The following is a 222,260-nucleotide window of genomic DNA, read 5'->3' as shown; positions in this document are numbered from 1 at the left end:
AGGGTGAATGTCTCTTTCTTTTTAATTATTAACCCCCATGGTAACAAGTTGCTGTGATGGTTATGTCCACTGGTGGCTTTAAATGGGCCCTCCCTCCCTCATTAGCTTAACATGGATGACAAGGATATTTATTTATTCAGTATTTGATCATCAATTTCAAACGTCATTCTTCTCTAAAGTGAAGAGACATTTCTTGGATTCCTGCTCCTGGGGCTGGTCAAGATTTCGCTTCAATAACATCAAGCAGAAGAACACAGGACTCAGTGGAAAAGGTGGGAAGATTGTAAAACGGTGACCTTATGGCAGTGTTGGCTAAGAAGGGGAAAATGCAGACATGCACTGGAAAGAAAAATCTAAAATAAGTAAGCAAACATCTAAATAAGTCTAAAATCTAAAAATCGAAAATAAGTAAGTAGTGATTAGGAAAAAGTTGTTTTATATTAAAACCAAGCCCAGCAGAATAAATGTCATGTTCAAAGGTCCTAGAAACACACTGAGATACTTATAAACATACCTTTACAACAGACGTTTGGGTAAAGGACACTGGCTAGATACCACCACCAGGTACAGACGAGCACGAGTAAAACATAAAAAGATCATAATCATGAGAAATAAATATGTAGTGACAGCATCTGACAGAAAAAAAGTAAGAAACCAAGCAAGATGAATCAATAGGCATGTGGCTATTTGTCTTACTAGTGCTTTAAGTTCCACTGAAAATTTCTGACTTACAGAAGTTCAATATAAATTCTAAGTCTATGTTTTATTTTTTTGCCTGTGATAAAAGCAGACTGGATAAAACAAGAAAAAAAAAACACAGGGCTATTCACAAACACACCGGGGCTTTAATTTTATTCTTTTTGTTTTTTTGTGTGTTTTTGTTTTAAACCAAGTTTCCAGCTGTACACTTTAGAAAATAAACAACAGGAAGCCATCCTCTGCTTACCCTTCGTGGGCGGGCAGGGAGGATCGACCAACGGAGAACCGGGCAGATGCCCGTCACTCATGAGCACACAGCTACCTCATCAAGGTAAGAAGCTAAGATGTGCTGAAATCACATAGAAAATACTCCACTTGGCTTTGCAGCAAAGCGTAAGGGCGAGAGCATCTAACTGACGACACCGGGGCTGGCGCTCAGCACCACTCAGCACACCCACCACATCACAAGCTCCCACAGGAAATCAAACCTCTTCCTCAAATACAATTGTCACAGGACTTTATTCACTGTTTACTCTTCTGGCAGCAGGACTTCTCTGAAGTAGAATCTAAACACAAGTAGAAATGAGGAAGCAATTTGTTAGAAGGCTTCACATCTTCTAAGAAGAATTTCACAGTTTCGAAACACTACCACTGAATTAACCTTATTTTTGGTAAAAATAAGAATAGCAATTAAGATACGTAGTGGTTTACACTATGAAAGTTGAGAAACGCTGGACAAACGACATCCTGTAAACACGGTCTTCATGGTCGCTGTGAGTCTGAGACACCGTGATCCCCACACTGTGCGTCCTTCACACCCACCCCCGGGTGTCTCCACTCACAACCCTCCTTCTGATACTATTAATGATGGCTGATCAGCAGGACTGAAACTAACAAGAGTGACTAAGCTGGACCCCAGTGACTAAGCCGTCTCCTCTCCAGGACTGAACACTCCTGGGTCACTCAGATCACGTCAGAAGACAGAGGACTTTCATTACCTGGTGGTACGTCTCCCAGTCTTTGCTGGATCATTTCTAAATGGTGAATGTATTCCGTCAAGGAATGTTCCGGATCTTGAGAAGCAGTCAGGGATCTTTCTGATCTGGGATTTTCGGATGGATTGGATCTTCAAACATACAAACCAACAAACAAACAGAGTTGAACTCAGCAGACGGTCTGAATGCAGCCAGTGCGGAGGGGCAGTGGAGTTGGGCCTGCTGACCAGACACTCGTGGGAAATGGGGTAAACTAGGAGGTTGTTACCTTCCTATATTTTCTTTACCACAGTGGAAAAAAGAGTAAGGTTTTTTTAAGAAGTGCTACACAGTGCTTTAAAACTAACTTCTTTACAACGTCTCCAAATTAAAACAACTAAAAACTACTGTATATTACTTAATTCACTAAATCTTCACATATGAGTCTATCATCCCCACCGGATTCTGCCCAGCATCCCTCACAGGGGTCCCTGCCTCCTGGCCTTCAGCTGGGCCCAGGGAGCCCCGTCTGCGTCACTGCTCACTTCCTCTCCAGGGCAGGGAGCGTCTTACCCGTGCGCCATCCACAAAATAGAGGCCTTGGCCACCACCTACTCCTTCAAAGGTATCACCCACTCAGGCATGGGCGAGCCACAGCCAGACCGAGAACCCTTGCCTGCCCTCCCCGAATAGAACCGGGCTTCTGGGCCCTCACGGACTCACACTGCTGCACTCCCTGCCTCGCTCTGCGACCAAAACTTTCAGAACACGTTTCTGTGAGGAGCCACACACGCTGGTGGGTTCCCATCGGCAGAGACGCAGGGTGAGTGGGGACACAGCCTTGCGCACGGCGGTGCCGCCCACGCTCATCAGTCTGGCCTCCCCCATCAGGGCAGTTACGCCCGAGATCGTCACACTCTTAACAAGCAGCTCATACGGAGGTCTCATCACCAACCGGAAACCATGGAGCGAGAGAGCAAACGTGAGCATTTTATCCCTGCTGGTCCGATGTCAGAGGTGGATGACACGTTCTGCTCTGACAAGCTCGTTTTAGAACCCCGGGAAAGCACGCACAGAGAGAGCAGACGACATGCCTGCACGAGCCGTCACATGTGTGTGACAAATACCACAGACACAAACTGAGCTTTCTATTCACTTCACGGGTAGGTTCCAAATACTGGAGGAGTCATAGTCGAATGAATTAAATAAATGACTCGTAATCATATTCGAGAATTTGAATAGATTATTATTTGTGTTTCAGTCTGGAGAAATGGAAATGGAAATCACATCTCTCACAAGCAGCACTTGGATAAGAAATCTCATGGTCAGGAAAATGGGCTGCAAACCGTGATGAAGGTACCCAGGGCCTCAGAACGTTACAGTTACAGCCATCAGGGAAACCTTTCTTCACTTGAATTTTTAAACAAAATTCTATGCTACAATTTATCCACAAGGCCTCTTAATTATGTTTTTAATTGAAAACAGTTTTTTCCCCAAATAACCGATGAATGTTTAACATTATCACTGTAACGTTGCAATTGCCAAGTAAGTTGTAAGTATAAAAACACATTACGTGTGCAAAAAAACCCCCAATCCCAAAGAAAAAGATTAAGTAAAGCTAACACCACGGCCTTGCATGTATGTGTGTGTGTGTGTGTGTGTGGGGGGGGGGGGTCATGTGTGCCCAGGGGCCCTTCCATCACAGGCGGGGCTGGGCACCCGCACAAATCTGCCCAGGGACGCCTCCGCGCATGGCCCTGTCTCTGCAGACGGGGCCCCTGCTGATGGCTACAACCCTGCAGTGGAAAAGCAGCTGAGGCACCACCGCTCACCTTTCCCTCCTGCGTGGGGACGCTTTTGGCACAGGGCCCCTGGCGTGGCTGGAAGACATGTCCCGGGTTGGTGGGGATTCGCGGGTGTCGGGTGGAGACTGCTGCCGCCGTGGCACGAGGAGTCCTTCCCCCAGAATTATTTAGCAACGAAGGGATTAAGAAAAGAAAAGAATGCATTTTAGTAGGGAGGTCCATCCACCAAAATTTAAAATTTACAAGCTTTTAAGAGTCTGCACGGCAACTTCAAAACGTTTAAAAAGTACTCGTTGTAAAAACTGTATTAAAAAAATCTCTAGAAGAAACCTGAGTTGTTTGTTTGTTTGTTTTTTAAATGTATGTATTTATTTATTTATTTGGCTGCGTTGGGTCTTTGTTGCTGCGCGTGGGCTTTCTCTAGTTGCGGCGAGCGGGGCTACTCTTCGTTGCGGTGCGCGGGCTTCTCGTTGCGGTGGCTTCTCTTGTTGCGGAGCACGGGCTCTAGGCGTGCAGACTTCAGTAGTTGTGGCTCACGGGCTCTAGAGCACAGGCTCAGTAGTTGTGGCACACAGGCCCAGCTGCTCCGCGGCATGTGGGATCTTCCCACACCAGGGCTCGAACCCGCGTCCCCTGCATTGTCAGGCGGATTCCTTAACCACTGTGCCACCAGGGAAGTCTGAAACCTGAGTTCTGAGCACCTGCATTTCATTCCTGCAAGGCCAACCCTGACCCCCGTGTCTGTGTGGGCAGCGCCCTGGAGGGGCGCTCAGCACCCTGATGGAGTGAGCAGGGCGCCACGTGGGCCTGGGGTGGGTCTCCTGCACCCAGCTCTGAGGAGTGGTAAGGGCAGAAACCCCAGCGACCACCAGGTGCAGCTGGGGGGCAGGGGGTGTGGGGGGACCTCCTGAAGAACCTCGAAGCCAGCTGATTCCGAGACGTAAGGATTCACACGTGGAAATCAAAGGGGACTGGCACCGCCAGGGAAGCCCAGTGGCCATGAAGGGCGCTGCCCACTGCAGCTCCCCCAGGCAGCCCGGCTACACCTGGGCAGCGGCCCATCAGATGGGGCAGTGGACAACCGCAGACTGGACGGGACTGAGCCAGAGGAGGCAGTGGTGCTCCCAGGGGATGTGCACACTGTGAAGTAGAACTTCACTCCATTTGGGAGAATAAAAAAGACTTTTTATTGAAAATAAGCTATTGGTTGATACATTTAGCATTTCTGTATTGTTCAGTCATTATTACGCTCCTCTGAACCACTTTTATTCATCAACATTAACTGCATAAACTTGTGCTTGTTCCCAAAATAAAAACCACTTTCCTTCAAAAACCCTTTGCCTCCTGACAAGCGCACTGGCTGAATTACTGGTTTCTTATTGTGCTTTGCGATCTCCCACCAGGCGGGCACTGAAGAAGCCCGTGGGTGGGGTGGCAAGGGGGGTACCTGGGCGGGGTGCTCGGCCCGGCGCTAGGGCTCCTCTGCAATCTACTTGTTGCCATTTCTTAACCAAAAAGCGTAACCTACAAAAAAAGATAGAAAACATTGAAAACTAGAGCAAAACAGGAGTGAAAAGAACCAAGAAAATCCAGACGTGACCGGACCATGGAGTGAGAGCACGGCCCTCCACCCGGGCAGCCGCCAGCACCTTCCCGGCCCCGCCCCCGGCCCCTGGGCCCCCAGGCCCCCGACCCTGCCCCTCCACTCCCAGACCCGCCAGCTGGGGTCTGTCTGGTTCACCGCACTCCCTTCCGTCGCTAACGCACTTGACGGGCCCTGGACAGCTGGGGGAAATGGAGACCCTCGCCCTCCACGTGGTGACGGGAGGTGCAGCGGTGTTGGGGCCCCTAGACCCCTCTCCTCGACGGCCCCCAGCAGCTCCCTCACAGCACTGCTGCCTCTGAGACCCAAGGCCCAGGAGGTACCTCCGCTTCGCGTTGGTGGAAAGACGGAGGCAGGGTTTGGGGCTCTCCCCCCGCCCCCCAACCCAGCATCTGACGTACTTCCTGGCACGGGGCACGTTCTCCGAAAATACAGAGCAGATGGACGGACGGACGGACAGAGTGACAGGCAGGTGGGAGGACAGTCTGTGGTCTGGAGAACTCAGAGGGAGGGAGGGCGGGCGCTAAGTGCCCAGAGGCCGGGGGAGGCCTCCACCCCACGGGGACTCCTGGCAAGTGTGCGGCTGGACCGTGTGCGGTGCTGGGTCTCTGAGGGCAATGGGACCCACACTGCCTTTTGTGGTGCAGTCCAGGGAAAGGCCAAGGGGGCCCAGCCCACCCTGCTGTGCCTGGTCCCGCAAACGGAGGTGAGCGCGGCCCAGAAAAGGCACCTCCGTGGGCACCAGAGCAGACACAGTGGCACAATTCTTAGTGGGACAAACGTTTTTAGAAATACAGCAGATTTTAAAATTATAAAATAAAACAGATTTTCATCACTGTTAATTCTGAAATAGTCAAAAGTCCCTATCACACCAGGGAGTCCATCTGTACTCCAAAGTGGCGCCCTGCATGCATAATGGCTGGAGCTGGGCTGGGCTGGGCCAGGCGGACACTTAGGGGTCAGGTGTACCTCCCTGCTGGGGGGCCCGCAGCGTGTCCTCCTGTGCACATGGCACCCTTTATGAAACACAGATTTGACTAAAATATAAGAAACTGAAACACGAAGAAGTGAAATGCAGTTTTAAGCTCGATCAGACATGTCTGTCATCATAAGAATACCATTAAGGGGGAGGCTTTGTTTTACAATAAAAAGACAGCCTTAAACCCTTCCATCTTAGAAGGTGCAGTTCTACATAACGTGGTTTCCGGAAGACAAGGGTCGTCTATATTTTAAGGCCTCAAATATCATTCATCTTAAAAGAGGGAACAGCTGTAGCGTTTCAAAGACTAAACGACCCCAAAGCAGACAGGAGGCACGTGCCTCGGCGGTACCTTAAGACAGCGATCACCACCCTGACGGCAGTGCGGAATTTCGTAAAAGGGCGTGCCGCCACCGCTTTCTTATCTGCCTTGGAAGGAAATACTCCCAAGTGGGCGATCATGGAGAGTGTTTCTTGTTCAGAGTCCTGGAATCCACCAATCAACAGCAAAAGATACTTCTTTTGATAAATCAGGGCTTTTCTAAAGCTCTCTGCTCTCAGATAATGCAGGTACAATTTTTCCATCTAAAAGAAAAAGAAAAAACAGTGAAACTTAACCACAGGACAAAGACATCCTTCTCACAAGTCTCCATAGCACACTTGTACCAGGTGCTTTAAAAAGAACCAGACTTCTTTCCTCAGCAAATTATCACAGCAGTCAGCTCCGCACGACATCTATAACCAGCAACAATCTTGCAGTTCAGAGTTGGATCTTGTTTATCTGACAAAACACAGAGCACAGACGACCCTTCACCAGCATCAGAGGAGCCCCACGAGGGCCCAGGAATTGGACTACCAAGCACGGACAAAGCTGGGGGCAGGTGGGGGTTTCATCACAGGTCTGCAGGCATCGGGGGTCGGGGAGACCTGAGGTCACAGGCAGAGGTTGGTGTCCATATCCTAATACAGCTTTTCCCTCCAGAGAGACCCACAGCTTGGGCCTCACCATCAGAAGTGCTGACTGAGCTGTGGGCTCAAGGCTTTTTCCAGGCTGTGGACACTATCATCTGTAATTCAAGCACCAAGACTTTCCCTCCTTAACCCAGGATTTTAGAAAGTACCACAGGCGCCGCAGAGGATCTCTAGGGCAGTGAAAATGCTCTGCATGACACCATTGTGGTGGACACTTGTCATCTTACACTTGTCAAACCCACAGAATGCATGGCCCCAAGAGCAGCCCGCACGTGGTGACAACGTGACGCTGTGGGTCTTTCGACTGCAACACACGCACTGCCTGGGGGGAAGTGGATGGTGGGGCAAAGGGTTCGGGAAATCTCCGTACCTTCCCCTCAATTTGGCTGTGAACCTAAAACTTGCCTAGAAACATAAATCTTAAACAAGTAAGAAGCAGCCATGAGACGGTGTGTGCACACCTAACACTGCCCATGGGCTTGGTCTTACCTTGGCATTGTAGGCGCCAGCCTCCGGCGCGGGCAGTGCTGGGTCTGGGTGTTGCGCTGAGCCCGGCGAGACCATCCTGTCCTGCCTCCACGCAGACCTGTCCGACCTCTGCAATGGCCACAGACAGCGTGTCTACACAGCTGCTCTCCCGGGACAGCATCTCAAGAAAGCTGGCTGAGGGCTTCCCTGGTGGCGCAGTGGTTAAGAATCCACCTGCCAGTGCAGGGGACACGGGTTCGAGACCTGGTCCGGGAAGATCCCACATGCCACGGAGCAACTAAGCCCGTGCGCCACAACTACTGACTGCACCCTACAGCCCGCGTGCCACAACTACTGAGCCCACATGCCACAACTACTGAAGCCCGCGCCTAGAGCCCGTGCTCCACAACAAGAGAAGCCACGGCAGTGAGAAGCCCGCGCACCACAATGAAGAGTAGCCCCCACTCGCTGCATCTAGAGAAAGCCCACGCGCAGCAACAAAGACACAACGCAGACAAAAAAATAAGGAAGGAAGGAAGGGAGGGAGGGAGGGAGGGAAAAGAAAAGAAAAGAAAAGAAAAGAAAAGAAAAGAAAAGAAAAGAAAAGGGGCTGAGAGCACAGTGGTGACCGCTCCCAGGCCCGAGCCGCCCACATGCTGTGCCCACTGGACATGGGTGGGCTGGGGCAGGTGCCGGTCACCTGGGTCCCTCTCTTCAGCCTCTTCTCAGTGATGTCCCGGTTGTTACATGATTATTTTATTACACTCAAGGATGGTTACTACACACCGTTTACTGAAGTACAATTGTACAAAAGGTATATTTTTACTAAAAACAAAACCCTCACATTTGAGAAATCACCCTGAATTCAAAGCTTTAAGCCTATTAGACACCCCTGTCCTCCCTGGCCCTGGAAATGCTGCCCCTGGCAGATGCGGACACCCAGCTCTGTTGAAGCGCCATCGAGCCACGCACCCTGGACACCTCAGGAGGGGCCCACACCGCACAGAGGGGATGTCGTGACCAGGCCACGTGTGCCAACACTGGCCGCGTGGCCTGGACACCACGCTGTGCTGAGCGCCCCAGAGCTCCGGTGTGGACACACGAACAGAAGAAGGGCCCCACAGGGAGGGCCAAGGCTGCCGCCCACAGCGCACAGCCAGGACCGCCTGTCGCCGAGGCCAAGGCCAGCTCGGAGCACGCCCGGGGCCATGTGCTCAGCTGCCGCCAAGGCAGCCTGGCTGCACGGCCCACAGCTCAGGGCAGGACTCGGAAGAGGGAGGTGCCGAGCTGGGTGACCTCCCTGCTGGGGCAGAAGGAAGAGGCCACATTTCCCGGTTCTAACAGAGCCCGGTCTCTCCTGGGAAAAGACACTCTAGCAACAGGAGTCACCCCGACACAAAGGAGAAGACGCTCCAGTCTCTCCACCCTCAGCCTGCCTCTCGCTCGCTCATTACATTTATTTCCTGATTCATTACCTTCCAGGCGAAGGACAAAGCGTTCCAGGTGATGGTGCTTTAGTCCACCCCGGGCGCCCTCTGAACAAGGAGCCCCCAGGGGAGCAGGCGGCCGTGCTCGGCGCCAACGGCACCTCTCGCCTTTACAGCCCCTCCCGACGAGGAACAGGGCCACGGGTCTGCCGGCGGTTGGGCCCCACGAGCACAGGAGCCCCCTTAACCCCACAGCGCTTTGGACAGACAAAGCGGAACTGGACAGAACTGAGAAGACAGAGGTCCCGCTTGGGGACACACCACCGCCCTCTGGTGACTGCCAGCGGGACCTGCCCGGCCTTGACAGGGCACCCTGCCCAGGAGCACCAGAAACACCAAGCCCAGCACAAAGAACCTTCCGGAAGAGAAAACACTAGGCACGGATGGTCTCACTGGTGCATCTTAACAAACACTTAAGGAAGAGATGAATACCAGCTCTACACAATCTCTTCCAGAAAACAGGAGGGAACACGTCCCAGCTCATTTCATAAGGACAAGACCAAAGACAATGAAAAAAACCCTCCAGGCTAACATCCCTCATGAAGCCAGATACAAAAACGTACGCCAAACATAAGCAAATCGAACCCAGCCTGCAGCCGCCGGGGCCCCAGGACGCGTACCCTGCGCGCGCAGCCCTCCGGCGGGGCCCTCGGGGCCCGCGGCGTCCTCTCCAGCCGGGACACGGCCCTGCACAGCTCCGCCCTCTCCCGCGTCACCGCGCTGAGTGCTCTGCTCAGGGACTCGCTGTCCTTCAGCAGGACGTCCACCAGCTCGACCTGCAGCTCCACCGTCGTCTTCTTCTTGAGGAGAAAACAAGGTCGGAAAATGTTTTGTTCAAAGCCGCTGCTCGTGGCTTTTACTGTGGGCTGTTCTCACGGATCGCAGCTTTAAACGCATTTGGGGTTGGCGGGAAGCTCGCGGGGCTGGGCAGAGTCCATGTACGGGAAGGAGAGGGCAAAAGCCGTCCCCGTCAGATCACATTTCCTCTCGCTCTCCTATGAAACAGGCTTTGCACGAAACCGGGCATGGACAGAGGGAGGCTGTCACAAAACACGACCCCCTCCCTGTTCCGACGGCGCCACCGGCACAGGCAGGGCGCGACGGGTGGCGGGAGGAGCACGCTTATCCCTGAGGGTCCCCTGAACAGGCATGTTCTTTCCAGGCCCCAGCGGGCGCAGGACACCGGCAGGGTCAGCTCTCCTGCTGCCCGCGCTGCATGCTGCTTCCACGACAGACGTCACGACGTCCTAACTGCCACGGACGTTTGCCGGGAATTCACAGCAGCAGTCAGGACTCCTGAAGCACCCCCGACGCTGCTGACGGGCAGCTCCTTTCCAGCCCAGAGCCTCAACACAAGTGCGTGAGCGGCAGATGGGCCGGGCCGTCGGCCACAGAGCGGGACAGACCAGCGCCCCCGTGGGCACCAGGAACAGTGCGTTGAGCCAACCACGCGACAGGCCGAGGTGGGAGGCAGGCCCGGCCACAGTGAACAAGAAAGCTGGTCTCACCCGACAGGAGCTGGTCGTGCCCAATTCAGACTTGAGCGTCTCCAGCGTGTGAAGCAAGGACGCCACTGCCTTCTCGTTTGACGATGTCCAGTCGCTGATGGTCCTGGAGAGGCACACGGACACTCAGAAGGGGCGTGTGGGTCCCGGGCGGCAGGCACTCCGCGTAGCGCCCGGGGAGCCCTGCGGTGACCGTGGCAGCTGGGAGGCGGCACGGCCTGGAAGCGGGCAGTCTGTGAAGCCCAGAAGCCTCCAGCCCCTGAGCACTGACCACGGACCACGGAGGCTCCCTCAGTGTGCCCACCTCCCCCCGCTGCTCTCTGCCGGGACTCTGAGTCGGCTACTGAGGCGCTGTCCCTAAGCAAGACTTTGCTGCTCCATCAACTGCACCCAATCACAGACAGGAGAGCTGTACGGTCTGAGCTTCCGTGTGCTCAGAAAAGGGCAAATCAACGTTGGTTCCCGCCAAACAGCAGGGCCGTGGGTCCTCGACCAGGCAGACGCATCCCGGCCTCGTGGGCAGCCGGCCAGGGTGTCAGGCGAGGCAAACGCTGCACAGACACCGGGCACCAGCCCTGCCTTGGGGGACTCGGGTGGGAGGGGGGCTGGCCTCGGGCCGGACCCTCTGGGTGCTGAGCAAGGGTAAAGGGCCATGGAGAGACCTGATCTGAAAGACACCTGGATTTCCTGTCATATTAGAACGCAAAGACCACAACGCTGTCGTCATCTTTCAAGAGAATACTGCCCACGAAGTCATCCGCACACGTGGGGTGAGAAATAGAGTCCGTTTCATTAAAACCTGAACCCGAAATCAAAGACACGCCCCAAACTCAGAATTTTTCTCAACACGAAAGGTGCTGGGCACATGGCCGGGTCAGTCCCGAGACTCGCCTGTCCACCGTCTGGTTGATGAAGCTGGTCAGAAGCCCCGCGGCACAGAGCAGCTGCTGCCGCACCTTCTCCAGGCCCTGCTGCTGCTCCCGGGGGCGCTCGGGCTCCGAGTCTGGCTCCGGGCAGGGGCGCACGGCCTCCCTCGCCTGCAGCTCCCTCACCGTCCGCTGCAGCTGCTGGATCTTGTGCGCGTCCCGCTGGCGCCGCAGCTCTAACTCCCGCTGCCAGCAACGGCGAAAAACAGAAGCGAGCCTCACACACGGTCCAGGGTGGAGACCGCAGCCAGGAGCTCGGCCCCGGGCCCCGACCGACCAGCCCCCAACACGCTCCACACGGGGGATCCGGGCGCGATGCGGAGTCAGGGTCCCCCCACCCCAGGGATCCAGGACAGGGCCCGGGACGGGACGAGCCACAGCCCGAGCCCGGCCCCCCACCTCAGCACGCATGCGGGCATTCAGTGGGCGCTCAACACCGAGAAGGCGGGCCTGAGTCTCAGGAGGCCCTGTGCCCCCCACTTGCGATCCCCGCCCTTCAGTGCGGAGGTGCCAGGGGACCCAGCCGGCCAGGCCGCTCCCTGCCCCACACCCAGGACCCCAGTCTCCACAGGGAGACAGCAGACCACCGACAGAAACCACTCCACGTGCTGAGAAGTTCAGGGAGTGGCAGGGGCTCGGAGAGCATGGGGGCTGACCCCAGGGGATGACGCCTGGGGAGGGGGGCTCCAGGGAAACAAAGACGGCCAGGCCAGAACCAGGCAGGGCAGAGAGGGCACAGGCCCGGCCCAGCCGCTCCTCAGGCCGGCACACGGCCCAGGCCTGCTTCCCACCCAGCGCCTCCCGCCCTTTCCCGGCATCGCCCCCATTCAGTGCTCGAGCCTCCTCAGGAAACTGCGATCCTTTTTTATCCATTTTCCAGATGAGGAAAGTAACAAAACCAAGAGACCCACTGGTTTATTTTGTTTAGGAAAGATGAAATTGGCCCTGAAATAACTATCAGAGGCTTGGGCCACTACGGCCAGAAAAAGACCCCACAACCCAGATCAAGCTAACTACCTACAGTGAAAATAACACCAAAAGCACAACATACTTAAAAAAGAAAAATACATATCAAGGTGCATCATGAAGGACAGTTACTAATTTGACTTGGAAAACACTTTGTTGTTTTTTTTTTTTTTTAAGCAATCACGTTACATTTTTACAAAACAAAAACCAAAAACAAACAAAAAAAAGAAAAACAAAAGAAAAAAAACCCAAAATTAAATAAAAAGGTTTGGCAGAAGACTCTGGATAAGGTTTGGGAAGCCCCTTGAGAAGCACATGAAGACAACAAACCTCTCTCCCCCAACACGCACAAAAAACCTGGAACACGCTCTGGGGGTCCCGAGTGACCAAGGCCCACCCAGGGCCGTGACTCTAGCCGCCTCTGTCAGGAAACCCCCGGCCTCTGCCACAGCCCCGAACGATTCCTCCACTTCCACAACCTCTAGTGATGAAACACGACTGCGTTCCAGGTTGTTTAACCCCACCAAAAACACCAGTCGTTACACACACAACACGCGTGAGCCTTGAAAACCCCATGGCAGGAACCAGACACAGAAGGCCACACACCGTGTGATTCCACCGACACAAAACGACCAGCAGAGGCAAATCCAGAGATGGAAAGTAGACCAGTGGGTGCCAGGGGCTGGGTCCCTGCTAACAGGCCCAGGGGTGCCCTTGTGGGTGAGGAACATGTTCTAAAATTGATTGCAGTGATGGCTGCACAACTTTTGAATACACTGAAAACCGCTGCATTGTCCAATTTAAATTGGTGAACTCAGTAGCATGTGAATGATATCTCACTAATATTTATTTCTTGACGATTTCACAGCAGCCTAACCATTAAAAAGACCAGGCCATTGGTTTTCCTTGTGCATTTTAAGAGCTTTTTATAATTTACCAAAACCCCCAAAAAGAAATAATAAAGGTAATGTTTTTGAAGTTCTAAAAAATATTTTTAAAGAGAGCAAAATAAAGGTCAATCCATGAGAAAACACAGGATATAATTTCCTCAAAAACAAATGCTTTTGGTCAATGTATAATGTATCTAAAATTAAGACCCATCCAAAAAATAAAGGAGGGAACACTTCCCAGCCCATCCTGCAAGGCCAAGATCTTCCTGATATCAAAACCAAAAGCACCGCAAGAAAAGAAAACTACAGAACAATATCTCTCATAAATATAAATGCAAAATCCTTAACAAAATACTAGCAAACTGAATCCAACACTATTTAAAAAAGAATTATACACCAAATTCAAGTGGGAGGCATCCCAAGAGTGCTAGGATGACTGAATATAGGAAAATCAATGTCCTATATCATATCAAGAGAAGGACAAAACCCGTAAATCTGAAAAGACACTGAAAGAACAAGTCCAATACTCTCTCATGATTAAAAGTAAAAAATAGAAAAGATTGAATAAACTAAAAATAGAAGGCAATTTCCTCCGAAAAGGGGCATCTACAAAAATGGCACAACTACCATCGTACTCGGCAGTAAAAGACTGACTAGTCCCCCAAGATCAAGAACCAGGCTGGACGCCTGCCCTCACACACCGTGGGTTCTGGCCAGGGCAGTCAGGCAAGGAGAAGAGACAAAAGCATCCAGGTTGTAAAGGAACAAGTAAAACTATGTCTATTTGCAGAAAACGTGGTCTTCTATATGTAAAATCCCTAAGAATCCATTAAAAATATTGGAACTAATAAACCAGTTCAGCAAGGTTACAGGACACAAGATCAAGGTGTGAAAATCACCCGTATCGCTACACATTCGCAACAAACAACCTGAAAACGGAAGTAAAAACTAATTCCATTTACAACAGCATCAAAAAAATAATATTTAGGAATAAATTTAACAAAAGAAACGCAAAGCTTATCACCTGAAAGTGACAAAACATTATTGAAGGAAACTAAGGAGCTAAATAAACAGAGAGCCCTTCCGATTTCACGGATGGGAAGACCTAGCATTGTAAGGAGACAACACTCCCCAAAGCGATCTACAGATTCAGTGTGATTCCTACCAAGATCCCAAGGGCCTTAATGCAGAAGCGGAAAAGCCGATCCTCAGATGCACACGGAACCGCAAGGGGCCCCGAGGATCCAAAACCACCTGGGAAAGAACAAGGTCGGAGGACGCGCGCTTCCCGACTTCCAACCTGCTACAAGGCCGCGGTGGCCAGACCAAGGCACAGCCCGGAGCCAGGACAGGCCCTCCGGCCGTGGCGGGCTCACCAGCGTCTCCTTGTCTCTCTGCCACCTGCTCCACTCCTCCGCATCCGCTCGGCTCGGCCTCGGCTGCGCTGCCGTCCCCGCGTCCTCGCGTCCTGGCTGCTCTAACCTCTCCCGCGCGCTCGGCGGGGTCTCCACGGGTGGCCTCGGCGCCGCACTTACCTCCTGCTCCCGCTCCACCTCCTGGCGGTGCACGTGGGCCTCAGCCTCCAGGGCTCGCTGCTGCGCGGCCTCCAGTGCCACCTCCAGCTCCAGCACGCGGGCCTCGCAGCCCCTGAGCTTCTGCAGCAGAGCCGGATGCGCCTGCTTGTGCTGCGGCCGCCGGCTCAGCCGCTCCGTGAGCAGGCGCTCGTGCTGCAGGGCCTCCGAGAGCTCGCGGGAGCGGCCCTGCTCGGCCTCCAGGCTCCGCTGCAGCTCTGAGAGGTGGCCACGCTCCTGCGCCAGCAGCGCCTCGCAGCGCGAGGCCTCGATCTGCAGCTCCTTCCGGAGGTTGTCCTTCGCCGTCTGCTCGTGTTTCAGCGCCACGCACAGCTGGTTACTCTGCGCGCACTGCTTCTCCAAAGACGCCCTTAACTCCTGCATCGGGGAAAAGTGGGACGAGGCAAGTCAAAGCCAGAGCAAGAGCATCTGAACAGCTTCCGCAGCTGGAGCTTCTGACGTCACACTCTGGGTAAAAGGAGAGAGAGCGATAACCCTCTTCTCGTGGCTCCGCCGGCCTTGCTCGTGGATGCGGCGCTTTTCTGAGCGCAGTGCCACGTCCCAGGTTCACCTCCCTCCCTGAATCAGGGGCTCCGGTGCTGCGGAAGGGCGGGCCCTCGACCCCCTCACGGTGCTCGGCTCAGCCAGGCCTACGGGACGCCGCTGCGCGTGGCCACGCGGCTGCCACACAGGGTGCCGGCCAGAGGCCTCCCCTGCGCACGGGCGGGGCCCCCACGCGGCTCTGAGGCTGCACTGCCCTCACGGAAGCAAATGCCCGGAGGCGAGGGCCGCACGTGCAGGGATGCTCTGAGCCCTGAAGGTGCAGCCGCGTCGCCGCCCCAGGCCCTGGCCCCTGGGCACGATGGCGGCCGCGCGTCACCTCCAGGGTCCTTGCGCTCTGGCGCTCCCTCTGCAGGCGCTGCAGCCGCTCCTCCTCCAGCCGGCTCTGCAGGGCCCGCTCCTCGGCGCGCTCGCCCTCCAGCTGCTGCCGCGCGGCCTGCAGCTCACCCTCCTTGCCGTCCAGCACCGACCTGTGTGGGGACACGGGCTCTCAAGGGGGCGCCGGCCAGCACCCGGGGCTCCCAGCGCAGGGAGGGCGGGCCCTGCGGTGTGTGCGGCCCCCCACGAGCCTGCGGGGGCAGAGGCTCCTCCCCAACACCCATCACGACAGCCGGGCAAACCGCGGCTTCGGACGGCATCTTTCACTTCGAGGCCAAGAACGTGGCAGGAGCCACATGACTTCCATCATTATTTGGCCAGAAGCCTGAGAGCAGGACGGCGCTAGAAGGTGGAGCCTTGCCAGTGGGGTCGCACCTCAGCTGAAGGACCTCTTTCTGCACCTCGTTGAGAGACTTCAGCAGCCGCTCGTTGTCCTGTCTACACTCGCAGAGCTCAGATTTCAGATCTCTGACTGTGTTCTGTTCCACCACCAGCAGCTTCCGGACGTCATTTGCTTTCTCCTGCTCTTCATTCAGGGTCTTCTGCAGGTCGCTTACTATACCTTTTTCCTGCTCAACCTTATACGCCAATAACTCAACTAAGAAAGAGATTAAATGAATTAAAATAGCATTATCCACGAGTCCAAAGTGAGCTGCACAAATGATTTAACAAATTAGTAACCAACCAGTAAAAGAACGGGATGTGTTCACTCTGGGGGGACAGGAAGCGTCTATGACCCAGAAGCCGTTGTTTCTGACGGAACCAAGATACTCGGGACACATGCCTTCTGCCCACACCCGCCCCAGCCTCACCCTCGCGGCCGGTGAGCATCCAGAGAGAGACACACAGGCAGAGAGCGGGCGGGATCACCCAGCCGTGCAGGCCATGTGACGCAATGGGGTTCCAGGGTTGGGGGGGGCACGCGCCCTCTCGACCCCTGCGATCTTCAGGCCTGGGGTCTCCCAAGGGCAGAGGCTGGAGCTGGGCCGAGATGGACCTCCATAGAGCCCACCCAGCCTGGCGCACGAAGCCCGGTGTGACCATCCCGTGGCCACCCCACTCGCCACCCCTGCACTAACTGCCTCCCACCAGAGACAACCCAGCCCGGACAGCTTCGCTGGAGAACCCTCCCAGAACTAGGAGCAGACACACCCACTCCTCCAGGAACCGAAAGCAGAAGAAAAAAACCCACAGACCAGGACCCTCATGAACACAGATGCAAAATACGAGCAAGTCCAGCCCAGAGGTGCACAGCGTGAGGCCTCACGCCGAGGCTGGGGCTCGGAGGCAGGCTGCCCCACGGGACGGAGTCGAGTCCTCACCCGGCACTCAGAGCATCCCCAGGGCAAGTGGCAAGAACAGGAGGAGAGGAGATGGGGAAGAAAAAATAAGATGAAGTGTTCTTTCCCTGCAGATGACATGAGTGTCTGTGTAAAAATCCCAGAGTCTAAATTAAACTCAGAAACCTGCCACAGGCCACTTCAGCCTCTTGCGAGCCCCAGTGGCCCTCGCGGACGTGGGCCTGAGGCGCCCAGCACGCTGGCGCCGACGCGGCCCCCACCAGCTGCTCACCAGGATGCTGGGCAAGGCCTCCACCCTGACCGGCACGCGTTCTGCACTCGGCGGCCTGGGGAGTCAGCTAGGGGCTCGCTGACCTGCCTGCCACCTCCCGACAGGTGAGTGTCAGGATAAACGTTTCGGGGCCAAAGCCGAGAGGCCACACCCACCCTGCCTCCGCAGCTGGTGTTCTTGGTGGCTCCCGCGGGCCTCCGCGCTGGTCAGTGCCACGCACAGCTGCTGCAGCTTCTCCTGGTTCTGCAGGTGCGTCATCCGCAGCTGGGCACGCAAAGCCTGGATCTCGGACAGCAGGCTACTCCTGTCCGAAAGGCGAAGGTGCTCCAAGGACTTCTCCTGCAGGTCCCCCTGCAGATGGGGTGGCAGGGGATCAGGGCAGGGGGACGTAAGACACAGCAGAAAAAGGGGGTCCTGAGGGCTGGCGTGCCAGGCAAGAGCAGCCCGTGCCCCGCAGCTCATGCTCCCGGCGTCCCTGCCACAGGAGGACGCGGACGACAGCTGTGCGGCATGAACGCGGGCACAGTGGCCCTGGAACCCTCAGGTCGCAGGCAGCTCTGCCCCCAGCACCTTGGTCTCGCTTCCCGGGCCTGGTCGACGCTCGCCATGCACCCTGCCCTCTCTCACGAGGGAACTGGCGGGGAGCAGGCTCCCACAGCCCTCGCGGTGCCGACCCTCCAACCCTGGGCTCAGCGCTCACAGCCTGGAGCCGGGCCGCCTAGAACTGCTCTTCTGCTTTCAAGGAAAGGCCAGTTATTTCCAGAACAGAGTAAGATCCTGAAGGAAGGTAAGTGCACAGAGTTTTCCACTTCATGGAATTCATGCATAAAAACACAGTGTTATCTGTGGACTGAAGCAGGATTTGCTGCTCAGTTACTGCCTTGCTCTAAGGTCGAGTGAAACGTGGGAACCACGATTCACGTGTGAAACACGTTCCGTCACCCTCTGTGTCAGGGTGGGCTCCGGGGGGAAGCCAAGGCATGGGCTCACCTGCTCCTGGACCACCTTCTCCAGCCTCTCCAACAGGGAGCCGCAGCCCCCAGGGCCTGAGCCACAGGGCCGGGGCTGCAGCTCGACTCTCAGTATCTCCCGTTCCTTTTCAAAGGCCTCTTGCACGATCTGCAGAAATTCCCCTCTCCAGTCGAGGCCCACGTTGGAAGGTTCCTAAAATATTGAAACAAAGAGCCTGTGTCCCTATAAACGCATCCTGCAGGTTCAAACAGAACCCACCCCAACTGACGGAGACACACGGATGTCCATGACCACCTAGGGGCACGAGGAGCCAGCTCTGGGCAGAGAACCTCCCCAACACGACGGGGAAGTAAGACAGAGTGAAGGTCAGCAAGCAAATCTCTCTTCTGACCGCTGCACATGAGCCTCAGATCCAGGGGAGGCCAGGCCCTGAATGGTGGAGACAGTGTGTGTGTGTGTGTGTGTGTGTGTGTGTGTGTGCGCCCACGCGTGTGCATGTGCGGGGCATGTGTGTGTGTGCAGGGTCGGGGGGCATGTGCGTGTGTGGGCAGGGGGCGTGTGTGTGTGCAGGAGCGGGGGTGTGTGCGTGTGTGTGTGCACGTGTGCAGGGGTGGGGGTGTGTGCGTGTGTGTGTGCAGTGGTGGGGGCCGTGTGCATGTGTGTGCAGGGGCAGTGTGTGTGCATGTGTGCACGGGTGGGGGCGTGTGTGTGCAGGGGCGGGGGGTGTGCGTGTGTGTGCAGGCGTGGGGGGCGTGTGTGTGTGTGCAGGGGTGGGGGGCGTGCGTGTGTGTGCAGGCATGTGTGTGTGTGCAGGGGTGGGGGCGTGTGTGTGTGCATGCGTATGTGTGCAGGGATGGGGGCGTGTGTGTGTGCGTGTGTGCAGGCGTCGGGGGCGTGCGCGTGTGTGTGCGCAGGGGCGGGGGGCGTGTGCGTGTGTGTGCAGGCGTGGGGGGCGTGTGCATGTGTGTGCAGGGGCGGGGGGCATGTGCGCATGTGTGCAGGTGTGTGCATGTGTGTGTGTGCGTGTATGTGTGCAGACGTGGGGGGCGTGCACATGTGTGTGCAGGGTCGGGGGCGTGCGTGTGTGTGCAGGGGCGTGAGCGTGTGCAGGGGTGGGGGCGTGTGTGTGTGCATGTGTATGTGTGCAGGCGGGGGCATGCGTGTGTGTGCAGGGGCATGAGCGTGTGTGTGTGCAGGGGCGTGAGCGTGTGTGTGAGCAGGGGTGGGGGCGTGTGTGTGTGCAGGGGCGGGGGCGTGCGCGTGTGTGTGTAGGGGTGGGGTTAGGGTTAGTATCCACGCGGGGGGGGGGGGGGGGGGTGTCTATACGGGCCATGCACCGGTTGGCTGCCCTCTGGCACCTGCTTGGGCCCACCTGCCCCCTTCCCTTAAAGTTGGGGGTCTGCCCACTGCTCCGTCCACACTCCATGGCCGGCTGGCTTCCTTGCACACGGTTCCGCATCTGGCCCTCACCTCCATGTTGCCCCTCGGCCCGGCCCCCATACCCATCTCTCCATCAAGAGCCTCCCTGCAGGGCTGCAGCCGGCCCCTTCCCCGCAGCCTCTCCTGGAGGCTGGAGCCCAGGGAATGCGAGTGGGAGGGTGGCTGACCAGGCATGGCCTCCCTGCCTGCCGCTGACCCGCCTCTTGCTCCTCTACTCCCACTTCTGGGGCCAAGAAAAGCCCTCAACCAGGTTCGTGCCCACTGCTTCTCCTCTGTATCTAGAAGGCCTGTACCTTCTCCCCCTTCGGGGGTCCTGGGGTGGCATGCTCCCTGGGAGCTGGTGCTGCCTCCAGCAGGCCCTGGCCCCCCATCGTGAGGCACTCGAGGCGGGTGCTGGGCTCGCCCCTGCTCAGGATGCTCGGGGGTCCACGGTATTCGGACAGGGCCAGGATGTGGTGGCTCTCGTCACACACCATCTGCAGCAAAGCCTGAAACGGACAAACATTTCAGAAAGAAGGAGAAGCAGCTTGAAACCTGTCACCGTCACTGCCCCACTGTCACTCGCCAAGGCTCACCAGGCCGCCCCCACGGCCTTTGCACCAGAGACCAGAGTTGCTGCTCTGACCGTGAGGTTCTCAAACTTTCCTCCCCGTAGCTGTCACAGACAAGTAAACCGGTTTTGAACGAGTGAATTTCTGTGTGAGCTGCTCCAACAAAGGCCCCACAATCCAGCTATCCCGCCTGCTCCCTCACAGTAGCTGCTCAGTTCAGGGAAATCCACAGCCAAGTCAGCAAGATGCCAGGCACCTCCCTGGCCCACCCGGGACCACAGCTCCCCAGCAGGAGGGAGACCCGAGAGCCGCACAGGGACACCTCGGGGGAAAGGCACCTGCAGATGGTACCAGGCCAGCTACTGGCCAGTGCAGCCCTCTCACGCCCCCGGGGGAGCCCAGAGTATGTGAGCACAGGAAGGGGTCTTCCACACCACCAGGATGTGGAGGAGTAGTTACAGAGTGATGGGACATGGCACCTGGGACGTGCATGCTGGCCGTCTGTGCTGCCCACAGAGGCTGAGAGAGGAAGGCGCACCCTGCCCAGGGCCACCCTTCTGGACGGCTAGTGCTACGGCCAACGCAGAGCGCAAGTGACTGTGACCGTCCTCACACCGCGTGTCAACACAGGTTCCCGCAAGGGGCACGTTAGGGAAGCATAAAAGTAGCAACGAAGAGGCCTATGCCAAAGAATGACTAGTTACTTAACTAGAAACAGGTCTTCCTCTAATTCTAATGACGTGACCAAAGACGTGAAACAGTAACATGAAAGTGCTAGACACCAAACTGTAAACTCTGTTTACAAGCGGCCATCTTGAACACTCTACAACAATTTCACTTGAAAAACAACGTATGGGATACAGAACGGAGGCAAATCACAGCCCCGGGGAAGGAGGGGTGGTTAGGCGGGGAGGCTGTAGAGTGGACGGGGCCGCAGGCCGTAAACACCTCCTCCTGGGTCACAGAAGGACAAAAAAGGTGTTCTGAAAAACACCTCTGGAAAAGAACAGCTGTGACAAGCGAGGTCCTCCGCCCTCACCAAACGGGCGCACGGCGGCCAGGAGGACGGACGTGGAGCGGCCCCCGGGCCACGGGCACAGTCAGGCCGTGAGATCCCAGAGCCTCTGCCCTGAGGACTGCGGAGTCGCAGGGGGCCTCGGCCTGCAGTCTCGCAGCCGCATGTGAACCAGCCGCCCCGCGGGGCCCGTCTGCCCAGCTGACATGCGCTTCCCGGCGTGACGGACCTTCACCAGCGTCGCCGGCCTCAGGGCGGCCAGAGCCGCGACCGCACGAGGCTCCTGAGACTCGGCCCCGCGGCGAGTGGCCCACGAGCCCCACTGAGGATGGTGCAGCGGAGGGGCCGGCAGGGAACACAGAAGCCGGGCTGACTGACCCAACAGGCTGCTGCGGGGTGGCCGCTCCTGACTTTCTCTCCTGCCGCCTCAGCACTTCTGGAAAAGGCTCCAGGGCCTCTGCTGGGTCTCTTTCTTTTCTTTTTTAATAACTAAGTATCAAGTATTAAACGTCAAAGCCTAAGCATGAAACACTGTCATTAACAACCAAACTTTTTCCTTAAAAATCAGGAATTCTAGTATTTATGTCATATAAAAAATTGAGGAATGCAAAAAAAGAAAAAACAGCTAGAAGACACTGCTCCAATTTCAATTCTTAAAGGAATAAAACCAGTTTCATTTCAAATACAATTTCAGAGAAGATTTTACTTAACATCAAAATCATTTCCATTGGGAACACTTACTATCTGAATAAGAGAACCCTCAAAGCGTCTTGGGAAAGCCTCCAAAGCCAGACAAGCAAAAACCACAACTGCTTCCCAAAACAGGGTCACGAGGTCTGGCACCTGAACGACACTCAGGAAGACCAATCTAGTTTCGCCTTGCGACTCAGGACAGCGCCACGCCGTGCAGGCCCTCTGGGCGCTGTGCTGTGACAGGTGCTGCAGGAGGAGCCGCCCCGGGCACAGCGCCCGCGGCCCCCGAGCGTGGCCAGGCCCCACCTGGGACACCGTCCCTGTGGTCCTGCCACAGCGGTGCATCTCCTCCCTTTGAGCCGCTACGCAAGACACAAACTCGTAGCAGGGCTGAGGCCAGCGCAGCTGCGGACGGGCCAGAGGGGAGGCCCCTCGAGCCCCCTCCCCTGCTCCCCGCCGACCAGTACCTTCACTTGCTTCGGATGGACTTCTTTCTCCTTCATGGCGCCCAGCGGCCGTCGGAAACCCCGGGGGCTGAGAGGTGCTGCGGGACCAGCAGTGGGCGCTCCCGGTCTTCCCGAGCCTTGGCTTAGTGTCTCTCCAAACCCCGCGCCATCACCTAGAAACACACCGCAGAGTCAGGGCCTAGACCCGCGACTCTGGTGGCGATCCTCAGGGACGGCCCCGAAGCACCGGGAGAGCCACGGCCAGGCTCCTCTCACCAAAGGAAACATCGATGGACACCCCCAGACAGTAAAAATGTTTCATAAAAACGTAAGATGAGAGCTACACACATTAAGTAAGAAAACATACATTTTGCACGTTTAGCGTGTTAATGTCCGTGATTTGAACATAAACCCTCCGGGCAGCTCAGCTCATTTTCACAGATGCAATGTGTGTTTCCTCACCCCCAAAAGACGGGGCAAATCGGCAACTGTGCCGAGCGCCTCGGAGGACGGACGAGAGAGGCAGCGGGACACGAGGAGGAGGCTGAGCGGGAGGACAGGCCCGAAGCGCCCGGACGAGCAGCGGCATCTCGCGGGGCGGGGGACGCCTGATCTGGGGGTGGGTGGAGAAAAGCCTGGACCGGGCAGCCCGGCTGGGGAGCCCTCAAATAAGTCTCAAATTTGAGACTCCAGGAGCCTCTGTCTGATGGGAGAGGCCTCAAAATAGAACTCATAACCTCTCGGAAGCACGCAGCTCCCTGAGCTGTTCCTGAGCCTTGAACTGTGGTCAGTCCAGGAAGACTTGGAAGCACACACTCTGGAAAACGGAAGGAGGCACCCGGTGGAAAAGCAGAGCCCACCGTCCCCACCAGCATACAGCTCGGGGAGGGCAGGTGGATCTCGTGGAGCCACCGGCAAGGCCCCTCTGAGCACAGAGCTGCCATCCAGTGAGCCGTTCACGACTGCCCTCTCAGAAGTCTACCTTCTCAAACGTGCCAGGGAACATTCAAACACAAAAGACAGAGAGAAACAGAGACTCAGAGAAAGTGTGGAAGAAACAGAGTAAAGGCAGCAAACAGAAGAAAACATCAGAAAAATTAGAGCATCCCCAGAGAAATAAGAAAGGGAGTATCATTCAGGAAACAAGGGTTAGCGTTAGGAAAAAGGAGTGTCAGAAACTAAAACAGCAAAAACAAAAACAGTCAATACAAAGCTTAAGAAGTAAAGCTCTGAAAAATCTCTTAGAAATGAGAACAAGAATACAAACATGGAAAAAGAGAAAATGAGAAAATTAGTACAGGAGGTCCAACATGTGATCAATAAGAATTAACAAGACAGACGAGAAAACCGTGGGGGAAATGACCAAAGGACTAAGCAGAGTTCTCGGGGTGGGAGGATGTGCTCCAGGGGACCACGCACTGCTCTCATGACACCTGGGTCCAGGATGGCGGGCTCCACGCTCTGAAGGAACCCATCTCCCCACCCAGGGCCAAGCCCAAGCCCAAGATGCCGACAACAGGAAGACGTCAATGCTCACACAAAAAGTACCCCGCACACGCTTCGTCTCCAGAAACTTGTAGGGGGTCCAACCCGGAAAGCAAGGACCACGTTCAGGACGCGGGGAAGGCCGTCATGGGCAGCGCATACCTGCGCTCAAACACGCGTCCTCGAAATGCAGACACTCAGCAGTGATGGGGCAGAAAGTGCAGGTGGGGCCATTTTAGGGAGATGGGAAGGGAGGTGTGTGGGGTTTGCTGCATAAATAAATACTAGAGCAAACTTCTGAAAGTTGAACATGATATCCTCAGGGAACGGCGACTCTAAGCAGGGAAACTGGACGAGAGGCTGCTCGTGGGACGCACCTCACAGAACTGCTCAAATTGTTACATCACGTGGCTACTGCTGGGAAGAAGTGAGAGCACCAGCTGGAAAGCTGTTGGCCCCATTCCGCAAATGCCAACATGCCCAGTGAACTGGACTTCACTGTTGCCTTGTCCTCAAAAGCACCCAATGAGCCAATGGTGACTTTTTTCAAAAGTCACAACACCTTGAGGTGACTGACTTGTAAAAATCTAACAATTATAGAAGAAAGTATAAGGTTAGAAAGTCCCGGTGTGGCAGCCATCATAGTGACAAGGATCCAAGCAAGACCACCAAGAACCATCAGTGGAGGCTAAGTGGGTCCGAGCTTGAGGAGAGAAGGTCCCAGGGTCTCAAAAACCTACCCAGGACATCGGCCATTCAGAAGGAACAGGATGAAACCTGGCAGCACAACTGCAGAGTCCAAACTGACCCCCATGAAGAGCACGGCACCGCCAGGGCGCTCACGGTGTCCCACGAGGTGCACACAGGCCGACGAACCTGCCGCGAGCATGAAGAGCCAGCCCTCGTGGGGTCCAGGCCCGAGCACTGCGCCAGGCCCCCGGCCTGCAAAGCACATCTGGATGCACGGTGGCAGCCACTGCTTGTTCCTGTAAAGCGCACTAACGGGACGAAATCTCAGTGAGGCGTGCGGACGCGACGCTGCCCGGGGTCAGGGCGGATGTCCTGGCGTGGACTGGACTCCAGGAAATACACAGGGACCTTCTCAGGAGTAAAACGACATCAGGTCCTCAAGTAACAGAGCACAAACCCAGAGGGAGACAGAGACGCAGAGAGAGAGAGAGGCAGAGTGTGCGCAAGCAACACGGCGCGTTAACACGGGACGTGCGAGGGGTGCGCAGGGACTCTGCACTGCTCTACACTCTGAAGCTGTAAAAATAAAGTTTGTGACTGACTCACTTTTTCCATCGCTTTTTCCTTCTAACCCAAGAGGAGGTGATCTTGACTTTTCTTGAGAATCAAGAGACGTTATGATAAAATCTTCAACATCTTTCTCCTGTTCAAATAGGTAGATGTTTAAATGGTCATAAAATGATAACGTGTTATATCATGGAACTGAACTTGCCAGATGGAAAACTTGCTAAGTCCTGAATTTATCATCTTCCCACACAGAATTCAAAGTGTTCACAGCTTGTAGACACGAGGCCATACACTTTCAAAATTTTGCATGATGTAGTAGCATATGGATATGAAATGGAAGCACATGGATATGATGAGGTCGTATATGGGTACCTTAAATTACACATATCCCGTAATTTATTTTTCATTTTATCTAATCTAAGATACACAAAATCTCAAAATTATGTTAGATAAAATATAATCTAACCCCAAAATAATATATTGAAGTGTTCTTGAAATTAACATTATATGTAGAACCTGTTAAACATGATATAGAACTGAAAATAAATCTAAAAAACATCTTCCAGACAAAGAACCCATATGCAGACCACACATGAAGATAGGTTTATGATTATACTTCCCAAAGCCAGTGTGAGTTAGCAAACTTAGGCCTGCGGTGAATTTCTGAGTAAGAGTAATGCATTTCATGTATTTTTAAAAACAACCAAAGTGCTCTGAATGTTCCTATGACAGTAGACTTGGGTCCACCCTGCAGAACGCTGACTGTCCCTACACTTGCTGACCAGGGGACTGCTCACCCAGGCCTGGCCAACAGGCCACAACAGGAGGTGAGCCAACAATGACTGCAGCTGTGACCCTGCCGTCCACGTAGACACAACCCAGTGGGAACACACTGGGGCCTTGGGCATCCCATGGACCCAAACCAGGACAGCACCCAGGGAGACCACTTACCACAGGCACCCGCTGAGCATGGTGGTCGGTGGAGGGGGCCCCGTCTGCAGCTAATGGAGACCCCGCCCACTTAGGGGCCGTTCCTGCCGCTGACTCGCCCGGGTAACACAGCAGCCCCATCCGGTCAGCCTGGAGCAGCTGGGTGCTCGTCCCGTCCCACAGGGAGGTGTCCAGGCTGCGCTGGCTCAGGGCATCTGAGCAGGGTGTGAGGGGCAGGCTGGGGGGGTGCTCAGAGATTGAGTCCTTCCTGACGACCTCGGGGGAGCTCCAGGAGGACAGGTCCATCGTCCTGAGCACGTTCTTCAAGGGCTTGGTCCCCTGGGTGTGGGAGAGGTCACGGGAGCACCCGTACAAGCTCCCCTGTGAGCAGAGTGACCTGTCTTGCAAAGCAACCTGCTCTCCTGTGGGAGTATCTGGCACCTCGTTTCGTATCAACGAATCCTGATTTCCAGTAATGTCAACTAGATCCCATGTGACATTAAATGCATCAACAGGAGATGATCTGTCAGTTTCTTCACTGTTACTGGAACTATCACTCGCATTATTTTCTAAAACATGTGGAGATTCCAATGCCTGTTGAAATTTAAAGTCCTCTGTCCTGACGTTTTGGAAGCTCATGCAATGTACCAGATGGTTCAGTTTTTCTTGAAGTTGTTTCACCTGATCTACGAGATCAACTTTCCGCAGCTGACAATCTTCCAGTAGTTTTTCCTTATCCTACAGGTACAAAAGAACATGCATACAGTAAAATAAGTGAATTACATGTTGTCACGTTTGTTATTTACGAGCCAATTTCAGAGACTGTCTGAACAATTAAGGATGAGATTCCACGATGAGCCCTTTGTCCCTCTAGACTCTTTTAAGATTTCAAGTTTTAAAAAATCCTATGAAAGACAGACTCAAGGCTTAAAGCTCATTGCCTAAAAGGCAACTGTTGAAGAGGCTCCTGGAAAGATGGCAGAACAGGCAGCACTGGGAACCCCTGTCCCACCTGGACAACTACTGCACAGGCAGAATGTGCCTGATGTAACCATTCTGGAAGTCTGCAGACTGTTGAAGGCTTGCAACTTCCAGGGGAAGGTTTGGAGGGTTAAACTGCTCTCAGCTCTTAGCACGGGAACAGCTACCCATTCCCCACCCCAGGGCCCAGCAGGCAGCTGTGCATGTGTCCCTGCAGCATTCTGCAGGACCTAGGGTGGGCAAAAAGGACCCTATCCTCCAAAAACTGGGAATCTGTTCTGAATAATGCTTCTGATCACAGAGGAGTAGGCAGAGAGGCAGGAGGCCACGGCTGCTGCACCTGCCCCCAACTGTTCCAGCCCCTGCCCTTCTGGCTGAAGTGACTTCCGGGGATTTAAAGCATTGGTGTGCCTTTTTCCCCACCACTGCATTTTTCTCTTTTTCCCTTTGGGGAAAAATTTAAAACTAGGACATTCAAAAACAACTGCATATACAGAGGAAATTCTAAAGTGACTGCGTGTGCCTGGGTAAAGGCAAAGGCTCAGAAAAGATCTAAGAACTTAAGTTTACATCTCAAGCTGATCCTTAGCACAGAGACATCAACCAAAAAAAAAAAAAAACAGTAACAAAAACAACAAAAAAGCAAATACTGAGAAAGAGGGAGAGTCTGATTTCTAGATTTACCACGTTAATAGATTAAAAATATTCAGTGTTCAACAACAACAACAAAAATCACAAACAGGGAAGTATGGCCTAGGCATAGGAAAAAAGTAAGTCAACAGAAACCATCCCTGAAAAAGACCTGATGATGGATCTACTAGACAAAGACTTTAACACAACCTTCTTAAAGATGCTCACAGAACTAAGGAAAATGTGAAGTAAAAAAAAAAAAAAAAAAAAGCATGAACAAAATAGAAATATCAATAAAGAAAAAGAAATGAAATTCTGGAATTAAAAAGTATAACTGAAATTAAAAACTCACTAAAGGGATTCAAAGGTAGATCTGAGAAGGCAGAAGAAAGATTTAGTGGATGCGAAGACAGAACAATGGAAATTATCAAGTCTGGGGAAAAGAAAAAAAAGATTGAGAAAAGTAAGTGGAGCATCAGGTAACTGTGGGATACCACTGAACAAACCAACATACACATAATGGGAGTCCCAAAAGAAGGGAGAGAGAAGGAAGCAAAGAGAATATATGGGGACATAATGAATGAAAACTTTCCAAACTTGATGAAAGATATGAACATAAATACCCAGGAAACTCAACGAACTCCAAGTAAGATGAACTCAAATAGACCCACATCAAAGACACATAATAATCAAACTTACACAAAGCCAAAAAATGAGAAAATCTTGAAAACAGCAAGAGAGAAGTGACTTATCACATACAAAGGATCCTCGATAAGCTTATCAACAGATTTCTCCACCAGAAACTTTGGAGGCCAGAGGACAGTAGGTCAATATAGTCAAAAGAAAAAGAACTGTCAACTAAGAATCCTAAATCCAGCAAAGCTCCATCAACAGTAGGTTAGAAATTAAGACATTCCCAGATAAACAGAAGTTGAGGGATCTTGTTACCACTAAAACCTGCCCTGTAAGAAACATTCAAGAGAGTCCGGCAGGGGAAATGAAAGAACCCTAGACAGTAATTCAAAGCTGTATGGAGAAATAAAGATCTTAATAAAGGTAAATACATGGGCAGTTATAAAAGCTAACGTTATTGTAACAATGGTTTATAACTGCGCTTTTTGTTTTCATCATGAACTAAAAGACTAATATACATATTCCTAAGTTATTGGTCTAAAAGTTAGTATTAGTGTAACTTTAGTTTGTAACTCCACGCGTTGTTTTCTACATAATTTAAAACATTAATGTATTTAAAGGAATTATTAGTTTATGTTTAAAGGCACATAAGTATAAAGATGGCTTTTTGTTACATCAAAAACCAAAAGGAATGGGGATGGAGCTACAAAGGAACAGAGTTTTATGTGTTATTAAACTTAGGCTGGTATAAATTCAAGTCAGAGTGCTTTATGTTAGGATGCTAAATGTGAAAATAGCAAAAGAATATACACAAAGAGAAGTGAGAAAGGAATTTAAACATTTCACCATTTAAAAAAATCAATTAAACACAAGAGAAGAGGGGCTTCCCTGGTGGCGCAGCGGTTAAGAATCCACCTGCCAATGCAGGGGACACGGGTTCAAGCGCTGGTCCGGGAAGATCCCACATGTCACGGAGCAACTAAGCCCGTGCACCACAACTACTGAGCCTCCGCTCTAGAGCCCATGAGCCACAACTACTGAAGCCTGTGTAGCTAGAGCCCGTGCTCCACAACAAGAGAAGCCACCGCAATGAGAAGCTGGCTCACCACAACGAAGTACAGCCCCCGCTCGCTGTAACTAGAGAAGGCCCATGCCCATCAACAGAGACCCAACACAGCCGGAGAAAAAAAGACACTATCCACAGAGTAAAAATGCAACCCACAAAATGGGAAAAAATATTTGCCAATCATACACCTAATAAGGGATTAATGTACCCAGAAATATATAAAGAACTTCTAAAACTCAATCAAAATAACATACAATCTGATTCAAAATTTGCCAAAGGACTTGAACAGACATCTCTCCGAAGAACATATACATGAAAAGATATCCACTATCACTAGTCATTTGAGAAATGCAAATCAAAACTACAATTAGATAAACCTCACACCCATTAGGATGAATACTATCAAAAAAAAAAAAAAAAACCCAGAAAGTAATAAATATTGGTGAGGATGTGGAGAACTTGGAACTCTTGTACACTTTTGATGGGAATGTAAAATGGTACAGCCACCGTGGAAAACACTACAGCAGTTCATCAAAAAATTAGAAGTAGAATTACCATAAGATCCAGCAACTCTAGTTCTGGGTATATACCTAGAAGAACCGAAAGCAAGGTTTCAAAGAGATATCTGCACATCCATGTTCATAACACCACTATTCACAACAGTTAAAACGTGGAAGCAGGACTTCCCTGGTGGCTCACTGGTTAAGAATCCGCCTGCCAATGCAGCGGACACAGGTTCAAGCCCTGTTCTGGGAAGATCCCACATGCCGCGGAGCAACTAAGCCCGTGCACCACAACTCCTGAGCCCGCATGCCACAACTACTGAAGCCCGCACGCCCTAGAGCCCGTGCTCTGCAACAAGAGAAGCCACCGCAATGAGAAGCCCACACACCGCAACGAAGAGTAGCCCCCGCTTGCCACAACTAGAGAAAGCCCGCATGCAGCAACGAAGACCCAACACAGCCGAAAAAATAAATAAATAAATAAATAAATAAATAAATAAATGTATTTATTTATTAAAAAAAAAAAACGTGGAAGCAAACCAAGTGTCCATCGACAGATGAATGGATAAGCATACTGTGGTGTATACATACAATGGAATATTATTCAGCCTTAAAAAGGAAGGAAATTCTGATACCTGCTATGACACAGATGAACCTTGATGACATTATGCTGAGTGACATAAGTCAGACACAAAAAAACAAATACTGTGTGATTCCACTTATGTAAACACTTAGAGTATCTCAGAAATATACGGAAACAGAAAGCATAACAGTGGTTGCCAGGGCCTGGGGGAAGGAGGAAATGGGAGTCATTGTTTAAATGGGTAGTTTCAGTTTTACACGATGAAAAGAGCTATGGAGATGCACGGTCACACAACATTATAAACGTATTTAATACCACTGAACTATACGTTTAAAAATGATTAAGATGTAAATTGTGTATGTATATTGCCACACACAACACAAAAAAAGGCAACTGTTATAACCTATTTCTGTGACAATTTATTGAGGATGTTAAGTTTCTTTTTTGGGTTTTTTAAGGAAAAAAGGCCTGGAAGGTTCTATATGCAAACATTGGAAAACACAAAATTGTAATTTATGGAATGAATTTGGAATTTCCTTGTCAGTGTATAACTCCTAAAAATTTGGCGACCAGCTCAGGATATCCCAGGGCCGAGCTCTCTTTTAAGAATTTAAAGAAATGTCCTTATCACAAGGATGCTGAGACAAGTTTGCTACACAGAGTAGGTGAAGGTTCTCTCCAAACAGAATGTATTTTCTGAGGGCATCTGATAAACACATAACATCAGATGCAGGCTTCCTCTATCAAAACTGCAGACCCAGGCCCAGAATCCTGTGTGCTGTGGGATTCAGAATCTTCCAATTTCCAACATGGTGCACATGGCTCGTGGCACATCCCAGGAGCGCTCCCAGGAGGTGAGGGGCTGGAACACCTAGCGAAGTGTGCAACGTCCACACCAGCAGGGTGACTGGCTCATGAGAGCCCGCGCCTGAGCAGGCTTCAGAACCAAGCCCACTTTTGGTTCTCAAACATCTCAGCTCTGCACCAACGTGATGCTGCCGACCCGCACCCTCCCTGCCTGGGAAAGAAAAGGCAGCTTCTTGTAGCTTCTGTCCTGGTGAGCCGAATGTAAAACTGCTGAATCATAGGTTACTCTGCTCTTCTTTGCTGGGAGGACAAGTGAACACAGGTAGGGAAAACACCTGAGGTTCAAGCAATACATGTGAAGCCTTTGCAAGTGATGAAGGTTGTGGAGGCAGCACAGCTGTGGGCAACTGTCCTCACACGGAAAATCCAGACACAAGCCCTGGAGCCCAGTTAAATCCTACTGGTATCAACTATGAGGAAAAAGTAACTGACTGCTCACTTTTCACAAGCTGATTAGACCATGGGAAATGCGTGCTTAAATCAAACATGCGGGAAATTTCAGAACGGATCTGAGCAGCACCGCCAAGAGTGACGGACTTGGAGAAGGTGCCCCTGTCTGCAGTGCACGTAACCTGTGCCGGCGCAGCAAAGACGCCGAGGGGGTCTCTGCCTGCGACCAGCTGCCGTGTCCTGTGCCCCACCCCCAACCCCCGAACGTGCCCAGGCACCTTCGCTGCTCCTGACACTCCATTCTCTGCAGGCAGGCACATTTCCTTTTTCACTAAGAGCAGCTCAGACTCCAGTTGCCGCTGGCAGACCGCAAGCACCGACATCACGCTGTCCTGCTGGCTGAGATCTGCGCGGGTCAACGTCGGCAGGGCTTTGGCCAGCTGCGGATCCTCCTTAACAGGGCTCTGTGATGAGCAGAGAAAACAAGGACAATGCTTATGAGCACACAGCCGAAGGCATCACAAAGTCACAAGTGCAGTGAGGCTACCTCAGAGTCCCAGGAGCTCTGCAGCCGGAGCACCAGCCAGCAGGCCCCGAGGGAGAGCCCACAGCTCAGGACCAGAAGCGCACACGCGGAGCAGGAGACCAGAGGTGCACACAGCAGGTCAAGACATGCTGGAGCTGGGGCAACCCCGCAAAGCACGGCCCCAGCAGACGTGGAGCACAGCACAGCTGCCCCCCAGCTTCCCACCTGCACCACCAGCTCCCCAGACACACCCCAGATCCCCACCTGCACCCCCAGCTCCCCGGACACACCCCGGCTCCCCACGTGCACCCAGCTCTCTGCACACAGAGGCTGCACCACCTGTGTCCTGACGAAGAAGGAGCCCACCTGTGGGTTCCCACCATGGCCATGGGGGGCCTCAGCCAGCCACCTGCCACACACATCCTGTTCCACCTCTTCGTGGCAGGAGGCCTCTTCACCCCGGGACACCCGCCCCCGGGAGCTGCCGGCCACGTGGGCCCCGCGCGCCCGCCGCTCGTCCGGCTCCTTCTGGCACCTCAGGAAGCGCTGGTTGAGCGCCTGCAGCTGGCAGCCGAGGCGGACACACTGCGCCCGGAGCCGCTGCAGCTCGGGGGGCTCCCCAGAGGCCGCCAGGAGCTGCTGCTCTAGGGCGCAGCGGAAGCGGGCCACGGCCGCCAGGATGGCCTCCAGCTCGGCAGAGTGGGCTGACTTCTGCCGGTGCAGAGCGTCGATTTCTAACTCTCTCTCTGCGATCTTCGCTTCCTTGGCCCGCAGGGCAGCTTCGAACTCGCGGATCTGTGAGGCCAGGGCCTGGACCTCGGCCTCCCTGAGGGCGGCGCGGGGCCCCGACGCGGCCAGCTGCCGCACGGCCACCTCCTCTGCGGCCTGCAGGCGCTGCTGGAGGGCCTCGAGGGCCTGGCCGTGCCCGCGCTCCTGCTCGGCCAGCAGCCGGCTCAGGGCCTCCTTGGCCTCGAGGGCGGCACGCAGCTCGCCCTCCAGCTCCACGCAGGCCTTGGCTCCTTCGGCCGGGAGGCCCAGCAGCTCGCTCTGCAGGCTGGCGGCTCTGCCGTCACCGGCCTGGGGCGCTGCGGGTCCCCCGAGCGGGAGCTCCCTCTGCAGTTTCTCGATGACCTCATGGAGCTGTTCAATCTCCTGTGCTTTATCCTTCTGTAACCTCTCTTGGTTCTCTCGCAAATTCTCAATAATGGATTTCAGCTCTTCAATTTCAGAACTTCTGTTATACGCAACCTGAAGAAAAAGCACATTTCAGAGGCAAATTACATACCTCAACTTCAGAAGTTCCCCTTTCCACTTAGAGCTGGGCCTGAACTCATTCTTACAGAAGTGGAGAGACTTCGTAACTCAGAAGTAGCTGTGGAAGTAACTAACAACATCACCAAATGACATTACGATCTGAAGAACACCCAGAACACCCAGCCAGTTCAAGTATGTCAGAATGGTCAAATATTCGTATCTGCAGTTGCTGCTCTGTTGCTCGTTCACGTGCTTCATTAAGGCCACACCCCATCGCTGTGACAGACCCCAACGCTTGGCTGCCAGGATTCAGGGGAAGCTCTAAGTTGGCCACGTCCTAGTCGATGACACTACACATGAATGTTCTCACCACCTTTTCAATGTCTATTTTCTTAACCTTGAAACAACTTTGATTTGTTTGATTTTCCTAAAGGGGTATTTAGATTTTAGGTGTCACTCCAACACCAGAACGAGAGTAAAAGTGAGAAGACTGGCGGAGGGAGTTTGCAGTCATGAAGCACATGAATGAGCCAGAGCACACAGCACACTTTCCACGCCGTGCACAGCGGGGACGCGGGGACTCAGCACACCGGGCGTCCAACGATGGTTCTACTTGTGCTGTTTAATCTCATTCTCAACAATTTTAAGGTAAGAAATGTTATTGTTCCTACTTAAAAGATGGGACAGTTGAAATTTAGATATGAAATATCTTGCCAAGACCACAAAGACAGTAAATAGAAAATCAGAATTGAAATCTATGTCAATATGGCTCCAAACTACATTCTCTTAAGATTACATCAATAGTAGTGACCAAAAAATTAAAAAGTTCTAAGCAATCTGTGCTCTAGTTAACAATTTTCAACCAACTGGTTATAGTAACATCTTATACGTCCTAAAAATTAAGAGTTTCATACAATTCTTGGTTTCACTAGTACTATTTAACCATTACTTTAAACACAAATCCAAACCTGGCCCATAGCGAAAACAAAAACAAGAAAACTGATTTTTGGTTTTGGTTTGGATGGCGTAAGCTGTACATCACACTCACACTTACCACATCTGAATGCCACTGTATGTAGTTGGCAAAAGAAAAGTTCTCAGTGTGAGGCAAGACCCTCTACCCAGCCCCACGATGTGTGCTGCACAGACCCACGTCTCCCCACCCACAGATGACTGAGAGGAGTCGGGGGGTAACTCTGTCTGCATATGTTTGGCCTGATGCACTCAGCACACTGAGATGAAAACGTGTGCACAACTAAAGCGCCAAAGTCACAACACAAGCATCACACTTAAAATATCAAAGCTAGCACGTGAAAGTGGCGTTAAAAAGTAAGGCACTAGAATCTAAAATAAGTCCTCTAAGATACAGTGCAGTTGGAGCACGTGAGGAAGCAGAGGGGCAATGATGTTCACAAAGCCCAGAGAGGGAAGAGCAGAACTGCAGTTGCAGAACCCAGAAGAAGGGCCAGAACACACGTGTCACATCTCCCTGAATGTGGGAGGAGTGGTGCCTTCTGACACGGGACAGTGCATAGTGCACGGGACAGTGCCACACACCCCAGGCAACTAAGAGTGAGGCTCAGAGGGTGCTTCTCTCTCAGCCAGCGGATTCTGTGGACGTCTGGAGAGTCACCACCAGCACGGCGTCACAAAGAGGGCCCACGGAGCTCCACAATGGGCATGCAGACCGACTCCGTGAAACCCAGAGGTACATCCCACCTGCCTACAGGCCCAGGACGTCATGCTGGGGATTCTGATGCAGCAAAGGCTACCAGACGGGGGAGTTTCCATCTTCCAGGCTGTGCCGTCAGGCAGTGCGGCCAGATGAGGCCGAGAAGAGGGAACTGGGGCAGCCAGGGCTGCCAGGACTCTGGAGAGAGAAAGACAACAGACAGAGAAGCAGGGAAGGGAAACCAAACCTCACGTGATCTCTGCAGGCAAGACAGAGTGCAAACTTCAAGTCCGACCAACATGACTACCACTAAAAGAAAAATCTCACTGTTTTGGGAAGCAAGAGTTCCCACAACATTATTTGCAGAATATCAAGTATGCAAATCAAAGTTATTAAAAAAAAAAATCAGCAACACGTGGCCTACTCTGACACAAAAAGACAACCAGTGACAACTAAAACTGAGATGACAAAAATGCTGGAACAAGCAAACAAAGATGTTATAACTGTGTTCAAGGACATAAAGGTAAGCATGTTCACGATAAACAAAAAGACAGGAAGTCTTGGCAGAGGAACATAAACTATTAAAAAAAAAAAAAAAAAAAAACACCCAAAATTCTAGAACTAAAAATAATGTCTGAAATTTAGAAAATCACTCCAATGGGCTTGAGAAAATCCTGAACATGACAGAGTTCAAAGTCTGAAGAGTCAGACATTATCCCATCAGAGGAAAAGAATTATAAAAAATGCACACAGCTTCCAATACCCATAGGACGATGTAAAAGGTATGGCGTATTTGTAATTGGAGCTCCAGAAGAGAATGATGCAAAAAAATACCTCAATAAATAATGGCCCAAAACCTCCCAGTGCAAAATATTAATTTGAACAACCCCATAAGTATTGAGGAAATTGAATCTGTAATTTAAAAACAAAACACAAAAAGAGAACTTGCCAGGCCCAGATGGTGTTACTCAACAGCTAACACATTATTGACAGGAGACATATTAATATGTCTTTTGTTACCTGAATGTTATTGACTGGAGACGTATCAATACGTTTTTAGACAGTGATACAATTAACGTCACTGTGCAAAGCTGCTAAAGCTTAAAACTGATCAAGGGTTCATTATAAAACTTATGATTGTCATTATCATTCGCATTTTGCTCTGTTAGGTTTTTGTTCCAACATTGTGTATATTATAAATGTAAAATTTTCAAAAATGACCCCTCGTGAAATTTTGAGTGAAGAGGAAGTTTTCGGTGAATTTTATGCAGATACTTTCTCTGATTGTCCGAGCGACATATATACTAGTGTCTCAGAAAATGATAATTCTTCAGAATATAGTTCTGATTCAGATGATGTGAATATTAGATCAACAAAAAGACAGAAAACCTTAGTGATTAATTCCAATGCAGAAAGTGAAAATGAAACTCACGGTGCTGGAGAATGCTCCTTTGCTTCTACAGAAGAGCGGACTGAAGACAACATTTCACAAAAATTAGGAGACTTTACAGGTGCATCAGGTGTAACTATTGAATGTAATAACCTGCAAAGTGTTACTGAAATAACAGAATTATTTTTGACTGGCCAAAATAAAAATCGCTGGCCACAGGTGTTAGTTTCTGCAAAAATCCCCCCATCAGTAATGAGTTAAATAATAAATAGCACTAATACTAAACAATCTTTTACAGAGAACAGAAGAGGGAACAATTCATTCAGTGAGGCCAATATTACCCTGATACCAAAATCAGACAGATATCACAAGAAAACTACAGACCAATATCCATGATGAATATATAAATTCTTAATAAAACACTAGTAAATAGAATTCAGCAGATATAAAAGAACCATACACCATGACCAAGTGGGGTTTATTCCAGGGATTCAGGGCTGGTTCAATATTTGAAAACTCATCAATATAATCTACCATATTAGAATTTAACGTTAAATAAAACACACTATTTTTTAAATTAAATGAACATATCATTTAAGATAGCACAACAAAAAATAAAGCACCGAGATATAAATCTAACAAAATATATGCAGGATATATAAATTGAAAACCACACATCACTGAAAGAAATCCAAGAAGACAAATAAATGGACACTTACACCATGTTCATGGTTTGGAAGACTCAAAATTGTTAAGATGTTAATTTTCTCCAGATCAATCTATAGATTCAATGCAATCCCAATCAAAATACCAGCAAGACATTTTTGCAGTTATCACTTTGTTGCTTCTACAATTACATGGAAAGTTAAAGGAAGTAGAATAGCCAAAACAAATTTGTAAACAGAAAAAGTTGGATGACTTACATTACCTGGTTTCAAGACTTACTGTAAAAGTATAGAAATAGAAATAGTGTGATATTAGTAAAGAAAGAGAAACCTAGATCAATATAACTGAACAGAGTTCAGATATCTAAACAAATATGGTTAACAGATTTTTGTGAATGGTGTAAAGGCAATTTAATGTAAAAAAGATTAGTGTTTGAACAGGGCTGGAAAAATTAGACATCCATGTGCCCAAATATAAAGTATATCATAGATTTGAATACAAAGCAAAACTATGAAATTTCTAAGTGAAAACATAAGAGAATATTTTTGTCGTCTTGGGTTAGGAGAAGAGCTCTTAGATACAACTCCAAAAGCATAACCCATTTAAAAATTTAATAAACTGAACTTTATCAAAACTAAAAAGGTCTTGATCTGTGGAACATACTATTGAAGAGTGAAGAGACAAACCACAGAGTGGGTGAAATATCTGCAGATCATATATCAAAAAAGTATTCAGAAGATATAAAGAATTCCCAAAACTGAACAATAAGAAAATGAACCCAACTTTTAAAAAATTAGCAAAAGAATCGAAGCCCAGTAACGGACAGCTTCACAGGGGAACTGTACCAAACATGTAAGGAAGTGCTAATCCCTATCCTTTTCAAACAATTCCAAAACACTGAAGAGGAGGGAACACTCCCAAATTTATTCTGTGAGGTCATCAATACCCTGATACCAAAACCAAAAACAAGACACTACCAAAAAAGACAGTTATGGCAATATCTCTAATGAATATAGATGTAAAAATCCTCAACAAAATATTAGCAAACCAATCCAACAATACATTAAGGGATCACACACAATGATCAAGTGAGATTTATACCAGGGATGCAAGGAAGATTCCATATCTGTAAATCAACCAATATGATAAACCACATTCCCAAAAGGAAGGATAAAAATACACGATCGTCTCACTAGATGCAGTAAAAGCATGTGACAAAATTCAACATCCATTCATGATAAAAATTCTCATCTAAGTTGGTAAAGAGGAAATATATCTCAATATAATAAAGGCCATTTATGACAAATCCACAGCTAACATCATATTATTGGTGAAAAGTTGAAAGCCTTTCCTCTAAAATCAGGAAAAAGACAAGAATACCCACAAGAGTGGGTACCCACTTCTATTTATCATAGTATTAGAAGTCCTAGCCACAGCAATCAGACAAGAAAAAGAAACAAAAGGCATCCAAATTGGAAGGGAAAAACTAAAACTATCACTATTTGCAGATGACGTTAATACTTTATATAGAAAACCCCAAAGTCTCCAACAAAAAACTATTAGAACTAAACTGAAATCAGTAAAGTTTAAGGACACAAGATTAATATACAGAAATCTGTTGCTTTTTCTATACATTAATAATGAAGTACCAGAAGAGAAAGAAAACATGAAAAAGAATAAAATATTAGGAATAAACTTATCTGAGGAGGTGAAAGACCTCTACTCTGAAAACTATAAAACACTGATGAAGGAAATTGAAGATAATACAAAGAAATGGAAAGATATTCCATGTTCAGAGATTGGAAGAATACTGTTAAAATGTCTATAGTACCTAAAGCAATCTACAGATTTAATGCACTCCCTATGAAAATATTCGCGACAGGTTTCACAGAACCAGAACAAATAATCCTAAAATGTATATGGCACCACAAAAAACACCAAATTGCCAAAGAAATTTTGAGAAAAAGAACAAAGCTGGAGGTACCATGCTCCCTAAATTCAGACTACACTACGAAGCTACAGTAATCAAAACAGCATGGTATTGGCACAAAAACAGACACACAGATCAATGGAACAGAATACAGAGCCCAGAAATAAACCCACACCCTTATGGTCTATTAATCTACAACAAAGGAGGCAAGAATATACAATGGAGAAAAAACAGCCTCTTTAATAAGCGGTGCTGAGAAAACGGGACAGCTACATGTAAAAGAATGAAATTAGAACACTCTCTAATACTATATACAAAAATAAATTCAAAATGGATTAAAGACCTAAGTGCACAGGACTTCCCTGGTGTTGCAGTGGTTAAGAATCCACCTGCCAATGCAGGGGACACGGGCTCAATCCCTGGTCTGGAAAGAACCCACATGCCATGCAGCAACAAAGCCCATGTGCCACAGCTACTGAGCCTGCACTCTAGAGCCCGTGAGCCACAACTACTGAAGCCTACGTGCCTAGAGCCTGCACACCTCAACTACTGAGCCCACGCACTGCAAATACTGAAGCCCACGTGCTCTAGGGCCCATGTGCTGCAACTACTGAGCCCGTGTGCTGCAACTACTGAAGCCCATGCACCTCAACAAGAGAAGCCACCGCAATGAGAAGCCTGCGCACGGCAACGAGTAGCCCCCGCTCACCGCAGCTAGAGAAAGCCCGTGCACAGCAACGAAACCCAACGCAACCAAAAATAAAAATAAGTTAAAATATATATATATATATATATATATATATATCTCCATAAAAACTATTAAAAAAAAAAAAAAAGACCTAAATGCAAGACCGGAAACCATAAAACTGCTAGAGGAAAACACAGGCAGAACACTCTTTGACATAAATTGTAGCAATATTTTCTTGGTTCTGTCTCCTGAAGCACAGGAAACAAAAGCAAGAATAAACAAATGGGACCTAAATAAACTTAAAAGCTTTTGCACAGCAAAGGAAGCCATCGACAAAATGAAAAGACAACCTACTGAATGGCAGAAAATATTTACAAATATTATGACCAATAAAGGGTTAATATCCAACATATATAAACCGTTCATACAACTCAACATCAAAAACACTAACAACCTGATTAGAAAATGAGCAGAAGGACTTCCCTGGTGGTCCAGTGGTTAAAACTCTGCACTTCCACTGCAGGGGGCACGGGTTTGATCCCTGCTCAGGGAACTAAGATCCCGCATGCCATGTGGCACAGCCAAAAAAAAAAAAGGGCAGAAGACCATAACATACAATTTTCCAAAGAGGAAATGCAGATGGTCAACAGGCACATGAAAAAATGCTCAACATCACTAATCATCAGGGAAATGAAAATCAAAACCTTAATGAGATATTACCTCACACCTGTCAGAATGGCTGCCATCAAAAAGCACACAAATAACATATTTTGGAGAGGATGTGAGAATCCTAGCACACTGTTGACGTGACTGTAAATTGGTGCGGCCACTGCGTAAAAGAATAAGGAGGTTCCTCAAAAAACTACAAATAGAACTACCATATGATCCAGCAATTCCACTCCTGGGTATATAGCTGAAGAAAATGAAAACACTCATTCAAAAAGATACACGGACCCCACTGTTCATAGCAGCACTATTTACAATAGCCAAGATAAGGAAGCAACCTAAGTGTCCATCAACAAATGAATGGATAAAGAAGATGTGGCACATATATACAATGGAATACTACTCAGCCATAAAAAAGGATGAAATTCTGCCATTTGCAACAACATGGATGGACCTAGAGGGTATTATACTTAGTGAAATAAGTCAGACAGAGAAAGGCAAATACTGTATGTTATCACCGATTTGTGGAATCTAAACAATAAAATAAACGAATGTATATAACAAGACAGAAACAGATTCACAGATATAGAGAACAAATTAGTGATTACAAGTGGGGAGAGGGAAGGGGGAAGGGCAAGACAGGGGTATGAGATTAAGACACAAACTACTTTATATAAAATAAATAAGCAAAAAGGATATATTGTATGACACAGGGAAATATAATAGCTATTATTGTGTAATAACTTTAAATGGAGTAGAATCTACAAAAATATTGAATCACTATCTGGTACACCTGAAACTAACAAAATATTACAAATCGACTATACTTTAATTAAAAAACAGTAATAAAAAAAAGTAGCAAAGGATTTGAACAAACATTTCACCACAATATGGATGGCAAACAAGCACATAAAAAGACGCTCAAGATCATTAGTCATTAAGGAAGTGCAACTTAAAAGTATAAGGAGATACCACTACACATCTATTAAAATGGCTACAAGTGAAAAAGACTGACCATACCAAGTGCTGATGAGGACATGGTTACTAGAGCCCTCATAACGCTGCTGCTGGGAATGTAAAATGGTAGAGCCAACTTTGCAAAACCGTTTGGCAGTTTCTTTTAAGGTTAAACATATACTTACATATGAATCAGCCATTCTACTCACAGGTATTTACCCTAAAGAATTGGAAACTTATTTTCACACAAAAACCTGCACATGAATGTTTACAGTAGCTCAATTCATAACTGCCAAAACCTAGAAACAATCCAAACATATGTCAATGAGTGAATGAATAAACCATGGGACATGTAGACAGTATTACTCAGAAATAAAGGAACAAATTACTGACACACGCAACAACATGGATGAATTTCAAACATATTATGCCAAGTGACGACATAGCATTCTGCAAAAGGCACAACCTGTAGAGCTGAAGAGCAGATCAGTGGCTGCGAGAGGTTGGGCGTGGGGTTGGTGACCACAAAGGAGCAGCACAGGGAGATTTCCTGAGTGGGGCGCTGTACCGTGTCTTGTTTGTGGTGGTGATTACAGGACTAAATGCATTTTTTAGAACTCAAAGACCTATCCCCCAAAAAGTGAATTTTAGTGTGTGTGAATTTTTTTTTAAATACCCTGAAAAATTTACAGATAAGAAACGGTTTTATCAAAAAAATAAGGACTGTCTAAAATCAGTGACAGGACTTCCCTGGTGGTTCAGTGGTTAAGAATCCACCTTCCAATGCAGGGGATGCGGGTTCAATCCCTGGTTGGGGAACTAAGATCCCACATGCCACGGGGCAACTAAGCCCGCATGCCACAACTACTGAGCCTGTGCGCTCTGGAGTCCATGTGCCACAACTAGAGAGAAGCCCACAGACTGCAACAAAGAGCCCACGCACCACAGTGAAGGACCCCGCATGCCACAACTAAGAACCGACGCAGCCAAATAAATTAAATAAATAAATAAATGAAATCAGTGACTTAAGATTTCACCTAAAGAAGCTAGAAAAAGAAGAGTAAAATAAACCCAAGGGAGGTAGAAGGAATCCAATAATGAAAATAAGAGAAATCAAAGAAATAGGAAAAAAATTGAGAAAACTAGTAAAGCCAAAAGCTGTTTTTTTAAAACACCAGTAAAACTGATAAACCCTTAGGCTAGAGAGACCTCGGAAAAAGAGAAAACACAAATTCATCAATATCAGGAATGAAAAAAGGGTCATCAAGGCATAACTTCCAGCTATTCGATGAGTTAATAAGAAAATGGTTAATAAGATTAATGGCTAATAAGGAAAGATTATAAACTCCTTCATGCCAAGAAATTTGACAATTTAGATGAAATGGACAAGCTCCTTGAAAAACACAACCAGTGAAAACTAACACAAGATAAAACAGAAATGTAAACACCCCTATACCTATTAAAGAAACTGAATTCATTACCAAAAACCTCACCACTTAGGTAGCCTGCAGGGCCAGATGGTTTCACTGTGCATTCTATTAAAACATTTAAAGAAGAAATCACATGTATTTAAATAACCTCTTTCAGAAAAAGAAGAAAGTGGGAAAATTTCCAACATTTTATAAGCCCAGCAAAACCTTCATACCAAAACCTGATAAAATATATTTTTTAAAAAAGTAGCTCAATGAACACAGATGAAAAATCCACTAACAAAAGATCAGCAAGTCAAATCCAACAATATATTAAAAGGGCAGCTCATCACCACCAAGTAGAGTTTATCCTAGGAATGCAAGGTTGGCTTAACCTTCAAAAATTACTCAATGTAGTTAACCCTATTAGAAGAGTTAAAAGAAAAATAATATAACTATTTCAAAAGATTTAGAGGAAGCAACGCAGAAACAAAAGGGAACATCCTCAATCTGATGAAAGATATCTATGAAAAACCTACAGCTAACATTATACTTAATGGTGAAACAATGAACACTTTCCTCCAAGATCAGGAACAAGGCAAGGATGACTGCTCTCACTGTTTTATTTAACACTACACTGAAAGTGCCAGACATTGTAATAAGAAAGGAAAAGAAATAAAGGACAAAGACTGGAAAGAAACAAAACTGTCTATTTGCAGACAGTGTACTCTTCTACAAAGAAAGCCCTAGAAATCTATAAAAACACTACTAGTATATATGAGTTTAGCAAGGTAACAAGATACAAGGTTAATATACAAAAATTATATACATATATGTATGTATGTGTGTATACTCATGGCAAACAACTGGATAATAAAAATAAATTTAAGCCCATTTCCAATAGTGCAACAAACCTAAGATACTTAGGAATACATTTAATAAAAAATGTTCAAGACCTCTTCCTTGAAAACTATAGAATAAGGGGGAGAGTAAATGATAAAATTAAAGAAACAACACTAATCCAAGTATTAGAATAAATAATGAAGGAAGGGACAATACATGTTGAGAATAAGGTGTTAGGATGTCAAGTAGCTGCTGGAGAAGGAAGCACAGAAAAGAAAGAACAATAACCACATCAAAAGAGGTCTTAACAAAGAGTGGTGGGAACATAAGTGTACAGCATTCCAAAAAACCTAACGGTACCATGATTCTAAATGATGAAAACCTTCACTGACACAAAATAAGGACAGAAAATATAACAAAACGTGCTCTCTTTCACAGAATTAGAAATCTAATGAGAGTCAGTCCTACGAATGGAATTTTGGTTTATTATATCAAAGTAAAGATATCGTCGACACTTTCACAAAAAATGAGTAGAATTACATAAAACAAATGATGTACAAATTTACATGTCTAGAAATAGACAAAAATCCCAAAAGAAAATATTTGGGATTGTCTTTATAGTAGTTTTCTATTCTTAATGGAACTAAAGTATTTTCCTTATCACATAAACTATTTTTAATATTTATGATATTTTTTAGTATGTAAAATTATACTCACATGGCTCATTCTATAGTACTAAGGACAAATAACTGATATAATCTCCTTAAAAAAACTAGTCATTGGTTTTAAAGGCATTCCTCAAAGTAACACAAAAGGATATTGTAAAATTTTGCCACATATATAAGGTACCAACACAGATCATTAATTTCCCAATAGCCTCTGTCACTGCAGCATTTGGGGTCATGAAGAACTGCAGACAAAACTCCTTTTTACTCTACAGCCCCACCATCTCTAAACCCTCCTCCAACATAAAAAAAAAAACAAAAAACAACACTATAACCTCTGTGTAAGGACACAGAGGCCCCCTGTTGACACCCAGACACCTTACAAACTACCAAGAACGTAATGCCTAAGACGCCAGATCAGACTGCGGTCCCGCACACAGTGCCAGGCAAGGCCCACCTCGCTGAGAGCGCCACTCCCCGTCCCGGCCAGCTACGCCTCGGCCTACTCACTCACACACGTCATCTCCCTTTCTCTGTTTTGCAGAAATGCCTGTGGAAATGATAACAATGATAATAATGCCAAGAAAGCATTACTATGGGAAATAGTCCCCTGACCTCGCAGATGCGAAATATCCTAATTAAATAAGCCTACAGTTTTAAATAGTAACACTCAATTTGAAAATGTTTTTCTATTAAAGTGCTTTCTGCCTAAATGACATATTAGTTCAGCTTTCAAAAATCAATTACTGCATTTTTCTAGGCAACTCGTTTCAAAGCAATCACCAAAGAACAAGCAAAGTGTGCTCTTATCTGCCACTCATCTATTAATTAAGGAAGAACTCCCACCGAAAGGACAACCAGTGTTGTCCTTTGGCCTAAAACTCCATTTTCACTAAAGATTATTTTACAATCATGAAGATGTAACCTTTGTGAGGAACAGGCATAAATGACACGACCCTTCGACTTCCTTCAATGCGGTGAGTTCACACTCATCCAACGACCGCCAGGCTGCAACCACAGGCAACAAGTGAGTCTAAACTCAACTATTTCAAGGCCATCTTTGAAGGTGATATTCTCTAATATGATATTCTCTAAAGTCAACGACTTTAGTTGCCGTCTGCACTATACAGAGGTTGTTTTTATTTTTTCCTTCAAAAGCACAATTACATTAAGATAATAGAGAAGACTTAAAAGCAGATTTTCTTCTGCTCCTGGAAGGAAGCAACTATGTCCTGGAAATCACCTCTTCTAGAACGGAGCCCAAAGCAGTCACACGGTTCCTAAGTTATGATTTATCTCCTCTTCACAGTTTCTGTCACTAGGGAAGGGCCTCTCCTGCAGCTTTACTCCAACAAGAACCCTTTAAAGGACTTGCAAACAGGAAGCAGAGTTTGGTGCAGGAGGTGAACGTCACCAGTCAAGGTGACTCTGATTCCCACTAGTGGTCCCTAGAAGCTGGCCCCACTGCACACTTCAGAGCTGGCCCAGGGGTGCCAGCATGAGGCCCCTCTTCTGTCTCAGCAGGAAGGCGCACGAATGTCAGGGAGCCCGAGGCCAACTCCCCACAGCTGATGGTCACTCCAGCCATCATAGCACGTACACGGTTGACACAGGCGGAGTCGGTGGGTTTTTCTCGCTCACCTTCAAACTGGCATTCTCTTCTTGAAGTTCTCTGATGCGGACGGCAGTGCTGTTGTCCTGCACGTCTGATTTCAAGTTCAGCTGTAATACTTCTTCATTTTCACTTACAAAGTCACCTTTAATTTTTTCTAATTGTTCTTTTAAGTCCAAAACTTTGCATTAAAGGTAAGCATTAAAAATGATCTAATATTCTAATTGATTTAATAATTGTTAAAATCACTTTGAAAGATTTAAAGTACGTGCCAGAAAAACTTACTGTCCTATAATCCACATAGAAATGTTAAAATTACAAAGTGTACACAGCAGTGACAAGCCCACAAACTATATCGCTTGGATGTCCTGCCCGCTACACAGAAGCGCAGGGGAGGCCACCAGCGGACGCGGAGCAGTGAGGGGGCACTCGCGCAAGGCCCGCCCCACACGCACCTCGTCCTCACGCTGCAGGAGCGCCCTGTGCCTCGCCTCCAGCTGGACTTCGGGATCGTCAGGACGGCTGCCCGCAGGTGACCCCAGGCATTTGCCCTCATCCAGTGTAGACTGCAGTGTGGACACCAGGAGCAAGTTACTCATCTGCTGTTCCTGTAATGCCTCTTTGTCCTATTTAAGAAAAACAGATTTATTTTAGGCAAGTGTTTCAGGAAATCGGGGGCCTCAAACTGCAGCTTGTCCTCCTCAGCCCTTCTGGAGCACACCTGCGCACACCTGCACGTGCCAGACACACCATCCACAGACCCAGCCACGCTCCAGAGCAGACGCCTGCCTAGTGGAGGGTGCGGCCCAAACAGAGCCGCCGCGGGCACCCGAGATTCCACTGCAAGGAAGTTAGCCCAGTCATTATTCAACAAGGTACCAAAAGGGTCTCCAGACTGTCAGCAAATTGTTTTAATTGGGAAGAACCTGACAAAGAACAGGGCAATGGCTGACAACACATCCATACAACGAATGTTTTTACATTTAGACTGCAGTGTGGACACCAGGAGCAAGTTATGAATGAATGTAAAAAGTTTTCAAGGAACATTTAATATGGATAGAATGGTCACAACATATTAAGTGGGGAAGAAATAGGCATCCAAAATTGTACACGTGGTCCAACTTTGTAGAGGAAAAAAAAGGCATTTTCTACACCCTGGTGCCTAGTAAGCTCAGTAGCTGTTGGCTGCGGGGGTGGGGGGGGGAGCCGCCCAGAACTGTCCCCGACCAGGGGGGGACAGAGAGGCCAGCTGGCTGGCTCAGGAGCCCCGGGGCCTGTGCTGGGCGTCCTTCCCACACAGCACATCCTCAAGAAGGGGCCTGGGCTTCACCTAATGGTTCTCATCAGCATTTTCAAACCAAACACACCTGATAAAACTCTCCTCCTTGAGCCAGGGTTTTCTTAGGGCCAAAACGATTCCAAAATAAAATTTCTCATTGAGCCTCAGACTTTCAAGTAACCTTTAAACCTCCAGTGACAGGAGATACAAGAAACTTGAATTCCTTCCTGCTATAAATGCGCAAAGGAGGGGCAGCGCTGACTGGAAAGGCCCTCCTGCCCCGCCCTGCCCCACTCCCAATCAGGGGACCTGCCCACACGCAGCTTTCCCACTTCATCTTAAACTCTTAGACACAAGAACGTGCACATGACTGACGCGTAATTCCAAACTACAACTAGAAGAACTATCACCAGAAGTGTTTTCACTGAGGAGTTGACATAAATTCCTAACTCAAAAATTAAAATAATTATAACTAGGCTCTATGTAAAGTATTTAATAAAATAAGCTTTCTAAACCTAAAATCTTGAAGATTTACTTAATTACTAGGGATAAACTCAAGAGTACTTGAGAGACAAAGGAGTGCTATAAAACTGGTATGAAATGTTATTACACTAATGCGACACTGTGACGTGCAATAAGAAACACGCACCTGGTCTCTGTCCGATGCCTGGCACAGAGCACCTGACACCTTGGCGCTCCCTGAGCGATGAGAGTGACGAAGGTGCCCTACCTTCCCAACAAACCCCTCCAGCCACATCTGAGTCTGTGTCACAGAAGTGACTTTGGGGAAGCCCCAGGCCACTGAAGGATGGGGGCTGGTCGCCAGGGGAACTGACCATGGGATTAAAGGGTCAGAACTTTCAGTCTCAGCCCTGGCCTCCAGGGAGGGGAGAGGGGCTGAAGGGTGAATCCACCACCAATGGCCAATCATGGCTGCATGATGAAGCCTCCACAAAACCCAAAAGGATGGGTTTCCAGGAGCTTCTGGGTCAGTGCGCCCTCCCCACCTGCCCTCCGCACCTCCTCCATCTGGCTGTTCCCGAATTGCATCCTTTCATGATAAACTGGCAACCCAGCAAGTACAGTGTTTTGAGTTCTGTGAGCCACTCTAGCAAATTCGTCAAAACCCAGGAGGGGGTCGTGGGATCCTCAATTTATAAAAGTTGGACCTGAGGTGGACATCTGGGGGCGGGGACAGTCCTGTGGGACTGAGCTCTTAAGCTGTGGGGTCTGACGCCATCTCCAAGTAGACGACGTCAGAGTTGAGCTAAGTCGTAGGACACCCAGCTGGGGTCACTGGGGACTGGGGAGACCCCCACACGCTTGGTGACCCTGTGTCCACAGTGGAGCAGTCAGAGCTGCGGGTCTGCGGTGAAAAGGAAGCCCCGCCACAGCAGCTTCCCCCCTTGCCGCCCCCCTCCGCCCCGGGACCGCACGGTCACCTGCTCCAGGTCCCTCGCAGCTTTCCGCTGTCTCTCCAGTTCTCCCTGGAGCTGCATCAGTTTTCTTGTGGTGCTGGCGTTCGTCTCCTGCAGACGTTTAATCTCCTCTTCCTGGATTAATACTTGTCTATCTGCCAACTCTTTCTTTATAATCAGTTCATTAAGTCCATCTGATTTTTCTCTCAATTTTTCTTCTAACAATTCAATCTAAAAACCACAGAAAATACTTCAGAAACAATAGTTTAAAAAAAAAAAACCCACCTTGCAAATTAAAAAGTACAACACAACTGTGAGAAAACTGATCCTCTACATGGTTTTCTAGACCCACGCTGCACAGTGAAGCCTGGTGAAAGAATAAGACAGAATTCTCTCCGTAAAATGATACACAAAAAATAACACAGAATTTGTTAGTAAAATAAAATTAATTTTGAGAGGAAGGAATGGAAAGCCACTGAGCAGTAAAAAAAAAAGAACCGAGCACAGATACAGCACCGCCTGGGGCAGGGTCAAGAAGCAGGCTGAGTGCAAAGGTTACACCTATGGTCCGTTTGCACAGGGAGTGGGCGCCGTCTCCTGTCTGCACGTCCACACCCTGGCTGGGACCTCCTGTGGGACATCACCATGGGGGGAATTGGTCTTATTTCCTCTAACTGCAAGTGAATCCACAATCATCTCAAAGTAAGTTTAATTTTTAATAAGAATAAGCAAATCAACTACAGCGACCTCAGACAGGAGGAAGCAGACAGATCCAACCCCAAGCAGAAGGAAGCAAGAAAAACAAACCAGAGACAGGCCCCCGTGCACCAACCCCTCCCTGTCTGGTCATGCAGAGAACAGGCGAGAGGCGGCAGCACCGAGGGTGCGAACGGACGGACAGACACAGACAAGCACAGAGCACTCGCACCTCACCATCCAGCTGCACCCGTGGTCGTTTGCGTGTACATGGAAGGCAAGAAAGGGGGTACAGATGAAGCTGTTGTTGAGAGCGGCGCAGAACACAGCCCCCGCGGGCGGGGCCGGCGCGCGGCGGGTGGGCTGACTTACATCGACGTCGTGGGGACCCGGCGGGCGCGGCCGGGCCGCCTGGCGGAGCTGCTCCTCCAGCCTCCGGATCTCCTGCTGGAAGTCCTCGCGCTCGCGCTCCCGCTCCACTGCCTGCGCCTGTCGGGAGAGGCGGCCTGTTTGCACCGTTTCCCCAAGCGTCCCCACCGCCCTTTGCAGGCAGGAGTGGAGGACGGGGACCGGGCGGAAGGGGCCCCCTTGTCATGGGCACCGCGAATGACACATGAGCCACATGAAGAGGCGCAGCCCCCAGGTGGGACCCAGGGCGGCTTCTGAGACACGGGCAGAAGGAGGGACAGAAAGCAGACAGCAGGGGGCCAGCAGACGCCGCCCCGGGCCAGGGGAAGATGCGCGTGGACGACACCCGAGACGTCCGCCAGGCTGCGCTCACGTTCACCCCGATGCCAGCACAGAAGCTACTTAACAACCTGGAAAGAAGTTCATGCTACGAAGATGACCTCCGGTGACGCAAATAAGCTTATCGCTCGAGACTCTTACATCCATGAACTGGCGCTGGCGGCGCAGGTGCTGGTCCAGGGAGCCCATCTGCTGCCGCAGGGCGGAGAGCTCCTCGGCCTGCCGCGTGCACGCCTGCTGCCGAGAGAGCTGCTCCTCCAGCTCGGCCTCTAGAAGCCTCATCTGCGAGAGCAGAGCTGAACGGTCCTTCTCCGCCTGCTCCTTGGTCTCCGACTGCTCCTGGGTGAGAGACTCCACTTCCTTCCGAAGAGCTAAAGGTGCCGAGGAAACAGGCGAGGAGCCCAGCTCAGGGTGCCATGTGCCAGCAGAAACATGGAGACCCGTGCTTCTTCAGCGATGGAGCGCGGGGGGGCAGCATGCTTATCCCTCCCCCCGCCACAGGCGTGTGACTCAGCCAAGGACACACAGCCAGCTCGAGAGGACGGATGTGCACCCTCGACCTGTCAGATCCCGAGCCCACGTCCTAATAAACAGCCACAAATCTGCCAAAACCCACTGAAAACAAAGCTGAGTACTTCTGTGGGGGGGGGGGGGAGGGGAGGAAGGAAAAATTATACTTTTTAAACGAAAATTGGCTAAAATAAAAAATTTTAAAGCCTGAGAAGAGAATACATCTTTGTGTCCCCAAATGACGAATCAGGTAGCTTTCTAGGAATTCTGCCTTCACGTATATTCTCCAACATGGAAAAATAAAATGTAACTTAAAACCTCCACCAGAGGGAACACCAGGCCGCTGGGGAGGTTCCCGGCTGACGTGCTGACCGCACAGGGCTCCCTACGCACCCGGGGGTGACCTGTCTTGAGGAAAAGGGTCGAGCCGTCAGCAAATCTAAAGCCGACCTAAAATGGATGGGGCGACGAGGCCACGATCCAAGGGAAACGACAGGTTAATAAGCATCTTTGGAAGAGAGGTCTCCCTGCAACGGATCCCAAAGTGTTGAAACTATCCTGAAACTGAAATGTTAAACCCATATGTTTGTATTTACATTTCACCAGCTTTCCAAAGTTAATTATTTTGGTTTGTATAAATCTGTCAGTCTTTTATGACAAACTATCACCCCCACTAATGTAATATTCTCAATGAACTTCCAGGCTAACAAGTCAGCAACGATGGCAAATTAGGCTTAAACATGCAGTTAGAACAGTGTCCCTCACGGGCCTCAGAGACTCGACACCAGGGCTTGTGTGTCGCTGCTGTGATGACCGGTGCTGCCTGTTCAGCCACCCAGACAGGACCCGCTTCAGGGTCTCACGGCCTTTGTGCAGGCAGGACTGAGGGGAGGCGTCCATGCAGCCATTAGGGCCACACAGAGGGCCAACCCCAGAATCAGGAGACCTCCTGGGGCCCCCAGTGCAGGCCCCCAGCCCAAGGACGACTATGGCCAGACAGGCTTCCTGCGGCTCAGTAACTGCAGTTAAGCATCATGAGAGAAATGCTTGCCCATTTTTACGTATGAATATTGAAGATCAAAGTTATCTTTTATGTAGTAGTTTGCCACAAAAGCTAAGTACCTGTCCTCTTTAGTAAAAAATTGGAAAACCTGATGCAAACATATAGCATACCACACAGAAATCACTCATTTGCTTTTACAAACCTGAATCCTTGCGTGCTATAGAAACAGGAGTGCCTATAAATGAAAACACACAGCATTTTCAGAAATGAAAACAGAAAACTGGGTGACTTAGGGTATGAAAGTTAGAAATAAGAGAAGGGAGAATGTCAGCAGCAGGACTCCAGGAAATGTGGCCTTGATGCCAGGCCTTGGACAACCTCTGAAAAGTGCATCATTTCCATGATGCCACTGCTTGGTCCGAATGTTGTGCTCCCAGAATTCATGTGCTGGTGTTTGGAGGTGGAGCCTTCAGAGGTGATGAGGTCCTAAGGGCGGAGCCCCATGAGGGGATGAGTGCTTCTCTTACAAAAGAGGCCCCACGGAGCTCCCGCCCCTCCTGCACGTGAGGGCCCAGCGAGAAGGCGCGTCCACGAGTGGGAAGCGGGCTCGCACCAGAAGGTGACCGTGCCGGCACCTTCACCTTGGATTCCCGCCTCCAGGACCGTAAGGATGCAGCGTAAGCCGCTAGGTCTCTGTTAAGACTGAGGCCACTGTTGGCCCTCCTGTCGCAGCAGGTCCCGGCTCCCAAGGGCTTTGCCGCTGACTTTTAAAGACAACAAGGAAAAACACAGAGGACAGATGGCACCGCCCTGAAGGCGGGCACGAGACACGCCGAGAACAGGTGAGGCTGAGCTGAATTCCCCCACGGGCGCCAGGACCCCCCGCCCTTTGGAAGTTGGCCCGTGTTCACGAGGAGCCAAAGCAGAATCAGGACCAAGTGGCCCCCAGGACCGCGCCTGGGAAGGGAAGGGAAGGTCAGGTGCCAGGCCGGCGGTCTCCTGCAGGGTAGCAGCGCACCAGGAGTCCCCAGATGGCCGGGCAGGTAGAGACAAGGACCAGACAACAGTGAGAAATTAAGGTGGGTTAACCATGTAAAGATGACAGCAAACCGAGAGGACCCAAAGGAAACACGAGAATTTCCTGGGGATAAAACAAACGCAGGAGGGAAGACTGGCCTGGGTCCGGGAAAAGCTTCCATGGATCTGTCCCCCCGGCCAGCCCCTACCACACAGGTGGGCCAGCCCTCTCTGCAGGGGTGAGGGGCGGTCACAGTGGACGCAGGGGAGGCGCCAGGCCTAGGGCTACGTGGCCGCTCGCCTGACCCTACACCTCTGCATCTCCCACGCGGTTCCGACTCTGAAGCCCTAACGCCCCGCACAGGGAGAGCAGGCTGGAGGTACGAGAGCCTGTGACAACAAACATGGGTCTCAGATGGGGAGGGCCCAGCCACCACTTGGACCCACAGGCTGGGACGCCAACACCCGGGAACAGGAGGGGGCCCCAGCCAGGACACTGCCGCACTGGGACGTGTGGCCCAGGGCGTCTGGGGACAGCAAAGTGTGCGCACGGAAGAGACACTGCCAAGAAGTAATGACAACAAAGCCCCAGATGTAACAAACGCCCGGCTGCAGGCAGAGCAGGGCAGGCATGGGAAACCACTCCAGATACGGTTCCGGGACGTGTGAACATCCAAGCAAAGAGAAACTTCTAAAAACACCTCCAAAGAAACACGATCAGACGTGCCAGCGAGTGTCCAGATGCAAGAAAACAATGGTTTTTAGTCTCAAAGTATTCAAGTAAAAGAAACCACATCTAGAATTGTGTCTTTCCAGCTACCACTTCATTTAAGGATGAGGTTGAAATCAGGTAACTTTCAGGCACTCGAGGTCTTGGAAGGTTTCCCTCAAGGTCCTTCTCTGAAAGTGTCCAGTCTGCGGGGAGCCGCGGAGAAAACAACCCACATCTTACTGCCATTCAGGGAGCACCGTGCACACGACACAGACACACAGAGCACACGCGCTCATGTGCTCACACACGCCTCTGTCCCTGGGGGCCGAGCAGAGAGGGGAAACCGGGACGGGTTTCTGTGCTGGGGACCAAGGACACGACCTGAACGAGGAAGAAGCAAGCACACGAGCCAAGCGGAAGGCGGCACAGTCAGCAGGGGACGGCCCTGCCCCAGCTCGAGGTGGCGGGGAGAGCAAGTCCTAGGAAGCCCGAGCAGACCCGGGAACAGAGTCACCGCAGACACAGAGCTGAGACGATGCCTCGGGTCCGCTCTCAATTAGCACAACATCCATTAGACACAGTTCAAGTACAAGAAAGGACAAAGCAAAGGGGTGAAAAAAGACATCCAAGGGAACAAAGAAAGCAGGTTAATTTTTTACCATCAGAAGTTCACATCAAAAAATGGAAAAGAGACAAAAGAATATTATATATATTAAAGCTGAACAAGAAGATGAGGTCGGGAGATGACTATAAATAGTTTTAATAACCCAGGCGGATGGAAACCAAGACAACGGCACAAATCACTCTTTGCTTCAAGAGCCTGCAAGTCCGTCGGACCCGCACATCCACTCAAGAGCCGTGGGAGCGTGAACGGGCGTCTCGCCCACAAGAGGTACCGAAGACGAGGGCAGAAGCCAATTAAACAGACAACTGTTTGTTTATTCATCGGAAAACTAAAAAGAAGAATTGGAGGAAGAGAAATGAGTTTTCTGAGTTGCTTGGGGTGGTGGCTCAGCAGGAGCCCCTTTAAGTCAGAAGGTCGCTGACGCCTTTGTTGTGGGGGGGGGGGGGGCAGCAGAGAGGTGGGCCCGGCCGGACTCGCGCTCGGGGGCCGCGGGGAGAGGAAGGCGCAGTCACTTCTCACAGACCGGCTGCCCCCGCCGCCGCCACTGCCCACAAGCTCCACATTTCAAGCTTTTTATGTTTTAACTGTTTTTACGTTTAATATTTTAAGATCTAAAATTTCTAAGAATCTGAAACTATAATGACCTACTTTTGTTAAAACTGTATGTCAGTAAGGCAATTATATTCCAATAAAGATGTTAAAAAAAAAAACAAAAGCAAAAACTGTATGTCTTCGTAGCTAAGGTTAACAGACACTTTTCTGGTAATTTTAAAGAAAATTTTTAAGTAGCCCTCATTTTTTTTCACATTCTTGGCTATTTATCTTGTGAAATGCGAAAGAAAACAGAGTCAGCACGTCAAGGTGCTTTAAGACGGAGCCTGGGGGCCATTAAGGAGTGGAACTCAAGCCCGTCCCCAGCGAGGGGAGCCGTGAACTTGGGACCTGGGCCGAAGCTCAGAGATTCCAGGGACGCAGCAAGAACCGCACCTGCTCCCGTCCCCGAAACGGACCTTCTCCTCCCTCATGACGGCCTCGGCCCTCAGGCACGTTCAGCCCAGACTGGCTTCTGCCTCTGACTCCAATTAAATTCTCTGTAGGCAAACCCCCCCCCCCCACCGTCCTCACCCACAAAGGCTCCGACTGTTTCTATTGCCTATCGGGACCAGAATCTGCGTGCTCCAAACTGCAATTCTTTGATCCCAAACAAACACTCCCCGCTGGACCACTGCCTCTAGGACGCCGAGGCTGATGACCGCACACAGGTGGGCGACCCCCTGGCCAGGCGACCCGGCCTCAGAGTCAGCAGCCTTTCCTACAGCACAGCCAGCCACCGCAGCCGCCCTCAAGCCACACGCAGCCCAGAGGGCCAGCAACCTCGTCCCCTTTGACCTCAAAGCCTCGAGTCCGAGCCAGCCCGGCTCTGCCCGCGCCCCAGGCTGCAGCTCGGCCTCCTTACCGGCCTCCCTCTCTCCGGCTTCCACAGCCAAGGCTTCCTTCTGGCTCCACAGCACGGAGTTCTCCTCCTGCAGCTCCGCCTGCCGCCGGGCCGCGCACTGCAGCTGCTGCCTCAGGCCCTCCAGCTCGGCCACCAGGCCCTGCTCACTCGCCTCCTTCCGGCCCAGCGCCTCCTGCAGGCCGGCCCTCTCCTCTGTGAAGCCCTCGACGATGCCTGCGGTCCACGCGGGAGACCGCTGTAAGGCCCCCGGGGGGGTGGGGGGGGGGGGCGGGGGGTCCTGTTCCCCCAGGGACGGCACCGGACCACCCTCAGTGCGAGGCACAGGCGCGTGGGGTCGGGGCGGCGGCGCGCCCCCAGGAAGGTGGCTGACCCCATTGCTATCGAGACCCCAGCACGACGCGCGCCCCCGGCAGGCAGGCCCCGCTCACCCTCCGCCGTGTGCAGCGCCAGCGCCAGCCGGGCCTTGGCCGCGCTCTCCGCGTCCAGGTGCTCCAGCAGCTCCTGGTGCTTCCGCACCACCTGCGCTGTCTCCTCGCTCTTACAGCTGAACTCCTTCTCAAGACGAGAATGAATCTGACGGGCTTCCTCCAGCTGTGAAACGCGTTTGAAAATAGCATTTTGGACCAAAAGTAATCAAAGCTTATACTGACACCAACGGAGTTCTATTTGCATAGAATTCTGGGGAAACCATAAATATCCTGTAAGAAACAGCAATTTCCATGTTCAATGTTATGTCAGTTACTAAATAAGCAACAAATTTTCAAAAAAGGAAAGTTCTGCACACGGAGACACAGACAACGCTGCATGGACACACCGTCTGTGACCGTCGACCCCACGTGTGTCTGCGTGGAACACGGCGGGGGGGGGGGGGGGGTGGTGGTCATTTCATGGTACACACGGGCAGGAGTCTGGCACCCGGGCAGGGACAGGCCCCCTGGTGACTGCAGGTGGAGGATGGGGAAAGGCTCCTGGGCCATCACCACACCGGGCAGGGGACCTGACGCGACCCTCCCTCCCCAGGTCGGACACCATGGGACGCCCCCCCTTCCCAGGCACAGCCCGGGGCCCCAACCTCACCTTCCTCCTGAGCTCCCCTGGTGGGCATGTCCAGGCTGAAGCCTCCAGGCCACCCACAGGCTGGAGGGCCCAGATTAATCTCTGAATGCTAAACGCCTACACCCAGCTGTCCTGACCGACAACTCAGCACCTGGCCCGGGCCCCCTAAGCCTCCCCCTGCGTGTAACCCACTCTGACCCTTCCGGCCCCAGCCTCTAAGGAAGCCTGTTGGGTTTACCTTGAAAACAGCCCCTGGCGCCACCTCTCCTCATGCCCTGCTGTGGGCCGCCCGCCCGAGTTCTCGGCTGCCGCTGCCCCCTCCTGCAGCCAGCGGTCCTCGGGCAGCCCCCACCACTGACCCCGACCTGAACAGGGGCTCCTCGCTCCCCTCTGGCCGCTGCCCTGTGCCAACTCCCACCTCCCCTGCTTCCCCGCTTACACACCCTGCAGAGCACACAGTGGGGGCCGCGGGCCAGGTCAGACTGCAGACCCGACAGCGTCTGTTCCGTTAACTGTGCTTGGGGACAATCAAAAGCACCTGGTTGTTTATCATCAGATGCTGCCCAACTCTGTCTGGTTTCTGAGAGAAGATGGGACGAAACCAGAGGAGGAACTTCAGGGCTCGACACTGTGGCTTTACCTGCATTCGCGCCTCAATGTTTCTGAGACTGAACAGCGATGCTTCACGTGAAAATGCTTATGTTTTAACTGGGCAACTTTGGGAAAAGGCTATTGCTTTCTAAGTTTTCCTACTTAATGCCTCTGCTAATTGTCTGAAACATTCTAAAAGGTTAACAAAAAAATTCCCGTCTTCAGTAATAATCTCTAAACGTAAGTGTATTCAACATAGAATTAAAATGGTGTACAAGGTGCAGTAAAAGAGGCTGAACACACATGATCTAAATTAAGTGCACTGAGGTTTTACTTTTCATTCACAGCAAGCCTACTTCCCCAAGAATTTCGGCTCAGAAAAGACTCCTATTTGAGGAAAACCTGTGGGCGAACCTCCCTGGGGGTAACAGGCTCAGGACGACACCCGGCAGAGAGAGGAGAGAAAGAAATCAGACCTGCCTGGAGAGAGAAGACCTCCCGTCTCGCCCGCAGGGTCTGGTGGAGGACCGGAAACCCTGACCACCCTGACCGCACAGCACCCGGCAGGCCCCTGGGGCTGCGCTGTCACCGACGCCCCGCCCGCCCCTTCGGCCGCTGCCCTCCTCTGCGGAGGGATGCCCCGCCCACCCCTTCGGCCGCTGCCCTCCTCTGCGGAGGGACGCCCCGCCCGCCCCTTCGGCCCGTCGCCCTCCTCTGCAGAGGGAGGCCGAGGGGCCGCGTCTCACCTGTCTGGTGGAGTCCAGGACCATCTCCAGGAGGCCGTCCACCGCCAGGCCCAGGCTCCGGTAGACCCTCCTGACGGGCTGCTCCCACTCCAGCGTGCTCTCCGGGCTCATGAAGAAGCTCTCACAGACGTGGCTGCTGATCTCGGCCACTGACGACGTCTCGGCACGCTCGGGCGACGCGCCGTCCGGCTCCGGCAGGGCCGCGTCGAGCCCAGGCCACGCCTCGTCCAGGGCCGGGGCTACAAGCGAGCAGACACAGAGGCCGCGCTGCCAGGAGGACGCCCGGCGGCCGGCCTGGGGGCTGTGGGCACAGGGCTGTGGGCGCTCACCCGCGGGCGGGCTCTCGTCCTCCAGGCAGAGCCCCACGCGCTCGCCGATGCGGCTCCTCAGGGCAACAGCGGCCTTGAGCGTCTCCCCAAACAGACCCAGCAGCCTCCTCAGGGCGTCCCGGAGCGCTCTCCTGAGAGGGGCACACGGGGCAGCGTCAGCCGAGACCCCGCCCGGCCGACGGCACGCGCGCAGCGCTGTGGGTGACCTAAGCGCCCCTCTCTGGAGGCCTGCGCCCAGCCCGCACCGGGGCTTCGCCCAGGGCCCTCCTCCCAGCTGCTCTCCCTGCAGCGGCGCCGCCACGAGCTGCACAGACCCGGCCTGCGCCACGCCACAGCCTCCCCGGCTCCCGGGAGCAGAGCTGGGCGCCGACGTGGCCCCTCCGGCTCCAGCCTCTCAGGAGACACCGGCTCCAAAGTTCAAGTCACCGCGCGCCCACAGCCCACCAGCATGGGAAGGCGCCGTGTCTCCCCATGTCTCTCTCGGGGGCCACATAAACCACGGAGTTTGGGGGGTTTGGTTCCCCTAGGACAGGAGTCCTGTCTTTGAGCTGCATCCTCCCAGACCAGCCCTTCCAGCTGCGGGGCGTCGTCTGGGGCACGGTGACCCCGCCCAGGACGTGGCTCCGGTGCCCACGAGACGTCAGGGCTTGGCCATCCCCATCCACCCACGGCTCACACCCCTCCCTTAGGCCCAGCACAGGGCAACGCCACTCAAGACACGGGAAGAGCCGCCCCTCGGAAAGCTGACACCCGAGGCCGGGGCCAGAGACAGTGAGAAAGGGACGCGGGGATGTGAGGGGCGGGGGCAGGCGGGGGCAGACTGCAAACGGCGGGCCCAACAGCCCCTGCTGCCGCCCAGGCCCCTCGGAGGGAGCGTGCGGGGAGGGCGTAAGGACCACCCCGAGACGGGCTCGGGCAGGCAGTGTCTGCTTTGCTCTGAGAGAAAATGCCAGAAGGCCCCAGCCCCCCCCTCCTCCTTGGGCCCCGTCCAGGCCATGCCGACCCCTGTTCCCTGAGGAGCCTCATGAACCCTAAACACTCGTGGGTGTCGGGGCATGTCACCCGCCGGCACGCCCCCCGAACGCCTCGGGGCCTCCGCTCTCTGCCAGCCCCCCGAGTGCAGGGCCAGGCCTGCCACGTCCTGCCCTGCACTCGCCTCATCGAGCCGCAAGGCAGCTGGACACAGCACGCAAGGTCCTCGCGGAGACAATGAAGCCGTGAAAGACTGAACGGAGAGACCGAGCCCCCGTGAGCAGCGCCCGCCCTCCGCACAGCGGCCCTCCCCCGTCTCCTCTGACCCTCAGCGCTGCATACACGCTAGCGCCGCGGTGCTGAGCGCGAGGGTCCAGGGGCAGCGGGAACCCCAGACCAGCAGGGACGGGCCGAGAGATGCACAAAGGGGCCCAGAGAGGCCGGCCAGTGAGCTGCACCTTCCCGGGCGACGCTGAGCCAATGGCCCCGACAAGCAAAGACGAGAGCGTCTCCTGACATCAGGCAAACACAACTGAACGGCTCACTCGAGAACCACACGAGAAGCAGAGCTAAAACCTGCCTAGCGCCAGGTGGGAAGCTATTTCCTAAATAAGACCCCCAGACAAACAAGAGAAGGGCGGGTCAGTAACTGCCTGCATAGCAGCGTCGGACCTTGTAACCTGGCAAAACGGAAAGGTTTGGCAAAGCGAGGTGGGGGGTATGTGGGGGCCACGACTCAGCGCTCGTCTTGAACTTTAAGACCCTCTCGGACGAGAGGACCCACGCAGCACAGGGTCCCATCCGCCGGGTGCCAACATGCACTCCAGCCCAAGAAGCAGAGGCGGCCACTGACCTCTCGCCGTGGGACAGGTCGATGTCGGACTTGAGCATCGAGATGAGAGTTGTGCCCTCCTGGTTCTCCCTTTCCCGCCTTTGCTGAAGCCTCTCCAGTTCGGAATGGCGCTCTTCTATCTCGTGACTTAAGGATAAAATCTGGTCTTTTAGCTGTTGAAGAAAAATTGTTAAAGCTTTAGTTAAGACAATTTAGTTAAAAATAAGTTTCTGTAAGGAACTTTCTTTATCCAAGAGCAGGTTTGTGGTTTGTGGGATGGAGAAAACGGATGATGCGACACCAGCGTGGGGTCCATAAAGTACACAAAACACAGGCCAGAGGAAAAAGAAGGGTGTAATTTTGAAACCAATTTACTGAAGAGAACAAAAGGGACAGAAAACAATTTCAATGTTGTGCATAGAGGGAACTTGGGAAAAAAGTGTGGCTCCTATAAACCACTGGGCCATACCGGTCGCTGGAAAAATGAAAGAAAATGGAATAAGTAAACAGAGAATGGCAGGTTTCAAGATGGCAAACAATGACCAAAAAATGGACAAAAGAGACACAGAAGATGAACTGCATGCCCGGATGGCTCGAGGCTGGGGCGGCCCCAGATGCCAGGGTGTGGCTGGTGGTGGGTTCCACGCAGAGAGCCTGTGGACAGCAGACCCTTCCTCTGCTGGTCCTGCTCCCTCACCTGCATTCCTATCAAATCTCCACTTACAATGGGATTACATCCCAATACACCCATCCTAAACCGCAAATACCATACATCGAAAATGCATTTAAGGACTTCCCTGGTGGCACAGTGGTTAAGAATCCGCCTGCCAATGCAGGGAACACGGGTTTGAGCCCTGGTCCGGGAAGATCCCACATGCCATGGAGCAACTAAGCCCGTGCGCCACAACTACTGAGCCTGCGCTCTAGAGCCCGCGAGCCACAACTACTGAGCCCGCATGCCACAACTACTGAGCCCACAAGCCACAACTATTGAAGCCCACGTGCCTAGAGCCTGCGCTCCACAACAAAAGAAGCCACTGCAACGAGAAGCCCGTGCACTGCAACGAAAGAGTAGCCCCTGCTCGCCGCAACTAGAGAAAGCCCGCGCGCAGCAATGACCAACTCAGCCAAAACTAAATAATTAATTTAAAAAAAAAAGAAATGCATTTAATACACTTGTGAATGAAAAGGGTTACCTGCCATATCAGTAAACAAAGGATGTTGCAGCCATCAAGCCACCACAGCTGCCCGGACAGTGAGCCCTGAGCGGGCTCAGGATGGGAAAACACAGGATACTGGCCCCAGGTAGAGGAGGTGCAGATCAAACAATGATTTCAGTGAGCCCAGACTTTGCTTCTTCCCGTATATAGAAAAGCGCTAAATTCATTAACTTGAGATGCCTGGTTTCTTTAATTAACAGTAATCTTTTGAAAAGGAGAAGCAGAGCGGCTGGCTGTCTTGGTCCAGAACGGCTGTCAGCGTGTCAGTCGTTCACCTTTCTGGTCGTGTGGCTGCCCTGCCCAGCATCACAGGAGAGACCCGGACCACATGTCTCTAGCCCAGGAAAAGATAAAAATCCAAAATTCAAAATTCAAAGTACTGTTCCTGCTGAATGTGCACTTCTTTCACACCATCGTAAGTCAACAAATCCTAAGTCAAACGACTGTAAGTCAGGGACTGTCTGTACTCAATAAGTTAATAGAGTTAATTCATCCATGAAGAACATTTGTTCATCAAAAGATGACAAAAGGGGAAAAAACCCCTACAAATTAGAAGAAATCCAGAAATACAAAAAAAAATCCCTAAATCAGTAAGAAAAACACAAACAACTGTTTTAAATAGAAAAATGGCCAAAGATACAAAAAGGCATTTCACAGAAAGGGAAACACAAATGGATCACAAACATAGTACCAGATGCGCATCTCATCAGCAAATTAAGACCACCGAGAGACACCATTTCGTTGCCACAAAATTGGCAAAAACTAAAAAGTAAGAACATTCCAGGAGAGGATGTGGAGTAACAGGAGCTCGAGTGCACGACTGGTGGAACCACGCAGAAACAGCCTTGGGGTTACCCACCAGGGGCAGAACCCCACAACTGGGACACGCACTTCTAGGTTTAAGAAGCTCCTGCACATCTGTGGTAAGAGGTGTGTGTAGGAAACTCAGGACAGCTTTATTCATAATGGCAGAAAGATAGAAACAAGCCCAAGTCCACCAATGAGCACACACGCAACGGATGCCATTCGGCAGCTTGGATGGCGGGTACGGCCCCACCAGCGCCATCTGTGAACCTCCAGTCAACACGGAACGAGAGAGGCCAGTACACACCCCCTTGTGACGGCCGGAAAGGGCTGAGGCTCAACAGCAGAGTGTCCGGGAATAAACACATCAGTGAGCAAGAAATCTGTAACAATCAGAAGGGTGGTTGCCTCGCGGGGGGCAGGGGGCGGGCGGTCTCTTGAGGTGCTTAACGTGGGTGGTGGGACACCATTCCTTACTCCTCAGTATTACTTTAAGCGAACACGTACATTTTAAGGACACCTGTAAGATAATTTCACACTGGAAACAACTTCCGCAGTCTGGTTTCCTGAAGGGTCACGTGCCCTCCTCCGACCGGGGAGCCTCTGGGCAGCGGGACGACAGCCCGGCCCACTGGCCCACGGGAGTCGCCTGCTGCCCGCCACGCGCCCACACGAGGGCCTCCCCCACTCCTGGTGCCTCTCAGTCTTTCCTCCCCACCTTCTCTCACACTCCTGCCATCAAGCTTCCATCCCCCCTTTTTAAAGGTAAATCACTATGTATGTTTTACAATTTCTCTCTTAATTCAGAATTTAACATTTCTTTTTAACTGTACTAATACTTTTATTAGGATTGTTATTGTTTCTGGTCCTTGAGGTATAAAATCGCAGAGGCTTTGAATGGTGTATCTCTAACCCTATTTTGCCCACAAGCCATGTTAATTTTAGTATTTTGTACAGAATGAGTTTTTTTAAGAATGCATATCATGTATCAGCAGAAATGCCTGGCATATTGAAGAACAAGCTTAAGAAATACTTCGAAAGGCTCGTTCCTCCTCATGGAACCCCCTCCTGCCTAAGCCCTGGTGCCGTCCTTGCTCCCCTGCATGTGCCCCCCACCCTCCTGCCTTCTCGTGGCTGGGCTCCCAGCACAGGAGGGGCCTCTGCAGCCAGGAACATGCCCCTTGATGGGCAGCTAATGACTGGTCTCCACAGATACATGCTGCCCTGAATCTGGCTGGGAGTGACTCTGACATCTTTGGTACCAAATTAAGTCAGACGCACCCATGTGCAATGTTTACAGTCAGAAGGCCTGGCTCCACCACTTGACAGCCATGGACTTTGAGCAAATTAACGGAACCTCTCCTGGGCCTCAGTGTCCTGAGAGGGAGAGAGCTGCACAGAAATGAGAAAATTCTACATCTAATGTGCTTAGTGCGGTGCCTGCACATATTCCTAAGAAAACTGTGCCTCCAGTGTATGAATAAGTTCAAATCCAGCGACCCTGTATGATGATAAAGTCAAAGAAAGCAGCAGTACTATTATGACTCTGAAAGATCACACAGTGGGACTATCTCTAAAAATAGTATAAATACACATCCGTATTTTCAATAATATTAATGAAAAAAACCCAATTCAAAAATTGTCAAGGACCTCAGCCATAAAAAAGAATGAAATAATGCCATTTGCAGCAACATGGATGGACCTAGAGAGTATTATGCTTAGTGAAATAAGTCAGACAGAGAAAGAAAAATACTGTATGATATCACTTATATGTGGAATCTAAGAAAATGATACAAATGAACTTATTTACAAAACAGAAATAGACTCTCAGACATGGAGATATATTAGGAGTTTGGGATTAATATGTACACACTACTGTATATAAGATAACCAAAAAGGACCTACTGTATAGCACAGAAAACTACATTCAATATCTTGTAATTACCTATAAGGGAAAAGAATCTGAAAAAGTATATATATACACTTTATATACACACACACACACACACACACATATGTATATACATATATATATATAACCGAGTTGCTCTGCAATACAGTTGAAACTAACACAACATTGTAAATTAACTGTACTTCAATAGAAAAAAATTGTCAAGGACCTGAACAGACAAAAATGGCCAATAAACCCATGAAAAGATGTCCAACATCACCAGTCAATAGGGAAATGCAAATAAAAACAAGATATCACCTCACATCCATTATGATGACTATTATTTTAAAAAATGAAAAACAACAAGTATTGACAAGAATGCGGAAAAACTGGAACACTTGCGCACTATTGGTGGAAATGCACAATGCCACAGCTGCTGTGGAAAACAGTTTAGCAGTTCCTCAAAAAGTTAAAGACAGAATCATCATATGACCCATCAACTCTGTTCTTAGATATATACCCCAAAAAATCAAAAGCAGGGACTGAAGCAAATACTTGCACCCCAATGTTCACAGCAGCATTATGCACAACAGCCAAAAGGAAGAGACAACCATTAACAGATGTCCATCAACAGATGAACAGATAAACAAAATATGGTGTCTATATACAATGGAATAATATTAGCCATAAAAAGCCATGAATGTTGATACATGCACAACATGGATGGACCTTGAGGACATTATGCTAAGTGAAATAAGTCAAACACAAAAGAACATATATTGTATGAATCCTCTGAAATGAGGTCCCTCGAGGAGTCAAATTCACAAAGGCAGAAAGTACAGTGCTGGGTACCAGGGCAGGATGGAGGGGGATGGGAGTTTTTTTTAAATTAATTAATTGATTAATTTATTTTTGGCTGCATTGGGGTCTTTGTTGCTGCGTGCGTGCTTTCTCTAGTTGCAGCGAGTTGCGGTGCACGGGCTTCTCATTGTGGTGGCTTCTCTTGTTGCGGAGCACAAGCTCTAGGCGCGTGGGCATCAGTAGTTGTGGAACATGGGCTCAGTAGTTGTGGCTTGCAGGCTCTAGAGTGCAGGCTCAGTAGTTGTAGCACACGGGCATAGTTGCTCCGCGGCATGTGGGATCTTCCCAGACCAGGGATCGAACCTGTGTCCCCTGCATTGGCAGGCAGATTCTTAACCACTACGCCACCAGGGAAGCCCAGGAATTATTTTTAATGAGGACAGAGCTTCTACTTGGGATGATGAACAAGTTCTGGAAATGGACAGTGGCGATACTTGCACAATACTGTGAATGTGGTTAATGCCACTAAACTGTACACTTAAAATGGTTGAAATGGTAAATATTATGTTATGCATATTTTACCATACACAAAAAAAGAATTAACAAAGAAAAGATGCATCCCACATACCTGCAGAATTTGGTTATTCTTCTCCTGAAGCTGCAGAGACAAAGACTCTTTCTCTTTTTGGTAAAGAGACTGTGCCTGCTCACGCTCAAGTTTATGTATCGCCTCTTTTTCATGCAAAGCAGCTTTCTTTTCACTTTCAAGTTCACCCTGTACAAAAGCACATTATTAACAACAACAAAAAATGCCATTAAGTTATAAAATTATCCTTGCTCCATTTCTCTGCTGTTCACTAGATTTTAGTTCATTCAACAAATATTTATTGATTCCATATTCTGTGCCAAGAACAATGATCAAAAAGGCCAAGGCCACTATCCCCAGTGAACATGCGTTCAAATGTGCTTATCATATAGAATACAAAAGAAACAGCCTGCTACCTTTCCCAATGATCACGTTAAGAAATTCTCCATCATCAGGGTATCATGACCATCAAAATCCAAGATATTTAGAAACCTAACTTTCTCTGGTTTTAAAAAATAAACCCTGTTTCTTCTTAAATAATAAAAAATATTTTTTAATAATGTTCACCTAATGAGTTAAAATACATTAATGAAATAAGCTTTTTTTTTTTAACTACAGATATAGCACTTCCAGAATGGCAGAATAAGGACCTTCAAAAATCCACTCCTCTACAAGAGCACCGAGAACACTGGCAAAAACTGTCAAAATCAACTTTTTCATAGCTCTGGAAATTAAAGTGTTCATTAAAAACAAAGGCTGAGTTGCCATCAGAACAGGAAGCTTTGGGTGTTTGAACCTGCCCTAATCCCATCACTCCAGTCTCTGGGATAGCCTTGAAAATGCAGCCCAGGGAATTCCCTGGTGGTCCAGTGGTTAAGACCATTTGAAGCTTTCACTGCTGTGGGCCCCGGGGTTCAACCAGGGTTCAATCTCTGATCAGGGAACCCGCCAAAAAAAAAAAAAAAAAAAAAAAGAAAGAAAATGCAGCCCAGCAACTATGGGGGGAGGAGGAGAAGAATGGGTTTGCAGCTCCACCAAAGCACCACCACCAACTGTCACGAACTGACCTGACTGGCAGCTCACTGAAAAGCTCCGTTCTCAAAGCTGGTTTTTTATCGGATCTGATTCAGAACTCACCTCAACAATCCTGTGCCCAAGCCATTTGGCAAAAACAATTAGCAGCAACTGTTTAACATCTCAGCGGCCTGAGGCAGTGATAACAATTGGAGCTAATAAGAGGCTGATCAAAAAACTTAAAAGGAACTGAAAGCTAAGGCAGAGATGTATACTGCCTGTCACAGCATTGAAGGCATGCCCCAACCAGAGCCCCACAATAAAGAGATAAAATTATAAAATGAAACCAAATAGATATTCTGAAGCTGAAAAGCACAATTACTGAAATAAAAGTTTCACTAGAGGGACTCAACAGCAGATTCAAGTGGGTAGAAGAATCAGCAAACATGAAGACAGGTCAAATGAGATTATTCATTCTGGGGAACAAAAAAAAAAGAAAAAAAAGAAAAAAGAAATAAAGTAAGTAGGCTCACAGGCCTCTAGGACATCCTCAAAGACCAACATACACATCATGAGAGTCCCAGAGGAAAGGACAAAGGGAACAGGGCAAAAGAATACTTGAAGATAACATGCCTAAAAACTTTGCAAATTTGATGAAAAATATTAATCTATACATAGAAGAAGCTCAACAAACACCAAGTAGGATAAACTCAGAGATCCACACCTGGACACATCATACTCAAACTGCTGAGAGACAAAGAAAATCTAGAAAGCGGCGAGAAGCAAGCAATTTATTTTGTCTTTTATATTTATGTGTATAGTTTGTAATTCTTTTTTCTATGTAATTTAGAAGACAAATGCATAAAGAACGAGCATAAAGTATATACAGATGTTCTTTGTATGACAATATTAGCACAAAGGAGGAAGGAAGGAATGAAGCTATATCGAAGAATAATTTTGTGAACTATTAAAATTAAGTTGGTATTAACCTGAACCATATTGTTATAAAATGTTCAATGTAATGCCCAGGGCAGGCACTAACAAAATTAAAAGCAAACAAACAAAAAACAAAAACAAAAATCAAAAAAATATAGAAAAATAAACATCAAGGAAATCAAAACAAAAGAAGGCAGTAATGGAGATTTAGAGGAACAAAAGAGAGAAGATATATAGAAAGCAAACAGCAAGTACTGATACACCCTACAACATATATGAACCTAGAAAACATTATTCTAAGTGAAAGAAGGCAAACACAAAAGGCCACATTTTGTATGATTCGACTTCTATAAAATGTTCAGAAAAGGCAACTCCACAGAAGTGGAGAGTAGATCAGTGGTTGCCAGGGGCTGGGGGAGGGAAGAGACTGCTAACGGGTGGGGGGTTTCTTTTGTGGTGATGTAAATGTTCTGGAATTAGACAGCAATAGGAGTTGTACAACTTTGTGAATATACTGCAGACCACCGAACTGTATATTTCAAAAAGTGTGATTTTTATGATATGTGCATTATATCTCAATAATGTTGTAATTAAAAACAAAACAAAACAAAACCACAGTGAAAATCATTGTGAGAAGTAGTGCTGAATGCTTACTCATCCTGTGCAGACACCCTTCCGTGGCAACAGGCCCCTTGAAGCAAGAAAAGGCTTGACGTGGCCGCTGCTGAGTCACCAAAGCAAGGCCATGAGCAGCGCTCAGATTTTCCCAGGCTTAAATACAGCCGGCTCTTTACCATGGGGTTGGACAGTGTGGGTCCACTTACATTCAGATTGTTTCTTTTGGGCCGTGCCGCACAGCATGTGGGATCTTACCTCCTTGACCAGGGATCGAACCCGGGCCCCCTGCACTGGGAGCGTGGAGTCTTAGCCACTGGACCGCAGGCAAGCACCATGGATTTTGTTTCAATGGTAAACACTACAGCACCACACGATCCGTGGCTGGTTGAATCTGCAGATGCACAGTAATGGCGGATACGGAGGAGCCACATGTACTGAGGGCCAACTATCAATTACACGCAGATTCTCAACTGTGTAGAGGGTCGGCACCCTTAATTCCGTGTTGGTTAAGGGTCAACTATTTGATGACAACTTCTTAAAAGAAAAGGAATGTGGGCTTCCCTGGTGGCGCAGTGGTTGAGAATCTGCCTGCCAATGCAGGGGACACGGGTTCGAGCCCTGGTCTGGGAAGATCCCACATGCTGCGGAGCAACTAGGCCCGTGAGCCACAACTACTGAGCCTGCGCTTCTGGAGCCTGTGCTCCGCAACGAGAGGCCGCGATAGTGAGAGGCCCACGCACCGCAATGAAGAGTGGCCCCCGCTTGCCACAACTAGAGAAAGCCCTCACACAGAAACGAAGACCCAACACAGCCAAAAATAAAAATAAATAAATTAAAAGTAACATTAAAAAAAAAAAAGAAAGAAAAGGAATGCTAACTAGTCAATTTAAATATAAAAATGAAAGAAAAATAGTTGCCTCAAAAGATCTGTTTCTAAGACAACGAAAATGTGTTTTAATTTTACATATCAAAATTAATTTAGAGTAAATTTTTCTTACTTACTTTGCAGGTGAGAAAGGATAGCAATGAAATAGATCACTCTTAACCCCAGTACCTTTAACTGTGTGACCTGCTGCTCCAGCAGCGCCTCTGACTGACACTTCAGCAGTTCAATCTCCTCTTGACAGCAGAGCCGCTGCTTCTCCTTCTCCTCTTCCAGCTCCGCAGGAACCGAAGTGCCCTGCTTGAGTGGGGAGGAAGGTCAACACTGGGCCTTGACCATGTGCGTGGATCTGTGGTGAGGCTGGAACTCAGCTTATTCCACATATTTTCACTGTGACGACACGCAGCAGTCAGGTTATAGCTCATAGAAAAATTCAAGTCACTCTTTGTGGGCTCTGGATTCTCACCTCAGTCACAAGCATCAGAAAATGGGGTTTGCATAGCACAACACTGAAACTATACTTTCAAGTTCTAGAGACCATTTCTGAATTAACACAGAACATTTTTATAAACTTCCTCTCCTGGAATAGGTTTATTTCAATCCTTTAAAAGGAAGAATCAAGTGCAATTTCAAGTTAGGACATGTGGCAGTTTCCAAAGCCCTTTAACTGTCTCATCTGCACCACACAACCACTTCATGGGAAGGACGGGGTTCACCCAGATGGTTCACAGCCAGGAAGGACGCTGCAGCCCTGACAGTAACCAGATTTGACCAGGGATGCTGGTTCCGTGTGTGCCAACCACAAAATGCTAGTGAACAAGAACAAAATCCCGAATGCCAACGGGCACCACAGATCGGCAGGGCAAGGCCAAGGGAGAGGAGGACAAGCCACACTCCCTTTCCCCAAAAACAGACCCTAGGACACTGAAGGATGCTGGGAAAAATAAGAAAACATCAATACCCAAGAAGAGGCAAATCCCCCAAGGCACATGATAAACATGAATCACAGCGGACCACTCTTTGGGCGCCAGCGCCCCGGCACAGGCATCCGCACTCCTCCCTCTCAGCACCTTCGGCAAACAGGTCCTGAGGGCAGACCCCGCACGCTCGCCTGCCTGTTAAATGCTCTGGTTGACAGATCGAAGTGTAAACACCTGCTTCTTGAAAAACTTGATTGAGCCACAGATCACATTCTTCAGGCAAAAATCTTTCACGGAAGCCAAACGTATACAAACAGATAAAAGTGAACTTCTGTTTGGGGTCAGGGTCAGAGTCCAAGAGCACCCCACACCCCCGCGTGCCTCGAGTCCCGGGACCTGCAAGCTGCACTGCACACATGAGAGTCCGGGCCCGGGGGCTCAGGCTGCTCTTTCTGGCCATGGGGTCCTACCAGGCCTTGGGGTCACTGCCCACAAACAGAGAGGACGGAGGGTGGGTGCCATACGGAGCTGTGGCTGGGAAGGGGGAAGGAAGAACCAGCCCACCGATGCCAAGCCCCTGGGTCGTATGCCCCACTGAGGCCCCACGGGCCCCAGCACAGAGCTGCCCTTGCTACAGGGAGCGGGAGCCAAGCACAGGACTTGTTTCCCAACCTTCACTGTCTCAGGAAGGGTTTCCAGGCAGCTGGCAGAGACACGCCAAGTCCAGCAAGACGTCCCAAACACAGTCAGGAGCAGGAGCACGCAGCGCCCCTCCCAGGCGCCCTGTGGGTGGGGAGATCACCCTAACCTGACACCTGCGAGGGTCAGTGGGGACACCGCGACCTGTCCTGCCCAGTGCGCCCCCAGGTCTGGAGCAGGACTTCGCAGAACGCACCAGGCCGAGGCCACTGTGGCGGAGCAGGGCACAGTCAGGAGAGGCCACAGACGGCATCGTGCATTCAGCCCCGCGACCTGGAAGCCTCGGCACCCCGGGGCTGGCTGCGTGACCTTGGCCCCCGCAACCTGACCGGACAGGCTCAGAGGGGGTTTTACTTGTGCCACTCCCTGCACTCCCTCAAGACCTCCTTACACACAATCGTTCTATTTCCAGCCTGACTAAACTCTCTTTAATCTGTTCTAAATGGTGAAGTCAATATAAGAAAAAGATGTTTTTAAAAACTTATTCTCGAGTTTTTCTGAAAATCCACAGAATTACGTGGGAAGTGTCATATATATTTTAATCATTAAAAAAACATAACGGATACACTTAAAGAAAAAAAAAAAGTAGTTTTGCACAAAGAATACCAACATAGTATTAAGAATAAATTCAACTGATAATGAATTAAAGACATTCAAACTATATCTAAAATAACCACAGGTTCTCTTAATATTTTTAAAAAATCATATGAACAGATTTTTCTTTTCCCCCCAAGAAAAGATGACATTGCCTGAGCAATCAATAGTGGTCATATGACGGTTAACTCTTGCTTTCCTTCCACTGCTTAGTGTTACCAATATAAGGGTGATTTCTTTGCAGGACACTTATCTCTAAGAAAAGGAAATGAGGCTTACGTTTTCAGAGAACTTTTCTCACAACCAAACTCCAAAGGGAAGTAACCTGAAAAATAATCCAATCGCTTCACAAGCGCTGGGTAAACAACTCTTCTGATAAGTGACACTGCTTTTCAAACAGGTGCAGAGATATTTGTGGCCCAGATAAAACCCATTCACAGAGAAAGAACAGCACATCCCTGCTATTTTGGGGACAATGACCACAGCACCCCAGGAGACACCCAGCAAGGCTTCATGGAGTATCTGCCTGTGAGGAGAGCCTGAGGGAAGATGGTAGGAGGAAGAAGCCACCGCCTGGAACTATTCTCACCAAGACATGGACCTGAATCCCATCCCGTGTGTAGACTGCTGACACGTTTCCAGGGAATAAGGGGGAAATGTTAGCCAACGTCACAGGAAGCAGTAAAAACAGATTCAGCACAACTCAGCCCCTATGTGGATCCCAATTTGACCAGCCACAGGTAGAGACTGGAACTTAGGCTGGATATGTGATGAAATTAAGGGATTACTGTTAATTCTGCAGGTTAGCATGGAGCATGTTATGGTATATTACGGTATATTTGGGCGGCTAATGCACTGAGATTGGCACATACCCATGGGCAGTCAGATTCTGAGCTGTTCTCTGTTTCTGTATATGTTGAAATTTTCTCCAATAAAGAGTTAAAATAAAATAGAGGAAGAAACTGCATATCCCACCTTCCCACAAACCCAGATGTTTTCTCCTGTGAAATGAGCTAGACAAAAAAGGTCACTTAAACAGTATCTAACATTCACATCCTTAGAAGCAAAGTAAAAGAATGACATACTTGAACAAACAACTAGAAAAATACTTCCCAAATGATCTCAGCGCTCTGAAGAGAGTCAACTCGGAACTACAAAAATGCTGAACGGAAGAGCAGGACACATGTCATGACCAGGTGACAGAACCATCAGAGTGAACAAACAGGATCCAACAAAGTTTCTTTGGAGGGAGGATTGTAAGTCAGTAAATACCAGGGAAGGCCAGCAGCAGAGTCTGACTCTTCAGAGGATTAGAGAAATGAAACTCAGACACCTCCACAGGTCAGCAGGTCTCAGGGGAGCGCCCCAGAAGAGGAGGACGTTGCTCACGAGGGTACGAGAGCCACGAGAGCACGAGAGCAACGAGAGCACGAGAGCAACCAGAGCAACCAGAGCACCGAGAGCAACCAGAGCAACCAGAGCAACGAGAGCAACGAGAGCACGAGAGCAACGAGAGCACGAGAGCACGAGAGCAACGAGAGCACCGAGAGCAACGAGAGCACAAGAGCACGAGAGCAACGAGAACACGAGAGCAACCAGAGCACGAGAGCAACCAGAGCACCGAGAGCAACAAGAGCAACAAGAGCACGAGAGCAATGAGAGCACCGAGAGCACCGAGAGCAACGAGAGCATGAGAGCAACGAGAGCACGAGAGCAAGAGAGCCACGAGCACGAGAGCCACGAGAGCAACGAGAGCACGAGAGCAACGAGAGCAACGAGAGCAACGAGAGCGCCGAGAGCACCGAGAGCAATGAGAGCAACGAGAGCACGAGAGCACGAGCAACGAGAGCAACGAGAGCGCTGAGAGCGCCGAGAGCACCGAGAGCAATGAGAGCAACGAGAGCACGAGAGCACGAGAGCAACCAGAGCAACCAGAGCAACCAGAGCAATGAGCACGAGAGCACGAGAGCAACGAGAGCACCAAGAACAACAAGAGCACGAGAGCAACGAGAGCAACGAGAGCATGAGAGCACGAGAGCAACGAGAGCACCGAGAGCACCGAGAGCACGAGAGCACGAGAGCAACGAGAGCACGAGAGCAACGAGAGCAACGAGAGCACGAGAGCAACGAGAGCACCGAGAGCAACGAGAGCACGAGAGCAACGAGAGCACGAGAGCACCGAGAGCAACGAGAGCACGAGAGCAACGAGAGCACCGAGAGCACGAGAGCAACAAGAGCAACCAGAGCAACGAGAGCAACGAGAGCAACGAGAGCACGAGAGCAACCAGAGCAACCAGAGCAACCAGAGCAACGAGCACGAGAGCACGAGAGCAACGACAGCACCAAGAGCACCAAGAGCAACGAGAGCACGAGAGCAACCAGAGCAACCAGAGCAACCAGAGCAATGAGCACGAGAGCACGAGAGCAACGAGAGCAACCAGAGCAACCAGAGCAACCAGAGCAATGAGCACGAGAGTACGAGAGCAACGAGAGTACGAGAGCAACAAGAGCACGAGAGCACCGAGAGCACCGAGAGCAACGAGAGTACGAGAGCAACAAGAGCACGAGAGCACGAGAGCACCGAGAGCAACGAGAGCACGAGAGCAACCAGAGCAACGAGAGCAATGAGAGCAACGAGAGCACGAGAGCAACCAGAGCAATGAGAGCACGAGAGCACGAGAGCAATGAGAGCAACGAGAGCAACGAGAGCAACGAGAGCAACGAGAGCACGAGAGCAACAAGAGCAACGAGAGCAACCAGAGCAATGAGCACGAGAGCACGAGAGCACGAGAGCAACGAGAGCAACGAGAGCAACGAGAGCAACGAGAGCACGAGAGCAACCAGAGCAATGAGCATGAGAGCATGAGAGCACGAGAGCAACGAGAGCAACGAGAGCAACGAGAGCACGAGAGCAACGAGAGCACGAGAGCAACGAGAGCAACGAGAGCTCAAGAGCACGAGAGCACCGAGAGCAACGAGAGCAACGAGAGCACGAGAGCAACGAGAGCACGAGACCAACGAGAGCAACGAGAGCACGAGAGCAAGGAGGGAAACGAGGGCAACGAGAGCGATTGGGCTGCGGCCAGGACCACCGTCTCCTCCATGGTGCCTGCAGCAAGCACTGTCCCCGCAGCCACTTGACCCCTCTGTAATGACCCCTCAGGACTGAACTCGAGGGGCTGGGGCACTTAGGACATCACAGGGACAGAATGCGGGCTGCGGCGGTGAGGGTGACCTCGGTGGCCTCGGCCTGCAGCGGCTTGAAGCAGGATTTCAGTTCCCGACCAGAGACGGAGGTTGGGCAGTGGCACTGCGAGCGCTGAATCCTGGCCACCGGACCACCAGGGACCAGCGGCCAGTGACAAGGCCCTGGCCCGTCAGCTGTGAAGAAATGAATTTCCGCAGAGAGACGGAAAGTAGTGAAGCAAGTAAAGTGTTCATTAGAAGGAAGAAGAGTACAGTAGACACACGGGCGGGCTCAGAGAGAGAGTCACGCCCTCAGGGCAGTTTGAATCACTTTAATGGGGCATTTCTTCCGGGTTTCCTTTGACCAACCCTCTTGCTCTGCCTGCTTCTGAGTCCGCGTTTGGTGCATCTCAGGGTCCTCCCATGCGTGCGCACATCTCTTAGCCAAGACGGATTCCAGTGAAGAGGGCTATGGGTGGTTGGTATCACTTACTGTGAGGTGGCGCCCCTCCCTTTTGGACCTCCAAGGAGCCCTTCTGCGCATGTGTGTCGGGAGGGTCTCCTGGACTTCGAGAATGAGGCACATGTGGTCTCTTATCTTCTATCTGGGCAGGGCCCAGCCTCCTCCATCACCCTGCTCTTATGGAGCTTCCGTCCACAGGGGAGAAACTGTTCAGCCTGGGGCCCATCTACCTCCTGCCTCAAGGGAACACTGAGGGGACGCTGAGGGGACACTGAGGGGACACGGGGGCTGAGGGGACGCTGAGGGGACACTGAGGGGACACAGGGGGCTGAGGGGACGCTGAGGGGACACAGGGGGCTGAGGGGATGCTGAGGAGACACTGAGGGGACACAGGGGGCTGAGGGGACGCTGAGGGGACACTGAGGGGGCTGAGGGGACGCTGAGGGGACACTGAGGTGACACAGGGGGCTGAGGGGACGCTGAGGGGACACTGAGGGGGCTGAGGGGACGCTGAGGGGGCTGAGGGGACACTGAGGGGACACTGAGGGGACGCTGAGGGGACATGGGGGCTGAGGGGACGCTGAGGGGACACTGAGGGGACACTGAGGGGACACTGAGGGGGCTGAGGGGACGCTGAGGGGGATGAGGAGACACTGAGGGGACACTGAAGTGGCTGAGGGCGTTTTGTCCTCTGTAATGAAAGCCGAGTAAGAGGACACTGTGAAGAGAAGACGGCCTGCGTGACGTCACCCGTGGCCAGCGGCGCGTCTGGGCTCAGCCGGGTTACCAGGTCTCTCCGAGCGCTCGTGGACACGGGCTCCCTGGGTGTGGATCTCTCCCGTCCTCATTCCCCAAACACGGGAGACCTGGATTCAGGGCATCTCAGGGTCCAAGGAGCAAACCAAGAAAAATGCCAACTCCCAGACTTTTCAGCCAAACAAAAGGGATAAATGTCATATTCATGCTTCCCTTTATTTTTCTCCAATCCACTAATTCTCATTCTGGGAACTTCCACGTGAAAAAACAGTTTAAATGCTAATTTCAGATCAGTCAATATGTACACACACAGCTAAGAGCACTGACTATTAACCTAGGAAACCCAGGCGAATGCCAGGCCTCATTTTACGGTTGAAATGAGCTATTAGCACGTCCTTTTGAAAAGCCCCACAGAAAAAGTACCTACAAAAATTTATAACCTCAATAAGTTTGTACACATGCTTCACAAAAAAACACCAGTTATCCTTACCCCCAGAAAGACCAGAAGATGCGGAGACACAAGTATTTCAAATCTAAGAACACCAAGGCAGAAGGGCCTCAGGGGCGTCCAGCCAAGTGTCCTCAGATGGACTCCAGGGGTTCTGCAAGCCCTGCGAGGATGGTGTGCAGAATTCCGTGCGTACACGCATGTCTGCACGTGTGCTACGCATGTGCACTACACACATGCAGGGCGGGCAGGCGGGGCAGCGACACCACGTGGGGCCTGGCCGCACGGCGTCCACACACGCCTCTGCCATCCTGTGCCAATGCGAAGGGCACTGAGGGGTGTGAGCCCCACACGGGTCACGAGAACCCAGGCCGGGTCCCAGCCTCCACGGCAGCCGCACATATTCAAGAAGATTCCAACTGCTTTGCGAGACTCCACTGTAACCTCGACCTCGCAATTCGACATGTTGCTTATACACATGGTGACGCGCTACGTTTAAAAATCCAAAGAAGTGGGCATTCCCTGGGGGTCCAGTGGTTAGGACTCGGCGATTTCACTGCCTGGCCCCGGGTTCAATCCCTGGTCAGGGAACTAAGATCCTGCAAGCCGCCCGGAGGAACCAAAAAAAAAAGAAAAAAAATCTAAACGAGAGCCCATAGCGTGTGCCGATCCCTAAGAGCACCTGCAGGGGGTGGTGGTTCTGCGTGGACACACGCCACACACACACCCAAGCAGCCCGCCTGCTCCATCCTCCTCCACAGCCCCCGCCTCCTCCGGCCTCCCCTGGGTCCAGAGGCACGGGCCCTCTCCCTGGCCCCAGCAGACCCCCGACACCGCCCGCCCCCAGGCTCCCCGCGAGCCTCGGTCAACCTAGAGCAGGGCAGCTGCCTCCACCGAACGGCCCCCGTGGGACAGATCCGGGCACTTTGCCGCTGTCCCGCCCTCCAGGGGCCCTGCCCTCAGTCAGGTCCTTACTGCCTACCTGACCTCTGGGATCCTAGCGACACCGTGTGGCAGGGCCGTGGGCACCTCGGCAACAACTGCCCTGAAGAGGTTTGCAGGACGGGGCCCCTGGGAGCAAACTCCTTCCGGGCGCGCTGCCCTGGAGCCCCGGTCTGTGCACCGCTCTGGGCCCGGGCCGCCGCTGAGCAGAGCGCAAGCGTGAGGAGCGCAGCACGTGGCACGCGCTCCACAGGGGACGCACCGTGGGCTACGCAGGGCACAGGGCGCGGGGCCGTGAGTCCCGGACGGAGGGGCCGTCCCAGAAGGCAGGGCTCATGGAGAAAACGACTTGACGAAAGGGAGGCAAGAGTGGGAGTTTCCAGGCGGGGGACAAGGCCAAGTTCAGAGGAGGTCACAGCCAGGGTGTTCCAGAAACTGCCAGGCAGCAGGTGTCCGGCGTCACGAGAACAAAGAAGACAGGACATCGGGCCAGAGGACACTTGGTCGGAGTCTGTGCAGGGCTGTGCCCCCGGGTTGCACCGTGGGCCCCGGGGTTTTGGGGTGCAGCACGGGATGCAGAGGACGTGGAGCGCCTGCCGGGCACCTGGCACAGGCAGCCCCTGAGGGACCCCGCAGGTCCCACGCAGCTCAGCGCAGGCCCCGGGCCCTCTTGGCAGGTGCGAGGCCTGCCCAGCGTCCACCCCACTGCGGGCCTCACAGATGCCCCGAGGGCTCGGATCACGAGGAGAAGCCTCAGGAGGCCCAGCGGCTTTGCTGATGTCACCGGCACCCCCGTGGCGGCCAGAGTCTGACCCCCAGGCCATCCCTGAAGCCACTGCTGCCCAGAAGGAACCTGTGGGGGCCCCTCCTGCGGAGCCACCCGCACCTGCAGCTCGGCCACATGCCCGCCCCTGAGCTCCTGCAGGGCTGCTTTTTGCTGCTGCCCCGGGGGCAGGCCCTCAGCAGGCCACACCAGCTCCACCTGCAGAGAGCGAGTCCACAGGGCACTGCCCCCCACACGCCTGTCCTGTCACCCACACACACCTCCCAACTGCAAGGTGGGAAACACTCCACGTGCTTCCTACAAGCGCGTTTCACACTAATAAAATTAAGCCATGGTTTAAAATACATAGCTTTCTCATGTAAAAAATGCGTACTTCTCCCTCTTGATATTCTTTTAGAGCTTCATTTTCTTCAAACCCTATAATCCGAGGGAATCTAATTTAAATCCACAGGCTGGGAACAAGCCCCCTTCCCCAGGCATCCGTCTGCATGGGAGGAAACCGAAGCTGACGCTGAGAGCTCGCTGGACTGGCCTGGGGGCACCACAGCCCTCCAAATTCACACCAAAAGGACAACTCCCAGGGAGGGGCTGCGACCCCTGCCCTGGGGCCCGACTTCAAGGACAGGCCCGAGGCTCACGACCCCAGCTGGAATGTGCTCAGCCCTCGAGGAATTTGTTCAAGATCTCGCCTGCAGGGACTTCCCTGGCGGTCCAGTGGCTAAGGCTCCCAACGCAGGGGGCCCGGGTCCAATCCCTGGTCAGGGAACTAGATCCCACATGCCGCAACTAACAGTTCTCACGCCGCAACTAAAGATCCCGCACGCGGCAACAAAGATCCCGCACTAAGACCCCGTGCAGCCAAATAAATAAACAAATAAACATTATTTTAAGAAAAGGAAAAGATTTCGCCCGCAGACCACACAGAACAGGCAGAGCCGCAGCATAAAATGAAGCCACCCCACCTGTCAGCACTAGGCTGCCTTCTTCCTTCCGCCCTTCAACAAGCTAAACCAGGAGCAAAGGACAAAACCCCCCCGGAACACCTCATACAGCACGCCTCAGTCACCAGCGAAGGGCCTACCTGGTACTTGTGTTCTCACAAGGCTGAGATTTCCTGCTTTGTAATCTGGAATATCTACTTCTTAAATACGTGACAAAAGTATGAAGGCGCCAGAACAGGGTCGTTCCTGGGTGCCTGGCGTGCACACCGGGCCCAACGGGCACAGAGCAGCCTGTCCCCACACTGAATTCCCGCTACGTGACCACGTTCTAGCCAAATAAGTGTGTCCTATTCATGACGTACGAGTGCCAGGGGTCTGCAGATGAGGAAAGGGGAGTGCTGGCCAGGGCAATGGGGCCGTCTCCAGAAGCTCCTTTCATACTACAGCTGAAAGCACCTGCCAAGGGGACCGTCGCTGCTCTTGATACAGGACAGAGGGTTTAATCTCACAGAAATCAGGAGCGGCCCCGAGGAGCACTCTGAACCCTTTGAAATCCCACAGGGAACGCCGTACGCAGGCACAGGCGCACGTTTGTCCAGGATCAGAGATCCAAAGCCTTCACCAAGGAGCCTGTGACCAAAAAACGCGTAAAACTCACTGTTCTGTACCCGCCTGAAACCCGCTGCTGTCCCTGGGACACACACACACACACACACACACACACACACACACACACACGTGCAGCTGACACACATGGGCAACAGAAGACACCAGTCCTGGGGAAGGGCGAAGCCCCGCGCCTCACCTGGCGAGCTCCGCGCGGCCGGGAGGCTCTCACGCCCTCCACGTGCTCTGTGCTCACTCCCGCTGCCAGGCCGTCCTCTGCGGACGGAGGCTCTTCGCCGTGTCTCAGCCTCAGCTTCTCTGACACCCGAGTCAAGACCACGTGGTGAGAAGCGTCCTCTCCCTGCAGCTGCTCCTCCAGGCCCCGCAGCTCCAGGCCCCGCAAGGTCTGCACCTCAGACAGGTAACGCGACTCCGAAGCGTCCAGGCGGGACGCGTGTCTGCTCTCCAAAGCACTCATCTCCGCAGCGTGTTTCGTCTGCAGCTCAGCCGCGCGGGCTTCTGAGAGAGCCCACCACTCTCGCTCCAGAGAAGCCCTCAGCGCATCCACCTCGGCCTGGTGCCGGCTCTCCAGCTCTGCCGTCAAGGACAGGACGTGCTGCTCGTGCCGCTCCTGGAGTAGCTGGAGCTCGCGGGCGTGCTTCTCCCGGGCCTCCCGCAGGAAGGCGTCTTGCTCTGCGGCGAGTTTCTCTGTGATCTCTCGACGTTCTTCTAAGAACCTGAGGAGACAAGCCAAGTGAACACGGAGACCCAACGTGCAGCCACAAAAGCATCAACCTCACACTTCTCACAGGAGACACCACTTTCTACTGGTGAGACCATCGTGCCCAGATTTCCCCTGCTCTTCCACCTCCCTGGGCTGCAAATGGTCTGAGCCCCACTGCCAGCCGTGAGCGGACAGCGAAGGGGCCCACGAAGCCAGAGGAGCTCAGAGGCCAGAGCCCAGGGGTCCCCGGTCACAGACTGAAGTACAGGACACAGGACCCCCAGCAAGAAACCACACACACATTTCCACAGACACCACAGGGAAGCAGGTGTGACCGCTCCTCGACAAGGAGAGGACCTCAACGGGGAAGGGGCAGCGGCATCGTCTACAGGAGCCAACAGGGCTGCAAAGAGCATTCAAAAGACCCCCAAAACCCCTTCTGGGTGAATTAGGGGCATGAATTAAACGAGTTGCAGGTGACACTGGCTGGCAAACACAGAAGCGGGGAGACGCCCCTCTAACTGAAGCACCCAGCACCCCAGCAGAACAGGGAAGAACCTCTACGGGGCGCCCATTCCACGTTAGTGCCACGCGGTGCGTTCAGGTGAGTGACGAGAGCTGGATGGGTTTCAGGTACTAACTGTGCACCAGACACCACGAAAGCCTTTCCACTGATCAGCCCATGCAGGAGGGCACGAAGCCCTCATGAGTTTGTCCACTGTGCCTGCGTCCTTCCAGCTCACACAGTCGGTCAGGATTTGAACTCAGTTCTCAGACCCCAGAGCAGAAGCTCTTGCACCTGCCTCATGACGCTGGGGAGCAGCTGCCCCATGAGAAGCAGCAAAACCAACAGCAGCTCCAGTGACACCAGGACTCACCAACACCCCTGGTCACTACAGCCCAGATGTGCAAAGAGGCAGCAAACCAAATCACATTCTAAATCTATTTAAAACTTCAAGGTGTACGTACATAGTTCAGACAAACTATTTTTTTTTAATCTGTTTGAGTTCAAAATACACAAGAAACTTCAGAAATGAACCACACGTCCTTATGATAAATGAGGCTGAAGTTCTGCTACTGAAACTGTAAACCGTGCAAAGAACACAAACGCCCGTCAAAGATGCATGCAGGGCAGCGTGGATCACTGGACGGGGGCTCCACAGGAAGGACGGGGAGGCTGCTGCCGCCAGCAGGTCCCGCAACCCCAAGAGCCACGCGCGCCCTCCCGGGGGCCGGCCTCGCCCAGCCAGGCGGGCGGCTCCGTGCCGAACAGGAACGTCACGCACCTGCTCTGGGCCAGCTGCGGCTGGAGCGCACAGTCCTCCTTCAGGCGGTCCCGGTCCGTGGGGGCCGGACCGCCGCTCAGCTCCCGGCCACATCGGCTGCACTGCAGAGGCTCGTCCCCCGAGAGCCCCAGCTCCAGCTGCCTCAGGCGGCCCTGCTGCTCCACCAGCGACCCCTCCAGGTCCAGGATCTGGGCCGCCTGCTGGTCCTGAAGCTGCCTCATTTCGGCTTCTCGAAGCTCAAACCTGTGCATCAGGGACAGCTTCTCGGACTCGGCCTGCTCCCGCAGGTCGAGGAGCCCCTGCGCCAGCCTCTCTTCAGCCCCTCTCCTCAGGTCCTCACTTGTGGCTTTCCACTCGGCCTCTCTCTCGCCGAGTTCTCGTTTCATTAACTCAATCTTCTCCTTAGCGCTCTTCAGTGCTTCCTGGTGAGCTTCAACTAAAGTACATTTCACCTGCAGAAAGCACAATTTTATTTAAGAAGAAGGAAATTAAATGAAAAGATCACTGGCAGCAACGACCCAAATCCATCTCTGAAGAGAGAGAAGTTCCACAACATACAAGCACTAGTTCCATAACGTATTGCACTGAACAGAGCGATGGCAGTGTTTCGCGTCCTGATGGGAATAAGGGAGCCTAGAATGCACAAATCTAAGACTGTTTGCTTAAGTAAGACGTGTCTGCATCCCGGCACCTGGCCCCGACTGTTAGCTCTGGGGCTGGCAGGTCTGGACACACACGCGAAGGGGAGCTCCTCCGCGGTGCCAAGACCAGCCCAGGGGATCAGACACGTAAGGGGCCTCCCGTCAAGGGAAGGCCAACCCCCCAGACAGAGGAAGCACCACCAGCCAGGACGGAGCCACAGGAGGGCAGCAAACAGCGCCAGGCCAAGCCTCTGGACTCGCACAATGAACGTTCCGGGCTCTACACGGGCCCTGAGCAACAGACTGAAACCAACACCCTTAAAGGTGTCGTGTGAAAAGGGAGGTGAACCAGAAAGCTGAACACACACAAATATCCCAATTTTCAAAAAAGGAAAGAAAGGTCAACAGACTACTGATCATCACCAAAAAGAAACAAAACCAAACCAAAAAGGTTTGTGAGATTGACCTCAAGTCTTTATTCAAGTTATTAAAGCTTAGGGCCTGCTCTTAGTGATGGCTGAGAATCAGCTCTCATCAGAGACAACAACTGCAGACTCTGGATAAAACCCAAGAGATCCCGGGGCGGGAGGAGGTGTGTGGGGTGGGAGGGGGGGGTGGTCTGACACCCAGAATGAGGAAACGGCCTGGGTCACCGACCTGTTGGTACCGTGCACACAGAAATCTTACTTGTTTGCACCAGAGGAGCTGGGAGGTGAGGGGGGAAAGCCCATTAGGACAGAGGCAGAGCAGGAGAGCTGCAGAATCTGTGACTGAATCCAGCCCAGCTCTCAGGCTGGTGCCCGGTCATACACGCGCGAGCAGACGCCAGAGCACAGCCAAGGCCAGGAGAACTGAAGGGCCCAGCACGGAGAAGATGGGGGGGGCAACTGGCCTCGGAAGGGGGCGGGGGCAGGGCGGTCTCCTGGGACTGAACCCTTAACCCGTGGGGTCGGCACTAACCCCAGGAGATACCGTCAAAGGTAAAATGGACAGAAAAACGTAGTCCATCGAAGAAAATGCAAACAAAGTTTGGAATGACTACACTGGTAAAAGAGCAGGTAGATTTCAATACAAAGAAACTACAGGACAGAAAGGGGACATTTCATTAATGATAAAAGGGTACATTTCTCAGGAAGACATAACAATCATAAATGTGTAATAACGGAACCATAAAATACTTAAAGTAAACACTGAGAGAACTGAAGGGGGAGAGAGATAATTCCACACACCTCTCTTAATAATTTACGTAAGGAGATAAAATGGTGGTCCAGGAAATACATATACCCCTGAACGTCAAAAGCCTTCAAGGAGAGTCTGTCCTTCAGGGAACGGTGCCTGAGAAGGTCGTGTGCCAAGGCAGACGGCCGGCGAGCGAGCCGCCCGCTGTGGGGCCGCGGGCCTCCCACAAACCTGTCCGAGCCTGCTCTGCCCCCGTCCGCACCCCCAGCGCCTCAGTGTGGGGACAGCACGTGATCCGCCTTGCCGGTAACAGCAGCTTCCTATGCAACTGCTCTGATGGAGGAGGAACCCCAGGGAGGCTTCGCGGGGAAGACCAGGGGCGACAGCAGCACCTCCCAGATGGTCACCCTGGGCCGCTCGGAGGGAACACGAGAGAAGGTCACCTCCACTCCGCTCCTCCGAACTGCGGTGAGGCTCGCCAGTAATTTAGCGGAGGGGTCTCATCACCGCGTGTCCGCGGCTGCACGACCACCAGTCAGCGAGAAGAGCCTGAAGCTCAGGACACCACGGAAGACACAGTGGATAAGGCCTGAAGGGGGCCTCGCCAACCACCCTGGCGCCCCTTGAGGACCCCGGCCAGTTCCCCTGAGCACTGGCGGCACCTGTAAAGAGCACACTTGGGCCCCGGCTCAGGTGGCATCCCATCCCGACCCCGAGGAAGGCACCCAGCAAGCAAACACTGCTCCAGGTGGAGGGCGTGCTGGACCTCGGGGGCTTGCGCTGACCCCAGCCGGTTAACACGAGGCCCCAGTGGACGTGGGAAGTGCAGAGTGGTGACGTGTTTCAACTTACTTTCTCCAAGTCCTCTTTTAGGCGGATTTCATGCTGCAATTTCTCATGTAAATTTCTATTTTCTACTTTTAAGAGGTCGATTTCTTCCTTGAGCTCCGTGGGAAGAAGCAGGAGATGAGCCTTGTGCATGGTTTCCAGACCCAAGTCTCCGGCTGCCACCTCCAAGGCCGTGCTGTGTGCACACAGGAGGGGCACCCGGGCGAGCTCTGCAGGGGACCAGGGGGCAGGACCGTCAGGCTGACCCGCAACTCAGGCTAGACACCTACCTTCAGAAGCCTCAGACAACTAACTGCACGAAGATCCTGAAACTCCCCGTGTGGGCTTGGCGTCAGAAGTGGACATGACACACCAAGTGGTCTTCAGCCAAGTGGTCACTGAGCCCCAGGCCCAGACGAGCAGGCCCATCCTGAGTGGCCCACACCCGCTGTCGCTCCTTCCGCCTGGGTACCGGGTGACCTGGCACCCCCAGAGCTCCTCTGGCCAGGGTTCACCACCGTCCCAGGCTCGATAAAGAGCCAAGCGTGGCCGAGGCACCGGCTGGCAGGAACGTGCTGAGCGGCGGCCGTGGGGCACCCCTCACACAGGACGGAGAACAGGGAGCACAAGACACCAGCAGGCGTGACCCAGCTCTCTGGGCCGCACTCTTCCCCTCCACAGGCCCGCCCAGCTCCGAGGCCCCCGGCGGGGACCCTCTGCCTTACCCCCTCAGCTCTACGCGGGACCCACCCTCTCCTGGGCTCGTGTCCAGGGCCGGCCTTACATCTGCTCTCCTGGGTCCCTGACCATACCCGGGGACGACCACAGCTTCTCCGTCCCCATGACCCCGGGCAGGCCCTCTCCTGACACGCCCAGGCCTGCTCCTCAACCCGCGAGGAAGGGCCCCCAGCGCCCACACTGCAAAGTAAACGGCCAGCGTGTGCACGTGGCTCTCATGGGAATCAGTCACCGTCCAGAACGTCCCCTGCAGGCCGGACTCCAGGCGACACAGCGGCACTGAAGGCACACACCTTGGCCGGGCTCTTCCAAAGGCCCCACGTGCTGCTCCCCTTCCAACACCTGGGTCCCCGCGAGGCCCGCCTCCTGCTGGACTTCCTGGGAGGACTTCCCCGCTGCTAGTTGGCGCCGGTGGTTTTCTTCTAGCTGTGTGTGCAACCCCAGGCTCTCCTTTGGGAAATCACAGAGAAAACCTTCTAATGACTCTCTCAGCCACGTTCCTGAATCCCTGCCTCCCAGGGAACCCCCCACGGAACCCCCAACGGAGCCTCGCCACGCAGGGCCACGCCGCCTGCTGCCCGTCTCGCTTCCAGCAGGGAGGTGGGCCTACTCCACTGACACCGAGCCGTGGGCACTGGGTCCCCCACCGGACCCCCGTCCCTCGCCCTCCGCACCCCAGGTCAGGCCTCTGGGACCAGCCACACGGCCACGGCCTTGGTGGAAGGCGCCCGGCTCCACCTGCGGCGCCCGGGTTTCTCCTCTCTCCCTGCCCTGCGCTTCCCATCCAGAGCCGGGCACTGGGCCTGCCCCCCGAGGACGACGCTCTGGAGTGCGGGGTCCGAGGGACTCGAGGCCGTGTCAACGTTTCCTGTTCCCTCAAAATGCAACCAGTCACCCGTCTTCCTCAAAATCACAGAGAGGCCACGGCAGCCTAAATGTCCAGCTCTCAATAAGCTCGAGTTATCTTTTAAATCAAGACTAGCGTCCTCATACGGTCACGGGAGAAAACAACTTGACTGGCGGGCGGAGTCGAGCGCCCCCGACACAGCTTGGCTCACAAGGGTCAGGCTTCCCAGCACGTCGGACGAGAGAGACCCGCCATCCCGGGAAAGAAAAGGGGGCCAGAGTCTCACCCCCCGCCAGGCAACAGCCCGTTCCAGATGACAAAAACAAAGATAAAATACAGGGAAATCCTGCTGTGCCTGGAGACTGGGGACGGGGAGCCGAGAGCAAGGGGCTCCTGGCCTCTGAGAAGAGGGCAGAAACATGGCCGCGACGACCAAACAAGTCAAAAGACATTCAGCCTCAGTGACAACCAAACAGTTGCAGCCAGAGAGACACTGGCCAGGGGTCAGCGCCGACCAGAGGGGCATGGGGGTTCCCAAACCCAGATGGGGGAGCTCCACCAGGCACCCTCAGTCAACATGGCGCGTCAACACGCCAAATATACACCACGCACGCGCCCACACGGGGGACTTTTGCTTAAACACACGTATACTCTATCGTTTTTATATTCCCTTAGACGATAGGAGACATAATTCATAAACCTATGAGGAGAAGAAACAGTGAAAGAGGTAATCAGTAAGCCAAAGGTGACCAACTGCTGGAAGACGGGAATCAGGGATGCTCACAGGGGTTGAACGGGGAGCCACCTGAGAGCTGCCCAGACACCCGGGAGGCTGGGAAGCCGGTACAGGGGGCACAGAGGTGACTGCACGACCCCCAGGGGCTGCGGACCAGGGAGACTGGCATGGGGGGAGGGACCTGGCTGACTGGAGTGGGGACCCCACTGTGCCCCTCTCCTCAGGGACCCCAGCAGGAGGCTGGTGGAGACCAATGGCCCCAGGAGGGGCAGCCACCCCCCAGCCCCCAGGTGGAGCCTGCCTGGTCAGACAGCCCCCCAAGACCCCACGGTGCCTCACACTTTGTGACGGCACAGCCTCAGGTCACCAACCAATGCACGGACCACAGACGTGCCACACAACACAGAGACCCAGACGGACGGAGACACAGCAGGAACTACACGGAGCCACAAGAGGCCTCTGAACGCTAACGGCCGCCTTCAGACAGGAGACCAAAGACATCCCGTCCCTGAGGCTGAGCAGAGGACACAGGAAAGAACACAGAACAGGAAGGCAAAGCCCTCCGAAATTAACAGTGACAATGGAAATAAGATAGTCAACTGCAGAATTAGAGGAGAGGGGAGAAAAAAATCTCCCAGCCCCTCCAAAAAAGCCTAAAGCAACATAAAAAGAGAAATGAGAACGGAAGGAAACCGGTGGTTCCAGCCTGGAGGTCCAGTGTGAGGCTCGCAAGAGGATCAGAGAGAGAACAAACCACATGGAGGAACAGCTGTCCGAACACGCTGAACGGCTGCTCAAGACTTCCCAGAAGTGGAGACAGAGTCCAGGCCCTGCCTGTTCCTGGTGAGAAAAATGGACACAGACTGCCATCTCAGGGCTCCCTGGAGCGCGGAGGGGCCTGCGAGCGGCCGGGGGCCCAGGCACGCCGCCAGCACGGCACCGCCACCCCCAGCACCGGGGGCAGGAGGGCAGGGGAGCCAGCGGCTCCTCAGAGCTCCGCGTCGGAACAGGCGCGGAAGGCTTCCACTGCCACAGAGAGCCGTGTGGACACGGCTGCCCACAAAGTCGGAGACGCCAGAAACCAACGGCGTGGAGGCCGTTCAACGAAGAGGAGCGTACAGGCCACTAAAAAGACGCCCAGCACGCACTCTCCCCAGCGCTCCACTCTCCGGTCATCAACACGCACGACGCCGGCGGCTGGGGAGCTCGTGGAGAGCGGCAGGTGACCGCGCCTGCATGGGATGCAGGCGGGACCCGACCTGCCAGCCACCCGCCTCCAAGTCATGCCTTGAACCGCGGGCTGTTGTTTTAAACAAGCAGACACAATGCAGCCTGTGGAGTCACCAGAGACACAAAAGCAAGCCTCCCTCTGCTTGTCAGGGTCACAGAAGGAAGCTTTTGTGAAAAGGATGGAAATTCAGATTTGATAACATAAAGACAGTCCAGTTCCCAACTAAAGATTAATGAAACACAACCTTTCTCAATGTTTATGGAGACGCTCATATACCTCAACAGCAAAAAAAAACCAAAAAACAAAAAATAACCCACCTGATTAAATAAAAAACAGGCAAAAGACCGGAACAGATACTTTTCCAAAGAAGACACACAGATGGCCAACAGGCACATGAAAAGGTGCTCAACATCACCAATCCTCAGAGAAATGCAAATCAAAACCATGAGGTACCCCCTCACACCTGTCAGAATAGCTATTATTAAAAAGCCAACAAATAACAAAGGTTGGCGAGGATGTGGAGAAAAGGGAACCCTCATGCACTGTTGGTGGGAAAGTAAACTGGTGCAGCCACTATGGAAAACAGTATGGAGGTTCCTCAAAAAATTAAGAATAGAACATCACCAAAAAATGCTGGAGAGCGTATGGAGAGAAGGGAACCTCTTGCACTGTTGGTGGGAATGTAAACTGATAGAGCCACTATGGAGAACAGTATGGAGGTTCCTTAAAAAACTAAAACTAGAACTACCATATGACCCAGCAATCCCACTACAGGGCATATACCCTGAGAAAACCATAATTCAAAAAGAGTCATGTACCACAATGTTCATTGCAGCACTATTTACAATAGCCAGGTCATGGAAGCAACCTAAGTGTCCATTGACAGATGAATGGATAAAGAAGACGTGGCACATATATACAATGGAATACTACTCAGCCATAAAAAGAAACGAAATTGAGTTATTTGCAGTGAGGTGGATGGACCTAGAGTCTGTCATACAGAGTGAAGTAAGTCAGAAAGAGAAAAACAAATACTGTATGCTAACACATACACATGGAATCAAAAAAAAAAAAAAAGGTTCTGAAGAACCTAGGGGCAGGACAGGAATAAAGACACAGACATAGAGAATGAACCTGAGGACACGGGGAGGGGGAAGGGTAAGCTGGGACGAAGTGAGAGAGTGGCATGCACATATATACACTACCAAATGTAAAATAGATAGCTAGTGAGAAGCAGCCTCATAGCACAGGGAGATCAGCTCAGTGCTTTGTGACCACCTAGAGGGGTGCGATAGGGAGGGTGGGAGGGACACGCAAGAGGGAGGAGATATGGGGATATATATATACGTATAACTGATTCACTTTGTTACACAGCATTGTAAAGCAATTATACTCCAATAAAGATGTTAAAAAAAAAGAACTACCATATGATCCAGCAATTCCACTCCTGGGTATTGAACCAACGAAAACAAAAACACTAACTGGAAAAGACACATGCACCCCAACGTTCACAGCAGCCCCTATTTACAATAGTCAAGATGTGGAAGCAACTTAAATGTCCACCAACAGATGAATGGATAAAGAAAATGTGGCACATACACACGTACATACATACACACAATGGAAACACTACTCAGCCATAAAAAAGAAGGAAATCTTGCTATTTGTGACAACATGGATGGACCCTGAGGGTGTTATGCTAAGTGAAATAAGTCAGATTGTGAAAGACAAATACTGTCTGATCTCACTTTTATGTGGAATCTAAAAAACCCACCTCATGGAGAACAGATTGGTGGTTGCCAGAGGTGGGAGAGGGGCTGTGGGCAAAATGGATGAAGGGGTCAAAAGATGCACACTTCTGGGGCTTCCCTGGTGGCACAGTGGTTGAGAATCTGCCTGCTAATGCAGGGGACACGGGTTCGAGCCCTGGTCTGGGAGGATCCCACATGCCGCGGAGCAACTAGGCCCGTGAGCCACAACTACTGAGCCTGCGCGTCTGGACCCCGTGCTCCGCAACAAGAGAGGCCGCGATAGTGAAGAGGCCCGCGCACCGCGATGAAGAGTGGCCCCTGCTTGCCGCAACTAGAGAAAGCCCTCGCACAGAAACGAAGACCCAACACAGCCAAAAATAAATATAAAAATAAATAAATTAATTTAAAAAAAAAAAAAAAAGATGCACACTTCTAGTTAGAGGATAAAAAGTCCTGGGGCGTCGTGTAGAGCACAGGACTGCAGTTAACAATGCTGTATTGTGTATCTACAGGCTGCTAAGAGAGTGAATCTTAAAAGTTCTCAGCGCAAGGAGAAAACTCTACCTCTGTGTGGTGGTGGCCGTTAACCAGACCGACCCTTCACAGCACACCCAGGCATCCAATAATCATGTCATAATGTCCTGTGTCAGCTAGACCGCAAAACACAACTAAGGTGTCCCATCACCTCGTGCTGCTCCAGCCGAAGGCCGAGTTGATGAAGACGGTCTCCTTCTTCTGCAGACGTCTCTTCTGAACAGGCACTGGATGAATTGAGAAACTGTGCTGTAACAACTTGACGCGGGTGCCCCTCCACTGAACTCCGCTGTCCCTGGGATCCCGCTTCTGTGCCAAGGACAGGATGACTGCCGGGAAGGTGGCGCAGCGGGGCTGGCGCCCACCCACCCCAGCAGCACGGCGCCGTCCGCGGCCTGCGCGCGGGCCAGACCAGCGCCCAGCTTTAATGTCATCTTGTCGAGACCCAAACATAAACGTGTTCTCCTGCGCTGCTTTACCTGAGTCCCACCATCTCCGGCGGGGAGCCGTCCTTCCCGTCCTGCAGTCGCTGCTGTAACAGGGTCAGGTCCTCCTGATAGCCCCTCTCGGCCTCCCTCAACTTCTCTTCACAAGAGATTCTCAGCTGTCCCGGTTCGGACTCGTGCCTGGCTCTCTCCTGCAGCTGCTGCCGCTCTACGTCCCGCTTCAGGTGTTCCAGCCCCTCCACGTGAGACGCTTGGGCCAGGAGCTGCTTGTGTAACTCTTTACAGGATGAAAGCAAGCGATCATCTCAAAATGAAATACTTAGGGGAAATCAGAAGGTGGTTAAGAGCCTGTAGTGTGGTGCTGGGGGCAGAACTGTAGAAGGTCCCCCCATCCCAGAACCCATGAAAGGACGTGGGACCCTCCAGGGTTTATGCTACATGGCACAGGGGGCCTCGCACAGGGAGACCACCCAAGCGGCCTCAGTAAACCCCAGAGCCCTGAGGGCAGAGAGCTCTCTCAGGCCGGCACAGAAGTCAGGGGGATCGAAAGTGTGAGAAGCGGGCCGCGGGGGCCCTGAAGACGAGAGGGCCACGCGGCGAGGAATGTGGGCAGCCCCTGGGCCGACAGCCAGCAAGGAAACGGGACCTCGGTCCTACAAGCACAGGGACAGGACCCTGCCGACCGAGAGAGCCAGGCCAAGGCCCAGCCCAACGTCTGGACTTGGGCTGTGGGTGACCCTGGGTGGTTTCAGGCTGCTGACTTGGTGGTATTTTGTTAACGGCAACAGCCGAGTAACGCAGACCATAAGAGAACTGTCCCCATCACGGCTCTCATCGAGAGGTGCTGCCAGCTAGTTCACCACAGCTCGTTATGAGCTTTCAAGTAACAGGGATGGAAACAGGTCACCATCCCAAATCAGCGCTCCCCACGAGGGTCCTTGAACGCACGGGGGAGGCTGCAGTGGAAGGCGCACAAGCTGAAACCCGTGTGTGAGAGCACGCCTGAAGCCCGCCCACAGGTCAGTCCGCCAGCTCCGCCTGCGGCTGCCCGGAGCCTGGCTGGGGTGGGGACGGGAGGCCTATCCACCCACACAGGCCGTCAGGTGTTATTGCGGGCCCTTTCTCATAACTCTGTTCTTTGTTGCTTAGTAACACTTACGCACAGGGCAGACCCTACAGTTTCAGGCCTGTCTGGAGAGCAGCAGACAAGCCCACGTCTCTCTGCCCCGTGTCTCGTGACCTCCTCCCTCTGAAGGTGCCACCGGCAAGCAGAGACCCCTCTGACTTGGGGTCTTGCGAGGGGGAGACCCAGGTGAGCTGCCCTCAGTAAACACGGCGTCACCCTCCAAAACCAGAGCTCAGGGCCCCAGGAGCCTGACAACACCTGGTGCAGGTGAGCTTACGGGACCCAGGAGGCGGTGTACACCGACGACCTGAAGGCCCACTGAGAACCGCATTTCGACGGCGCTCAACCAAGCCCCACCGTGAGCCCGGTCTCACGCGTGAACGGTGCGTGTCCACACGAGGACACAGGATGCGAGAGTCATCGCTCGCCAACGCGCCTACGAGGAAGCCAAGGCTGCCACCAGCAGCTCTGCACCGTGAAGCCGCAGACCTCAAAATTCACAGAAGTTTACTAAACCACCTTTTTGGGCCTGCAGAACTGTTACATCCTAGTTTGGGGTTTCAGCAGTGAAAACACAGCTCCAGCTTCTGGGAGCCTGAATCGTGCACATGCGGCCCCTCACCACTCAGCTCCTGCCTGCTGGACCTTGCAGACTCCAGCTGGGCCCCCAGGCGCCGGATCTCCTCCTGTGACTGGGCCTGCAGCTCCGTGTACGAGGCACGCAGGTCCTCCAGCTGGAAGAGAAGGCGATGGTGTGGGAGCCCAACCAAGACCCGGGCCCAAGGCAGTGCCAGTGATACCCGTGCAGCACCCGACGGGCACCAGGTGAACACGCGCAGTCTCGGCTCAAGCCCACCCACCTCCAGGCGGCACCGAGAGCAGACCAGAGGAATCCACGGCCACCGCGGCCTCTCATGTGGACGCCTCCCAGGCCTCGGCCTCGTTCCCAGCAGAGACCTGTCCCCCTACTTTGTCAGGGAGGGTGGATGGGCCCCCTCCATCTGTGACCACGGGCTCCCTCACCCTCGTGTGGCCTGTGTGGTTTTCTCCACATTCCCTGGTCAACCTTCCTGGGAAGCGACTCTTTCAGGGATGAACAGAGCTTGCACACCAAGCGTGTGCCGCGTGCCAGCCGGTCCTGCACCGCCGGAGCTGAGAGTGGCTCCACCTGCCCTCCCGGGGCCTGGGTCAAGGTGGCCACCCAGCACCCCAAGTCACAAGCACAGGGCCGAGCGCTCCCGGGGGAGCGTGGGCAGTGCTGGCCTGCGGCTGCTCCGCTGCCTCGTGGAACAGGCCTTTCCTCACCCAGGGCACAGGGCAGAAGGTGACCCCTGGCCGCCTCTCTCCCTGGACGAGGGACAGCCCGCAGGGCCCCGCCTGGCCCTGGTCCTGCCCGGCCGAGCTGGCCTCTGCCTGGAGGAGAGGGGGGAGGAGCAGGTGCGAGAGCCACAGGGCCAGACGCGGCTCCTCCTGGGCTCCACGACTCTCCTCCCCGCAAACCCACACGCGGGCCTCGGCTAACTCCGTCTTCCAGTTATTTCCTTTCTAATTCCTTGAACCAATGCTTGGGGCATTGCTTGACTCTTGGTCTTGGTGATAAAGGCCCTTCAGGTCCCTGAGTGAGATCTGGCCACATCACCCATATTTCGGTATGTAAAGCTCCAATGGAAAAGAGTTCTGAATACGTGAGCCGCAGAAATGTTTCTTGCTAACTTCTTGTTTATTGAGTCAAGGTCAGAGCGTGTGCCCTTGCACCCCTAACGGCTGGAGCCTGCAGACATCCCAGGGGCACTTGTCAAGGGCACGAATTCTCCAGGTGTAGGACTGAACACCATCATTAAGTCAAAGTCACAGACTCTATATCCTGACATGGCTACCTACCAGCTCCACCAAATACTGAGAGTCTCTTTAAAGGAGGGCTTAAAGTATGGAGGTCCCTCAAAAACTAAAAATACAACTACCGTATGACCCAGCAACCCCACTCCTGGGTATATATCTGAAAAAATGAAAACACTAATTCGCAAAGATACATGCACCCAATGCTCAGAGCAGCACTATTTTCAATTGCCAAGACAGGAGGCCACCTAAGCATCCACTGACAGATGAATGGATAAAGAAGATGTGGTGTATATTGTATATATACAATGGAATACAACTCAGCCATAAAAAAGGATTGCTGCCATCTGCAGCAACATGGATAGACCTGGAGATTATCACGCTAAGTGAAATAAGTCAGAGAAAGACAAATACTGTATGATATCACTTATATGTGGAATCTGAAGAACAGAACAAATGAATGTATATACAAAACAGAAAAAGACTCACAGTTATAAAGAACTAGTGGTTACCACTGGGGAGAGGGATGGGGAGAGAGGCAAGTTAGGGGTAGGAAATTAAGAGGTACAAACTACTGTGTATAAAATAAGCTACAAGAATACACTGTACGGCACAGGGAATATAACCAATATTTTATAATGAAGTACGATCTTTAAAAATTGTGAATCACTATGTTGTACATCTAAAACTTACGTAATATTATAAATCAACTATACCTCGATTTAAAAATAAACACAAACATACACATATTAGGGCTTAAGTTTCAGGCAATAATAGAGCGTGAAATGACCCCAATCCAAGATCTCCTCCAACTCCCCTCGTACAATGCCTACCTCAAGCTGGTTTTCCTTTTCCTTTTCTTTGAATTTCAGCTCCAGGTCCTCCACGTACTGGCAGTGTTCCAAGTGCAGGTCCGCGCGTAACCTGCCCAGGGCCACCTCGCGCTGAGCCTCCTGAGTCTGAAGAGAAACTGGAGACGGGCACGGGCCTCACTCAGTTTGTGACGGCACAGCGTCCTCCTCCTCAGCAGGGGCAGCTGCAGGCACGGCGGGTCCCCCAGGCCCTTCCAGCCCCCATTCTCAGGACTCTGCTCTCTTCGGGGAGGAAGGGAGGGGAAGGCGCAGGCCAGCAGACAGCATCTACTGACCGGTGGGCCCCGCCGTGTAACAGAAAGGGAACAATCACGAACTACTTTTTCGATAGCAATTTAGTAGAAGAACATGCAAAAGGTGTCTCTGAAATGAAGGTTTCGGAAGGTTTAGGGAACCTGAGATGCCTGTGACCAACGAGGAGGGACCCCAAGGCTAACTCTCCTGCCAGCCAGTCACACGGCATTTTTTCTAGGATGACACAGGAAAACTTAGTCCCCTTCCAAACTTGCTCATTTTAATTAGAGACTCACATTCAGCCTGATTTTTGTCTTGAAAAACCTTCTCCAACTCAGCCTTCTGTTCTGCCAATTCTTTCTTAAACTGGTTTTGTAAATTCTCCAGTTCTGACCGATGCCTTTCCGATAATTCTCGGCGTAGGTTTTCTAAGCACAAGTCTCTCTCGGATTCCCAGTCTTGCTTCAGGGTCTAATTTAAATGAGGAAAAAGTAGATGATGGCCAACAGTTTATTACTGCGGTAAAAAATTTCAACTGTGCATTCGAAAACCGTCACCCCCGCCCAGACCAGACTGTGAGTACAGGACACAGCTCGGGACGTCCAGTCAGACAGGAACAGCAGCACCTGCAGGCAAACAGCCCAGGACACGAGAACCAGGACCATCTGCCAGAAACAGAACTGGTCGCTGAGCAAAAGCGCAGGAACTCGGCCAGCAAGACAGGCATCCGTCCCCCACGCAAGACCCGGGCACTACAGCGGCACCGTCGAGCTCGGATGGGGTCAGGCTCTGTCCCAGGCGCCCTAAGAAACGAGGCCCCTCTGTCCAGCTCAGAGGGCAGGGGCTGGGGTACGAGGCCGTCCTCCACCCACCGCCTGTCCAGAGTGGCCAGGGCACACAGGTCCCCTCGGCCTGACGTCACACATCCCCTAACGCTACCCACTTCCTCGGCCGTCACCAGCGCCAACGGCCCTTCTACAAGCGTAGCCCTGAGGAAGGGATGGGTCGCAAGAGTCACGCTCGTCCCACCCCCCACCGCCCGTGGTTCCCCGAGGCCCATACACGTCACTTGATTACCACCTCCGTGGCATCCACGCCTCCCGTCCGTGAGGACCGAGGTCTGTGTCCCAAGCACAGCCAGGGCCGTGCCACAGGGCTGCTCAGAAACCAGATGGGAGGAAAGAGACTCCCATCACACCAGGTAACACAAAAGCCCACAACTAGCTGCTGTGATGAATTCCCATTGGGCAGAGAAAGCAGCGCGCCGTGCTTCACCCCCACGACTCCAGCTCTGACTGCATTTTGTTAGAATCAAGGGGAGGGGTCCCGGGTGGGGATGAGGGAAATGCCGTGTACACGGAATGAATTTTCTTATCCTCTGTACCTCTATCATCTGGGCATTTTTCTCCATTTCTGATTGTAGCTTCTCCTTCAGCTCAGCTGGAAGAGAAACATAAAAAGTCGTTCAGATCACCGCGGCTCAGACTTTTCCCCAATCTGAATCCCCAGGAGATGAGAAGGCTCCCGGCACCTCTGGCCGCTCCACCAAACACTTGCTGACATTAACAGGACGGGACGCGTCTGTGAGAAACAAGCAGGTGATGATGTCTGGGTTAATCAGCAAATCACACTCGTGCCTGACAAAGGACGGGAGACGTCCAGCCAGAGCGACAGTCCAGGAGGACCGGGCGAGGCCAACTGCGGGTCTGCACAGATCACTGAGCGCTGAGCCTGCGTCATCCTTCTGCTTACGGGGACCTCGGCCCGTGCACTCCACGCCGGGCCACTGCGCACCCAGGGCCCCGCGGTCCAGGATCCCACTGAGCCAGCTTCCAGGCTGGGTGCTGGACCACAAGTAAACGGAGAGAGGTAAAGACGTGCTAGGTCCCAACAGCTCCCCGCCTGAGAGGAGAAGCACACGAAAGGAGGTGCTAGGCAGAGGACGCTGGACCAGTGGGCGCAGCCCAGCGTGGAGCTGGGGAGAAGTAGCACCAGGCGACAACCAGCAACCCCTGGGCGCGGGGAAGGCGGCCCGAGCAACTCCAGAAATCACACAAAGGCCCAGAAGCCTCCCTCTGAGGGCAGGTCCCGCCAGGTCCACAGGGGCCCCAGCTGCAGCAGAGCTTCAGGGACCGGACGGCAGGGTGGGCCTCTCGGGGGACCGTTCCCAGGGGTGCACATGGAGGAAACAGCATCGAACAGGCCTAACTAAGGAAGGCATATTTCATATTTTTAAAATTTAACAGAAGCAGGGGAGGACGTGGAACTATCTCCTTGCGTTTGCCTGAAAGTAGGTGAAGAAACAGGCAAGGCATCAAAGGACCGACAAGGCTGCTCCTCCAGGTGGGTGGGCCCCCAGGAGAGGCAGACTCTGCAACCGGGGCAGATCCCAGGGAAACGGGCCAGGGTCTCTCCTCCGGGGGAAGGACGTTCTAAGCGTGAAAACACGAAAAGCCACCGAAGTGCTGCCTTTAAACACTTTAAGTGGGTGAACCACATGGTACATGAATTACAGCTCAATAAAACTACTACGTATGATTTTTACAAAAAGTACTAACAAAAAATGTACCAAGAAACATTAAAATGAAATCATATAAGTTCACCTTGAGGCCAGCACATCGCCAGACTGAGAGGCACCTGAGCCGCCACCTGGCACAGGGCACAGGGCGCAGGGGTGGACGGGGGCGGGGGCGGGCTCCACGAGGCCTGGTCGCACACAGAGGCCCAAGCACAGCACAGAAGCCAGGCGCCTCCGACGACACCCGCGGGCCGGCCGCCGAGCGTACCTGCCTCGTCCCGGACCAGCTCCAGCTCCCGGCGCGCGCGGCTCTGCAGCAGGGCCCGCTCCTGCGCGTGCCGCCCGGCGAGCTCGGCACGCAGCTCGGCCAGCGCCGCGTCCTTCTCGCGCTGCAGGTGCGCCTGCGTCAGCTCCAGCCGCGCCGCGTGCATGTCGCTCAGGCTCAGGCGCAGCGCTTCCAGCTCCAGCTCCTGGAGGACACCAAGTGCAGTGAAATAAGCCAGGCCCAAAAGACAACTACACGATTCCACTGCCCCACTGCCGTGAGGCGTGTAGGAGCGCCAAGTCACAGAGACAGAAGGTAGAATGGCGGCTGCCAGGGGCTGGGGGATGTCGCTTAGCGGACAGGGTTTCAGGTTGGCAAGATGAAAAGAGTTCTGGAGACGGATGGTGCTGACGGTTGCACAACAGTGTGAATGTACAAACACCAATGAACTGTGCACCTAAAGTAGTTAAGATGGTAAAATTCATGAGTGCTTTACAATTAAGAAAAAGACTGTGACAAAAACGGAGGTTGAGGGAAGTATAAATGGAGTTTCAGTAATTATGCAAGAGGAAGGTGAAGGTTTTGATTAAATTTAGACTTAGATAAATTAAGTATATATGTTGTATTTAATAGCCTCACCATTAAAAGAATAGAAACTGTATATTATTACTTCAAAATGAACAAAGGGAGAATTTTTTTTTTAATCCCCTGATAAAAAATAATCCAAAGAAGGCAAAAAAGGAGAAAAGAAAGAAACAAAACAGGCAGGGCAAACAGAAAGCCCAAATTAAACGTCTAATGTAAGTACAAGCACATCAGTGATTCCATTAGATATAAGGGAATTCACTGCCCAGTAACTGTGAGAGTCAGTTAAAAATCAACCGTATGCTGCTCACCAGACACACATCTCAAATAGAAGGATGCAAAGACGCTCAAGGTGAAGGAGAGAGAAGACCAGAACCGTGTCTGATCCACTCACACAAAGCTCTACGTCGGAATCGGCACAGAAGCCAGGAGGGTGCTCCCTTCAGGGCGGGCAGCAGGGAGCAGGGCCCAGCACCGCCCTGCCCCGGCCTGTAGAGACCACGTGCTGTACTCGCGGTGTACTCATCTGTTAGGCTCTATCTAAGTTTTGTTTACTTTTCCACAAAGATGCTACAAGTCACAGTTTAAAACAAGTATGACATGTGTATTTAAGGCTGGGTTTTATGGACCCCACTAGAGACCATTTCTCCAGGCCCTGCCAGGCCCTCCTCTGAGCTAGATTTCTCCTGCAATAATGCAGACTAAACACCAAACTTGCTCACTGCCAAAAGCAGTGTGCACTGAGTCCAGCTAGAATCGAAGGTCTAAAATACAGACTCTCAATTATAGCCATTATTTCGTGTTAACTTCTAAGGGAGTATAATCTACAGAACTACTGAATCACTATGCTGTACACCTGAAACTAATACAATGTTGTAAATCAACTATACTTTAATAAAAAAAATAAGATAAAATACAGGACTTTCAATGTAACACTTTGAAATTGGTCAACATCTAATAAATTTTCTCCCAAATGCTAACAAAAACTGAATGGATTAAAGAAAAGTAATCAATTCAGCACTCATGGAAGTCACACCAAGCACTGTGGTAGGAACTGGGACGGTAAGACCAGCGCCCAGCCGGCAAGCCCGTCCCCCAATGTGTCTCGCATGCGGGGCTACCCACGTGGGCGTGGGCATCGAGGGCCAGGCCCAGGAGGCACGCTGACCCCACAGGACCCTCAGTGAAGGAAGCGCGACTCTCCCTTCCACGCCCACCACCAAGATCAAACTTAACCGAGAACCCAGGCGAGGCATACCTTCGTCATTACCCCAGGCTGCTCCGGACCGTCGCCATCCAGCTTCTGCGGCGTCCCCGCTCCACCGGGCTCCTGCAGCTGGAGGGGAAGGGCCAGGAGCATCCACAGTGGCTCGCGGGGTAGCCCGGCCCCCCGGCCCCGCCCGCCTCCAGGCCCGCCAGTTCCATCTGCACTCTCCTTCTACACAAATCTCAAGCTCTAAACATTTTTTATGTAACTTGCTTCCCTAATGATGTTGCTGCCCGATTTTTAACGAATTCTGCTTCTTTAAGGTATTTCACCGGGTGCTTAACACAAATCACTAAACTTTAGTTGCTCAACACGTATCTTCTAAGTTCTTAATTTTATATAAATTCAAATATTCCATCTTCAAGATTTTCCTTTTTTAGATAAATCTTTTCCTTAATAATCTGCAGAACAGTATTTTTAGTTTCTTTTTACAAATCACCTCAAAATTGAGTTTAAAGTTTTCCAATGAATTTTCCCCCAACAGTTTTGACCCATAAGTTTACAAGAATTGGGGCTTTTATCTGCAGCAAGGCTCGGTGCGCACGACTTGGCGGCTCGCGGGCGGCTTCCACCCCCATGTCCACCTGCACCTCCAGCCCCGACCACACATCACTCTGCCGCTGTCAGGGTGAGCGTTAGCGTCTGCTGGACCTAACTGCACTTATCAAGTTTCTTTTCTGGGCAGTTGTAACTGCTTGACAGAACCAGCATAATTTTATTCCTTCTTACAGGTCTTCCAAAGAACAATGAGAAAATTTACTTTTTTTTTTACTAGAGTAAAACATTTTACCTTGCAGTTACTACCAGACCCCTGCATTTATCTAAGACACAAAATGGACCCGAGCAACCTTGCTTCTCCCATGTCACGATGCTATTTATCATCCTAAGGATTGTTTTGTCACACTCAATTATTCCCAACCATGCCAACACCACCTTAAATAATGAGGAAACAGAAGAATGACGGAACCACCTAGAAGGACGAGGGACAGTAAACTCATCCACCCTCCAGTTTTCTAAGTGACTGGAGAGACCATCTCAGTAGCCTGCTTTCAACGTGACAATTCAGGGACTTCCCTGATGGTCCAGTGGTTAGGACTCCGCGCTTCCACTGCAGGGGGCACGGGTTCCATCCCTGGTCAGGGAACTAAGATCCCACATGCCGCACGGCGTGGCCAAAAAGTTTAAAACTTAAAAATAAAACTAAAAAAAGACAATTCGTTAAGAATTTTTCATTTTCCTCCCAAAATGACGCAGAGAGCAATGCTGACAGCGAGGACTTTTCACAACCATCAGGCGAATCAAGAGAAGAACGCAGAGAGCAGCACTCGGGCCACGATGCTGGGAAGCGGGAGTCACAGCGACATCGCAGACCTCCCGTCTCCCCAGGACGGCACCTCAGTCTCCTCGCCGTCAGGAATCAGCAAGTGAGCAACATATCTCAGGACAGGGACTCCCCTGGCGGTCCAGTGGTTAGGACGCCACGCTTCCACTGCAGGCGGTGCTGGTTCCATCCCTGGTGGGGGAACTAGACTCCGCATGCCGCAGGGTGTGGCCAAAACAAACAAACAAACAAAAAACATACCTAAGGACAAACAAAAAGGGTCGTCAACACTGACGCCACAGAAGAATATTCCTACGAATAACTTAATACCCAAAACTGGAAGATTAGAAGGACACATTCTGAGAAAAAGCACAACTGAATAGTCTGGTAACTGTTCAGTAAGTTGACTCTGCAATTAAAGGTCTTTCCACAAAGAAAGCTTCAGTCCCCAACAGCTCCACCATCTTACACCAGCTCACCCACAGAGCAAAGGACCCTCTCAGCTCGTCACGCGAGGCCAACATAACCTCAACACAAAAACCTGACAAGAGAGGAAAATTACAGGTCATTCTCTCGCAAAACACACTTTTTCTAAATCAACTGAGAGGACCATATGACTTTTCTCTTTTAGTCTCTTAAGTGAATCACACTGATTTTTTTGGAATGTTTGACTAAGCTTGCACTCCGCTAAAATACACTCCACTCCACACCCACCAAAAGTGTTAAAATAGAAAACAAATGTCAACACCAATCACAGATGTTATGGAACAAGGAAAACACTCATATGCCACCACTGAAAATATAAACTGAACAACTCTTTTAAAACACAGCTCAACATACACAAGTTGAACATATACCTAAATACTGACTCAGATATTAAATACCTAATTACGGCCCCATAGAAACGTGCTCACACAGACACCAAGAGACTTGCATGAGAATGTTCACAGCAAATGCCAATCAACAGCGGAACAGAAAAACCAAGGTATACCCATACAGCAAAATAGGATACAACAACAAAAATGAAAGAACTATAGCCTTTCACTCCTAAAGGATGCTGGATAAGAAGAAGACCCAGACTAGGGACATGCATACTGGATTATTCTATTTATAAAACACTCAAAACCAGCAAAACTAAACCATTCTTCTAAAAGTCAAGGTGCTCCATACACAGAAAGTAACTTGAGATGGATCACAGACTTAAACATAGAAACCAGGCCATCCAGCCTCAAGAAGACACAGGAGATTATCTTCACAACCTCAGGACTAGGGGAGATCTTTTGGACAGGACACAGAAATCACTAACCATAGAAAACAATGATAAATTCAGCATCAAAGTTAAGAACATTTATTTATCACAGGACACCATTAAGAAAACAACTAGGTAAGCAAGACTAGGAAAAATATTCGCAGTACATATATCTAACAAATAACCTGGGAACGCTAAACAATAAACTTTGGAAAAATAAAGACAAAAACAACTACAGGTGTCCCCCACTACCAAAAATAGAGCATTCCTCTGAAAGCTTTCATAAACCAAAATGGCACAAAGGTAAAGAAGCAATTACATTTCTTCATAAAACTGAAAATCCTCTTTGGATTTCTTTCTGTTAGCAAGAACAGGTACTAATGTAGGTCTTTTGTAAAAGTGAAGTGGTGTAAAGCGAGCTTTCGAAAAGTGAGGGATAGCTGTATAAACAAATATTCTATAGTTGGTAAATTTGTGTTTTACTGGCATGAGAAGTTGCAATTCTGAAATTAATCTGTGTGTATTTTAAGATTGAGCAAATAAGTAAAGATACTGTAGATAAGCCTTTTCCCCATTTTCTCACTATGGGAAAAAGGAGCTAAAAATAAGGAGAGGGGAAAAGCTAGAATAAATTCTATGCTGTTGGATTGGAATTGAAGATATTAGTGTGAATTCATGGTTTTTATCATACATACAAATAGACAAGTAGATATAGATGTGCATGTATATACGTACATTTATATTTTCTGGCTCTGTCTATTGAAACAGCCTAGAAGCAACCATACCCCGCAAGCAATAAGCACACCTAGCACCCAGATCTTGGATTCTAAAACCATTCTCCACCGAAAGGAACCAGGGCTCCTTGAAGAAATGGCTGGTTTGGGGCTGCAGCAGGAAAGGACAAAATAAGCCTAGAAAATCTTGGTGCCAGGAATTAAGGTGCCAGAAAGTGATGAGGGCATGTTGAAAGGTCACAGATGCCAATTCAAAGGCATCCCAGTGGCCAAATGTACGTATTTCAGCAACAAAATAAACATTGATATGATGGATTAAAACCCATAATAAAATAAGTATCTAGGAGTCCATACTGATATAAATAATTGAATAAATAAATAAACAAATTGCGGAGAAGCAACAGTTCTTCCTTAGAGTAAAATGCCAATTAATATATGTAGATGGAATGATGGAAACAAAGTCATCATTTGGCCAACACCATCACAGTAATTACTGCAGGCAAGAATCTTCAATGGAAGCTAAAACTAATGGAAAGTATAATGAGAAATGGAGTATTTACAGGGTCTCTAAGTACCTCCACAGAATATACTTATTACCTACAAAGGGGAAAACAAAAACTTCTCTATCAGCAGAAATCTGGCAGGCCCCCCAGTAGTGAGACATAGCTAACACCACACCATCTGTGCCTCTTCTCAGGATGCACTCAGCAGACAACGTCATCACTTCCACCGTGTTCCTGCCAAAATGCACAACCTGACTTCAATCCGAAGGAAACATCAAACAAACCCAAACTGACAGGGATCCTACAACATAAGTAGCTAGTACTCCACAAGTATCAAACTTATAAAACACAAAGGAAGACTGAGAAACTGTCCAGATTGGAGGAGACTAAGGTGACAAGGCACTGAAATGCAATACAGAATCCTGGACCAGAAAAATCGGAAAAATTAGAATAAGCTCTATCAACTAGCTCACAGTATTGTTTCAATGTTAACTAAAACTGACTGCGATTTATACTATGATTACATAGGTGTCAATATTTCAGGAAGCTAGGTGAGGATCTCCAGGAACTCTGTGTTATTTTTTGCAATCTTTTTGTGGGTCTGACACCTTAAAACAAAAAGCTAAAAACCACAAAACCTTTAACTTAAAAAAGACTTGTCTGATTTGAAAATAAACATATGAAATTAATAAATGTTAATTTATACTACGAGCCTTTCTCCTCAAAGAGCCTAAGCAGGAAACATACAGAGAAAAGCCACTGAGAGTAAAGGCTCAGCACTCTCAACGTGGCTTTCGTGGACTCAGCTGTGACGAGACAAGCTTGCTGAGAACCCACAGCCCGACCCCAGAGAAGCAACAAGAGGACGAACATGAACCGAAACTGATATCCAGCCTCAGGTCCCTCAGACCACGGGGAGTGGAGGCAGAGTGAGCTGGGCACAGGCTGGTCCAAAGACTCAGGCACCAGAGTTCTTTCTGGGCAGCTGCTCCCCGGGCAAAGTCGGAGCGCCATGGCGAGGTCTTCCAATTCGTCAGAAGAAGGAACATTCTATAATACGTTTGTAGGTAGAATATCATAAACTTTATATGCTAGCAATCATTCCTTTTTTTCCAATAAGGCAGTCCAGACACAGCATGACTTTGAGTCAAATTCTGCTCTCAACCACCAGTTTTCAGCTCATTCTAGCAAACACCTGCCCCTGCCCTGCTGCACACAGGTTAGGGGTACTCCCAGTTTAAGTACACACACGAGAGGAAGCCCCAAGGAGAGGAGGCCCCAAGGAGACCCACATGCAGGCAACCAGGAGACCCAGGGAGGCCATGCACCCTCAACACCCAGGTCCACACCCACCCCTGCAGCTCACAGGGTCTCAAACAGCAGACAAGACACCATTTCTGTGACACCTTCAGCCCTGCCCTCCTCACCCCACATTCAGAAAGAAGGGAAAGGACAAAGACCCACAAGTAGGTGGATTTGACAGTAGGTGAAGGGATATTATGGCTTAAGTGTCCAGAGATACCCGTCAGGGGGGCTGAGGCACAGCCACACCCGAGGAACCCACACTTTCCAAACTCCCGTTACCACACTGAGCACCAATACTGACCCCTGCCTTCAAACAGCTCACCCCAAATTTCTCAAAATCATGGGATGAAGAAAAAACTTTAATTAGAAGTAAAACCACAAAAATATACGCCCCTTTTGTAAGATAAAATAAAACTCCCTTTCCCCACTTTTGATAGGCAAAAACAGACAGAAGACCACTTTTAGTAAATTACGCTAGCAATAACCAGAAGATAAGCAAAACGTGAAAACACAGAGCCGAGCAAATCTACCTGAGGGACTCCTGCGCCATCAGGGGTGTCGCTGCACGACGTGTTCTGGCCAACGTCCCGGCCTCCCAGGAGTCCGCCGGCCTCGGCCGCAGCTATCGGACTCTCCTCCTGGTCAGGCGCATCGACAGCCGCGCCCTTCCTCTTCGCCGGCGTTTTCTTCGAATGCGCACAGTCACCTTTTGTTTTTCTCTGTCGGAAGTGAGCAAGCTGCGCAAAAACGTAGAGAGGTAGTAGAGGCAAAGGTAAGTGAGGAAAAAGTAACAGAACCACAAAGACAGCAAGCTTGTGGGGAACATGAGGCTCTGGGGCTGGCTCAGTCCACACGGCCACACCTGGCCAGACTCACATCAACCAGGCCCCGACCCAGAAACACCACCTCCATTAACATCTACGATACTGGGAGTTAAAGGTTCAGAATGACACCCGAAGAATCTAACATTAAGGGCTGTTAATGATGCCTACAGACAAAGGAAAGCAATAAGGCTGACTGGCAGAATAGCTTTTCCAGCCCCTGACAGTTTACAGAAAAATTCAAAAATTAAAAAGTACATCTATTTTAAAAACTGACAGCTTAATCAAGGCATGTTTAAGGTTTAAAACTATATAGAAAAGCTAAATTCTCCCTTTTTGCCCCATTTTCCCCCAATCAGGGAAATACATAGCCTAGCCAAAACTTCCTTGCCATAGATTCTGAGACAAGGTACAAAAATAGCAAAAAATTAATTAAGCTAGGTCAATCTAACATCCTCCTTTATGGAATCAGATGTTCTATTTTTCATGACGCAGCTCACCAAAGCACCAGGGACCTCCGCAGAATGTCCCTATCAGAAGGCACACCTGGCTCTGTTCAGTCCCACAAATCTGAGGGTTTAGACTGTTCACACACCATCTCCCACTAACACCTTATTCAAAAGGTATGATAGCTAACGTCAGCTTTTCACAGGAGGACAAGGTCCTTCAAATGACAACTCTGGTCATAAAAGCAAATGCATCTAACAAATGTTTGTATAAATGATAACAGAAGTGCACAATTTCATGGACATAGGAAAATCACAAGAGGCAATTTAAGTGAGAGAAACCGTCTCTCAAGAACAGACACTGCCTTCAAAACCAGCCCCAGATTCGTTGATTTTGTGCCCAACTCCATCAACTCTAACCGTCTGTGAGTTCCCTTCCTGCATCACAGACCCAGTCTCCGGCCTGTGGTCACCCAACAAGAAGCATCTGTTTCTTCTCCCCAGGTGAAATCTTCTCATCACCATTAATGCTCCTTCAAGCAACATTTCGGCACATTTACAGACCATGGTGAGCTCAGGGAAAACGGTGGGTACTAAACTCCGGCTCGCTTCCATCTCCTTCCTATGTGCCAGGCACATGCAAAGGGGAAAAAACACACAACAGCCTCACTCTTCAAACCCCAGTCAGAAGTCTGACCTGCACAGGAAGCCTGAGGAGGCCGCTCTGTCCTCTGCCTGTCACCACCTCACACCACTCACCATGTGTTCTGAGTGGTCTCTTTAATGCAGTGGCCCTGTGGTTTCCTCGAGGGAAGGAACTAGCACGGAACTGAACACTCCTGAGGGCTGATCCACGTGAAATTCCCAATGTCTGACCGCGTCTGACCTCAAACAGCAACCTCAGAGGGCTCTGCCTAATAATCGCGGGCACTGCACAGCGGCTCCCCCCGACAGCCGGAACGGGGTGGGCCAGGGCGGCACAGCACACGCGCCCGGGCTTTCTCCACTGTCTCTAGGGCCCGCGTCTAGTTGGCAAACGGCTCAATCGCCACAACACGCCCAGAACAGTGAGTACCGGACGGTGCCTACGTGGATGACAAAGGCCACTCCGGGACCGCACAGAGCTCCAGGGGGCATCCGCAGCGCAGGGACGTGACACCTCCCGGGAGGCTCCGTCCGGGCGTCTAGAGCTCCCAGGCCCGGCGCGAGGGGCGGCCCCGACAGAGGCCCTCCGCCCTCACCTGCCCAGGACCGTCCACCTGGGCCCCAAGCAGCGAGGAGGCGGCACAAGCGTCTCAGGAGCCCCGACACCAGGGCGTGGGTCGGTGGGAGGCATTCCACAGGGTGAACAAGTCCCGTGCTCGGGAACACCACTCCGAACTTCTGTAGCAAAAAGAACTGCAGAATTCCGTGTAAAACGAATCTCTGCACGTCGTTTTAATCGGATGGAAGCTGAGCTGAGCCCTAGGGGGAGCGCCCGTGTCGCCCAAGTGCAGGGAATCCCGGCCTCCAAGCCCTTCAGGAATCCGGGCAAGGACAGGGAGACGCGCAAGTGCCAGTAGGTGTGCACAAGAGCGCAGGTGTGGTGACAGCGCCCGTCCCGGCACCTCGGGCTCCGGGAACGGGCGGCCGTCAGGGACGCCGCGTCCGGAGGACACCACTGTCTGTCAATGAAGCCGCCTCGCCGGCTCCTCTGGCAGCTCCCCGGGGGTGGTCGGGGCGGGGGAAGGCGGGGGGGTCCCGGGGGGGTGGCGGGGAGGGGACGCCCGGCTCCCACGGCCCCGCCCCTGCCCAGCACAAGCGCAGCCCCACCAGTCCCGACGTACCCCGCGCCCGACCTCTCCACCAGGCGCCGCGCGCCCCCGGCCGCTGATTGGCTGTGGCTACGGCGGGGGCGGGCCCAGGTAGAGGGCGGCGGATTCAAGATGGCGGCGGCCAAGGGGCGACTTCCAGCCCAGTCGGCGGAAAGGGCAAGAGTGTGGCGATAGCGGTCCCCTCGTGGCCGCGTCCGCTCCTGGCAGGGAGCGGTGGCAGGCGCCGGAGCCCGCCCTGTGGAGCCCACGCCGGGACAGCGGGGGGAGGAGGCGCTGCCGTTTACCTTCGCTCTCCCGGCCTCCACTTTTCTGCGCCGCCGCTCTCGCTCATCTTCTTCCATCTTACTCCGGGGCTCTTCGCAGGTCGCCGGGAGGTGGCGGGGCCGATGCGGCGCCGCCTTCGCTCTATTTACACTCCCTCCCCACCGCCTGGGCTCACCCTCCCCCTACGACAACTGTCACGCAGACGTGGTCCCGCCCCGCGCCCGGCCCCGCCCCGGGGCGTGCACCCCCGGCCCGCGGCCAATCAGAGGCCGCAGTCCTGCCCTCACGCACGCGCGTTCAGGGCGGTGCCCTCAAGGAGGCGCGGCCCGGCGGAGCTCCGCCCCTGCGTCCGTCCCTCCGATTGGCGCACGGACGCTCCCGCCTCTTCGGGCAGGACCATTGAACTGGGCGCGGCAGCCTCGGCGCTCTCTGTGGTTGGTCGGTTTGAAGGGCCCCGCGCACGTGGGTTGTCTGGCCCGGCTGACTGGCGCGGAGGCAGGTTCGCGTTCCCGCGAGGTTGAGGCCACCCGTGGGGAGTCTGCGCCGGTGTCCAGTTGAGTCAAGCTTCGCGAGCGCCCGGGGATAGCCCAGGAAGCTGGGCCCCACTGCCTGCGTGCGCCAGCTCAGGGCTGCCCCTAAAGTCGCTCCGGGTTGTGGCCGTGCCCGGGGGTGGCGGGAACCAAACTCTCGTCTCCAGGGGTCCTTTCGCCGACCGGGATGCTGGCCCTGTTCGTGTCACGATCGCAGCCAGCCAGCAGCAAAATCACTTGATTCCGTTCCTAGGAGTCCCTCCCTTGGGTCCCGCTGGCGCCTGGACCTACAGAACCGGAGTGCCAGGGGGCGACCAGAGTTAGTGGGAATCGGGGCCGGCACCCCCAACCCACGGAGCCCAGAGCTACAGGGACAAGAAGCCACCGGCGGTGCTGCCACTCCTGGACCCATGGATTCTTCCCACTGGGGACACAGTGCCATATCGAGGGTTTAATGCGTCTGCCCCCAGCTTGCACAGTCATGGGTCCACTCTGGCACCTCTGCCATAAAGCAGTGCCCTGCGTCAAAGAGTGTTAGGAGGGACCCCATGCGGTGGGAAACTCTGAGAGAGGGTCAGGCTGAGGCCCTGCGGGCAGGAAAGGCAAACCCACACCCGGAATACAAGTGTATTCCTGTTAGGACAGCCCCTGGAACCCCAGCGTGGAAGGGGCTCCATAGGGCCAACTTGCCAAGGGGCCTGTAAGGATGCAATTTTAAATGATACAGTAATTGTACACAGTTCTAGATCACCAGAGGGAGAGAGCTGTTTCAGTGAAAGGCAAAAAGTCTCTTCTCACATGGAAAAGTTTTAAGGCCTTGAAACGTTTGGGTAAATCATTCCAAATACATTGTAAATGGTTATTAAAAAGGAATGTGCTGTACTTCCTGTTCAAATTTCTGTGAAGCTAAAACTGCTCAAAAAGAGAGTCTGTTAAAAATTTTTTTTAAAAGAAAAGGAATGTGACGTGGCTTATGAATTCATGGTCCGTGTGGGAATTGGAGTCTCACGAAATCATTGTTTGTTCCTTAGTTTCAGACTCCACTTAAGCCTGTTTGTCCAGATGAGGAAGCAAGGCGAGGTTTTTATTCCTAGCCCACGGTTTTGATTAACAATCAAATGCTGCTACAGTTATCAAGCTCATTGGAAGCTGATAAGCTCTGACTAACTGACACTGATCCAAAGCGTGTTGTCGGCACCTCTTGTTACTGTAGCTTAACTGTGCCTGGGTGAGCGTTCCCTCGCGGAGGGTGGGGTGTGGGGTGTGGGGATGCTGTCACCGACTGATTATGGTTACCTAAATGGGGGGGGGTCATAAACTCAGGAAGAAACACAGGAAAACCCTAAGCAGCTGTGCCTCGGTTTCCCTGTGTGAGAAGTGAAAACACCCACAAACTTGCCCCTGCGTCAGATCTGGCCGGGGTAGAGCTGGGTAGGATGACAGTGCTGCAAGCGGCAACTAGAGGAAAGGTGGCATATCAAGCAGCACTGGCGCGGGTGACTGTGCAGGGGTGTCCAGCAAACACACTGTGGGTTTCTGTGTTTCCTTCACTCCTGTGCCTTCAATGCAGTAGGGTTTGTGAGCAGGCCGTGTGCTCCCTGTCTGCTCTCTGAGACTGAGTGGCAGTAACTATGCTCCTCCACGAACGTGCTATAGTGACTTTACTGACACAAGCTCACCTTTCAACCTCAGTGTAAACGTGTGAGTCTAAGCAACCGCAACTTACACAAATCTTCAGGGAGCCCTGGAAATTCAACCCCCTCCTGAGTCAGACCACAGCCCTTTGTGTGGTGAGTGGAGCTTCCAGTCTTGGCTCACAGACATGAGGCGGTGCCCTCATAAGACCAGGGGTAGGCAGGCAACACTAGCTGACTACAGGATCGGATTTCCCAAGAGCAGTCAGAGACTCAGATCTACGCCTGAATCTCTCAACCTTTACATGTTGCAGTACATCTAAAACTTTGTGGGGGGCCCACGTGTTTGCCCACGCTGCTTTGGCCAGTGGTTTTCAAACTGTGTTCCGAGGAACCCCAGAATCATTTCCATGGCTATTCTAGATATTCTGTAAATGTTGGATCTGACTCTTAATTTATTTTTAACAATTAAACAGCTGTCCAAATATGTAGATACTCACCTTCAAGGAGGGAAACATAACCCCCCACTCCTTATGTATGGGCTGTGCATAGCTACTTCCTCCTGAAAAAAACAATGTGGAAAGGGAGAGAAAAGTAGTAGCTGTGCAGTGGTGAAACCTGATAGACACACCTCCACGAGGTAACTAAGGTCAACATCCACAGTGTAGGTCATGTTGACGGCACACACCCTGGATGGGGCGTGATGAGAAGGGCCTTTTGCCTCTGTGGTCTTCCTCCCAAAAACCCATAACCCCAGTCCAATTGTGAGAAATCATCAAACAAATCCCAATAGTAGAGGGACACCCTACGAAATGCCAGATACAGTACATATTGATACAATATAAAACAAAATACAATAGTACTCCTCAAAACTGCCCTTCCTGGGAAGCATTGAAGTGAAGCATCATTTAGAAAAGTCTTCCCTTGATGGGCACACCCCCTCCCCTCCCCTCACACCCCCTCCCCATGCCAGCCCTGTGGACATGCCCTCTGCCAGGCAGGTGGGTCACCCACTGATGGTCCCCCTCCCAGGTGCCCCTGCCCCTCAGACACTAGGAACCCCTGCCCCTCTCTGGGCATGGGTCCCGGCTGGGCAGTCCCCCTGCTGGAATCACATCCACCCTGAGGGGTGGTGCCTCGGGGTGGCCCCATGTTCTCTGAGGTGCCAGCTGGGTGCCTGTGGGGTGAGCCCACCTTGAGTTCCAGAAGCCCCCAGACACCTCATTGGCCAGCTCCCTGGTGCCACCCCCTTGCCACCCAGAGTTTCCTGAAGTCTGCAGGGAGGTGGTGGTCGCACCCTGTCTTCCAGTGTTCTGGCCTTTACTCCCGTCTGGCTGGGAGGATCCCTAAGAAAGGCCAGGGGCTTGCTGGCCTCCTGGAGGCCATAACGGACTGAGGGCAGGGGTGGCAGGCCCCTGTGGTGCGTGGGGGACGGATGCCATGCCTCCTCCCCCACCCCATCCTCTGGGCTCTGTCCTCCCCGCCAGGGCTGCGCTCTACCCCTCGGGCCCCAGCTGCTGCCCACTTTTTCCTTCCCAAGGAGCCCCGCCTGGCCACACCTGGGGATCAGCAGTGTTTACTGGTAACCCCTGCATGGGGACAGGCGGGGCCTGGGAAGGACTCTCAGTGGAAACCTGGCAACCGGGCCTCGCCATGTCTGCGGCTCCTAGCAACCACCATGGCGATGCCCGACACTGTGCGTCCAGGGCGTGTGCCACCCCCACCCCCCAAGCTCTTCTCTGGCCATAGAGGCCAGAAGGTAAACCGAGCCCAGCGTGGGATTCCTTCAGTGACCCCAGGGTTGGGCTGCTTCTCTCTGGCTGAGCAGTTCTTCCAGAGGGAACTGAGACGGGGAGGGGGTGGGCCCGCGGCGTCCCCTCCTGTGGCCCCAGGATGCTGGACTCCTCGGTGGCAGATCGGTTGACCCGGCTGACCCTGAAACTCCTGGAGAAGGTAAGACAGCTGGGCACTCGTGTTTTTAACAGCTTGTTACAGAAGCACAGCTTTGAAAGGTAAGATTATACCTGTAATGAGCCCACTTCCAAAGCAAAACCCTTTTCAGCGGTTTTAGCCTCATAGTGAAGAACTGTGGTTCCTTGGTTTTTCTTCTTTGTGTTTGTACAGAACCAAGTAGGTTCTCCTGGCAGTTTCTGCAGCCAGGAGGCAGGCCCGCACCCCCAGAGCACTGCCAGGGCGCCCTGACACTCCGCCTCGGGGCCTCCCGGCTTCCGAGTTTAAGGGAAGACAGACCCTACCGGGTGCGGCGTCTCGGCCAGGCCTGGGGCGGGCAGCCAGTGGACGCCCTCAGGCCGGCCTCCTTCTCCTCCTCCAAGGGTCTGCGGGCCCCTCACGGCTCCCCCCACCTCACCTGCCTGCTCTGTTCCTCTGCCCCCGAGGGCTGCCCACAGGGGCAGCAGGGCTCACCCCAGAACTGGCCCAGACAGCGGCTGCTCGGCCCAGGGCTCAGTGCGGCAGTCAGGGTGGTCAGGACACAGGGCCGGCCTGGTCAGGCTCTTCAGACAGCCTCCTGCAGGGGCCTGGGGGTTTCAGGGGGGAGCGTGTGTGCGTCGCATGGGGAGCGTGGCCTCCGGGTCCCACCCTGGCTACTGCCCCGCGGTCCGCCTCACACGCTTCCTGCTCCCAGCCGCTCCGTCTGGGCGCTGGTGCCCGGCCTGGCCCCCCACACCGAGCCTGCGCCCAGAGCACGCACCTCGTCCTGCTCTCTTCTCCTCACAGAAGCTGAAGCAGGAGCGCGAGGATGTAGAAGCGGGTTCTGAGGACCCCCACCTCACGCCCGGTAAGAGCCCGGGCTGCTTGAAGCTGCGCAGGCCCCGGAGCAACCTCCGCTTATGGCGAGACTGTCCTCTGAACTTCTTTACTTTCAGAGCGGCAAGGCCTTTGTTGTGTCTTTAACACACACACACACACACTCACACACACACACCCTCATATCGTACCACATCCAGTCTGCATACCCAGGAGGGCCCGTTCATCATTGCTGTTGCACAGTTGAGCGCTAGAGACCCAGAGAGGTTCGATAACCAGCCCAGGCTGCCCAGCTCGATCGGAAGTGGCCACACCTGCATCAGACCATGTTGCCCTGAGCTTGCTCTGCGGTGTGGGTGTGGAGGGCCTACGCCATCCGTGTCGGCCTGCACATCCTCGGGCGCCCAGACCAGACACCCCGTCGTCCCCAGCCTGGCTGGCGGTCCGATGCTCAAGCCACAGGACCCAGGGCAAGGACCGCTTTCCCTGGTGACGGGCTCCGGGCTCAGGGACATCTAGGCGAGGTGCTGGGGAGACGCTGCTTGTTCTTTACTACGTGGCGTAGCCCCTTGGGCTGCGGGGGTTCCAGGCAGCTCCCAAGTGCAGCAGACAGAGCCCAGGGCCCAAATCCAGATAGAAAGATAAATCCCAAACCAGGTCACATGACCGAGGACAAGCGCAGAACATGGAACAGTACAAAGGGGCCAGGGAAGTGGGGACTCCTGGAGGGGGAGTGGGGACCCCAGAGGACAGGCAGCCCGGGCATCGCCAGCTCTAGGGGCAGGCGGCAGGCCTGCGGGGAGGGGCAGGCCCGTGCACCCAGAGGAAAGGAGCTCAGGGACCACCAGAGGCGTGGTCTCCAGGACGCTGCAGGAACCGTTCCCTGAGGCTCCGTGGACCGCGCCAGCCTCCAGGCCGCTTGCGGCTGCGGGGTGGCTCCAGGTGACAGGAGGCTGGGCTCTTGGCCCCATCCCGAATCCTGTGCGGGCCTCCTTCCTCTCGCCGCGTCCTGTGGAGCCCGAGGGACTTTCTGGCAAAGGCGCAGGAGCAACAGGGTGCTCGGGCCCCAGGGGAAATGGTCACTCTGCAACTTCCGGCTCCTTTCCAGGAGTAAGACAGACCCCCCTGAGAGACTGAGCTCCCCGAATGCCCCCCACCACTGCCCACGTAATCCCCACGGGGCAGCCCCCCAAGCTCCGTCCCCAGGCACCTCCCTCCTTCTCCGGGACAGGCGTGCAGGTCCCGGGGATGGGCGCTGCCGGGGTCCGCAGTGCTGAGCCCTGAAGCACGCGCTTCCCTCCAGGAAATGAGGATGGGCCAGAGGCCGCCCTGCGGAGCGCTCTGCGGATGAGGAAGGACCTTCTGCAGAGACTCTGGGTAGGCCATGCGGCCACAGGGAGCCTTGGCCTGAGCTCGCTGCAGCTGAAACTGCGGCCTGAGCTCAGAGCAAACACGGGCCAGTGGAGGTGGGGGCCCTTCTGGAACCCATGCTGGTTCTGATGTTTGCGACTTGGGGGTGGACAGCTGATGGACTTGAGCAGCTGAGGGGCCTCACTCCCCAGTCACGGACTCCATGGAGAGAGGCGAACTCGCCTGTTTCCCCTAGGCTGGGCTCTCGCAGGGGGCTGTTAGCTGAAAAAAACTGCTCTGGTTGCACTTGATCAGAGGTGGAAATGCCGTGTGAAGGGTCCGGTTCCCCCGGAAGTGGGATTCCAAGATGACCAGGGCTTCATCCAAACCAGAGGCACCAGCAGCAGGGAATGACCATGGGAAGGGGTGCGTTCGGGTCCAAACAATAGTTGTGATAAACTCACTGCTTTGTAGTGAAGTCGACCTGGAAGCATGCTGGAGAGAAAGAATATCCTCTATAGGCTGGAAAAAGTCGTTTGGGGTCAATTTCTCCTGTGTGCACCATGCAAGGGCCCTCAGGCTTTGCCTCCAGGGCCTGGCTCCAACTCCGACCCAGCTGTGCCCTGGGCCTACCATCTGATCGTGCGCCCGGGTCGGGGGTGGGAGGGAGCCTGGTGCACGGGGGTGGCAGGTGGTCCTGGGGCCGCTCCCCCACAGGGGGCCACACGCCTGTGCGCTGGCGCTGTCGTGCCAGGCGGGGTGAGGGCCTGGGACACGCCAGCCCGCTCCGGGTGTCACAGCTCCCCGCCTCCAAGCACAGGCTCTGCTTTGGCGTTCCAGGAACAGCACCTCCTGGAAGAGGTCTCCAGGGCCCGCGCCTGGAGGGGGCTGGACGGAGGAGCCCGTGGGTCAGTGCTGCCCCCAGAGGTGCCCCCCGTGGGCGTCCACCCCGCTGTCTCCCCGGCCCCACCCACCCTGGACCCACCGCAGATCACCCAACACCCGGTAAGTCTTCCTCGTGGTGAATCTGGGGGACAGAACCAACGCAGGGAGGGTGCCACGCCCCCAGAGACCTCTCACCTAAGCAGGGATGGCGGCGTCTCCACACCTCCGTCTCTCGCCTCTCTCAGCACCTTAGGGAAGTACGCGGAAGGGGCCGTGGGCTAAGCGGCGGCAGTGGCTGCAGTCCGTGTCTGGCTCTGTCGGGGCTCACGTGTGTCATCAGGCCTCACAGGTGCCCTGAGAACTGGCTGGGGGTAGGGGGTGCTTATCTCCTCATTACAGGTGAGAGGCTGGGGTCCCAGCTCTGCCCCATGTCCTAACCTTTGTGCTAGGAGCAGAAGTATTAGGGGGTTTCAGTATCAGGAGGGCCTGAATTTGGGGAAGAAGTGTGTCAGCTCCTTTCCGAAACCTCATAATGACTGGGGAAGCTTAGCCGCTAGTCTCCAGGGCAGAACTGTAAAAGGTGGAAGACTGCTCCACTTCTGAGATCCTCACGCCTACGTTCAGCATCCTGGGTTACAAGCGATGGAAAGCAACTCTGACTTTCTTAAGCAAAAGGGATTGTATCGGGGGCAGCTGGATGCCCAGAGGAAGGAAGGGTGGCAGCTGGTGCCTGGCGGGCTGCGGCCTCGGGGGTTGAGTGCCTGCGGAGAAGACAAGGCAGGAGGTGGGCAGGGCCAAGTTGAGAAGGTTCTGGATCGGCTGGCCAGGGAGGTTGGTGGTGCCCACAGGCTGGGTCCGTGACCTGGAGGGCGTTTATCCTCTGAGAGGGGACCTGGCAGCCCATGTGGAGGGAACAGAGAGGGAAGGGGCGTGCCAGCAGAGCCCCCAGAGCCCCCTTTGCCCCAGGAATGGTGGGCTGAGGGTGTAGGTTCTGGAGGCTCCCCCAGTCCCAAACGTGCTCATACTCACTGCAGTTCCTCAGGCCCAGTCATGCTTGGGTGTTTCAGTCTCAGCCCCAGTGACACCACGAGAGCAAGCAGGGGCCTTGAATTTCCCACAGACTCTGGGGTAGGAGGTCCCCTCTGCCGCGACAGCACCGCCGCTGGGACTGCCTGCTGGTCTGTGCGGGGCGGGGGGTGGTGTGCGGGGGGCGGCCGACTGTGGCTACAGGCCAAGCTGGCTGCCACCTGTGTCAGTACGACCTGTGAACCGAGAGGGGTGGTACACTTTTAAATGTTTGGGAAAGAGTCAGGGGAAGAAGGATAGTTTGTAACACATGAAAATGATATGAAACACACATCTCAGGGTTAGTAAGTGCTTACATGTCTGGTGCTGCTTTCCAGCTACAAAGGCAGAGGTGAGCAGTTACAACCAAAGCCGTGTGGCCACAAAGCGGGAACGATACACTGTCCAGCCCTTCACAGGAAGTTTGCCAACCCTGGTCTATGCCATCCTTTCCGTGAACCGAGAGAGAAGGGACAGGGTAGGGCCTTGTGCATCCAGAAGAGGATTAAAATAGAAATCAACACCTGGTGTGCGCCCAAAATTTTTGTGCATTTATTTTAACTCAGGAGGGAAGCCAGAGGGTATTTCCAAGCCAAGATCCTTGGATGCCTCTATTAAAGCAGAATTAATGGAAGCAGGGACGAGCTTAGCCCACTAAAGCCGGGAAATGTGGGAAACATGAAAAACACCCTGTCTTACTCAGCTTGGGCTCCATTACAAAATACCACAGTCTGGGTGCTTAAACATCAGACGTTTACCTTCTCACAGTCTGGAGGCTGGACGTCCCAGATGAAGGTGCCAGCCAATGCAGTTCCCATGAGCGTGCTCTCCTGGCTGGTGGGTGGCCGCCTTCTCACTGTATCCTCATGGGGCAGACAGCATCTGGTGTCTCTTTCTCTTCTTACAAGGACACCAGCCCTATCGGACTACAGCCCCACTCTTACGACCTCATTCCCTTTATCACCGCCTCATAGGCCTCATCTCCAAATGTAGTCACTTTGGAGGTTAGGGCTTCAACATATGAATTTGAGGGGGGACAAACATTCAGTCCATAACATTCCACGTCCTAAGTGATACCCAGACTCAAATATTTATCTATTCAGCCATCTGTTTAACCTCTAGGGTTTCTCATTTAAAGTCCCCCATGGATAGCTGGTGGATGGATGTGTGTATTGATGAATGGATGGTGGGTGGATGGGTGGATGGATGGATGGATGGATGGTGGATGGATGGATGGATGGATGGATGGGTGGATGGATGGATGGTGTGTGGATGTTGCATGGTGGATGAATGGATGGATGGATGGGTGGGTGGATGGATGGATGGGGGGACGGATGGGTGGATGGCGGATGGATGGATTGATGGGTGGATGGTAGGTGGAAGGATGGTAGATGGATGGATGGATGGTGGATGGATGGATGGTGGATGGATGGATGGATGGATGGGGGGGTGGAATGATGGGTGGATGGATGGATGGATGGATGGATGGATGGATGGGGGATGGATGGATGGATGGGGGGATGGAATGATGGGTGGATGGATGGATGGATGGATGGGGGGATGGAATGATGGGTGGATGGATGGATGGATGGATGGGGCATGGATGGATGGATGGGGGGATGGAATGATGGGTGGGTGGATGGATGGATGGATGGATGATGGATGGATGGATGGATGGATGGGGGATGGATGGATGGATGGGGGGATGGAATGATGGGTGGATGGATGGATGGATGGATGGATGATGGATGGATGGATGGATGGGGGGATGGAATGATGGGTGGGTGGATGGATGGATGGATGGGTGGGGGATGGATTGATGGATGGATGGCGGGTGGATGTTGGATGGATGGGTGGATGGTGGGTGGATGGGTGGTGGGTGGTTCTGTAGGTCACTATTCCCAGGGCACATTCAGGTAATGGGTCGTCTGGCTTTTCTAGGCACCCCCACCTCCCACCACCATCATCCAGCAGCTGCCTCAGCAGCCACTCATCGCACAGATTCCCCTTCCCCAGGCCTTCCCCACTCAGCAGTCAGGAAGCATCAAGGAAGGTAAGTGTTCATAACGAATGTCGTCATTGGTTTACGCAATTCTCTACTGAAAAAATAGTTTTGTAAGCAGGGTAGTATTTTAGGGCCAGCTTTTGACTACTCAACTGAAGCTATGTATTTACCAACGTGAAAATAATTTCACTTTGAAAAATCCTTACTGATGGATATCCCTGAGGGAAGAAGCCTGGACTCAGATTTGAAAGAACTGTGTTCCAACCCAACTCATCCAGTGATTAGCTTCCAAAAACCCTTGGTTAAACTGCTTTTCTCTTTAAGTAACTTTTAAATACTTGAATTTTAGAACAGCTCTATTGAGGTGACATGGAATAAATTGCACACTGTTAAAGTGTACAATTTGATAGTTTTGACACCTGTACACACCTGTGAACCCATCACTAAATCAAGGCAGTGAACACGGCATCACCTCAGGCGCCTTCTCCCGCCGTCCTACCTGCTTTGTCACTCTGCGTCAGTTTGCGTCTCCTAGGTTTTTGTATGGGTGGAATCACACAGTATGCACTCTTTTCTGTGTGGCTTCTTTCGCTCAGTGGCACTGTTTTCAGACTCATCGCTCTTGTTGGGTGTAGCAAACCATGGCTCCTTGAAATTGCCCAGTGACCTTACATTGTGTGGATGGACTGGTTTGTTATCCTTTCACCTGCTGATGAACATCTGGGTCATTTCTAGTTTTGGTTATCACCACAAAAGCTCCATGGACACTCACATCTGAGTCTGGATGTACATTTTTATTTCTCCTTGGTGAATATCTAGGACTGGAATGGCTGAATCATGGCAGGTGTGTGCTTAAAACTGCCATGTGTGAGAGGTCCAGTTCCTCGACACCCTCGCCCACATGTGGTGCGGTCAGCCGTGTTAGTAGGGGTGGTAGTCGGTCACTGGGGTTGTAGTTTGCGTTTCCCTAACGATGGGAGGTGTTGAGAGTCCGAGGCAGACTTGTGTGTAGAATCACCTGATGAGTGTTCTCAACTCTGTCCCCGTGACTGTAGCACCACCGTGTACGTGGTACATGCCAGGCCTGGTCCATGGCGGCCTGCAGCCCCCCAGGGGGACCGTTCTCACCGTGACACACACGAAGGTGGCCTGGAGGTGCAGAGAGATCAGCCCACTGGTCTCTCCTCACCACCCTCCTTGGTTTTTCCAGATGAACTTTAGTGACTGTCAGGCTCTAGAGGTGAACCCAGCATACCCTGTGCATGTGTGTGTGTGTGTGTGTGTGTGTGTGTGTGTGTAGAGGTGAACCCAGCATACCCTGTGCGTGTGTGTGTGTGTGTGTGTGTGTGCGCGCGCACACGCAAGTGTCTGTGTGGCTTTTAAAAGTGCATTTAAAATCACTGGTAAAAATGAAACAGTCAGTAAGTAGCTAGTTATTCAGAAAAGTAAAGTCACGTTCCTTACCCCACTCCTTATACCAAAACAAATTCCAACTGGATCAAATACTTGAATGTAAAAATAGGGAATCTCAAAAGTACTACAACAACCCCTTTGGAGAACTGCTGGGCTGCTTCCTATGAAGTTGGACACGCGGTTTCTGGAGCTTCACCCCACCCCACTCCCCGTGACTGCTCTCCACATCAGTTCTACCTTTTCGGAAAACTTCACAAAAAAGACACTGGTATAACGTCATACAGAAAATACATTTGAATTAACTCACCCTTTATTGTCTCTCAGACCGTCCTTCTGGAATCCCTTCCTATCATCTGGGAACAAGTCTTTTACAAGGTCCTGCAGGAGAGGCTTTTGAAGCTCCCTTAGTGTTCACCTTCTTTTTATTTCCCCTTGTTCTTAAACACTAGTTTTGCTGGATATTCAAGTGTAGGTTGATAGTTATTTTCTCCCAACACTTTCTAAGGACCCCTGTGATGACATTGGGACCACGCAGATAATCCAAGATAATCTCCCTATCTGAAGATCCTTTTTAAAAAAAATTAATTTAAAAAATTGTGGTAAAAAACACATAACATAAAGTTGACCATCGTAACCATGTTTAAGTCATGCTAACTATATTCAACACTGTTGTACAACAGATCTTTAGAATTTTCCGTCGTGTAAAACTGAAACTCTGTACCTGGGGAACAGCTTCCCAGCCCCCTCCCCCAGCCCCTTGCGCCCACCAGTCTGTGTTCCATCTTCTTGATTTTGATTGGGCTACATGCCTCGTAAGAGTGGAATCACACAGTATTTGTCTTTTTGTGTCTGGCATATGTCACCGAGCATAACGTCCTCAAGGTTCATACATGTTGTAGCCTGTGTCAGAGCATCCTGCCTTTTTAAGGCTGAGTAATATCCCACTGTGTGGATGGACCCCATTTTACTTACCCCTTCATCCGTGGGTGGAGACTCAGGTCGCTTCCATCCCATCTCAGGAGTCTTAACTTCGTCACATCTGCGAGTCCCTTTTGCTGTGTAACGGAACACGTTCGCAGGTTCTGGGATCAGGGTGTGGACATCGCTGGGGCCATTCTTTAGCCACCACGCTATTCAGTCCCTCAAACCGTGGGCCCATTTGGGGGGTTGGGCGTTCCGGTTCTGTGCAGCTGGGCTGTAGCCGCAGTGCTGCTCTGCGTGCCTTCTGGTGAACGGACGTGCCCGTGTCTGTGGGGCACACACCCGGGGAGGGGATGGCTGCTTAGGAAATACTGCCAGACAGTTTTCCAAAGTGCCTGTACCCATGTACACCGCACGGGAGGGGAGGAGAATTTCGGTTGCCCACAGCAACTTACCAACACTTGATGTTTTCAGAATTTTTCATTTTCACCAATCTGGTGGGCAGGTCATGGTAGCTTATTCTGGTTTTAATTTGCACTTCACCTTTTCATATATTTTTCGCCATTTGAACATGCTTTTTTGTGAAGTTCCCATTCAAGTATTTTGCCCATTTTTCTTTCAGGTTTTCTGCCTCTTTTATTGATTTCTAGGAATTCTTTATGTATTCTAAAAATGGGTCATTTTGACATATGTATTGCAAACAGCAAGTCCTTTTTGTGGCCCTTGCACTCTCTTCGTGGTGTCTTTGGATAAAGAGAAGTTCTCAATTTTGGTGAAGTTCAGTTTTTCAGGCTTTACTCTTTATGGTTGGTACCTTTTGTGTCCTGTTTAAGAAGTCTTTACCCGTCAAGGTCAGGAAGACGTTCTTCGGTATTTTCTTCTGCGGCTGTATTTCCTTTCACATTTAGATTTACGATCCACCTGCAATGGACTTCTGTGTGTGTTGTGAATTAGGGATCAATGCTATTAATTTTGCCGTCGATACCAGTTTGACCCCCTGCCCTTTACTGAAGACCGTTTGCCCACTGCACTGACGTGTGCCCTTGTGGTGAGGCTGCAGACGTGGGTCCATTTCTCTACCCCCCACCTGTCGACTAATCTTGTCACGCTCGATTTTACCGGGGGCCTGCAGGGCTGATGGGGAGGGTTCCCTCTCAGAGGGCTCACTGTGGGCGGGGCTGCCCCCAGGCCCAGGCCCACGTGGGTCTCCTCAAGGGCCTTTGCCCCCTGTGGGGCTGCCAGACTCAGCTTCTGCACTAGCAGTCTGGCTCTGGCCCCCTCCCCAGAGCCCCCCCGGCCCTGTGCCGACATCTGTGCCAGTCGGGGCTCTGCAGAGAAACAGAACCAGCAGGGTGTGTAATACAGCAAGAAAGACGTGTTTTAAGGAATTGGCCCACGTGATTGTGGAGGCTTGGCGAGTCCACACCTTCAGGGAGGCCTGGGAGAGCGGCCTGAGTGGGAGGCTGTCTGCTGCAGCCGCAGCCCCAAAGCGCCTGCGGAAGCCCCACCCCAGGCCTGCAGGCCCCATCTGCTTGGCTGCGAGTGTGAGTGGTCCTTAGAGGCTCGCCTTCCTTTGGTGAGGCCAACAGAGCCTGGAGGGCCACCTAATTTCCAGGGCCTAGTTGCTGTGGAAAGAAGCAACATTTATGTCCCACACTGACCAAAATTAGCGTTTCATAGTGTCCTGAGTTGGTGAATATATTACCTTCCCGGGTGGCTGCAACAAAGCGCCACAAGCCGGGTGGCCTGAAACCACAGGAATGTGTCTGCTCACAGTCTGGAGGCTGAGGTCCAAACTCAAGGTGTGGCGGGGCCGTGCGCCCTCCGAAGGCGCCCAGGGAGGGTCCTTCCTGCCCCTCCAGCTCCTGGGGCTCTGGGTGTCCCTCCAGCCTCTGCCCGCCTCCTCTGTGTCTTGCCTCCTCCTCTGTCTCAGAGCTCCGTCTGCCTCTCGCTCAGGAAGACACTGACCTTGGGTTTAGGGCTCCCCTGGGTGATTTCATCTCAAGATCCTTATCATACCTGCGAAGACCCTTTTTCCAAATCAGACCACATTCAGAGGTCCTGGGGATTAGGATGTGGATACCGTCGGGGCCACCACGCAGCCCAGCGGACGCACGTGAGGAATCCAGTAGCAAGAAGGCTCCACCATCAATAGGGCTCAAAAGGACACGTCTGCGAACACGGCCTGGGACCCGCAGGCCCACAGGACTCCACGCCTGCTCGCAGAGCTCTGCGTCTGCTCCACCTGAGTTCCGTGCCGGGAGCGGCCCGGTCATCGGCGGCCGTCCGTGCGTGACCGAGCCCTCCGTGCCCTCCCTCAGACGTGGCGGAGATGATGCTGATGCAGAACGCACAGATGCACCAGATCCTCATGCAGAACCTGATGCTCAGAGCCCTGCCCCCGTCAGCGCTCGTGCCCGGCCCCCCGCGCCGCCCCCCGCAGGTAGGCTCCACCCCCAAACCAAGTCCAGAGGAGCTGGTGGCTCTTCCTCCAGAAATCCACGCATCTGTGGAGCTCTGAGAAACACATTTCTGGCTCCGGCTCTGTGCTCCAGCTTGAAGCTCCCCAGCGCCCCCAGTCCCACCCAGATGAGGAACGGGTTGCGCAGTTCAGGCCCCCTTGAGCCGGATGAGCTCTGCTGGAGCCTGCCCCCACCCTCCTGCCCTCCTGGACCCCTGCCCACCGCTGCTCTGACCCTGACCCCATCCCGAGTCAGGAGCCGCGTGGGGGGGAGGGGAGCCCAGGAGCAGCGGGGGGCCCGCTGAAACGCCCTGGTGTGTGTCATGCTGAGGACCTGCAGTGGGCTCGCCCCGCCGTCCTGCGAGCCAAGAGGCAGAAGCCGCCCTCTGTGCACCACCATTACCACTACGCGCCCCCAGCCCCGCTGCAGGCCAGCCCCACTCCTGGCTCCCCGGCGGGTTACTCCACGTGGCCCCCGGTGGTCTCCGCCACTGCCCTCCCTCCTGCTGCCAGCTTCCTGCCCACCGTGTGGCACGTGGCCGGTCCCTCAGTGGCCGCCCTTAGCACGTAAGTCCGGGCTGGGCTCCAGGCCAGCCTCCTGCGCCTGCGGGGCGGGAGGACCCCAGGGCCTGGGTTGCCCCTCCTCACCCTCTGTCAGGCCTGTAGCTGCAGCAGGAGCCTGGGGAGGCCTTGCCAGCTCCTGAGGGAGGGGTTGGGGGTGGGAGGTAACCATGGCAGCCTCAGTCCTAGTTGCCACGCCTGGGTGTGGACCCCATGCCCTCCTCCCAGGGGAGCTGCCCGAGGCGTGGGTCATTTGTCCAGCCCAGCAGGGGAGGGCCCAGTATAAGCCCGGCTGTGAGGGTCCCCACCGAGCCCTGGCGGCGAGACCCACCTGAGCATGGTGTCTGTGAACCAGACCAGGGCAGCAGCTGCGTCCAGAGACACCCTCCTTCCTCTTAGGGCGGTGTCCGACGGCGTCCTGCCCACACAGGCTCCAGGCCTGTGACCCCACGGCGGGCTCGGGTAAGCGGCAGGCCCTCGTGCTCCCCCAGGGGGATGAGGGTCACGAGGAGACACGGGGGTTCATCAGGAGACATGGCTCAGGAGCCAGGAGAGAAAAGGTCGACTGATGTAGCCACACAGAGCTTAAACCTTCCTGGGGGAAAACGCCATGAGCAGAGTGACACTCGTGGTGCCCGGTGGCCCAGGGGAGAGGCTCCGGCTCCTCGCAGGAAAGGAGCAGCCGCAGGACATGTGCCTGGTGTGTGTGTGTGAGGGCAGAGCTGCAGGCTGGCTCACTCACGTAGCTTCTCCTCCTGAAGCAAAGCACCGCAGGCCGGGCCGAGGCAGGGCCGTCTCCCATCTGCCTCTGTCTGGATTCTCCCCACGGGACGAGTTACCTTTACTCCACTCTCTGCTCCTCTTTTATTTTTTTCTGGTGGAATTATGCTTCCTGGATGCTTTAATATAATTTTCTCGCAAATGCCATTTTCAAGTATTATGCATGTTTTCATTGGCCCCTTTTGGGATACGTCGTCTCTTTCCCCAAGTTCCACACGAGCAGGAGCCCTGCTCCGGCCTTGCATCTTTGGACCCTCGCAGTTGCCAGAAGGCTCGTCGGAGGAAGCGAGATGACCTCGGAATTGCCCTTTGGCTGCACACAGGCTCCCGCCGGGCTGACCTCGCCCCGTGCAGCTGCCCAGCGAGGAGAGGGCCGCGGCCTGGGTGCCTGAGTGCAGCTTGTCTCAACAGACAGCCGGTGTCTTGTTAAACATGCAGCTAAATGTCTGAGCCAATTTCCTTATTTTCACGTTGATGTTTTCTTTCTTTCTTTCTCCCCCAGCACTGCGGCCTGCAGGGGGTGGGGTGGGTGGGCACCAGGGAATTCCCATTCAGTTTGATGTCTTCTAACATGGCTTTTCCCTTTGGTTTTATTTCTCAACGTAATTATTAATTCAATAGAGGGAAGAGATTTGACAGAAGTTCATCGTCTTTGGATGGTCTGGTAAATTGGAAAAACTCAGTTTTGTTTACCTCCCAAGTCGGGAAAACCCCGCTCTTCCCTCCTGTGTCTTTCTCACCTGTGAGTCTCCTTTACTTGCACACAGAACATTTCACTCCCGTCACCACATGTGCGGGGTTTCCCCACATCAAGCAGTCCTCCGTGACCCCCGCATGGGTGTCCTACAGTTCAGTCCAGTTCTGACACCACCCACCTGGAGATGGTGTCGGATCCCACAGGTTAAGGGCTCAGTCCCACAGGACTGTCCTCGCTTCAGACACCCGTCACAAAGCCAGGCTGCCACCTGTGTCCCCGTGGAGTGGGGTGTGTCACCCTCCTGGTATGTGGATGTGTCTGCGACCCGGCCCCCCCGAGCCTTATGCTGCGGGAACGGCATGGAGGCCTGATCCACGGGTAACTCCATCTCTAGTCCCCTCCCTACTCCGGAGAATGGGCGTGGGGTGGCCCTGTAAGCGCCAAGGCTCTCATCCTGGCTTGGTCTTCCTGGCGACCAGCCTCCGCCCAGGAGCCACCCAGAGTCACCTTATTAGGACAAATGGGGCTCCTGGTGCTCTTGTCACTTGGGAATTTACAAGGAGCCCCATGTCAGGAGCCAGGGGCAGAGACCAACGTACGTGTTTCCTACGACCACACACCTGGCCTTGCTGGGTCAACCGGGATGAAGGAAACACGTTCCTGAGTCCGGGAGAGCCCGGGGCCGGGAGAAGCCCGGCAAGGCCACCACTGGGGGGGCCTGCAGGAGGGGCGGTCACTGCTGAGGAGGCCCGGGGGGAAGCACCCTGATGCATGCCGACCTGGGGAAGCTGAAGCGGTCTGAGCAGGCCCTGGGGGTGAGGGTGGGGCTGCTGGGGAGGCGGGCTCTGGGGTCCAGGTGCCGGGAGTACAGTGGTGGCATGGCGTGATACTGCAGCAGAAGACAACACGTCTATCTGGTTTTGTCCTGGCTCCTGGCACGGGGATCGGAAAGCCTCTGTGATTCGTGACTGCGCTGACGAGGCGACTGAGGGCGCTGGAGAGCTTCAGGATGGGCTGGTCGCCCGAGGAGCCAACCCTGATTAGAGCTTGGAACTTAGGCCCCACCCCCAACCTCAGGGAGGGAAGAGGGGCTGGAGGCTGAGCCAATCACCAGTGGCCAGTGAGTTAATCAAGCCGTGCCACCGTAACAGAACCTCCACAAAACCCCTAGAAGACGGGGCTGGTGAACACATCTGGGGGTGCACCCCAGCTCCACGGGGACATAAGCTCCCAGATGCCACCCTACGGACGCCTCCATCTGGCTGTTCATCTGTGTCCCTTGTAAGAAACCAGTGTTTCCCTGAGTTCTGTGGGCCATTCTAGCAAATTACTGAACCAGAGGCGGGGGTCGTGGGAACCCGATTTCTGGTGACGTTGGACAGTGGGTCCCCTGGTCTAGAGTGGGGGCAGTCTTGTGGGCCTGAGCCCTCCACTTGTGGGCTCTGCACTGGCTCCTGGCAGTTAGTGGCAAGTGTTGTGAGAAAACTGCCTTTTACCAGCTGTGCCTGGTACCCTGGCGGGGCTGCTGGCGGGGGTCCCCTCAGCAAGACGTTGAGGACACGAAGCGAGAGGCACTGCACGTGCTCGGCGGCCTGCGGACCCGGCACGGCGCCTCCGGGGCGTCACGGCCTTGGGAGCTGAATCTAGAACACACCTAGGACAGTAAAGGGCTGGGGATGCCGGCGACACCCAGAGCAGGGGCCCTGCTCTGGCAATGCTGGGTTTGCAGGAAGCTCTGGGACGTGACAGCACGTGCCCGGGCAGGGTGGGCAGGAACGACCAGCGGAATGAAATAGAACCAAGAGGCCGCACAGCCGGCAGACGGCACGGCTGCTGACAGACCGTGGGGCGGCCTTCTCTCAGATTCAGGTCGGAAGAACACTTGCTCGTATTCTGTACTAAAATTCAAGGCATGTTTTCAACCATATATAAAAACACCCCAGAATTAACAAGAAAAAAGAAAAACCAGTAGAAAATGGGCAATAAGACCTGAGCAGTCACCCTTCTGGTGGAGGGGATGCAGATGGAGAGGGTCAGTCACTGGTGACAAGAGAAACGCAGGACAGCCACGGTGCACACGTGGACACCGTCCAAGTGGAGGGTCAGCGCACACGCAGGTTGCTCGGTACCTGACACCAGGTAGCAGGACCTGGGGGCCACTACTACGGGCTGCCGGCGGGGACAAATCATCCAGCCCTGGGGAAACACTCATAGGCATCAGCCTATAAAGCTGGACCTCACACCTCCAGCTCCCAGCAATTCTGCTCAGGCCCATACCCAGGAGAAACCCTGCCTGTGTTCCGGACATGACCAGAGGTTCTGGAGGGTCAGCTCTAATGGCAGGTGGAGACCTCCGAATACTCGCTGACAGGACCAGTGGGTCTCAGGACCCCTTCGGTCCCTTAAAAAGGCCTGGGGAACAAAGAGCTTTGTGGGGTTATCTTTGGTCTTTGCCATGTTAGACTTTAAACCGAGAACAAGCTTAACTGATGACAAATAGGTCATGTGGCCAATGATTCAGGAACGTGACAGGGCCCGTGTCCCCGAGAGCCAGGGAAAGTCCAGGCTCAGGACACAAATCCAGGGGGAAACACATTTTCATGTTTCTGAAATCGATTTATGAGAGAAACCAGATTCTTCAAATCATAGTATTTGGGGTTTCAGGGTCTCCGAGAGGCTCTGTTTTATTGCCATGACCAGTTCAGAGCTCCTTGGAGGGTCTGTGGCACTGTGGTCAGTGCTTGGAGGCCCCAGGGTGGCTCGGCGCCCGCCCCTTCCAGATCTGCTCCCACCCGTGATGCCCGAAGCTTGTGCACAGCTCTGGATAAAGCTCTGGGGTAAACTCCTGGGTTTATTTTCATATTCACACGGCAGGACATACTGACAGGAGGGTGGGTTTCCTACAGGAGGATGGGACATGGCAGTCGGAGCTCTGCCACGCCGGGGCCACGACCAAGGACTCGAGCACAGTCTGTGAGCAACTGCCTGACCGGGACCGATGGGTAGGAGTGGGTGATGGCAGGAGGCGTGCTGAGGGTCCCCTGCGGGGGGTAGGCCTGGCCCTGCGGCCACCTCGAGGGTCAGCCTTGTCCCTCACCTTGCAGAGGCACCAAGCAAAGGCTCCAAGCCCCAGCGTTCCTGAGAGCTGGATGGGACCGAATCCAGCAGGATTCCAACGGGAAGTGGGGGCAGGCCCACCTGGGCTGCTTGATTTGTCCTGAAGGGATGCAGACGTGGGAGATGCCTCTTTGTCAAAGGCAGGGCCCCAGGGAGGAGGCGGTTGACACGCCCGACACACCTCTGCATCCTGAGCACTTGCAACTATTTTATTTACAACACTGAAAATAACACACCCACTGTGTCCTGAACAAAGAAATGAGTGAAAATTTCTCTCGTGTTTTAAGAAGCAAGTTCCACTCGTGGAATTCAGCGCCTGCTAGGGCTGGCACTTGTGCAGCAGGCCAGCAGTGGCCAGCGGGGACCTCAGCGTGGGGAGCCCTGGTCCCTGGGGCCCGGGGGGGTACCCACTTCCCATCCACACTGTGGCACTTCGGTCAGAAGAGGCCCCTGCTCAGGGGCTGCAGCCTGGTCCCTGTGTGCCCGCTCAGCTCCTCGAGAGCCTGCTTCTCCTTCTGGTACATCTGAAAGAAAGGGGTGGAAACAGCTCCAGATTGGCCCAGAGGCCTGGCCTCCTCGGGCCCTGGGGTTCCCTCCCCGAGGCCCGGGGGCTCCCACGCAGCCCAAGGCAGGCCGCGGTCCCAGTGCACAGGGAGCACCGACGTGCTGCCCGGTGGCGTGTGAACCCCGGAGCCAGCAGGGGGCTGGGGCCGGGTGCTGAGGCGGTGGTCTCGTGGATGAAGAGGAGCGCCTGCCTGGGTCGCAGGAGAAGGGGCCAGACTGGGTGGCCCGGCCCTGAAAGCACCGGAGGGGTGTGTGAGGACGGCCCCCCGGGGAAAGGGCAGGGCGGGGGGGGGGGGGGTGGGGGTGGGGGGGGGGGAAGCGTGCTGGAGGCTTTCCTGAGATGCTGCCGGCGGGCGTGTGGGAAGCAGCGGGGCTGAGGAGGGGAGCCAGGCGGCCACAGCAGGGCTGGGGGTGGGGGAGGCGAGGCGGAGCCAGGGTGTGGCTGGTGTGGACCCAGCAGCCTAGGAAGGCCGGCGGGGAGGCCCGCTGCCCGGAGACTACCTTGTTAAGGAAAATATGCTTTTCTTCTATGCTGTTCAGGGAACCCGTCTGATTACGAATATAATTCGAGTTAATAATACACAATACGGTGCATCTACCAACACAGACCTTCATAGACAGAGTAAACACAGGCAGCCTTCCAGGTGACAAACTGACAGAACTTTACCCAACAGGTCTGGATCAGACACCTGCACGCTCTAAATCCTGTTTCCATTGACAAGTACCATCCCAATGTCTCTTGTAAAGGTTTTTTAACTTTAAGCCATTTGAATTTTATAGAATTTATAGAATGTAGTGTCTCTCCTCAGACCTTTCTTTCAACAGTGAATAAATAACGCAGTTAACAGCATTTAGAGAGTCCAATATTTAAGACAAACACCGTGAGTCTTTTTTATAAAGCAGGCATTATAAGTTCCTTATTTCACTGCATTTCTCCATTTGGTTTTCATACTTGACTGCAAGGGGCAGGTGGTGCAGCCCCGGTTCCCGGGGCCTCGGGCTGCAATGCCCCCTGTGTGTGTGCTGGGGACAGGGGATGGCTCCTACCTTCCGCCACTCGGCCTCCGTGCTGTGTGTGAAGCCCAGCAGGTGACAGAGCCCGTGGGTGGCAGTCACCTGTCAGAACAATTAAGAAGCTGCCTCAGGGGGTGGTCAGGACCAAGCCACGAGCCAGGGAGGAGGAGGAGGAAGAGGAGGAGGAGGAGGAAGTCAGGCAGAGCTCAGTGGATGCCTGGTGGGAGGTTAGGAAGCCTCCTCTGGGCCCAGGCAGGGCTGTGGGCAGGTGGTGAGGTCACATGGGTGGGGTTTGGGGAGCAGCAGTAGGCCTGGCCCCTGTGGCAGGATGTGAAGATCATGATCTCCTCTGGGGTGGGGTAGGGAAGGGGCAGAAGGGTGGGTAGCTGTGGAGACATGGAGGACCAGGGCAGGGGAAGGGGGAAGTTACCCCGGGCTGTTAGAAGGTGCCAACGTGCAGCTGGGCACCAGCTGGGAGGACAGTGGCTTGGCCTGGCCCTGTGCCGGGGGATGAGGGCCCTAGGAGTGTGGGCTGGCCCTCCGCTGGGGGTAAGAGAATCCTCAGGGGATGTGGGGGAGTGGAAGAGGTCCACAACTGCCCCCCAGCCCAGAGCCCCCAGGGGTGCACAGCTGCTGGCCACAGAGGTCCCAGAGCTGAGATCTGTGCTGACTAGTCCTGTCTATGCTGCAGTTGCCCCAAGTCCCAGGGGGAAAGCACACCCTCCTCCTGGCAGCACCCTGACGCCTGAGCACAGGGCGTCTCGCTGGGAAGCTCTACGCTCTGCTTCAAGCCTCGGAAGCACTAGGCTCCCCCAAGATGATAACTCAGGGTGTGGCTGTTCGGCCAAAGGAAAACACCTCAATTGAATCCACAGGAATGTTAAAACACGACTCAATCACACACCGCTTTTCAGAACACTCCCACCACCCTGCGTGGCACCAAGCTGAGGAGACAGATCTGAAGGTCCTGGAGGCCAGAATCCTGCCTGCTTCGGGCAGTTCAGTAAGAAGCTCATGCAGCAGGTCTGAGCTCGCTAAACACAACCTGCTGATCTCCAGAGGTAAAGCTAAGAACAAGGCCACTTTTGGGGCTCCCTCTCCTCAGTTGTATACATAGATGCTCCCTGTCCTCTCCCCTCACCCAGTGGTGCCACGGGGCATGCAGACCCCACGGCCCAGGCTCTCCTCTCTGAGGGATGGTGAGAGGGTGCTGCCCCTGCCTGTGGGTCTCCCCCAGTGACCTCTGTCCTACATGAGGACGATGGTGTGTATGCCCGTGTCGCCTCCACCTCTTCTCACGGCCTGGATGGAGGACATCAGCCTTTGCTTTGCCAATCAGGATCTGTCATTTCAGCACTTACAGTCAGGATATCATAGTAATCTTCATTTTCTTGGCAGTGCTGGAAGATATACTCCACTCCCAGGAAAATGTCTCCTAAATTATAGTCATCTGGAAAATCAGGCTGGGGAATTTCGCCTGCTTTCAGATTCTGAAAATGAGGAAACACACATTTGGAGAACACGACCTCAGAACACTAACCGACCACAGGCCTACAGATTTCACCCCGAAAGACCCTGTGTCACTAGTCCCAAGGCAGACAAGTCGGGAACAGTGGCAGAGACGCTACACACGACTGACTGAAGACGTTCCCACCCTGTCAAATGAACCTTCCATTTCTTTCCTCCTTCCTAAGGCACAACCACCCAGCTCCCTAACTTCCAAGGAGCTAAATCACCACATCGATACAAGCTTACATTTCTGTTTTTTCCAGTTGTTGTTTTGTCCTAAACAAATAATCTTTCTCATTTTCCCACATAAAGACCATAAAGACCAGTCCATTCAGTTGAGGCCTGTTCACACTAAGCCAGTCACCTATGGCTTGATACTTCGGGTGTTAATATTTTTACTTCCTATCAGGGAAAATGATAAGTGGATACTTTAATACAGTTTTATACTACACAGTGAACATTTTATTTTCTTTCCATTTATTTCCTTAGGTGTGACACTAGTGGATTAAACAGTAATCAAGATTTATTTCAAGTAAACTGCCAGACTGCCTTCCAAAAGGGCTGCCCCAATTTACGCTGTTACTAACAGTGTGGGGAGCTTCGCGTGGATCATTCACATAACGTAGGTAGTGACCTGATACATGTCACATATTTGTTTAAAACATTCACCCAATTCTGTCCTTTTATTCTCAGAGTTATTTAAGAGTTTTCAATCCATACATATGCCTTATTGAATCACACTTACAACTGCAGAAGCACTTTCTCTTTAATTCACTGGTACAGAACGCGGGGTCAGGGGGGCAATCACCTCCCCTCCTCTAGCGACAGGATCTGATCAATAGGGGATGGTCACACGGTACTCTCTCCTTTTGTGTGTATTTGAAATTTTTCAAAGTAAAACTTAAAATCATGCCTGTGGTATAATTAACAGGGATTTACAGAGGAAGGCAGGCCAGACAGGAACAGGAAAACAGCTTTTACCTCGTGAAATGGAAAGGAAAGCACATCTGTTGGGGTATTTTTGTCTCTGTAGATTCTATTAATCTGCTGAATCTTTCTGTTGTCGACACAGACGACCCCCAAGTCGAAGCGCTGCACCCCCAGGGCTCTCCGCACCGCCTGCACCTTCTCGCGGAGCCGCGCCCGCCTCAGGGGCACCGCCCGCTGCAGGTTCCTCAGCACCAAGCTCATCGCGGCCGGAGCCACCGCGCCCTAGAAAAGGCAGACAAATCAGAAAGCCATCCTAAGTTCTGTAGAAACCCCCGCGCACACACACTCAATTCATCTTGTTTGGTGGAATTCGTGGAAAAACGTCATGGAATGTGCCTTTCACTACAAGGAAGCCATAACATGGAAGGACGTGAACAGGCCGTGGAGTCAGGCGCGCCAGACAGACGTCAACAGCCACTAGGAAACCGGGGCGGCGGAGAGGAAGGGCCCAACGGTGAAGGGGTGCGGGTGGGGGCGGGGCGGGGGGCGCCCCGGGGCGCCCCGTCGGCTCCGGGCCGCCCGCGGGGAACACCCGCCACCCCTCTTTGGGGAGGAGGAACTTACCGGGCGGAAGCCGGCTGGGCCGGGCCTGGACGCCGCGTACCGGAAGCTCCGCCGCCGCCGCCGGGCCAGAGAGCGGAACCCGAGCGCGTCGGGCCCCCAGGCGCGGGACGGACCGGAAGTGGGGCCGCCTAGCTTTCTTTCGCTGCGCGCAGTGAAGTGGTGAGTCTGGCTGCCGCGGTCATTGCGTGCGGCTCCGGCTCGGCGCCAAGGGGCCTTGGGACGGCGGGCGGCGGCGTCCCTGAGCCGGACGGTGAGCGCGGCGTGGGGCCCGGGCGGGCGGAGGTCTCCCCCTTTCCCGCCGCCGCGCCCGTGTCGCTGACGGAGTGGGGGCCGGGGGTGCGGGGCCAGGGGCGCCGGGAGGACACTGCGGGCGCGGGGGGGAACACAGCGGGTGCGGGGCCACCCACCGCGCCGCCCGAGGTTTGGATTGCGCTGCGCCGGTGCCCCTGTCCCGCGGCGGTCTGGGGTGGGGCAGCCTCTCTGCGTGAGCACTCTTGTTTTTCAAGCCAGCTCCTGGGAGTAATCGCCCGCGTGTAAAAACGCAAATTATTTGTCGGTAAAGAGTATTTGGTGCTCTGGTTACTGCGAGAAAAATTAGACGGGAGGAAACACTGAAACACTAATTTTCTAATAGTGTTGCATTCTAATTCTGGCTGTTGAGATTGAAAGACGTCAGAAACCTCCTGTCTTTAAGTTGAAAAGAGTAACGGCTTGTATTTTCATATTGCTATTTGAGGTTTTCCGTGAATTTACCGATTCAGTAAAATGTTTTGAATTTTTGTTTTTAGTTTTAAGCGATCATGCTTTAAAGCTCCGTAACAAAGTAATTTATTTGTACCAACTTCTACCCTGCACTCAAAACCAAACCAAAACAAAACAAAACAACCCCACCAGTTGGCTCTCAGAAAATAAGAATACTTAGCCCTTTGCTTTACCTGACATGTGATTAAAAATTCTTTTCTTGGTCTTCCAGCACTACATAGCTGTGATGGTCTGAATTTTTGTCTTTCAGCTTATTGTGAAGATGAGGGGGAGCTCCCTAGCTGAACAGATCGTTTGAGGAAGGGGACTGTTTTTCTGTGCGTTTTATTTATTACCTTCCAATAATTGGATCAGAAGATGAATCCAGCTAATCCTTTCAGTGGGCAGCAGCCTAGTGCTTTTCCACCATCTTCCAGTAGTTCCATAGGGACGTTTCAAGCTAAGCCACCATTTCGGTTTGGTCAGCCCTCTCTTTTTGGACAAAACAATACATTATCTGGGAAGAGCTCAGGATTTTCACAGGTGTCCAGCTTTCCAGCATCTTCTGGACAAAGTCCTTCTTCTTCAGTGCAAACATTAGGATTCTCCCAAACCTCAAATGTTGGACTCTTTTCTGGACTTGAACACATTCCGGCCTTTGTAGCTACCTCTGGGCCTTCAAGTTCATCTGTGTCTGGAAACCCAGGATTTAGTTTTAAATCACCCAACCTTGGAGCATTCCCAAGTACTTCTACTTTTGGACCAGAGACTGGAGAAATAGCAAGCTCTGGTTTTGGGAAAACAGAATTTAGCTTTAAACCTCTGGAAAATTCAGTGTTCAGACCAATATTGGGGACTGAATCCGAGCCAGCAAAAACACAGAACCAAATTACTTCCGGATTTTTTACATTTTCCCACCCAGTCAGTAGTGGACCTGGGGGACTGGCCCCATTTTGTTTTTCTCAGGTGACAAGTAGTTCAGCCACCAATTCAGATTTTACCTTTTCAAAACCAGGTAATAATAATTCATCATCATCTGCCTTTACTCCTGCTTTGTCAAGTCAAAATGTGGAGGAAGAGAAGAGAGGCCCAAAATCACTCTTTGGAAGTTCTAATAGTGGCTTTACTAGCTTCCCCATATCTTCTTCAGGGTCCTTGGGTGAACCCTTCCCAGTTAGCAAAACAGGTGTCAGACAAGGATGCGAAGAAGCTGTTTCCCAAATGGAGCCACTTCCCAGCCTCATGAAAGGACTGAAAAGGAAGGAGGACCAGGATCGGTCCCCAAGGAGGCACGGTCATGATGCGGCAGAAGATTTGGACCCTCTGTTGAGGGGCGATCATCCTCCAGATAAACGACCCGTCCGCTTGAATCGACCCCGGGGAGGCACTTTGTTCGGTCGGACAATACAGGATGTCTTCAAAAGCAATAAAGAAGTAGGTCGTCTGGGCAACAAGGAATCTAAAAAGGAAACTGGCTGTGCTGAGTCTGGGGAAAATGACCACTTGGCCGTCCCAGGAGGCAGTCAGTGTGTCCTGGCACCTTCCCGGCTTCCAGGTGTGAATAAAGAGGAAGAAACTGAAAGTAGAGATAAAAAAGAAGGTGCGCTCTAAAAATGTACAAAATACAGTAAATCCTGCTGGCAAGTTCTTGGTAAATTTCCCTGGGTGTTAGTTTGAATTTCGTAGTAAACCCCCTGTAAACATTAGGGATCCTAACATACCATAGGATCTCAGAGCAGGTCTTACATCCATGAAAATTTCCTTTGCTCTTACCTGGTTGATGCCTCCTGTTGTTTGAAAACATTGCATCTGATACACATCTGTGCCCGTTCTCTGATCCCCTAGATTCTCTACGAGGAACTCCTGGCCGTCAGAGTAAAAGAAGTGAGAGCACAGACAGTCTTGGGGGCTTGTCTCCTGAAGTCACAGCGATCCAGTGCAAGAACATCCCTGACTATCTCAATGACAGAACCACTCTGGAGAACCACTTTGGCAAAATTGCTAAAGTGCAGCGCATCTATATCAGGCGCAGCAAAAAGCTTGCAGTGGTGTATTTTTTTGATCATGTGAGTACTCCGACAAAGTTCATGTGAGTGAAAAAAGTGGCAAAGTTAGAGTGAACTTTGTCACTTTAAAACCTGTTTTTTAAAATCTATCAGTTATTTGCTTGCTAGAATTTAGAAAAGTACTCTAATGTCTTAACTTAGACTGGAATAGCACTATTTATTTCATAAATTAGAGTCATTTGTGGAAAGCTTGCAGTCCCCACTGAATGCAGTGTTCTAGAAATGCTGGGTGAATGATTCCCGCGAAGTCAGATTTCTCTAAAGCACATGGGAGTGTCCCTGTAACCACATAGCACTTTTTCAGACTTGAGTTTTCTTGTTTTATTTTTGATTTTGTTTTATGTGGTCATAGTACATGATGACTGTAAACATTCAGAACAATACAGAAAAGGTAAAATCTTCTTGTAATCCCATCCTCCAGAGAGAACTGCTGTTAATCGTTTATATACCTTGACTTTAAATTTGTGTATATGCATATATACACATAACACATTGGTTGTAGGGTGTACACTTACATGAGCTGCTCACATTATGTAGCTTTATATATTTTGTTATTTTTTCTGAATATCCTTGTGGGGAAAAATTACGTTCTATAAAAATTTAGAAAGCATGTTTTCATACTTTTTTAAATGATAGAAGTATTACCTGTCAACATAGGGGAAAAAAAACAGAAAGTCCTATGGCAGGGGGCACAAAATCACCCATAGTTCTATCCTCTAAGATATCAACTATGAAGATTATGGTAGACGTCTTTGTAAATTTATAGTCACGTTGTTTTTACACAAATGGGATCACAACCACATACACCGTTTGGTAACCTCTTCATGTGGCGATCTTTAGTAGCTTCTGAAATCCATGAACGGTGTAGATGAGAATGGGGTTCTTAAGTGCTACATGGCATTCTATCCTGTTTACCTACTTGGCTAACTTTCTGTTTGTGGACATTTTTGTGCATATATTTCTGAATATATCTTTTGTTTAAATTCCTGAGAGTGGAAGTTCTGTGCCAAAATATATGTGCAGTTTTAGGGGTTTTGCTATTTATTCTCTTCTGTTGATTTTTTTTTTAATTTAGCAGCATTAATTACATTCACAATGTTATACAGCCATCACAGTATCTAGTTCCAGAACTTTTTCATCTTCTCAAACAGAAACTCTGTAACCATTAAGCCTCTCATCTACTTTTTAGCTCTATGAATTTGCCTGTTCTAGATACTTCAGATAAGTGGAATCATGCAATATTTGTCCTTTTGTGTCTGGCTTATTTCAGTTAGCATAATGTCTTCAAGGTTCATTCATGTGGTTATATTTCATTCCTTTATTCCATTGTATGGGTGTTACCACATTTTGTTTATCTATTCATCTGTCCGTGGATGTGGGTTGTTTCCACCTTTTGTGTATTGTGAATAATGCCGCCATGAATATGGTGTGCAAATATCTCCTCAAGACCCTGCTTTCAATTCTGTTGGGTATATACTTAGGAGTGGAATTGCTGGGTCATACAGCAATCCTCATTTTTTTAAAGTTATTTTCTAGCTATTGCAATGTGCTTTTTTTCCAGCTGAACCCTAAAAAAATACATTAAAAAATAAAATATATAAATACATTGTCATTGTAAGCAGTTCATCGATAATGGAAAGTTGAGGTCCTTCATCACCCCCATCTCTCCCGTTAGAGCAAGCACCATTATCTAGCGTGGTGAGTGTTTTCCTAAACTTTTTCATAGGTACATCTATATGTATACTAACATATAGTTGGTTTTGTGTATGTATATTTTATGATAAATTGTACCCCATGTGTGTCATTCTGCAGCTTCCTTTTGGGTTTAAGTGACTTGGCAGTCTTTCTGTTCCCGTACAGTAAGTCAGCTGGTGAGACTCATCTCACCAAATGCCAGTAAGGCCAAGTTTGTGGGTTCTATCACAGTAAAGTGATTAATTTTGAAAAGGAGAAGGGCAAATACATGCTTGTGAGATAGGCAAGGTAGGTAAGGGCTGTGGCTGGCGCGGCTGAAGGCGGATGGTGTGGTCAGAACATGTGGCTGGCAGAGGTGTAGCTCCGCTGTATAGAATTCTGCTAATTGCATTTGAGAGCTTCATTTCCTTTGGCCTCCTGATGTCCTCGTACTTTGTGTTGTGGACTGTTTTCCAGGCATCTGCAGCCCTAGCTAGGAAGAAGGGGAAAGGTTTGCATAAGGATATGGCCATCTTCTGGCACAAGAAAAAAACAGGTGAGTTTTCAGTTGATCTTTGCACAGTCTCTGCTGCTTTGTGTGCAAGGCCTTCGAGCTTTGAGTGGGGTGGGGGTGGGGTGGGGTTGCCTTGTAATATTTCCTTGGGATCCTTTGTAACATCCTGTCACAATTACAATATTACTTTTTCAAGAAAAAGTAAAGTCCAGTGTCGAGTGACTTGTGATATCATAAACTCTGTTCTGACTCTTGTGTCCTCAGGTCCCAACAAGAAACCCTTTTCCCTCAAGGAGAAGCAGCCAGGTGACGGTGACGCTGGCCTGGGCACCGAGGACACACCTTTTCAGCACTCCCCTCTTGGCAAGCCCGTGGCCAGGGCTGCAGCCGGCAGCCTGAATAAAAGGTGTGGCTGGTCCTTCTGAATGCCTGTGTTTTACAGGGCAAGTGGGTTCTGTGACTTCTACTATCACTAAACAGGAGGGATTTCATAGCCATCATGACAGAGCATGAAAGGGAAGTGGGTGATATGCTGACACCTAAGTAGGGGCTGAAGGATGGGAAGAGGGCCTGCGGAAGGAGAAGAGGGAGGTGGCCCTGAAGAGGCCCGGGCCCCTCAACTCCCTTAGTCCCACAGCCCACGCAGTTGCTGTCTTACAGCCTGTCTGATGTATACATGTATAGGCAATCACTTTTCCCCTTAAAACGTGTAATTGGCTGTAAACCACGTGTTCCTAATAATCGTTATAACTGTGCAGCCGTGTGCACAGCTCTCAGGCCAGGTCTGGCACTCAGTGTGCACTTCAGAGACCTCCCTGTGTGTGTGGAACCTCTGTCCCCAAAGGCTCCTCCCTCCGTCCCTCCCCTTGGCTCGTGGCCTCAGACTCCTGTGTGACCTCACCTTCCTTTTCACATCAGGCCTGCTTCTGTTCAATCCTTCACATATTTTGGTCAATGTATAGTTTTCCTCACGTTTTGCACATTTTGGTCAATATAGTTTTCCTCACGTTTTGCAGTCAACAGTTTAGTTGCGGATTTGCTTTTGTGTTTTCCATTCCTTACATCTTCTTTGACGTTCAAGTTCATGGAATGTTGAAAGCCAGCTAGAAAATGGGGAAGCTGACAGAGAACGCCCGGTTCTTTTTAGTACATGCTTCTACTGAAGGGGAGCTGTGTATGAAAACGTGTAGGCATGGTATTTCCTCATGGTGTTAAAACGTTCTTTTATTCCACTCTTAGTTTCATTTCTTTGAGATAGAAATCTACAGGTAATTCATTTCAGCTGTTTAAATGGGCGCATCTCACTTTTGAAGAACACGAATTACGCGCAGTATGAGTAATGCCTTCATGGTCATCGCCAGCGTCGTCAAGGCCGCCTGTCTTCAGCGCTGGGCTTCCCAGCTGTAGAGGAGCAGGGTATCTTGGAGGATAAGGGAAGTGTTCGGATGTGGAAATGATCCGAATGCCTGATGGACACACAGCTCTTAGCATGTCATCTTCCCTGTAGCTCTCCAGTGAAGAAGCCGAGTCTTCTGAAGCCCCCTCAATTTGAGGGAGACCCGTTTGACGAGGGCTCCGAGGGCTCCGAGGGTCTTGGGCCGTGTGTGTCGTCTCTCAGTGCCTTGATAGGTACTGTGGCTGAGACATCTGAGGAGAAGTACCGCCTGCTTGACCAGAGGGACAGAGTCATGCGGCAAGGTACGGGGCTGCGTCTCGGCTGAGGCGGGCTTCTCGGGAGCCATGAGGGAAGGGGTGACCTCCGTCTGTGGGCTCCACTGCCGTTGAGTCTGCACGTGTGATCTCTATTGCTTTCTAGTCTCCTGAGGCAGTGAATAGTGCAGATGTGTTTGTAATGTAATTTTATTTTCGGAAGAAAGCCAACCATTGATCCATGCTAGATTAAATAATTTAAAAGGGCAGTTTTTAGATATTGACAAACCACACATTAAAAAAATTACAACTTCCTATTTAACAGAAATCACCACAAATAAAACTACAAAAGATATCAATCCAGGGGAAAAATCTGTAGCTCATCACAGACAAAGGGCTGATTTCCCAGATACAGAAAGTCCTGTAGAGTCAGTATGAAAAAGACCAAATCCAGTAGAAAAACGAGTAAGATCTGAGAGGTTCAGGAAAGGAAGTGTCAAGAGCTGTTGGGACTTCCCTGGTGGTCCAGTGGTTAGGACTCGCTTTCACTGCCGAGGGCCTGGGTTCAATCCCTGGTCGGGGAACTAAGATCCCGCAAGCTGCTCGGTGTGGCCGAAAAAAAAAAAAAGAGTTGGCTCTTAAACATGGAAAATAGAAATGGAAAGATGCAGATACTCTCGGTCCGTCACACAGCATCAAGAGATTGAGAGACGCAAACCACACCCGCTAGGGCGGCATCTCCCCATCGGGCCCCAGTGCTGCATCCTTGTGCAGGCTGCTCCGGAGGAGACAAGTTGGCAGTGTCTTCAGGCTTGGGGACACTCACGCCTTTGACCCAGAATTCCACTTCCAGGAGTGCGTCCCACAGACTGCCCCACGTGTGTGCGATTCACTCACAAGGTTGTTTGTGATGACAAGAGATTGGAAACTGACTGTCCATACAGTGGGATTCTAAATAGCCTGAAAGAAGACTGGGGATTCTTTATGGAAAAATGATCAGTATTTATTGTGAAGTGGAAAAAGCAAGGCGTGGGAAATGTCTACCAGTTGTGTACAGAAAAGGGGGAAGTGTGTGTGTGTCCGTAAATACGTAAGCGTACTTGCTTATGTGTGTGTAAAAGTCATGGAGGTGAGAAAGGATCGCTCACGCTGATGGTCAGGACGGGGGAGCAAGGGGCGGGGGGCGTCCAGTCTTGGACATTGTTACACCTTTGGAATGTTGAACCACGCGAATGTATTTAAAACCTACTCAAAAAGCAAGTGTCCTATTAACACTAAGCAGTATGTGCAGTGACCAAAAATAAAACAGCACGTGTACCCTTCTTTGCAAAGTTTTTTCAAAAGTAAGTTTAACCTGTAGGATTTTCCTCTGTGGAGAGGCTGTAAGGGAATAATCACAGTGTCTCCGTAACACGGTAGTAAAACCTGCCATCATACGTTACGTCATTGACGTGTGATTGTTGTATTCCAAAAAAAAGTTATTACTAGATATTGGAATTTTTAAAAATAAAAATAAGATGTGAATGTTTTAAATTTTAGGTTGCATTCCATTTCATTTGAAGGATGCTTTTGTTAACTATTTAATTCTGTGGGTCATCATAGTGGTTTATTTAGGTCAGGACCCAGCTAACTTCCATTATGTGATTCCTGTTATACTAAAAACATGATGAAATACTGAGAGTTTTAGAATACTGGCAAATTTTGAATATTTTCATTTAACAAATTGATCCTTTTAACAAAAATACTGCAGCATGATTGTGTGTCACTGAGGTCATTATAGGAGACCCATCTGGAAAGGGGAGAAGCTCTGGAGGGTCTTCATGGGCCTCGATGGCCTGTCACGTGGTGTGGTAGGCTGTGCTTTCCTTTCTCTAAGGCCCGGTGTTTTTAAAATTTCTTTCTTTTCCTTTGCAGTTTGATGCTTATTTTTATTTCTCCTTTTATCATTATGAAAGTGCACTTCTCTGGCTTCCTAGTAACTGTGTGGTGCATTCTTTTTACTTGACGCTTTCAGCTCGGGTGAAAAGGACCGACCTGGACAAAGCGAGGACTTTTGTTGGGACGTGCCCGGATATGTGTCCCGAGAAGGAGCGATACATGCGGGAGACCCGGAGCCAGCTTAGTGTGTTTGAAGTGGTCCCAGGCACTGACCAGGTAGAGTGCCACGCCCCCAGGGTGCTCTCCAGGCTGCTGTCCGTACTAATCACTGGGGTGGAGGGGCGTGTGCAGGGGAGGGAAGGCTGCACTGGTCCTTTCTGTACATACTTGGTCTGGTGTTTACTTTCCTAGAGGGCAGTGGGGATGTGCTATGAACAGTCGTGTTCCATTGTCTGCATTGTGAGGTGTGTAGGAAGCAGTCTTGCATAAGGTGACTGGACCACATGGTTCCCTAGAGAAATAGATACAGATTTGTTTCATAAATTAAAAAAAAATTTTCCCATTTTTTCTTTTCACAGTTTTATTCCTGTCCTTTTTTATGTTTATATTTTGTGCATTTGAGAGGATGCTCTAGGTATGATTTTGTGTGAATCTTTTTCACTTAAAATTTTATCACGAGCATTTTCTTCTGTTATGGTAAACTCTTTATAAGCATTCAAAATTTTGAAGGTAGGCATATTATTTGATTATGTAGCTCTGTCCAAACTCCCCATTTTGCAATCATTAGGCTGTTTCTGATTTTTCAGTGTTATTAAGAATTCTGTTGGGCATGCTGTGTGTAATGCCTCTGAGGTATTCAGCTTCCTTCCTTCTGATGGATCCTACGCATGAAGTGCTGTATCAGATGTGTGACCTTTCTTAAGGTTCCTGAATATGTGTCAGTGCACGTTCCCAATTGTTTCCCCAGAAATCTGCACCATTTTAGATTCTTTTGCTCTCTGTTAATTTTGCTTGCGGGCTTCTGCTCCCTTCCTGGCCGGTGGTTTCACACAGCGGCCTTCGCCTGACTCAGGGTCCCCAGCTAGGCAGCAGTTGTCAAGGCAAAGGCCCAGCGCTCCTGCCCCAGGAGATGGTGGTGACAGCTCACAGCCGGTGCCCAGGGCCTGGGCTTATGGGCGTCTCTGCTCCACCCTCGGCCGCACCTCTTCAGCCTCTTCTTGCAGGTGGAAGATGCAGCTCCAGACTCTTGAGGGCCTTCCGAGGCCCTGCTGCTCCCCTGCCCCTCCTCGCCCTCCTCACTGCCGGCTCCGTTTCTGGTCCGTGTAGACTTAATCTGGTGTTTGAGCGTGGCTGAGACCTTTTAGAATCTTTAACGTCCTTTACCTGTCACACCTCTGTGCTTGGAGCCAAGCAGGTGTGTCTTCACTAAAATTCCTGTGTGTGTTGATGGGATAGCCTCTTATCTTCACTTCTTGTCATGTTTGCCAAAAACAAGTTTCTCTATTTTGTCTTTGAATTTTGTTACCTTCAAAGAGAAATTTTACGTTTTAAAACTGTATCCTGTAGTATTGACCTTATTTAAGCGTGTATGTGTGATTTTCCCCATTTTCGGGCACAGCAGCTGGGAGGCTGGTCTAGCGCTTGCCACCCAGCCGCTCACCCCTGTTCCCCGCCCTCAGGTGGACCACGCGGCAGCCGTGAAGGAGTACAGCCGCTCCTCAGCGGACCAGGAGGAGCCCCTGCCGCACGAGCTGCGCCCGTCGGCGGTGCTCAGCAGGACCATGGACTACCTGGTGACCCAGGTCATGGACCAGAAGGAGGGCAGCCTGCGGGACTGGTACGACTTCGTGTGGAACCGCACGCGGGGCATACGGAAGGTATCGGGCACTTGTCAAGTCCAGAGTGAAAGTGAGAGTTCTTGTCATTTTACTCAGTTACATTTCATCTGTAACAAAAAATACACTGTTACTTAAAATCATTACAAAGTCCTGTTAAAATGTACTTCATGGGCTTTGTTTCAAATTGAAATCTGAGAAATTCAGGTAATAAGCATGATTTTTCTAATAGTTGATTCTTATGTATGGGAATACGTTAATGAGATCTGTGTGTGTACGAGAAACGTGTATGTAAGGTGTGTGTGCGTACAGCACATGCGCGTGTGTAATTTTCCGCCTCACTCGTGTCCAGGACATCACGCAGCAGCACCTGTGCGACCCAGTGACGGTGTCTCTGATTGAGAAGTGCACCCGGTTTCACATCCACTGTGCTCACTTCATGTGTGAGGAGCCCATGTCCTCCTTTGATGCCAAGATCAACAATGAGAACATGACCAAGTGCCTTCAGAGTCTGAAGGAAATGTACCAAGACCTGAGAAACAAGGGCGTGTTCTGTGCCAGTGAAGCAGAGTTCCAGGGCTACAACGTTCTGCTCAATCTCAACAAGGGGGACATCCTAAGGTGAACTTCCCAGTTCAGAAGCCAGCCTAAGCCATAGGGAAAGGCAGGGTTTAACCAGGAAGAGAGCACTTAGGATTAGCGGTGCTGGGAGCACGAGTTTTCTCTGGTGTCGCACGCTGGGACGTCCGTGGGAAAGCTGGGCTCAGCTGTGCAGCCCCTGGAGCTGAGCCGCTGGGAGCAGGAGGCTGGGGCTGCCTGCCGGCGCCAGGGCGTCCAGAGCGGGCCCCAGGCCCTTCCTGAGCACGGCTTCTCCTTGTCAGTGGGAGAGCACGAGGCAGGAATCTGCTGTATGAGCAGAAGAGGCGAGTGAACTAGGACGGGAAAGCTCAGGGTCCCCTGTCAGAGCTGTCAGCGTGTTTCCTCGTATACGTGTGCACACAAACCTCGTCAAAGGTCTGAGTCATAGGAGAGGAAAAAATCGTGTGAAACAGAAATGCTAAGGGTGGGATTTTTTTTTTCTTTTTTTTTAAATTTATTTAATTTTTTAAAAATTTATTTTTGGCTGCATTGGGTCTTTGTTGCTGCACCCGGGCTTCCTCTAGTTGTGGTGAGCGGGGGCTACTCTTCATTGCGGTGCGTGGGCTTCTCACTGTAGTGGCTTCTCTTGTGGTGGAGCACAGGCTCTAGGCGCATGGGCTTCAGTAATTGTGGCATGCGGGCTCAGTAGTTGTGGCCTAGCAGGCTCTAGAGCGCAGGCTCAGTAGTTGTGGCGCACGGGCTTAGTTGCTCTGCGGCATGTGGGATCTTCCCGGACCAGGGCTTGAACCTGTGTCTCCTGCATTGGCAGGCGGATTCTTAACCACTGAGCCACCAGGGAAGCCCTAAGGGTGGGATACTAAGGATGAATTTTAAACCTTGCCCTGATCTATCTGTAGACATTTACATGAGAAATATGTTAGAGTCCACTAGCCTTCCATTCCTGTTGTTGGTAAACCGGATCCCAAGTTTCCCTTATTTATGCTGAAACTCTTTTTCAGCTTGCAGAATATCTAGATGTGTGATTGATTTTAAATTAAGCCTTGGAGATAAACTAGTTAGGGAAAATGGCTGTGTAGTCTTTTCATATATGATGGGCATTTGTCCCCTATCTTGAGTAATTCTTGAATAATTAATAATTTTTTTTTTTTTGGCCACACTGCACGGCTTGTGGGATCTTAGTTCCCCGACGAGGGATGGAACCCGGGCCCTCAGCAGAGAGAGCGCGGACTGCTAACCACTGGACCATCAGGGTAGTCCCCAAATCAGTTTATTTATAAACAAAACAAAGTTAATCTTTGTTTCTTAGACAACATCTTCAAATACAGCTGGCAGTCAGTTGGCATTAAAGTAACTCTTTGAAAATCATTCTTAAATTATTGCTTCAGTTTGTTTACTTTATTATTCATCATGTTTTTAAAGAAAATCTTTGTTACCAGTCCAGCCCAAGAGTGGTGGCTTTGACAGTGGTAAACCATGAACATATTGGCACATGTGACCATATCAGGACCTTCTTTTTCAGTATAGTTGAAATCTGTTTTATTGTCAGACCTATTTTCATGGAAATTTTGTCTAATTAAAGATCAAATTCTAACCCTTTTCATCTCCTTTAATTAACAGAGAAGTGCAGCAGTTCCATCCTGCCGTTAGAAACTCCTCTGAGGTGAAATTCGCTGTTCAGGCTTTTGCTGCATTGAACAGTAATAATTTTGTGCGATTTTTCAAACTGGTCCTATCAGCTTCTTATCTGAACGCTTGTCTTCTGCATTGTTACTTTAATCAGGTGAGTACTGACACTGTACTTGCAGAATTGACGAAAGCTGGTTGCTACTTGTGACATTTAAGAGCTTCTTTGTGACAGGAGCATCTCAGCGGGTCCTGGGCTAAGTCTTGCGCAGCAGCCCCTGAGGGGATACTGCTGTTACCTGTTTATGGGGTTGGCACCATTGATCACCGATGGAAAGGCTGTGCAGTGGGAAATACTCTTCTTCTGGTTCAGATGAGAGAAATCTCTTCAGAATGATAACTTGCGTTCAGAACTATCATCTTCCATGGAAACAGAGAAGCCAAAAAGCAAACTGCATGCACAAACCCCTAATCTAGAACTTGTTAGTGTTATCAGTCTTCATTTTTGGAGTGAGCTTGATGTTGCTAAATTCATTTCGGTAAATATCTAAAGTGCCTGTTCTTTGTTGCACTGGGGTTACAAAGATGGGGCAAGACCAGTCTCTTACCTCAGGATTTGCATAGAGTGTGAACTCCTGGTCTCAGATTTCCAGAGTCAGGTCTTCACCTTCTGAAGCACTTGGGGAAGATAATAGAGCAGCCTGCACGCCCACCTCACACAGCATGCCCCTGTGCTGTCCTGTAGCTGCGGGCGGGCGGGGGGCGGGGGGCGGGGGAATGCCGGGAGAATGCCACCTGGAGTCCTTGCTGGGAGCCCCTGGTGGCCGCTGGGTGGGGAGGAGGTTGCCTGGGAGATCTCGGGAACCTGCCTGGCTGGTTTTGTGACTCCAGGTCATTTTTCTTCTTTGGTCAGAAGTCCTCCTGTAAACAGTGACTAAACCCACCATCACATCCCAGGCAAAGTCTTCTGCAAGTTTGCTCACTGTCAGATCTGACAGTTTCCAAGAGAACTGAAATTCTGGAACAAATGAAAAGATTTCTAACAATGTGCCGCTTGGGGAACTCTGTGCAGTTGATAAATACAAGTGATAGTCGACCGTTTGTACCCATTTTTTTTTTTTTTTTGTACCCATTTTAATAATTTTAAACTCAAAAGAAATCTAAGTGTTTTTCTTTAGAAGGACAAAGTGTTTCACTAACAGCAGCCCACAGTGGCCCATTGTCTCCTGGACCTCGTCTCCTCTCCCGTCTTCCCTGGCTCCGCCCCCGGCGCCCGCAGCCCCCAGCATGCGCCTGCCTCGGCCTTTGCGCTTGCTGTCCTCCCTGCTCACAGAGTGCACGGTGCTCCCCTCCTGCGGGGCCTGGCTTGGCTGCCCCCTTCTCGGCAGGGCGCTCCCCGTCCTCCTCCTCAGCTGTTCTTTCTGCCGCTCTATCACCGTTAAACGCACTGTGCATTTGGTACGTTCATTTTGTTCAATGTTGGTGTCTCCTGCCACGTCAGCTACGTGAGGACAGGGGTCTTGTCTGTTCACTGTTGGACACTCAGCATGGACATGCATGCCAGCCTTGAAGTCACACCGTTGATCTGGGTTGAACTGGTTAAAGCACACTGAAGAGGAGGAGCAGGGCCACCGGAGTCCTGGGGTCAGACTAAGCAGTCAGCGCCTTCATGGTTCCCTCTGTCCACGTGCTTAAAATGCTCAGTGTGATGCTGTGAAGCACCTTTCTCTCTGACTTGTACTCAGTTTCATGTCACACACTTTCCATGGCGTTCCGTCATGTCTGCAGTAATTTTTAGCAGCTGTAGCGCTTTCTGTTGAGTGGCGGATGCACAGTGTACTCTCCCGGCCCTGCTGGTGGGTGGTTTGTTTCCTAGTTTTTCTTACAAATAACGCCTTCATGGCCCAGCCTTTTCTGTATGTGAAACTGTTTTTGCTTTGCATCACTTCTGGGCATTCTGCCGAGCAGACGGCCCGATGAGCGCTAAGCTTGGGACCCGGGGTGCTTTCCAGAGGGACTGAGCCGTCTGCGGTCAGGGAGCGCCTGACCCTCTGCGACTCAGTGGCTCGGCTTCTCCTCGCAGATCCGCAAGGACGCGCTCCGAGCGCTCAACGTGGCCTACACTGCGAGCACTCAGCGCTCCACCACCTTTCCCCTGGACGGCGTGGTGCGCATGCTGCTCTTCAGAGACGGCGAGGAGGCCACAGACTTCCTCAGCTGCCACGGCCTCACCGTCTCCGACGGGTAAGCACCGAGGCCCGCACCGCCGGGCCTCTCTCCTTTCCTCCCGTTCAGTTCTGGGAAGGCTGGGAAGTGCCAGCTGTGCGCCCGGCCCTGGAGAAGGCACGCTCCGCTGCCTGGGGTGCCGGGGAGCAGGCGAGGGTCAGAACCGCGGGGGGGTCCCCAGGCCACACGCTGTTCGTCAGCAGGTTGGGGTTCAGACTCTTCCTGACTTTCCCCAAGGTACTCAAGAACCTGATGGTCGAGGTTGGGGCCTTCCTTGTTCTGTCCCTGAAGATGGCCTCTCTGGCCAGGCCAGGACTTCTCCTCTGCTGCAGTCAGAGTTTTGAGAACGTGGTGGAACTTGTGGACCCTCTCCCAGAAAATGGCTCCATAACGTGTAGCCTGTCGTGTCCGGATCTGGGGTTTCCCTGAACCCATCCTCCTCTGACTCCTCAGCCCTGGCCCCGTCTGCTCCCTGCAGAGCTGCCCTCGCGGGATGAGCTGGGAGCGTGTAGGGGAGCGTGGCTGCACCTGGGGCCGCTAACAGTGAGGCCAGGTGGCTCCCGTGTCAGAAGGAAACGCTGGCAGTGGTGGATGCCGTGGGCCGGGCCTTGGGCTCGGCCTTTGCTGCCTCCCCTCATTTCCACGTGGCCGTCTGGCGACACAGTGACCGCAGGGCACTGAGGAGGTGAAGGGCGGCCTCTCGCCTGTGTAACGCTTCTCCGTGGGTTCTTTGTGGTCTGTGTAGCTGTGTCGAGCTGAACCGGTCCTCGTTCCTGGAACCAGAGGGTTTATCCAAGGCCAGGAAGTCGGTGTTTATTACCAGGAAGCTGACGGTGTCAGTTGGGGAGATCATGAATGGAGGGCCGTTACCCCCTGTCCCCCGTCACACCCCCGTGTGCAGCTTCAACTCCCAGAACAAGTACGTCGGGGACAGCCTGGCTGCGGAGCTGCCCACGGGCACTCAGAGACCCGGCTTGGACGTGGCGGGTGAGTGAGGCTGCGGTCTCAGGAGGGCACCAGCTGTGCTCCCCTCTGGGAGGCCTCATCCTGGGGCCCGGCGGACATCAGCTCGGTGCTGCCTGAACGGCTCCCTGGCGCCACAGTGCTTTGTTCCCACGGGTGAAGCGCACATGGTCCCCCGGCTCATGGCTCAGGAGGCGCCCGGTGGTGGTCTGCTTGGGGAGGGTGGCCAGGGCTTGTCCTCGGTGCCCACGTTTGCCTGTTCCTTCCAGGTGTAGGGAGAGGAGAGGAGTGTGGTGCGGAGGGGGACGAGACCCCCCCGGCTCTCCTCCTTCAGGCCCTGCCCACCCCTGTGCCAGCTTCTCCTCCACACCTCCCGGCACTGCCCTTGAGCATGGCACCCAGCCTCTTCCAGCCCCCCGTGCAGCCCCCCGTGCAGCTGGAGCTCCTTCCCCCGAAGTCTGCACCTGTGTACTCGGACGAGGTAAGGAACCTTTCTGTCAGGGCTCTGAGAGCCCGTCGTGGGCAAACATCCAGCTGCCTCTGATGTCCAGTCTGACCACTGTCTGTGTCCCTGGGGTCAGCATGCCTCTGACAGGTGGCCCCGGGGCCGAGCAGGGCCTACCCACCACACAGGTTGTGTGACTTGATCTTGCCACCCTGTTGCTTGGGCAGGCACTGGGCACCACCCCACTGGGGGATCAAGGAGGCCCGAGGTGGGGAATGAGGAAGGGCCGCAGACGCTGGGGACATGTGACGTTGGGGTGCGGCACTGTGGCCGTCTGAATGGCCATCGTTGAGCAGGCAGCAGGCTTGTCCTGGCATGTCCAGAAGGCTCCTCTCTGGTTATTAGCAGGAACCCTTTCCAGGAGCGCACAGCCGACCCCCGTGTAAGGGTCATTAGATGCCTTCAAACAGCTCTCAGTGATGAGGTCTTGGAGGGATTTCTGAGCTGGGCGGGACGGTCCATGATGTCTCTGGTTCCGTGAAGACCTTCAGTACCTTAGGCTGTGGAGGCGGACTGCTTGGTGATAAGCTGGGTCTGGATCGAGGCGGCGTTTCCCCAGCCAGTGCTCCTGACGCCCGTCTGCCCTCTCCTTAGGACCTGGTGCAGGTGGTGGATGAGCTCATCCAGGAGGTTCTTCAGGGGGACTGCGAGGAAGTTGGCGCCGCTGGGGCGGCCTTCGCAGCCGCAGCCCTGGGGTAAGTGTGGTGCCTGTCCTGCTCTGAGGCTGTCTGCTCAGGAAGCACAGACGCTTCCTCTCATAAAGCTGCTCTCAGTCTCCAACGAGAGATCACAGCTACACCTTTGTACAGGCTTAAATGTTGGTCCTGCTCGCTGGTGGGTATAATCCCTCACGTTCCTGACCTGTGTTTGTCGTTTGCAGGTAGTTTCTATGTGTGTATGATTTTTGAGTAGCATTAGGTTTATTAAAGTTGTAAATTAGAAACCTGTTTTTCTTTAAACTTTAAATGTGATAAAAAATCTAGTAATAAAAAAAATCTAGTAATAATTAGTTCATTCTCTGTTAAAAAAAAAAAGTCACTTTACTCGATCTTGGATTAAGTCGCAGTTTATAAATTTGACAGATTAAATTCCCTTAAACATTTTATACCATTTGCATTTAACACCATGATGAAATTTCCTTAGACATTTCAAACTACACTTACAAATTTTATAAAGCTGATTTTGTGGAACACTTTAAGCATCTAGTCTTGATAAATTTAATAATCAAAATCTTTCTAAACTCTTAAGCTACTTTTGGAGTTAATAGTTAATTAAAATCTGTCAAGTTTAGTAAGTCAGACTTTCTTAAGGATTTCAAATTTTAAAAAAATTCTAGTACATATAAAGTGACACAATTATACGAAAGGGTATTATCAATACTTAAAAACCGAAGGCACTTTTTGGCCAACCAGATATTTCCCTGTATAAATGTAGTTTACACAAAAGGGTCAGTCTTGTTCATAGGTTTGTTCAGTTTTTTATATACTAGAATTAGATACATACTTTCTATTTGATGGAGCTAAAAATAAGTAAGACTTACATGGATTTTTTTTTAATTGTAAAATATACATAACAAAATTTACCATTTTAACCATTTTTAAGCTCACAATTCAATGGCATTAAGTATATTTACAATGTTGGGTATTCATCACCATTGTCTACTTCCAGATCTATTTCTGAACAATACTTTGTTAAATATATGCACACACATACACATGTATATATACCACATTTTATTTATTCACCTGTGCTTAATAAGGTGTTTCCACCTTTTGGCTATTGTGAATAATGCTGCTGTGAACACTGGGGCACAAATAACTGTTTGAGTCCCTTTCAGTTCTTATGGGTATATGTTTAGGTGTGGAATTACTAGATCATATGATCTATTTTTACTTTTTTGAGAAATCACCAAACTGTTTTCCACAACGGCAGCACCATTTTTGCATCCCCACCAGCAGTGCACAAGGGTTCCAGTTTCTCTACATTCTTGCCAACACTTGCTGTCCTTTTTTTTGTTTTTTTAAATAATAACCATTATAATGTGTGAAGTGGTAACTCACTGTGGTTTTGATTTGCATTTCTCTAATGACTAATGATGTTGAGCATCTTTTCATGTAATTTTTGGCCACTTGTGTATCTTCTTTACAGAAATGTCTACTTAAGTCCTTTGCCCATTCTTGAATTTTTTTGTTGTTGAGTTGTAGAAGTTCTTCCATATTCTGGATACTAATCCTTTTTCAATATTTTTTTTTTTTTTTTTTTTTTTTTTTTTAAATTTATTTATTTATTCATTTATTTTTGGCTGTGTTGGGTCTTCGTTTCTGTGCGAGGGCTTTCTCCAGTCGCGGCAAGCGGGGGCCACTCTTCATCGCGGTGCGCGGGCCTCTCACTATCGCGGCCTCTCTCGTTGCGGAGCACAGGCTCCAGACGCGCAGGCTCAGCAGTTGTGGCTCACGGGCCCAGCTGCTCCGCGGCATGTGGGATCCTCCCAGACCAGGGCTCGAACCCGTGTCCCCTGCATTGGCAGGCAGACTCTCAACCACTGTGCCACCAGGGAAGCCCCTTTTTCAATATTTGATTTGCAAATATTTTTTTCCCAATCTGTGGATTGTCTTTTCACTCTTTTGATAGTGTCCTTTGATGCACAAAAATTTAAAATTTTTATATAGTCCAATTTATCTATTTTTCTTTTGTTGCCTGTGCTTTTGGTATCATATTCAAGAAATCACTGTCAAACAATGTTGTGAAGATTTTCCCCTGGGTTTTCTTCTAAGCGTTTTATAGTTTCAGCTCTTAAATTTAGGTTTTTGATCCATTTTGATTTTGTTTTTATATATTGTGTAAGATAAGGATCCAACATCGTTCTTTTGTACGTGGGTATCCAGTTTTCACAGCACCAGTGTTGAAAAGACTGTCCTTTCCCCTTCAAATGGTCTTGCCACCCTGTTCAAAATCAGTTGACCATATATGTGAGGGTTTCTTTCTGGGCTCTGTATTCCATTGGCATATATGTCTGTTTTTATGGTAGTACCATATTGTTTTAATTTGATTACTATAACTTCGTAGTAAGTTGTAAGTTTTGAAATCACAAAGTGCGAGTCCTTCAGCTTTGTTTCAACTTTCTCTTTGAAGACTGTTTCCCTATTTGGAGACCCTTTAAATTTCATAAGAATTTTAGGATGGGTTTTTCTGTTTCTGCAAAAAGTTATGTTGGGATTTTGATGGTGATGCCAATGAATCTGTAGCTCGCTTTGGGTAGTACTGACATCTTAACAATATTAAGTCTTCCAGTCCATGAACATGGATGTCTTTCCATTTGTTTCTGTCTTCCTTAATTTCTTTCAGCAACGTTTTATAATTTTCATTGTACAAGTCTTCTGTTTTCTTTGGTTAAATTTGTTCCTAATTATATTATTCTTTTTGTCGCTATCGTAGACGGAATTGTTTCCTCAATTCCACTTTCAGAACGCTCATTGCTCGTGTATAGAAATGCCATTGATTTTTGGGTGTTGATCCTTATATTCCAATCTTGTTGAACTTTTTTTTATTGTAATAGCTTTTGAGTGGATCCCTTAGGATTTTCTACATATAAGATCCTGTCATCTGTGAATACACATAGTTTTCTTCTTCCTTTCCAGTTTGGATGTTTTTATTTTTCTTGTCTAATTGCTCTGGCTATAACTTTCAATACGGTGTTGAATAGAAATGGCAGATAGGGCACTCTTGTCTTGTTACTGATCTTAGAGGAAAAGCTTTCTGTCTTTCACGACTGAATATGATGTTAGCAGTGGGTGTTTCATATACGGTCTTTATCATTTTGAGAAAGTTCCCTTCTCTTCTTAACTTATTTAGTGTTTTTATCATGAAATGGTATTGAATTTGTCAGATGGTCTCTCTGCATTAATTGAGATGATTGTGTGGGTTTTTTCCCCTTCAGTTTATTAATGTGGTTGTATTATATTGATTTTCATTTGTTGCATTCCAGGAATAAATCTCACTTGGTAGTGTGAGATTATACACTTGGTAGTGTATAATCCTTTCGGTATATTGCTTAATTTTGGTTTGCTAGTATTTTGTTAAGGATTTTTACTTCAACATCCACAAGGGATAGTGGTCACTAGTTTTCTTGTGGTGTTTTTGTCTGGCTTTGGTATCAGGTCAGAGGAATGCTGGGCTTGTAGAGGTGTTAGGAAGTGTTCCTTGTGCCTCGGTGTTTTCGAAGAGTTTGAGAAGGGTTGGTGTTAGTTCTTCTTTAAGTGTTTGGTAGAATTTGCCAGTGAAGCCATCTCATCATGGATTTTTCTTTGCTGGGAGATGTTTTTAAATACTGAGTCAATCTCTTAACTAGTTATAGGTTTATTCAGATTTTCTTTTTTTCCTGAGTCAGTTTTGATAGATTGTGTGTTCCTAACCACGGGCTTGATTTTTATGCTGGAAGGCAAATAGGTATTTTTTCCCTTGCTCGTATTAGAAGTCTAGTGATAAGGTTTGTGCGGCTTTTATTGTTTACTTAGAGCCGTGTCCACTTTGCTCTGTCTAGTGTTTCCAGTGCTGCTGTGGAGGAGCTGTTAACAGCTGCGACCGTGGGCATTTTGAGGCACATGGCAACTGAAGAAGTGACGAAGGAAAGGGAGCGAAAAGAGGAAGAGAGGCGGCGCGCTGAAGAAGAGAGGTGAGGGTGTCGCGCCCCTGCAGTGCGCGTGGGGGGTGGAGCGTGTGCACAGGGGGAGAGCCTGCCCTGGCCTAGGGTGCTCTCGCTTTTGCCCACTGCACTCTATCAGACCCACGGCTCGCCCTGCGCCTTCGTACACTGTGGCCCAGGGAGCGGGCAGGTCCCACCTTGTAAGCAGCAGCCCCTCCCCAGCCAGAGGGAGTGTTGGTGGTGGTCTGGGAACTGGAGTGGGCGTGGCTGTGGGGCCTGTCTGGTGGAACCAGAGGTGTCAGGCCTGCCGGAGGGGCCAGGCAGCACAACTCAAATCCCCACTCGCAAGGTCACAGAGTGTGACGACTGTTATTTCTTGTTCCCTTTTTCCTTTTCCCTTAGGTTGAAACAAGAGAGGGAACTGGTGTTAACTCAGCTGAGCCAGGACCTAGCTGCAGAGCTGACAGAGCTCGTGGTGACAGAACGTGTGAGGGAAACCTGCTCCCAGGAGTTGAAGTAAGTGAAGCGCTGGTGTCCTGCAGTGTGAGGCGGGTGGGCGGGCGGGAGGAGGGTTAGAGGCACCATGGCCAGGCTGGTCCAGCTCAGGCTAGCTGGCTTTCATTTTGACAAGGAGCATATCTTCGGGTTAGCCAGACACTAACAGGCTCTCCCTGTTCTTGTGTGCGTTGCTTCCAGGGAGGCCCTCACTTTCACTCTCATCCTCCTTGTTGACCCAGCCCTGGGTGTGGGGATGTTTCTGTTAGCGAAAGAATTCGCTGGTGGTCTTCTCCACACCAGGTTACTTACCGTTAGTTTTTCTCAAGTAGAAGATCCTTTCCTTTGTTTTGTATGTTAAAAGATTCCTTTGAGCTATTTCACTTAAGAACTTTATTAATTTCAGTGCCAAGCTTCAGGGAAGAAAGAGGTTCAGTTGTGCTGGGAAATCTGTCCTTGCATTTAAGTTCCCCTGAGATAGGCCTGCAGCCTCTGGTGCAGATGGGGAATATAGCCAGGAGGCAGAGTATATTGTTTAATTAATATTTCTTTCCATTTCTATTAATTGGGAGTCTATTTCACTGTTTACTATAAGCAAGAGACTTCACAAATGATGGGTGTTTGTCTGTTCTTAATCCCAGGAAGGGGTATTAAGAGAGAAGTAAAACCTAGGACTCATTGACGTGCAGGGAAACTGCTGTTCTCTGCAGTTCCAGAAGGCTTGGACTACAGCTTGGCCCAGGGCTGTCTCTATCGCCACAGAGGATGGCTATCGGAAATGGGTCTTGCCTGTCTGGGCTTCTTTGACTTAATGGCTAAATATATTTGATAAAGGCCTTTGTGATCCCTTGGCTGATAGGATTTTGTTGTAAAAAATCTCTTTCAGATTTTGGTTTATCTGAGGGCCACTGTCACATAACCTTAGGCTGTCAGCCTCTGTAGCCAGCTATCATATCCTTGAGACATTTCTTTTCTTTTTTTTTTTTTTTTATAAATTTATTTATTTATTTGTTTGTTTTTACTTTTGGCTGCGTTGGGTCTTTGTTGCTGCACGGGCTTTCTCTAGTTGCGGTGAGCGGGGGCTACTCTTTGTTGCAGTGCGTGGGCTTCTCATTGCGGTGGCTTCTCTTGTTGCGGAGCACGGGCTCTAGGCACGCAGGCTTCAGTAATTGTGGCACGTGGGCTCAGTAGTTGTGGCTTGCGGGCTCTTGAGCATAGGCTCAGTAGTTGTGGCGCACGGGCTTAGTTGCTCCGTGGCATGTGGGATCTTCCTGGAGCAGGGCTCGAACCCGTGTCCCTTGCATTGGCAGGCAGATTCTTAACCAGTGCGCCACCAGGGAAGCCCGAGACATTTCTAATAGCAAACGTCAGATATTGTTGATGAGAAGATATTTCAGTTGTCTCAATGGTCATTTAAAAATTAAATTTCTCACTATAAGATACAGGGTTATCTCTTGACTATCTATAAGGGCCCTGTTGGATCTATAATCTTGTACCCTGTACCACTTTAGTTCTTTTTCCTCTAAATTTCCAGATGTCTGTGCATTATATAAAGTAAAATCTTCAAGCTTTTCTTGCAGCAAAGATATCATTACATTTCAGTATTAAGGACGTGGACTCATGCTTTTACGGCAGGCCCTCAGGGTGGGGCCTTGGGCGCAGTGTCTCTCATGCTGATTGCCCTTTTCCCTAGGAGTGCAGTGGAGACAGAGCAGAGGCTCCGCATGGCCCGTTGCTGTGAGGACGTCTGTGCCCACTTGGTGGACTTGTTTCTTGGGGAGGAAATTTTCCACACTGCAAAAGAGACCCTCCAGGAACTTCAGTGCTTCTGCAAGTATCTCCAGCGGTGAGTCCCATGTCCTTACAGATAAAATCAGTGCATACAGGGGAGTCTTTTACAAAGATTATACTTTCAGAAGCAGCTGATAATACGCACATGTAACACGTTCCTTCCTAAAGGGTATAAACTAAGTAAAGAATTAGATTGGGGTGGGGGGCCCGCTCTGTATTTCGACAGATGTTTATAGGTAGCCTTCTGCTGTTTACCCAACGTGCTAGACACAGGGAGAGGGCCATGAACAAGCCAAATGACAGCTGTATGCACCCACATGGATGAATTTCCAAAACATAATTTATAGTGAAAAAAAGCAATTGTTAGGGAAATGTGTGCAACATACAAACTGCATATTCAAACCAAATGGATTGTTTTGGATTTATGTATAGTAGTACAACCCTAAAGAAGGAAAATAACAAACATAAACCCAACATAGTGGTTACCTTTGGGAATGAGAGGGTGTGTGACTGAGCAGGGCCCGTGGGCATCAGGTGCTGGTCTTGGCCACCCATTCTCAACTGCATGGAAGGATGTGGGTGTTTGACTTATCATTAATCTTTAAAATGGGTGTACATGTGTTAACGTATGTTATATGATAATTCATTTCATAATAACATTTAAAGAAAGTAATAGTGTACTTGACAGTTGCAGCCGTGTAAAAGGGGACTCAGTCAGAAATGAGTCTCCGTCCCACGAGGACCTCTGACCTTTGTGTGGTGGCTGGCACAGGTGGGCGCACCTTCCCTACTCTGTGCCAGACTCTTCTTGACTCTCTGTGACATAGGGCGGAGACCTGACTGCAGCAGCACGGTGGCCTCTCCCCATTGCCGTCAGTGCACTGAGGTGGCGTTGCCAGAGCACATGGTAGATGACTTGCCTGGTCCCACTGGTAGCCTTTCACATGGCTTTCTCTCTCTAGCTGTGACAAAGAGTGCTGCAGTGGCATCCTTGTACAGACATTTCACACAGGTGCACACATGTCTGGAGGGAAAATCCTGTCGGTGGTGTCTGCTGGGTCAAAGGGTATATGGATCTGTGTTTGTATCCAGATTGGCAAGTTGGCCTCCAGAGACTGTTCAGGATTCACTCTTTTTTTTTTTAATTAATTAATTAATTTGGTTGCACCAGGTCTTAGTTGTGGCATGGTGGTCTCCTTAGTTGCGGCTCGCAGGCTCCTTAGTTTCAGCTCACTGGCTCCTTAGTTGGGGCATGGGCGAACTCTTGGTTGCGGCATGCATGTGGAATCTAGTTCCCTGACCAGGGATCGAACCCGGCCCCCTGCATTGGGAGCACAGAGTCTTACCCACTGCGCCACCAGGGAAGTCCCTCAGCATTCACTCTTAAGTTCAGTAGTTTCGTTGCCCACCACTCATTGGCTATCATCCATCCCCTGTACCTTGAGTTTCAGTTCTGATCCATTTCTCAGTTTGAGATCTGTTGCTGAAAAAGACCTAAACATACTGGCAGAAAATGTTTCCCATGTTCATGCTGGAGATGTTTTTGCCTCGTCCCCATGGCAAAAACACCCAGTGATGACACTTTGGTCTCTCCTCTAGGTGGAGGGAAGCTGTCGCAGCCCGGAAGAAACTGAGGCGCCAGATGCGGGCCTTCCCTGCGGCGCCCTGCTGTGTGGACGTGAACGACCGGCTGAGGGCACTGGCGCCCAGCGCAGAGTGCCCCATTGCAGAGGAGAACCTGGCCAGGGGCCTCCTGGATCTGGGCCACGCAGGGAGAGTGGGCATCTCCTGCACCAGGTCAGCGGCCCGGGGCCTCCTAAGTGCCTCCTGCCCCAACTGGCTTTATCGAGAGTGTGGATTAACACGTCTGTTTGCAGGGAAGATGGGTGGAGTCAGAGGAGGTGAAGACAGATGCAGGATTACGTTTTTGGAGTGCGAGTTGCTTTACCTGCTGTGATTTCACTTGCCTTTTCCCCTTAAAACACTCCTGGTCCTGCTAATCGAATCTTCCCTGGAATTACCTGTTTTCTCCTTGCCTTCCTAGCTTAAGGACACATCATGTCCATTCTCAGTGGTGGAGCCAGAGGTCCGTGTTGGCCTCACCCCCACCACCACCCCGACCCCTCTGCTACCCTGGGTCTGCGGTGGCAGCGTTTTAGCGACTCCCCCTCCCGCCGTCAGGTCTCTCCTCTTACGGGCTCCCTCCCTGTGTCCCCTTTCATGGCCCTCCCTGCCGCTCCTCCTGGCCACCCCGCATGTGCCTGGCTCCCTGCCCAGGTCCTGGCTTCAGCTGCCCAATCCTGGCCATGCAGGGCTCGGCCTCTCTCTTCAGACCAGGCCACTGTCGCCTCTGGAGAGGAACTTCCCAGTGGGGGCCTAGGAAGACGACACAGAGGCGCAGTGGCAGCCCACCCTGCTGGGGTCTCGAGGCACATCTTGTCCTCTCCTGGGCTGTCACCAGCTCCACGCCTCTAACAAACTTTGTGTAGCTGCCCACGTCCCCGGGTCCTGTGCCTGCATCTGCAAGCAGGGTGGTGACGGTGCTGGCCTGTCTCTGATGTGCTGTGCGTGTCGGGGCCTTCAGCCTTGGCCCGGCTGCCTCCTGGAGTCCTGGCTGTGTCACCTGTGTCAGGATGGCCCTCTCTCTGTCCTCTCCCCTGCCCTCCAGCACAACCCCCGTCCCCTCTTCTTCCCCTCTGCCTCCTCCCCTGGTAATCTTTTTCCATCCTGCACGCTGACAGCTCCCTTCGTGCATCTCCAGCCGATGCCTCTTCCCCGTGTCCCCAGTTCAACATCGGAACCTAATCTTCACCTGGCCTGCTGCACTCGGTGCCTCCTCTGGCTCACAGGATGCCAGCCTGTCCTCCCTGGGCTGGGTCACACCTGGACTCAGACCCACCATCCTGCGGCTCTACCCTCACCACCTCCACTGCCAACCCCTCTCACGTAGCCACCTGTCCGTCTGCTGGCTTCCGCCCTTGACCCCTGCACCGTGGTGTCCTCACCACCACATCAGAGTCAGGTCGCCTCACGTCCCTATTGATGTCCCTGGGCTGCTCTCTGAGTCCTTTCATAGTGGCCCACACCCTGCCCTCTGGCTGGCCCCCGCTGCTCTCCCTGTGCTCATTCTGTGTACGTGCCAGGCCCACTCCTGACTTGGTCTGGCCTGTCCCCCAGAACTCACATGCTGGCGCCCCTATTTCCTTCAGTCTTTGCTCCCGTATCACCTCTGACCACCCTGTGTAAGTCCACAGCATGCCCACCGCGCCTGTCACGCCATCCACTAACAGAGGCCCTTCTCTCCCTACAAGAGCGTGTGTTCTAGCGGGGCAGGATTTTTGTCGGTTTACTGCTGATCTGCCATGACTGGCACACAGTAGATAATTGCTTGATGTTTATGGAATGAACAAGTCCTCTGACTAAACTGTTTCTCTATCAGAAAAAGTTTCTTGGCCTCCTAAGTATTCCCCGCTGGGAGACACTCACTAACCAATCACTGTGCACTCAGAACATCACTCAGTGCTTATCAAGTTCCTCCGTGGGTGCTGAGTGGGCCTCACGTAGGCTCTGTGTGGTTCTTCCTTCGCAGGCTGAGGCGGCTCAGAAACAAGGGGGCGCACCAGATGAAGGTTCAGCACTTCTACCAGCAGCTGCTGAGGTTGGTCACCCCCCGCCCGCCGTGTACGCTGCTCCTGCCGGGGGCTCGCGTGGTGGCTCACCTGTGGTGCTCTGTCCCTTCCAGGGACGCGGCGTGGGCGCCCCTGGACCTGCCATCCCTCGTGGCTGAGCACCTCCCGGGGCAGCAGGAGCGCGTGTTTTGGAAGCTGGTGCTGGTGTTGCCTGATGGAGAAGAGCAGTCCCCAGGGAGTCCTGGCAGGTCAGGGAGGTTTCCCCCTGTGGGGCTGGGTGCTGAGCACGCGGCCGGGAGGCGGAGTGACTTCTCCAGAGCATCTGGGAGCTGAGTGGTGCACACGGGGGTGGCCGGGTGTCAGCCCAGTGTGCTCCTCTCCTCCGGGGGACCCTGACGCCTGCTTTCATTTTGATGCTTAGTTTTGCAGGCTGTTTTGTTTGTTATTTGAAGTTGACGCTTTAGATTTTTCACATTTTTATTTTGTACAGTTGGCAGCAGTCTTTGTCCAAAAACATTTCAGACTTGATTGTGACTTAAAGCTATGCTGAGGTATATTGATTAGAGCCTGCTTCATTTTAGACTCTTGGGGAAGACAGTTTAGTTTGTTTGCTATAGTTCCATTTTTTCCTTAGGTAAAAAACTTCTGGCGTTTTTAAAAAGAAATAGAAAAAGTTGACATGGCATAATTTCTTATAACCAAGTTGCTTCCAGAAATCATACTTTTAAAGCAACTACAGAACGTGTTACTTTTCTTTTTTAGATGTAATTCACATATTATAAATTTCTCCCATTTGAAGTGTACATTTCACTGGTTTTAGTATATTCACAGAGTTGTATAACCATCACAACTATCTAATTGCAGAACATTTTTTCACCTAAAAAGAAATCCATGCCCATTAGCAGTCCATCCCTCCTTACCTGCAGCCCCTGGCAACTACTAATCTGTTTTCTGTCTCTATTCATTTGCCTATTCTGGACATTTCATACAAATAGAACCCGAAAACATGTAGTCTTCTATGACTGGCATCTTTCACTTAGCATAATGTTTTCTAGGTTCATGCATGTTGTAGCATATATTAGTCCTTCATTTTGTGGCCGAATGATATTTGATTGCATGAATATATCACATTTTATTTCTCTGTTCATCAGTTGATGGGCATTTGTGGTGTTTCCACTTTTTGATTATTATGAATAACGCTTCTGTGAACATTGACGTGTAAGTGTTTGTGTGGACATATGTTTGCAGTTATTTTAGTTACATACCTAGGAGTGGAATTGCTGGGTTGTATGGTAGACTCTAAGGACCTTTTCTGTTGCTCAAAATCTTTTCTTAGTGCTTCAAAATCATAAATCACATTAGAATGAGTGGCTTCTCAAATATATAACCCAGTAGAGTTCCTAACTCCATTTAAAAAATCACAGCCTGTTTATTAGTTCAGATCAACTTTATAGTAAGATTTGGTGTTTGTGGATTTACATCTGTGTAATATTTCTCTTTGTAGTTCGAATTTAGGATTAGACTCTCCTTCAAGTGTTACTTTCTTTTATTCACAGAATTCTAGCAAATTGGTTAAAGGTCAAGTTCATAGGAGATGATGGCTCAGTGGATGACACATGCCGTGATGTTGGTGGCATTCAGACACTCACTCTCTTTAACACTCTCAGCAGCAAGGGGAATGAGACAGTTTCTGTCAGTGTGTGCATCAAGGTGAGTGACCGTCACTTAGTGTATTTACTTCTGTGGTTTTCTCATTCGCACTCACTCCCAGGCATGATTGGAATCGTGTAACTTCCCTGAAGTGGCCCTGAAACAATGTGGGAGGCTCAGAAGCAAGTGTCGTATCTGTTCCTCCTTGCGTCTTGACGACATCCCATGCACACCCCCTTGGTGTGACAGACCAGGCTAGATTCTCAGGAGTGCAGTGAATCTTAACTGTCTTGGGTCACAGACCTCTCTTTGAGAACTTGGTGAAAACCCAGAACAATCCTGAAAAGTACATATGTTCACCTATAATTCAGAAGCCCTGAATTCCACGGACCTCTGGTAACTAACCCAAGAGGGATGAGACAGAGCATTACAAAAAAATGCAGTGGCTGTTGCATCTCATATGGTCTGTCAGCTGCTGAAATCTTTGTTAAAATAGCTTCCTGATATATCAGGTCTTACCAAAAGACTAATGCTTCTTAATCCTATGCAGTTTTCACATAGGTTCAGTATTGGGCATTTCAGGTTACTTGTTTTTGTTTTACATTAAAGTTGTCCTCAGTTTTTGATTATAAGTTCTAATTTTCTTTCCTTTCGTTTCCTTTCCCTTTCTGCCTTACTTCCTTCCTCTCTCTTTCTCTCCCTCTCCCTCTCTCTCTCTCTCTTTCTTTCTCTCTCTCTCGGCTGCGTTGGGTCTTCGTTGCTGCACATGGGCTTTCTCTAGTTGCGGCGAGCGGGGTCTACTCTTCGTTGCAGTGCACGGGCTTCTCATTGCAGTGGCTTCTCTTGTTACGGAGCACGGGCTCGAGGTGCGCAGACTTCAGTAGTTGTGGCACACGGGCTCAGTAGTTGTGGCGCACGGGCTTAGTTGCTCCACAGCATGTGGGATCTTCCCAGACCAGGGATCGAACCCATGTCCCCTGCATTGGCAGGCAGGTTCTTAACCACTGCGCCACCAGGGAAGTCCCTAATTTTTGTTCTTTATAGGTGTTTGTACAATACTGAGCTTAATTGGTTCCCTGAGAGATTCTTGTTTAATGAGAACCTGTTTCCTCATTAGATTCAGACTTGCATAAATGAATTTGAGGTTTTACTGTGTGTGTTCAGAAATAAAACCAGATGTGTATTTTATTTACTTAGAAAATAGCAGTGCAGGGCAGGAAGTGTGGGCTTCAGCATTGAGCAGACCTGGTGTTGGTAGCTGCTGCGGTGGCCAGCTGTCCAGCCTGGGCCTGGTGCCTTCCACAGTGTGGTGATCACGACCGGCGGCGTGCTCAGAGCAGGGCCCAGTGGAAGCGGCCCTCCCCACCGCGTCCTGACCTGAAGGTCGCCACTCCAGACCTCTCCTCTTCCTGACAGTCACCTTCATGGCACACCCGGACATCTGCATGTGACACTCCACTGCATGTTCCTTCTGTCCTTGGAACTGCTTCAAATTGTAGTTTGACTATAGGATTTTCGTTTGTTTCTTTCCATTTAAATACTATTTATTGTATTTCTTAAATGTGAAAGTAATACGTATATAAAACTTTAAAAATATAAGGAAATACAGAGGAAGTATAAAGATTATAAGAGCCATCTAAGCTCTCACCATTCAGAGGTAACAGAAACATCTTGGGGCATGTACTTCCCTTTTTCCTATGATGACAAAGTCAAACTTCACCTACTGGACAATTAGTTTGTTCTTGCCTTTATTCTTAAAATTTTAAGTCAAAATAATACTTGCATGTAGTTAAAAACTCAGATAGCACCACATGATTTATGATGAGAAATTGCAGCCCCTGCCCCTTCTTCTAGCTCCTTTCCCCAAGGCTTGACTTCTGTCCTGTTTCCATATCATGTCCTTACTCTGCCATTTCTCTTATTTATCCACTTTAGATGTTCTCTGCTGACTTTGCATTAAAATATGTGTATTAGTTATCTATTGCTACATAGCAGGTTACCTCCAAATGTGGCAGCTTTGGGACTTCCCTGGCGGTCCAGAGGTTAGGATTCCGCGCTCCCACTGCAGGGGGCCTGGGTTCGATCCCTGGTTGGGGAACTAACACCCCGCATGCCGTGCAGCACGGCCAAAAAAACCAAAAAACAAAAAACACCCGAATGTGGCAGCTTTAAACAACAAACGTTCGTTACTCGCAATTTCTGTGGGGCAGAAGTCCAGGTGTGGCTTAAATGGGCCCTCTGGCTCGGGATTCCTCACCAGGTGTAAGTCAAGATGTAGGCCAGGGCTCTGGTCTCCTCGGAAAGCTCACTCTCGTGGTCGTTGGCAGGATTCACTTCCCTGCAGGCCACGCCACGTGGGCTTCTGTGAGGCAGCTCACAACAGGGCATCAGCTGGCTCCCGTCAGCTGAGCAAGCTGGCATAATCTCTTTGTAGCCTAATCTTAGAGGTGGCATCCCATTACGTTTGTCTGATACTGTTAGAAGCGTGTCACTAGGCCCAGCTCACACTCAGGGCAGGTGACGGTGCATGGACATCAGCACGAGGAGGTGGCATCGTGGGGGCCGTCCTGGGGCTGCACACCCCACTATGGGAGGCGTGAACTCTTCATACCCCAGTTCCTCGCAGCCTCCCCATCTTCCAGGTGGCTACATCATTACTTTATATTATCTCAGCAAGTGGGGTCATGTGGGTCCGCGTGTTGCGTGTGTGTGCGCGCGCGCTGTGTGACGGCTATTTGCCCCAGAACCGGCAAGTGTTCTGTGACTACATTTGTTTATTTTTTTGCAAGTAGTAGTTGTCTCATTATCTTACTTAAGTAGTTTTACCTTCATCTTTCATTAATAATTACCCAAACGTGCCGGCACATGGGCTGTCCATGTCTTAGTAGAGTTTTCTAAATGTCCTGTCACTTCACCTTATCCCTCCCTCTGAGAAGGCGCCATCCTCCTGCTCCCCTTGAGGCTGATAACGTGTCCCAGGGTGTGGCTGCCGCTGGGGCCTCCAGACCAAGAGCTCAGTCCTGCTCTTCCACCCCTAACCCTGGCCTTGGGCAGGGTCCTCGTGGCCGGGCGCCGCCTGTGGGTCAGTGCTCTTACTCATGATTCGGTTTTGCCAGGGAGGGAGGAGCTAAAACAAATAGCCTGGGGCCACACAGCTGCTCCGTGGTGCCACTGTGCACAGGGACCCTTGAGGACGAAGTGAGTTATACATACAGAGCGCACAGTCCGACACATCAGGCACTTGCTCGGTGCTGCCATTGGCGGCAGCAGCAGCAGCAGCAAGATGTTTTCTTGGTTTAGTCTCTTGTTTGATGGAGCACATTTTCCACTTTCTTCCAAAGGAAGAGTGCGTGGGAGGAGAATTTTTGGTGTTCTTGCCTGTCTGAAAATGTATTTACCATCACATTTGCTTCATAGTTTAGCTAGGTTTATAGAATTATGGGTTGAAAGTTATTTTCCTTCTAGTTTGCTCCACTGTCACCTGCTGTCCAGCATTGCTGTTGAGATGTCTGAAACTGTTCTGTTCCTTTCTCTGTGGCCCACTTTGTTTCTCTTTGGAAGCCTGCACTCTGTCCCTGGCGCTCTGGTGCTGACTTCCTTCCCTCATCATTTGGGCTTGGTGGGTCCTTGTGGGCTGGAGACTGACGTTTTTCCATCTTGATGACATCTGCTTTCCTTCTCATTTATTCTCTTCTCTCTTGAACTCCTATTAGACTGATGTTTGACCTCATCAGTTGAGCCTCTGAGCCTCTTAATCCTTTCTATCCCATTTTCTCTCTTGTTTTTTAATACTGTTTTCTGGGAGATTTCCTTGACTTTGTATTCCAAATGTTCTATTGAGTTTTTAATAATATATATATTATTGATTTCCTTTTTCTTGTCCTTATTTGACTTTTTCACATCATCTTATGACTGTTTCCAGAGGGAGGCATCCTCAGAGGAAATTAGGATTTTTGCATAAGTTTTCTTAGGTGCCGTGCGGTATCTGTTTCCTTTGGGTTTCTTTCTTTCTTTTTTTTTTTTAATTTAAAAAAATTTTTGGCTGCGTTGGGTCTTTGTTGCTGCACACAGGCTTTCTCTATTTGTAGTGAGTGGGGGCTACTCTTCATTGCAGTGTGCAGGCTTCTCATTGTGGTGGCTTCTCTTGTTGCGGAGCACAGGCTCTAGGTGTGTGTGCTTCAGTAGTTACGGCACGTGGGCTCAGTAGTTGTGGCTCATGGGCTCTAGACCGCAGGCTCAGTAGTTGTGGTGCACGGGCTTAGTTGCTCCACGGCACGTGGGATCTTCCTGGACCAGCGATCCAACCCGTGTCCCCTGCATTGGCAGGCGGATTCTTAACCACCAGGGAAGCCACCAGGGAAGTCCCGGCTTACTCGTTTTTTACAAGCCTGTTTGAGGTAATTGTTAAGATTAAATTGCTCCAACACAAGTCTAGCCAGAGGCTGAATTACCTATGACTAATTTTCATACTAATTCTCGGCCTCACGGAGGGAGGCTGACCTGGCGTGCGGTGAGCATTTGGCTCTGCTCACTCTGGGACCGAAGCTCACTGTTGATTTGTCCCCTGGTGCATCCATCTTGATGGTCTGGGTGCTGTTCCAGGTGGCCCACGGTGCTCTTAGCGACTGTGCCCTCGATGCTGTGGAGACACAGAAGGAGCTCCTGGGAGCCAGTGGGCTCATGCTGCTGCTTCCTCCCAAAGTGAAGAGCGAGGACTTGGCGGAGGAGGACGTGTACTGGCTGTCGGCGTTGCTGCAGATCAAGCAGCTCCTGCAGGCCAAGCCCTTCCAGCCTGCGCTTCCGCTGGTGGTTCTTGTGTCCAGCCCGGGAGGGGACGCCGTGGAGAAGGAAGTGGAAGCTGGTGTGTGAAGGCAGTTCCATTTATGAGCTGGCATGTTTAATAAGTGGGTAGAGCCGGGGGTATGAGAAAGTGCTGGCAGTGTGGTGTCTGGAGTCATGTGACAGCAGCTGCTGCAGTGACTGGGGGCGGGGCAGGGCTGGGCGGGGTCAGAGCAGTGAGATGCCTTTGCTCGCCTGCAGACCTCTACCAGGAGACAGGTGACCTGCGTCTGTTTGTCTTAAAGGTCTGATGCTACAGGATTTGGTTTCAGCTAAGCTGATTTCAGATTATATTGTTATTGAGATCCCTGATTCCATTAGTGATTTACAAGGCACGATTAAGGTAAGGTTTCATCATTTTTAAAGGTCCAACAAGATATTTCAGTTTTTTCCCTTTCACTCTATCTTGAATTTAGTGTATATTACTGCTTGCATTTTTAATTTTATGTTTTGACAGGAAACTTTCTAAAAATATAAGCAGAAATCAAAATAAAAGATAAAATTTGCCCACAGTCCTGCTATCGGCAGTAAATTAAATTGTTCGTGTAAATTTTTTTAGAGCTTTTGTTGTTATGGATTTAAAATATGACAATTCATGTCTTGTATATGAGGGTCAGATGTATAATTATTTTTGTAAGTGGTTGTCCTTGGAATATGAAGAAATAATGTTTTCAGAAGTTTCCTTAAAAAAGGAAGTCTGTGCTGACAATTACATTTAGGGAAAGAAGTGCCAGGAGTTAAAATAAAAGTAACTACAGGAAGAAAGGTAACTACAGGCTGTGAAAGCATCCAGGCATGCAGTGAAGCTGTTAGTCCCTCTAAGAACAGGAAGACGCGCTTCCTTTTCCGTGTGAGGTGAAGAGCACGTGCAGGGCTGGCTTCCCTTGGGCCTCCAGCCCTTCCGGGGCGATCCTTCAGGCCACGCCCCTCGGGGGCGAGGGCCACGGGAGCCCTTCTCGGGGTCCCTGCTGTGTGGGTCTCCAGGGCCCTGGGAGACCAAACTCAACTGCAGTGGCAGCGTCTGCTCCCCCTCCTGGTGCGGTTGAGAGGCCGCTGCTCCCGTGGCACCTGCTGTGGCAGCCGTGGGAGGGGCGCCTTCAGCAGTCTCTTCCTGAAAAACAGCGTGAATTGTTGAACCAGATCTCTCCCCACTCTCTTTGCTTCTCAGGTTTCGCAGGCTGTGCAGTGGCTGGTCTCCCACTGCCCCAGTGCCCTTGACCTTTGTTGCCAGACCCTCATTCAGTACGTGGAAGATGGCGTTAGCCGGGAGTTTAGCGGCCGGTTTTTCCACGACAGAAGAGAGCGGAGGCTAGGCGGCCTGGCCCCGCAGGAGCCAAGCGCCGTCATCGAGCTGTTCAACAGCGTGCTGAGCTTCCTGGCCTCTGTAGTGTCCTCCGCGCAGCTCTGTGACCTGTCCTGGCCTGTCACTGAGTTCACCGAGGCAGGGGGCAGCCGGCTGCTTCCTCACCTTCACTGGAACACCCCGGAGCACCTGGCCTGGCTGAGGCAGGCTGTCCTTGGCTTCCAGCTCCCACAGATGGACCTTCCGCCCCCGGGAGGTGCGTGCTCGTGCTGAGGGGTACTGGCTGGGAAGCAGTGTGGTGCGGCCGAGTTCCCCGTCTCCTTCTTGCTGTAGAGACGCCCTGGCAGGTGTTGGGCGCCGGTGTGAGGTGGTCCTCCTCCACTGGGCACCCCGGCCCCACACTGCCTTTGGATGCGGGAGTCAGGACGAGCTGGGGTTCTGTGGAGTGAGCCCTGTTGGCCCTTCACCACCATCTGAGCGGCCTGGGGGCACCTGTTCCGTCCTGGGAGGAAGGTGTCAGGAGGAGTGCCGCGCCCCAGGCCTGGGATCCTCAGTCAACAGCAGGTCCCGTCCTGCCTGTGCCACGGCATCTGGGAGCAAGAGGCATGGGGGCTGTGCGGTCCCGTCCCCACGCTGCTGGCTCTGCTGGGGCCACGGCACTCAGTGCTGCGTTAACACCAGTGTTCCTTCTTTGTCAAAGAAGTTCGTTCTGTGGCTCCGGCTGTGCCCGAGTGAGGCTTTCGGGCTGTTCTCACGCAGCCTTTATGGGTCCCTGTGCTGTGAGGAGGCTGCCCCTTCCCTTGCCGATGCTGTTAGCAGGGAACGAGGCTGGGTGTGCTCACGTGACGCAGCACATGGCCTTCGCGGGGCCATCTCCTTTAGCCCATGTGGAACGGAGGCCTCAGGCATCATTCTGAATCTTGAGGTGCAGTCTCCAGTAGGCCTAACAGGCATTTGCTGCTGAAGGAACCCAAAGGGAAACAAACCGCACTGCGCAAATCCTCTGCCGTGAGCTAGGTCGGGGCTCCCCAAGTGAAGCCCATGCCTCTGGGACCAGACCTCCCTGAGTGCTTGGTCAAATACGGATTCCTGCACGCATCTGCAGGCCTGTGCAGTCAAAGCCTCTGGGATGGACCCTTTGTTGTGAATTCTGACCTGGGTGGCTGCATCCCTTACCTGGACATGGGGAGGGAGATGTTCTTTCTTTAACAGCTGTGGTTCTGTTGTATTCAGAGTTGAAGGCAGACTTCTCAGCTACATAGTTGCCTTTTCCTGGGAAAATACAGAGGGAAGAACCTTGCACGTAGATTTGCACCAAGCCCTGTGACTCACGCGGTGCTCTCTCTCCAGCTCCCTGGCTCCCCGTGTGTGCCATGGTTGTGCAGTACACCTCCCAGATCCCCAGCTCTCTCCAGGCGCGGCCCGTCCTGCAGTCCCAGGTGGAGAGCCTGCTCCACAGCACGTACCGCAGGTGGAAGAGCAAGAGCCCCTCCCCAGGCCCGGGGGCGCGGCCCTCAGTTGCCGAGATCCCGTGGGATGACATCATCGCCTTGTGCATCAACCACAGGCTGAGGGACTGGACACCCCCCAGGCTTCCCGTCACATCAGGTAGTTAGTGCTTGGTGCCATGGGCCGGCTCCTCAGGAGACTTTCCTGGTCCAGTTTCAGCAAAGGAAGATGTTTACTTGACGGTTGTTTCCTTCCTGCGGGTCCCCACCCTTCCTTTCCTTAGGGCTACCTCTCCAAGCCAGTGACCTCCAGGTGACTTATAAACATTGGGAAGAGCTGAGAAGGTTCCAGGAGAGCCTGCACTCATCTCCCTGAAATGGGCCCCCAAGGCTGGCTTTAGAGAGACTTCTCTGAGTAGTCACACTGGCCATGCAGGTCTGGACGTGAGCCTCTCTGGACCTTGAATGACCCATGGACACTTGGAGCATATTTAGCTCAAGCATGGGAGTCACATAATTGTGCGACTTTAATTGGAAGGGCTAGTCCTTAAGTCAGTGAATTTAAGCAGACGTCAAGTGGTCACCTGTCGCTCTTTTGATACTCTTTTCTCTTCTTATTTTTGTATCGTTTTCTCAGAGGCACTGACTAAAGATGGTCAGATATATGTGTATTTTTTTAAAAATCATTTGAAAAAATACGACGTTCCTTTGTCGTGGGAACAAGCCAGAATGCAGACGCAGAAGGAGCTACAGTTCAGTCAGAGCCGGTGAGATCTGTGTTCAGTGTGTGTCTCATCCCTCAGCCAAGAGAGTGAGCTGTATTCTCTAACAGAGTATACAGCAGAAATTCACATCCTATACGTGAAATCCAGCCCATTGTGGGGAGATTCAGACAGATACTCGAGGAACAGATCATTCCCATGTAGTAGAAGCTGTTGTAGAGTAGAGGGAAACAAGAATCTCATTGCATTTATTGGACAAACCTGACCCTGAAGTCGTAACATAACCAGGAGAGTGCAGACAAAAGAAAGCTGTTGTCTGATCTCACTTACAAACCTGGTTCAAAAATACTAAGTAAAATGTTGGCACATGCAGTTTTGCAGTACATAAAAAACTCACAAGCTCGCTTTATACCATGCTATACAATATCAACAGTAGAAATCTATTCGTGTAATTGGCTGCCATAACAGAAAAATAAGCGATCATTTCACTAGGTGTTGAAAAGTTTTCCTTAAAATTTATACCCATTCCTTCTCCCTCTCTCCAAGAAAAAAATTTATACCCATTCCTGATAAAATTTCTTATGAAACTTGGGTAAAAAAGTTCTTTAGCTTGATAGGGCTGTCTACCATAAAACTACTAAAAAAAACCCCATGCTTCTTGGTAAAACATCAGAAACACTGAAGTTAGAATCAGACTTGAGCTGCCCTGACATCACTGCTGTTCACTGTTGTCCTGGAGACCCTGCCCAGTTTAGGGCATAAATATCAAGAGAGGAAGACCTATTATTTCCAGACAGTAAAATTGTCAGTTCAGGATCATCGACAGTCACACCCTTAGAACTGTTCAGCATTCAGCAAGGTGATCAGACAGATCAACCTACAACGTACAGAAATTCTCATTCACAGCAGCAACAAATCTAGAACATATGGACACAAACTGACCAGGAGAGGTGCTAAACCCCTGGGATTCTCAGGGCCCTGAAGGTGCAAAGAAAACCTTGAATAAATGAGGGGCAGGCTAGGCTTTGCTGACTGGAGGACGCAATGCTATAAAGATGTCAGTTCTCAAACTATGAAGTCAGGGCATTTCTAATCAAAAGCCCAAAAGGATGTTTCCGCCTGGTCTTGACAAGTTAATTCTAGAATTCATCAGGATGAGAAAATGTGTAGCAATTGCTGAGAAAATTTTGAATAAGAATAACAAGGTCTGCTCAGCCTGATCTCAAAACATATAATAAAGTTACAGTAGACAAATGGATCAGAATAGAAAGTGCAAGAACAGAACCATATGTGATAAAAGTACCACGCCAAATGAGGGAAATTAATGCAGAGAGGACAGACTTTGGCCTCTGTTTAGAAAAAGCATTAGACCCTCGTCTCCTGCTGCTGTAAACATTACTTCCAGGGGAATTTCCTGGCGGGCCAGTGGTTAGGACTTGGCGCTTTCAGTGCCCAGGACCCGGGTTCAATCCCTGGTCAGAAAACTAGGATCCCGCAGGCCTCGCATCACAGCAAAAAAAAAAAAAAAAAATCCAGATGGATTTAGGAGCTACGTGAAAAATAAGAACCTTGCCAGTATTAAGGAAAAACAGAGACTGCTGATGACCCTGGAATGGGAAGCAAAACTCAAAGAGTAGAGAAGCTTTGGGAGCCCTGCTGCCCAGGAGAGGGGAAGCTGCTGCAAGGCAGAGGCTGCCCTCCCTCTGCGCCCGTGCCTGACCCCAAAGCACCCCACTCTACCTGATGCCAGAGGAACCCTTTCTCCCTCTCTTTCCTGACCGTAAGCATTTCAAAACGTTTACTTACAGTTTGGGGATAAGGTCTTTTCATCCTTCTGCAAACAAGCTTCCCACTCGGTTACTTCACGGGCACCGCAAAGGGAAGAGAGGTGTGGAGCGTGGCCGAGAGGGGCGGATTCCCAGCACCGAGGACCTGATGCACGGAGCCTCTGCCCAGGAGCTCCTGGCCCAGTGTCTGTCTAGCAGCCTGCTGCTGGAGAAAGAGGAGAGCAAGAGGTGAAGCCCGTTTTCGGGGTTCGTTTTGTCCTTTAGGCCGCTTCATGCTGGGTTAGCAAGGATCCCAGGGACAAGACTGTTTAAAAAAGAAGGCAGGTCAGACGTGTGAAGGGTAAGCTCTTTGAGGACAGAGGCAGTGCCCTTGATAGTGTGCCTTCGATTGTTTTATTATTTGAAATCGGTTTTGTTGATTGTTTATCACTGAAAGTCCTGAGTCTCCTAGTGGGGAGTGAGTGTAGCTGGCTAACTAAGCCTCTGTGGCACGTGGCTGGCGTGCGCTCTGCCCGTCTGGCCAGCCTGGGCGTTGGTGCATTCCCACACTGCGGTGTGCAGGAGCTGGAGCAGGGCTTCCTCTGCCTCTCCCACCACCTGTGTTCATGGTTTTACTGAGGAAGAAGAGACGGCAAGAAGGGAGTTTCCCCTGTCGTCCTCATGCCTCCCCCTGCCCCGTCCTCTCCAGCAGCCTCCGTGTCCAGCCTGTAGGCAAGGTCAGCCCCTCCCTTTGGCTGGACTCTCGTCTCCCACCCACTCAAGGACACTAGTCCAGTGAGAGTCCTTCACTCCCCCATCAGCATACAAACGTGAAAACAGGCTGCCACTTCTGTCTTGGCCCCATTTCCCTCTCTAGTCACCACCCCCATGTTTCTGCTCCCTTAACAGTGAACTCCTCAAAAACAGTGTGATTCTCACTTCTCCAGTCCTCTTTCCCAGCCTTCTGCAGCCCATCCCTGCCCCAGGGTGTCTGCTGTGGTCAGGGTACTGCAGCCCGCACACGGCTGAACTGACCATGAACCCCAGGCCCCAGCAGCCCCAAGTGTTCCCTCCCGCCTCCTGCCGACCTGCCCAGGCTCACTCTGCAGACCTTCTCTCTGTGTTAGCTGCACCTACTCCCCAGGGATTTCATCCAGTTTAATGGATTTTTTAAGAAGCGTCAATATTCTGACAACTCCAAATTACATCTCAAACCTTGAGACTTGAACTCCAGATTTGAATACTGTAGTTCTTCCTTGAATTCTTCATTAGACATCTATTGGCTGCCTGATAGCCATCTCAAAGCTAACATATCCCAAATCCAGTTGCCGATTTCTCCCAACCGGCCCCTCCTGCCGTGGTCGTCTCAGTTGGTGGCGGCTCCACCCTTCCAGCTCCCCAGGCCAGACGCCCGGGAGTCACCCCTCTACATCCAGTCCACCCACAAATCCCATTGGCTCTGTTCAAAATATGTTCAGAATTGGACCATTTTTGCAGTAGTCTGTAGTCAGTCTTAGCAGACCTGGTGTGAGCCTTTCAAGTGTGAGGCAGATGTCATGTTTCTCCTGTGCTCACAACCTTCCAGTGGCTTCCTCTCACCAAATCAAAGGCAGAACCCTCACAAGGGGGCAAGGCCCTGTGCGATCCACCGCCCATTTCCTTTCTGACCTCTGCTCCTTGCTGCATCATACTAGGCAGTGCACAGGCAGGCCTTGGTGTTAGCCGTTCCTTTTGCCTGGGACTCCCAGCCACCCCCTAATATCCCCGTGGCCCACCTTGTGCTCACTTCTGGCCTCTGCTCACATCTGCTCAGTGAGGACCTCCTTACCCATCTCACCAGTCCTCCCTGTCTCCATGTCTCTGCCTTGTCTTTCTTGTCTTCAGACGTCTCCTTGGTCTTCCCTCACTGGAGTGTCAGCTGCCTCCAGCTGGGCCTTGTCTGCTCTGTCTCAGTGCTGTGTCCCTGGTACCCAGAATGATGTCTAGCATTTGGTGGAGCCTTGATAAAGATGTGTTGGGGGAGTGAATGAATGTGTCATGATTTCTAAAAGTAGATTTTCCTAGGTCTGTATCATTTAAGCAGTTTGGATCAGATTATTTTTCTTTAGAAAACAAGTATATGGAGTGGACAGCTCTGGAGTATGTTAGGTGGCAGTGCGATGTTATTTTGGGTTAATTTTAAACTAAAGCAGCAATCCGTACATTTTGGATAATCCAAAGAGATACAAATTAATTATAGACACATAATAGCAAAATAAGCCAGAGAAGATAAACCAAATGAGAGAAGTACAAGTACTGTTAAAAACCAGTTGTTTTGGATAAATGCCACCTTTTTCTTTAAATATAAATCAGGTTTATAAGTTAAAGAGAAGATACTAAATTTTTTTAAACGGTGCTTTTCTGCTTCTTAGTTGATGTCATAACTTAGTTCCACCCTTAGTAAAAAGCGAAGCTTTAAAAAATTTAAAGCATATATAGGAGAAAAGTGAGTGATAGTTAAATTTTTGCTTCCTAATGCTCAAATGTTTCAGGTTTGCAGATCAACTTCAGCAGTGGTTGTCAGAGGACTCGGGAGCATTTACAGATTCAACTTCCCTTCCACTCTACCTTCCTCATACTCTGGTGTCTCTGCCTCAGACTATCGAACCTGTGATGAAAACATCTACAACTACTAGCCTTCAGGTGAGAAGAGAGTACATTTGGCATTTATATTAGACTTAACAACTGAGAGAATGACTGGGAAAAAAGTAATGTCTCGAGTCATAGTATGATGTCATGATGACCAATAAATTATTAGCTTAAATTAGATATTTTCTTAAACTTAATCTGTCAGTATTATAGTGGCCCAACTAATTCTCAGTTTCTGCTTATGAAATGAATGAAGAATGGAATTGAAACATGCTTAAGAACTGAACAAAACCCATAACCATGTTATGCTGACATGCAGTAAAGTTTTGAGGAGAAAAACAAAGGTGACAACAGTGGTTCGGTTTATGGAGCACATACTGTCCAAGCTTTGGCATCACCCGGACCTCCCTTCTGGTATTAATTTTCCCTAAGGAAAATTAATGAATGAGGAGGGTATGCTCACAGAAGTCAAGGGCCTCACCCAAGAGTGTTCAGCTGGTCAGTGGCAATGCTGCTTTTTAAAGCCAGACCCAACTGGCTCCGAAGCTCAAGGTCTTTCTACCTCACCATTCTTCCTTCAGTGATAAAAGAAACAAAAGCAGAGTTTATATGTATAATGCTGGACAGGCAAAATGTATGCTCCTGGATTGGCTTTTAGGAAGCCCTTCAATTGCGGAGAAAAAGAAATTAAGATGACATACTATTTCCAATTATTAATTTGGCAGATACCTTAAAAATATTTGTACTCTTTGACTTAACAATTCTGCCTTAAAGAAATTACTGATGACAAAAGTTAATGTATTTTTGTTCACTGTAGCATTAATTATAGTACATAAAAGTGGAAACTAAACATCCAAAGATGAGAGTCTGGTTCAGCGATTACAATACATATGATGGAATAGTTCGTAGCTCTTGATAACAATATCTTATAAAAACGACTAGAAGTTGTTCATGGTAGAATCAGAAGTGGAGGGACTTCCCTGGTAGTCCAATGGTTAAGACTCTGTGCTTCCAATGCAGGGGGTGTGGGTTTGATCCCTGGTCGGGGAACTAAGATCCCACATGCCACGCGGCACGGCCAGAAAAGAAAATTTAAAAATATAAATAAAGAATCAGAAGAGGAAACATTCCATGGCAGATGATGCCAGCTGTATGTATATGTGCTGGAAGGGGCTGGAAGGATGTGTGATAGATGCCAAGAGACGGGTTTGTTGAGCCTAGCAGGCCCCAGAAGAGGTTTCTAACATGAGTCAGATCTAGTGCCTTTAAAGAAAATATATCTTGGCTTGTGGATATCCCAAAACTATTTTTAGTTTCTTTTTTTGTTCAAATAGAATGACAGGACAGGGGAGCAACTGCAGATGTCAGAGGCAACAGGCACATCACTGACCCAACGGCTGAAGCACCTAGAAAGGCTGATCTGGAGTTCAAGGGAAGAGGACGTTGCCTCTGAGCTCCATCTCTCTGCACTACTGGACATGGTGGACATTTGAGCTGCTGGACCTGAGAGAGGGTCTAGAAGATTTTCTTTTACTCAAAATAATGTTACTCTCAGATGCTTGATGCATGTTGGAATGTGATTATTAATCATGCAAATAAACCACTGGAATATCTAATGAGGTCTTCCTCAGTTTTCAGAATGAAAGGCTGTTTTCTCCTGTGTAATGTCTTCGATACTCTTACCTGTTTTCATGATCTCTTCTGTTGTCCACCAACACGTGCTCTTACATTTCAGTGTGTAATGGTGGTCATTCATTGTCTTAGCAGCAGTGGCAGTCCCTGATGTGCCAGAATCAGTAGTGCAGGGATGAATAAGGTGCAGGGACCCTGCCCACCAGGCCTGCCCAGCTCACACCTCAGAGAGCCAACAGATGTACTGAGCCAACTGTATATGTATGTAGCTCTCTGAGGCACGGGGCATGTGCCAGGATTGGAAGCAGGGGGAGACAAGGGGATTGGGCGGAGGACAGAGCAGAATTCTTGGAGAGGAGTGCAGGGGTATACCCGAGAGGATGTGATGAAAACCTGGAGGTGCCAGTTTGGTATTACTGCCAAGTGAGGGGATAGGCCAGACTGCCGAGACCCTTGCTGCTTTACTGTGAGTGCTATGGGAATCAGCTGTTGGAGGATATTAGGCAGAGAAGTGATCTGGTCACATTTTGTTTCAGAAACTGCATATGGGGAACAACAGCAAGACAAGCAGTGGGTCTCGAAAGGGGGATGCTGCAGCCGTCCAGGTGAAAGAAGAGGGTACAATCCTGAGTCTGCTAGCAGTTGGTGTGGAGAGAAGGGAGACATTTGAGCCATATACAGAAAGAGGTATTAATAGACTTGATGCTGAGTATGACCATCAGTCTTAAATTGGCACTCAGCATCTCCCTACTGTATCCCACATCCCCTAGACTCTCTGAGAAAACTATTTCATATCTTCTTATTCTCTTCAAATCTACAACATTCCTAGATGATGACCTGCTTCTTATTTCACTGAGAAAAAAGAAGCACCAGGAACAGAACTTCCTCATCCTACCACCACCAAATCTACCAGCCAAACCCTGCATCCGCCAGAACAAACACTAATCAACTCTTAGGGATTTCTTCAGTGATTAACTTCATGTTTATCAGTAAAGACTTAAGTAATGCTATTTCTTAACCTCGATATTAGACATTATCTGTTGATTTCCTACAATAGAAAATGAGTCAGCTCTCTTATACTATCCTCTCTGCAACGTGTATCACCCACACATGCATACTACATTTCCTCTCCCACTGGTCTCCCAAAACGATTTAAGATGTTAGCTGAAATCTGCATTCAGAGTTCAGTATGACTGTATTAATACCGTTTGCTATCGAGCCCTGTATTGGTTTATGATTACATTTCCTTTAGGTACAACTTTCAGTTGTACCTGGAGTCAACTGCCTTGCTTTTTCATTTGCTTGGTTTTCTGTGTTCCTAGCACTACTTCACCCAAACCTCTCCTCGCTAAGTGTAAAGCTCCTCCCAACACTCAGGTGCCTCAGGTAATATGCTAGCTCCATTTTCTTTTGGAAATGAACCGCTGGGAACGCCCCCCCCCCCCCCCCGTCTTTGTGCCACCTTGGACGTTTCCTGGATTCTGAGTCATATATCTTCCTCTTCTGTGGTCTGCTTTCTCATTTTGATGGAGCTCATCTTTTAGAGCCTTCCGAGCTTGCATATCTAAAAGGTCTTTATTTCTACCCTTACATTAGATTCATCGTTTGAATGGAAGTAGAATTTTACATTGGAAATTATTCCTCTGTGTTTTTGTTTTTTGTTACTGGGAGTTTTAAGATCATCTCTATCCCTGGTGGTCTCAAATTTCTCAACAACATGCTTGACGTATTGGTTTGCCTCCCCTATTCCCTGCCGAACTTACTGTGCTCAGCACGTTGTAGTGCTTTTTTCCAGTAGTTTTTGCAGTGTAACAAACTACCCCAACCATAGCTTAAATTTGGGAAGGATAGGCTGGGCAGCTTTAAGGATAGGCTGGGCAGCTTTCTCTTGGGATCTCTCATGCAGTTGCAGTCAGGTATTGACTGCAGGCATTGGGACTGTGGTTATCTAAAGTCTTGACTCTGGCTGGATGTCTGAGACAGCTCACTTACATAGCGGGCAGGTGATGTTGCACTGTTGGCTAGGGGCTCAGCTGGGGCTTTCGACCTGAGTAGCTATATGTGACCTCATCATGTGGCTTGGCTTCCTCACAGCAAGGTGGCCTCAGATAGGACTTCTCACATGGCATCTCAGGTCTCCAAGTGCAAGTGCCCCAGTGAGCGAAATGCAAGCCCAGCTTTGGAATCTGCAGGATCACTTCCACTGCATTGTATTGGTTACAAGCATCTGGTTATAGATTCAAGGGACAGGACATAGGTCCTATTTCTCAGTGGGGATGAGTGGTAAGACCACATTGTAAAAGAGCATGTGAGATGGGAGATTTTGCAGGCATCTTTAGAAAATATTCTCCCATGCTTTTTCAATCCAGAAAATTTTCCCCAATTCTGGGAATTTTTGGAAATTATTTAATACAATTTTCTCCTCCACTGTTTCCCTTTGGAACTCCTAATATTCAGATGTTTGACTACCTGTATTGATGCTCCAATTTTCTTTTCAGTTTTTTTATATCTTTATCTTTTTATCCTCCTATTCTAAAACTTCTCTATCTCCCTGTTCTAGTGATTTTAAAACTGCTACCATATTGTGAATCACTATATTGTACACCTGTAACATATAATATTGTACATCAACTATACTTCAATAAAAAAAGTTTAAAAAATTTTAAACTGCTGCCATATTTTTAATTTCTGAGAGTCTTTTTCTTAATGTTTCTTATTAGAGACAACTCCTGTTAATTCATTCATTTATTCAGTATATACTTTTGGAATGTTTACTATATGCCAGGCGTTATTCCAGGTGCTGGGGATATAGCAACAAATGAAACAAATTTCAGCCCTCACAGAGCTTATATTTTAGTGGGGAGATAGACAATAAACAAGATAATTATGCAAAACATTTGGTATGCTAACTGGTGATCAGCACAGAAAAAAATAAGGCAGGGAGGGAAAGAGTATGTCAGGATGTTGCACTCATGAAACAAGAACCATCTATCTCTGTGAGGATGTGTTTTTGTCAAAGTCCTCTTCTACAACTTTCAATCATCTCCATTTCTCAAAATCTCCTTTTTCGGGACTTCCCTGGTGGTGCAGTGGTTAAGAATCCGCCTGCCAATGCAGGGGACACGGGTTCGATCCCTGGTCCAGGAAGATCCCACATGCCCCGGAGCAACTAAGCCCATGTGCCACAACTACTGAGCCCACGTGCCGCAACTACTGAAGCCCGGGCGCCTAGAGCCCGTGCTCTGCAACAAGAGAAGCCACCGCAATGAGAAGCCCGCGCACCGCAACAAAGAGTAGCCCCGGCTCTCCCCAACTAGAGAAAGCCCGCGCGCAGCAACGAAGACCCAACGCAGCCAAAAAAAAAAAAAAAAAAATTTCCTTTTTCTTTGTGTTTCGTTGCCTTTCGTGGTAGAGGTTTTCCTCAAATGTTTGGCTCATGTTGATGATGGGGCTCTGAGGAGCTTGCTGGAAGCTCTGTGCCAACAGATACAGCCTGCCAGCTGATAGGCTTCTCTGCTTTTCCACTGGGTCCCAGCTGCCAATGTTTGGAGGTCTTTTGGGGGAGGGCCATTTGCTCCAGAGAAATCCTCCTATTGCCCGGAGCTATACGGCTGAGTGGGAGAAGTGGAACTGCCACAACAGTGGAGACTTTCACTCAACACCCTGCTTTCAGTGGCCCTCAGCTATGCCTTGTGCCTGAGTTCACACCTGCTCTGACTCCACTGCTGCAGGCTTCCGTCCAGGTAGGGGAAGGGGTCTACTGTCAGACTGCTTCTTGTTCAAACTTTACACCAGTTCTAATTTCTGCACCTTCCTGGCGCTCACGGGCAAGAATGGTCTTTTTCCTCAATGGCTTCACCCCGACAATGGGTTGCAGCTTCCTCTGGCTTGCTAAGGCAGTGAGTACTCCTCCTTGCATTCCTGGCCTCTCCAATTTTGCTGACCTCTCTCGTTTACTGGTGCTTCCTCTCCCATTCTTTCACTACTGTGCATTTTTATCTCTTTCATTACTTTATGTAAGTAGGGTTTAGGTGGGAAACGGAAGTCAATGCCTGTGCTCAGCCTGACATGTTTAATTGGAAATCCCCCCCCCCCCCCCCCGCTTTTTAACTACTTCTGGGCTTTTCTTCTCACATCTCCCGAGATTGCTCCTGTCAGTCACCAGTAAGTTGTCTTGCCACATCTAGTCGCCAATTCTCAGACCTCATTTTACAATCCCTTTAAAATCTCTGCACAGATCACCATGTCTTCACCTGGCTTCCCTGACTCCACATTCCCCTAGTTTTTCTCCCCTCTCTGGCCATGTCTCCTCCTCTAGGTTGGAAATGGTTGGTGCCCTAGGACTGATCCTGGAAATTCTTCTCTTTGGAACACTCATGCCCTAGCTGATTTCATCCAATCTTATGTTTTCAAACATCACCTGAAAACAGGCGACTCCCAAGTTCCTCTCTCTAGTTCTGTCTTCTCTCCCGAATACCAGCCTGTCTACCCAGCCTATCCACTTGAATGTCTAATGGGCATCTCTGTCTTAACATGTCCCTAATCTAAGTTGAAAGTTTTCCCCAAACCTTCTTCTCTACCTTAGAAATGACACTATCATATGCCCAGGTGTCCATGCCAAAAACCTCAGAGTCTTCCGTGTCCTGTTTCTTGGACAAGCAGGAACTGGTAGGGTGCAAGTGGAGAGAAGCATTATTTTTTCTGATGACTCTCCCTAGAAACTCTTATCTGTGATTCTCAGATAGATTTTATAGGTTTTTCCTATCTTAGAAATTTTAAAAAGAGGATTATTGTTTTGCTCATAAAAAGTCCAGTCCAGTAAAATATCAAAACTCAAATTCTGCTCCAAGCGAAACCTATTTCCTCCCTTAGCTTGACCAGAGTCAGAGTTTGAGATGTTCAGGTAGGCTGGAGCCCTTATTCCCATGCTTTGTGTTTCCACACTGGAGGGACGTCCCTGGAGAAGAACTTCCAGCCTTTTCCCCTCTCCCAGGGAAGTGTGAATTGGTGAATTTGGGAGAACAGACAGGGTTAAGCGTGCTCAGGCTCCTCTGGGTACACTTCCTGGGGTCAGCAGGCTGACAGGCACCTTCTCATTGGCACCTGGCTGCATGCTGCTCGGTGGGGCAGCTCTGTGGAAGCTGCCGTTGTCCCCCTGGGCCAGAGGCTGGGAGGTGTATGTGTCTGATTTAGAGGTGGAAGTAGCTAGCCGTCTTGATCGTCAATCTAAGCCATGTCTTCCAAACTAGTTTCTTCTCTGTAGCAAGGCTGGTATTTTGATATCCAAACCTCTTATTGCTGCGTCTTCTTCATTGGTTTCTGAACCGGGATAGGAAGAGGTAAGTGTCCTTTACTGACCATCTAACAGCCTGATGTTCCACTGGGGGAAGGTGTATGTGTGTTTCCTTTTGCAAATCCCCCCTTGCCCCCTGGCTTGCTGGGGTTCATGGCATGGGGATAGGACTCAGGGATGGGCACAGAAACACTCACCTAACTGGGGAAGCTGTGACCTGATGTCAGGGCTTCTGTGGGGAAGATGAAGAAATGGTGGGGCTGTCCGTGAGTTCCTGCAGAGCCGCCTTTGGGACCTCAGTGTCCGCACAGTTTCCTCCAACTCCCCGGAGCCCCTGGTTCCTGCTGCACACCCTGCGACCACTTTATCCCCACCCGACTTACCCCCAGTCCTTTCAGCACATTCTCCATCTTTCTCTCGCTTCCCTTTACAGTCCAGGCCTTCCACATTTACTTCGCCGGGACCGCAAAACTGCAGGGCTCTCTCTGAGTGGCACAAGCTCTCCCAACGTGGCTCTCTCCCAGGGCCAGTAGGTGCTTGGCACCGCTACCTCGAAAGCCCCACAGCAAAGCCTTCAGCCTGCCTGAAGATGCACCGCCCCTCACCTGTCAGCACCAGCCTGCCCTCCGCCTCCTGTCAGCCCCTCTCCTGCCCTCTCCCCTCCTGCCAGCCCTCTGCTGTTACCTTCCCTCTCCTGCCATCTCCCCTCTGGTGTCATCTCCCCTCCTGTCAGTTGCCCTCCCATCAGCTCTCTCCTGTCAGTTCCTCTCAGGTGCCCGCCAGCGCCCCTTCTCCCCCCGGAAGCCTTTCCCCCCCGCGTCGCGCCCTCCGCGGGACCTCGCGGCCATGTCTCCCCTCACTCACTCACCTACAGCCTCCGGCCTCTGGCTCTTCCTCAAGGGCACTAGCCGCTCCCCAGACCCCCTGCCTTCCGGCCTCAGGTGGGACCCTCCCCAAGTGTCATTCAGTCTCAGGCGCCCCCTGGTGGCCTCGTCCTGGCGCATCGCCCCACAAGTCGCTCCGAGGCTGACAGACTCCGGCGGCAGCCGTGACTGGCAGTCGCGGCCCTCCCGGCCTCGCCCACTCACCAAGCCCCGCCTACCCACCCAGTCCCGCCCACTCAACGCCCCGCCCCCCAGATCCCGCTTCCGTCAAGGTTCCCCGGCCCCGCCCCCAACGCTCAGACCGTCGCGCTCCACCACTGAGCTAGCCGGCCGCGCCCCGGACCCACCCTCACCGCGCTCTGATTGGCTGCGCGGTCATCTTCCCATCGCGTTCTCGGGTCTGCAGAGGCGAAGGCCTTCGCGGGCTGGTGGCTGCTCCGGTTGCGGGGCGCAGGCTGAGGGGAACCGGGAGCGCGCGGCGGTCATGACGGAGGGCACGTGAGTTCCCGCGCCCCTCGAGAAGGGAGGGCGCGGTCGGGGGCGCCGCGGAGGGGGTCTCACTGGGTCGGGGGCTTCCAGCGAGGCTGCTGCGCCGTCCGGCCTCGCCCGCGGTCTGTGGAGACCTGCGGCACCGGCCCTGGGGGCGGTGAGGGGCGGTGAGGGGCAGGCTCTCCTTCGGCGGTGTCGCCCGGGGACCTTCTGGGGCCGGGCCGAGGAGAGCCGGGTGGGGCTGGGGGTCGGGGTGGGGACTGGGACGTGGGCGGCGGTCCCTGTGGCATGTGTCTCCTCTCCCGGAGAAATAATGGCGCGGTGTTTAGGTGCAGAAGCGCGCCAAGAGGGTTTTTATTTTTCAAGGTAAGGGAAACAGTGGTCTGCTCGCGGGTCGCTGGGGTGAAACGGGCAGTTCGTTGCGCCTCTGGCCTCTGACCTGGCGAGCAGGTCACTTGAGCATGATCGCTTCCAGGTGTCTGCGCCGAAGAGGGGGACCCTATAAGACAGAGCCCGCCACCGACCTCAGCCGCTGGCGACTCAGCAATGAGAGGGGGAGGCAGACGTGGACATACTTCCAAGGAGAAGAAGACCCTGGCCGAGGGCAGTCTGGCCTGGAAGCTCACTTACTGGGCCTGGACACCGTAAGTGTTGATTCTGCTCGCCACGTGCGGGGTCTGGGACGCCACCAGACACCCGCCTGCCTCCCTTCTTAGCAGTGGGCACCGGGAGCCAGTAGGGAGCTTTAAACAGCTAGACGTGAAGGGCGTTTTCTTCTCTGGTACAACAGAAGGGATGTGTACTGGGCACCTGTGTCTCGTGTCGCCAAAGCTGGTTCCTGCCGGAGTTAATCGAGGTAAAGATGGAGCGTGAAGTGAGTGGGCCCCTTGGCTTCAATCCCTTTATCACTAAGCTGCGTGTAAGAAACTGCTCTAACTTCGTTTTTGTTCAGAAAAAGAAGTTTCTGATCTAGTGAGTTTCATAAGAGAAATTCAGTTAGTTAGAGAGTGTGACATAGAAATGGGGTCTCCCTGTCACTGCCGCCATCCCGTGGCCCCTGCCCGAGGGGGGCCTGAGTTCCAGGTCTGGGTGGGCATCAATGCCCCGCCCCACACACGTGGGCACCTGCTTCATTCAAGATGTCTTGGAGAAGCTGTGAAGAAATTTGCAAATGCGTGACTGGAACGCAGAACCACGAGGACGTGGAACCATTCATTTGCTAAGATTGGCAATGCTGTCATCAGAGTTTTAGGCCTTTGACTGAAACAGCTGAAACTTTGAAAGCAGTTCAGGTTTGTTACTTTGAACTGGTCTCGAAGTGCCAAGGGCTCCTCTGGCCTGGCTGCAGACCACTGAGCTCTCAACTCCTTTCTCTTCCTGGCAGAGGAGTCACTTCAAGGACTTGCCGAAAGCCGTCACAGCCCGTGCGGGGGCTCTCAATGGGATGACGTTCTACGCCGCCCTGCAGGCTGAGGACGGGCACTGGGCCGGTGATTACGGTGGCCCGCTCTTCCTCCTGCCAGGTAGGAGGGTGCTGTCGTGGCCTGCGGGCGAGGCCCCCTGGGGCATCCTTGGCGTCTTGGCTTGATCTGGTTCAGGCCTTGGGTGAACGTCTGAGGTGTGAATGAGTGGACAGGTGACACGCCGGGAGCTCACAGAGAAAAGGGCCGGGGAGGTTGCCCTGCGCCCTGTGCCTGAGTGGTCCAGCTCTTGTTGCCAGGGGATGGGAGCGAAGGCTCAGCAAGCTAGCGTTCTGAAAAAGGAAGCGGGGGGTGCTGTGGGGGCCGGGGGGGCTCTTGAGTCCCAGTGCAGAGCAGGGGCGTCAGTGGAGGGCCTAGCCTATGCCAAGGTGCAGAGGTGGGTAGGAATCTTTTAACTCCTGTGTAGGCAGCTTGTGTGTGTGAACTCACCTGAAGTGTTGGCCGGGAGAGCTCAGATGGGACCTGTAGGTGCGGGTTGGTGAGTTGTAGGAGGACCGCAGTTGGAGCCCCTGGGTGCTGAACTGCTTTGGCTAGACAAGTCTGTTTTGCATCCTGGGAATGTTTCTCTAAAGAAATGCTCAGCTTTGTAATCCGGAAAATTCCCTGAGTTTATGCAGAAGGACCTTTTCCTTTAGTGGGAGTCGCACTGGGAGTCCATCCAGCTCCCATCTCTGCTTTGACTCCAAGTCCTGCTGCCTGCTGGACTGTACAGCTTTGTATCTTCCTGACTAGGGACCCAGGGGCCTGATGCTTGGGGGCAGGGCTTTGGGCTTTCTTCCCTTGGTCGGACCTGGAGCCTGTTGAGACTTTTCCCAGGGATCTTCATGGGGAAGCAGTGACTGCACTGGCTTGCTCTGGCCCTGGGCAAGGTGGCAGGACTTCACCATGCCTTGGCTGACTCGTCTGTGATGTGGGGATCGTGGGGATCGGGTTTGGTCACATGTGCGTGGCACCAGGCACTCAGTGGTGATTGGTCATGGGGACACTGCATTGGTTTGTGCTTGCTGCTGTAGCTCTGGGCTCAGCCTGCTGCCCCACCTGCCCTCTGCAGGCTGTAGGTTGGGGCTTTCCTCTCTCCCTCTGGACTCTGGACAGGCCATCTTTCTCAGGTGGACACTGGCCTGTTTGGGGGTGCCATCTCAGGGTTCTTCCATGGCTGGCTGAAGTTTGACCGGTCTTTTTCTGCTTTAATTTGGCAAATGCTCCTGGAGGTCATGACTCTGTGTGGCCCGTGTGGCATTGAGCATCACTGTGGTGATTGATCCCTGACTCTGGGGTTGGACCTCCTGGGCTCCGGCCCCAGCCCCACCACTTAGGGGCTGTGCCTCAGTTTCTTTGCCTGTAAAATGGGGAAGACACCGGCTCTGCTTCCTGCCTTTGTGTTTCCCTGTCTTGACAGCATCATACCTGTTATGAAAGGAGATGGGCTTTTTTCTGTGAACCTCTATGGTGTCTCCATATCTATCTGCCTTTCCAGAGTGTGTCTGTGTGGGTGTGTCTACTGGGGCTTCTCATGCCTCTGGCCATAGTTGGGCATCCATTCCATGACACGTTGCTGCTGGGGCCTGCCTGAGACCCCGTGTGCTCGGTGCCATGGGCACGTGGCTGATGGAGCCTGGGCCCGGGGTAGGGTGGAGGGGCGGGGTGGGGGGCCTGTGAACACCATGCTCAGGAGGGCTAGGCTGGGAACAGAAGGTTCTTTGTGGGTAATATTTATTGTTGTCCATCTTGCAAAGTGATGTGTGCTATTAAAATTAATAAAACAGGAAAATGTAAATGTAAGCGAGTAAACTACCCCATCCAGGGATGATCCGTTGAGTGTTTTCTTTCCCAGTAGGCGTGTCAGTAGTGTGGGACCTTGGAGTGGCTGGGTGGGCTCTGCACGCCCCATGTGATACGTGTCACGTGTGCTGTTGCTGCTACTCCTGGGGCCCCAGTTCTAAAGTCCCTGATGGGGCCGGGAGTAATAGCCTTCCCAGGCTTGTTTCCACAGGAAGGAGACCCTAGCGGACAGCTGCCTGTTACCTGGGGTTCTCAGGAGGAATGGGGCCTGGGCTTAGCAGTGCTGAGTGCCTGCTGAGGAGTATCTTTTCTGCCGCACAGGCCTCCTGATCACGTGCTACGTGGCGCACATTCCTCTGCCGGCTGGATACAGAGAAGAGATTACACGGTACCTGCGGTCTGTGCAGCTTCCTGATGGCGGCTGGGGCCTGTGAGTCTGCCCAGCCCTGCGTCGCTGCGTGTGTATGCATGCACGTGCACACCTGTTCTTATGTGGGAGATGCACCTGTCAAGGGGTGGGGTGACTGTAGCTCTGGCCCTGGGTGGGCGGGGAGAGCCTGTCAGGAGGGAGATGGGCTGCAGGCTATGTGCAGGCTGGGTCCGGGTTTCCCTGGGGCTCTCAGAATGGGCCTGTTCACTTTCCGGGCCTTGGTTTTGCAGCTCGTGTTGTAATGAGTTTCATGACTGATTGAGAGACTCCTGAGACCCATATACCACAGTGAAAACCATTTGCTGTCATCACTAAGGCAGAAGAAAATTGTCCTTGACCCTGGGATGGCAGCAGAGAGAGGCAGGCCGGGCAGTTCTCCCCGCGTTTCAGCCTGCCTTTCTGTGGTGTCGCTCGCTCTGGGAGCAGGGCCCTGTCCCAAGGTGGTCAACTGCCTGCCCACCTGGCTGTGGGGCCCTGGTGCTTCTTGCCCTGCAACCAGGACGTGCGCCCCTCCTGGGCTGGCTAACTCCACACCACCAGCCTTCCTTACAGAACCCTAGGAGGACAGCTTAGCTCTGCTTGCCTCCTGGATGGGGTCGTGGGCATCTCGAGCTTGAGATCCCAGCTCTTTGCCGTCTGGGTCCTGGGACAGACCTGAGGTCTCACCAGTGCCTTCGCCTGCCCTGGCATGCTGTCGCTGGAGCTTGCTCTGTGGGCCGTAGTGATATAGGGTCTGTTGTGGGCCACTGCCTGGGGTCATGTTGATTCAGGCATGGGAAGTAAACAGACAGGGACGGGAAGTTTTGCTGTGCTCTGCAGCGTGCGGGATCTTAGTTCCCCCACTAGGGATCGAACTTGCGCCCCCTGCATTGGGAGCACGGAGTCTTAACCACTGGACCGCCAGGAAAGTCACTTGAGGGCAGTTTTGGAACTGCTCAGTTGTCATGGAGGTGCAGGAGCTCTTACTGGAGAATGGCTGTCCTGGATGTTTCTCGTGTTGTTATGTCATTCTTGATTTGCTGAGGAAATTTAACGGAAGCATTGCTTAATTTCTTACAAGTAATGGAAGACGTCATTTTCTCACCTGTCTCCTGCTCCTGTAGGCACATTGAGGACAAGTCCACGGTGTTTGGGACTGCGCTCAACTATGTGTCTTTGAGAATTCTGGGCGTGGGGCCTGACGATCCCGACCTGGTGCGAGCCCGGAATATTCTTCACAAGAAAGGTACACCCTGCATAGCACGTGCTACATAATAAAGAGTTCACGTTACCTCAGCATAATGAGTGCTCGAAAATGGGAAAGAGAAAGGTGCACCTGCACTTCACATACAGCAAAACACGTGAGCCAGGAAGGCGTCAAAGCAGGAGCAGGAGGAAACTGTCTAACCTTGCCAGTAAATTTTTAAAACACAAATTAAGGTTGCCGTATAATTCTGTTTGTTTCACAAATGGGCAAGGACTCAGGAACAACACGCTCGTGCGTTGCTTGTGGGAGTGTTCTTTCCCAGAGGGCAGCCTGGCCGCACGAGAGTGGCGGGAGCTGGTGGAGCTCTGCCTGCACCCTCCACCCTCGCTCTCCTGTGTGTCCTGTAGGGCTCCTGGGGTGACTCCTCTGCCCTTGCCCTGGGGAGGCCCTTCCTCTCCTGCTCCTCCGAGAGTATTCGCTGCTCCTCTGCAGAGCCCAGTGCGTCTCGCCCGCCTGCCCTCCGCTCACGGACACTCCCCAGGCTGCTCGCCCTCCGTGCTCTGTGCTCACACACAGCGGCTTCCCGTCAGCGCCTCGAAGCCCCTTCCCGCTTCAGGGCTCTGCACGTGCCGCTTTGTCTGCCTGGGCTGTCCCACCTGCCACCCAACCCCGCTGCCTCAGGGACTCTTGCTCACCCTTCGCCTGGCACCTTGCATGTCACTTCCTGACCTGACACGTTGGGTGACGCCTCTTGCTGCAATTTCTCACGAGCCTGCATTCTTCACACGTGTGTTGCTCTTGTAACGAATCCATCATCAGCTTCTGGGCTCACTAGTGTGAGGTCCCAAGGCTGATTTCTGGTTCCTTGTCTGGGAAGGAATGTCTTCAGGCCACGCTTCCCTAGTAGCTTTGTGGGTCTTTGCCTTCTGCACACCTGGATTCGGGGTGAGGCCTCCTTGTGAACCGTGTCCAGGATGGTTTTCCTGTGCTTGGGACCAGTGCTGCTGGGGGGGCTCCAACATGGGGCCACAAGCATCCCCACAGCCGCAGTCCAGATCCGTCTGCCGCGTGGGTGCAGTGCAGCGCGGGACGGCCAGGTGGACCCCAGGAGGGAGAAGGCCGAGCGTGCACAGTCAGCTCCCTCGTCACCTCCAGGCCCGTGGGGACCCGGGCTGCCGTGTGCACCTGGGCCTCTCACCTTCCCAGCTGCTCCTTCCTGGGGGCAGGGGCCAGGCGGGCTTGTTCTGGGGAAGACGTCGGTTCCACCCAGCAGCCCTGGTGTTGGGTGGTCCCGAGTGGTTCTGGAGCCTGCTTCTTACGACAGGGAGAGGATCCTTAGCAGGCCTGCCTTTTGAAGGGGACTCGATTCCTGAGGGTCTCATGTTCACAGTCAGAGGCAGGTGATGGGGCCTGTTCTCTCCCCACAGGTGGCGCTGTGTTCATCCCCTCCTGGGGGAAGTTCTGGTTGGCTGTCCTGAACGTGTACAGCTGGGAAGGCCTCAACACTCTGTTCCCAGAAATGTGGTACGCTTCCCCATCTACGGTCACCACTCTCTTAGCGAGTAGAGTGACGCCGCCCTGGGTCACTTGCTGCCTATTAGTCAGATGAGGGGCTGTCCGTTCAGTGGAGTGGGGTGGCGTTAGGCTCCTGGCAGAGCCCCTGCTTGGCTGAGTCCTACAGACTGTAGGAGAGGGTTCCCGCTTGGGCAGGAGGGAGGTGCCGTGGGGTTGGGCCATGTGGCAGGTGGCTGGGGTCCTGCCTGCTGGTTACAGAACCTCCGGTGTGGGGCGTGACGCGCTGCCTTTGTTGCGTAGATGCCTGTGACTGTGTCTCGTTTTGGACATTTTGAGCATCTATAGAAATAAAGAAGGTGACAGCCCATGCAGCCCTCCCCAGCCCAGTGTTGGGTGTGCCGTGCTGACAGTCCCCCTTGTCTTTTTCGCTAGTGAATGTTAAAGTTGATCCCAGACATTCTGTTTCCCCTGTGAACTCTTCAGTGTGTGTTTTTAAAAGATAAGAATTTTCTTTCAACAGAACTACGATATTGCTTAAAAACTCAGCAAAATCAACATTAATTCCATATTGTGTGATACTTATAAGCCAGAGATTTTAAACATTTTGTGAATATCTAATGAAATCTCTGGACATGTGTCCCGAATACATTCATATACATATAAGTACCCCAATCTCACCTTCAGGAGGTGAGGTCCCTGGAGCAGGGAGCTGTCAGGGAGGTTGGGGGGCCCTTGCGCTAGGGGACTTCGGTAGAGGAGAGGTGCGTGGTGAAGGGGCCAATCAGGAGATGACAGCAGGGGCCTGATGAAAGGGCCGACGGCCCAGCCTCACCCCGGCAGACCTGCCCAAGGCTGGCCACAATGGAAGGGGTGGGAAGTGGTCTGGGGCCATTCCAGCGTTCCTCACCGGTGGGCCTGCTGGCTGGACCTCTGACCTACCTGGTGTGTAGGGAGCCGCAGAGGAAGGCGCTGAGCAGGCGCTGGGAGGGGTGTGGTGTCAGAGGCGGCTGTGGGGGACTGCGTTGGCTGCATCCCCGCACCGCAGGGCCCAGGCCGTGGGTGCTGGGCCTCTTGGTAACTAGGGCACTGCTAGTCTTGGCGGAAGTTGTTTTGGAGGGCGTAGGTTGGAGTGTAAAGGGCAGGTGTGCAGGATGAGGGACCAGAGACCCTGAACCACTTCAGCTGCAGGAAAGCTGGAAATGTTACCCAAAATGTAGCAAACGCCCTTTAAGGTGAGTGGAGGAGCCCTCAAGAGAGTGAGGCCAGGGGTGGTGGGGCTGAGGACACCTGCCCAACCCTTACTCCTGGGAGCAGGGGAGGCGGGCTCACCTCCCCGTGGCCTCCACGTGGCCTCCCCTCTCACACGAGGACGGAGGCTGAAAGGGGCGGGTGGAGAAAACAGCCCAGGCGCGCTCCTGCCTGGGAGGCTGGCAGAGCTGTGCTCATGTCAGGCTGCGTATCTGGGTGAAGCACAGCAGAGGTAACGATCAAAGACACAGGCCCTGAGAAGATGTGGCAGTCCTGAAGGTTTTTAGGTAAACTTTTTATTTTGGAATAGTTTTCAATTTCCAGAAAAGTTGCAAAGATAGTCCAGAGCGTTTCTGTAGACCCCTCACTCAGTATCTCCGTGATTAACGTTCTTGTTGCTGTGGCGCGTTTGTCACAACTGGGAACCCGCAGGCAGTCCTCGCCGTTTAGGAGCCAAGTCTCCTGGCTCTAGGAGGCACCTGGTGAGCCAGGAGAAGTTGTCGGCTTCTGTGGACCGTGCCCCTCGGGAGCACGGCTGTGCCCACTTGGGCCGGAGACAGCCGTCCACCCTGTGTTCCGGCTTGAAAGGGCCCCGGGCTGCAGTGGTGGTGGGGGGCCTGCTGACACGCTGTCCCCCCAGGCTGTTTCCTGACTGGATGCCCGCGCACCCCTCCACCATCTGGTGCCACTGCCGGCAGGTGTACCTGCCTATGGCCTACTGCTACGGCACCCGGCTGAGCGCCGAGGAGGACCCGCTGGTCCAGAGCCTCCGCCAGGTGAGCCTGACCACGTACGCCCGCTCTCGGGGGGCCCACGGAGCCGAGAGCGCCACAGAGTGGAGCCCCCACCTCCTGTCCCTAAATGACTGCCGGGGGCTTGTGCAGTGGGGTGGGCTGCAGGACACCTGTGAGCAAGGGCCAGGCCCCAGTGCGTCCCCGGGAAGCAGCGCTGACGTGCGGCTCGGGGAGCAGGCTGCTCGTCGGGGCCCGCCCTCGGGCGGGCAGGCAGCGGAGGGGACGGGCAGGTCCGGGGCTGAGGCGCTGCCGCCCTCAGGAGCTCTACGTGGAGGACTACGGCCGCATCGACTGGCCGGCGCACAGGGACAGTGTGGCCCCCGATGAACTGTACACGCCGCACAGCTGGCTGCTCCACGTGGTGTACGGTGGGTGCCCCCAGGGGCTGGCTGGGCCCCCCGGGGGTCGGTCGACACCTAAAGTGACAGGGAAAGCGGAGGGACACGGCCCCACGATGAGTCCTGGCGTCGGGGTCCTGCGGGGACAACGGGGCCGGCCGTGCACACCTCGTGTCCAGCAGACCCGCCTGGGGCTCGGGCTCCTGGACAGAGGATTCGGAGCCCAGGGCCTTGAGGGGCCGGTGGTTCCTCCTCAATGGGAGAGAAGGGGCGGGACCCCACCAGGCCCAGTCCAAGCCCGTCTCCCGTGGGTCCTCCTGGCTGCTCAGAGCCGAGTGGCCTCCCCTTGGAGCCTGGCGGGTGCTGTGGGCGCAGGCGGCCACGTTCCCCCTCGTTCATTCGTTCGTTCCCTCACTGGTCCTGCAGACGGGCCCTGGGGTGGGAGCCGGGACCCGCCCTGTCAGCACTGGGAGGCAGCACGCTCTGCACGGCTATGGGGGCCGCAGGGCGGCACCAGGATGCCAGGGAGGGGGCTGCACCAGCAGGCAAGGAGAGTGGGTGAGGGGGGTGGCAAGGGGGGGCCCAGAGACTGGCCGCCGTGGGCCGACCGCCCTGGGGGGTCTGTGCTGGGGCCGGACTCCTCTCCGTGTCTGGTGCCCGTTGACGCCCCCCTCCCTCGCAGCGATCCTCAACCTGTACGAGCGCCACCACAGCGCCAGCCTGCGGCAGCGGGCCATCCAGAAGCTGTACGAGCACATCGCAGCCGACGACCGCTTCACCAAGTACCTCAGCATCGGCCCGGTCAGCGCCCCTCGCCCACTGGGTGTCTGGGCCTGGGGTGGGCGAGGACTGGGGGCGGGTTGCCCAGAGGCCTGTGTCTGTGGAGCTGGGAGTGGGGGTCTCCCTGGAGGTGCGGTCTCCCACTGGAGGCTGCCACACCTTTACGTGGGACGTGGGCCTCTGATCCCCCAGGACCCCTGTGCTTGGCCCGCCCTCCCGTCCCACCGCCTGGTGTGTCTGGAGCACTGCTTCTTGCGGCTGCCTCCTGAGGTCTTTCTGGCCGGTGGGGTGGGCTGCTTTTCCTCCCCTGGTCCTCTCCCCTTCCCCACCCCTAATAACCCACCATTTGCCTTTCTCCTATGGGGTTTGCAGGACCAGGGTGCTTCCGTTCCACTCCTGATTCCTGTTGAGGCTGGTGGCTCGAGACTCGCTTCTCGGAACCTCTGGGCTCCTGACCCTGCTCTGCCCCGTGGGGCCGTGAGCCCGTGAGCCCGGGTGGCCAGTGCAGGGTCGGGAGGCTGGCCCGCAGCCTTAGGGCACTGGGTGCAGGAGGCAGCGCTGTAGCGAGCCTCGGGCGGCCGTGACTGTGGCCGCCGTGCTGGGTCAGCCCACGGCTTCTCTGTGTGAGCCCAGTGGGCGCAGTGTCCGTGAGCCCCACGCGTGACCCTGCTCCCAGGTGTTTTCGAGGCCGGGTGGTACCCGGGGGACGTCAACTGCCACTGCCCCACCGAGGGGCCAGTTGTTTCCCTTTCAGCGCCAGGGGATTCTGCGTGGGCTCTGACCTAACGCTGCATAAAGCAAGTTAGAAATGCGCTGTAATCGACCTTGGCCTAGGAGGTCCCGGGCTGGGAGAGCTGGGCCTCTAGAACGTCTGCTCTGAGCAGTCAGGCCCTGCGCCGCTGGTCTCGCCTCCAAGTCGTTCCGTCTCTCCCGTGGCCCTCAGCCCTGTCCTCCGTCCCCTGAGTTACCTCAGGCAGCTCAGGACACACCACGACCCACGTGCCCGCTCGGGTCCCCGCCTTGCCCGTCACCCTCGTGGCGGTTCTGCTCACTAGCTGGCTGGGCTCCCGTCACCTCTATGGGTCACCCTGTCTTTTCCCTGCTGCCGTCCCCCTCCCTCCTTGGCACACGTGCCTTGGCCCATTCCCACCTTTCCCAGGGCAGGGCTGCAGCCTGGTAGCAGTGAGTGCTTGGGAAAGTGGTTAGAACAGAAGGCCTGGCCTGCAGCAAGGCCGTGCTGGGGCCTCGCCGGGGTAGGGCTGCGGCCCTCAAGCCCGGGAACCCCGGCAGGTGTGGAGCAGAGCCCTGACAGGGCTGTCTCCTCCAGATCTCGAAAACCATCAACATGCTTGCGTGCTGGCACAGGGAAGGGCCGGCCTCCTCTGCCTTCCAGGAGCACTTGTCCAGGATTCCCGATTACCTCTGGTGAGTGTGGTGGGGAGGGCGTGGCCCTTGGGAAGGGCGTGGCTGAGAGCCTGAAGGCCAACGTGTCCCATGCAGGGAATTCTGTGTTTGAGGGAGGCCTCTTCCCCTGGTGGGCCCTCCACACAGCTGGGTGGGGGGTGGGAGCTGTCCTCACGTGTCCCCTGCTGCATGGGTGCATTGCTCTTGGGACACGGGCTCTGGGCCCCTGACTTACGGCTCTGCCCTGTGCTCCCTGACCTGGGCTCTTCTCCTCGCAGGCTGGGCCTCGATGGCATGAAAGTGCAGGTAAGGGCTGTAGGGCCACAGCTGCTTGTTTCCTTGCAACCGTTCCTGCCTTTTGGGTTTGTTAAGATCCCAAGTCACTCCTCCCGACGTGTTCTGTCAGCGTGTGGTGAGTGGCTGCAGGTGCCCCTTGTCCCGCATCTGAGGGGCACCGCCGGGCACCTCCTGGGTGTGTGCTGTCTGGCAGGGATGCTGACAGGCCCTGGGGGGTGGTGGGAGAGCTGAGGGCCTGCAGCCTCACCATGGGAGCAGTCTGTACACCAAAGTCATTAAGAGCTGCAGCTCGGCAGGGGATGAGGGCCACGGTGGTTCTCAGACGCCAGCCCAACTGCTGCTGGACAGCTGATCTCACAGCTCGCCTGCTGGGTCTGGTTAGCGGGGTCAGGACAGCAGCAGGATGTGGTCAGAGCACAACCCGTGCCCTCTGCTGCCCCGAGCTGAGCATCCCAGAGGTACCCCCTTCAGAGTCCTGAGACGCACTCCCTGTGGCCCCTCTCCGCGTACACTGCACCTCTGTTTTGTACTGTTTGCTGATTTCCAGTGTCTGGATGTTGTAGATGCTGTTCCCCCAGCTTACGTCCTGTGCATGTCCCTGGGGGTGGGGCTCCTGGGTCACTGGGTAGCCTGGGCTGACCTGGTCCTATCCCGGCTGCAGGGGCCCTGGGGTCAGCGAGCCGGGAGCTGTAGGGCTTTTGTCTCCTGTCACGCAGTGTGCAAATGTGGTGCCTCCAGCAATGTCCTTGCGTCACACTGAACTCTGGGCCCTTTGGGATGAGTGCACGTGGGCCCAGCCCCGCCCAGTGCAGACCACCCCCCCAGGTGCCCTTGCCAAGCACACTTGAGCCCCACTTGCAGCTCCCTGGCCCCCACGCCGCCAATCTCGTGTGAAAAGATTCCTGAAACACGTGAAGTGCAGGAGGCTGACGAGCCCTCATGTGGCTCCCCACCCCCTTTGACACCTCCAGCCCTGGAGCTTGCAAGGGCTTCTGGTTCTGGCAAAACTGCCGTGCCGTCCCCACTGGGTTCACGGCAGCCCCCGGTGGGGTTTTGCTGTGTGTTCACTGGTATCAGGATTCAATCCGGGAGGCTGATCTTTGATGTCACCTTTGTCCTACAATCTCCCGGTGCCCTTCTCTCCTGGGTCATTTGTCCCTAGCGTGTCTACCTTCTGCCTGCTCTGCACCCCAGATTTTCTGCAAACTGGCGGTTAGGCCCTGAGGCTTGATCCGGTTCAGGTCTTTTTGGCCAGGCGCTGTGTGTGTTCTTCCCACACATTGTCCCGCCAGGCTGCAGTGTCTCGTGTCCCTTAGTGCCACCGATTGGTCTGGGCTCCGTGCCAGTGGGCAAGCAGTGGAGGCCATGGCGGTGCTCATCCAAATCCTGGAAGTGCTCTGAGGAGCCCTGTCCTGGCTGGTGGCCTGGTGAAGGCAGGTGGGGCTGCCTGACCCACGTCTCCTTGCAGGACCAGCCCCTCTCAGGGCCTCGTGGGCTTTAGGGGTACAGAGCCCAGAGCCCGGGGTGAGGAGTCGGCTGGGCTCCTACCTCTTTGTAGGAGCTGGTGGAAGCCCCTGCACCCTTCCTTGGCCCTCTAGGCACCCATCGGATCTGGGAAGTTGGGGTGGGGGTGGGAGGTGGCTGCTGTAATGCTGTCCCCTCTGCACAGGGTACCAATGGCTCGCAGATCTGGGACACCGCGTTCGCCATCCAGGCTCTGCTGGAGGTATGTGGCTCTGTCGCTCATTCTCCAGCCTCCGTCTGCCCTTCCCGTGTGTCCACCCCTGCAGCCAGCCAGACACGGCACCTGCCGGCCCTGACCCTTTGCTTACCTGGGCTCTGAGACAGTGGTCTTGCCTGGCAGCTCTAGGTGTGGGGCTGGCTTGAAGTCTTCAGGGGCAAGGAGCTTGTGAGGGCTGTTCCCGAGGTGACGAGGTGCTGGTGTCTTCTGTAAGGGGGAGCGGCTCCAGGCTCTTCTCAGTGCTCAAATTGCTCACTACGGATACTTTTGAGCACGTACTAGAGAGAAATAGGAGCGTGTTTTTATGCTGGTGGGAATGAGGTTGGCAGGATTTGGGGAGGAGTCTGGGCCACGTGGGGGCCTGCCTTAGATGGGCAGGGACCCCGTGGGCACAGGCTGGGGCTGGGGCTAGGGTGGTGTGGACCACCTCTTCTGCTGTCGCTCCACCGTGTCTTTCTGACTTGGCGGCAGAAACCTGAGCGCCCCGAGACTTGGGTGGGTTTGCTCCTGGTTCCCAGTGGTGGCCGGGTATCACCAGGGTCGTCCAGGGACCAGCCACGCGCGCAGGCATGTGCCGGCTAGCGGCTCACCCCCTCCTCTTTCCCAGGCGGGTGCACAACACAGGCCAGAGTTTTCGTCCTGCCTGCAGAAGGCACATGAGTATCTCCGGGTCTCGCAGGTGAGACCAGGCCTGGTCCGTGCCTCGCACAGGCGGGGTGCCCCTCCAGCCCAGGGCGTGCCCTGATTGTGGGTGGGGGCAGTGGGCCACGTGGGTGCTGCCTGGAGGGTTCCCACTGGCACTGGTGACCGAGAGGGCGGCGGCAATGGGTCCCCGCATGTCCTGCTGTGCTGGCCCCTCCCTGCCCGGTGTCTGCGTACTATGGTGGTGATGTGTTCCCTCCTGCCCCTCGGATGCTCACCAGGTCCCAGACAACCTCCCCGACTACCAGAAGTACTACCGCCAGATGAGCAAGGTACCGCGGCCAACCCTACGCGCCCCGGTTAGCTGGGCCTTGCCCTCAAGGAGGGCTCTCTCCTCGGCTTCCTGTTCTGATAGAGGCACAGTGTGGGGTTCCACCGATGTACCCAAGATATTCCTGACTGAAGAGTTGTGCATAAATGCAGTAGCTGAGCTATGTGGGCTTCACCCCACCACGTCACACACTGTGTGCACTCAGCAGCACGTGCAGGCATTAAATAAGCTGTCAGAACATGAATGACAGCGATGAGGGGAGGAGTGGGGAGGGCAGTTCTTGCAGCGCGTGGGGGCGTGAACGTGGCCATGGTGCGTTCTCACTGCGGGTTGCTTGTGCCCGTCCCGCAGTAGAGCCTGAAGGCGGTGACGGGCAGAGGCTGCAGTCCTTGTGCTGGAAGTTGGAGGCCGTCCACGTGTGTGTGGCTTGGGGCTGTGGCTGTGCCTCCGCTGTGGATGGGCCTCGGCTCTGTGCAGGCGTGCGAGGCGCCATGGCCTGGGGTGGCCAGGTGTGGGCTTGGCCTCCACCCTTACAGCCCCACACTTTCCAGGGCGGCTTCTCCTTCAGCACACTGGACTGTGGCTGGATTGTTGCCGACTGCACTGCTGAGGCCTTGAAGTCCCTCCTTCTCCTGCAGGAAAAGTGTCCCTTTGTCACTAAGCACGTCCCACGAGAGCGGCTCTTCGATGCTGTCGCTGTGGTGAGGCTGCTGGGTGTGGGACTCTGGTCGCACAGCCGAGGGCGCTGTGCACGTGGAGTCTTGGCCACCCCACCACAGACCCTCTTAGCACACCCAAGTTTTGTCCGGTTTTTACGATGGAGATCACATAGTTTGGTGGCGCACGTGTGCTTTATAAGTGGTAAGCATGCACGTGCCGGGGAGTGGTCCTGGGTGGTCACGGAGTACCTGGTTGATAAAGGTTGCAGCCCACTGTTCTGGGCGCCTGAGGGTCCTGGTTTAACATGAAAACCGGCTCCCTGTTTCCCATCCCTGCTCGTTGGTTCCTAGCCTTGGGGTGTTTCTAGAAAGCTGTGCCACAGCCTGTGGGCCCTTGCATGTGCTCAGCGCATGGGCGAATTCTCAGGATGTTCCCTCTGGTTTTAGTTGCTGAGCATGAGAAACCCCGATGGAGGGTTTGCCACCTACGAGACCAAGCGTGGGGGACACCTTCTGGAGCTTCTGAACCCCTCGGAGATCTTCGGTGAGTGGTCGGCCAGTTGCCACAGACTCAGGGGCCCCACGTGCCTGAGGCCGGATCTCCCGCCAGAGCCTGGAGCTCTTTCCCCTTGCGGAGGGCAGTGCCAACAAATGTTCTGGCAGATGCGGGCGGATGCTCTAAGGAGCCCCCAAGCACCAGAGCGTTCCATGCTTCTCGACTTCGCAGGGTGCGGTGACCCTGGTTGTGGATAGAAAAGCTGCAGTCTGCCTCTTGGAGGTGGGTGGGATTCACACCGGCTCTCTGGCCCAAGCCTGGGCCGGCTCCTGCTCTGTCGTCCATAGAGGCCGGCCTGTCTCCTGAGTGCTCCTCATGGAGCCCACAGCTCCTCACAGGGAGGTGACAGTGGGGACCCGCTCGCCTGTGTCCTCCTGCTGCGTCTGTGTGCGCCCCGTACCCTCCTTCCGGGTCTACATTTGTCGGGCTCCTGTAACTGGCAAATGTACTCCTGTGGAGGCCTTCTCAGGGTGGGGTGCAGCTCTGCTGTGTGTGCTTCTCTGTTACCCTCCCACTGGCCTGGCTGTCCTGCAGCACAGATGGGCCTCCGGGTCACCTGTGTAGGTGCCTCCCTCCCACCTGGTGGCCATGTCACCGGCTGGTCGCTGGTGACGCTTCCCCCTTTCCTTTGGAGGATGGTCAGGCTTGTGATGTGTTGTACAGGCTCTGCATTTTATGGCGTTCTCCTGTGTCACGGTTTGGCCTGAATTGCCAAATTGGGCAGCTGAGGTAAAGTTGACATTCCTCAAGCCTTCCTTTTCTTTCCCAGGGGACATCATGATTGACTACACATATGTGGAGTGCACCTCGGCTGTGATGCAGGCGCTGAAGCATTTCCACAAGCAGTTCCCAGACCACAGGGCCGGAGAGATCAGGTAAGGGCGGCCTTGGCACAGGGATGCTCAGTCACGCAGCATGGGTACCATCAACCTGGGGCCAAGAAATCAGACAACCTTGATGTCATTGAGAGCAAGCCATTTGCTCACTTGGGGTGCTCAGGCCGGGGGCCCATCTCAGACAGGGGGCTCTGGAATAAAGCTCATTTAAAAATGGAAGAGGTTTCAGATGCTCCTGAATCCTGCTGTAGGCCCTGTAGTATATCAAATGTGTGTATTGAGGGTCAGAGTAGCATAGTTATAACACAAAAATGAGTTAGTTTTTGCATCTTCTTAATAACATTAAAAGAAGACACATAAAGGTGTACCTAGGAGATACTGTGGGTTCAATTCCAGCCACTGCAAATGTCACAGTAATGTGAGTCACGTGAATTTTTCGTTTCCCAGGGCATATGAAAATTACGTTTACACTATATTGTCGTCTATTAAGTGTTCAATAGCATTATGTCTAAGAAAACGATGTACGTATCTTAATTAAAAATATTTTATTGCTAAAAAATATTAACCATCATCTGAGCCTTCAGCAAGTCAAATTCTTTTTGTAATAGTAACATCAAAGATTACTGATCACAGATCACCATAATAGATATAATAATAATGAAAAAGTTTGAAATACTGTGAGAATTACCAAAATGTGATAGAGACATGAAGTGAGCAAATGCTGTTGGAACAATGGCACTGATAGCCTTGCTCGATGCAGGGTTGCCAAAAACCTTCAGTTTGTAAAAAAAACACAGTGTCTGTGAAGTGCTGTAAAGCAAAGCACAATAGAATGAGATATGCCTGTACCCCCAGCTCCACTTGTGTCCAAATAATGGTAGTTTTTAAATAAACCTTTCCTGTTGAAGTCTGGCACGTGTTTAGAGAAGTACACAAACCATACATATAGCCCTTGGATTAATTATGAAGTGGACACACCCATGTGACCATGTCAGGCAAACACATTACCAGAAGCTCCCCTCCTGGTTCTCCTCTGCCCACTGTGATCCCAACGTGGAATCCCACGTCTGTCTCTCTCCACTGTCGAATGCAGATGCCACGCTTTGTTTATGCGTGTGCTTGTCATATATCCTTCAGGGCCTCTCAGTGGGTTATTATGAATCATCCTGCTGTGAACAATCTCAGACTTGTGTTTTGGGGCACAGAGGTTCCCATTTCTTGAGGATGTAGATGTGGACTTGCTGTGTTATGGGGCTTCTGTGCAGTTTTTGTAGATTTTCCTTCATCCTTGTATGATTCTGTTGTTTCATGGCTCTTGGTAAACCTGGTATAGGTTCAGCTTGGTCATGATGTGCTTTACTTTTTATATATTGTTGGATTCAATTTAATAAGTATTTTGTTTAGGATTTTGTCAAAGGTTCATAAATAGCTAAAAGTAAAGCCAGTGAATCATTAGTAAAAATTTATCATGCACACACCACAAAGTTTGCAAACCAGGAGTGCACAAACCAAAACATTGAATGAGGCTCAGGTATATATTGTTATAAAGAGCTTATATTGTGAGAAAGCAGTAACTGTTTATTCTTCACAGTGACTGGTTACAATATTAGAATTTTCAGTGATTACCTCGTATCAACCTTGGGAAGCAGTTCAAGTTTTCTTTATGATTTCCAGAGGTGTAAACAAGAAATGACCCAGGTCAAGTTAGTCTTGCAAAATAAGCTAAATTAGTCTTTGTTTGTATGATTAAACTGGTTTTGTCTGCTCAGGGAATTTTCGAGGCTGGGCTCTGTTTGTTTTTGATTTTAACAGTTCCCTCTTTTGGTCATTGTCTCAGCTGGCTGAGAGTATCACCAACCAGTGTAGTGTTATTCTCTCTCTCCACCGTTGGTGTAGTCAGGCTGAAGAGTCACATATTTGCTGTTTTCATTAGTTGAATTGACGGATTGGAGGGCCATGTAGTCACCATCTTCGTCATTCATGTGGTTATTGCAAATTTCATCCAGTTGTCTGATCCGATGGATACCATTTGGTATGTGAGTGGCTGCCGGTAGGCATTTAAAACTGTTGCGAAATTAATGTGATGACTATAAAAAGAACAATAATCAAGATTGAAAAATTTCCCAGAGCCCAAATTTAATCAATTAAATAAATCAAATGGGTTATAATCAGATTCGGGTATTACCTTTCTGAGTCAGTCTACAAAAACTTTAAAAGTTGTTTACGGAGGCGCACATGCTGTGTCAGCAATCACATGTCCTCAGTGTTCCTCAGGACAGGATGCACCTTGGGTGTTTACTTCAGGAGGCAGCATCGTAGTTGTCTTTCCACCTAAATTAGACCTCTATATGATCTGTGCAATCAGGTAATTCAATGAGAGGCATTTCTATGGAAACAAAAGAAAAACAATGGTAAATAATTCAAGCAAATTATAAATTCAGTTTCTGAGTTTGGAGAGCAGCTAGTTGAGATGATTTCTAGATGCTGGGTTCTAAGCATCTTCAGATGCAGTGAGGACAAGTGTGGCAATTAGACAGATTTTCCTGGTTTTCAGTGTGAATGTCTCTGGTGATCTTTCTGAGTGGCCACACAGCAACAGGCATGAGGATCGTCCTCACATGAGCTGTTGAAGTTTGTATCAAGTTGTCCAGCTTTTGCTTGCAGGGCTTCGGGAAAAGGGCAGTTTTAGTTTCATAGTGATTCAAAAATCAAAAGAGTGGAAGAAAATTGTAAATGTTAGTTTGGAGAGTTCTAGCCACATATTGGAGGAAATCAGAAGAATTCAGGATTCAGTCCAGTTTACACTTAGAAAACAAACTTAAAAGACAATTAATGGTACTAGAATCTGATGTACATAAAGGTGTATTATTGAAACATAATTTTTCTCTTTATAATCATCTCCATTTCTATCAAAGATAACCGAGTCTAGTTTCAATAAACTTGGCCTGATTATTTATATAAGTGCAGCAGGAATAGCGACTGACCATATAGGCTCTTTAAAATCTGTTTCGTTGGAACTTTTCATGAGGAATCTCATATTGGATCTTTAAAGTCTCTTTAGGCTAAGAGGCCAAGACAAGGACTTGTCCAGTTGTGTCCTGTTACAAGAACAGATTCTTACTTAACTTTTGCAAATATGTATTGTTATGAAAAATAAGAATATTTAATAGGAGTTTCAGAATTCTTGAGGGACCAGGTAGGGAGAAAAAGATAAATGTTTACTAAATTGCTGTAAGTTGTAGACAGCTTAAAAGAGGAGAAAAAGGGTCTTTTAATTTTGGAAAATAGAATGCTAAAGAATGAGCAGTTATCAGAAGCCTACATTCTAGAGTACTTGTGAGGGCCTTTTCCATGAATCTCTTTGAAGATGAAGCACTTTTGCAGGAACATTTTTGCAAAAGCATCAGAGTAAAATAATAACTGTTTGCAAATGACAAACAATAACTATTTGTAAATGAAAAGAGTTGGAATTATATCAGGGCATACCAGATTTTTGGGAATTTCATATGATTTCTGGAATATTTATTTTATTTACTTATTTTTCAATAAATTTATTTATTTGTTTATTTATTTATTTATTTATGGTTGTGTTGGGTCTTTGTTGCTGTGCACAGGCTTTCTCTAGTTGCGGCGAGCAGGGGCTACGCTTCATTGCAGTGTGCAGGCTTCTCATTGTGGTGGCTTCTCTTGTGGAGCACGGTCTCTAGGCACATGGGCTTCAGTAGTTGTGGCACGTGGGCTCCGTAGTTGTGGCTCATGGGCTCTAGAGTGCAGGCTCAGTAGTTGTGGCGCACGGGCTCAGTTGCTTTGCGGCATGTGGGATCTTCCCGGACCAGGGCTCGAATCCGTGTCCCCTGCATTGGCAGGCAGATTCTTAACCACTGCGCCACCAGGGAAGTCCTGGAATATTTATTAATAATTTCCACATAAATATTTCCTAAAAAAAGCTCAGCATCACTTCTTATTTGAAAATGCTTCCCATGAAATTTAACACATATGAAAAGTTACATACTTGTAAAAAAGCTTGTCTCTTTTAATAGAGAAGACTCAGTTTTCTTAAGTAATCAAAGACCCGATAAAGACAAATCATAGAATCTTAGTTTTCTAGACATATTGCATTAAAGGTAAAGAAAAACATTTGTTTACCCTTTCTTATTAAGAGCAGATCAATAATCTAAGAAAACTATCCTTTTAATAGAGAAAAGCAAATTCTAATTTAGTACCAGTGTAATTTTTTTTTTTTAATTTATATTTGGCTGCGTTGGGTCTTTGTTGCTGCGTGTGGGCTTTCTCTAGTTGCAGTGAGCAGGGGCTACTCGTCATTGCGGTGCGCGGGCTTCTCACTGTGGTGGCTTCTCTTGTTGTGGAGCATGAGCTCTAGGCACGCGGGCTTTGGTAGTTGTGGCACACGGGCTCAGTAGTTGTGGCTCACGGGCTCCAGAGCACAGGCTCAGTAGTTGTGGCGCACGGGCTTAGTTGCTCCGCGGCATGTGGGATCTTCCCGGACCAGGGCTCGAACCCATGTCCCCTGCATTGGCAGGCGGATTCTTAACCACCACTGAGCCACCAGGGAAGTCCCAGAACCAGTGTAATTTTGATATTAAAATTCTTCCTTGGGGCTTCCCTGGTGGCGCAGTGGTTAGGAATCCCCCTGCCAATGCAGGGAACACGGGTTCGAGCCCTGGTCTGGGAGGATCCCACATGCCGCGGAGCAGCTGGGCCCGTGCGCCACAGCTACTGAGGCTGCGCTCTAGAGCCTGTGCTCCGCAACGAGAGAGGCCACTGTGATGGGAAGACCGCGCACTGCGACAAGGTGTGGCCCCCTACCGCCGCAAGTAGAGAAAGCCCCTGCACAGCAACGAGGACCCAACACAGCCAAAAATAAATAAAAAAAAAAACAAGAACAAACAACAACAACAACAAAAAAATTCTTCCTTGTTTAAAAACTTGTATAAATCCATTCCAGTCTTAGTAACATGACTACACATAAAATTCCTTTCTCAAGATTCCTTTTCTATAAACATACAGCTTTTTATATCCATTCAGGTTTTGTCCTGTCTTTTTCCTTTCTTATTCTGGAACAATCATTTTACTTAGAAAAAAATTACTTTCTTTTTTTCCTTCAACAAAAATGCATCCTTATTCCTCATACCTTCTCTTTTTTAAAAATATTTATTTATTTATTTGGTTGCACTGGGTCTTAGTTGCAGCTCACTGGGTCCTTAGTTGCGGCAGGCAAGGTCCTTAGTTGTGGCATGCAAACTTCCAGTTGTGGCATGCATGTGAGATCTAGTTCCCTGACCAGGGATCGAACCCGGGCCCGCTGCATTGGGAGCATGGAGTCTTAGCCACTGCGCCACCAGGGAAGTCCCTCTCATACCTTCTACTGAAAACACACATCCAACTTTTCATATATAGTCATTTTCTTTTATCTGTATTTTCTAGTAGTTTTGTAAACAAACAAACCTTAGCTCTTTTATGAATCAGTTTTGGCAAGGGAACTTCTATAGCAGTCTGTATTTTTTTTTAAAAGCCGCTTTTTAAAAAAAATGCTGATTTTTCAACTTTATTAGTTCAAATGTTATTTTCTCAATTTCAAAAACTTACAAAGCTTACCTAGAGAAAAAATGATGCAAGGAAGTTGATACAGAATAATTACACATTCACTCTTAGAGGATAGCATAATTGCCTGTGAATGACATTAAATGAATATAAATTCTTTCTACATAATACAGTTAAAATAAAATATATGCTTTCTGGAAATTACATTATGAGATTCTCTGGTGTCTACAGGTTCATCCCAATGTTGCTCTACTAGACTGGGAAGCATAGAACAGGCAGGGGCTGCAGGATCCTCACGTCACTGCTGAAGAGGGTTGCTCTGTGTTGAGTAGGCAGAATAAAGATTTGAAGGATGGAGAACAACCTCGAAACAGATGGCTGAGCTATAACTGTATGGGAAAACGCCACCAGAATTCCCAGGCTTGCACGTAGTTATAAGATTGCTCCCTGGCTGCAATCTGAAAAGGCAAGACAACAAAGCCTGAGCCTGTCAGAGAGGTTGCAGCCTGGCCTTGAGGAGCCATCGCTGTGTGTACAGGGCAGAAAGGGTGGCTGTGGTCGGGCTGGCCTGTCCAGCTGGCCGCACGGTGCTTCTGCTGCTCGGTTTGCTGTCGCGTGGGAGTGGCCGTTTTCCAGCATGATGGGCCATTCCTTAATGAGAGACGCAGTGTATATCGTGCCCATACCTTTGTGTATAAAACTGAACAACTAACTGAGGCAGCAGTGTAATAAATGGACATGTATTTCTTATTTTCAGTATATGGCATGCGTGCATCCTATTTTGTACTTTATGAAACTATTGCTTACATACAGATAATAAATGAATCTCTTAATAAATGTATCTATAAGGTATAGCTAAAATTAAAGATGTATACTATCCCTTTATATAGGTATAAATAATATGTATATTTTCAATTTAAATAAATGTTAATCATAACTCACCAATGGTCTATGACCGGTGTTTGAAAAATAAGAAGTTGCAGTAAATCCTCCCACAGAGGAGAAAGCTCTCTTCGATGGATGCTTAGATAAATGATTTTCAGGCTTTCTCTTTTTTTAAAAAAAAATTTTTTTTATTTATTTATTTTTGGCTGTGTTGGGTCTTTGTTTCTGTGCGAGGGCCCTCCCTAGTTGCGGCGAGCAGGGGCCACTCTTCATCGCGGTGCGCGGGCCTCTTACCATCGCGGCCTCTCCTGTTGCAGAGCACAGGCTCCAGACGCGCAGGCTCAGCAATTGTGGCTCATGGGCCTAGCTGCTCCGCGGCATGTGGGATCCTCCCAGACCAGGGCTCAAACCCGTGTCCCCTGCATTGGCAGGCAGATTCTCAACCACTGCGCCACCAGGGAAGCCCCAGGCTTTCTTTTTAAATGTACACTTAAGTTTATATGTAAGTTTTGATGTATCATTCAGTTAAAAGCATTTTCTATTTCTATTGTAAGTTTTCTGGCCAATGAGTTATTTAGGAGCATGTTGCTTTATTTCCCAAAAAAAATTGGAGGAGTATCCAGTCATGTTTTTGCTGGTTTCCGTCTGTTCTGGCAGGAGGTGCAGCCACCAGGGGGCACTAGCGGGCACTGTGTCTAGTCTTCCTTTTGTCACCCAGGCCAGGCTGGTCCCTTGGCCGTGTGCTGTGCGTGTGATCTGGGGTCCTTTCCTTTGGCCACCTTGTCCTCAGAGATGCCCTCACAGGATTGACCTTCCTTTTTAATCATCTTTTTAAGAATTATTATAATAAAAGTAAAGCATGCTCTTTGAAGGAGACTTGGACGATACAGAAAAGCACCAGGAAGAAAGCCAGCTGCCCTTCCTCACCCCTGAGAAGAGGGCGTTCTGACTGTTTGATCTCCACGGTGCACCTTTCACGTAACTGGCTCTGTTTACTCTGAGGTTCCTGAGAGCAGGTGATAACTTCCCTTGTCATTTGGCATTCTCCTCCAACATGAGTTGTAATGGTTATTTCTGAATTTTCATTGCTGTTTTCCAGCTTTTCCCCATTTTAACCTGAACCAGTATCCTCTTGTTAAATCTTTGTTCAGGGCCCTTATTCTTCCCTAGAGCCACGTGGGCTTGGAGGCAGCCTGTCTGGGTGGATGCCCCTGCCCCGGCCCCTTCTCTGCTTGAGATCCTGGTCCAGTCACTTCACCCCCTGCCCAGGCCCCCCTGCCACGTGCGGCAACAGTACAGCCTCATGGAACTGGCAGGACTGAGATACCACACGGAAGCACTGGGAGATTGGCATGTGATAAGCACAGAATAACTATTGTTATTGTGTAAAAACTCCTGCTTTGGAAGGTAAATTATGATAGTTTTCTGGTGGATTTACTTCATTTGTATTTCTTTGGAGATTACTGAGCTAAAATATTCTTTCCAGACATTTATAGGTCATTTCTGTTTCTTCTTTCACATATGAATTGCCATTCATACCCTTTCCAACTTTGTTGCTGGGATGATTTTTCTTCTTGCCGTACATGTTTATTAAGCACAAAAAGTAATTATCTTATGTTACAGATATTTTCCCCCAATTACTTTATTATTTTTACCTCTAGAGAGTTTGAACATAAGTTTTTATTTTTTGAACAAATATATTAACTTGTTATATTAAAATTTTTAATTTATCTAGGAGTGTTTTTAGGTATAGTTTGAGGGTGTCAGTTACTCTAGTAATACATATATGGGATATTCCATTTTACTAGATTGACTTGAAATTCTTCATTAACTTCAAACTTATAAGAAAGTTATAAAAGAAGTAAAAAGCACTTCTATTTACCTCTTCGAACTATTGCTCAGTTGTTAATGTCAACTTTAATAATATAATAGCCAGTTAATTAACTAGCAAAAGTGAGTTTATTCAGAATAGCCAGAGGAATTGCAACTCGGGACATGCGAACTGTGACAGATCACAGGAAAATCCATAGAATAAGAAAGGGAACTTGCTTGTATAGGGGCTGTGATAACCAAAGAGTCTGCTGGAGGGGTTGGGGATCCAGAGTATGGAGGCTTCCCATTGATGGGCTGCTGCCGTCTCTGATTGGCTGGGCTGTTGTGGGAAAGAGAGTTTTCTTCTTCCTGCTGGATAGTGAGCAGGGACACCTTCCTGCCCGAGATGTGGAGGGACATTTTTTCCTGTTTGGGGTAATTGATGATGCCTGGTGGGCCTGAGCACTTCCCTTACAGGCCTGTCTTGACTCCAGCTTTAGGTGAAGCTTCTTTAATTAATTCCACTTTAACATTTTACTGTATTTCCTTCATCATACTCCCTCCCATGTATGTTTTTTCTTGAACCATTTGAAAGTAAATTGCAAATGTGATTACCTTAATCCCTAAATACTTTAGTATTTTTAAAAAATAAATAAATTTATTTATTTATTTATTTATTTATTTATTTATTTATGGCTGTGTTGGGTCTTTGTTGCCGTGCGTGGGCTTTCTCTAGTTGCGGTGAGCGGGGCCTACTCTTCGTTGCAGTGTGCGGGCTTCTCATTGTCGTGGCTTCTTTTAGTATTTTTTTTAATGAGGATATTCTCTTAGTTAAATATGAGTCACAATATTAATATTGGTATAATACCATTATTTAATCTATAGAACTTATTTCAGTTGTCCTAGTTGTACCAGTGGTGTGGATTATAGAAACATTTTTCCTCAAGGTCTAATCCAGGGTCATTGTATTTAGTTGTCATGTATTAGTTCTTTAACCTGGAACAGTTCTTTAGTCTTTCCTTGTGTTTGATGACTGACATTTTTGAAGCATATGGCAAATTATTTTGTAGAATGTCCTCAATGTATGTTTTTCTGTGTTTGCCCATGACAAGATTCAGGTTATAAAATTAAGCATTTTTGTCGGGAAAGTAACAAAAGTGATGGGGCTTCTCAGTGCATCATATTAGGAAGCGTGTGTCAACACTGACCGCTTGATTAAGGAGATGGCCACTTGTTTTCCCCACTGTAAAGTTAATATTTTTTTCTTTATGGGGAGAAAGTTTTTTTTTTTTTTTAACTTTTGAAATTTTATTTTATTTATTTTTTTATACAGCAGGTTCTTATTAGTCATCAATTTTATACACATCAGTGTATACAGGTCAATCCCAATCACCCAATTCATCACACCACCATCCCCACCCCCCCACGGCTTTCCCCCCTTGATGTCCATACATTTGTTCTCTACATCTGTGCCTCAACTTCTGCCCAGCAAACCGGTTCATCTGTACCATTTTTCTAGGTTCCACATACATGTGTTAATATACGATATTTGTTTTTCTCCTTCTGACTTACTTCACTCTGTATGACAGTCTCTAGATCCATCCACGTCTCAACAAATGACCCAATTTCGTTCCTTTTTATGGCTGAGTAATATTCCATTGTATATATGTACCACATCTTCTTTATCCATTTTTCTGTTGATGGGCATTTAGGTTGCTTCCATGACTTGGCTATTGTAAATAGTACTGCAATGAACATTGGGGTGCATGTGTCTTTTTGAATTATGGTTTTCTCTGGGTATATGCCCAGTAGTGGGATTGCTGGATCATATGGTAATTCTAATTTTAGTTTTTTAAGGAACCTTCATACTGTTCTCCATAGTGGCTGTATCAATTTACATTCCCACCAACAGTGCAAGAGGGTTCCCTTTTCTCCACACCCTCTCCAGCATTTGTTGTTTGTAGATTTTCTGATGATGCCCATTCTAACTGGTGTGAGGTGATACCTCATTGTAGTTCTGATTTGCATTTCTCTAATTATTAGTGATGTTGAGCAGCTTTTCATGTGCTTCTTGGCCATCTGTATGTCTTCTTTGGAGAAATGTCTGTTTAGGTCTTCTGCCCATTTTTGGAGTGGGTCGTTTGTTTCTTTAATATTGAGCTGCATGAGCTGTTAATATATTTTGGAGATTAATCCTTTGTCCGTTAATTTGTTTGCAAATATTTTCTCCCATTCTGAGGGTTGTCTTTTCGCCTTGTTTATGATTTCCTTTGCTGTGCAAAAGCTTTTAAGTCTCATTAGGTCCCATTTGTTTATTTTTGTTTTTATTTCCATTACTCTAGGAGGTGGATCAAAAAAGATCTTGCTGTGATTTATGGCAAAGAGTGTTCTTCCTATGTTTTCCTCTTAAGAGTTTTATAGTGTCTGGTCTTACATTTAGGTCTCAAATCCATTTTGAGTTTATTTTTGTGTATGGTGTTAGGGAGTGTTCTAATTTAATTCCTTTACATGTAGCTGTCCAGTTTTCCCAGCACCACTTATTGAAGAGACTGTCTTTTCTCCATTGTATATCCTTGCCTCCTTTGTCATAGATTAGTTGACCATAGGTGTGTGGGTTTATCTCTGCGCTTTCTATCCTGTTCCATTGATCTATGTTTCTGTTTTTGTGCCAGTACCATATTGTCTTGATTACTGTAACTTTGTAGTATAGTCTGAAGTCAGGGAGTCTGATTCCTCCTGCTCCGTTTTTTTCCCTCAAGACTGCTTTGGCTATTCGGGGTCTTTTGTGTCTCCATACAAATTTTAAGATTTTTTGTTCTAGTTCCGTAAAAAATGCCATTGGTAATTTGATAGGGATTGCAATGAATCTGTAGATTGCTTTGGGTTGTATAGTCATTTTCACAGTGTTGATTCTTCCAATCCAAGAACATGATATATCTCTCCATCTGTTTGTATCATCTTTAATTTCTTTCATCAGTGTCTTATAGTTTTCTGCATACAGGTCTTTTGTCTCCGTAGGTAGGTTTATTCCTAGGTATTTTATTCTTTTTGTTGCAGTGGTAAATGGGAGTGTTTCCTTAATTTCTCTTTCAGATTTTTCATCATTAGTGTATAGGAATGCAAGAGATTTCTGTGCATTAATTTTGTATCCTGCAACTTTACCATAATCATTGATTAGCTCTAGTAGTTTTCTGGTGGCATTTTTAGGGTTCTCTATATATAATATCATGTCATCTGCAAACAGTGACAGTTTTACTTCTTTTCCAATTTGTATTCCTTTTATTTCTTTTTCTTCTCTGATTGCCGTGGCTAGGACTTCCAAAACTTGAGAAGAAAGTGTAATCTGCTGTTTTTGGATGGAATGTGCTATAAATATCAATTAAATCTATCTGATAATTTAATTATCAATTAAATCTATCAATTAAATCTATCAATTAAATCTATAAATATCAATTAAATCTAAGTGGGTCTCTTGTAGACAGCATATAGATGGGTCTTGTTTTTGTATCCATTCAGCAAGCCTGTGTCTTTTGGTTGGAGCATTTAATCCATTCACGTTTAAGGTAATTATCAATATGTTATGTTCCTATTACCATTTTCTTAATTGTTTTGGGTTTGTTTTTGTAGGTCCTTTTCTTCTCTTGTGTTTCCCACTTAGAGAAGTTCCTTTAGCATTTGTTGTAGAGCTGGTTTGGTGGTGCTGAATTCTCTTAGCTTTTGCTTGTCTGTAAAGCTTTTGATTTTTTGATTTTTTGATTTCTCCATCGAATCTGAATGAGATCTGTGCTGGGTAGAGTAATCTTGGTTGTAGGTTATTCTCTTTCATCACTTTAAATATATCATGCCACTCCCTTCTGGCTTGTAGAGTTTCTGCTGAGAAATCAGCTGTTAACCTTACGGGAGTTCCCTTGTATGTTATTTGTCGTTTTTCCCTTGCTGCTTTCAATAACTTTTCTTTGTCTTTAATTTTTGCCAATTTGATTACTATGTGTCTCGGCGTGTTTCTCCTTGGGTTTATCCTGTATGGGACTTGCTGCGCTTCCTGGACTTGGGTGGCTATTTCCTTTCCCATGTTAGGGAAGTTTTCAACTATAATCTCTTTAAATATTTTCTCGGGTCCTTTCTCTCTCTCTTCTCCGTCTGGGACCCCTATAATGCGAATGTTGTTGTGTTTAATGTTGTCCCAGAGGTCTCTTAGGCTGTCTTCATTTCTTTTCATTGTTTTTTCTTTATTCTGTTCTGCAGCAGTGAATTCCACCATTCTGTCTTCCAGGTCACTTATCCGTTCTTCTGCCTCAGTTATTCTGCTATTGATTCCTTCTAGTGTAGTTTTCATTTCAGTTATTGTATTGTTCATCTCTGTTTGTTTGTTCTTTAGTTCTTCTAGGTCTTTGTTAAACATTTCTTGCATCTTCTCGATCTTTGCCTCCATTCTTTTTCCGAGGTCCTGGATCATCTTCATGATCATTATTCTGAATTCTTTTTCTGGAAGGTTGCCTATCTCCACTTCATTTAGTTGTTTTTCTGGGGTTTTATCTTGTTCCTTCATCTGGTACATAGCCCTCTGCCTTTTCATCTTGTCTTTCTTTCTGTGAATGTGGTTTTTGTTCCACAGGCTGCAGGATTGTAGTTCTTCTTGCTTCTGCTGTCTGCCCTCTCGGGGAGAAAGTTTTAAACTATGTAAATATTGTGTTTCTCATCAAACTTCTACCCATTAGTTTTAGCACCTGATGATGATTCTTGCTTGCATCAGTTATTCATATAACGATTGCAAAATTGTCATTCCTTTCATATGTATTAGTTGGTGTTCTATTAAGAGCTTTACTTTGCCCCTGTTTACTTATTTGCTTATTTGTTAGTGTGGACTCACAGATTCTTATGCTACTAATTTTTTTTCTTGTGTTAAAATACATGTAACATAAAATTTACTATCTTAGCCATTTTTACGTGTACAATCCAGTGGTGTTAAATACATTCACATTGTTGTGCAACCATCATCACCATCCATCCCCATAACTCTTTTCATCTTGTAAAACTGATACCCATTGAATAATAACTCCCATTTCCCCACTCTTCCCAGCCCCTGGCAACCACCATTCTATTTTCTGTCTCTATGATTTTGACTACTCTAAGTACCGTGTGTAAGTGGGATCATATAATATTTGTCTTTTTGTGTCTGGCTTATTTCGCTGAGAGTAATATCCTCAAGGTTCATGCACGTTATAGCAGGTATTATTAGTACTTCATTCCATTTAAAAGCTGAATAATATTCCACTCTATGGATGAACCACATTTTGCTTATCCGTTCATCTATGGTCGACACTTAGGTTGCTTCCACATTTTAGCCATTGTGAGTAATGCTACTGTGAATAGCATTTAAATCCCCTGAAAGTCACTTCAGCCAGAAGGGCAGGGGCTGGAACAGTTGGGGGCAGGTGCAGCAGCCGTGGCCTCCTGCCTCTCTGCCTACTCCTCTGTGATCAGAAGCATCATTCAGAACAGATTCCCAGTTTTTGGAGGATAGGGTCCTTTTTGCCCACCCTAGGTCCTGCAGAATGCTGCAGGGACACATGCACAGCTGCCTGCTGGGCCCTGGGGTGGGGAATGGGTAGCTGTTCCCGTGCTAAGAGCTGAGAGCAGTTTAACCCTCCAAACCTTCCCCTGGAAGTTGCAAGCCTTCAACAGTCTGCAGACTTCCAGAATAGTTACATCAGGCACATTCTGCCTGTGCAGTAGTTGTCCAGGTGGGACAGGGGTTCCCAGTGCTGCCTGTTCTGCCATCTTTCCAGGAGCCTCTTCAATTGATTTTGATATTGATCTTATAGCTAGACAATCTGCTAAACTTAAAAAAAATTAATACACTTTGTCTTATAGAGCAGTTTTAGGTTTACAGAAAGATGGCATAGGGAGTTCCTGTTTAGCCATTTTGCTCCCCCTCCCACCCCATTTCCCCTGTTATTAATATCTTGCATTAATTTGGTACTTTGTAAATACAATCGATGAGCCAATATTGATACATTATTATCATCCAAAGTCCATAGTTTACGTTCAGATTCACTCTTTGTGTTGTATGTTCCGTGGGTTTTGACAAATGTATACAACATGTGTCCATCATTACTCTATCATACAGAATAGTTTCACTGCTCTTAAAATCCTCCATGATCCACCTATTCGTCCTCCCCCCTCACCGATCCCCTGGGAACCACTCCAGAATGTCATATAGTTAGAATCATACAGTCTGTAGCCTTTTCAGATTGGCTTCTTTCACTTAGTAATATGCATGTAAAGTTTCTTCATATCTTCATGTACCAGTTTGTTTATCCATTGCCTATTGAAGGACATCTTGGTTGCTTCCAAGTTTTAGCACTATGAATAAACCTGCTATAATTATTCCTGTGCAGGTTTTTGTGTGCACATGTTTTCAGCTCATTTGAGTAAATACCAAAGAGCATATGGTTGGCTCATATGGTAAGAGAATATTAGTTTTGTAAGAAACCGTCAAACTGTCTTCCAAAGTGGCTGCACCGTTCTGCATTCCCACCAGCAGTGATGAGAGTTCCTGTTGCTCCACATCCTCGTCAGCATTTGGTGCTGTCAGTGTTCCGGATTTTGGCCATTCTGATAGGTGTGTAGTGGTATCTCATTGTTTTAATTTGTGATTTCCTAATGACGTATAATGCTGAACATCTTTTCATGTATCTATTTGCCGTGTGTATATCTTTGGTGAGGTGTGTATTCAGATCTTTTGCACATTTAAAATTTGTGTTGTTGTCTTATTGTTGAGTTTTAGAAGTACCTTGTATATTTTAAATAGCAACCCTTTGTCAGCTATGTATTTTACAAAGATTTTCTCTCAGTCTGTGGCAAGCTCAGGTCTGGCTGCTCTCTGCTCAAGAGCCAATACTTGAGAGGCAAGTGTTGGTAGAAAGGAAAGGTTGCTTTAATCAGAAGGCTGGCAATGTGGGGAGGAGGTGGGCTCATGTCCCCTGAATCAACTCCAAAGATTCTGCTCAGCCCTGACAGATTTTAAAGGGGAAAAAGGGAAAGAATCTCAGTGAACCGTCAAGGCAGGAGGTCAAGCTCTGTGTCCTCTCCTCGTGTGCAGGCTGGCTGACTCCTCATGAGCTTTCTTCAGATGTCGTCTTGCCCACGCGGCCTGCCTGCAGGATTGCTAAGGAGGCTGCTGGGGGTAGACAGCTAGTCACTCTTTAACTGCTCAGTTCTTAATTCCTACTTCTTTTCGTCTAGGGAAAGGACCGACAGGTTAGGCAAGGCATGGTGTGCATTCAGTAGAGCGTGAGTCAGGAGTTAGGTTGAATGTCACCTAGTGACCTGATTTCTGTAAGGTTTGAGGGCAACAGAAATGGGCAAACAGGAAAGGGGCAAAAGAGCTCCTTACACTTTCATTCTGTCAACAATGTCTTCTGCAGAGCTGGAGTTTTTCATTTTAATGAAGTACAGCCTATCAGTGTTTTCTTTCATAGATTGTGATTGGAGTGTTATATCTAAGAAGCTATCACCAAACCCAAGGTCACCTAGAGTTTCTCCTATGTTTATGTTCTAGGAGTTTTATAGTCTTGTGTTTTACATGAAAACACAAAGTCTGTGATTCATTCTGAGTTAATTTTTGTGAAGGGTGTAAGGTCTGTACCTAGATATATTTATGTTTTATGTGATGTTCGGTGTTCTATTACCATTTGTCACAGAGACTCTCCTTTCTGCATTGGATTGCCTTTGCTCCTTTGCCAACGATTACTTGACTGTATTTGTGTGGGTCTGTTTCTGGGCTGTCTATTCTGCTCCACTGATCTATCTGTGTATTCTTTCACTGATACCACACAGTCCTGATGACCGTAGCTTTACAGTTAAGTGGGGTAGTGTCAGTCTTCCAACTTTATTTCCGTTAAATAGTGTGTTTTCTATTCTGGTTCTTTTGCCTCTGCATAAAACTTTGGAATCTGTTGATATCTATGAAATGATTTGCTGAAATTTTGATTGAGATTGTGTTGCATATATAGATCAAGTTGGGAAGATCTTTTGATTCTTTATCATAATTTTATAGTTTCCCGCTTATAGATCTTGTATATATTTTTTTCGATTTATACCTAAGTATTTAAAATTTTTTTTGGTGCTAACATAATTGGTATTGTGATTTTAATTTCAGAATCTAATTGTTCATTGCTGGTAGGAAAACAGTTGTCTTTTGTATATTAACCTTCTATCCTGCAACGTTGCTGTAATTGCTTAGTAGTTCCAGGAGTTTTTTGGTCGGTTCTTTGGGATTTTCTACATAGATAATCATGTAATCTGTGAACAAAGACAGTTTTATTTCTTCTTCCCCAATATGTATACCTTTTATTTCCTTGTCTTATCCTATTGCATTAGCTAGGACTTCCAGTATGAAGTTGAATACAAGTGGTGAGAGTAGACATTCTTGTTCCTGATTCAGCAGGAAAGCATCTAGTTTTTCTCACCATTAAGTATGATGTTAGCTGTGGGTTTTTTTGTGGCTGCTCTTTATCCAGTTGAGGAACTTCCCCTCTGTTCCTAGTTTGCTGAAAGTTTTCTTTTCTTTTCTTTTTATCATGAATAGGTGTTAGATTTTGTCAAATATTTCTTCTACAGCTATTGATATAATCATGTGATTTTTTTTCTTCTTTAGAAAAGAAGTTGATTTGATAGATTGCATTTTTGAATGTTCAACCAGCCTTTCATACCTGGTATAGATCCCACTTGTTTGTGATATGTAATTCTTTTTATACATTTTTGGATTTGATTTGCTAATATTTTATTGAGGATTTTTTATATCTGTGCTACTGAAAGATATTTATCCCTAGCTTGCCTTTCTTATAATGTCTTTGTCTGTTTTTGGTATGCTGTCCTCATCGAATGAGTTAGGCAAAATTCCCTCTGTTTCTGTTCTTTGGAAGAGATTGTAGAGATGGTACAATTTCTTCCTTAGATGTTTGGTAGAATTCACCAGCGAATCCATCTGGGTAACTCTTTTTATTCTAATTAATTGCTTGTAGATTCTTTTGTGTTTCCTCTGTAGACAGTCATATCACTTGTAAATGACATATTTTTCCTTTCAATCCATAGGCCTATAGTTTATTTTCTTGTCTCATTGCCCTGGCTAAGACTTCAGTATTCTGCTTAGCAGAAGTGGTAATAGTGCCATCTTTGTCATATTTCCTGATTTTAAAGGGGAATGCTTCTAATATTTCTCCATTAAGAATGACATTTGGGAATTCCCTGGTGGTCCAGTGGTTAGGACTCCGCACTTCCACTGCAGGGGGCCTGGGTTCAGTCCCTGGTCAGGGAACTAAGGTCCCACAAGCTGTGTGATGTGGACGAAAAAAAAAAAAAGAATGACGTCTCTTGTAGGTTTTTGGTAATTATCCCTTTTCAGGTTAACAAAGCTCTTTTCTCTTCCTAGTTTGCTAAGTTGTTTTTTCTCTCTGTTGTGAATGGGTGTTGTATTTCAGCAAATGATTTTTCTGTCTCTATTGAGATGATTATACATTTATCTCCTTTATCTGTTAATGTTGTAGATAATTATTGTAGATTTTTCTAATGTTAAAACACCTTTGCATTTCTGGATAAACCTCACTTAGTATTGGTATATCTCTACTGTATGTAGTTTCCCAATATTTAGAGTTTTGCATCTGTGTCCATTAATGAACAGCCTGAAATTTTTACTTTACCATATCCCTCTTGTCTGGTTTGTTGAGAAGCTTATGTTGAGTTCCCAGAATGAACTAGGGAAAGTGTTCCTTCCTCTTTCTATTTCCTAGGAGAGTTTGTGTAAGATTAGAATGATTGTTCTTGATAATTTGGTAGAATTCACTTACAAAATGTCTAGACTTGGAGTTTTTTTTCTGGGCAAAGTTTATGTTTTTTACGTATATCTTTAGTAGTTGTAGGACTATTCAGGCTCTTTATTCTTGAGGCAGTTTCAATACATTAATTTTCTGAGTAATTTGTACATATTGTCTAAGTTTTCAGATGTATTGCATGAGTTTTTCTTATTTTCTCTTCACTTTTTAATTTCCAGTAAAGCTATAGTCATACCGCTCTTTTTATTGCTAATGTTGTTTATTTGTACTTTCATTCTTTGTATTAACATGTCTTGCTGAGTTGGTGGCTCAAAACAGCTCACGTTTATCACCTCGCAGTTTCTGTGGGTCAGGAGTCCAGGCATGGCTGAGCTGGGCCCTCTGCTTTGGGGTTTCCCCGGGTTGCAGTCAGGATGCTGGCCAGGGCTGGGGCCTCACCTGAGCCTTGACTGAGGGTCTGCCCCAGGCGTGTGCGGTTGTTGGCAGGCTTCCATCCCTTGCAGATTGTCAACCTCAGGCCCCATTTCCTTGCTGACTGTTGGCTGGAGCCACCCTTAGTTTCCTGCCACGTGGGCTTCTGTATGGCGGCTCCAGGAGAGCCAGCAAGGGAGGGATCAGTAGAGCCAGGGAGTCTGTCTGCCAGCCAGGTGGGAGCTGGAAGCAGCGACCATCAACGGTGCAGGGATCAGCTGGCTACAAACAGGACACGAGGCTGCCGCTCGAGAGGGATGACACGGGCTGAGCACCTGGAGGCCAGTGAGCGTCATGGGGGGCGGATCACCCTAAAGGCTGTATTCGTACCTTCCCCTCTAGTCCTTTCAGAGAACCAGGTCTTCTTTGGAAGTACCAGTTAGACCTGTGATGGATCTTCTTTGTCCTCTGAATGTATCATTTTCTCTCTCATTTTTTGTTTATTTTAAAATTTTCGTTTATGTGATTTACTCAAGCCTGTGTCACTGACCTTGTTTTCGGTGGTATCGATCCTGTTTGTAGCTGCTTCTAATGTGGGTTCGTCCCTGAGGTTTTCCTCTCCTTAATTTCTTTTCACTGCCACTTTGCTCCCCTCCTGTAGCCTGTAATTGCTGCTTCTTTGACCTTGTATCTCCTCCCTGAACTGTTTGTTTTTACATATTTTTAAGGAAGACCATGCTCATTCTTTTGAGGCCGTAGAGTGGGGGCAATGGGGGTAGCAGGTAAGTTGCTGTTTTGCTGGAATGTTCATCGGGCATGTTCATCCTGCTGTGTTCCAGGGAGACCCTCGAGCGGGGCCTGCAGTTCTGTCGGCAGAAGCAGAGGCCTGATGGCTCCTGGGAAGGGTGAGTGATGCCTGTGGGTGCAGATGCGTGTGGGGTGCTTGTGCTGCCCCAGGGGTTTCTGGACGTGTTCCTGGTGGGCCTTGCTCCTTTATGAATGCGCAGCCTCCCCCGGTGGTGACCGCGCAGCGTGCTGCGAAGGCAGTGTGGTGAGGGCGCTGGAAGGGCGCCGTGGCCTGGTGGCTCCACCCCTCCTCTGTGTGAGGGCGCTGGAAGGGCGCCGTGGCCTGGTGGCTCCACCCCTCCTCTGTGTTTGGATCCGTTCTCATCTGGCTTTGGATCCAGCGCGTGGAGCCGCCCACGGAGGCCAGGTTGGGTAGGTCTGTCTTAGTGCTGAAGGCCTTGTGGATGCTTTTCCTGAAGATAGCCGCAGCCCCCCCGTGCACCCCCATGCTGGAGGGAGTCCCTGCCCCCGCTGTGAACGAGGACTCAGGGGCCGGGCGCTGTCCCCTTCTTCCTCCAGCTCCTGGGGGGTGTGCTTCACCTACGGCACCTGCTTTGGGCTGGAAGCCTTCGCCTGCATGGGGCACACTTACCGCGATGGGTGAGTGTGGACATTCCCACCTTGGCGGGATGGGGGGTCTTCTCAGCATGACACTCTGCTGGAGGCGTTTCTCCCTTTGTTGTTTGATTTGGGGGGTGTTCTTACATGTTTTTAAACAGTGAGATAAGATCAAGATTCCGGAAAATGTGTGAGCCACTGTGCCTCACTGCGCAGCCTCCCGGCTCGTGTGGGGGAGGGAAGCCACTGGCCCTCTGCCCTCCCCCAGCTCACCCGCCCGTACCCAAGCCCCACACCCAAGTAGGAGCAGGAGCGGCCCGAGGCCAGGATGCTGGCTGGGAGAAGGGAGGAGGCCTCGGGTCAGCTGTCTCCAGCTGCCTCCCTGAGGGCTGCTTTGCTGGCGGGCCACGTCTGGGAGGCCATCTGCAGATGCACAGCATCTCCCTTTACCTTCCAGCGGCCCTGCGGTGCCGGCGCCTGTCCCCCTTCACGTCCCACGGTGGGGTGGGCCTGAGTGCGGAGGCCCACACGGCCCTCTCCGTGACCCTGAGGGGCCTGGCCAGAGCGAGAAGGGGGGCACGGACTTCGCCCGGCATGACGGTGTCTCGTGTCTTGCTGGTCTCTGCAGGGCTGCCTGTGCAGAGGTCTCCCAGGCCTGCGACTTCCTGCTGTCCCGACAGATGGCAGATGGAGGCTGGGGGGAGGACTTCGAGTCCTGTGAGCAGCGGCGCTACGTGCAGAGCGCCCGCTCCCAGATCCACAACACATGCTGGGCCCTGATGGGGCTGATGGCCGTCAGGTGGGGGCGACGAGGCCTGTCCCAGAGCCGCGGGGCTGGGCGAAGGAAGGGCGGTGAGCCGGCAGCCTGGGCGGGCACGGCAGCTGAGCTCCGAGTGCAGCAGTGGCAGGAGGCGAGGCCTGCGGGGCCCCCTCAACAGGCTCCCAGGGCAAGGTGGCAGGTCCTGCAAAGAGGCCACCGACAGGGACAGCCAGGGGAGCAGGGCCGTCAGCGTGAGGTGTGACAGCACCTGCAGCTGCTCTGTGTCCGCAGCCGGCCCTAAGCCACACACGTGCTCAGGCGCATGCACACAACACACCCACGCAAACATGTGCACACAGACGTGCACACGGTGTCCCAGCCTGTGCTGCCCTGTTGGGTTTGGGGCCACTGGGAAATCTCCCTAAAACCCCCTCAAAGGAAGGCCGGGTAACGTGGGCAGGAGCGGGCAGGCTGAGCTCCGTCCTGAGCCATCGAGCCTTCTGGTGGCTCATCAGGCCGGGACGAGCAAGCTTAGCACATGTGGCTTCGGTGGCCCTCAGAGGGCCCTGAGGACCAGTGGCCGGGGGGACAGGAGAGCAGCACCTCATGGCAGGGACCGCTCGCCCGGCCACGCGTGGGGCTGCCCTCCTGTCCGCTCGCCTCTGCCCTGGTGGCGTTTCCTGCTCCTCGGGGTGTCTGGTGGGCCGACTGTTACCGGCGGGTCTGCAGTTCAGGTCTGTCTGTCATCGTGCAGCGTTTCACATCCTTGTCCCTGTGCTTGGCTGCGTGAGGGTGAGGACGCAGGTCTGTCCACAGCCGGAGGTGGGCTCGTGCAGAGTGGGGGTGGGAGTGCTCAGTGCCCCTCTCCCTGCAGGCACCCTGACGTAGCGGCCCTGGAGAGGGGAGTCAGCTACCTGCTTGGGAAACAGCTGCCCAATGGCGACTGGCCCCAGGTACGAGTGGGCCCGCGCCTGGCCCCACGTCCTTCATGGGCCCGCGGGTGGGGTTTCACCTTGGGGATTTGAGAGTCACAAACACCACCGGTGAGTGGCCTGTGTTGGAAGCAGGTCTGTGATGGTGGCGGGTCCTGAAGGCCTGGGCCGTTTGCAGCTGAAGCACTGGCTTGGCGGCAGGGCTGGTGGTGTCGGGGAAGGAGCTGGCGGGGGAGAAGCCCACGGGCCAGGACACCCTTGGGCTGAGCCTGACAGCCCCCTCACTCAGAAGGAAGTGTGGAAGGGCATGGGGTCACGAGGTCACATGAGGCTGACCCCGCCTTGGATGAGTCTGGGGTTGGTGGGGCTGCGAGGGGTTGGTGGCCCGGGCTGGAAGGTTTGTTGCAGGGCCTGGGGTCCGAGAGCTGGGGTGGTGGTCGGCCCGCCTGCTGAGGTCAGCCGGCCAGCCCTCCAGCCAGGGTCCCGGTTCAGGGAGCTGTCCAGCCCCCTGGTGGAGCCGTTGTGTTTATTCCCTGTGTCCTTTCAGGACAACATCGCTGGGGTCTTCAACAAGTCCTGTGCCATCAGCTACACGAGCTACAGAAACATCTTCCCCATCTGGGCCCTTGGGCGCTTCTCCCGCCTGCACCCCGAGAGCGCCCTGGCCGGCCACCCTTGAGAGCACGTCTGTGGGCACCTGGGGGGGGGGGCTGGTCATGGGAGTTCCAAACGAGGTTGGGGCATCTCAGAGGGGCCGAGGCAGCCCCCTCCCTGCCCGCTTCGGCGGGAGCGCTGAGCCTGGGCCTGTGGCACGGGCAGGGCTGGTGCCTTCAGACCCAATTTTCAGCGTAGGGTTAGTTCTGAGAACAGTTGGTCGAGCTCGGGTGAGGGAAGGAACAGGATGAGCCATGAGGGCGGGTAAAGCACAGTGCGCTCCGTGGTACCCCCTGGCGTGGTACGTGTCCCCTCTGTGGGCGTGGGGCTGGGAGGGCTTTCCTGACCGGTGACTGAGTTCTCAGGAGCGGAGCAGCTGTGCCTCGTCCGCGTCCTGCCTTGGGCCCTGGAGGACCGGCTCTTCCTGTCTCTGTCTCTGGCTGAGGGATGGGACAGCCGCCCTGAACGGCCTGGCAGGAGAGGCTGGGCCTCCCTGTTCACTGTGGCGGCTCAGGCTCGGCGAGGATCAGGGACCAGACGCTGCACGCTGGCCTGCCCCAGGTCTCGAGCTCGCCAGCGCTGCGTCATGGTTCAGCCAGCCTGTGGGGCGCCAGCATCGCTACCTCCAGAGGTTGTAGTCGTCTTGTAGTGACAGATGGGAGGCCAAGCGTAAGGAACGGTGAGGGGTTGTTAATGGCCACACAACAGTGGGGCCCTGATGTGTGTTGGGGACACCCGTCACCCCCCTTTGTGCTCTAAGCTGAAGGGAGGGTCAGATTTCCAGGGTGCTGCCTCTCAGGTGGTGAGCCTCTGAATTCCCCTCTGGCTTCTAAACCCGTCTGGCTTAACGTGCATGGGCTTGGGGCTCAGGATGGAAAATCCAAATCCTGGAATTGCCTCTGACCCACGAGGATGAGCAGGAGTGTGGCTGTGAGGGTCACTGAGAGCGTTGATGAGAGTCAAACCCAGGCCTGGTGTCGCCCCAGGAGCCCACCTGCTTCTCGTCCCCCCCCAGGGCCTTCTCCGTCTGCTGTTCCTCTGTGCCTCTCCCTGTCTGACGGCAGCCCTGGCTGCGCGGCCCCAGCGGACCGCCCTCCCTCTGACAGCCAGAGACACGCCTGGATGCCCCCCCTGCTCCCGCCATCCCTGCCCAGACCCTTAGGGCGCTCTCCGAGGTTTCCACCACGTGGCCTTGCTTCCGCAGCTCTCGTGGCCCCCGAGTGCTCTCCCTGACTCTGCCCGGGGCTCGCCTGCGTCCGGCCTTTGCCTGAGCTGCCCCCCACTGCCCTCCTGCCCCAGGTGGTGCTCTACCTGCTCTGAGCCCCGCAGGGCCTGGGCGCGTGTACGCCCTGGCAGGTCCTGCTGGCTCCACCGGCTGCCACACTGTGGAACGTAGCGGGTGTTCAGCTGGTGCTAGTTGGATGTCAGCACTTGCCCCAGACGTTTTTAAACTAGGGTTTATTTTGCTGAGGAAGCTGCGCTGGGCCCCTTTGAGATCTGTCAGAGTTGCTCTTGCACCAGCAGCGCAGACGGTGATTTCCAACAGTCTGCTGCTTGCAGCGGTCACTGCCCAGCCATGATCAGATCACTGGATGAAACATAAAGCTTCCAGGAAAGAAATGAAAATCCACTGTTATACTGAAACATTTTTGAACGTCACCTATCTTACCAGCTACCTTAATACACAGACATTTGAGTCCCTTAGGCAGAGGCTTGTCGTGCATGTGTTTTGTTTCATCCTGGAAACCGTCATGGATTGGGGTCCCTCGTGCCCCACGTCGGCCGCTGGACCACCACCCCTCAGTCTCAGGGAACAAGAGAAATTGTTCCCAGATAAGCAGGATACACCTCTAGTTATTTGAGGGGAAAATATTTGCCTCAACCTGATTAAAAGTCAGGTTCTGTACCCTGGGTGAATGATGAACATGTCTTGAATTCGAATTGTTTCATTCTTGGTTGTCAGGAGGAGCAAATTCTGAGTGTTGTGCTGGGAACTTTTCTCTGGAGCCAGGGTAGCTCTTCTTGTTCAGCAGGATGTAAACTTCAGATCTGACCCTTTGAGGGATTCTCTAACTGGAAATGCTTAACTCACAATGGAAACTTATCTCCAAGAAAATGCTTTCCTTACTGAACATAACCAATGTCGATACGTAGATTTAAATTTTATTCGGACAATAAAAATGTTTGAACAATTGATACAATCAACTGTTGCTTCCTCATTCTTCTCTCAGCTCTCAGCAACTAATTATAGGTTAATTGGTCAGCTTGATTTATGTTCATCTCTCCCTCTGCAATATAAATTTTTATTTATAATTCCCTTCGTTTCAAAAAGAAATTAAGGTTAGAAACACAAGACAAGGGGACATGAAGGCAAGAAAGTTAGAGGGGAGTGGCAGGGATGTCACACATGAGGT

At 51.0% G+C, this 222,260-nt stretch overlaps 5 protein-coding genes across 15 annotated transcripts; 3 read left to right on the top strand and 2 right to left on the bottom strand.

The window, feature by feature from the left end:
- Nucleotides 1-835: 835 nt before the first annotated feature.
- On the bottom strand, nucleotides 836-107,445 carry PCNT (pericentrin). Of its 5 annotated transcripts, none has more exons than XM_059921767.1 (46): nucleotides 107,279-107,445; nucleotides 104,444-104,650; nucleotides 98,793-98,870; nucleotides 96,953-97,154; nucleotides 95,551-95,606; nucleotides 94,463-94,637; nucleotides 93,894-94,030; nucleotides 91,847-91,958; nucleotides 90,132-90,375; nucleotides 89,804-89,879; nucleotides 84,847-85,003; nucleotides 83,840-84,045; nucleotides 81,168-81,619; nucleotides 79,357-79,894; nucleotides 68,990-69,118; nucleotides 65,410-65,556; nucleotides 60,087-60,238; nucleotides 58,262-58,392; nucleotides 57,933-58,171; nucleotides 55,968-56,130; nucleotides 55,540-55,752; nucleotides 51,932-51,964; nucleotides 50,358-50,587; nucleotides 49,842-49,958; nucleotides 48,798-49,004; nucleotides 46,532-46,702; nucleotides 32,691-33,572; nucleotides 32,077-32,262; nucleotides 26,167-26,883; nucleotides 25,255-25,351; nucleotides 22,495-22,646; nucleotides 20,062-20,256; nucleotides 18,347-18,520; nucleotides 17,512-17,707; nucleotides 16,160-16,382; nucleotides 15,726-15,876; nucleotides 14,810-15,223; nucleotides 11,384-11,604; nucleotides 10,496-10,598; nucleotides 9,608-9,787; nucleotides 7,522-7,629; nucleotides 6,413-6,645; nucleotides 4,926-5,002; nucleotides 3,506-3,629; nucleotides 1,698-1,825; nucleotides 836-1,265 (listed from the first exon to the last, which is right to left on the bottom strand). In XM_059921767.1, exons 1-46 carry the CDS (start codon nucleotides 107,333-107,335, stop codon nucleotides 1,222-1,224), a joined length of 9,234 nt encoding a protein of 3,077 aa, XP_059777750.1. In that variant the 5' UTR covers nucleotides 107,336-107,445; the 3' UTR covers nucleotides 836-1,221. The 5 variants fall into 5 exon arrangements, with proteins under 5 accessions (XP_059777750.1, XP_059777752.1, XP_059777751.1 ...); XM_059921769.1 differs by having other exon boundaries at nucleotides 9,608-9,784; XM_059921768.1 differs by having other exon boundaries at nucleotides 68,990-69,115.
- A 3,870-nt stretch (nucleotides 107,446-111,315) lies between these two features.
- C4H21orf58 (chromosome 4 C21orf58 homolog) lies at nucleotides 111,316-123,418 on the top strand. The gene is made up of 8 exons (XM_059920032.1): nucleotides 111,316-111,375; nucleotides 112,159-112,219; nucleotides 113,492-113,565; nucleotides 114,379-114,543; nucleotides 117,430-117,541; nucleotides 122,149-122,270; nucleotides 122,620-122,855; nucleotides 123,280-123,418. The coding sequence occupies exons 1-8, from the start codon at nucleotides 111,316-111,318 to the stop codon at nucleotides 123,416-123,418; spliced, it is 969 nt and encodes a 322-aa protein (XP_059776015.1).
- A 4,213-nt stretch (nucleotides 123,419-127,631) lies between these two features.
- On the bottom strand, nucleotides 127,632-132,185 carry YBEY (ybeY metalloendoribonuclease). 3 transcript variants are annotated; one of them, XM_059921765.1, is made up of 5 exons: nucleotides 132,085-132,185; nucleotides 131,512-131,742; nucleotides 130,383-130,511; nucleotides 129,055-129,123; nucleotides 127,632-127,967 (listed from the first exon to the last, which is right to left on the bottom strand). In XM_059921765.1, exons 2-5 carry the CDS (start codon nucleotides 131,719-131,721, stop codon nucleotides 127,881-127,883), a joined length of 495 nt encoding a protein of 164 aa, XP_059777748.1. In that variant the 5' UTR covers nucleotides 131,722-131,742; nucleotides 132,085-132,185; the 3' UTR covers nucleotides 127,632-127,880. The 3 variants fall into 3 exon arrangements, with proteins under 3 accessions (XP_059777748.1, XP_059777747.1, XP_059777749.1); XM_059921764.1 differs by lacking the exon at nucleotides 132,085-132,185 and adding an exon at nucleotides 131,857-132,075; XM_059921766.1 differs by lacking the exons at nucleotides 129,055-129,123; nucleotides 132,085-132,185 and having other exon boundaries at nucleotides 131,512-132,075.
- On the top strand, nucleotides 131,944-174,917 carry MCM3AP (minichromosome maintenance complex component 3 associated protein). 3 transcript variants are annotated; one of them, XM_059921762.1, is made up of 29 exons: nucleotides 131,945-132,243; nucleotides 133,097-134,425; nucleotides 134,671-134,891; nucleotides 137,043-137,121; nucleotides 137,344-137,485; nucleotides 138,587-138,777; nucleotides 140,744-140,883; nucleotides 142,287-142,484; nucleotides 142,795-143,063; nucleotides 144,660-144,822; nucleotides 146,749-146,909; nucleotides 147,637-147,878; nucleotides 148,124-148,335; nucleotides 148,954-149,054; nucleotides 152,900-153,031; nucleotides 153,404-153,517; nucleotides 155,190-155,342; nucleotides 156,887-157,084; nucleotides 158,877-158,945; nucleotides 159,030-159,164; nucleotides 160,473-160,626; nucleotides 165,169-165,427; nucleotides 165,651-165,748; nucleotides 166,574-166,964; nucleotides 168,059-168,316; nucleotides 168,794-168,923; nucleotides 170,687-170,893; nucleotides 173,176-173,326; nucleotides 174,607-174,917. In XM_059921762.1, exons 2-29 carry the CDS (start codon nucleotides 133,204-133,206, stop codon nucleotides 174,763-174,765), a joined length of 5,949 nt encoding a protein of 1,982 aa, XP_059777745.1. In that variant the 5' UTR covers nucleotides 131,945-132,243; nucleotides 133,097-133,203; the 3' UTR covers nucleotides 174,766-174,917. The 3 variants fall into 3 exon arrangements, with proteins under 3 accessions (XP_059777746.1, XP_059777745.1, XP_059777744.1); XM_059921761.1 differs by having other exon boundaries at nucleotides 131,945-132,334; XM_059921763.1 differs by lacking the exons at nucleotides 165,169-165,427; nucleotides 165,651-165,748 and having other exon boundaries at nucleotides 131,944-132,334.
- A 6,549-nt stretch (nucleotides 174,918-181,466) lies between these two features.
- LSS (lanosterol synthase) lies at nucleotides 181,467-222,051 on the top strand. 3 transcript variants are annotated; one of them, XR_009503041.1, is made up of 23 exons: nucleotides 181,467-181,579; nucleotides 182,046-182,214; nucleotides 182,955-183,093; nucleotides 185,155-185,263; nucleotides 186,367-186,488; nucleotides 187,877-187,973; nucleotides 189,853-189,988; nucleotides 190,266-190,374; nucleotides 191,027-191,145; nucleotides 192,452-192,549; nucleotides 192,807-192,834; nucleotides 194,495-194,551; nucleotides 195,174-195,245; nucleotides 195,490-195,540; nucleotides 196,091-196,240; nucleotides 196,646-196,742; nucleotides 197,524-197,629; nucleotides 216,936-217,001; nucleotides 217,462-217,542; nucleotides 218,129-218,299; nucleotides 219,135-219,213; nucleotides 219,740-220,525; nucleotides 220,862-222,051. XR_009503041.1 is itself a non-coding variant. In XM_059921758.1 (23 exons), exons 4-23 carry the CDS (start codon nucleotides 183,015-183,017, stop codon nucleotides 219,869-219,871), a joined length of 1,959 nt encoding a protein of 652 aa, XP_059777741.1. In that variant the 5' UTR covers nucleotides 182,126-182,214; nucleotides 182,361-182,426; nucleotides 182,710-182,862; nucleotides 182,955-183,014; the 3' UTR covers nucleotides 219,872-222,051. The 3 variants fall into 3 exon arrangements, 2 of the variants coding, with proteins under 2 accessions (XP_059777740.1, XP_059777741.1); XM_059921758.1 differs by lacking the exon at nucleotides 181,467-181,579 and adding exons at nucleotides 182,361-182,426; nucleotides 182,710-182,862 and having other exon boundaries at nucleotides 182,126-182,214; nucleotides 219,740-222,051; XM_059921757.1 differs by having other exon boundaries at nucleotides 219,740-222,051.
- The last annotated feature ends 209 nt before the right edge of the window (nucleotides 222,052-222,260 follow it).

This window comes from Balaenoptera ricei, chromosome 4 (genome assembly GCF_028023285.1).
Source record: "Balaenoptera ricei isolate mBalRic1 chromosome 4, mBalRic1.hap2, whole genome shotgun sequence".
Classification (NCBI taxonomy): domain Eukaryota; kingdom Metazoa; phylum Chordata; class Mammalia; order Artiodactyla; family Balaenopteridae; genus Balaenoptera; species Balaenoptera ricei.
The sequence above is the reverse complement of the archived record's forward strand: the minus strand, read 5'-3'. Positions and strand labels throughout refer to the sequence as shown.

What these genes read in the sequence shown, in the direction of transcription:
- PCNT (XM_059921767.1), bottom strand. Translation starts at nt 107,335, where the DNA reads ATGGAAGAAGATGAGCGAGAGCGGCGGCGCAGAAAAGTGGAGGCCGGG. An exon ending in TGGAGGCCGGGAGAGCGAAG is followed by an intron (nt 104,651 to 107,278) that starts GTAAACGGCAGC and finishes GTTTTTGCGCAG; the next exon opens with CTTGCTCACTTCCGACAGAG. An exon ending in CCGGAGATGGTGGGACTCAG is followed by an intron (nt 89,880 to 90,131) that starts GTAAAGCAGCGC and finishes CAATTCATCCAG; the next exon opens with TGCCTGTTCAGAAGAGACGT.
- YBEY (XM_059921765.1), bottom strand. Translation starts at nt 131,721, where the DNA reads ATGAGCTTGGTGCTGAGGAACCTGCAGCGGGCGGTGCCCCTGAGGCGG. An exon ending in TTTCCTTTCCATTTCACGAG is followed by an intron (nt 130,512 to 131,511) that starts GTAAAAGCTGTT and finishes CCTCATTTTCAG; the next exon opens with AATCTGAAAGCAGGCGAAAT. An exon ending in CGGAGGCCGAGTGGCGGAAG is followed by an intron (nt 127,968 to 129,054) that starts GTAGGAGCCATC and finishes CCTTTCTTTCAG; the next exon opens with ATGTACCAGAAGGAGAAGCA.
- MCM3AP (XM_059921762.1), top strand. Translation starts at nt 133,204, where the DNA reads ATGAATCCAGCTAATCCTTTCAGTGGGCAGCAGCCTAGTGCTTTTCCA. An exon ending in TTCGCAGCCGCAGCCCTGGG is followed by an intron (nt 149,055 to 152,899) that starts GTAAGTGTGGTG and finishes TGCTCTGTCTAG; the next exon opens with TGTTTCCAGTGCTGCTGTGG. An exon ending in GAGAAAGAGGAGAGCAAGAG is followed by an intron (nt 170,894 to 173,175) that starts GTGAAGCCCGTT and finishes CAAATGTTTCAG; the next exon opens with GTTTGCAGATCAACTTCAGC.
- LSS (XM_059921757.1), top strand. An exon ending in CCTGATGGCGGCTGGGGCCT is followed by an intron (nt 185,264 to 186,366) that starts GTGAGTCTGCCC and finishes CTGCTCCTGTAG; the next exon opens with GCACATTGAGGACAAGTCCA. An exon ending in TCTTCGATGCTGTCGCTGTG is followed by an intron (nt 196,241 to 196,645) that starts GTGAGGCTGCTG and finishes CTCTGGTTTTAG; the next exon opens with TTGCTGAGCATGAGAAACCC.
- C4H21orf58 (XM_059920032.1), top strand. Translation starts at nt 111,316, where the DNA reads ATGCTGGACTCCTCGGTGGCAGATCGGTTGACCCGGCTGACCCTGAAA. An exon ending in CGCAGATCACCCAACACCCG is followed by an intron (nt 114,544 to 117,429) that starts GTAAGTCTTCCT and finishes TGGCTTTTCTAG; the next exon opens with GCACCCCCACCTCCCACCAC. An exon ending in GTCAGGAAGCATCAAGGAAG is followed by an intron (nt 117,542 to 122,148) that starts GTAAGTGTTCAT and finishes GCCCTCCCTCAG; the next exon opens with ACGTGGCGGAGATGATGCTG.